The 288358-nt window shown below is 41.5% G+C and overlaps 1 protein-coding gene, 1 non-coding gene and 1 pseudogene across 7 annotated transcripts; 2 read left to right on the top strand and 1 right to left on the bottom strand.

Moving 5' to 3' along the window:
- Positions 1-62910: 62910 nt before the first annotated feature.
- Positions 62911-285049, top strand: REPS2 (RALBP1 associated Eps domain containing 2). Of its 6 annotated transcripts, none has more exons than XM_047714687.1 (18): positions 62911-63293; positions 124376-124499; positions 134870-135018; positions 137828-137951; positions 143397-143494; positions 165184-165322; positions 171931-171994; positions 174888-175030; positions 181419-181513; positions 188107-188176; positions 190043-190117; positions 194982-195027; positions 198458-198594; positions 222164-222225; positions 249835-249918; positions 251037-251182; positions 261544-261649; positions 279582-285049. In XM_047714687.1, the coding sequence occupies exons 1-18, from the start codon at positions 63060-63062 to the stop codon at positions 279648-279650; spliced, it is 1965 nt and encodes a 654-aa protein (XP_047570643.1). In that variant the 5' UTR covers positions 62911-63059; the 3' UTR covers positions 279651-285049. The 6 variants fall into 6 exon arrangements, with proteins under 6 accessions (XP_047570643.1, XP_047570644.1, XP_047570642.1 ...); XM_047714688.1 differs by having other exon boundaries at positions 137825-137951; positions 188110-188176; XM_047714686.1 differs by having other exon boundaries at positions 137825-137951.
- Positions 180434-180536, top strand: LOC125092494 (U6 spliceosomal RNA). The gene has a single exon (XR_007124956.1). It is a non-coding gene; the product is annotated as a U6 spliceosomal RNA (small nuclear RNA).
- LOC125092467 (uncharacterized) lies at positions 251483-251611 on the bottom strand (annotated as a pseudogene).
- Positions 285050-288358: the final 3309 nt, after the last annotated feature.

Here is a 288358-nt window from a genome sequence, read left to right as displayed (position 1 = left end):
TTGCTGGTGGGAATGTAAAATGGTGCAGCTGCTTTGGAAAGACAGTTTGGAAGGTGTGGCACCTGGGTGGCTCAGTGGGTTAAGCCTCTGCCTTCGGCTCAGGTCATGGTCCCAGGGTCCTGGGATTGAGCCCCACATTGGGCTCTCTGTTCGTGGGGCTCTCTGCTAGGTGGGGAGCCTGCTTCCCCCCTCTGCCTGCTTTTCTGCCTACTTGTGACCTCTGTCAAATACATAAATAAAATCTTAAAAAAAAACAGTTTGGCAAAATTAAACACAGAGTTACTATAGGACCCAGCAATTCCACTCCTCGATATGTCCCCGAGAGAAGTGAAAACATAGTCACACAAAAAGTTGTACACAAATATTCATAGCAGCCTTGTTCATACTAACGAAAAAGTGAAAAACAACCCAAATGTCCATCAACCGATGAATGGATATATAAAATATGGTATATCCATGCAGTAGAATCTTATTTGTTTTATATATATATATACATACAGATATATCTGACACCGACACCATGGGTGAACCCCAAAAATATACGCTAAGTGAGAGAAACCAAGCATAAAATCCACATATTATATGATTCTGTTTATATGAAATGTCTAGAGTAGGCAAATCCATTAGACGCACAAAGTAGGTTATTGACTGCCTAAATCCGGAAGGTTTGGGCAGAAATGGGGAAGATTTTATGAAGTATAAAAATGTTGTAAAATTAGATTGAAGGGGACCTCGCTGGCTGAGTCGGGGGAGCATGAGACGCTTGATCTCGGGGTTGTAAGTCCAAGTCCCATGTCGGGTGTGGACGTTACTTAAAAAAATAGTCTTTAAAAAGAAATAAGTAAGTAAATACTAGATTGTGGCGATAATTACATAAACCTGTAGATATATTAAAAGCCAGTCAATTGTACATTTTAAATGAATCCTACAGTATGTTAATTATATCTCAATAAAGCTATTTTAGAAAAAGAAAAGCAAAAGCAACACAACGTGTATTTGCTCCCGAGAATGTCGTGAGCTTAAGATAAACGTGGAAAGTTAGCGGGTCAGCCTGTACCTGGTTTTCAAAAACATTGTTTGTGAAAACCCTGATTGATGAGTTGCAGCTGCACTGGGAGGGATGTGACTTGGCACTTAGTCTCAGAGACAATGCACCGACCACAGTGCACACGTAGCTGCTGAAGCGCAGGGCTGCCTGCCCTGCTTGGAAGTCTCTGCGCCCGTTCAACTTAACGCTCTCTGCCGAGCATGCTCAGTGTGGTGGAGCGACCCGGAAGCTGCGCCTAACTGCGCGCCCCACCCCGGGAGGCCACAGCTCTTTGGCACGTGCGCTGCTTGCTGGGTGCCTGTTAAAGCTACGTAAACTAGTGTGCGGGGAGAAATACCACGATGTGTAGTGCAATCTTATATCTAGCTGTGTTAGTAGGTGATTTCCCCTTGAGTGTCGGAATTCCAGATATCTTTGGTTTCTTTATACCTCTCTGTTTTTTTTTTCTTGGAATCCGTAACATTTTACTTATTTTTTAATAAAATGATTTGAAAAACAAGTTTTTGCATTCCTTGGCAAAATCCTACGTGGTCATGAGAATCATTCTATTAATGTATTTTTTTCAAGCTTTTATTTATCCATTCGGTAGAGAGCACAAGCAGGCAGAGAGGCAGGCAGTGGGAGAGGGAGAAGCAGGCTTCCCTCCGAGCAGGGAGCACCATGGGGGACTTGATCCCAGGACCCCAGGATCACGATCGGAAAGTAGAGGCTCAGCTGAGCGGCCCAGGTGCCTGGATTCTATTAATGTCTTACTGAATTTTATTTGCTATTGTTTTATTTATAGTTTTTCATCTAGCGCCTTCGGTTTTCTTTTTTGCCACTGTATTCTTCAAGATTGGATTTCAGGGTTGTAGTGTTCTCATACAATCAATTAGAGAGTTTTCCATGCTTGTCTCTAACCTGGAACTGTAGGTTGAGTATAGAAAGAATCTGTTTTAGGTTGCTAACTTATTATAAAAGGATATAACGCAGGGGCGCCTGGGTGGCTCAGTGGGTTAAAGCCTCTGCCTTTGGCTCGGGTCATGATCTCAGGATCCTGGGATGGAGCCCTGCATTGGGCTCTCTGCTCAGTGGGGAGCCTGCTTCCCCTCTCTGTCTGCCTCTCTGCCTACTTGCGATCTCTGTCTGTCAAATAAATAAATAAAATCTTTTTTAAAAAAAAGGATATAGGGGCACCTGGGTGGCTCAGTGGGTTAAGCCGCTGCCTTCGGCTCAGGTCATGATCCCAGGTCCTGGGTTCAAGCCCCACATCGGGCTTTCTGCTCAGCGGGGAGCCTGCTTCCTCCTCTCTCTCTGCCTGCCTCTCTGCCTACTTGTGATTTCTCTCTGTCAAATAAATAAATAAAATCTTTAAAAAAAAAAAAAGGATATAACACAGGAGCAGCCAGATGGAAAGGGACATGGGGTTTCCTTCACACCTTCACACCACTTCCTCCTGCTACCAACTCAGAAGCTCTCTGATTTTTTGGGAGAGGGGAAATTACATATTAATATTGTCTTTGAAAAAACAAACCTTGGGGTGCCTGGCTGGCTCAGTCAGTAGAGCAGCATGGGACTCTTAATCTTGGGGTTATGAGTTGGATCCCCACATTGGGCGTAGAGATTCACTTAAAGAAAATCCTAATTTTTTTGTTTTTTCTTTTTTTAAGATTTTATTTATTTATTTAACAGAGACACAGCGGAAGAGGGAACACAGCAGGGGGCGGTGGGAAAGGGAGCAGCAGATTCCCTGCAGAGCAGGGAGCCCCACATGGGGTTCGATCCCAGGATCCTGGTATCATGACCTGAGCCGAAGGCAGCCGCTTAACGGCTGAGCCACCCAGGTGCCCCAAAAAATGATCTTTTTTTTTTTTTCAAGGATTTTTATTTATTTGACAGACAGAAATCGCAAGTAGGCAGAGAGGCAAGCAGAGAGAAAGAGGGGGAAGCAAACACCCTTCCGAGCAGAGAGCCCGATGTGGGGCTCGATCCCAAGACCCTGGGATCATGACCTGAGCCGAAGGCAGAGGCTTTAACCCACTGAGCCACCCAGGCGCCCCCCAAAAAATGATCTTTAAAAAAAGAAAAAAATAAACCTTTACAAAGAGTTTAGCTTTTTTGTCCCCATCAGAAGACTCACTAATGAGACTGGAAACCCTGGGCAGAAGGGTCAGTGGCTGCTCAGGCCCTGCACATTCCCGCACATTCTGTGCATCCTGTGGACTAGGTGCTTGTGTGGGGCTGCTGAACTTTGGTCCCCAGCACTCCAAGGGAGGGCTCACCCCGCTTCCACAGCTCTCCCTTTCTATCGTGCAAGCGTGAGGACAGTCTGGCATGGCAAATGTGGAGGTAGGGGAAAAACTTTTGGGATCAGACACGAAGCAGGCTGAGCCTAGGTACTAGCTGTGTAAGGAGGTGCGGGGAAGGACCCCCTGCCCCGCTCCCAGAAACAGGAGTCCCCTTCGATCCAGCGGGAAGAGAGTCAGTTTAGCACCCGCAGCCCTCCACTCACACAGGAGGACCCTTAGGTTCCAGTCTGTTGCCGGCTGCCCCATAGAGAATTCTTGGGAATCATTCATCGAATAATCCTGCTTATATCTCCTCACTTTTGAACAGTTATATATATAGTACTGTCCTTTAAACGGGGAGCGTTTAAATAAATATCCTATGATATTTAGGAATAATATCATTAGGCGATCAGACCTCCTCAAACAGATTTTCTTTGGTAGTCTCTAGAGTTTTCAAAATCCATGAAGCTGTTCTATGTTACCTTTCTTTCTAGTGGTCAGATTACTAAAGCTTTCGAAACTAACCCTTTTGCAAATAATCCACCTCAAACACAGACTAGTTTTCATCTCTAGCCACAGGAGGGCGCGCAAATACATTCATCAAGTGAAGTTAGGTGTAAAATAGTTGGGACGGTCCTGACTCGGGTTGAGAAAAGAGCCATGGGTAGCATTGTACGGTTGTTAGCATAGAGCAGGGCACTTCACCAGAACTTTCGGCGGTGATGGAAATGTTCTGCATCTGTGCTTCCAGTCCATCAGCCACTAGCCACATGTAGATACTGAACCCTTGAAATCTGGCTGATGTGACTTAGGACATGAATTTTTAATTTTCATTATAAGTTTAAATAGCCACATGTTGCTAGTGGCTACCATATTTGACCATGCAAGTCTAGAGCACTAGACTCCATAGGAATATTGGTTTTTCTGAATGACTTCATGTACTGACATTTACATAATTTTGGATCTAACAACAGTAACTTAAGACCTAGAGGAAACTAACATTGATGTTCTCACCCTTGGCCAGCTACTGTGCCAGGCACACTTACACACCCACCTGACTTGACTTACTACGCACCTAAGAGATGGATATTACTATGTCCATTTAATGAACGAAGAAACAGACTCCGGAGAGTTGAAGCAAATGGTCCAAAATCAGAGATAGTCATCGAGCCAGATATACCCATCTAGTATTTTTCGAGAGCCTACAATGTGTCAATAAATAGATCAGCTAGACACTATTATAGACAGTAGACATCTGTAATGGGAACCAATGCTTAATACGGGGCCTCTTTAGTAAATGTTATCATTCTGTTCCATATAATATTTTCTGATTTATCTGAGGATGACATATATTTTTGCATATCATTTTCTTAGAGTTGGAAGAAACCTCCAGACTAACCACTAGCACTACCTCTGGCGAATGAAACTCTCGCTGTGAGCTCTGACCTAGGCAGAGGGATAACTGGGTTTTCCATGTTCAGCTCTGTCTACTAACTAGGCCTACGACCTTAAGTAGATAGTATGCCTTTCCCGGGCTAGAATTTCCTCATTTCTTGAACACCACTTTTAGCCCAGGAGATCTCCAAGGGCTATTTCATTTTTTCCTGATTTTGAGACACATTTTTTTCAGCAGATTTTGTCTAATGGGCAGTCGGCAGCAACTCTTCTTAATTAGACCTAAAACAGTGGTGTAGCTTATAATCATGACATGTTAGACTAGAGGAAATACGGTCTGTGATTTCAGAATATCAGTAAAAATATTTGTTTAAATTTATTTTAATATACATTTTGAAATCCCCCAGAGGCAAAGACAATGACATTCTATACTGACTCTAAGTACAGTTGAAAATATTCAGTTGCATATGTCCTAACCAGTGCTTCCCCGAGTGACTAAGACAGGACATGCAACACACACACTCAAAGGCCTCCATTGCAGTGATGACGCGCGCCCCATAGAATCGAAGATCAGCAAGATTGATCTCAGGCAAAGTTGGGAGTGGGTGCCCTTTTGTTTGTCTTGAGGGTTTCTCATCCTTCTCCTTTCTTTATCTTCAGGTACTCAAAGCTCTTAAGTACTTCTGCTTTGTGACACCTTCATTCCTTTCTTCTGCCGCAACCCCCATCTTGATCAATTACACTTGAGAGTAAATTAATTATACGCGTATTTTCTCATAAAGCCATATGACCAAGAAAATCACTTGGTATCAGTGGTGTATTGGTATGGTTAATAACAAGCTCTCCAGGGGTAGGGCTGGAGGAGGGCCTGATTTGTAGCCTTTGCCAATTTCTGTGGATAAATGCCCCCACGGTGGCTGCTGCTGATTTTAAGCTACTGATATGACGCCAACCACTTCGTAAAAATTCTGAAAATTTAAGTTAACCTCTCACGAGCCAATACGACCCTGCTTCAGCATACCACAGCTTTTGGTACAGATCTGATTATTCCATTCTTCAGCCACAATCCTGTGATGGTTCCCGATTGCCTCCAGGATAAAAGCTAACTACTCCAACTTGATGGTTAAGAGCAGGAGATGCTCCAGGTCTCATGGGTCCTGAAGATGATGCAGTTTGGGGGCCCTCTTAAAGAACAATAATACAAACTTAATAGTATAATATTAGCTACAAAAGTGAATAATTATTTGGAATGAGAAAAGAAATCACAGCAAATTACAAAGGTTAAAAAGCTGACAAACACCAGAAGCACCACAAAATCTGAAAAAAAGAATCACATGGTATGATTGGAAGAACTTTCCAGAGACATGCTTCTGACTGTGGACATTTTATCTTTTTTTTTTTTTTAAAGTAGGCTCCACTCCCAGTGTGGGGCTTGAACTCACAACCCTGAATCAAGAGTCACGTGCTCTACTGACCTAGCTGGAGGTCCCCCAGGCTCTGGACATTTTAAATCTTGTTTCTTATCCAGCCCCCCCTCGCCACGTACTTCTGGTGCCAGGTGCTGTAAGACACAATCATATTGCCATGTGCCCTCTGGGCCCTCCGCAGTAGGCCAGGGGAATATTCCTGGGAACCATTCCCATGTGAGTGGCTCTCAGTGCCTAACCCCTCATGGAAGCAATTGTAAACCGTGTAAGCTCGGGTCTCCGAATCCTAGCAAAATGATTCTCCAACTCAACTTCCCCTTAGCTGGGCGGGCCCCCAAATGCCTGTGGCCACGCCAGTGCCCCTGAGCATGATGGGAAATGTATGGGTCAGGGTTCACGGAGGAAGCCGACCTGTCACGGGTGATATATAGTAAGAGACTCATTATGGGGTCAGATCTTTGGCAGCTGTGGGAGCCGGTGGGCAAGGCTGCGTGGGCTGCTGCCGCTGTGTCTGTGGTCCATCCCGAAATCGCTGTAGGTCGTCGGGAGAGCATTTGGGAAGGAGGAGGACATCTGGGAGACGCTGAGGGAGCTGTGGGCTTGAGTGCTGCCCAGTCCCATCTAAGTGTGGGGGCGTCAGATCAGCCACACTGCGGGCAAGCTGCCACAGAGCCTGGCACCCTGGGCTAACCTTCAGAGCTGCAAATTCACACCTGCCTTCCACGAAAACGTGTCTAGTGGCCGGTGCTAACTTGGAACCACAGAGGGGAGAGAACATGGTGCCAGCTTAGCTAAACTGATGCAGGACAAACCCCCGCAGGAAGTGTGAGAGAGGGGACACTGGAATGCAAGGAGACAACGTTTTAAATTGATTTCAGCTTATACATCTTGGTTTTGCAAATTTAAGCGTATGGACACGTAGACAGGTTCCTAGGACCTTAAGCCTCATGAGCTTCTTGAGAGATCCACCCTGTTAAGGAGCTGCACAGAGTTGCAACCTACCTGCCAGCCTTACTAGATCTCCTTTCCCTTTCTCTCTCTGTCTCTCCCTCTCTCTGGCACTCTCGCATGCACACACGCACGTACTCACACATGGTCACTGAGCTCTTATGTACCAGGCATGTTCTAGGCACTGGGGATCCAGAAGTGAGCATAGCTGACAAAGATGTGCACCCGGGGGGGGGGGGGTTCACATGCTAATGGGCTGAACGAGCTAAAACAAAGAAATGCACAGAAATGCACGTTTGCACATCAGACGGTTGGAAGTGCTTTGGAGAAAAGTAAAGCAGACAAGGGAGATAGGGAGCAGGAGTGAGCAGGGAGGAACTCTGGGGGTGGTCAGAGAAGGCCTCACTGAAGAGGTTAAGCAGGCCTCTGAATGAGGGGACAGCAGAGCCGGAGCTGCGTAGCTATCTGGGACACAGTGTCCCTGGCCAGGAAACTATTGCAAAGTCCCTGAGGCCAAATAGAGTGAGCTTGCTTTGTTCTAGCAGAGCAGCTCCAGTGAGCTCTGGCAAAGGTGGGAGAAGAGATCAGAAAGGTGGATGAGGCGTGGATGGAACTAGAGGGTGACATTATGCTAAGTGAAATCAGTCAGTCAGAGAAAAGATAAATACCATATGATCTCACTCCTGTGTGGAATTTAAGAAACAAAACAGATGAACAGAGGGGAAGGAAAGGAAAAAGAAAATAAGATAAAACCAGAGAGAGAGGCAAACCATGAGAGGCTCTGAACCCCAGGAAACACAGAGGGCTGCTGGAGCGGGCGTGGGTGGGGGGAGGGAGTAACTGGGGGATGGGCATGAAGGAGGGCATGTGATGTGATGAGCCCTGGGTGTGATACGCAACTGACGAAACACTAGATTCTACCCCTGAAACTAATAAGACGCTGTATGTCACCTACATTGAATTTAAATAAAAATTTTAAGAAAAAAGAAAGGTGGATGGGGGCTGCCTGGTGAGCCACTAGCCTTTGAGTCTGGGAGCGGGGACGACTGACACGATGACACTGAAAGGTTCTGCGTTGAGAGGGATTGAAGGGGGACAGAGATGGACTCAGGGGTCCAGTTAAGAGGCCTGCACAGTAATCCTGAGCCATGCTCACCGCCCCGAGCTCCCCTGACCTTTTGCCCAGCATCGCCTTTCCCAGCTGCTTTACTTTTGCTGTCCCCCCCCCTCGCCCACCTGGATGGCGCTTCCTGCTTCCTCTTCTCAGGTGGACTAAATCTGTTGGCAGAATTTGATCTCAATTTTATTTTTCAAAGCTGATAACACATTAAGTTTGCGAGATTTCCTCCTGAACCCGATAAGAAACAGCAGGTGAATTGCTAAAGCAAAAAGATGTTTTCAAAATGGGAAAATACTATTTCTTTATGAGGCGCTGGGCTAAAGCTCGCGAGTCCCTGAGAGTGGGTGTCCCCTTGCATTTTGTGCTTCAAATGCCTCACTCATGTCATCCTAGTCCTGGTCCGGCGAGTCCCCCAAAATGACATTAGAAAGGCCAAATTAGTAACTTGATGGTAGAGAAAGCTGGCATATACCTCACCACCAATGGGACAAGGCGACCTCGTGTGATACCTCAAGAAAGACACAAGATCTTTTATGTGGTGTCCCCATCCAAAAATGCATAACTCCATGTAATCGTGAGAAAACATCAGACAAACCTAGACTGAGGAAACTTCCATGACGTGACTGGCCTATATCCTCTTCACAACCATTAGTGTCAAGAAAGGCAAAGAAGGGGCGCCTGGGTGGCTCAGTGGGTTAAAGCCTCTGCCTTCGGCTCAGGTCATGATCTCAGGGTCCTGGAATCGAGCCCCACATCGGGCTCTCTGCTCAGCGGGGAGCCTGCTTCCTCCTCTCTCTCTGCCTGCTTCTGCCTACTTGTGATCTCTGTCAAATAAGTAAATAAAATCTTAAAAAAAAAAAGAAAGGCAAAAAAGGCTGAGGAGCTGACAAGAACTGTGTGGAGAGATATGCATAGTACTACGGATTGGGTCCTGGACAGGAAAAGAGTGCTTTGAAGGATATTCTTGGGACAGTGGGGAAAATGTGACTATGAACTGTAGATTGGATAATAGCATGTCAATATTAAAGTTCCTGATTCTTGTGATTGAACTGTGGTTATATGAGAAAATGTTTTTTATTATTGAGAAATACGCTATGAAGCATTTAGGGGGTAAAAGAGCAATAAACTTATTCTATTAAGGATTAAAATGATCTATCTGTGTCTATCTACCTCAGCCTACCGTCTATCTACTACCATCTATCTCATCTGTCTGTCTATCTATCTAGAGAATGATAAAGGAAATATGGCCAAATATGAATATGGGATTTGTTTGTACTATTTTTGTAACTTTTCTGTAAATTTGAAATTACTTCACAATAAAACAATTTTTAAAAAGATTTTATTTATTTGACAGAGAGAGAGAGAATGCAAGCAGAGGGAGCAGCAGGGGGAGAGAGAGAAGCAGATTCTCTGAACGGGGAGCCCGATGTGGGGCTTGATCCCAGGATCTGGGATCTGGGATCATGACCTGAGCCAAAGGCGGATGCCCAACCGACTGAGCCACCCAGGCGCCCCACAGTAAAACAATTTTTAAAAGTCTCCAATTTTACGGGCGCCTGGTTGGCTCAGTCAGTTAAGTGTCTGCCTTTGGCTCAGGTCATGACCTCAGGGTCCTGGGAGAGAGTCCCACACTGGGCTTCTTGTTCAGCAAGGAGCCTGCTTCTTCTGCTTCCTCTGCCCTCTGCGCACGTGCGCACGTGCTCTCTTTCTTTCTCTCTCAAATAAATAAATAAAAATCTTTAAAAAAGTAAGTAAAAGGTGGGGGTACCTGGGTGAATTAGTTGGTTAAGTGTCTGCCTTCAGCTCAAGTCATGATCTCAGGATCCTGGGATACAGTCCTGAGTCAGGCTCCCTGCTCAGAGGGGAGCCTGCTTCTCCCTCTCCCTCTGCTGCTCCCCCTGCTTGTGCTCTCTCTCTCTCTGTCAAATAAATAAATGAGTAAAATCTTTTAAATAAATAAATAAATAAATAAATAAATAAATAAATAAATAAAAGGTGGCTCCAATTTAAACATCTAGATGAAGGGAATGGAGATGGGAATCATTCTTTACAGCAGGTATCAATCCTTAGCTTTCAAAATAAACACAAATGCTATCAAAGTCATCTTTCTGCAACAACATGGGGGAGGATAAATCATTAACTTTTTGATAGCTTTGAACTTGCAGTTCCCATTTACATCTTAGGTCCACTAGTTCTGTCAGAGTGGGCAATTGATAAGGTACAAGTAGTTATGAGTCCAAATAACTGAAGTGTTTCTCTTTAATTGCTTGAATGGACAGAAATGCACAAGGAAAATTTCTGTAACAACAGCCTGTTATTAAAATGTGAAGTGCCTTCATATGCAGGTACGTATTTTATATTTTTCTATAGCACTGTCCAGAATTTGGCAGAGGGCTTTGGATACAATAATAGCTTGTCAGTTCTCAACCTTGGCTGCACATACCATCTGGGGAGTTTTTTAAAAATGTATCGATGCTTAGGTCTCTCCTCCCAGAATTTGACACAATTGGTTCTGTGGTGCAGCCCTAAGAGCTTTAAAAGTACCCATGTGATTTTAACGTATAGTTATGGGGAAGAACTGATCTAAAGTCCTTCATTTCTCTTTTGGATAATTGTAGTAACATGGTAAGAGATGCCGGCCACAGAACAGAGGTGACTTCACTTGGGAAGGCAGTATCATGGGAAGGATACTTTATCAGCAGAAGGTATCTCTCCTTCCTCTCAACTCCCATATAATTTTTGTTCCATGCCACTTAATAGTTTTTACCTTGAATTATAGTTATTTGTATTTATATTGTATCCCTTGCTACACTGCAGACTCCCGGATCACAGGATTCATAGAGAAATGACTGTGTACTATTGTTAAGACAACAGGACCATTGGGGCACTCGGGTGGCTCTGCCGGTTAAGCGTTCCACTCTTGATTTAGGCTCAGGTCATGATCTCAGTGTCCTGCGATCAAGCCCCTTGTGGGGCTCTGCGCTCAGTGGGGAGTCTGCTTAAGACTCTCTCTCTCCCTCCCCCTGCCCACATGCTCTCTCTCTTTCCCAAATAAATAAATTAATTAATTTAAAAAGACAGCAGGACTGCTGTGCTGAGCTCTTAGAGCACCAGAAACAGGGCTTTACCCTGTCTTTAGAGCTATGACATGTGGCAGTGTTCATCTTTGTGTTGGAGAAATGCCAAAATATTTGGAATCTAGTATGTTCACACCCAGTAAAATTGTATGGATAGAAAAAGGACTGAAAAGAAACACATCAGAATGTTCACAGAGGTTGCTTCTGGTGCATATGATTACGGATGCCTTTCTTTTCTTTTCTGTATTTTACTTGAGTATGTATCAACTTGAAAGCTATCAGTAGAAACAAGACACATCAAGTACTCATCAATCAATAAATTCATCATGATTACTTGAAAAAATATGATGCTGAGAAGTTCCTTGGTCATCTTTGGTGCATGTTAGAAAATCAAATGATTATTTTTAAAATAGTAAATAGGGACGCCTGGCTGGCTCAGAGGATGGAGAGTGTGACTCTTGGTCTTGGGATTGTGAATTTAAGACCCCTTGGATGTAGAAATTACTTAAAAATAAATTCTTAAATAAAAAAAAATAAATAAAGCTGGTAAATAAAGGGAAAGAACCAGTCATTCATCCAGCTTTCCTCAATGAACTCTACATCAGAATGAACCGTACTGCATTTTTTTCTATTTATTCACTGGTTGGTGGACATTGGGTTTTTTTCCAAATAGGGGACTATTATTATAAAGCCACTATGTGGGTGCCTGGCTGACTTAGTCAGTGAAACATGCGACTCGTGATCTTGGGGTTGGGTCTAGGGATTACTTAAAAATAAAATCTTTAAAAAATGCTCCTATGAGCAGTTGAATACAAGTCTTGGTGTAGACATATTTTAATTTCTCTTGGGTACACAGCTAGGGATGGAATTGCTGGGTCATATGGTAAATTTATGTTTAACTTTTTAATAAACTGCCAAATTGTTTTCAGAGAGCTGCACCATTTTACATTCCCACGAGGATTCTATGGGAGTTCCAGTTTCTCAACAATCTCACCAACACTTGTTATTGTCTTTTTTTTTTTTTGTAACTTTTAATAGTCATTTTTTAAAAATTTATTTTCAGCGTAACAGAATTCATTGTTTATGCACCACACCCAGTGCTCCATGCAATACGTGCCCTCCATAATACCCATCACCAGGCTTCCCCAACCTCCCACCCCCCGCCCCTTCAAGACCCTCGGGGTGTTTTTCAGAGTCCATAGTCTCTCATGGTTCACCTCCCCTTCCAATTTCCCTCAACTTCCTTCTCCTCTCTAACTCCCCATGTCCTCCATGCTATTTGTTATGCTCCACAAATAAGTGAAACCATATGATAATTGACTTTCTCTGTTGACTTATTTCACTCAGCATAATCTCTTCCAGTCCCGTCCATGTTGCTACAAAAGTTGGGTATTCATCCTTTCTGACGGAGGCATCATACTCCATAGTGTATATGGACCACATCTTCCTTATCCATTCATCCGTTGAAGGGCATCTTGGTTCTTTCCACAGTTTGGCGACCGTGGCCATTGCTGCTATAAATTGTCTGTCTTTTTGATTATAGCCATTCTTAGGTGTGTGAAGTGGTATATCCTTGTAGTTTTAATTTTGTTTTCCCTAACAATTTTAAGTATCTTTTCACGTGCTTATTGGTTATTCATTTATCTTTTTCTTTTTCTTTTTTTACATTGAATAGCCTATCTTTATTATATTTATATTTGTTATAAATATAATACATTTTTAAAAAGATTTTATTTATTTGACAGATCACAAGTAGGCATAGAGGCAGGCAGAGAGAGAGGAGGAAGCAGGCTCCCCGCTGAGCAGAAAGCCCGATGTGGGGCTCGATCCCAGGACCCTGAGATCATGACCTGAGCCGAAGGCAGAGGCTTTAACCTACTGAGCCACCCAGGTGCCCCATAAATATAATACATTTTTGAAAACTTGTTTATAATTAACTTGAGTAGATTTATATTTTAAACAGACCAACTCAATTGTTTAAGTTACATAATAAAGAATACGATAATTTAAATGACAAAAAAATTTCATATTGTGAAATAGTACACTGTATGCTAAGATGGATGAGGAAAAAAGGCCATTTATCTTCTTTGGTGAAATGTCTATTCAAACCCTCTGTCCATTTTTGATTATTTTTTAAAAGATTTATTTTTTAGAGAGAGAGAGCCCGAGTGGGAGGGGCAAAGGGAGGGGGAGAATCTCAAGCAGACTCCATGCTGATTGTGGAGCCCATCGTGGGACTCAACCCCGTGACCCTGAGATCATGACCCAGAAAGAAACTAAGTCAGATGCTTAACCCACTGTGCCACCCAGGTGCCCCACTCAATTTAAAAATTGGGTTATTAGACTTATTACTGGGTTACAAGAGTTATTTATATGTCCTAGATACAAATTCTTCATCTGATATATGATTTACAAGTATTTTCTCCCAGACTCGTAGCCTGTTCCTGACTGCATCTTGCCTATGGGTTGTATTCCATAAGAGAATATCAAATGAATGGTTTAGCTAATTAGGCCTGCTCCACCAGAATGATATATTTCATACCCGCAGGCTGGTCCTCTAACTGTTTTGCTTCTGAGTTTACTAAAATTTTATTTAGGATTTAACATCGTGTTCAAAAAGGACATTGGCTGGTAATTTTCCTTTTTCAAACCTGTATCAACCAGGGTCAGTTAAGAGACAGAAACCACACCATTTGTTTAAACAAAAGATGGCATGATCTCACTTAATATACGCAGTCTAAAAGAGTCAGACATGTAGAAGCAGAGAGCAAAAGGGTGGTTGCCAGGGGCTAGGAGGAGGGGGACATTGAGGGTGGTGTTGGTCAAAGGATACAGGGTAGTCATGCAAAATAAATAAGTTCTGGAGGCAAAAAAAAAAAACCAGTCTCCTGGAAGAAAGCTCTCCTTATGCACAGAATCCAATTGAGTTGTATTCTATCCACTGGGCAAAAAAGCGCTTTTATTCAATACATTTTCTTGAAAACTTGTAATTATCTCTTTAGCTTTAAGGAGGGCATGGGATGTGATGAGCCCTGGGTGTTGCACACAGCTGATGAATCATTGAACACTACATCAAAAAATGGGAGATGGACTCTATGTTGGCTAATTGAATTTAAATTAAAAAAGAGAATCTAGGAAAATCACTGTTAAAGGGACATCCTCTAATTCTGTGTTCCATTCTAAAATAAATAATAGGTAATAATTTGAAAAGAGAATTTAACATAAACAAATGTTAACTGTGAAAGATAAAGAGAGGACTCTAAAGCATCATGGATGAGTGAACAAAAGGAAGAAGCTGGCATTATTAAAACTCTGAGGGGCTCCTGGCTGGCTCAGTCTGTGGAGCATGTGACTTTTGATCTCGGGGTCACGTTCTGGCCCCACGTTAGGTTCAGAGTTTGCTTAAAATAAATAAGTAGGGGCACCTGGGTGGTTCAGTGGGTTAAAGCCTCTGCCTTCAGCTCAGGTCATGGCCTCAGGGTCCTGGGATCGAGCAGGGGCATCGGTCTCTCTGCTCAGCAGGAAGCCTGCTTCCCCCTCCCTCTCTGCCTACTTGGGATCTTTGTCTGTCAAATAAGTAAATAAAATCTTAAAAAAAAACAGTAAAAAATAAAAAAAAAATAAGTAAATAAAATCTTAAAAAAAACCCTTAGAAAATTGGAGGAAGGGACTGAGACCCAGAGTTCGGGGGAGGGGTGCGGCTAACTGGGGCTGCTATCTTTGCAGCTGAGCTATAGCAACAATGACGCCAGCTCTCCAAATGTTGGAAGAGCTGCCAGTGGGATTCGGGTGCTTCTGTGGGAAGAACTGTGGCTGCCAGTGGGTAGGGAGCTTTCGGGAGGAGCAAGTCTCCTCCTTTTCCAACCTTACAGTCTCTCTGTCTCTCTCACTCCCCCTGCTGGCAGACATGTGGTTTACCGAGTCCCAAGCCCCGGCATCATCAGCCTGAATGTAGAAGGACTGGTTTGGACCTGGGTCCAATAACGTACTGTTTGATACAAGGTCATAGAAAAATAAGGTAATATTTTCCTACATTTACCATAAATTATTACAATTTACATAATCCTAGCCCCTCCCCTTAGCTGTGTAGTTTGGATGAGTTTTCTTAAGCTTCCTTTCCTTTTGTTTACTCATCTGTAAGAGAGCAATAATTCTGTACCTGCCTCATAGGGTTATTATTTGAAAGTTTCAGATACATTCTCTAAGAAGCACAACAGTTCTGCGTGGTTTTGTTTTCTGAACGTCTTTTACAGATATCCCTCTTTTTTTCCCCCTCTGTTAGTTCCCAATTTGTTGTTGTGCCAATTTAGGTCACATATATTTTCACCAAGGACCATTTTGTGTTTACCTTGTCCAGAGTCAAGAAGACTAAGCCGATCTGAAACTTAATGTGTCCAGAACTTTTAATCCCTGTGTATAGCCTTTACCTCGTGTCCTGTTCGGTTGTCTTGATTTCATTAAAAGTCAACACCAACCAGTTGATTGTCCAACCAGAAAGCTTAAAGTCTTTCGGTATTGTACTTTCTACAAGCATCAGCAGTTGGGGCACCTGGGTGCTCAGTGGGTTAAAGCCTCTGCCTTCAGCTCAGCTCATGATCTCAGGGTCCTGGAATGGAGTCCCGAATCAGGCTCTCTGCTCAGCGGGGAGCCCGCTTCCTCCTCTTTCTCTCTGCCTACTTGAGATCTCTCTGTGTCAAATAAATAAATAAAATATTTTTTTAAAAAGTGGATTTTAAAAAATAATTTTCATTTGACTTGGTTCTACCTCCAAAATATATCTTCAGATCCATCCAGTCCTTTCCATCTTTATGGCTAGCAGTCTAGTCCCAACCACCATTATCACTCACCTGACTAGAGCTCCTACCTCGTCTTCCCACTGTCATCCTTAACCATTCTAATCCACTTCCCACAAACTATCAAGGGATATTTAATTATTTCTCTTTCCTGCTTAACTCTTCAATACTTTCCCATCATACCTTGAATAAAATACAAACTTCTTACCATAGTCACCAAGGCCTTACATAATTGGATTCCTGTCTACCTTTCAGGCACATTTCATGCTCAGTGTGTACCAAGAACATTCTGCTCTTCTTTCAGTTTACTGAACTTGCCAATTTTGGTTCCACCTCAGGGCCTTTGAACTTACTGTTCTCTTTCTGACTTCCCACACACCAACCCCACCCCTCCTTCTCTTCCTTTGAGTTTCAGACTTTATGTCATTTGCCCAGGGAGACCTTTGCCAACCACTCAGTCTAAGCTGGCCCCCACCCTATTATTTTCTAATCCAATGGAACACTCTGCTTTCTTCCTAGTGCTTATTGCACTGTATGAACTTTCTCTTTTCTTGTTTACTTGTTTTTTCAGTATCCCTCATTAGAATGTAAGCACCAGAATATGAGCTTACAAGATGGTCTCTTGTTCACCATCCTGTTCTCTAGTAAGTAGGACAGCACCTGTTTCAAAAAAGATACTCGAGATTTATGAAATAAAAAACAAAATGAAGCATTTTTTTCCCCATCTGGCAGGCTGGGAATTGAGCAGAGAAAGTGGGTGAGATGCTTTGAGGTGGCTAAAACAATGGTCAGGCTGACTTTCCCATGAACTGGTGGGGAATGGGTCAACTTGGGCTTATATACTTTTAGGTTATTTTTTCCTCTTGTTTAGGGGCTGGGAGGACTGAAGAGTTGTGAGATGAGGTCAACTAGAATTATCTACGCAAGTTTCCTTGTCTACCAAATGAATAAAAGGACCATGAAGATCGCTGAAATATGTAGAGGACAAGTGGAACATAGCCTGTAGAGGAGCGTGGGCGGGATCAGGGGAACTAGTCAGCAGAATACTGTGGCAGCCCAGGTGAGTGTGACTGTGGTTTGGACTCGGGTGGCAGCAGTAGACATGTGAGAAGTGGTCGTACCTGAAATATACAAGAAAGATTTTGTGATGATGTATTACTAGACTTCTCATTGTTTCATTTGACTTTTGCTCTACGAACTGCTCTATGAACCCAGTTCATCCTGCCCTGATGTTCTATTTACATTCTCTGGTATTTGTATAGCCATACAACTTTTTTTTTGAAGTTTATATATTTATTTATTTATTTAAGTAATCTCTACACCTTATGTGGGGCTTAACTCACTACCCTGAGATCAAGAGTCACATGTTGTTCCAACTGAGCTGGCCAAGGGCCACCCAATATCCATGAAACTCTTGAGCAGGTTTCCTAAAATCTCCAAGATTTTGGGTACTCATCTGTGTATTGGAACAATATTGTGGCCTAAATTCCCTGGTGATGCTGACAACAATTTTTTGTTAGACCAAACTTTGGTCAGGCTGCTGAAACTTCTCCTAGCCCCATCTGGGCACTTCCTTATAAAACCCAGTTTTAGCAAAAACCCTAAGTCAGTTTAGCCAGACACCCCATCATCCCTATCTGAACCCCCCAATATCTTTTTTCTTTTTTAAATTTATTTAAATTCAATTAGCCAACATATAGTACATCATTATTTCTGATGTAGTGTTCCATGATTCATTAGTTGCACGTAACACCCAGTGCTCATCACAACACGGGCCCTCCTTAATACCCATCACCCAGTTACCTCATCCTACCACTCACCTCCCCTTCCACAACCCTTAGTTTGTTTCCTAGAGTCAAGAGTCTCTCATGGTTTGTCTCTCCGATTTCTTCCCATTCAGTTTTCCCTCCCTTCCCCTATGATCCTCTGTGCTATTCTTTATGTTCCACATATGAGTGAAACCATATGATAATTGTCTTTCTTCAATTGACTTTGTTCACTTAGCATAATCCCCTTCAGTTCCATCCATGTTTTGACCCATCACGACCCTACATCATTGCTCTTGCTGCTTCAACGGGAATACAGGCACCCACTCTGTGTCACAGACACTAGTCTGCCACTGATTTTTGATCATCTGTCAAGACAGAACAAGGTGTACCACCTTAACTAAGCCCTTCTTTGGAACCCTTAGAGCCACATGAAGATTTCTAATTCTGTACCTAGGTCACTTTAGTGTTCATTTGTTAACATGCTTGTCTCCCTTTTGTAGACTCTAAGAGCCTCAAAGGTAGAGATCATATCTTTTTCATATTTCTCTGGCAATTATTGGATAATAAATGTGTGAAAGCAGATTCAAAATGAAGTAAGCATTTCGAAAAGAGTCATGCAAAAAAGAGTCAAAAGGACATTGAGCAAGCAGAGCCTGTGCTACTTGTTTCTTTTCAATTCTCCTGTTTCAATTCTCAGAACACTATAAACTCTCCTGTTTCAATTCTCAGAACACTATAAACTTCTGACTTTTATCAGTTGCAAGTGTACCATCTCCTGGAACACATCCTCCTACCTTGTACTGAAATAGAGATAATGTAACACCTGTTAGCTAAATAGCCAGTCATCTATTAGATAGTCAGCTTAAACTCAGCCAGCACAGGTCATAATTCTTTCAAAACATGTTATGTAACTTTGTGAATTTTGCTTTGTACACCTGCACTCTCTGCTCACAATTCAGAGCACACTTTCAATGATTTGGGGCCACTCTGTGTCTTCTGGATTACAATCCCTAAAACCTCGAATTAATGCTTTGGTTGCTTTATAGACTCTTCTTGACTGACAAATGTTTAGATAAATTGGGTTTGTTTTGTTTTTAAATTATTTATTTATTTGAGAGAGAGTGTGTGAGCAAGAGTGAGTGAGAGAGAGAATGAGCAGGGGGAGGGGCAGAGGGAAAGGGACAGGCAGACTCCCCGCTGATCAAAGAGCTCAACATGGGGCTCCATCCAGGTCCCCGAGATCATGACCTGAGCCGAAGGCAGATGCTTAACCATCTGAGCCACCCAAGTGTCCCGGATAAATTTTTTTTTTTTAAAGATTTTATTTATTTATTTGACAGAGAGAGATCACAAGCAGATGGAGAGGCAGGCAGAGAAAGAGAGAGAGGGAAGCAGGCTCCCTGCTGAGCAGAGAGCCCGATGCGGGCCTCGATCCCAGGACCCTGAGATCATGACCTGAGCCGAAGGCAGCGGCTTAACCCACTGAGCCACCCAGGCGCCCCGGATAAATTGTTTTAATGTACATTTTTAGGACACATACAAATGGCCAGCAGATACACAAAAAGGTACTCAGCATCTCTAATCCTCAGGGAAATGCAAATTAAAACCACAATGAGATATCGCTTTTCACCTGTTAGAATGGCTATCACCAAAAAGACAAGAGATTATTTATTTAAAAATATTTATTGAAAAGTGTTTATTTTGGGGGGCGCCTGGGTGGCTCAGTCGTTAAAGCGACAGACTCTTAATTTCAGCTCAGGTCATGATCTCAGGGTTGTGAGACTGAGCCTACACAACACCGGCCTGCATCGGGCTCCGTGCTGGGTGTGGAGCCTACTTAAGATTCTCCTTCTCTGGAGACAAACCGTAAGAGACTCTTAATCTCAGGAAACAAACTGAGGGTTGCTGGGGGGGGGTAGGGATGGGGTGGCTGGGTGATGGACATTGGGGAAGGTTATGTGCTATGGTGAGTGCTGTGAAATGTGTAAGCCTGATGATTCACAGACCTGTACCCCTGGGGCAAATAATTACACTATATGTTAATTAAAAAAAGATTCTCTCTCTCTCTCTGCCCCTCCTCCCCCCACTCTCTAATTAAAAAAAATATGTATTTATTTTGGGGCACGTAAATGGCTCAGTCAGTGGAGAATGTGACTCTTCATCTCCGGGTCAAGAGTTCAGGCCCACATTGGGCATGGAGGTTACTTAAAAACAAGAAAAGAAAAGGGGCACCTGGGTGGCTCAGTTGTTAAGCACCTGCCTTCGGCTCAGGTCATGATCCCAGGGTCCTGGGATCCAGCCCCACATTGGGCTCCCTGCTCAGCAGGAAGCCGGCTTCTCCCTCTCCCATTCCCACTGCTGTGTTCCCTCTCTCGCTGTGTCTCTCTTTCTCTGTCAAATGAATAAATAAAATCTTAGAAAAAAGAAAAAATAAAAGTATTTATTGAATATTTATTTTATTTTATTTTTTTAAAAGATTTTATTTATTTATTTGACAGAGATCACAGGTAGGCAGAGAGGCAGGCAGAGAGAGAGGGGGAGAAGCAGGCTCCCTGCGGAGCAGAGAGCCCGATGCGGGGCTCGATCCCAGGACCCTGGGATCATGACTTGAGCCGAAGGCAGAGGCTTTAACCCACTGAGCCACCCAGGCGCCCCTTTATTGAATATTTAAATGTTTAAAATATTTATATCTTATATATAATTTTTAAATATTATATAAAGGAGCACCCGGCTGACTCAGTTGGTACAGCATGTGCCTCTTGATCTCGGGGTCATGAGTTTAAGCCCCAAGTTGGGCATAGAGGTTACTAAAAAAATGAAAAAGTATAGATATAACACTTGAATTTATAAATATAATATTTAAATATAGAATATATAAATGCTTCAAAGTATTTATTTAAAAATAAAATATAAGTGTTGGGTAGGGTGTGGAGAAAAAGGAATCTTTATGCACTGTTAGGGATGTAAATTGGTGCAGCCACAATGAAAAACAGAATGAAGTTTCCTCCTAAAATTATAAATAGAACTACCATATGATCCAGCAATCCCACTTCTGGGTACATATCCAAAGGAAGTGAAAACAAGATATTGACAAGATATCTGTGCTCCCCTGTTCATTGCGGCATTATTTGCAATAGCCAAGATAAGGAAACAACCTAAGTGTCCATTAGCAGATGAATGGATAAAGAAGATGTGGTGTATATACACACAACGGAGTATTATTCAGCCACTTCTGACAACATGATGCCCCTTGAGGACATTATGCTGAGTGATACAAGCCAGAGGAAGTGATTCTACATGGTCTCAATCTTAAGTGGAATCTTAAAAGAAAATTCATACAAATAGACTATAGAAAAGTGGTTGCCAGGGTATAGAGGGTGGAGGAAATAAGGAGAGGTTAGTAAAGTGTACAAAAAGGAAAGAAAATGTACATGTTAAAATCACGAGTAAAACCCGGCATTTTTCATATGTATATATGTATATATTTACTATAGGTATATGGTTACATATGTATATATTTGATCCCTACACATAATATACAACATAACAATAGTAATAATAAATAATAACATAATCACAAATGGAATTAATTATTTTTCATATAAATATTTATATTTGCATTTTAGATTGGACAAAATTTACTTTTATTTCATTGTATTTATATACAATTGCAGGATTGTACATATTAAGAGACTAATTCAAACGTGTTTTCAAATTATATATGTTTTGTTTTGTTTACTTTGTAAAACAGCAAACTTGAAATTCTGAAAACTTCATAGCAACTATGTGGGGAAAATCTGCTATTACTTATTCTGAAACCAGAAATTATAGCTTGGCGGCCCTCACAGAAACAAAAAGTGGCTTGACATGACATATTAGATGTAGAAATAATTACTTAGGTGGAAAAAAGAGACAATCTTGTCAATTTCCTTTGGAGTGAATACCCATTAAAAGTTATAACAACACTTGAATCCAGAAAATCAATCATCTCAAAAAATTTTTAACAGACTCAGTATTTTTCATACTTGTGTTTCTGAAAGAAATGAAAATGGAGAACCCAGGAAACAGGGTGATGCTATTATACTCGTTAAAATTTCTATTTTTAATACCCTAAATTGCTTAGCTGTCATTTCATTTTGCATTTCAGCTGTGGTTGGCTTTGCAAGGCTAACATTTTCTTTGGTGACAGTTCTTAAACCAGAAGAATTTAGCCAGTAACTTCCCTATTTCATAGAACGTTTAAGAACTTTTTAAAAAAAGTCATGTAGTTGGTCTAAGAAGGTAAAGGAATGTGATATTTTGGTAGGTGGTTACTTTTTATTTTTATTTTGTTATGTTCTTTGTTTTTCACTTCTAGACCCACGCTGATGTTTTCCAGGATCCTCAGAACATGTAAAGGTAGCTATATTTAACCATTCTTTTGTAACAGAGTGAGTTACTGACATAGAAATTTGTGTACTGATTTGTATCTTATTGCATTATTATGCTGTGGGCCTGTCAGAAAGATGACCACTAAGAAACCTTCTCATATCTATTATATCCAGTCAGGACTTGCATCGTGAGCTCCAGTCTCTAGGCCTCATAAAGGAGATGAGAGTTTCTATGTTTCATAGAAGGGAGAATTTTGATGGATTCGACCAAACTCAACAGTATGGTTGGCTTCTTGGAGACTGGGGAACAGGGTTGGCTTCGTGTGTGAGTGACCCATGTAGTCACACAGGGCTCTGTACTGTTATTCTTTTGAAATTCTTCATACTTTTTGAACAGGGGACCCTGTATTTTCATTTTGCATTGAGTTCCACAAATTACATGGCCAGAACTACTGTGAGGACATCTGAGTGAGTGTGGCGGTGGAGCGAGGTTGTTTTCTTCCTCTGACAGGGAGGCCACAGGGATATTTGAGGACAGGCCATGGTGTGCCTTAGGAATCACTGTGAAGATCCCCAGAGTTGAGCTTGGCAAGGAGTAAATGGATCTGCCAGAGGAACCGCCTGCTTTGGTAGGGACATAAAAACTTGGACAATGACTCTGGATTTCCCAAGCCCCAGGGTTCACGTCTACGTTAAATGAGGGTCTCCCTCCGAAAGACAGATTAGGCATGTGTAATGGGTTGAATGAGGTCCCTCCAAAAGATATGTCTGCTTGAAGCTTCAGAATGTGACATTATTTGTAATAAGGGCCTTTGCAGATGTCACGAAGGTATGCATCTCAAGAGGATCGTGGATTAGTGTGGGGTCAAGATCTGACGACAGGTACCCCTAGAGAGACACGTAGAGCAGAGAGCCACATGAGGTTGGAGGCAGAAATTGGAGAAATGCATCTTTAAGCCAAGAAATGCCAAGGATTGCCCGCAGCCTCCAGAAGCTAGGAGAGAGAAATCAACCCCGGCAACACATTGATTTTGGACTTCCGGCCTCCAGGCTGTGAGGAAATAAATTCTGTTGTTCGAAGCTACCAAGTTTGTGATAATTCGTTATCTGCAGCCCTAGGAAACCAATACAGCCCGTGTCAGCAAAATGCTTGGCTGTTGAGATTTAATTTGGTTTAGAGGGGGAAAACAGGTTTCACTCCTTTCAAGGTCAGGAGTTGTAGTGGACGTTCCTCGTGTCATGGTCTTCTTCTGCAGGAAAATACAGTCTTTCCCAGAAGCCTCCTAGAACACTTTTCCTTTCCATCCCAGTGGCCAGTGTTGGGTCACATGGCCATCTTCAGATGCAAGGGATCCTGGGAAAGTGGATATTTAGCAAAGGGAGTAGAACAACCAAGGTTGAATTACAGCCCCAAAGAAAACGGGAGTTTATTCACAAACAGAATGTGCATGGGTCTGGGGGACAAGAGATAATAGCCAAAGTACATCATCTGACGTAATATTTACCTGACACAATACCAATATCTGTATTGGTATAGCTAAAAATTTGTAATGCTAAACCACATTTGAATGTGAGTCAGAACACTGACAAGGTGATGATTATTCTGTGGCCTCTTGCTCCTAAAGGGGGATCACTGGGCGAGTCCAAAGGGCATCCTCTGCAAGATCATTAGAAATGCAGAATCTTGGCCCCAGCCCAGACCTACTGACTCAGAATCTGCACTTTAACAAGATCACTGGGTTTGAAAGGCATTGGTCTAGATGACTCACTATCAAGTGACTAAAGGACTCAAGATAAAGCAAGCCAGAAACAAACTGGCATCACTACTCATGAACACAGCAAAAGACAAGTCCAATAATAAGACTAGTAGAACCAAAAAAAACTTTGAAATGTTGTCATGTAAGCATAATGCATTAGGTACACGGGAAAAAAAAAAAAGATTTGCAGGGACTCAACTTTAAGTGGAATGAGATATAATTGATTCCTACACCACCATCGCATTTATGGTCATACTCAGTAAAATTAAGTTCCTTAATTTTAAGGCACATAAAATGCCAAATGAGAAGTCTTCACCCCACAAAGATGGGCTAATCAAGCATTCAAACTGATTAATCCTTAAGCAGAAAGATCTGCTGTCACTGGCGAGAGCCAACATAAAGTTTAAATGAGTGGGGGTAAACCTACCTCAGAAAACCAAGGCTTCCTTTCTGTAAGATTTTGATTCTTTATCGAAACACTTTGTTGTGCGTGAAAATGAAGTTTTCCTCTTCGTCCTTTAATGAGACCCTGCGGTTGATTTCATGCCAATCGTTCTCAAGCCTTTTTTTTTTTTTTTTAAAGATTTTATTTATTTATTTGACTGAGACAGAGAGATCACAAGTAGGCAGAGAGGCAGGCAGAGAGAGAGAGGAGGAAGCAGGCTCCTCGCTGAGCAGAGAGCCCAATGAGGGGCTCGATCCCAGGACCCTGATCATGACCCGAGCTGAAAGCAGAGGCTTTAACCCACTGAGCCACCCAGGTGCCCCCGTTCTCAAGCCTTTTAAAGAGCCATTGATTGGATATATATGTGTGTGTGTTTGTTGTCTCAGCCTCATTTCATGGGACTAGAAATACTCAAGATTTGCAATGTCTCCCAAGGCCAGAGTTCACTTAGACCATCGCCTCCAGTTCTGCTTGTGGTGAGGCTGTTTATTTAGAACACACACACATAAGCCCCAGAGTTGGCAATGAAACACTCGAGTCAGCATTTTGCTTTGGAGAGGTCACACCTATTTATTTGAGCAAGGGTATTTGCTTTTTAACAGCGAAACTGGATCAGTATAAAAAGCTATAGTGGTGGGGCGCCTGGGTGGCTCAGTGGGTTGAGACGCTGCCTTCGGCTCGGGTCATGATCTCAGGGTCCTGGGATCGAGTCCCGCATCGGGCTCTCTGCTCAGCAGGGAGCCAGCTTCCCTCTCTCTCTCTCTCTGCCTGCCTCTCTATTTGTGATCTCTGTCAAATAAATAAAATCTTTAAAAAAAAAAAAGCTATAGTGGCTAAATGTTCTGCTTGAATTCATCTGTTTCATCACAGAGCTCTCTCAGACTGCAAACTTGATAACTGCTTCTTAAAAGGGGATAAAGCAGGCAGTGAAAAAAAGGCAGATTGAGGACATTAAATAATTTTTTTCCTTAAAGATTTTTTTTTATTTATTTGACAGACAGATCATGAGTAGGCAGAGAGGCAGGCAGAGAGAGAGAGGAGGAGGAGGCAGGCTCCCTGGTGAGCAGAGAGCTCGATGTGGGACTCGATCCCTGGACCCTGAGATCATGACCTGAGCTGAAGGCAGAGACTTTAACCACTGAGCCACCCAGGTGCCCCAGATGAGGGCATTAAAAACAGACACTTCACCAAAGAAGATAGAAGAATGTTCAAAAAGCACACAAATGGTGCTTAAAATCAGTAGTCATTACAGAAACGGAATTAAAACCTCAGTGAGGTATCACTACACTGCCTAAAATAAAAAAGACCGATAACACCAGCTGTTGGCAAGACTGTGGACTGAAATCTTCTCGAACTGCTGGTAGGAGCAAAAAATGGTACAACTTTGGAGAACTTTTTGTTAGTTTCTTATAAAGTTAAACATGGATCGACTCTAGGATCAAAGAATCCAACTCTTAGGTATTTTCTTGTGAGTCACAAAAACATTTGTCCACAAACCCCCCCCCCAAACCAAAAAACTGAACAAAAACTTGTTTGTAGCGACTTTATACATAGGAGCTCCAGACTGGAAATCACTCAGATATCCAGCAGCAGGAGAGCGTTATCACATAATGGTGTCCTTGTATAATGGAATACTACTGAGTAACGAAAAGGAAATAAACAGGGCAACAGCAACATAGATGACTGTCAAAAACATTGTGTTGAACGAAAGAAGTCATTCCGTCGGATTCCATGTAAACAAATTCTAGAACCAGTGAAACTGATAGTGATTAGAATCAGAAAGTGATTGCAGGGGATTGGGGACTGGATGGGGAAAGAGACACAAGAAAACATTCCAGATGAGAGATATATTAGGATGGTGGTTACACGGGCATGTAATTGTGAGAAGCCACTGACCTGTATACTGAAGATCTATGCATTTTTTGTGTCAATTGTATGTGCTTCAATTTAAAAAATAAGAGCTGGGTCACCTGACTGGCTCCGTCAGAGGAGCGTGTGACTCTTGATTTCGGGGTTGTGAGTTCAAGCCCCACTTTGGGTGTAGAGATTAGTTAAAAATAAAATCTTGGGGCACCTGCGTGGCTCAGTCAGTTAAGTGTCTGCCTTCGGCTCAGGTCATGATCCCAGGGTCATGGGATTGAGTCCTGCATTGGGCTCCCTGCTCAGTGGAAAGCCTGCTCTGCCTGCTGTTCCCCCTGCTGTGCTCTCTCTATCTCTCTCTGTGTGTCAAGTAAATAAATAAAATCCTAAAAAAAAAATCTTTAAGGGGTGCCTGGGTGGCTCAGTTGGTTAGGCATCTGCCTTTGGCTCTGCTGGAGTTGTGGTCCTGGGGTCCTGGGAATCGAGCCCCAAGGGGGTCTCCTTTCTCAGCAGGGAATCTCCTTCTCTCTCTCCCTGAAGCTCCCCCTGCTTGTGCTCTCTTGCTCATTCTCTCCTTCTCTCTCTCAAGTAAATATGTCTTTCAAAATAAAATCTTTAAAACAAACAAAATAAGAAATAAAATAAAATAAAAAGTAAAAGCCCATCCCACTTCCACACCATCCAAGAGAAACATCTGTCCAGACAACCCACAGTACAGAACTTTCTCTTTCAGGCTGGAATTCTCCAGATAGTGCTTTACCAGCCCACCTTGGAGCTCTACACTGGATCTTCTAAATGGGTTACTTATCCGAACCTGATGATTCTGGAGTTTCAATCTCACTTTGGTATTTCAGTAAAAGCTGCCTTTCTTGCCTCAACTTTAATTTTGTTTCCTAGCTTTTCCTTGGTCCTTTGACTACAAGCATTTGTTGGTGAGGCACAATATATATGAATAAAAGAAAAAAATGTCATCTCTTTTGGGACTTACTCTTCTCCCCCCCCCCCTCTCTGTTTTTACAGGAAGCACAATAGTGTGTTTTGCTTTTCTAACTGCCAGATCTGATGCAATGCAATTACTTAATTAGATCAGATTACTGTTTATATTAAACTCGAATAATGATTAAACTGGAAAATTTCATGACAAGAACTCGTAGGTGAAGTCAGCCAAAATCAGCTACTGCTTGTCTTAACCTATCCTTTGTATATCCTGCCTCAGTCACCGGGAGGTACTCGGGCAGAGCTGACAGATGAATGGCCCCTGTTAATGGAATACATCTAGGTCACGGGTAAGCCAACATCTGAAGCAAAACATGGGCAGCAGCACTTCCAAATCTCTCTTTCAACACTGCCATATGGCAGGAACACGGTGGTGTTCTGGAGAGGTCTTTCTCCCTGATGCTCTGTCTCCCTGGTGTACAATCTATCTCCAGGTCCAGAGTTCAAAGCCTCTCCAAATGATAAGATTTTTTTTTTAAACCTTGTTAAAGTGAGGGAGAACATAGATACAGTTGTGGTAGCCAGTCCTCATAAATGGACCCAATATTCAAGCCCTGGCTGGTCTTCCCAATGAATCTGGCTGGTCTGTGACCTGAGCTGAACAGACTGTAGCAGAAGTGGGTGGCCCTGGGCCATCTCTAGGCCGGGCTTTAGGAACACTGGTATGTTCTGCTTCCTTCCTCTTGGAATATTTGTTTTGGGGAGCCCTCTCGTTTCAGATCCTTTGAGAAGAAAACACTAAAACCAAATTAGAGATGCAAGGAACTGATTTGGGGGAAATGCTAGCGAAGGAGAAAAGGGAGAGAGAGAGAGAGTGCATGGGAGTTGGCTGAGAAAGCTTTCAGATTGTGCTGTGGATCTGACACTTGTGGAACAAGGCATGCAAACAGGAAGATTGGTTGGGGAACAGGGCAGCTCTGAGAAATTCTTGCCCAACCTGATGCAGAGCCCCAGAGAAAAGATCGCCCATAAGAGACATTCTGTGATGGGCAGGAAAAGCCCAGCTCCAGTACCCTCACTGTACCCAGTCGTTAGCTAGGAAAGGCCCAGGGAACACAGGGCCTCCATGTGAAGGTTGTTGTAGATATCGAAGGTATAACCCCTAGAGGCTGTTAGCTAACTCTACTACTCCTCACAGCAGGTTCTCTCTTGAAGGGAGGTCTGAGTGGCATACTCCCATGGCTGCTGTATGTAGCTACCCTACTGGAGAGACCCTGTGGAGAGGCCACGTGAAGAGGAGAGAGCCTGAAACTACATGGAGAAGGAGCAAGGTCCAGTCACCTCAGTATCCCGGATCCCAGGTGAGCCTCCACATGACTCCAGCCTCCGCCACCATCTGACTGAAACTCCCATAGAAGAAGCCTTCCAATCAACCCACAACATTGTGAGTGATAAAAAAAAAAATTTGTCATTGTTTTAAGCCACTAAGGGTTGGGCTGGTTTGTTATGTAGCAAGAGCTAACTGAAACAACAGTGAAGTTCATAAAATGCACTAATCTTATGTATAGAGATCTATGAATTTTGACATATGCCAACTCATATGGAGAGATCACTCAGATCAATATATAGAATGTTTACAGCAATCCAGAAGGTTCCTTCATGCCCTCCTCATACCCCTCCCCAAACCAGAGATGCCACTCTATCAAGTTCTATCACCACCACCAATTAGTTTTGTATGTTCTTGACTTTCATTTAAATGGAATTATACAGCATACACTTTTTAGTGCCTGGCTTCTTTCACTCATGATTATGTTGGCAAGAGTCATCCATGTAGTTGGGTGTAAGAGGAATCTGCCCCTTTTTTATTGCTGTATGAACATACTATACTCTGTTTACCCACTGTCCTGTTGCTGGACATTTGGGCTGTTTCTAGTTTTGGGCTAGTCTGAATAAAGCTGCTTTAAACATTCTCGTAGAAGTCTTTTGGTAGACCTATGCACCATTTTTTTGGGTTCTATCCAGCAGTGGGATTTTTGGGTCACAGGATGGTATCTGCTTAGCTTTAGAGAACGATACCAAACTGATTGAACATTTTGTAAATAAATTTCTTATTTAGTTTAATAAATAACAAATGGTACATCCAAGACATTTAAGTAGGAGACCCTCCTACTTGCTTGTCTTTCTCCCCTGTTTGACTTATGGCTCCATGTGGGCCCGAATCATTTCTATCTTCTTCATACAGTGCAGTGCACAGTACAGAAGGGATGCAGGACCTATTTGTTGAAAAAAAAAAACAATAAATAAGTTGTATTAGTTTAACACTGAGAAATACATTTTTAAGAGTGGATTTTAGGGGGTGCCTGGGTGGCTCAGTGGGTTGAAGCCTCTGCCTTCGGCTCGGGTCGTGATCTCAGGGTCCTGGGATAGAGCCCCGAATTGGACTCTGCTCTGCAGGGAGCCTGCTCCCCCCCCTCCCGCCTGCCTGCCTCTCTACCTACTTGTGATCTCTGTCTGTCAAATAAATAAATAAAATCTTAAAAAAAGAGTGGATTTTAGGTACTATGGTCAATCAAGGGAAGAGAAAGAGACAATATTTTTCTGAAACTTCCAAAGATTCATAATTTGTAATCACTTGACCACAGGTATATGGATAGGGATTTCATATGCTTTCTACTATTTTCAGTTTTGTGTAGACACACTTAGAATAAAATGTTAAATTATGAAGTCTTTACAGTAGCACTTTTTCATCTGGGATTTGTGGATAGATTTGTGGGGGCCTGAAATTGAATACAAAATTTTGTGTGCAAATAAGTATCTCATTGAGGACTCATGGTTCCAAGCGACAGAAGCTCAACGAAGATTCACTTAATGTAACAAAGGGAATTTGATGTCAGGGTCTTGTTTGGCTCATGGAGTCCAAGGAAGACAAGCTCAACCATGATCCAGAAGGGCACAACCTGGGCAGCTCAGGGTCTGGGGCCATGATCCATGTCTGCATAGGGATGCCTCCTGCTCCACTGGTCTAAGGACATCTGATTGGCAGAACCCAAAGCACATCTGAAACTCTAATTTCAGGAGGATCTAGAAAATGTAGAGTTTTTTTATTTGTTTGTTTTGTTTTGTTCTCTGTTTTTGAAAATGTAGTTGTTTTTTTTTTTTAAGATTTTTATTTATTTATTTATTGGGCAGAGAGAGAGAGAGAGATCACGAGTAGGCAGAGAGGCAGGCAGAGAGAGAGGAGGAAGCAGGCTCCCTGCTGAGCAGAGAGCCCGATGTGGGGCTCGATCCCAGGACCCTGAGAGCATGACCTGAGCCAAAGGCAGAGGCTTAAGCCACTGAGCCACCCAGGTGCCCCAAAATGTAGTTTTTAACTTTCCAATTTCTACAGAACAGGAAGCTCCCTAAAATAACGTTGTAATAGATCACAGGATTCTATCTTTAAGACCCCAGACTCAGTTTGAAAATCCTTTTCCACTGAGCACTGGGCCACCAAGGGCATGGAGTTGGATCTATAGGTTGTCATCCCTGCACCTTATCGCATTGCTCCCAGACTGATGATGCATAACTCTTACTTTTGTTAAGAAAAACAATATACAGAACTTAGAAATAGACAAAATGATGGCTGCACATCCTTTCAAAGTCATAATGGAGCACTGGTTACAGCATCATGTCCTATAATGGATAACATAACTGTCTATCCCAGAAAGGCAAACCACAAACTTGCAGCAAAAACTGCTTAAGCTCCGGGCTCCTGGGTGGCTCCTTCGGTTAACCATCTGCCTTCTCAGTTCAGGTCATGATCCTGGGGTCCTGGGATCGAGTACCACATTGGGCTCCCTGCTCAGCAGAGAGTCTGCTTTTCCCTCTCTCTCTGACTCTCCTCCCTGCTTTTTTTCACTCTCTTTGTCTCAAATAAATAATACAATACTCTTAAAATACTTAAATACTCTTAAAATACTCTTAAAAAAGAGATTTTATTTATTTATTTGACAGAGAGATAGAGTAGTAGGCAAGTAGGCAGAGAGGCAGGCAGAAAAAGAGGGGGAAGTAGGCTCCCTGCTGAGCTGGGAACCCTACGTGGGGCTCCCAGCTCAGGACCCTGGGATCATGACCTGAGCCAAAGGCAGAGACCCAACCAACTGAGCCACTGAGGCGCCCCAATAAAAATTTTTTTAATTAAAAAAAAAAACTGCTTCCGTTCAAACTGTTTTAACATCAGCCCATTCAAACCCATATGTTGCAAGCCTCCAAAACTTATGTAGTTTACAAATCTTGACACATGCACAGCTCATTCCTTGCCCAGACCAGCCTTAGAAGATCTGAGCCCAGCCCCCAAAGTCCTATATGTGTGTAGCTTCTCTAACTTCCTTCTTTCAAGTCACTCCTGAAACTTTGTGAACCTGGGGCTCTCCCTCAGTCAACAAGTTTAATAAACCTATTTTATGTGACCAAGGGGTGGCTCTGGCAGTCTTTGTGGGAGCTTTGACAAAGTCCATGCCCTTCATATTGCTGTACAAAAAATACAGAGTGGGAGAAAAAGACAAAACAAGAACATCTCCAAATACAATTCGAAACAAGGTTCTATTAGTACAGACTTCAAGAATTGGGAATGAATTAACAGGAGTATCCTTCATCCTTGATTTGAGGATAATAGGTCCCTGCTCACCTTTGCAGTCAAACCACAGTGGACCCCTGGAAACTGCTGGAGAAGGAGAACACTGAGGAAGTGTTAAATCCCAAGTGGCCACAGTCTCTCTCCCAACAAATCACCACTTACCAGCCAAAAAGCACAGGATGACTTTTTGGTCCCATCTCTCTGCAGTATTTGACAATGTTGATCACTTCTTCCTTAAAATTCTTCCATAGACGTCCAGGATACCATGCTTTCTGGGTCATCTTTCATCCTCTCCGATGACTTCTTCTCAACTCTAGATGGACAGGGAGATCAAGCAAACAACATAAGGAATAAGAAATGACCGTTGAGTTAGTGGTTATGATGTCCTCCATCGTCTTAGCAGAAACAGTGCATGCACGGGAGGAGGCAGAAGACAGATGGAAGGGACAGAGGAAGGCGGGGAGAAACGATGATCATGGATCTCTATTTCAAACTTGGAGATTGTTACTGCTTTTATTTATTTGGGAGTTGGGTTTTTTTTTTTTTAAAGATTTTATGTATTTCTTTGAGAGAGAGAGAGTAAACAGAGAGAGCACAAGCTGGGGGGAGTGGAGAGGGAGAAGCAGACTCCTCGCTGAGCAGGGGGCCCTACGCAGGACTCTATCTGGATCCTGGGACCCTGGGATCATGACGTGAGCTGAAGGCAGGCACTTAACCAACCGAGCCACTCAGGCACCCTGGGGTTTTCATGTTTGCTTGCTTTTTGCTCTCTCTTACCTAGTTTATTCATGCAGTTCTCTAAGCAGTCAGTGTCCATCTGCCATGCACAGGAGCTACTGCCAGAGCTGCGGGGCTGCAGAGGTGGCCGAGACCCTCCCTGTCCTCTAGAAGCTGGTATCCGAGTATGACACCAAGCCAAACACAGTGGGAGTCACAGAAGATGATGAATGTCCCAGGAGCCTCCATGTTATCTGGAGAGATTTGTTTTTAAAAAAATTCAAGAGGCTTAGGGCGCCCGGGTGACTCAGTTGGTTGAGTGCCCAGCTGTTTGATTTCAGTTCAGGTCATGATCTCGGGGTTATGAGATTGAGCCCTGTGTTGGGCCCCACACTCAGTGCAGATTCTGTTTGAGATTTTCTCTCTCCCTCTCTCTCTTACCATCTGACCTTCCCCCTGCTTGCGTGAGCTCGCTCTCTCTCTCTCAATAAAAATCTTTATTTTATTTATTTATTTATTTTTTTAAAAGATTTTTATTTATTTATTTGACAGACAGATCATAAGCAGGCAGAGAGGCAGGCAGAGAGAGGAGGAAGCAGGCTCCCCACTGAGCAGAGAGCCCGATGCGGGGCTCGATCCCAGGACCCTGGGATCGTGACCTGAGCCGAAGGCAGCGGCTTAACCCACTGAGCCACCCAGGCGCCCCTCAATAAAAATCTTTAAAAAAAAATTCAAGAGGTGGGGCGCCTGGGTGGCTCAGTGGGTTAAGCCGCTGCCTTCGGCTCAGGTCACGATCTCAGGATCCTGGGATCGAGCCCCGCATCGGGCTCTCTGCTCGGCGGGGAGCCTGCTTCCTCCTCTCTCTCTGCCTGCCTCTCTGCCTGCTTGTGATCTCTCTCTGTCAGATAAATAAATAAAATCTTTAAAAAAAAAATTCAAGAGGCTTGAACATATTTACGTAGGAAGATAAAAGTTACAGGTGTGTTAATGTGCTTTCAGGTTACTTTCTAAAACTGAATCTTAACCATATTAACCCAGAGGCGTCCATTGTCTTGAATATTTTAAAGATTTTTACAGCTGGAGGGGCGCCTGGGTGGCTCAGTGGGTTAAAGCCTCTGCCTTCGACTCAGGTCATGATCCCAGGGTCCTGGGATGGAGCCCCGAGTTGGGCTCTCTGCTTATCGGGGAGCCTGCTTCCCCCTCTCTCTGTGCCTGCCTCTCTGCCTACTTGTGATCTCTGTCTATCAAATAAATAAATAAAATCTTAAAAAAAAAAGATTTTTTACAGCTGGAAAGACACAGTCAATGTCTAGCTTTTAATCACCAAAATAGTCTCAGAAACCCATTTCAGAGGTTGTGAAAACAATCTATTCCCACACAGTTTACCACCCATATTAATACACCTTAACTGTTCCAATGTTTTCAGCAACATGGCTTACCTACCCCAGGAAACTTTACCTTAGGAAAATAAAAGTGTTAAATAAGTTTATTGTTTAGTTCAGAAATGATTTTTTAAAAATATTCTTTATAAAAAATTTAAATTAAAATTTAAATGAAAAGTTTTAAATAAAAGGATTTTATGTATTTATTTGAGAGAGAGAGTATGAGAGAGAGAGAGCACAAGCAGGGGGAGCAGCAGGCAGAATGACCCTGACTGAGGATGGGATTAGGATTGCCCTGGTTCGGGAGATGGGCAGGCTGAGCAATTTGTGGGAGGAGAAAAAGAGCAAGAGAGAGGCATTGGGACTTTGAGGATTAAGGATATGCCTGGGAGAAGAGGTCCGGAGTGTCATTGTAGGTAGAGCTAGGGAGGCCCATGGGCATGGTGCTTGTTTTGAGTTCCTTGACCCTGCCCAGTGGCAAAACCCATTCCTCCTTGTAACCATCCACTGATTACATTTATGTAGTAAGGCATGTTTTCTTAAAATATGGTCAGAATTTCTGGTGGGCCTGAATCTAGCCTTTTTAAAAAAAATCATTTATTTATTTGTCAGTGAGAGAGATCACAAGTAGGCAGAGAGGCAGGCAGAGAGCGGGGGGGAAGCAGGCTCCCCGCTGAGCAGGGAGCCTGATGCGGGGCTCGATCCCAGGACCCTGAGATCATGACCTGAGCTGAGGGCAGAGGCTTAACCCATTGAGCCACCCAGGTGCCAGGCTTTTTTTTTTTTTTTTTTTTTTTTTTTTAAGATTTATTTGTTTATTTGAGAGTGGGAGAGAGGGAGAGAGGGCACCTATGACTGGAGGAAGGGACAGAGGGAGAGACTATCCAAGCAGTTTGCCTCTGAGTGTGGAGCCTGACTAGAGGCTCTACTTCCAGAGCCAAGCGATCAAGACCTTGAGCCGAACCCAAGAGTCAGATGCTTAACAGACTGAGCTGCCCTGGAGCCCTTCAGGTTTTTTTTTTTTTTTTCTTTTTTTTGAAATAAACACCCCAGGTTATGATTTACACATTTGCGCTTTTTTTTTTTTTTACACACATTTGTTTTGTTTTAAGATTTTTTATTTATTTGACAGACAGAGATCACAAGTTGGTAGAGAGGCAGGCAGAGAGAGAGGAGGAAGCAGGCTCCCTGCTGAGCAGAGAGCCGGGTGCAGGTCTCGATCCCAGAACCCTGGGATCATGACCTGAACCGAAGGCAGAGGCTTTAACCCACTGAGCCATCCAGGCGCCCCCACACATTTGGTTTTAAGAACCAATGTTCTAAGGGGAAGGAGCTAGTACAGTGGAAAAGGTTAAAATTACTGGTGAGAATGATCTTACTATTATTCTTACTGTTGTAATATGGAGAATGCTTGTAAATTATTCAAATTCCGGCTTTTCAAAGAGATGTTTATTTCTCTTATGAAGAAAAATTATCCAAGGGACACTTGGGTGGCTTAGTTAAGCGTCTGCCTTCGGCTCAGGTCATGATCCCAGGGTCCTGGGATGAGTCCAGCATCGGGCTCCTTGCTCAGCAGGGAGCCTGCTTCTCCTTCTGCTTCCTGCTCCCCCTGCTTGTGCTCTCTCTGGCTCTCTCAAATAAATAAATAGAATCTTTTTAAAAAATGATGTTTAAGTGGGGCTCCTGGGTGGTTCTGTTGGCTAAGCTTCTGTGTTCGGCTCAGGTCATGATCCCAAGGTCCTGGGATCGAGCCCCACATCGGGTTCCCTGCTCAGCAGCATCCTGCTTCTCTCTTTCCCTCTGCCTGTGGCTCTGCTTTACCTGTGCTCTCTATCTCTCTGTGAAATAAATAAGTAAAATCTTTAAAAAAAATGATGTTTGAGAAAAATTATCCAAAACATATAAACAAGGTAAAAGAATGACCGAATGTATTTTCTTCTTTCCTTCTCTCTCTCTCTCTTTCTTTCTTTGTTTCTCTCTCTCTCTCTTTCTTTCAAAATTCCATTTATTTATTTGAGAGAGAGAGAAAGAGTGAGAGCACTGGAGCGGGGGGAAGAGCAGAGGGATAGGAAGAGGGAAAAGCAGACTCCTTGCTGAGCTCGGAGCCCAACCAGGGGCCATCCCAGGACCCTGAGATCATGACCTGAGCCGTTCTGAGCCGAAATCAGATGCTTAACCCGCTGAGCAACCCAGGTGCCCTAAATGTATTTTCAGTGTGAAATGGCAGCACTGTCCAGCCGATCTGCCCAAGGAGAATTGTATTCTCCGGGAGTATGTACCTTTGTTTGCCATACTGATTTCTATTAATTAGGCTTCATGCTCTGTAAACTTCCATATAAGCTTGTAGATTTTTGTTCAATAGAGATGCCTAGCAGAAGGTTATGATTTTAATGTCTTATAGGAAATAAACAGTTTCATTGCCAAGTAAACTTATTTCAGCATGCTGTTCCTGCTTGAGTATGTATATTCTATTTCTCAAATGACCTTTGAACCAACTTTGCTATGCCACGGGTTTCTTTGTTTCTTTCTTTTTTATAAACATTGTGTTTTTGTTTTTGTTTTTTTAAGATTTTTATTTATTTATTTGACAGATAGGGATCACAAGTAGGCAGAGAGGCAGGCAGAGAGAGAGGAAGGGAAGCAGGCTCCCCGCTGAGCAGAGAGCCCGATGTGCGGCTCGATCCCAAGACCCTGGGATCATGACCTGAGCCGAAGGCAGAGGCTTCAACCCACTGAGCCACCCAGGCGCCGCATGCCACGGGTTTCTTAATTATAAATTAAGTAAATTTTTTAGACACATTCATTCTTTCTTTTTCTAAGTTATTATTTTTTTTAATTCCAGCTCGTTAACAGACTATGTAATATTAGTTTCAGGTGTTCTATACAGTAATTCCATACTTCCACACATCACCCAGTTCTCATCCCAAGTGCCCTCCTTCCTCCCCATCACCTGTTTTACCCATCCCCCACCCACCTTCCCTCTGGTGACCATCCCTGTGCTCTCTATAGTTAAGAGTCTGTTTCTTGGTTTGTCCCCCTTTACTCATTTGTTTTGTTTCTTAAATTGCACATACACACACATTTATTCTATATTTGGGAATATGCAGGGGTTGGATGAAGATCTGGGATCTAGCTGTTCCTTTAAAAGAATTTTCGCCCACTGTTTTTGGCTTTACCCTACATCTCACCCTCAGGGGGCCTTCTTCTTCTGGTTCCTAAGCTTTTCTGCAGGTTCTGTGACATACGGCCGCTGACTTATTACTGGTTTCCCACTCTGCAGGCCCTTAGCTTTTTCTTCTTTGTATCATGTGCTGTGTGGCCAACGACTTTACAGCTTTCCAAATTTTGCTGTCATGTCAATTATACTTCAATAATAAAAACATTTTAAAAATCAGCTATACTTTAACAATAATTTTTTCTTACAATTTTTGTTGTCATATCTTTTCTGTTGTCATCTTCTCTAGGGCTTTCTGTTTCCTGGTGAGTTTGTGTCTTAAAAAATTTCCTTTCCGGGCACAGGGGTGAGATCATTTCTATTAATTAGGCTTCATGCTCTGTAAACTTGAAGGTCAGGCGGTTAAACATCAAACTCTTGATCTCAGCTCAGGTCTTGATCTCAGGGTCAAGAGTTTAAGCCCTGCATTGGGCTCCACGCTGGGCATGGAGCCTACTTAAAAAAAATTCCTTTCAGTCTTTCTAGTGGGGTTTCAAGAGGGACCCAAGGTATATGTATTTGCCTTATTCAACTAGAAATGCATGTGATTCTAAAATACACTCCCCAAATACAGCAGTGGTTTCTTTTTCCATCAAATGAAGAAACTTATGAAAGGTTGAGAGAAAGTGAAAGTCTTGGTGATTGAGGCTGATTTTTTAAACATTTTTTTTTAAGATTTTATTTACTTATTTGACAGAGAGAAATCACAAGTAGGCAGAGAGGCAGGCAGAGAGAGAGGAGGAAGCAGGCTCCCCGAGAGTGCAGAGAGCCCGATGCGGGGCTCGAACCCAGGACCTGGGATCATGACCCGAGCCGAAGGCAGCGGCTTAACCCACTGAGCCACCCAGGCGCCCCTGAGGCTGATTTTTTAAAGTCCAATATTTTAGGGACTCCTGGGTGGCTCAGTTGGTTGAGTCTCTGACTCTCGGTTGTGGTTCAGGTCGTGATCTTGGGGTCGTGGAATCAGGCCCCATGTTGGGCTTCTTGCTTGGCGTGGAATTTGCTTGGCATTCTCTCTCTCTCTGTCTCTCCCTCTCCTTCCCCATCTGTTTCTCCCATGGCTCGTGCTCGTGCTTTCTCTCAAATAAATAAATAAATAATAAAAAACCGTTAAAAAGTCCAATATTTTATGCTAAACCTTAGAAATCACAGTGTTTTGGATCTTGAGTGTGAACTCCAGACTAAGTGTACAAAATGCACCACTGAATCACATCTTGGAGAGCAGCAAGCGCTGAATATGCAGACATGGTCTTTAGTGTCATGTTTATATGGGAATCTTTTTCTTGAAATTTAATGCACTCTCATATGGAAGAGCCATCTTATACATACTGTCTATTACATTTCCCAGCGTAGTGAAAACACATGTACTGGGGGGTGGCAGTGTAGTCAGATTACTTCCATACCGAATTAAGAAGCATATTGCTGACATCCGGCTGTCCGGAATGAATAAGGAGCATGAAGAAATTGTCCTGTTATTCGCACACTATAGTTAGCATCACCCCCTCCCCCATATAACTCCCTGATTTTCTTCTGAAAGCCCAGCCTTTCTTGCATCTCAGGCTCTGTGCTTTGGTGACAGGAGGAGGAGGAGTTGTTGTTTATCCCCAGTTCCAGGAATGGATGGTAACTCAAGTGTGGCCGAAGCATTTCACTCCCTTGGCCAAAGACACCGATTCATTAATGGGTGTGTGAACTGGTTAGACTTAGCCGATGAGATTCAAGCAGATGTTCACTGGGGCTCTTGGAAGAGTGTCCCGCTGAACTTCAAGTTGAGATCACTGCAGGGGAAGCAGCTGGGAGACACTGTGGACCCTGAAAATGAAGCTAACAGAGCAGAAGGCAGAGAGGACTGATGGAGGCAAAACTACTTGTGATGAATGGTGTTGCCTGACTGAAGTCGTGTGAGCCAAATAAATGCTCTATGTCTTGAGGCAGTTTCAACTATTTTTCTGTTACTTGCCCCCAGTATGACCCCCCTAGCAAAGTCCTCATCGCTGCTTGCTTCCACAGTGATTTTTACCTCAATGAAAAATCGCTTTTGTAACGTGAGTATGCTGAGAAAAACAACAACGAAACACCGAGCCCTTCGGGCTTGTATCCACTCATTACGTACGCCAAGAGCAAATTTACCAGAGCTGTAACGTGAAATGTCTGCTCTCATAAACACCATAATAAGTGCTTGTTCATACAGAAAGCCATTGATATTAGGACCTGTACAACAGCATCATTTGATCAGAGAATTTTGCCAACAGGCCATTCCATTTTCCTTTCCAGCATAACATTTCCATTAACTTTGTGAGTGGTTTTACAAACTTCTTGGCAGTCATACAGCTTGAACCTTTAGCGTCCTGGAAAGCACAGTTTTTAACTTATTCTGGAAAATCTCAGCTGGTTTACCAGAGAGGTCATTGTGCTTTGTTTATGAAAAGTATTCAAGGCTTTGGTGGCTTTCTGCCACTATTTGACAGTTTCATAACAGGCAAAAGCGCAGGGATCTAAACACAAAATCTAATTTTCACTTAACGATTGCATTTCTTTTTTTTTTTAAGATTTTTTTTTTATTTATTTGACAGAGAGAGAGAGATCACAAGTAGGCAGAGAGGCAGGCAGAGAGAGAGAGAGGGAAGCAGGCTCCCCGCTGAGCAGAGAGCCTGATGTGGGGCTCCATCCCAGGACCCTGAGATCATGACCTGAGCTGAAGGCAGAGGCCTTAACCCATTGAACCACACAGGCGCCCCGTAACGATTGCATTTCTTATTCCTATTCTTTTTTTGTCTGCCCGTCACACTTACAAATTCTCTTGCCCAGCAACGGAGAGTCAGCTCAGTATTCATACTGACTTTCTAGGCACTGTTTGCATTGATGAAGTTATTTTGCACTGTGGTGTTTAGATAACTTTTTCTTAACTGCTTTCATGCTTCAACGGACCGCTGATTCGTTTTTACAAATTGGGAATATGATGAAGCACTGTGGTTACAGCAAAAAATGCAAATTGGACAAATGTAAGTAATGGTATGCAAATGACATAAAAATACATTAGCTGAGATCAAAGGCAGCCTGGCAAATGAATGTTAGCTGGTCGATTTAGTGTTTATGGCGAATGCCCGAACTTGAAGATGGGAATGATAATGGAAGTTTCTGCGAAAACCGTAATTTATCTTAAATTCAAATTTATTAAATGTTTGTGGACACAATTGTTTTATTTTTTTCCCGAGATTCCTGAACTGTGTGTGAACCCCTTTTATGGATTCCACGTATCACCAATGATCTGAGCACCACACTCAGCCAGTACTTCCCAGGGAATACTTGGGGGGTGGCCAAGGAGGTGGTTGGAACAGGAAAGCCTCGACAGTAGGAGGGAGAACCATTGGCATCAACAGGACCATTTACCAGAATATCAGCCGTGCATAGGTTGGAACTTGCAAGATCTACTCTCTTGGCCATTTTCGAGCATAGAATACAGTATTGTTAACTATAGTCACCGTACTGTACATTAGATCTCTAGAACTTATTCACCTTATAACTGAAACTTTGTTCCTTTGGACCAACATCTCCCCACATCTCCCTCTCTTCAGTACCTGGCAATCACCATTCTAGTCTGTTTCTATGACTTTTTTTTTAAGATTTTATTTATTTATTTGACAGAGATCACAAGGAGGCAGAGAGGCAGGCAGAGAGGGAGGAAGGGAAGCAGGCTCCCCGCTGAGCAGGGAACCCGATGTGGGGCTCGATCCTAGGACCCTGGAACCATGACCTGAGCCAAAGGCAGAGGCCCTAACCCACTGAGCCACCCAGGTGCCCCTGTTTCTATGACTTTTAATGTATCTAGATCCCACATACAAGTAAGATCACACAGTATTTGTCTTTCTCTGTCTGATTTATTTGATGGGTGACCTACCTATACTGTAGCATATGTCAGGATTTCTTTTCTTTTAATAGATGAATAATATTCTATTATATGTATGTATTACATTTTGCTCACCCATTCTTCTGTTGATGGAAATTTGGGCAAGATTTTATTTTTAAAATTGTAATTATCATTTTATATATTTATACTCAGTCTCATTCTTATATAAATTAATTTGAGACAGACTTTTTATCTAGTAAAAAAAAAAGAGAGGGGCACCTGGGTGGCTCAGTGGGTTAAGGCCTCTGCCTTCGGCTCAGGTTATGGTCTCAGGGTCCTGGGATCGAGCACCGCATCGGGCTCTCTGCTCGGCGGGGAGCCTGCTTCCCTTCCTCCTTCTCCACCTGCCTCTCCGCCTACTTGTGATCTCTCTCTCTCTCTGTCAAATAAATAAATAGATGTGTTTTTAAAAAAAAAGAAAAAGAGAAATACTGTATGATCTCACTTAAATGTGGATAACTTAAAAAAGCGGGGAGTGCCTGGGTGACTCAGTCAGTTAAGTGGCCAACTCTTGATTTGGGCTCAGGTCATGATCTCAGGGTCCTGGGATCAAGCCCCACACCAGGCTTTGCACTCACTGGGGAGTCTGCTTGAGGATTCTTTCTCTCCCTCTCCCTCTGCCCTTCCCATTGCTTGTGCTGTGACTATAGTTAATAATACCATACTGCAGGGGCGCCTGGGTGGCTCAGTGGGTTAAAGCCTCTGCCTTTGGCTTGGGTCATGGTCCCAGGGTCCTGGGATCAAGCCCCGCATCAGGCTCTCTGCTCCTCAGGGAGCCTGCTTCCTCCTTTCTCTCTCTGCCTACTTGTGATCTCTGTCTGTCAAATAAATAAATAAAATCTTAAAAAAAAATACCGTATTGCGTATTTGGAAGTTGCTAAGAGAATAGATGTTAGAAGTTCTTGTCACAAGAAAAAAAAATTTTTGTAATTATATGGTGAAGGACGTTAACTAGACTTATTGTGCTGATCATTTTGGCGTATATACAAATATTGAAATATTATGTTGTATACCTGAAATGAATATGTTATATGTCAATTTAAAAAAAGAAATTGGAAAACAGGAAGAAAAAAATGAAACAACAAAACCCGCTTAGAGTTAGCCTAGCTTACTGCATATATTTTGGATGTGTAGTTTCAAAAATTAAAAAAAAAAGTTTTAAATTAACTTCACTACCTAAGAGCTGAACCTAACCATTTTCTGGGTTCAGGAAGCTCTTCTCTGATGAATTATAGGTAAAAATAAATATTCAGATATGTACAAGTACGTCTATAATACAGAATCTTTGTATTATATGTCTCCTGTGCTTTAACTAAACTAGTTATGAAATTCAGGGATGACCCAACAAAGAAATGGAGATAGTCATTTAATAAGATGATAAATTTTATTTATAAATTTTTAAATATTTTAAAATATTATTTATTTATTTAATTATTTAATAATATTTAAATATTATTATATTATAAAATATTTAATTTTATATTATTATATTATATTATATATAATATATATTATATATTATAAAATAATTAAAATTTTTAATTATTTAATAATATTTAAATATTATTTAAATATTAAAAAAATTTTTAAAATTAATTAATTAATTAATTATAGTCATCTCTACACCCAAGGTGGGGATTGAACCCACGATCCTGAGTTCAAGAGTTGCATGCTCCCCCTATGGAGCCAGCCAGGCTCCTCGCATAGATTTATTTTTTAAGCCTGTCCTGACTTTGTTTAAGTTTCATTGGTCCTTATGAAAATCTAGTTTATACAGTTTCAGATACTCTGAAAACATAGCCACTGTGTCATGTGGGACATGCCTGGGCTATTAAACTATTGCCCCCTCCACCCCCCGGGGTGGGAAAGAGAAACTCCAGAAGCTTGGGAAAAGGCTAGAGACCCAGATGGAGCCGCCTCGTGTGGTCTTACCCTCCAGAGCTGCAGATTTCTGTTGGGGACTCTGGCAGGGAGAGGCAAGATTTAGAAAGGGCACCATTTGAGAAGGCTCAGCTCCACCACTCTCTCTGCCAAGTCTTTCCGCTTGCTTTGAACTGACATAGTCCAAGGTGTTCCTGGAATTTGCATGACGTAATGAAGTGCAAAAGAGCAGTAGCTCCCAGTGCAAGTGTTGCCTGTTTGAGTCAGTGTGGGTTGGTAGGGGTGGGGGTTAAATTCCAAGCATGATTTCCACAAAGGAGAGGAACGAGATTGTTATCTTACCCACTACACATTATTCTTCATTTGCTCCTAACATACAAGTACAGGAAATAATGGGAAGGTGGTAGTGCCATGCTATTATTTCTAAACGTTTTTTTATTGAGCCATATTTCACATACCATAACATTCACCCCTTTAAAGTGTAAAATTCAGCAGATTTTAGCATATCATGAGGTAGTGCAGACATCACTACTAATTCCAGAACATTTTCATCACTCCAAAAAGAAACTCGTACCCACTCACAGTCACTCCCTATTGCCCCGCAACTTCCCCCAATCCAGCCCTAGGCAACCAGTCTGTCTCTCTCTATTTGCCCATTCTAGACATTTCATATAAATAGAATCATATAATACGTGGCCTTTGTGTCTGGCTTCTTTCACTTAGCATAATGTTTTCCAGTTTCGCCCACGTTGTAGCATGTGTCACGGCTTAATTCTTTTTTATTATCAAAGAATATTTCATTATGTGCCTCTACCGAATTTCATTCACCCATGCATCATGGGTTGTTTCCACTTTATGGATATTATGAATCATGCGGCTATAAACGTTCATGTACAAGTTTTACGGGATCATATGTTTTCATTTCTCTTGGGTATATACCTAGGAGTGACATTGCTAGGTCCTATGATAATTCTTTTTTTTTTAAAGAATTTTTTATTTATTAGAGAAAGAGACAGAGTACGCATGCGCATGAGTGGGGAAGGGGGCAGAGGGAGAAGAAGACGACTCCCCGATGAGCAGGGAGCCCAGTGACACAGGGTTCCATTTCCATCCTAGGACCCTGAGATCATGACCAGAGTCAAAGGCTGTCACGTAATGGACTGAGCCAGCTAGGCCTCCCCAAATACCACCAATCTTAGAGCAGGAGAGCAAACATGAGGCCTCAGGCCAGGAGAAAAAAGCCCTTTGTGCAGTTTGGGAACTTCTGAAAGGATTTAAATACAATGTTAACCCCATGGGCTAGGACACTGAGAAGGCGGTGAAGTCTGAGCTCTTCAAAAAATTAACTGCAGAATTGGGGCGCCTGGGTGGCTCAGTGGGTTGGGCTGCTGCCTTCGGCTCGGGTCATGATCTCAGGGTCCTGGGATCGAGTCCCACGTCGGGCTCTCTGCTCAACGGGAAGCCTGCTTCCCTCTCTCTCTCTCTCTGCCTGCCTCTCCGTCTACTTGTGATCTCTCTCTGTCAAATAAATAAATAAATCTTTAAAAAAAATTAACTGCAGAATTAACCTAATTAACCTGGGTGGCTCAGTTGGTTAAGTGACAGCCCTTGGCTCTGGTCATGAGCAGTGTCTGAGGGTTCTGGTTTCTGCATTCTCTCCAACACCTGTTACTGTCTGTCTTTTTGATGATAATAGCCATCCTAGTGGGTCATGCTATGTATTAGATACACTCTCATACTCTTGGCTCAATACATATTTTAAGCCAGTTGTTACGAACCGTCCCTGAGGATGTAACAGGGTTGTGAAATTCTCTAATAGTGCTTTCCTAGAGGATCCAAAGTCTGCTGAGGCTTTACTAGGTGGGAATCCAGCTCCTGAAAGAATATTTCTCTCTCTCTCTCTCTCTCTGTGTTTTAATAGCCATTGGATTAAATGAAACAGCTGGCTTAGGTCAAAATTGAGGATGACTTTTCATGAACTCAAAAGTGTTTCCAATTTTTCTGTTGCACAAGGCCATGGATTAAAGCCTCGTTGTGCATTAAGGCCCTTTTTCTATCAATCCAAGGACTGCCCTCTGGTTCCAACGTGGAAATAATTACAGAGGTGATAAGCTCTTTTTTAAAATCCACTGTTGTTGTTTTCATAGTTACTGAGTTGGCCTGTGTAGTAATATGGAAACCCGTTGCAAGTACGTATTGCCCCAAGAGGTTCTGAAGCTTAAAAAAAAAAAAAAATCCAGGGGCGCCTGGGTGGCTCAGTGGGTTAAAGCCTCTGCCTTCGGCTCAGGTCAGGATCCCGGGGTCCTGGGATCGAGCCCCACATCGGGCTCTTTGCTCGGCAGGGAGCCTGCTTCCTCCTCTCTCTCTGCCTGCCTCTCTGCCTACTTGTGATCTTTGTCTGTCAAATAAATAAATAAAAATCTTTAAAAAAAATCCAGCTTATTAGTGGGTGCTCCTGCTCCTGGTTCCCATTTGAGTTAAGGGTAGAGTCTTGTGAAGATAATACACCACACGTGAAATAAACATCCTCTTCAAAATGAACATTTCCTTCTATGTTCCAGTGCAGAAGGAAGGCAGACATTACAGGCTTGACTTGTATGTGACTTCATGCAGTCACATTCTAAAACAACAAGAAACTCTAAGGAGCTGCCTGATATTTCACTATTTTCAAAGAGAAAACCACAATCTAATATTGTTATTTTGTTTAACATCTCTGTTTAATGTTGAGGTTCAAAACCACTTAGATACAGGAGTCCAGGTGAGAGCTAACCTATTGGGATGGAAGATAGGAAGGTTAAACGGTGCTAAAAGGGTTGACATACTTACATTTCATTTTATTTTATTTATTTATTTATTTATTTATTTAGATTTTATTTATTTATTTGACAGAGAGAAATCACAAGTAGGCAGAGAGGCAGGCAGAGAGGAGGAAGCAGGCTCCCCGCTGAGCAGAAAGCCCGATGCGGGGCTTGAACCCAGGACCTGGGATCATGACCTGAGCCGAAGGCAGCGGCCCAACCCACTGAGCCACCCAGGCGCCCCCTATTTATTTTATTTTTTAAAGGTTTTATTTTTATAGCTTCATTTTTTTTCATTTAAGTTTTTTCTTTTCTTTCTTTTTTTTTTTTTTTTTTTTAGTATTCTCTACACCCAACATGGTGCTTGAACCTATGACCCTAAGACCAACAGTCACATGCTCTACGGACAGAACCAGCTGGGTGCCCAGGTTGACATACTTTTAAAATATTGTATTTTGGAAAATTTCAAACATAAAATATTAGAGAAATTGATATCATCCAGACTCCACTATACCCACTGCTCAGCTTAAACACCTGTCAACATTTTCCAACCCCTCCTGGGGCACCTGGGTGGCTCAGTGGGTTAAGCCTCTGCCTTCGGCTCAGGTCATGATCTCAGGGTCCTGGGATTGAGCCTCACATCGGGCTATCTGCTTAGTGGGGAGCCTGCTTCCCCCCTCACTCTCTGCCTGCCTCTCTGCCTACTTGTGATCTCTGTCTGTCAAATAAATAAATAAAATCTTTTAAAAAAATAAACTAACTCCTCCCTACTTTTTTCTTTTGTGCCTGAGGATTTTAGTTTAAATTCAACATTTCACCTGTAGATAATACAGAATGCATCCATAAATGATGAGGGTTTTTATGCCATTACCCTATTATCACACTTAAAAAATAAATAATATCTTTCAACATCATCAAATACTCCGTTGATATTCAAATTTCCTTTATGGCTGAAAAGCTTTGTTTTTAAATTTTTTTTATTATGGGAAATTTTAGACATAAGCAAGCATAAAGAGAATAATAAAATGTCCCTCATGTACCTATCACCCACTTTCAACAATTATCGACTTTAACTCATTGTTTCATCTATGATGCCACATACTTCCCTCCCCATAGTTTTATTTTTCTTTCCAATATTTTCTTTCTTTTACGTGGTAACATTCATCTCACATAAAATTGATCATTTCCACCATTTTATTTTTATTTTATCTTTTTTTTTTAAAGATTTTATTTATTTATTTGACAGATCACAAGTAGGCAGAGAGGCAGGCGTCGGTGGCGGGGGGAAGCAGGCTCCCTACTGAGCAGAGAGCCCGATGCGGGGCTCGATCCAAGAACCCTGGGATCATGAGCTGAGCCAAAGGCAGAGGCTTTAACCCACTGAGCCACCCAGGCGCCCCCATTTCCACCATCTTAAACTGTATAGTTAAGTGATGTATAGTAATTCATAATTTTGTGTGACCGTCACCACTACCTTATTCCCCCCCAAAAGGAAACCCCATACCCATTAAGCATTCACTCCTCATTCCCCTATCTTCCCAGTCCTGGGAAACACTAATCTGCTTTCAGTCTCTAAAGATATGCCTAATATGCCTATTTTGGATATTTCATATTAAATGGATGCCCCTAATAACTTTGAAGTGAATCTGAAACCCCACATAATTTCATCCATAAAGAGTTCAGTGTGTGGACACCTGGGTGGCTCAGTGGGTTAAAGCCTTTGCCTTCAGCTCAGGTCATGATCCCAGGGTCCTGGGATTGAACCCCGCATCGGGCTCTCTGGTCAGCGGGGAGCCTGCTTCCTCCTCTCTCTCTGCCTGCCTCTCTGCCTACTTGTGATCTCTGTCAAATAAATACATAAAATCTTTTAAAAAAAGAGTTCAGTGTGTATCTTTCAAAGGTAAGGACTCTTTCTTTAAGCATAACCACAAAACTATTACCACATCTGGAAAAAATTAAACAGTAATTACTATCACAAAATATCCAGTCTGTGGTCAAATTTCCATTTGCGTCGTAAGTGCTATACGTTTGTTTTAGTTTGTTTGAATCAGGATCTACACATGTATCTTAAATCTTTTTTCAGGTAGAGATTCCTTCTCCATCTTCTCCCCACCCTTGCAACTTGTTTGCTGAAGATCTTGAACTGCCTTGTAGAGAATCCCACTGTCTTGCATTGGCTGCTTGCTTCTCAGCGGTGGTGTCTAATGTGCTCCTCTGCCCTCGGAGTTTCCTCCACACTGGTAGCTCTGTCTAGGGCGGCACTGTCCAATATGGCAGCTACTGGCCATGTGCAGTTATGGAGCGCTTAAGCTGTGACTAGTGAAAAGGAGTCTTTGCTTGAGCAAACTTGAGTCCGACTCTTCTGAATCCTCTTTCTGACTGGGTTCCAGCTTTGGGTTTTGTCCGAGGCCTGCTTACTCCTGTTTTTTAGCAAGAATCTAGCTGGGTGAGTCTCATGAATATCTCCCACTCTTTTTTTTTTTTTTTAATTTTTTGAAGGTTAAATGTATTTATTTGAGAGAGACAGCAAGAGAGAACAAGGGCAGGGGGAGGGGTGGAGGGAGGGATAGAGCGAGAGGGAGGAGACTCTCCGCTGAGCAAGGACCCTGACGTGGGGCTTGATCCCAGGACCCTAGGGTCATGACCTGAGGCGAAGGGAGATAGTTAATCGACTGAGCCACCCAGGTGTCCCCACCACCTTTTTACATTTTATTATTTATTTATTTATTAAATTTTTATTTATTTATTTGACAGACAGAGATCACAAGTAGGCAGAGAGGCAGGCAGAGAGAGAGAGAGATGGAGAAGCAGGCTCCCTGCCGAGCAGAGAGCCCAATGCGGGACTCGATCCCAGGACCCTGGGATCACGACCTGAGCCGAAGGCAGAGGCTTTAACCCGCTGAGCCACCCAGGCGCCCTATTTATTTATTTAAAAAGATCTCCCACTCTTGATATATGATCAAATTCCTCATCCCCTACCCTCAAAATCTTATCATCCTGGCCCACCTTCAGCAAGAAACTTGTTGAATTCGTCCACCTTGGAAGACTCCCCCTAGCCTTGATATTTCCTCTTTGTAATTTTTCATCCACTGACCTCTACTCTGCTTCTTGGCTATAAATCTCTTTGCCTTTCTTGGATTTGGACTTGAGCCCAATCTCTCTCCCCTACTGCAAAACCCTGTCGTAGTAGCCCCTTTTAAGGAAGATTTGCCTTAATATCTTTAACAAGTGTCTGAGTAATTATTTTCTTTAACACTAGCCCAAACTGGGATGTGTGGTAAGTGTAAATTACATACCAGATTTCAAAGATTTAATGTAAAAAATAAATGTAAACTATCTCTTTAATAATTTTTATATTGATTTCATGTTGACATGTTTTGACTACATTGGGTTAAATATGTTAGTAAACTTAATTTCACTTATTTCTTTCTAGTTGCTTTTATTATTATTATTTATTATTTTTTAATATGGAAAAATATGTTTAATGCAGCATTATTTAAATCATAAACAATTTGAAGAAAAAACTTTAAATTGAGTAATAATAGAAAATAATCAAATTTAGTGATATGTCTACATAACGGTTTTTTAAAATTTTAAGACATTTTAAAATTATTTTTTATTAACATAAAATCTATTATTTGTTTCAGGGGTACAGGTTTGTGATTCAACATTCTTACACAATTCACAGCACTCACCATAGCATATACCCTCCCCAATGTCCATCACCCAGTCACCTCTCCCTCCCACCTCCTTCCATAACAGCAACCCTCAGTTTGTTTCTTGAGTCTCGTATGGTTTGTCTCCCTCTCTGGTTTAATCCAGTTTCATTTTTTCCTCTCTTCCCCCATGATCCTCTGCCTTGTTTCTCAAATTCCATATATCAGTGAGATCATATAATAATTGTCTTTCTCTGATTGACTTATTTCACTTAGCATAATACTCTCCAGTTCCATTCACACTGTTGCAAAAAGGGCAAGATTTCATTTTTTGATGGCTGTATAATATTCCATTGTGTGTGTGTGTGTGTGTGTGTGTGTGTGTGTGTGTGTGTACCCATCTTCTTTATCCATTCATCTATTGATGGACATCTAGGCTTTTTCCATAGTTTGGCTATTGTGGACATTGCTGGTATAAACATTTGGGTGCATGTGCCCCTTCGGATCTCTACATTTTTATATCCTTGGGGTAAAAACCCAGTAGTGCGATTGCTGGGTCATAGGGTAGCTCTATTTTCAACTTTTTGAGGAACCTCCATGCTGTTTTCCAAAGTGGCTGTACCAGCTTGCATTCCCACCAACAGTGTAGGATGGTTCCCCTTTCTCTGTATCCTCGCCAACGTCTGTTACCTGACTCGTTAATTTTAGCCATTCTGACTGGTGTGAGGTGGTATCTCATAGTGGTTTTGATTTGTATTTCCCTGATGCCAAGAGATGTTAGGCATTTTTTCATGTGTCTGTTGGCCATCTGGATGTCTTCTTTGCAGAAATGTCTGTTTATATCTTCTGCCCATTTCCTGATCGGATTATTTGTTCTTTGGGTGTTGAGTTTGATAAGTTCTTTACAGATTTTGGATACTAGCCGCTTATCTGATATGTCATTTGCAAATATCTTCTCCCATTCTGTCAGTTGTCTTTTGGTTTTGTTGGCTGTTTCATTTGTTGTGCAAAAGCTTTTGATCTTGATGAAGTCCCAGTAGTTCATTTTTGCCCTTGCTTCTCTTGCCTTTCGCGATGTTTCTAGGAAGAAGTTGCTGCGGGTGAGGTCGAAGAGGTTGTTGCCTGTGTTCTCCTCAAGGATTTGGATGGATTCCTGTCTCACATTTAGGTCTTTCATCCATTTTGAGTGTATATTTGAGTGTGGTGTAAGGAAATGGTCCAGTTTCATTCTTCTGCATGTGGCTGTCCAATTTTCCCAACACCATTTGTTGAAGAGACTTTCTTTTTTTCCATTGGACATTCTTTCCTTCTTTGTCAAAGATTAGTGGACCATAGAGATGAAGGTCCGTTTCTGGGCTCTCTATTCGGTTCCATTGATCTACGTGTCTGTTTTTGTTCCAGTACCATACTGTCTTGATGATTACAGCTTTGTAATAGAGCTTGAAGTCTGGAATTGTGATGCGCCCAGCTTTGCTTTTTCTTTTTCAACATTCCTCTGACTATTCAGGGTCTTTTCTGGTTCCATACAAATTTTAGGATTATTTGTTCCATTTCTGTGAAAAAAGTTGATGGCATAGACATTTTTACAATATTTGTTCTTCCAATCCATGAGCATGGAACGTTTTTCCATTTCTTTGTGTCTTCCTCAATTTCTTTCATGAGTATTCTATAGTTTTATGAGTACAGATTCTTTGCCTCCCTGGTTAGATTTATTTTTACTAATCTTATTAATAAAAATAAAAATCTTATTAAAATAAAATCTTATTAATCTTGGGTGCAATTGTAAATGGGATCGACTCCTTAATTTCTCTTTTTTCTGTCTTGTTGTTGGTGTATAGGAATGCAACTGATTTCTGTGCTGTGATTTTATATCCTGACACTTTACTGAATTCCTGTATGAGTTCTAGCAGTTTTCGGGTGGAGACTTTTGGGTTTTCTACATAAAGAATCCTATCATCTGCAAAGAGTGAGAGTTTGACTTCTTTGCTGATTCGGATGCCTTTTCTTTCTTTTTGTTTTCTTTAGGGCTTCTAGTACTATGTTGAATAGCAGTGGTGATAGTGGACACCCCTGCCGTGTTCCTGATATGTTCCTGATATGTCTACATAAGGTTTTTTTTTTTAAGTTCTTCATTTCTTTTACTCCTCAGGATTAATTGCTCGCCAGAATTACTATTGAAATACACAGAGTTTTCTTCTTTCAGAAATGGGAATCAAGTAATAAATACTGTTTTGCCGTCTGCCTCATTCACAGGACGTATCATGGATACATCAATATTTCCATTGAATGACTTATTTTGAATGTCAATGTTTACATTAAGCTGTATTTTCCTTTAGCTATGTAATTTTTTAAAAACTTAAATTCAGTTAGCCACTTTTTGGTTGCTTTTTATGTGGCAACTGGAAGATTTTAAATACATAGTGGCTTGAATTATTATTTCTATTGGACGGTGTTTCATTAGACTTGATGAAATTCAGTTTTGCTTTTTTGGCAAGTTGTATGTCATAGGTTATGTTGCATATGTCTAGCTAGAAGCACATAATGTCACACTTTTCTTGTGATGTTACAAGTTGTTGATCGGTTTTTGAAATTTATTTATTAATTAGGGGTTGTAAAATACTGATATTTTAATTTTGTCATTTCTTCTGTAATTCTACCTCATCCACTGTTTGGTTCCTTAGTAGTACAGCTCGGTAGGGAAGGTGAGATCAATATTTGATTCTCTCCCTTTATTTATTAATTCTCAAAATTATCAGTTGGTTCAGAAGCCATTGATAGATTAAAAATATTTAGGGGTGCTTATTTTTCTGTGCTTCTTAGAGTGATTTACGGAGCTTACATAGGAATGAAGATGCAGGTATGTAAGGAAATTGAATACTATCTGATCCCAAACTGGGATAGTAAGAGGAAGTCTTCTAAAATGTCAAGGTCATGAAAGACAAAGACTGAGGAATTGCTCCAGAAGAAAGGAGACCAAGGAGACATGACAGTTAAATGCAACTTGTGATCCTGGACTGGATCCTGGATGAGAAAAAAAAATTTCTTCCCCTTTTACTGTAATGGTCATTAGTGAGACAATTGGTGATAATTGAGTAAAGTTTGTAGATTAGCTGATAGCTACTTTTCTGATTTTGATAATTGTACAGTGGTTATAAAGAGAATATCCTTATTTTTATGAAATGTACACTAAATTATTCAAGGGTAAAGGGAAATTATATCTGCAAAGAACTCTCAAATTATTAAGAAAATATACATATGGAAAAAGAAATGATAAACCAAATGTGGAAACATTTGGGGGATTTGAGTGAGATATATATAGAAATACTTTGTTCCATTTTTGCAATTTTCTATGAAATTGCTGCAAAAAAGTTAATAAACTAAAATAATGCATATGAATTTAAAAATCCTGCCTGTTCTCATTGCAAGATTATAAATAGGTTGATTTCAATTTGAACTCAAAACCATATTAAAATGTACTTTGCAAATTTGAGAGGGACTGTGTAAAGAACAAGAGAGTAGTTTAAAACCAGTTCTGAGAAGAGTTGTGTAGTGGTTTAAAATGTGTCCATAAGTTCTTTGACAATCTTTCAAAAGCTGGAGGTCAAGTCCCCTCTCTTGAGTGTGAGTTGGACTTAGTGACTTGCTTCTAATAAGTAGAACGGTAGAAGTGGTACATCACTTTCTAAGACCAGGTCATAAAAAACACTGTGCTCGCATAAGTAGTCTGTCTTAGATCCCTAGCTCTGGAAGAAGCCACTCAGGCAGCCTTGTGGAGACACCCACATAGGTGCAACTGAGGCCTCCTGTCAACAAACATGTGAATGTGCCATCTTGGAAGTGAATTCTCCAGCTCCAGTCCAGCCTTCGGATAATGGCAGCCCTGGCCAACAGCTTGGTGAGAGACTGTGAGCCAGAATCACTCAGCTAAGTCACTCCTGCATTCCTGGTTCACAGAAACGGTGAGGTAATAAATGTCTGTTGGTCAGGCTACTGTTACGCAGCGATAGGTGGCTGATACAATTCCGTACCTTTTTAAAAGAGATTTATTCATTTATTTGACAGAGAGAGGGCAGGGGAGGGGCAGAGGGAGAGGGAGAGAGAGAACCCCAAACAGAGTCACCGCTGAGCATGGAGCTGGATGCAGGGCTCGATCTCACAGTCCTGAGATCATTACCTGAGCTAAAATAGAGAGTCAGATGCTCAACCGACTGAACCACCCAGGCGCCCCTACAATCCCATATCTTAAGCACCTTGAAATCATGCTGCCTGGACAGCGGCTTACATATAAAACTGATCTTTTCCACCAGAGTCTGATATAATCTGTAAATGAGAGTAGATGTAGAAAGGAACATTTCCAAGTCATAACCAAATGTACATTATTATTTTGAAAACTATTATTGAGATTATGGTACTTACTCAGAAGTCATGAGGAAATAGCTAAACTTAAATGTAAGCTTTTACTGACTGACTGGAACTCCTAGGAAGAGAATTTAAGACATGAGTTAGAATGTAAATAAGACATGAAGTTGAGAATAAAATCACGTTATGAAAGTAGGTTTTAAACTAGGAGGAGATTTGCCACTAGAAGAGGCAAAGGAAACATAAACCTCTCATGAGAGGAAATCTTAGAAGGATATTTTTCCATTGTATTTCTAGTACTTTCCAGGTGGTTCTGATTTCTCCCTTGATTTAAATCAGTTATTGGGAGCCTGGATGGTTCAGTCGGTCAAGTACCCGACTCTGTTTTGGCTCAGGTCATCATCTCAGGGTCATGGAATGGAGCCCCGAGTCAGGCTCTGAGCCCAGGTCGAGGGGTGTGGAAGGCTCCTCCTCTCTCTGCCCCTCCCCCAGCTCATGCGCTCTCTCTCAAATAAATACAATCTTAAAAAATATAAATCAAGGGGCACCTGGGTGGGACAGTCTGTTAAGTGTCTGACTCTTGGTTTTGACTCAGGTCATGATCTCAGGGTCCTCGTATGAAGCTCCATGTTGGGCTCAGTACTGAGCATGGAGTCTACTTGAGAGTTTCTCTCTCTCTCTCTCCCTCTTCCTTTGCCTCTCCCACTCATGCTGTTTCTCTCTCTAAAATAAAGAAAAAAAAATAAATCAATTACTTACTGAGCACCAGATGACTCAGATGTGCTCTTTGTCCTTGAAATGCTACTTGGAAACAATTTTGGCTGTGAACCATGTTGTTTTAGGCTCATTGTCTTTCTTTAGTTCCTTTGCTTCTGTGGTTCTGTATTTGAGAAAGAGTTTTCTTATTTAAAATTTATCTCCAGAGAGGAGGGGAGTTATGTTTCACAGAACAGATATCGCTGTGGATGTAAATTGGTTAATAGGAATTGTGATTTGTGTACCTGCTGTCTCCTATGTGTTGCCATACCTCCAACAAAGCAATAAACACATTTCTGGCCTTGCAAGGCTGAGACTCAGGTCTGAGATGATCCAGTAGTCACATCAACTTAGTTAAAGTAGAAAGGACAGGATAGAAAAATGAAGAGTGAGGCCATAATCCATATTCACCATAAAAGGATTCCATTTGCAGTGCAGGAAAAGTGGTCTTTGTTTATGGAGAATAAGACTATACATACTCTACTGAGAGCACTTAAATATTTACAGATTGACTTGTGCTGTGCATGCTTTTTCCATGAGACATGGATCGTATTACTCTCTGATGTAAAATCCTGGCTCAGGTTGGAATCTCTGGGTGCAGAAACTGAGTTGGGGATTCTTACGGAAGTGCCTCATTGAGGGAATGCTCTCAGGAGAAGGGAAGTGAAGGAAGCAGGGGGGGACTGGAGAAGGAGGTAAGTAAGGAGGCCGTCTCAGCTGAGGACTTGTTTCAGTCTGATCCCACAGGCACTACAGAGCACAATTTGTACCACAGAGGTAGTCTCACCTTCAGGCAAAGGGCTGGCCTTTTATACCTTATTTCAGTCAGCCGTTGGCTCTGGGCCCGTCTGTGGGGGGGTGGGGTATAGAGGTATAACCTCCTTGAGGTGGCTTCAGCTTGACTGAGGGGAAATCTCCAAAGAAGGGAACAGCTATGAGCCATTAACTGACAACATTCCCTGATGGGTGCATTGCTCCCACGTGACAGGAATCTTGGCAATGAACCAACAGTGTCTACAACAGGTTTGAAATTTTTCTATGGTCATTATGTCAGAATCTAGGTAGATGTTCCCCAACCCGTTTCTTCTTCCTGGCTATATACGTCGACTATATTTCCCAGACTCCCTTGCAGTTTGCTGCAGCCCCATGACTCAGTTATAACCAATGGAAAGCAGGGAGAAGTGATATGGGCCACCTCTGGTCCTGGCCCATAAAACCCCATGTGTAAGCCATCTTCCATGGTCTCTCTCTCTCTTTCTGGCTCTGTTGAGCCCTCTCTTTCTTTTTATAACTGCCAGATGTAGACCATCTAGTGGAAGACTGTGGAAGACTGTGAGGTCCCATGGGATGAAGGACCTACTAGCTACTTCCTTGAATGAACACAAAGAGAACCACCCTTCACAGAGACCCTTGTTGGACGGTGACCGGAGCAAGAAATAAATCATTATTATGTTAACCCGCTGAGATTTTTCAAGTTGTTTGTTTTAGTAGTTAGCCTACCATGACTCATTTAGTGAACGCTCTATTTTTCAGAAACCTGAATAGCTTCTGAAAACTTTATTTTCCAAATTCTATCCATTTCATTGATAATAATCCTTGCTCAAATCTGTGGTGACCAAAGGGCTGAAGACCTAAAATTAGATTTTTTTTTCTTATTCCTTCAGACCTGGAAGAAAGCTCTGACAGTATGCTCCAGTATTATGGGTGAATTTTAAATGGGCCATGAAAATATATGGTTAGGATCATTCTTATCCAAAATCCTGTTCAGAGAAACCAAGCAGGAAGCTGCTTTCTCAAGGTTAGACAGCTTGCTATTGTTAACAAGTGGTGACAACTGTTGGCTAAGGTCTAAGACAGACTAAGGTCTGTCCGACATAACTATTGGAGTTGCCTAGTGCATAGAAAGCTCTTTAATGTTTCTGTTCAGCTGTTCCCAAGGCTACCATGGAGAGAGGTGAGCTACCTGATTACCTGAGAGGCCAGAACTGAGAACAAACTATTTGTTGTTTGGAAACAAGCACCTTCTCAATTTGTCAAGCTTTTGCTTCAGAAGATGGAGTTGCTACAGGAAGGAAGAGGGCACATTCTCTGTCTGTCTGTCTGTCTCTGTCTCGGGCACACACACACGCACACACACATACACATACACTAGGGTGGACGTAGTATATAAATTCATCAATGTTTGAAACTGGTTTATGGGGGGGTGCCTGGGTGGCTCAGTCGGTTAAGCATCTGCCTTAGGCTCAGGTCATGGTCTCAGGGTCCTGGGATCGAGCCTCGCATCTGACTCTTTGCTCATCAGGGAACCTGCTTCTCCCTCTCCCACTCCCCCTGTGTTCTCTCTTGTGCTGTCTCTGTCAAATAAATAAATAAAAATCTTTTTTTTTAATTTTTTTATTTATTTGACAGAGAGAGATCACAAGCAGACAGAGAGGCAGGCAGAGAGAGAGAGGGAAGCAGGCTCCCTGCCGAGCAGAGAGCCCGACGTGGGACTCGATCCCAGGACCCTGAGATCATGACCTGAGCCGAAGGCAGCGGCTCAACCCACTGAGCCACCCAGGCGCCCAATAAAAATCTTTTTTAAAAAACCTGGCTTATGGGACACAATAACTTGTAGGATTTCATTGTCATTAGTGGTTTACAGAGCATGCAGGGGGCCAAGTACTCCAGTGAATTGGGTGGGTCCATGTGGCCCACATCAGCTTTCCTTTTCCTGGAGTTGAATTGGGAATTCAGATTGGTTTGGGGCCACAAGCAGTCTTCTTACTTTCCATACCCACTTCCTTCTCCAGCTCAGAGAGAGTCTAGAAAGCAGACCTTTACCTGGCAAGCTCCAAGGACACTGCTGTCTTACACCCATCAAATCCCACAAGTGGAAATGGAGAGTGGCCCCAAACTTGGCATGCTTTCTATGTGAAATCGGGTACAGTAGAGTCCTCCCTGAAGGCAACAGAATTCAAGGGTGTTGGTGGTGGGGAGAGAGGTTGAAAGAGAGAGCGAGGCATGGGGTCAGGAAATACAGAAGAAAACAGAGATAAAGAGAGACAGAAAGAGACAGAGAGGGATAGAAACAGACATTGTTAAAAATCAGGAATGATCAGTTTCTTCTCCCTTCCATCACTTCTTCCGTAGAGAAGAGAAAATGAGAGGAGCTGGGAGAAGCGCCAATGTTACTTCATCATACTCCCTCCTGGGGAGTGGAGAGGAAATTTCTCAAGAAAAAATGTGGCCAAGGGAATAGGATTCCCTCTCACACTGTCAAAGATCTTTCTTCACTTCCAGAAAAAAAAAAAATCAGTCAAACAGGTGATTATTTAGTGTTTACATTGGTTAGTTCCTCACCAAGTAATTTTTAAAGTTCACAATCTTTGAAATATGATCTCAAGAATCTCAATGAAAATTCTGAAGCTCAGAGAAGTTGGATAGAATTCTGTGTATATCCCCTGCCTAGGTAACCTATGAATTGGCTGTAGGTATAAGAAAATATTAGGTCTCAAAAAAGAAAAGAAAAGAAAAGATTAGGTTTCCATACTATAAAACAGGGATGAGTAAATTTTTCCTGTAAATGTCCAGAGACCTTTAGCAATGACTCAACTCTGCCTTTCTAGTTCAAAAACAGCCATAGGCAACGCATAAGTGAAGGGGCCTGGATGTGTTCCAGTAAAACTCGTCTTATGAATACTGAGATGTGAATTTCATATAATTTTCACATGTCCTGAAATATTATTCAGTCTATAGAAAGCCATATTTTTCAACCATTAAAAAATGTACAACCCAGGGGTTGCCTGAGTGGCTCAGGCAGTTAAGCCTCTTTTTTTTTTTTTTTTTAAAGGTTTATTTATTTATTTTGGGGAGGGGTAGAGAAAATCTCAAGTAGACTCCCTGCTAAGTGCAGAGCCTGAGCTGGGGCGTGATCCCAGGACCCTGAGATCATGACCTGAGCTGAAATCAAGAGTGAGTTGGTGAACCTACTGAGCCACCCAGGAACCCAAGTGTCTGACTCTTGATTTCAGGTCAGGCTTTGATCTCAGATCAGTGAGTTCAAGTCCTGAGCTAGGCTCCATTCTGAGCAAGGAGCCTACTTAAAAAAAAAAAAAGTACAACCTGGGCACCTGGCTGTCTCTGTCAGTAGAACACATGACTCTTGATCACACGGTCGTGAGTTCAAACCCCATGTGTGGTGTGGAGTCTGCTAAAAAAAAAAAAAAAGTACAACCTATTCTTAGCTCTTGAGCCATACAAAACCAGATAACTGAGGCACCTGCGTAGCTCAGTTGGTTAAATTTCTGACTCTTGATTTCAGCTCAGGTCATGATCTCAGGGCTATGGGATCAAGGCCCGCATTGGACTCCGTACTGAGCGTGGACCCTGTTTGGGATTCTCTCTCTCTCTCTCCGTCGCTTTCCACACTCTCTTTCTCTCCAAAAATAAAACCAGACAACTGGTGCTAGTTTTCCAACCCCTGCTTTAGGAAAGAAACTCTTCCCCTCAGGTAACTAGCACCTTGTTCTGAGTTTGTTCAGTTGTCTTTATGCAGGGCGCTGAGGCTGGATTTAAAAGTAAAAAGCAAAACTTAAAGACTATGTCTTGGCTGGGGCACCTGGGTGGCTCAGTGGGTTAAGCATCTGCCTTCGGCTGGGGTCATGATCTCAGGGTCCTGGAATCAATCCCCTCATCAGTCTCTCTGCTCAGCGGGGAGCCTGCTTCCCTCTCTCTCTGCCTGCCTCTCTGCCTATTTGTGCTCTCTCTCTGTCAAATAAATAATTTTTAAAACAAAAAAACAAAACAAAACATATTCTTGGTTTAAAAAAAGAAAAAGACTCTGTCTTGGCTGTTCCTGAATATACAGTTGACTCTTAAACAACACAGGTTTGAACTGTGCTGGTCCACTTATAGGTGGATTTTTCCCCCCATAAATACAGTGTAGTACTTAAATCGTATTTTCTCTTACGATTTTCTTTTTTTAAAAAAGGTTTTATTTGACAGAGAGAGACACAGCCAGAGAGGGAACACAAGCAGAGGGAGTGAGAGAGGGAGAAGCAGCCCCCCACCCACCCCCGCCGCTGGAGCCTGATTGGGGCTTGATCCCAGGGTTCTGGGATCATGACCTGAGACAAAGGCAGATGCTTAAGGACTGAGCCACCCAGGTGCTCCCTCTTATGATTTTCTTAATAGCACTTTTTTCTAGATTAGTTTATTGTAAGAATATAGTATATAATTCATGTACAAAATGTATGTTAATCAACCAGGTTTGCTCTCTATAAGACTTCTAGTTATGTTGCTGAAGACTCAAAAGTTAGACAGACATGTATTTTCTAGTGCATGGGGGTTGGTGCCCCTACCCCCTGCCTTGTTTAAAGGCCAACTCTATTATCATTCTGGCCTCTCTAGCCATGATGGAGCCCAAACAAATGTGGAAGTTTAGAAATGTAAAAGGTAAAAAGAAATTCTCTTCTAAAACACTCTTGTTTACTGTCATCCTTAAGGGATATGAGTGTTTCTAGTTATTACATTCTTACCTGTGTTTATTCTGAAGTTTGATAACCATTTCTTTTATTCAAAAAACTGTTCTAGAAGTAAAGAACAGTACTTGGCATTCCTTAGATATTAAAACATTTTAAAAATGCCTTTTTCCTCCTGCATCCCGGGTTTAATTGTTACTGTTGGTGGGTCACTTCTGCCTCTTGTCCCCCATTGAACAGCTTCCCTCTGGCATCCCAGAGCTCCAGAGAGGCTGCCCCTCCCCGCCCCCGTGCCAGCCCACTGTCCCACACTTAACCCTTCCTTGGTACCAAGTGTCTGGGGCTCCTCCCTCTCCTGTGAGCCGCCCCGCCCCCCCTCTGTCCTTTCCTTTTGCCTCCCCCAGTCCCACGGATTTGTAACATCTATCTGGGTGCCTTCTTGATTAAACCTTCCCGGCTGAGCTCTGGTTCATGGATTTTCTCTCTTCTCTAAACTCCCACGACACTTAGCCCGGGGTACACGATTTAGCACTTAATTATATATTGTCTTTTATTGTTTGTTTCTATTTGTTGTGTTAGTTTTGTCTTTTCCAGTGAAGCTGCAGAGTTCTTGAAAGGAACACATCTTGTATTTTTTTTAAAACCTCTCACAGTACTCCGGTAGGGACACAGTTAATACTTCCTGTTCTACCAATCAGTGTGACATGATGGATAGGCACAGATGTAAGGCTTTGTACGCATTTCTGCAGTATCCGTGGTGCTGATGAATATCTGTCAAATCTATTAAACTGATCTGAGTAATGAAGAACAGCTCAGAATCTAGTATTCAGTTGGGTAAATCACACCATCTCTGTATCCATTTTCTCATCTGCAAAATGAAGATGAAAATATTTTCCCAGCCTACCTCAGAGAGTTACTGGGAAACTTAAATGAGATAATGTAGCTTTGAACTGTATGAATGTCAAGGATTAGTATACCTCACATTTCTTTCCCTAAGTGTTACAGGGAAAAGTAGAGTTTGGCTTTTATCACGAAGAGCGGGTCCCTTTCTAACCTCTGTTAGAATGGTGGGTCATTCTCAGGGAATCCTGAGTATGAGTAAAAAGGTAGGAACAGAGTAAACATGATCTCTTGGCTTTCAGTTTTCCTGAGAAATTTTTATGGTTGTGGCAAATACAGTAGGTGGTTGGATTTTGAAATGGAAATTCCCCAGCTAAGATAGTCTTTGCTGTCCCTTACTTAACTATCCTTTCTGTACTCTTGTCTGCAAGCTTATTTATGACTGTCTTCATTCTCTCCTGGTCAGGTCTAAAGCAAAATGTGGTAAAAGGAAATCTTAGCGAAGAGTTGAGAACTTCCTGCTTTTGGAGTGGATCCTCTTCTCTATTTCATGTCTTTAGATTCCAAAAGGAAAATCTTACTCTGGCCGTGAATTGATATAAATTTTCTTCTTCTCCTTCTCCTCCTCCTCCACCTTCTCCTTCTTCTTCAGCCTTTTATTTATTTTAAATAAACTCTATGCCCAATGTGGGGCTTGAACTCAGGACCTCAAAATCAAGAGTCATATATGCTCTACCTATTCAACTAGCCAGGTGCCCTCATAATTTTTATTCTTATGTATTCCCTCCCTCCTTTACTACTTGTTGATTTTTTTCCCCCGGGTCTTCCTATCCTTCCTCCTTATTTTAGTTGCCCCAAATACCAAAGTATTTTGTTACCATCGGTGCTATTTCTTGAGATAGTTTTTTTTTTTAAAGATTTTATTTATTTATTTGACAGACAGAGATCACAAGTAGGCAGAGAGACAGGCAGAGAGAGAGGTGGAGGCAGGCTCCCTGCGGAGCAGAGAGCCTGATGCGGGGCTCCATCCCAGGACTCTGGGATCATGACCTGAGCTGAAGGCAGAGGCTTAACCCGCTGAGCCACCCAGGCGCCCCGAGATAGTTTTTGTTTTTAATTAAAATAAAATTATTTGAGGTTAAAGATTTATATATCTCTTTATTAAATTCTAAAATGTGTTTTTTATTAGTGCTTAATCCTGGACTTACTTTTTCTTTGTGTTGGTGATATATATATATATGCAATTCTTCTTTCCAGGACCCCTTTTACTGTTATTAATCTAGTATTAAACACTAACTGACGCTATTCCTTTTTTTTTTTAAGATTTTATTTATTTATTTGTCATAGAGAGAGAAGCGAGAGTGAGCACAGGCAGACAGAGTGGCAGGCAGAGGCAGAGGGAGAAGCAGGCTCGCTGCCAAGCAAGGAGCCCGATGTGGGACTCGATCCCAAGACGCTGGGATCATGACCTGAGCCGAAGGCAGCTGCTTAACCAACTGAGCCACCCAGGCGTCCCTGACGCTATTCCTTTTTAAGGTTCAACTCCAGGTTTGAGCTAGACCTGAGAAACCGGCCTAAATCGCTCCAGTAAACGCTATGGGCAGTTCGTATGGAGATCTCTGTCCTCCAGCTGTTCAGGACAGAAGCGCTACTGGTATGAAAAAAAGGAAGCTTAATTCCTCATGCCTCCTCCCTCTTCTGCTAAGAGCACCGCACCTGCTTCAGTGTTCTAGGGAGAAATCAGCACAGCTTTCTCCGCCCCCTGAAAAGCGCCATACTCCAGGTGGGTCTAGTTGCCTCCCTTCCCAACCAGGCCGGAGAGCCAAAGGCACCCCTCCCGGGCTGGATGGGTGCACCAAGCGCTGGCCCCCGCCCTCCGGGTCTCGGGAGTGAAGGCGGGGCAGGTGACCCGCCGCGGGGTGGGCGGCCCGCGGAGTTTAGTTACCTGGCGCGGTCAGGGGCGGGGCGAGGCGGGGCGAGGTGGGACGAGGTGGGACGGCGGGGGCGGGGCCGGGGTGCGATCCCAGGCTGCGATTGGTTCTCCCCGCGCCTGTCTCCATGTGCCGCGCGGCGGAGGCACAACATTCAAGTCCGGGGGCGGGGCCGGCGCGCGCCGGGAGGAAGCGGCAGCGCGGCAGCTGCGGGGCGTGGGGGCGGTGGCGGCGACGGCCGAGGCCGAGACCGAGGCGGCGGAGGCTGAGGCGAAGGCGGCGGCTCCCTACCCCGTGACGGTGCTCCGTCGGACCCCGTTCCGGGCCCCATGGAGGCGGCGGCGGGCGGGGGCTGCGGCTCCGGGCCGCCGCTGCTGATGAGCGAGGGTGAGCAGCAGTGTTACTCCGAGCTCTTCGCGCGTTGCGCCGGCTCCGCAGGCGGGGGCCCCGTGTCCGGGCCCCCTGAGGCCGGCAGGGCCGTCCCTGGCGCGGTCACCGCAGCCGCGGGCACCGTGGCCGACCTCTTCCGGGCGTCGCAGCTGCCCGCCGAGACGTTGCACCAGGTAGGTCCCCGCGCCCCTATGCCACAGCAGGTCTGTGGGGACCATTTCTGTGGGGATAAGGGGGCGGGGTGGGGCGATAGGGCTGCCCAAGGACCTGGAGGCCTCGGCCAGGTCGAAGTCGGGGATGGCGGCGACGCCCTTGTCCCCCGGGGAACACCAGCCTCCTCTGCAGCTCAGGAGTGCTGGGTGCGCTACCCGTCTTCCTCCCCTGAGACAGACTGACACTCCTTCCCCTCCCCCGGACATTGCTGGGGCTCTGCAGCCGCCCAGACCCAAAGTTTGCCTTGTTTTGGAAGTGGTGTTTGTTTTGGCTGGTGTCTGGTTTAACCTCTGCTCGCTGCTCCTGCCTTTACCTCTCCTGGGTGGGTGGAAAGGTGTAGGCGCTCAGGGTGCCTTGCTGGATTTGAACTTGAATGTGTGTGTGTGTGTGTGTGTGTGTGTGTGTGTGTGTGTTTGTGGTGTATAGAAAGAGAGAGAGAGAGCGAGCAAGCCAGGGGCCCAAAATTGAATGTTGTCCGCCATATATACATGTAATATATTTATGTATCAATATAGATATATGTATCTACTATATGTGTTTGCTCACTAACATATTTCTGAATATTGGTATTAAATTGGAAACCTTATTAAGTTGCAGAGCAGGGACAAAGGGCTGCAAGAGGATGTCTGTCAAAGCAAAGTCAAGCTTCCTGTTTCGGGTTAGAGATAGACCCCAGACATCCACCATAGGAGACACCTTGTAGTTTCCCATCTTATTACGTGGACTTGAAATAGAACTGGAAAGTAGTGTATGTCATAGCTACCTCCTTTTAGCTGCTCCATACCTGGAAAAGGAGGAGGGAGTGATCCACAGCACACGCTGTTTTTGTTTTTTGCTTTCCCTGGAGCTTGGAGAAAGACTACTTGATAAGCATCATCTTTTGATGTCACCAGACTTTCATGTTGATAAGATTCTCAGTATCAGGCCCAAAACATGGAATGAAGCTTTTTAAAATTGTTTTTTTTTTTTAAGTTTTAATTTTAATTCCAGTTAACATACAGTGTTACATTAGTTTCGGGTGTACAATATAGTAATTCAGTACTGCCATACATCATTCTGTGCTCCTCAGGACAAGTGCACTCTTTAATCCCTATCACCTGTTTCACCCTTCCCCCCCACCTCCTCCCTTCTGGTAACCATCAGTTTGTTCTCAGTAATTAAGAGTCTGTTTCTTGATTTGTCTCTTTCTTTTCCCTTTGCTTGTTTCGTTTCTTAAATTCCACATATGCGTGAAATCATATGATATTTGTCTTTCTCTTACTGACTTATTTTGCTAAGCATTATACTCTAGCTCCATCCATATCATTGTAAATGGGAAGATTTCATTCTTTTTGATGGTTGAATAATATTTCTTTAAATATATAATATATAACAAATATATAAAACACTTGGTCTTCTTCTGTATCTTGGCTGTTGTAAAGAATGCTGCTATAAACTATAAACATGGGGTGAATGGAAATGAAGCTTTTAAAAAAAGATTTTATTTATCCATTTGAGAGAGAGAGAGAGAGAGAGAAAGAGCGAGAGAGAGCATGAGATGGGAGAAGGTCAGAGGGAGAAGCAGACTCCCCATGGAGCTGGGAGCCTGATGGGAGACTTGATCCCAGGACTCCAGGATCATGACCCGAGCTGAAGGCAGTCGCCCAACCAACTGAGCCACCCAGGCACCCAGAAAGCTTTTCTTAAAAGCAATAGTTAATATGAAAGTTAACGTCAGTTGGATATTTAGAGTGGGGAGTGGTAGGTTAAAATCTAGTTCTAGAGGATTAGTGAGGGCTTTATGGCTCATTCGCAATATCACTGGGTTTGTAGGTTCTTTTTTTTTTTTTTTTCCTCTTACCACATAAGACTAGGCTTTATACTGCTGGGGTATGCATATGCCTATATGTTTGTGGGCATAACTTTAGCCACTCTGTAGTCTTTCACCTTTTAAAAAGGATTTCTGAAAATGTAATTAGTATTCATGGAACTTAGCATGACTGTTTAGCCCTTAAGTCCTTTGTATGTAGAAAGTTCTGCAGTTGCTGTTCTCTGGTTGAGCTGAACTAGGTAGACAAAATGTCAGTGTCTTAAAACACAAACCATGGCCATTACTTGAAGCCCTCAGAATATTCCCAAGTATATAAATTTATTAAATGCTGTTACAACTTCTCAGCTGAAAAAGAAATAAGTGACTGAGGCCGCACAGCAAGTAAGTGACAGCTGGGCACCTGCTAAGGCTTATTTTGTAGTCAATAATACATGGTATGTGATAAGAGAAAGTGGGCATATTAAATGTGAATATGTTGGTTCACCATTCCTAAGGAATTGGGGAGGGGACGGTCCTGGTGTTAGAATCATGCTCTCTTGAAGTATATATGATTTAGAAAGAACCCAAGGCACAGTGTATTTGCATGAATGAGTTTATATTCTTTTTTTTTTTTAAAGATTTTTTATTTATCTGACAGAGATCACAAGTAGGCAGAGAGGCAGGCGGGGCGGGGTGGGGGGGAGGCAGGCTCCCTGCCGAGCAGAGAGCCCGACGTGGGGCTCCATCCTAGGACCCTGGGATCATGACCTGAGTCAAAGGCAACGGCTTTAACCCACTGAGCAACCCAGGTGCCCTGAGTTTATATTCTTGATGTCCAGTTGAAACCTGCTTGTAGAAGACTGCTTCAGATGTTGGCAAAGGGAGACATGCCTAGAAGATTGCTTGTAGTAAATCTCAGCTGTAAGCTTTCTTACTCAGCCCAGCAAAATAAAATACATACTTCCCCATTAACCCAATATAATTGCAATAATCCAGTATTCTTCATACAGGTAAAAGTGAACATCAGAGGATTCTGGACAGGGAAATGTAATCAGAAGAGAGTGAAACAAAGCTAGCAGTCAGCAGCCACCTAATTTTTACCAGCCATTTTAGTGGTGTGTGCTGTTGTGTGATACGGTATGGTGTGGTGTGGCATATCTCGATGTGTGTGTGCGTGCTCCATTTACCTCAATTTGCATTTCCCCAGGAGTGTATTAGCCATTCTTTAAAACAAATGGAGACATTTTTAGCCTTTCCTTGTTAAACAGGAACCTGTAAGTTCAGAATTAAGTGGCCTAACAGGTATAACTGCCCAAATCATGGAGGCACTAACTATCCCTGGTAATTTCTATGGTAACAGCCAGATTTTTTTTTCTTAATAAGCATGTAATTAAGATTACCATAACATTTCAGGCAGGGTGAAAATCTTACCTGGAATAAATGTTTTACAAAAATACTTAATTTTGTCTCCTCCTTGCAGTAAAAAATAAACTACTATACCTATTACTTTGTTATGAAAGTGAGTTATGTTAAGGATTTTTTTGTGTTAAAAAAATATATGTATATTTTTAAATAGATTTAATTTTTTTCAGAGCAGTTTTATGTTCACAGAAAAATTATGGGGAAGGTACAGAAAAATCCCATACATCCCCTACCAACGCACATGCCAGCCTCCCCCACGATCAACATCCCCCACCAGACTGATTGATTTGTTGTAGTTGACATTGACATATCATTATTTCCCAAAGTCCATAGTTTGCATTAGGGTTCACTCTTGGTATTGTACATTCTATGTTTTTAATATTTATTTATTTAATATCTTTATTTCATTTGAGAAAGAGACATAGCAAGGGAGGGAACACAAGCAGAAGTGGAAGAGGGAGAAGCAGGCTTTCTGCTGAGCAGGGACCCCGATGCAGAGCTCAATCCCAGGACCCTGGGATCATGACCTGAACCCAAAGACAGATGCTTAATGACTGAGCCACCTAGGTGTCCCCATTATATGTTTTTTAAAAAAATATATTTTTTAAAACAATATTTATTTGAGAGAGAGAGAGAGAAAGAGAGAGCATGAGAGGGGGTAGGGTCAGAGGGAGAATTGGGACTCCATCCTGGGACTCCAGAATCAAGACCTGAGCTGAAGGCAGTCACTTAACCAACTGAACAACCCAGGTGCCCAAGACTTAATTTTTTTTAAAAGATTTTATTTATTTATTTGACAGAGATCACAAGTAGGCAGAGAGGCAGGCAGAGAGAGAGGAGGGGAAGCAGGCTCCCTGCTGAGCAGAGAGCCCGATGCGGGGCTTGAACCCAGGACCCTGGGATCATGACCTGAGCCGAAAGCAGAGGCTTTAACCCACTGAGCCATCCAGGCGCCCCCAAGACTTAATTTTTTTTATTGCGCTTTTAGGTTAATAGCAAAATTGAGAGAGAGAGGTGGATAGTGTTACCAAAAACCCCCTTGCCACACACATACAAAGCCTTCCCCATTAGGAATACTCCCTTCCAGAGTGGTACATTTTTTACAATTGGTGAACTTATATTGGCAAATCATAATTACCCCAAGTCCATAGTTTACATTATGGTTCACTCTTGGTGTTGAACATTGTATGGATTTGGACAAATGTATAGTGGCATGTATTTACCATTAAAATACCATACAGAATAGTTTCACTGACCTAAAAATCCTCTGTGAACTGTATAGTCATCCCTTCCACTTACTCCCAACCCCAGGAAACCACTGATCTTTTTACTGTCTCCATAGTTTTGCCTTTTTTAGAATGTCATATAGTTAGAAAAATACAGTATGTAATCTTTTCAGATTGGCCTCTTTCACTAGTAATACACATTTAAGATTTCTCCATGTCTTTTTTTTTTTTTTTTAAGATTATTTATTTATTTATTTGACAGAGAGAGATCACAAGCAGGCAGAGAGGCAGGCAGAGAGAGAGGAGGAAGCAGGCTCTCCGCCGAGCAGAGAGCCCGATGCGGGGCTCGATCCCAGGACCCTGAGATCATGACCTGAGCCGAAGGCAGCGGCCCAACCCGCTGAGCCACCCAGGCGCCCCCCTCCATGTCTTTTGATAGGTTGATGACTCATTTCTTTTTAGTGCTGAATAATACTCCATTGTCTGGTGGTACCACAGTTTATTTATCCATTCAGGAACTGGAGGACATCTTGGTTTCTTTCAGGTTTTGGCCGTTAGAGATCAAGTTGCTATAAACATCTGTGTGCAGGTTTTTGTGTGGACTTAAGTTTTCATTTCCTTTGTGTAAATACCAAGGAGTGTGATTGCTAGATCATATTGTAAGACTATCTTTAGTTTTGTAGGAAACTGCCAAATTGCCTTCCAAAGTGGTTGTACCATTTTATAGTCCCCTCAGCAATGCATGAGAGTTCATGTTGCTCCATATTCTCACCAGCATTTGATGATATCAGTATTTTTTATTTTGACCATGGGAACATAGTGATATCTTGTTTTAATTTGTAATTCCCTAATGACATGATGTTGGACATCATGTCATATGTTTATTTGCCATCTTGCATTATATTTTAAGGCATCATAATAGCCTATTTGAAAAAGGTCTTTTGGTCCTATTTTTAGAGTATTTATCTTCATTTGCTGATTTATTTTAAAAGCTGGATTCCATGGGACGCCTGGGTGGCTCAGTTGGTTAAGCGGCTGCCTTCGGCTCAGGTCATGATCCCAGTGTCCTGGGATCGAGTCCCAGATCGGGCTCCTTGCTCATCAGGGAGCCTGCTTCTCCCTCTGCCTCTGCCTTCCATTCTGTCTGCCTGTGCTTGCTCTCTCTCCCTCTCTCTCTCTGACAAATAAATAAATAAAATCTTTAAAAAAAAAAGCTGGATTCCAGGACTAGGTGAAAAATGGTAGAACAAAACCCTTTATTTTTTATTTTATATTTTTATTTTTATTTTTTTTAAAGATTTTTATTTATTTATTTGACAGACAGAGATCACAAGTAGGCAGAGAGGCAGGCAGAGAGAGGAGGAAGAAGGCTCCCTGCCGAGCAGAGAGCCTGATGCGGGGCTCGATCCCAGGACTCTGAGATCATGACCTGAGCCGAAGGCAGAGGCTTTAACCCACTGAGCCACCCAGGCGCCCCTATTTTTTATTTTTTAAAGTTTTTATTTATTTGACAGAGAGAGAGATCACAAGTAGGCAGAGAGGCAGGCAGAGAGGGAGGGGGAAGGAGACTCCCTGCTGAGCAGAGAGACTGATGCGGGGATGCAGGGCTTGATTTCAGGACCCTGAGACCATGACCCGAGCTGAAGGCAGAGGCTTAACCCACTGAGCCACCCAGGCACCCCATATTTCTTATTTTTTTTAAAAGGATTTTATTTATTTATTTGAGAGAGAAACAGATAGAGAGAGCCCCAGCAGGGAGGAGAGGAAGAAGTAGGCTCCCTGCTGGGCAGGAGCTGGACATGCTCCCGAGGACTCTGGGAGCATGATCTAAGCTGAAGGCAGACCCTTAACCGGCTGAGCCACCCAGGTGCCCTAGAACAAAGCCCTTTAAATTAGAAAAAGAAAACATAAATGTCTGAGGAACATAGTTTTTGTTTTAAGACAAAGAACCTCAAATGTTAGAGTGATTGGTTTCTCAGGTTGTGAAGTATTTCATTAGTGTTCAAAGACCAGCATTTTACTAGAAGCCATAGGATGGTGTGGTAGGATTCAGGTTTGGGTTTGACCTGTATTTGAGTTTCTGTTGCTCATCACGGACAGTTCTAGGTGCTGAGCTTACAACAATGAACCAGACACAAATCCCTGTCTTCATGGAGTTGACATTCCAATGCAAATTTTTTTTAATTCTTCAGTTTATTTGAGTAAGAAACGATTTGAAGTATGACCCCCAGAGGGGCACCTGGCTGGCTCAGTTAGTAGAGCACGTGACTCTTGATAAACCGGTTTTGAGTTTAAGCCCCATGATGGGTGTAGAGCTTGCTTTAAAAAAAAAAAGGGGAATATAGCCTCTAGAAATAAAATATCTACCTTAAACTAGCAAGTTTTATATTTGGTGTAATGAATTAAACTATATAGATTTATTTATAATATTTATCTTTTAGGATGGTGTGTTAGTCCCTGGGAATGCTGTGCATATTTGAAGTAGTCATAATTTTATTTTTTATGATAGTCAACTCTTTTTATTTTGAAATAGTCTGTTTTTAAATTGAGATACAATTAACATAACGTTATATTAGTTTCAGGTATACAACATAATGATTTGGAATTTGCAAATTTTGTGAAATGATCACCACACTAAGTCTACATCTGTCACTATACATTTTTTTGTATGTTCAGAACTTTTATGATAGACTCTCTTAGCAAGTTTCAAATGTATAGTATGATATTAACTATAGTCACCATGCTATTAAATCCCCATGACTAATTTATTTTATAACTGGAAGTTTGTAACTTTTGATCACTTTCACCCCTCACTCCCCCACCTATCTGTCCTCTATATTGATGAGTTCGAGTTTTTTGTTTGTTTGTTTTAAGGTTTTTTATTTATTTGACAGACAGCACTAGTAGGCAGAGAGAAAGGCAGAGAGAGAGAGGGGGAAGCAGGCTTCCTGCCGAAGCAGAGAGCCTGATGTGGGACTCGATCCTAGGACCCCGGGATCACGACCTGAGCCGAAGGCAGCAGCTCAACCCACTGAGCTACCCAGGCGCCCCAAGTTTTTGTTTTTAGATTCCACATGTAAATGAGATCATATGGTGTTTGTCTTTCTTTTTCATGATGGTTAACTCTTAGACATTAAGGGGAGTAGCTGTAAGACACTGCTGATTCTGTAATATCAGGGGATATCACTGAATTGGAAAAAAGCTAATAAATGTCTGATTATTTAAGCAGCTTTGATTGAGTTAAAGAAGTAAAACATGGCTGCTAGAAGCAGGGGATATTTTAAAAATTCCTGTGCATGGAATCACGTTTTTGTTTTTTTAAAGATGTATTTATTTTAGAGAGAGCTTGAGGGGTGGGGGGAAGGCAGAGAGAATCTCAAGTGGTCTCTCCGCTGAGTGCCGAGAATGTGGGGACTCGATCCTGTGACCCTGAGATCACCGCTGTAGCATAAGTCAGGAGTCGTAAGCGAGGGGGTGGGGGTGGGAGGGTTGGGGGCTGGGTGGTGCAGTTGGCTGGGTGTTCAACTCTTGGTTTTGGCACAAGTCATGATCTCAGGGGTCCTGAGATTGGCCCCAAGTGGTTGCTCTGAATTCAGTGAGGAGTCCGCTGAAGTTTATCCCTCCCTCACCCTCCACCCCTCCCCGTGCTTGTGCTGTCTCTCTAAAATAAATAAGTAAATCTTAAAAAATATAAAAGGAGTTGGTTGCTCAGGGCATCTGGGTGGTGCAGTCAGTTAAGTGTCTGGCTCTTGGTTTTTGGCTCAGGTCCTGATTTCTCTGTTGTGACTGAGCCCTGTGTTGGGCTCCCCACTCAGCGTGGAGTCTGACTGAGAGTCTCTCTCCCTCTCCTTCTGCCCCTTCTGCTTGTGTGGGCTCTCTCTTTCTCACATAAATAAAATCTTCACTTTAAAAAAAAAGATTTTATTTATTTCTTTGAGAGAAAGCGAGAGAGATCACAGAGGGAGAGGGAAAAGCAGACTCACTGCTGACTGAGAGGAGAGGGGCCGGATGCCAGGACCCTGAGATCATGACTTGAGCTGAAGGCAGCCACTCAACTGACTAAGCTACCCAGGTGCCCCAATAAATAAATCTTAAAAAAAAGGGGGGTCCATGGCTCAACTGATTGAGCCTCCCGGGTGCCCCATGCATGGACTCACCTTTGGGAAGAAGTCCTATTTAAAGGTTTTCTTTAATTCATTGAAGCAGCTGATTAATCATTAAAGAAAACTATAGGTAAAAGTCAAAATTCTTGTGAACTTTCCATTGTTAGATTATTTTAGACTATTAGTCTAAAATAAAAGTAAAAAGTCAAAATTCTTGTGACCTTTCCATTGTTAGATTATTTTAGACTATTTTTTAAAAATGCAAATAAGACAGTTCTCTATTTTTGCGTCTTTTTATCATGTCCCTCTGAACATAGACTTTAAGGAGATAGAGGCCAGAACACTAAAACAGTAATTAAGAATGCATGCTGTTTGAGATAGTGTTCTTTTATCGTTAAAAAAAACCAATAATGCCAGCAGATCTAGGAAGTCCCAGAGCCAAACCATTGTGTGGTTAAAGGAGGGACATTTGCATAATAGTTGCTTGTTTCCACTTTTATAACAAAAATACTTCAGGTGTGTAAAACTTAGAGGATTACCCAACAAATACTTAAAACAGTTCACATTCAGTATGAAGGTTTCCTGTAACCTCCTTCTCTGGTCCCATTCTCTTCCCTGCAACCTCAGAGGTTCCTGCTGTCCTGAATTTGGTGTGCATGAACTGAAAAAAATGGGACACCTGGGTGGCTCAGCCGGTTAAGCGGCTGCCTTTGGGATCCCAGGATCCCAAGGTCCTGGGATTAAGTCCCAACATCCAGCTTCTTGTTCAGCGGGGAGCCTGCTTCTCCCTCTGCCTGCTGGTTCCCCTGCTTGTGAGCGCTCTCTTTCTCTGACAGATAAAAAAAAATCTTTAAAAAACAAAACAAAAAAAAATGTTAGTACTTTTATTATATGTGTAGATAACGTGTATCTGTATAGCGTGTGTGTATATATGTTACTAAAACAATACATTGTTTTGTATGGCTTTTCAGCTTTTTAAAAAAAAAGATTTTATTGGGGGCGCCTGGGTGGCTTAGTGGGTTAAAGCCTCTGCCTTTGGCTCAGGTCATGATCCCAGAGTCCTGGGATAGAGCCCCGGATCATTGGGCTGTCTGCTCAGCAGGGAGCCTGCTTCCTTCCCTCTCTGCCTGCCTCTCTGCCTACTTGTGATCTCTGTCCAATAAATAAATAAAATCTTTTTTTAAGATTTTATTTATTTATTGGACAGAGAGAGAGAGAGAGAGTGAGAGTGAGGGAGCACAAGTAGGCGGAGCAGCAGAAGGAGAAACGGGCTCTCCGCTGAGCAGAGAGCCCAACACCGGGCTCCATCCCAGGACCCCGGGATTATGACCTGAACTGAAGGCAGGTGCTTAATGACTGAGCCACCCAGGTGTCCCTGTATGACTTTTCAACTTAAAATTAGAAGTATTGTACTCTGTAACCTGCAGCTTGCTCTTCCTCTCATTATGTTTTTGAGATTCATCTTTGTTGACACATGTAGCTCTAGTTCATTCATGTTTCCTTTTTAAGAATCTTCATTACTTAGTCTTACAGTGACTCATCATTATGGTGTTGTAGAGGCCTTTATGCCTGAGGGAAGTGGCATTTTTATTTGTATAGAAGGTCACATGACTGGGGGACTGTGCTAAACATGTACAAATATTAAAAACTCCATTATAGTTAGTAAAACGCACACTGATATGATATTCTTGAGGTGTTAGAGGACCTTAGAGTTAATTGATTGGGCTTTCATAGGCTTGCTTTTTTCTCATCTTTTTTTTTTTTAAATTTCTGGTGCAGCCTGTGAATGAATGTCACCATCTTGATATTTATTTTGTTACATTTTTAAAATTTAAATTCAATTAGCCATCACATAGTACATCATTAGTTTCAGATGTAGTGTTCAACAGTTCATCAGTTGTGTATAACACCCAGTGCTCATCACATCGTGTGCCCTCCTTAATGCCTATCACCCACCCTCTCATCTTTTTTTAAATGGAAAATCTCAAACAAGTGGATAGAATAATATATTAAACTCCTCTGTCCTTACCATCCATGGTCAACAACCAAGAGTGCACACGTGATCAGTTCTGTTCCATCTGTGTTCTTAGTTTTGTACCCTACCTGCTCTGTTATCCTAAAGCAAATCTCATACATCACAAGATTCATAGGGTTTATCTTTAAAGAAGGAACCTGGGCGTGGTCAGAGGAGCTGGAAACATGGAGGGGTTTAATATAGGCAGAAAAGGTATCTGTGGCCTTTGGTCAAATGGCAAGACTGAAGGATGGTTGCATGTGATTGAGCTATTTGCAGTCTTTAAGATAAGGATATTTGAGACTGATTTAGAAAGATTAGGTAAACCAATAGGGAGACTGAAAAGGTAACAAAAGTGAAGACTAGAAATACAAGATGGGGGCACCTGGCTGGTTCAGTTGGTGGACATGTGACTCTAGATCTTGAGGTCTGAGTTCAAGCCCTGAGTTGGGTTAGAGATTACTTTATTTTATTTTATTTTTTTTAAAGATTTTTATTTATTTGACAGAGATCAGAAGCAGGCAGAGAGGCAGGCAGAGAGAGAGGAGGAAGCAGGCTCCTTGCTGAGCAGAGAGCCCGATGCAGGGCTCGATCCCAGGACCCTGAGATCATGACCTGAGCCGAAGGCAGCGGCTTAACCCGCTGAGCCACCCAGGCGCCCCTAGAGATTACTTTTAAAACAATGCAAGGTGGTTTTGAATATTGGCCTAGTTTCACATACATAACTGGGGACTGTTCTACTTTAAGGGTATGGAAAATTGGTTGTGAGGAAATCTTGAATTGTTTCAGTAATTATCAGTAAGTTTTTAAAGAGGGTTTGGTTCCTTTCCAGGTTTTTTTTTTTTCAGATTTTATCTTTGTTTTGTAAAGGTAAGTATCTAGGATTTTGTATTTATATCATTCTCTACTTTAGTACATGTCTTCTGATGGGCAACTGAGTCTGTTTGGGCCGCTAGAACAAAATACCACAGTCTGGGTTGCTTATAAACCATGGAAATTTACTGCCCACAGTTCTAGAGGCTGGTAGCCCAAGATCATGGTGCCAGCATGTTTGCCTTCTGGTGAGGAGCCCCTTTCCTGGTTTATAGCTGGCCCCTTCTTGCTGTGTCCTTAAATAGTGGAAAGGGCTAGGGATCTCTCTGTAGCCTCTTGTTAAGGCATTAAATCCCATTCATGAGGGCTCTATCCTCATGACCTAAGGACCTTCCAAAGGCCCTGCCTCCTAATACCTTCACATTGGGCATTAGAATCTCAACATGTGTGTTTTGTGGGGGACACACTTGCAGAGCGTAGCAGAAACTAACTAGCCTGGGTTGCTCAGGCCAGTGGGGTTTCCTGGGGCAGGAGACTCAGTTTTCAAAGAAGGACAGTTGCAGGCAAATTGGGATGGTTGGTCACTCCCTCTAATGGTTACCACATTAATTATCTATTGCTCTGTAGTGACTTTGCATAAATTTAAATTGCAGCTTAAAACAACACATTTATTATCTTGTTCCTTTGGGTCAGGAATCCTGACATGGCTTACTTGGGTCCTCAGGTCAGGGTTTCACAAGGCTGAAATCAAGGCATTGGCTGGGTGGCATTCCTTTGTGGAGCTCGGGGACCTCTTCCAAGCTCATGTCATTGTTAGTAGAATTCAGTTCCTTGTGAGTTCAGGACTGAAACTCTCAGCTACTAGAGACTACCTGCAGTTCCGTGCCACATGGCTCTTTCCATAGGCAGTTCATAATATGGCTGCTGGCTTCTTTCAGGAGATTCTCTCTCTCCAGTTTGCTCAGAGGATAGACACCCCATTGCCTCTGCTGTATACAGCCATAGCCATAGAAGCAAGTCACAGGTTTGGTTTTGCACCGAAGAGGAGAGGATTATTCAAAAGCAAAGACCCCAGGAAGTGAGAATTATTGGTGGTATGTGTCACCTTAGGAACTTTGTACCACACTTGCCTTCCAGACTTTTCTGAAGCAGAAAATTACTGTTTAGCTTTTTGGGGCCAGATAGTATAGATGTTTTTGCTCAACCACTTATTTAAAATTTCTTTATCTTTTTAAAATATACCTTCATGCATAATTCATTTTCTTATGCCATGTAGAACTGGCAACTATGTTATCTTCTTATGTATTATTTTCAATTTTAGTCTTTAGGCCATTTGTTTTTCCTTTTAACTTGTAGGAGGCAGGAAAAGAAGTGGAAAAGCAGTCCACTCCTGCCTGGAACACTCTAAAGCAGGCCTGGGTCCATTTTGGGGGTCTGTGAATTTAGTTGTGGAAAAACATACATTTGTATTTATACCAATCTTTAACTGAAATCAAGCATTTCCTTCTATTGTGTATATAGGCAAACAAACCACAGTATTCGTAGTGGTACCTATGATTTTATCACTTGTAGAAATAGGATTTTTTAGAATCATAATCAAACACATGCGTTACTACCACAAACTTGCTTTTTAATATTTTGGTAGCTATATTTCAGTATGTTTCTTTTATAGTCCTATTTTAAGTGTTTCATGTTATACATTTAAAAACAGTATTCTGAAAAGAGGTCCATGCTCTCTACCAAAGGGCAGGGGGCATGGCACAAAAACAATGAATAAGCCTTGTTCTGAAGAGTTGTGAGGTGTCTGGACTAGGAATTTCAGTTCTTCATGGTTGATTGTTTCCAAAGTCAGAATGGCAGCAGCACTGCTGGCAAGTCTGGGTCAGGAACGAGATTCCATAAGGCTGCAGTGGTCCCAACCCCTCCAGTCAGCCCTTTGAGGGGGGAAAGGAAGGCGGGAGAGAATGAGTGTTCAGCTGCTTCCACCAGGACTTCACCCTGCAGTCCCTCCCGTCCCTGCTCAACTCTCCCTGCTCCTGACCTTTCTATCTGGCCCTCTCTACTCTGCTTCATTCCAGGGAACCCCTGTGGAGCACATGCCAGCTGGCTTTTGGGCCTGTTTTATTTACCACTATTCTCTGTACTTCAGAGACTGGCTAGAACATGAACCTGAAAGGAAAAGTGATTTTTAACAGACTGGAGAAACTCCACTCTCCTCATAATTTAATTCAGGACCAGGAGAGGCTATTTAATATTAGGTTAGTAGTAAACGTTTGCTTTGACTTAATTCATTTGTAACACTTTGCCATTGGTTTACAGAAAAATAGCTTTGTTCAGCCTCCTGGGGGTAATTAAATGTTTCACCTGTGTTAATTTCCTGACTAATTGAAGTGAATCCCATAAATGCCAGCAATTAAGAGTTGTTTTTGCTTTTTTTAAAAACAGGCTTTCTTAAATGTGTAATGTTTGTCCTATGCCTTCAAAAGAACATATTTAATGCAGTATTCTCTTTGTTGATCCCTTAGTTCAGGGTCGGTCTTGTGAAAAACAGATGATTTTACATGAACAGGTTTTTGGCCCTGGAGATGTTTGGTGTACTTGCTTTAGGAGTTTTTTTTTCCTCCTTTAGGATTTCTTTGAAATTGTTTTAAAATGTTTTAATTCCTCTCCTTTGCATACATTCTGGTAATTTTGAGTCCTATTACTGAGAGATGGCACTGGAAGCAAAATGTGTAAAATTTACCATGCGGATGTCTTTTTTTGTTTGTTTGTTTGACAGAGATCACAAGCAGGCAGAGAGGCAGGCGGGGGTGGGGGGGAGCAGGCTTCCCGCTGAGCAGAGAGCCTGATGTGGGGCTCAATCCCAGGACTCTGGGATCATGACCTAAGCCAAAGGCAGAGGCTTAAGCCACTGAGCCACCCAGGCTCCCCACCATGCGGATTTCTTAAAATTCTCTTTCTCTCTCTCTCTTTTTTTTAAAGATTTTATTTATTTATTTGACAGCGATCACAGGTAGGCAGAGAGGCAGGTAGAGAGAAAGAGGAGGAAGCAGGCTCCCTGCTGAGCAGAGAGCCCGATGCAGGGCTCGATCCCAGGACCCTGGGAACATGACCTGAGCCGAAGGCAGAGGCTTTAACCCACTGAGCCACCCAGGCGCCCCTCCTTTTTTTTTTTTAAGAGACAGAGAGAAGGAGAGTGCAAGCTGGGGAGAGAGGGGCAGAGGGGAGAGGATCTTTTTAAAAAAATACCTCCCCTTTTTAAAAAGATTTTATTTATTTGACAGAGAGAGTGGGTGCGAGAGATAGAGCACAAGCAGGGGAAGTAGGAGAGGTAGAGGGAGAAGCAGACTCCCCTGCTGAGCAGGGAGCCCTATGCGGGGTTCAGTCCCAGGACCCTGGGATCATGACTCCAGCAGAAGGCAGAGGGTTAATGACTGAGCCACTCAGGCACTGTTGGAGAGAATCATTTTTTTAAAAGATTTTATTTATTTATTTGACAGAGAGAGAGAGATCACAAGTAGGCAGAGAGGCAGGCAGAGAGATGGGGGGAAGCAGGCTCCCTGCCGAGCAGAGAGCCCAATGCAGGGCTGGATTCCAGGACCCTGGGATCATGACTTGAGCCGAAGGCAGAGGCTTTAACCCACTGAGCCACCCAGGTGCCCCTGGAGAGTGAGAATCTTAAGCAGGCTCCAGACCCAGCCTGGAGTTTCACTTGAGGCTGGATCTCTCAGCCCTGAGATCATACCCTGAACCAAGATCAAGAGTTAGACACCCAACCAACTGAGCCACCCGGGCACCCCTGGATTCTTTTAATTTATTCTTTGTTCTCTATCAGGTTTACTTTACCTTGGCACTATTGACACTTTGGGCCAGATCATTCTCTGCTGTGGGGGCTGTCCTATGTGTTATACAATGTCTAGCAGCACCCCTGGTCTCTATCCAGTAGATGCCAGTATCTGCCCTTCCCTGAGTTGTTACAACCAAAAATGTCTCTAGATAATTGTCTCTTGGGGCAAGATCTACCCTGGTTGTAGATATGTGATAACAATCATGGTAGGTACTACCACTTATTTACTGATTACAATATAATTGGCCTTGTCCTATAACTTGTAGACTGCTCATCTCATTTAATTTTCATAAGCAAACCACAAAGTAGGTATTATTGCCCCCACTTTGAAGAAGATAAAGTGGAGGTACAGAGATTCAGTAACTTGCCCATGGTCACATAGATAAGTGATTTCTGGTAATATTTTTCATAGTTATTTGGGTTAAAATTCAGTCTTTGTTGAAGAGACAAACTAAAAAAGGGTGGGTTTCCTGATGATGTCTCAGTGGAAAGGCTATGGCTTTCAGAGCAATTCTGTGTGAATGTTGGAATTCTTGCTTAAAGGAGTGAATCTGTCTATGGGTCTGTGTAGGGGATTTGGACCTACTTCTAAGGAGGTTCAGTATGGTAAAGAAGAATGTCAAACAGTCTACGGTCAAGGCTGATTAAATTTCAAAGCCAAGGAAGCCATCAGAAATTGGGATAAGGCTTCAGGTACCCCTTAATAATTTATTTTATTCTACCTAATATATCTAAAATACTATCATTTCAGGGCCGCCTGGTTGGCTTAGTTGGTGGAGTATGTGACTCTTGATCTAGGAGTTGTGAGTTTGAGCCCCATGTTCAGTGTAGTGATTACTTAAGAATAAAACGCTTAGAGATGCCCTTCAACAGAAGAATGGATAAAGATGTGGTCCATATATGCAATGGAATATTACTCAGCCGTCAAAAAGGATGAATACCCAACTTTTGCATCAACATGGATGGAACTGCAGGGGATTGTGCCGGGTGAAATAAGTCAAGCAGAGAGCGTCAGTTATCTTATAGTTTCACTTACATGTGGAACGTAAGGAATAGCATGGAGGACATTAGGAGTAGGAAGGGAAAAACAAAGGGGGGCGGAATCGGAGAGGGAGATGAACCATGAGAGACTATGGACTCCAAGAAACAAACTGAGGGTTTTAGAGGGAGGGGGTTGGGGGAGTGGGTTGGCCCAGTGATGGGTATTAAGGAGGACACTGTGTTATATATAAACAATGAATCTTGGAACACTGCATCAAAAACTAATGATGTACTGTATGGTGACATAACATAATAAAAAGTAAATAAAAATAAAATGCTTAAAAATTTTTTAAGCTGGGGATTTGGAAAATGTCAAGACAAGGTTTATATGACAAGAAGAAAAATTAATACATTGCTTGGTGGGGAAATCAAGGTTTAGTAGAATTTTTGCTTAGTTTGAATTTTAGAAAGCATTTTCAAGATTTTATTTTGATACTAAATATTTATGTTAATGTGGGCTCAGTGGTCTTGTTCTGGAAATAAACTTGTCTTTTTAAATATTTCTATGTCGGGGCGCCTGGGTGGCTCAGTGGGTTAAAGCCTCTGCCTTCGGCTCAGGTCATGATCCCAGGGTCCTGGGATCGAGCCCCGCATCGGGCTCTCTGCTCAGCAGAGAGTCTGCTTCCTCCTATCTCTCTCTGCCTGCTTCTCTGCCTACTTGTGATCTCTGTCAAATAAATAAATAAAATCTTAAAAAAAGTAAATATTTCTATGTCAATTCTCCCAAACATAATTTGATGATTCAAGTCGGAAAAAGGAAAGAAATGAGCGAAATCTTGCCATTTGCAACAACATGGGTGGATCTAAAGGGTATAATGCTAAGTGAAATAAGTCAGTCAGAGAAAGAAAAATATGATATGATTTCACTCATGTGGATTTTAAGAAACAAAACAAAGGAAAAAATAAACAAAAAAAACCAGACTCTTAACTCTAGAGAATAAACTGTTATCAGAGGGGACGTCGGTGGGGGGAGAATGGATGAACTAGGTGGAGGGGATTCAGAGTACATTTATCATGATGAACACTGACTAACATATAGCATTGCTGAATCACTGTATTGTACACCTGAGATTAATACAATACTCTAGGTTAACTGTACTGGAATATGAAGGCTGGTGCTTGTGTGGTGGTTTTGGAGGTAAAAGCTACATGTAGATCATGGCAGAACATCAGTATTTGTACATAGGGAGAGAGCCTGGGTCCCATATCCTTATAAAACTGCCTTATTAGTCCAAGACTGTCCAATTGTATACTAGTTTTACTAGTATAAAAGAGAAAGAGCAGGAGCAGGGGAGAGGGGCAGAAAGAGAAGCAGATTCCCCGCTGAGCAGGGAGACTGACATGGGGCTGGATCCTAGGACCCCAGGATCATGACCTGAGCTGAAGTCAGAGGCTTAAATGACTGAGCCACTCAGGTGCCCTTCCATCTTATTTTTTAAAAAATCTGTATATATCGAGTTTTTTCAATTATACAAAATTTACAAAGGTATTTACAACTTGTAAGCTAACTTTAAAATATTTACTAATCTGTCTTATCAGCTGATTTTAAATTCCACATTTTACATGTTCTCTTACTATTTGAAGTTTTAAGTATTTGTTTCATAGAATTTATTTTGGGGGCACCTGGGCGGCTTAGTGGATTAAGCCGATGCCTTTGGTTTAGGTCATGGTCTCAGGGTCCTGGGATCGAGCCCTGCATCAGGCTCTCTGCCCAGCAGGGAGCCTGCTTCCTCCTCTCTCTCTGCCTGACTCTCCGCCTGCTTGTGATCTCTCTCTCTTTCAAATAAATAAATAAAATCTTTAAAAAAAAGAATTTTATTTTTTATAAAGGGATAAGACTTAACTCACATGTGATTATTATTGTTTAAAAATAGATATTAAATTGAGTATAAACCAGTAAAAAAAAAAAATTGGGGTAAGGCTGTGTATTCAGGGCCCCGAAGCAAATGGCACACTCAGAGGGTATTACTGAAAACATTGTGGGGACACGGAGAGATTAGTAGCAGCACGAAGCCATTGCTGTCCCTAGATCTGGCCTAGGAAAGCAGTGCTGTTGCTGGAGGAACAGTGGTCTAGAGGAATGCAGTCATTGCCAGAACTGTGGCTGGGGAGGGGCTGTGGCTGGGGAGGGGCTGGTGAGCTGAGGGACAAATAACCAACTCTGTCTCCTGTTGTCTGATGTGCTCCAGTGCCCAGCTGGAAGCCAGAGGCTGGAAAGCCTGGGTGCTGGAGCTATAGAGACCAGTCTCCTGTGCAGAGTGGATGAAGAAGGGTTGTGGTTCTGGGGGACAAATGGAGGAAAAGCCAGCACGGGCTAAAGGTGAACTGGGAGCCACCACCCTGGATCCTAGGAGAATGGGGCATGGCGGGTGGAGGGGGCAAGGGAAGTCCATTTGTGCCAAGCCAGGCTTGGGTGTGCAGACTTCCATGAGGGAAAGAGAGGACTGGACAGGAGTGACTGGTCCATCTGAGCTGCTGCTTCCCACTTCCTCAGGGAAGTGTGGGGTTGGCTCTGCATTTGGATATGGGATGTGTGCACATGTGTGCTTTTTTGATCAGAGTGGGACATTTCCATGGGTTGCTGGGTTCTTGTTCAGGGCACTGGGAAAAATAACAGGAATAGAGTAGCCCTCTTGAGATTCTGCCAAGAGTAGTTGCACATGGTGGGAAAGGTTGCCCCGGGGACCAGAGATGAATTCAGCGGAGTAGAAAGTATATTAACAACATTTGGGGGTATGACCTAGCATTAGTTTGGCAATTTTTTTTCCTGAAGGATAAGAAGGATTTTTTTTTTCCCTGAAGGATACGAAGGATTTGTCCTCATCCCAAAATCACTGTATATGTATATGTGTCCACTAAGAATTTCTCTGTACCTTGCTCAAACTTACTAGGGCCCTATTGAGCAAACCGAGGACTTAAAAAAGAATCTTCCTCATATACTGCAAAGTAAAAGCAAGAAAGAGCTTTGTTCTCTTTTACATTCTTCATGGGCTAGCATATCTTCTGGAAAACTTGTTGCCATGGCAATGGGATATTATCTATCTCTGTAGTGTACTACATAAAAATAGGCCTTTGTGTTTGAGGGTGATGTCGGTGACAGGTGGTTGGGTGAATGTATAGCGGGGTGCCTTGTCAGCATTCCATTGTTTAAGGTTGTGAAATCAAAATGAGTATCGATTTGCTTTTTTCTCTCAAAACGGAGTTTTATCTGGAAAAGGCAGGTAGTGGTGCTCTGTTTAATTTTGAATTTTAAGCCTCCCTTTCCAGGTCAGGTGAATATGGTGGCTGAAAGCACCTCTCATGGTGATAAGTAAATGGCTTCTCTACTCTTTGCGTTGGTGCTACAGGGTGTGCAACACAACACTGGGCTGGGGCCAAGTATAATTCTTGTTCTTGAGCAAATGGTTCTGCTTAAGTGCCTTGTACTTATAAACTGAGAAGTAGCAGCAAGTGGTTGGGTGGAATAGCTGGGCTGTTGCTCAAATACTGACTTCTTGTTGGTTCTTTTTTTTTTTTTTTTTTAAAGATTTTATTTATTCATTTGACAGAGAGAGAGATCACAAGTAGGCAAAGAGGCAGGCAGAGAGAGGGGGGAAGCATGCTCCCTGCTGAGCACAGAGCCTGACATGAGGCTTGATGTCAGGACCCTGAGATCATGACCTGAGCCGAAGGCAGAGGCTTAACCCTCTGAGCTACCCAGGTGCCCCTTCTTGTGGGTTCTTAAATGGAACAGATCCTTGGTAAAAGTCAGTTCACGGTGCTAGTTTTAGCATTGGCCTCACATGTGTAGCCAAGGTTGGGATCTTGACCCTAATCTTAATTTTTCCTTTGAGAAACCCTTTGGGTAATTTTTTAGAACCTTAAGTCTCAAATATTTTGTTTTTCTTTCACCTTTCTTCTAGAAACTTGTCTTATATGTAAATAATAGCTTCCTGGTGCTGAAATAAAATTTGCTCTTGAGAATTTAGACTTTATTTTTAAGATTTTTTTTAAAAGATTTTATTTATTTATTTATTTGACAGACAGAGATCACAAGTAGGCAGAGAGGCAGGCAGAGAGAGAGAGGAGGAAGCAGGCTCCCTGCGGAGCAGAGAGCCCGATGCGGGGCTCGATCCCAGGACCCTGGGATCATGACCTGAGCTGAAGGCAGAGGCTTTAACCCACTGAGCCACCCAGGCGCCCCTTTTTAAAAGATTTTATTATTTATTTGATGGAGACAGAGATCACATGTAGGCAGAGAGAGAGGAGGAAGCAGGCTCCCTGCTGAACAGAGAGCCTGATGCGGAGCTCAATTCCAGGACCCTGAAATCGTGACCTGAGCCAAAGGCAGGGGCTTTAACCCACTGAGCCACCCAGGCGCCCCAATTTTAGACATTTTTAAGAAAATACCATGGCAGGGAATTTTAGACCTAAAAGTAATCACTCCTTTTTTTTTTTTTTTTTAAACAGAGAGTGTGTGTGAAAGCAGGGAGAGGGGCAGAGGGAAAGGGAGAGAGAAAATCTTAAGCAGGCTCACGCCCAGCTCATAGCCTGATGTGGGGCTTGATCCTAGAACCCTGAGATCATGACCTGAGCCAAAATCGAAAGTCAGATGTTTTACCAACTGAGCCACGCTGGTACCCTCAAAGTAATCACTCTTTTTTTTTTTAAAAGATTTTATTTATTGATTTGACAGAGAGAGATCACAAGCAGACAGAGAGGCAGGCAGAGAGAGAGAGAGGGAAGCAGGCTTCCTGCCGAGCAGAGAGCCCGATGCGGGACTCGATCCCAGGACCCTGAGATCATGACCTGAACCGAAGGCAGCGGCTTAACCCACTGAGCCACCCAGGCGCCCCCAAAGTAATCACTCTTAATTCTGATTTTTGTTGTACTACTGCGTCTCTTCTCTGTGAGGATAATATTGGAAATAGTTTTTGCATACTTGCTGGGCATCCATTACTGTCCTTAGAAATTTTTGTGTGTAATTAACTCACTTAATTCCCATAAATATTCTTTTTGTAAAAAAGGATTTTATTTATTTGAGAGAGAATGCAAACAGTGCACGCTCATGAGTCAGGAGAGGGGCAGAGGGAGAGGGACAAGCAGACTCCCTGCTGAACGTGGATTTCCCCATGTGGAGCTTCATCCCAAGACCCTGAGATCATGAGCTTGAGCTGAAGTCATATGTTTAACCAACTGAGCCACCCAGGCACCCCATAATTCTCATAAATATTCTTACTGGGTTTTGTCACTGTTTTTCAGATGAGGCATTGTAATTAGTATGCCTTTTCATTTCTGAGCCTGTGTAAGCTTCTGTGCAGTGTAAGACTTGGTTGTTGCTTTTGTTTATCAGGATGTTGTAGTGTTTCTAATACTGAAAAGCATTCTTCTATCAGGTGATGGCAAGATACAGTCTGTGGGCCAAATCCATCATGTCATCTATTTTTTTTGTTTGTTTGTTTGTTTTGGTATGGCCAATGAGCTAAGAATGGTTTTTACATTTTTTAAATGGTTGGGACAAAAATAAAAACATTTCATGATATATGAAAATTATATGAAATTCAGATTTCAGCTTTCATAAACTTTCATAAACAAAGTTTTTCTTGGCACGTAGACACACTTAAACGTTTCTGCAGAGTGGATGGCTGCTTGCGCACTAGAGTGGCTGAGGTGAAGAGCTGTTAACAGAGACTGTTTATAGCCCACGGACCCTCAGAACTTAAAATGTTTACAGAGTTTGCCAACCCCTATTCTATATTATTTTACATCTCAAATGGGAGATCATACTGAATAATAAAAGCAGGTTAGATTTGTGTACAGGTTCACATGTATTTGGATTCGCTTTGGGTATTATATTTTCCTCTCTTCCATTAAATGTTACTACTTTCACAAGCCTAGTGTCACATACTACGGCATATTTCAGATATATTTGATTTCAACTTTCTATATCCATATTTTTATTAACATATAATGTATTATTTGTTTCAGGGATACAGGTCTGTGATTCATCAGTCTTACACAAGTCACAGCACTCACCATAGCACATACCCTCTCCATCATCCATCCCTCCCATCCCTCCCACCCTCCTCCCCTCCAGCAACCCTCAGTTTGTTTCCTGAGTTCAAGAGTCTTCTATGGTTTATCTCCCTCTCTGGTTTCATCTTGTTTCATTTTTCCCTCCCTTTCCCTTTGATCCTTTGTCTTGTCTCTCAAATTCCTCATATCAGAGAGATCATATGATAATTGTTTTTCTCTGATTGACTTATTTCGCTTAGCATAATACCCTCTAGTTCCATTCATGTCATTGCTAATGGCATGATTTCATTTTTTGATGACTGCATAATATTCCATTATATATAAACCACATCTTTATCCATTCATCTGTTGATGGACATCTAGGCTCTTTTCATAGTTTGGCTATTGTGGACATTGCTGCTATAAACATTGGGGTGCACGTGTCCCTTTGGATCCGTACATTTGTATCTTTATGGTAAATACCCAGTAGTGCATTTACTGGGTTGTAGGGTAGCTCTATTTCAACTTTTTTTTTTAAAGATTTTTATTTATTTATTTGACAGAGAGAGAGATCATAAGCAGGCAGAGAAGCAGGCAGAGGGGGAGCGGGAAGCAGGCCCCCTCCTAAGCAGAGAGCCCGATGCGGGGCTCCATCCCAGGACCCTGAGATCATAACCTGAGCTGAAGGCAGAGGCTTAACCCACTGAGCCACCCACATGCCCCTTTTTTCAACTTTTTGAGGAACCTCCATACTTTTTTCCAAAGTGGCTGCACCAGCTTACATTCCCACCAACAGTGTAGGAAGGTTCCCTTTTCTTACATCCTTGCCAACACCTGTTGTTTCCTAGCTTGTTAATTTTAGCCTTTCTGACTGGTGTGAAGTTATATCTCATTGTGGTTTTGATTTGTATTTCCCTGATGCTAAGTGATGTTGAGCACTTTTTCATGTGTCTATTGGCCATCTGGATGTCTTCTTTGCAGAAATGTCTGTTCATGTCTTCTGCTCATTTCTTGATTGGATTATTTGTTCTTTGGGTGTTGAGTTTGATAAGTTCTTTATAGATTTTGGATACTAGCCCTTTATCTGATATGTCATTTGCAAATATCTTCTCCCATTCTGTCAGTTGTCTTTTGGTTTTGTTGATTGTTTCCTTTGCTGTGCAAAAGCTTTTGATCTTGATGAAGTCCCAATAGTTCATTTTGCCCTTGCTTCCTTGCCTTGGCAATGTTTCCATATTTTTAAAATCATAACAAATACTCCTAACCTTTCCTAAATGAGGGTAATGAATTTTATCACTTTATTAATGTTTTCTTTGCTAGATCAGTAATTATAATCCCCCCCAGTTCTATTTATTTTCAACTATATTGCTTTCTGCTTTTGGGCTTTTTAGTCACCATATAAACATTGATACTTTAATAATCCTAACTAAGCCACCTGAACTGACTGTGCTATTTTAATTTAATAAATCCTATATTAGATAAAGATTATATTTCTTACATTCATCCTATTGGGTTTAATATACTTAACATGATCAGCTTTGGAACATTCATGCAGTTATTTTTTTTAATTTGTTTTCTTTTTTGTCTAATTTCACTTTTTAAATTAATGGCTTTATTGAGATATATGTCATATACTGTACAACTTACTCATTTAAAACATACAATTCAGTTTTTTGTATATTCACTATATATTATTAGAATATTTTCATCACCACAAAAAAAGAAACCTAGGCAGGGTACCCAATAGTACCCAGTCCTACTGTCCCTAGGCAACCACAACTCTGCTTTCTATATTGATGAATTTGCCTATATTGAACATTTCTTATAAATGGAATTGTATGATATGTGGCCATTTGTGACTAGCTTTTTTTTTAGCATAATCTTTTCAGTGTTCATCCATGTTGTAGCATGTACCAGTACTTTTTATGGCCCAATAATATTTGATTATATGTATATACCATAATTTTATTTATCCATTCATCAGTTTATAGACATGGGTTGTTTCTATATTTTGGCTGTTATGAATAATGTTGTTATGAACATTTGTGTGTAAGGTTTTATGTGTATGGATGTTTTCATTTCTCTTGGGTAATAACCTAGGAGTGGAATTGCTAGGTTACATATGGTAACTGTGTTCAATTTTTTTAAAAGATTTATTTATTTTTGTTGAAGAGTGGGGGGCCCTATCCCAGGACCCCAGGATCATGCCCTGTGCTGAAATCAAGAGCTGGATGCTCCATCATCTCAGCCACTCAGGTGCCCCTCTATGTTCAGTTTTTTGAGGAACTGCCAGACTCTTTGAAAGCTGCTACATTATTTTACATTTCCCACCAGCAATATATGAGGATTCCAATTTCCCCTCATCCTCACCAACATTGGTTATTGTCTGTCATTTATAGCCATCCTAGTGGGTAAGAAATGGTATCTTATGGTGGTTTTAGTTTGTATTCTCCTAGTGACTAACGATGTTGATGTATTATGTGCTTACTTGCCATTTATATATCTTCTTAGGGAAATGTCTATTTAGATCCATTGCCCATTTTAAATTAGGTTGTCTTTATAAAATCTTGAGTTGTAGAAGTTCTTTCTGTGTTTTAAGTCCCCTATCAGGTAAATGACTTGCAGAAACTTTCTCATTCTGTGGGTTGTCTTTTCACTTCCTTGGTGGTGTCCTTTGAAGCACACAATATTTTTTAAAGACTTTATTTATTTACTTGAGAGAGATAGAGTGCATGGAGGGGAGGAAGCAGCAGGGAGAAGGGAGGCTACTCCCTGCTGAGCAGACAACCTGGGGCTTAATCCCAGGACTCTGGGATCATGACCTGAGCTGGAGGCAGATGCTTAACTGAGCCACGAAGGCACCCTGAAGCATACAGTTTTTTTTTTTATTTTGATGAGGTTAAACTATTTACTTTTTGCTTTCATCATTTGTGATTTTGGTGTCATGTTTACAGAACCATTGCCTAATCCAAGATCGTGAAGGTCTACACCTATATTTTCTTTTAAAAGGTGTATAGTTTTAGCTCTTACATTTAGGTCTTTGATCTGTTTTGAGTTAATGTTTGTATGTGGTGTGAGGTAGGGGTTCAGCTCCATTCTTGTGTATGTGGATATCCAGTTGTCTTCATACCATTTGTTGCAAAGTTGTCCTAGCATAATTTTTTCCCCCCAAATGGTTTTGGAAACCCTAGTCCAAAATCAATTGACCATAATATAAGGGTTTATATTTGGACTATTCATTCTATTCCATTGCTCTGTATTCCTATCATTATGCCAGTACAACATTTTCTTGATTTATTTATTTTTGAGGCACATATTTCCCCCTCCCTCACTTAAAATTAGGATGCCTCATAATTTTTTTCTTTTTTTATTTTTTTTATTAATTTCTTTTCCGCATAACAGAATTCATTGTTTATGCACCACACCCAGTGCTCCATGCCATATGTGCCCTCCATAATACCCACCACTTGGCTCCCCCAACCTCCCACCCCCCCGCCCCTTCAAAACCCTCAGATTGTTTTTCAGAGTCTATAGTCTCTCATGGTTCATCTCCCCTTCCAATTGCCCTCAACTCCCTTCTCCTCTCCATCTCCCTATGTCCTCCATGTTATTTGTTATGCTCCACAAATAAGTGAAACTATATGATAATTGACTCTCTCTGCTTGACTTATTTCACTCAGCATAATCTCTTCCAGTCCCGTCCATGTTGCTACAAAAGTGGGGTATTCATCCTTTCTGATGGAGGCATAATACTCCATAGTGTATATGGACCACATCTTCCTTATCCATTAGGATGCCTCATAATTAATGGTATCTTCTATTGCATCAAAACTGGCCTACTGGGTGTTAGTAGCTTGGAAAATGATACTAAAGTCTAGAGTGGAGCACTGTTGACTCTTGGGATCCAAATAGTTGGGAGACGGGGATAGTGAAGAGGTAGTAAATTGATTGCTCCCTCAGTGTTTAGCAGCAAGCTCAAAGCAGTAGTCAAAAGTAGCCTAGCTTTACAAAATTTCAAAGCTGAGTACTAATAGTTCTGGTTTCTTTTTATGGATTTTTCTTTTTAAAGAAATGCTGTATCACCGAGTGGTGTCGGTAGCACAGAAGACAACACTATGGAAAACGTGGACCTTGACCACTCTTAGTTAATAAGACTGACAAAAGTTCAATTTTGAATGTGAAGTTTTAGGAAAACCTTGAACAACTAAGTTTGCTTATTTTCCTTTCTATGTATATATGAGTGATAAAAGAAAGAAGTACAAAAAAGCTCCTTTAACAAGTCTAAGATAAACACTAAGTGGTAATACTATTGTGTCATATCTTATTTGGCATGTTTTCTTAGTGCTACCTAAATAATGGTGTCTTAGGTTTAAATGCTGTTATCTTCCTGCCTCTAGCTCTGTTAACGTTTCAGAGGGAGTTGGGTCCTTTCCTAGAGTCTGTTGTATGAATTGATGTCCTTGGTTTCCACTTCCTGCCCTTCACTGTAGTCCATTTGTTTTCTAGGCACCATAATTTGTTTTTTCCCCTTTCTCTTGTTCTTGTAGTTTTTTTTAAAGATTTTATTTATTGGGGCACCTGGGTGGCTCAGTGGGGTTAAGCCTCTGCCTTCGGCTCAGGTCGTGATCCCGGGGTCCTGGGATCGAGCCCCGCATCGGGGGTCTCTGCTCGGCCGGGAGCCTGCTTCCCTTCCTCTCTCTCCGCCTGTCTCGTGATCTCTCTCTGTCAGATAAATAAATAAAATCTTTTCTTAAAAGATTTTATTTATTTATCTGACAGAGAGAGATCACAAGCAGGCAGAGAGAGGAAGCAGGCTCCCGGCCGAGCAGAGACCCCGATGCGGGGCTCGATCCCAGGACCCCGGGACCATGAACCGAGCTGAAGGCAGAGGCCCAACCCACTGAGCCACCCGAGGTACCCCTTGTTCTTGTAGTTTTAAGACTTAAAACAAATAACAACCCTATATTACCATTCTAGTGGAGTTTTGAGTAGGAGTGGAGGTTAACATGTTTGTTCAATCCAGTAGGAATATTCAATCACTCAGGAGACTAGCTTACAAAAAATGACTTTTAGAAAAAGTTTGGGGTGCCTGGGTGGCTCAGTGGGTTAAGGCCGCTGCCTTCGGCTCAGGTCATGATCTCAGGGACCTGGGATCGAGCCCCACATCGGGCTCTCTGCTCAGCGGGAGCCTGCTTCCTCCTCTCTCTCTCTGCCTGCCTCTCTGCCTACTTGTGATCTCTGTCAAATAAAAAAAAAATCTTTAAAAAAAAAAAGAAAAGTTATATTCCTCACCTTGCTGCCTTAATGTTAGCATCTTACATAATTAGTACAGTCATCAAGAACAGGAAATTATCATCACTACAATATTATTAAGTACACTACAGACCTTATTCTCATTTCTTCACTTTTCCACTGGTGGTCTGTTTCTGTTCTAGGATACTATTCAGGATCCCATATTGCATTTAGTTATTCTCCTTAGTCCCGTCTAGTCTGTAACAGTTTTTTAATTTTTTCTTTCATGACACTTGGAAGAACACTCATCAGTTATTTTGTAGAAAGGGTCCTGAATTTGGGTTTGTTTCATGTTTTCTTATGATTTGAATAAAGTGCATTTTTTGGCAAGATTACTAGAGAAACAATGATGTATACTTTCTGTTGCGCTCTATCATGGAATTCATAATGTTGATAGTTGGTGTTATTTACCTTGATTCCTTAAGTTGGTGTCCTGCAGGGTTATCTCCCATAGTTAAAGTATCTTGGGGAGAGGTGCTTTGAGACTATATGACTATCCTATTTCGCCTGTTAATTTTTAGCATTCGTTGGTGGATCCATATCCATTTCATTTCATATATTCCTAGAGTATTTGTGAAAAATATTCGAGTGAGTAAAATAGAGCTTTGCCCTCTAAGAAGCCAAGGTCAATTACATTAAAGTCGTATCGTATTGGTTAGTGTAACACTAGCAACTATGTACCCCAACTTTCACAGGCTTAACAAAACAGAAGCTTCCTTCCCAATGTATTTTTGGTTTGTAGGTGGTTTCCTGCCATACAATATTTCAAGGACCCAGGTTTACTTTTTATTTTGAAGTAATTTCAAACTGACAGAAAGGTTGTGAGAATAGTACCAAGAAATCCTATGTACGCTTTACCTAGATTTACTTGACATTTGCCACGTTTTACCTTATTTTTCTCTCTCTCTCCATGTATGTGCATGTATTTGTATCTATCCATCCCTCATTTATTTATCATCTGCCTGTACTAACCCGTCTGAGATTAAGTTGCATACATCATGCTCTTATATGCCTTAATAGTTTAAACTTCAATATTTATTTGTTTAATTCTAGTATACAAGTAAAGTAGTTGCAGAATTGCTACCTCATACCAGTGTGAAACACACTTTCACTAACTAGATTACAGCACTTATCAACAGTTCTCTTTTCTTTAGATTTACGGTATCTGGTCATGATAACTGGTTTCAACAGTTTTCCACTGACGGTATTAAATTTTGAAAACTGTACACAGCAATAAAGTTATTCAAACTCAGGAAGATTTTTTTCAAGATTTTATTTATTCATTAGAGAGAGCCGCCCAATGAGGGGCTCGATCCCATGATCCTGAGATCATGACCTGAGCTGAAGGCAGACGCTTACTCTGGCACCCCTCAAATTCAGGAAGTTTAATATCAATATAGTACTTTGTCTGCAGTCACTATTCCAGTTCCCCCAGTCGTCCCCAAAATATTCTTCATGGGAGTCTTTCCTTTTGTCCTGATACCAGATCCCACTCAGGAACACATATTGAATTATTTGTCATGGCTTGTTAGTCCCCTTTGATCTGGGATTGTTCCTGCAACCTTTGTCTTTTGTGACATCGCCATTTTGAACAATGACATTTCATGACATGATTTTGTAGAATGTACCAAATTTGGGTTTGGTGGTAGCCACCAGCCAACTCATGTTTAGATTAAGATTATGCGTTTTTGTCTGGATACTGCATAAGCAATGTTGTCCTTCTCAGGTAATGAATGCATTAAGAGGCACATGATGTCTCCTTGTGTCTCATTGGTGATTTCACTTTTTATCATTTGGTTAAAGTATTGCCTATGTCTGTAGTGTTTTTAGATATGAAATATCGGAGTGATCAATACCAGGAATCCTCTTATAGCAGTGTTTAGATTGAGAAATTATGATTGAAAAGACTTTCAGAAGCATTTAGTTTGACATATATTTAACATGAAACCAAGTTTTAACTTTTTTTTCCCCTGAGTCATCTACCATTGAAATGTTAGTGCAGGATTTATCCATTCATGACTGTTATTTCTTCCTGCAGGCAATTTTTCCTTAAAAAAATTTTTTTTTGCTGTAGTAAAATAAATAAAATTATCATTGTAACCATTTTAAGTGTACAATTCCTTGGTATTAAGTACATTTGCAGTGTTGTACAACCATCATTACTATCCCTTTCCAGAACATTTCATCATCCCAAACAGAAACTCTGTACCTACTAAACAGTAATTATCCATTTCCCCTCTGCCCCAGCTCCTGGTAACCTTATTTTACATGTCATCACAATATTTTAGTATAAACAGCAGCTTTCTGTTATATCTGGGATAAGGTCACTCAACTTTTGCTCCCATATCATGACTATAATAAAAATGTTATCCAATTTCTGCATTTTGGCATGAATTAATGTATAGTAACTCCAAATCCTGGTACGGGGAGCAATTTTATTCTGAAAGTTGACAAATAATTATGGTTTGTAATTTTTACCTCCAGGGTTGGGGTATTTTGGGTGGATAAGGGCAAGGAGAGGCAAAATTATTCCTGTAGGGAAGAGGACCAGAGTTTAAATTGCCTGTTCTAAAAAAAAAATAAATTGCCTCTTATGCTTTCCATCTTGGCCACCTACCAGTTGGGTATAGGCATTCAGATCATCCATGCTTTTGTACATGGCTTGATAGGTATAATATATAGAAATTGGGATAAATTCTAGCAGTGTTAGAGGCTCAGGGTTCATAAAGGCACTTCTTCTCACTGCAGTCTTTGTGTGTCCCTATTCCCTGGTCTGCGAAGTGAACATAACAAAACCAAGTTCTCTGCAAAGGCTGCTTTGGGACAAAACCATAAAATACTTTGCAGAATAAACTGGGCTCCTTATTCTTAGTAACATTCTCAGTGTTCTCAGTAACATTCACTCACCATCAGTATTCTGTGTTGGGAATATTTATTAGAACTAATTTTAATAGCACTGTAGAATATAGATTGTGTGGCCACTTGTCCTAGTTTGCTAGAACTGCAGAAACAGCTATAGATTTAAAAATTCTCCATATAATATTGCTCAGATGACCATCTATTCCTTTACTCTATAGTGCTGGGTGTCTGTTTCATTTCCTCGACAAATTTAAGAAGGCCTTGAGACTGTGGACAGATTCCTTGGTTCATGTGAGCTGTAGATGTAGAGAGACCCCAGGACTAGCCTGTGTCTTGCTCTTGAGAGATTAGTGTATTATAGATGGCATAATGCATTATTAGTTAGGTACCTGCAAACAGTTTACAGGATTTCTCTGTGGTTCACACAGTTGGGGAGGATTCCTTGAGGCAAGAGGTCAATTTTTCTGAAGAGTCAGTAGTCTTTAGGGTCCTGCCTTAGCTTCCTACTTATGGGAGATCTTAAATTGAATGAGGTGGCCCCCTCGCCATTAGAGTTCCTATGACCTTAATGATTCCTAGGGGGATGAGTCAGGAAGAAGTCAGGCAGTCCCTTTTTTGCTGTACATACCTTCTGCTTGAGGATTAAGGATGAGTACCTTGAGGTCTGAGCCTGCTGGAAGGACCCTTGTTCATTTCCTCCTCCTGTCTGAAGAATGATCAGGTCACATCATTTTTACTTCTGTAGTGGTACCAAAGGTCTTCCAAGAGGCAATGACTGACTGTTTTGGTTCTATATGGCAGCCTGAAAACCCACTCCAGAACTTGGTGGCTTATAGTAACCATTCTCCAGTTTTGTTGGTCAGGGATTTCAGAAGGTCTGATCTGGGCTCTAGAATGGCATTGATTTGGGTGGCTGGTGCCTGCAGGTTCCGCTTCCAAGAATGTCTCTTCACTCTAGGAAAGTCTCCTCTGGCTGTGGCCTCTCTCCATGTGGTAGCTCAACTTCCAGGCCCTCCCCACATGGCTCAGCCTTCTCACATCATGGTGGTCCCTGGGGAGTTGCACTTCTCACAGGGTGGTGATGGAATGAAAGTTTCTCTTTTAAATTCAATTAAATATTGGCAGACATATTTGATATTGGGACTGTGATGTTATTTTATTTTGTCATATTTATGACCTAATCAAGGTAGAATCTTAAAGAAGGAGTGCTTTATTTCCTCTGCTTTTGTGTGGATGTTGGGTGTCCAAATAGCAGGAGGTTCAACTTTTGGCTTGTTTTGGAATTACTGAGCACATCCTTTAGAAATGATTCCTAATGCTCTCCTGGCCATCTGGAGTGAGCACAGAAGACCTTTTACTCCATAAAAATAAGCTGATAATATAACAAGTTGAAACATCTTGATAATAAATATATTTGTGCAGCTTTTCTAATCCCAGGTTATTGAAACTCTTGTCAGCCTTGGCTGGTATCCATGCCTTTCTCTGCCCTTGTGTTTTCTTTTTTTTTCTTGGGCCAGTCATGCTGAGTGAGCACTACAGCATTAGGAGGAGCAGTGGCACTGGGATGTGGAATTGGGGAAGGTAAAGCTGGGGTTCAATTGCAGTAATCCTAAGTTTTGGCCACAGGAGGGGCATGACAACCTCACCTCCCTTTATGCATAAGGAAGAAGAGGTATAAAAAGATAAAGTAGCTTTTCCTAATGGCAGCATCTGATTCTCTATCCTCTTCACCTAGTACTGATTGATAACACAAAACAGATGTGCTTTGGGCAGGGAGAATAGTAAAGCTGGATCTTTTTATGATCCTGTACTTATTTATTTGTAGCACTGGATCTGTTTTTTTTTTTTTTAAAGATTTTCTTTCTTTATTTGACAGAGTGAGAAAGAGAGACCACGCTTGTGCCTGTGCACAAGCAGGGGAGCGTCAGGCAGAGGGAGAGGCTGAAGGAGGCTCCCTATGTGGGACTCTGGGATCATGACCTGAACTGAAGGTAGCCGCTTAACTGACTGAGCCACCTGGGTGCCTCTGTAGCCCTGGATCCTTAACATAGGAAAAGCAGTGTTGATTCTAACTAGAAGTTGTGGGCCATTTAATAACATGTGAGGCAGAATTATGAGGAAAGGTGAGAAACCAAGTGGCTTCTAGCTTTCACCATCTTCTCTTCTATTGCCCAAGTTGATGCAACGTCAATTTTTAAATGTAATCTCTACAACCATGTGGGGGTTGAACTTACCACCCTGAGACCAAGAGTTGGGTGCTGTACTTACTGTGCCAGCCCGGCACCCCTAAATAGTCATTTTTAATGCAAAAAAAGAAGGAAATTTTATTCATTCATTTATTTATTGAGAGAGGGAGAGAGGGGGCAAGGGGCAAACAGGAGGGGAGAATCTAAAGCAGGCTCCATGCCTAGTGCAGAGCCCAGTGTGGGGCTCTGTCTCACAACCCTCAGATCATAACATGAGCTGAAATCAAGAGTTAATCCTTAACCAGCTGAGCCACACAGACACCCCTAAAAGGAAATTTCTGATACGTTTTGCCGAACTTAAGAATACTGTTTATAGGGCGCCTGGTGGCTCAGTGGGTTAAAGCCTCTGCCTTTGGCTCAGGTCATGATCCCAGGGTCCTGGGATAGAGCCCCGAGTCGTCGGGCTCTCTGCTGGGCCAGGGGCCTGCTTCCTCCTCTCTCTCTGCCTGCCTCTCTGATTACTTGTGATCTCTGTCTGTCAAATAAGTAAAAATCTTTTTTTTTTAAAAGAATACTGTTTATATTACAGACAAAACGTGGAAATTTGCTAATACAAACACATCCTAGTCAGAGCTTTGAGTGCCCATAAGCAAGTTCTTAGAATTATTTTGAGTGCCCACATTACAGGTCTCCCCCTCCATACGTGTATTACCTAGCACTGCAAGACTCTTACAGGGTGTCAAAATGTGGGAGGATTTAAACAAATTCTCTTAAATGCTTCATGGGATAAGATGATCCAATGGGAACTGAATGTTTTCAATTAGGATGTTTCCATGGATACCATTAAGAGTGCCAAAATTCATAGCCACAGGAGATTTTACTTGCTTCAATATGATTAAGAAATCTGAGAACAATCTCAAGAAGTGTAGGAGGTAGGCGGAGGATAAATTCTGAGGGTAGTATAAAATTTGCTTTTGTCCCATGGTGAAGGGCTAGTCCAATAAAATTCTAGGCCGTCAGCCAAGTCTAACAACAGGATTTCTGTCAAGAGAATGTCCAGAATAAAAGTGAACATGGGTTTACTTTTATTCCAGGTGTAGATGTTATTTATTCATTCACATTCGCTTTTTTCTGTGCTGGGTACAGGGCATTGGTAGTGTAAAACAATCACAAAAATCACAGCCCTTTGTATCTATGTTGTTTGTAAAGAAAACCTAAATGGTGTCGCGTAGATCTTAAAATTTGCATCCCTCTGGGAAAGACTCACATCTTAGGTTATTACTCATTTTTAAACACGGATTCTTTTCCTGGGCTTTTGGATCTTCAAGGATCTGTGGATAGAATTCAAGGGGACCTTGACCTTGAATGAAGAAAAAAAGTACATCTTTATTTTGACTAATAATGGATATTTAGCATTTTCATCAATCAGTAAATGCGGGCAACAAATCACAAAGCTATTAGCCCCACCTGTGACTATGTCATCAGTCACCTTCATAATGCATTACAGTTGTTGCAAATATCTTGCACTATCATTTATGCTAATGACTACTTCAAAATTTTGGCAGTTATTAGAGCTTCCACTTGTTTCTGATACTTAATGCCATAATAAAATAGCGTATTTATTGCTAAATCACAAATTAGTACAATATTTTAATAACCATTTCAATAACTGGCTTCCCTTGCAGTGCTATGCTTATTTTTTGCATTTAAAAATATCATTCCTAAAACGGATCCATAAGGCTTTACCAGACTGGCAGAGAGTCCATGGCATAAAAAATGAAGAACCTCTTTCCTAATAGAGTGCAGAGTATAAGAGTTATCATATCTTAATATTCTGACCACAGTTTAAGAAAGCAGTTTCCTAGTTAAGTGCCTTTCATCAAAAAAAATTTTTTTTTAAAAATTAAAGTTCAAAAGGGAATTATTTTCTGTTGGCTCTTGTGTGGGCCCTGGAAATACTTTGCAGGCAGCTTTGACTTTCATTTGAGAATTTGCCTTCAGAGGATAAGATACTACCATGACAAAAGTTTAAGAAGAAAAGGTTTTCCAGTCTATGATGGTGTTGCTGTTTAAATCCCTGGGATTTGACCCAGATACATTTGCCTGCTGACCCCTGTCCTTTTATACAGTTCTATACTATCTATTTAGTACTGGTTTCAACCTAAAGAAAGGCAGGCAATGCTTCAGTGGTAACAGTTTCTGTTGTATTAGCTTCTATTTACTGCATAGCAAATTTCTTCAAAATTTAGCACTTTAAAACAACAAACGTTTATTATGTCTATAGTTCCTGAGACTCGGGAATCCAGAAGATAAGCTGGTGGTTCTGGCTGGTGAGTTGTCATCCAGCCCTCAGCCATTGGAAGGCCCAATTGGAGATGGAGGATCTACTTTTGTGAAGGCTCACTCACATGGCTGTTGGCAGGAGGCCTCCTTTCACCACATGTGCCTCTCCTTAGGGCTGCTCAAATGTCTTCATGACATAACAGAAGGCCTCCCCCAGAGTGTGGATGTGGCATCTGAGAGAGACAGAAAGCTAGAAGTAACAGTGTGGTGTGTTGTATACTTTTTTTTTCTAAAGTAAGTTCTGTGACCAACCTGGGGCTTGAACACACAACCCTGAGATCAGGAGTCGCATGCTCTGCTGACTGAGCCAGCCAGGTGTCCCCGACCCTTTTTTTTTTTTTTTTTAAAGATTTTGTTTATTTACAGACAGAGGTCACAAGTAGGCAGAGAGGCAGGCAGAGAGGGGGGGGGGAAGCAGGCTCCCCGCTGAGCAGAGAGCCCGATATGGGGCTCGATCCCAGGACCCTGAGATCATGACCTGAGCCGAGGGCAGAGGCTTTAACTCACTGAGCCACCCAGGCGCCCCCCCTACCCTTTTTAAGAAGCCACAGTATTGGGGCGCCTGGGTGGCTCAGTGGGTTAAGCCACTGCCTTCGGCTCAGGCCATGATCTCAGGGTCCTGGTTCGAGCCCCGCATCGGGCTCTCTGCTTGGCAAGGGGCCTGCTTCCTCCTCTCTCTCTGCCTGCCTCTCTGCCTGCTTGTGATCTCTCTGTCAAATAAATAAATAGAGTCTTTAAAAAAAAAAAAAAGCCACAGTATTGGAGCGCCTGGCTGGCTTAGTCGGTTAAGTGTCTGCCTTTGGCTCAGGTCATGATCCCACATCTTGGATCAAGCCCCACATTGGCTCCCTGCTCAGCTGGGGAGTGGGTATCTTCTCCTTGCCCTTTGCCCCTCCTCCAGCTTGTGTTTCTCTCTCTCTCTCAAATAATAAAAACTTTAAAGAAAAAATCCATGGTATCGTTATGTCCTCACCTCATCACTTCCTGCCATATTCATTCAGTTGGTCACACAGAGAGCCCTGAAAACAATGTGGGAAAGGGCTACACAGGCATCATGAATACTAGGACGTGACATCACTGAGGGGCTATCTGGGACACCAGTTACGACATGTATAGGATCCTTATTTTCCATAGTTGCAAAATTGTAAGTGTATTTTCTTTTCATAGTTTTCAAAATTCCAAATCAGAATTTCTAACCTTAAAAATACCCAGACCATGCACAACATAAATGTATAATTAAATTTATTTTCATAAATATCTAACGAATGGGCAAAATCAAATGCATACTATAAAAGCTGTGTTGCAAACACTTCATTTGGGGAATTTTTTTTAAGGTTTTCACTTAAATTCCAGTTAATATACAGCATCATATTAGTTTCAGGTGTACAATATAGAGTGATTCAACAATTCCATAAATCACCTGGTGCTCATCATGACAAGCACACTCCTTGGGGGATTTGTTTTTTAATGGCTGAACTCTTGACTCCCGAGAAGTTCAGACTGCTGGTGCTTCCTTTTTTCCTGGAAAATCTCTATGTACCAAAAATGGATTCTTCATTCCAAAGACTTTCCAACTTCTTTATGTTTTTTTTAATTGCTGATTGGTGTGCTTGAATGACAGCCAAAATAGAAGATAAATGGTAGATGCAAGGCCTGGGTGGTTTCTGTGGAGACTTCTTGCAGGGAGCCTTTCTTTATTCATCGATTTCTGGGAAGCACCCCTTCCAGTTAATGTGTGTGCCCATCAATCTGGTGGCTGTTGGAAAGGGGATTTGTTGACACGAATTCAGAATTGAGTTTTTCCATGTATCTCTGAAGTTGAATTAGGTTTTCCTGAAACTTGAAGATGTTAATGGGGTCCTCTTTCTGAAGCAGTTTACTGTACTTTTGTTTATTTCAACTTGGTTTGAGCTTTGGGGAATAGAAGATAGGCCTTGACTGAAACAGAGGTATATGGATTTACTGTGTCTATCATGCAACCATGAAATCAAAAACGTTTCCACCTCGGGAATCAGCCCATCACTTTTAACCACTGTTGATTGCATTGGCTTAGAGCTTTTGGCTGCCTTAAGTATTTCCTTTTCCTTTCAAAATTGTGTTCAGTTGGATGTGACCAGTTCTACACGGAGGCTGGCTCACTCACTTTCCATCTTGACCTCCTCCTGTCCCAATGTCATGCTTCATTTACACAGTGATAGCTTTCCTTGACTTTATCTATTGACTTGACATCCTATGCATCATATTTTCTTTCTTAGACATAGGAAGATTGAAAAATAGTTAAGGCTTTGAGGAAAATTTGCAAAAAATGAAGAGCACTATGAAAGGCAGCTTTAATTTTAGTTTTCTCTGTAGCCAGAATAGGTGCCTCCTGATGGGCAGAACTGCCTTTTCATTGCACACTGCCCACTATAGGTGCTCAGGTCAGTCAAGATCAAGCTGGTTACCAGTACTACTTTTGGTTCTAAGTGTAGCTTTGTACAGAGGATTTTACCATTTTTAATAGAGGGTTATAATAAAAATGAAGTCTAGTGTCAAATTATCTGTATGTGTGTAGCATGTGGGTGCAGTAGTTGTCTAATATATTTTTTTAAAGATTATTTATTTGAGAGAGAGAGAGCGCATGCAATAGAGACAGCACAAGTGGGGTGGGAGGGGTAGAGGGAAAGGGAGAAGCAGACTCCCCCTGAGCAGAGAGCCTGCCACGGGGCTCAATCCCAGGACCTTGGGATCATGACCTGAGCTGAAGGCAGGTGCCCAACCAACTGAGCCACCCAAAACAGGCACTTCCAGTTCTCTAATATTTGAAAGGTAGGAGCCTGGAAGTTTTTTTTTTTTAAGATAGTTATTATCAATTTAAGATTTTTGATTATTATAAATGCATGACTGATGTTATTTTCCTGATCCTATAGTTTTGTGGGCAGTCATTTTGGAAAGGGACCAGATGAGAATAAAAAACTAATTATAAAAAATACAGTTGACCCACTTTGGAAAACAGTGTGGAGATTCCTCAAAAAGTTAAAATAGAGCTACCCTATGACGCAGCAATTGCACTACTGGGTATTTACCCCAAAGATACACATGTAGTGAAAAGAAACATATGTACCCCAAGGTTCATAGCAGCAATGTCCACAATAGACAAATTGGAAAGAGCCAAGATGCCCTTCAACAGACAAATGGATAAGAGGTGGTCCATATATACAATGGAATGTTACTCAGCCATCAGAAAGGATGAATACCCAACATTTGCATCAGCATGGATGGGACTGAGTGGATTATGCTGAAGGAAGTAAGTCCAAGCAGAGAAAGTCAATTGTCTATGTTTTACTTACTTAGGAAACATAAGGAATAACCATGGAGGACATTAAGAGAAGGAAAGGAAAGTGAATTGGGGGAAATCGAGGGGGAGATGAACCACGAGGAGACTGTGGACTCTGAGAAACAAACTGAGGGTTTTCCAGGGAAGGGGGTAGGGGGTCGGGTGAGCCTGGTGTGGGTATTAAGGAGGCCATGTATTGCCTGGAGCACTGGTGGTTGTACATAAACAATGACTCTTGGAACACTGCAATCAAAAACTAATGATGCATTTTATGGTGACTAAAATAACACAATAAAAAATACATTTGAAAGATTGATTATTTTATGATTCATCAGAAGATTTTGTACATTTACATATTGTGTGTTTTAATACCTTTGGGACATGCGTTCTTAAGAGCTGACTTCTTTGGACTGTTGTGATGTGTGTCAGCTATGTCATCTCCAAGCATGTTTCATCTGTGCATCATGTTATATTGGGACTTGGATGGAATTAAAATCTTTTATTGGCCTAAATCTGAGTCTAATCCTCTCCATGGCTTTGGTAGAAAATTGATTTCCTCTGCTGTGTCAAGATTTTTTAGGTCAGTGCTCTTTGGAAGTTCCCAATTCTCTTAGATTAAAAATAGGATTTTGTTTCTCCTGCTGCATACTGGTATTCTTTAGTAGGACAACTGGGATCTAGAAAGTGAGAAAACAGATCTTGATAAAATAGCTATGGTTCGGTGTCAGCTAACTTGTTGAAACACTATACCTTTGAGGAGCCAAGGAGTTCTGTGCTTTCAAAAACGTCATTTGGGAAGCATTTAAAAAGTGGCATTTGTAGGTGAGTCTGTGTGCTTTAATGAGTTCCACTTGGTGGCCTGCTCACTAGAAGTGAGTGGAAAAGAGAGGAGCTACTCATACCCCACCCAATCGATTTCATGAGTATGAGCTGTTGGAGCTGGAAGTAGGGTGACCAACTTGGACTTTCTCAGTTTTAGCACAGGAAGACCCACATCCTGGGACCCCCCTCAGAGCCTCGGTAACTGGGGTGGTTGGTCATCCTGGCATGAAAAGCATGGAGATGAATGGGTTTGGCTCTGGTGAGTACTCATAGATATTTTAACTTGGGATTTATTAGAGACATTGTAGCATCTGGCCCCACCCAGTGATGCTCATAGGGTGAATGATGGTTACTGTGGATTTCAACTGAAAAGCAATGAAAGGAGGGGAGATGGAGGTTTTTCCACTTTCTGAACCCAAGAGGAGGTGTTTAGGGGATGTTTTGGTAAAAAATTATTACCATTAAGTTTTATCTTTATTTTTCTCCTGGACAACAGAAGGACCTTTAACTAACTTATCCCTTCTCTCACGTAAATGTTATTTGTGTGTGTGTGTGTATGTAGGTGTGGTGTATATACATACATATGTGTAGTTTATACATATATGTATATATATTTATATACTAGAAACACAAAGTAAATCACAAACTTAAATATAAAACATAAAAACTGTAAATTAAAAAAATAGAAAGACTGTTAGGACCTAGGACTAGTCAAAGACTTTTTAGACTTGACAACCAAAGGTATGATAGATTAGATTTCCTTCAGAATTAACAATTTTTACTCTGAGAAAGACTTGAAGAGACAAGCTACAGAGTGGAGAAAATACTTGCACATCACATATCTGACAAAAGACCTATAATATAATAAAGAACTGTCCAGACTCAACAGTAAGGGAAACAGTTCAGTTAGAAAAAATGGGCAGGGGCGTCTGGGTGGCTCAGTGGGTTAAAGCCTCTGCCTCGGCTCAGGGTCATGATCCCAGGGTCCTGGGATCGAGCCCTGCTCAGGCTCTCTGCTCGGCAGGGAGCCTGCTTCCCCCTCCCTCTCTCTCTGCCTGCCTCTCTGCCTACTTGAGATCTCTGTCAATAAATAAATAGAAATCTTTAAAAAAATTTAAAAAAAAACTAAGAAAAAAGAAAATGGGCAAAAGACATGAAGAGATATTTCTGTGAAAAGGATATATAGATAGATGACAAATGAGCACATGAAAGATGGTCAACATCATTATCCATTAGGGAAATGCAAATTAAAGCCACAGTGAGAGATTGCTACATACCTAGCAGAACGGCTAAAATAAAAAATAGTGACGTCACCAAGTGCTGATGAGGCCGCTGAGAAATGAGATCATTCGTATCTTGCTGAGGAGAAGGTACAGTGATGTAGCCCCTCTGGAAAACAGTTGGCAGTTTTTTTTTTAAACACTAAATATACCATAAGACCCGGCATTTGCATTCCTGGGCATTTATCCCAGAGAAAAAGAGTTTATCTTTACCCAAAAACCTGTGCACAAATGTTTATAGCAGCTTGATTCTTAATAGCCCTTAACTGGAAATGACACAGATGTCCTTCAGTGGGGAAAATGTTTAAACATACTGGTACATCCATTTCCATGGAATAGTACTCAGCAGTAAAAGAGAATGAACTATGGATATAACAACCTGGATGGATCTCTAGAGAATTCTGGTGGGTGAAAAAAAGCCAATCCCAAATTGTCACATACCCATGTAGTTCTAATTTATATAAATTTTTTTAAAGGACAAAGTTATAGGAAATGAGAACAGATTAGTGGGTTCTCAGGGCTCAGGGTCACCGGCAGAGTAAAATGAATTGGCTATACAAGGACAGCATGAGACATTGTTGTGGTGAAGGAATTTTCTGTTCCTCTCTTGCCTGTATCAATGTCAACATGCTGGTTGTGTTCTTGTACTGTAGTTTTACAAGATATTATTCAGGGGAAATTGGGTAAAGGATTCACAGAATCCTTGCCCTGTCATTGCTTAGAACTGCATGTGAATCTACAATTATCTCAAAATAGTTTAATTTTTAAAAAAGCAATTCAGAAGGAAAAATACAGCAGAATCTACAAAGAGGCAACTCAGAAGAATCAGAATAATAAATAATGTAGCACTTTATATCTGGTGGTGTTCCAGGGTTCTGGCCCAGTTTTTGTTCTGAAATGGGTCATGTGAGTCCCTGTATGTAGGTGTATGATGGACTTTTTCCTCAAGTTGCTTCTAATTTAGGAAGCTATTTTCTGCATGCCCTTTGTGTGCCTTTTGTCTCTGGTTTTCTGCTAGACACATACTAGTTTCTTCATTCAGTTTCAAGGTCATTTCCAAGCACTGTTAACTTTTATGATCCTCATTTTTTGCAGTGTGTTCTTACCTAAGGGCCAGAGTATCTGGACCACTAGACTTGTTTTTTCCCGAATGATTTTTTTTTTGTCTATGTGATAGAATTTCTATTTGTTCGCTGATATTCATTCCCTTCTCTTTGTAGTAGAAACTCTAGTTTTGAGTTGGGCGCATGACCGTTCAGGTTAAGGTCTGCATTTTGCTCAGATTTCAGTACCTAGTGCAGCAGTGTGAACAAGTTGAACCTTCTATTTTGATTAAGCCATAAAATTAATGGAACTATCCATTTGCCTTAACAACACTTAGTGATTAGATAAAATCAAATACTTTATATAAAAGCTATATGTTATGGGTTAAACTGTGTCACCACAAAAAGATATGTTGAAATCCTAACCCCCAGTACCTTGAAATGTGGCCTTACTTGGAAGTAGGTCTTTGTAGATGTAAGCAAGTTAAGATGAGGTCATGCTGGAGTAGGGTAGGCTCCTAATCCGCATAACGAGAATGCCATGTGCAGATGAAGACTGAGGTGATGTATTTACAAGCCAAGAAACTCTTGGGGCTACCAGGTGTTCGGAGAGAGGTATGAAACAGAATTTCCCTTAGAGCTCTCAGAAGGCACCAACCCAGGGCGCCTGGGTGGCTCAGTCAGTTAAGCGGCTGCCTTCATGGTCCCAGGGTCCTGGGATCGAGCCCCATGTTGAGCTCCCTGCTCAGGCTGGAGCCTGCTTCTCTCTCTGTCCCTCAACCCCACCCCACCCCACTCATGCTCGCTTAAGAGCTCCCTATCTGAAACAAATACATTTTTTTTAAAAAAAGGTACCAACCCTGTTGATACCTTGATTTTGGACTTCCAGCCTCCCAAAATGTGAGATGATGAATTTCTGTTGTTTTAAGCTGTCCAGCTTGTGGTACTTGGTCACAGCAGCCCTAGGGAAATCAGTACACTGTGTTTCAGAACTTCCTAGAGTGTTTTTAAAAATGGGTTGGGCATGCAGAGGCTTCTTAATCTGAGTCCTGAGGCATTTGGACTGAGTATGCTTTCTTTTTCCTGGAAAATCTCACTGTACCAAACATAGACAATCTTCATTGCTCCAAAGCCCTTCCAACTTCCTTACGTTTTTATTGCTAATTTGATGTGCTTGAATGCCAGCCAAAGAATAAGGTAAATGGTAGATGCAAGAACTGGGTGGTTTCCATGGAGACTTCTCACAGGAGCCTTTCCTGTCTCAGTTCAACAGTTGTCAGGGAAACATCGAGTTTCAATTTGTGGGGTCTGCCAATTTAAGTGGCTCTTGCCAATTTAAGAGGACATGGTTAAACCTTTTCAAGATCCTAATAAATTTGGAGCAGAGCTCTTTTAGATTCTCTTGAAGTTGTAGTAAGTTTTTCTGTAATTGAGAGGTATTAACTAGTCTTCTGCTTGAAATGATTAAACTACCTATTTGTTCATATGCAGAAAATGCTGATTGTGAGCTGTGGGGGAGGAAAGCTGAGGTTTGTAGGAAGAAAGGCCCATAGGCAGAGAGCTGGGGTCCAATGCCGCATGACTTCCGTTCATGATCTTTAGCATGCCCTCCAGTATGAGAGATCCAAGAGGCCTGTCCTGTATGTAACTGTTACAGGCTGTGGAGTTGGCAGTCTCAGTACTGTATGTTTATTGCTTTTCGTTAGCTGTTGCGGGTTCAGTGGCTGATGGTGGTGGCAGTTTAATGGAAATGGTGGCGAGAGCACAGATTCTGGATATACACGGCTGTAATAAATGGGAATCCCTAGGGTTGTCGCTATTGTGACAGCTTCCTCATTGTGCTGTTTATCAAACAGTCAGCTATGGTAGATTGCAGAATTCCCCTGATACGGTGCATCTTTTTTTTTTTAAGATTTTATTTATTTTAGAGAGAGGGAGTGTGAGCTGGGGGAGGAACAGAAGGGGAGGGAAAAGAGGGGGAAAGAATCTCAAGCAGACTCCATGCTGAGTGTGGTGCCCAACGTGGGGCTCGATCTCACGACCCTGAGATCATGACTGAAGCCAAAATCAAGAGTCAGACACCTGACCGACTGAGCCACCCAGTCAGTCCTGCTTCTGTTTCTTCTTCTGCTGCTGCTTTTTTAAATTTTGAAATCAAGATGTGAAGTCTGTGTCTCCATCCTTAGAGTGTTGTCTCATCTCGTAACTTGCTTTAATCATAGACTATAGTAGAGGTGACCTTGTGCAAGTTTTGAGTCTTGGTCTGAAGAAACATTTCACCTTCAGCTCTTGCTGCTTTGGGAGCTCCGCCACCAAGTGAAAAAGCCGAGGCTCACCTGCTGGAGGATGAGAGGCTGTGTGGGGGGAAATGGGGGTCCCCAGTCACCCCGTAGCTGACTGTGGAAGCTTAAGTGAGCCCCACCTGACATCGGCAGAGTCTGGTCCACATCAGTAAAATTGCGTAGCTGAGCTTAGCCCAAATTGCTAACCCCCACATTATGCACTAAATACATGTTTTAATGACTAAAGTTTTGGGTGGTTGGTTATGCAGCAACAGATAATTGATAGAGCCGCGTTTGGATGCTCTGGGCCAATTAAGGCTACTTTTGACCTGTTCTTAATAACACCCAGGAGAGTAACACCATCATGTTACTAACAGGAATTACCTGTGGGTAATTTAAGCAGAAAAGGAGTTTATTGGGTAGCTCAGTCTTTTGCTAAGAAAACTGGGAAAAGGCTTGAGAAGTGCACAAGGGGCAGCACTGCTAGAACTGCAGCTGTATCACGCCACAGATTTGGTTTGGTGAAGATGCTAGTACTGTGGCTACTGAATACTGGACGCCTCTCGGTACACCTCTCTTCGCCTGCACCGGACCTCAGGTATGGGGCTCGGCACCTCCGTGGCCCTGGGTAACTGATGTCGCTGCTGTTTTCAGAAAACAGTGATCTACTGTTCTTGCTGCTTTGCCCAGTCGTTAGTGATTCAGGTGGCCTGTGGGGTGTCTGACCAAGCTGAGGGCCCGTGCCCATGCCCTGATTGAGCCAAAATTAGGAAACGGAGTATCTGACATTTTTAACTTACTTAGCTGAAGGCAGGTAGAAAATTTCATAAACATGGGCAAGGTGTTGTGATGCTGGGCAGCCAAAAGAAAAATCACAAAATGTTCATTAGTTTCTGTTTTGTACTGTGGTTAACTCAGTTTTAGCACACTTATGAAACCGGCTTTGAGGTTCATTCCTTAGTTCTATGGAGAGAAAGTAGTCTGAGCCTGTACCCTTTACACCTGCTCCCTTTCCCACAGATACGTGCCCATGGCCATTTGGAAGTCCAAAAAATAAGTGGGCCCTAATAAGCATGTATCTCTGGTTGCCAAGGTACAAACAGTATGTGTCTTTCAGTTGGTAGGCCCAAAGAGACTCCATTCACTGCCACAATGCCCCACCTAAGAGAGTGAATGAATGAATGGTGTCTTAGTGAACATAAGGGGTTGCCTATTTGTGCAGTGAATTTGGTTCATATGAATCGCTGGGTGGCAAGATCTTTAAATTCAGGTCATTTCTCATTTTCCAGAATTTCTGTGATAACCATTCTGAATCCTGAAGTGCCCATATGCAAAATCATTTATGTAGGATTAGTTTAAATATTAGAAATAATACATAGAAAAGCATAATGCTTGGAGAGTGTATAGTAGGTGCTTGAGAAATGTTGATCCTTTTTTCAAACTTGGATACACATACCCCAATCAGATCACATCTTATCTCAGGCTGCTATAACAAAATACCCTAAACTGAGTGGCTCATAAACAACAGAAATTTATTTTGGACATTTCTAAAGGCTGGAAGTCCAAGGTCAGGGTGACAGCATGGTCAGGGTCTGGCGAGGGCCCTCTTTTGGGTTGCAGACATCCGGGTTCTTGCTGTGTCTTGACATGGCAGAAAGAGGGAAGCTGACTGTCTTGTGACTTTATAAGAGTACATATTCCATTCATGGGGTCTCTACCTTCATGTTCTCATCTAATCCTAATCAACTCCCAAAGGCTCCATCTCTTAATACCATCACATTGAGGGGTAGGGTTTTCACATATGAATTGGGAGGGGGCACAAACATTGAGTCCATAACAGATTATAAACTCTTGGAGGGTAGGGACTATTCTTTCTCTGTCAAATATGTCTAAGTTGTCAAATCTCTAGGCATGGCTTGTGAGAATAGGTTGTTCTTGGGGTAGATTGTCTTGGGAGAGATCAGGACCTAGACCTCAGGTCGTCCACTATGTGTGTTGGGGGGAGTGCCAGTTTAGGGGGGATGGGTGAATTGTCTCAGATCAGACAATGCAAAGTCTATCTCGATGGAATAGTGTCTACAGGTGATTCAAGGTAGAACATAGGAGATCCACCTGGATCCTAGGGATGTCTCTCCTGGCAAGCGTAACTCAGTAACAGGAGACCTAAGAGCAGGGAAAGTTTGGGGATTTGGGTACCAGGGAAGTGTCAGTGTGTACCTGGGGGTGAGGTGCAGGACAGGGACAGACAGTTGAGAGCAGGGCCAGGCCTTAAATGGTGGGTGTCTGTTAAGCTAGAGTGGGGGAAAGGATGGATGTTTATTGATGGGGCAGAGAAAGGGGATTTGGTCCTGGAAAGAGGTTAGTCTCCTTAATATATAACATGGCCCATTAGGTCACAGTAGGACTAATAGCAGAGTGGACTTGGAGCTGGGTTCTGGCTAGTTGGGCTGAAGAATTCATTTGCATTTGCTGTGACGACGTTGGGGGACTTAATGTGCCGGGCCCTGATGTGGGGAGAACAGTCATGAACAGTTTCGGTGTCCTGTGGTATAGATAATCTGCTTTGAGGGGGCCAGCTTTCTTGCCAGGAGGCTGCCAGAACGACAGGGAGTGGGGAGGAGCATTTGTTATTTTAACAGTTGAAAGAGTCTTCACTAAGAATTCGACAAAGAAACCCAATTAATGAAGTCAGATTGCTTACCCCATCAAAAAGTGCTGGAGGGTTCTGATCTGTCTGGGTTAAGTTGGAGAGTGAGAACTCTAATGTGATCTGAGACCCAACTTCCATTCGTTTATCCCCTCCCAAAGCATTTCAAGGACTTGTATATGATGCATGGGAGCTCCACTGCGGTGAGGTGCCTTCTCATTCTCTGTTTCTCTCACTATAAGGCACTGGTTTGAAACGTGTGTATGTGTGTATGAGTGAGTGCATGTGGAATGTGTTTATGAGTGAGTGCATGTGTGTCTGTGCATGCACAACCGTGTATAACATAAAAGATACATAGAAGGGACTGAAATGAACAAACTTACAAAAATACCAAATAACCCCAACCTGTAATTTTATTTTTGAAAAGCACTAAAAACGTCAATAAACAAATTGCCTAAAAAGTGAGTCCTTTGTCATGTGTGGTCACCTGAGATTTTCCTGTCTCCAGCTGTACAAAATTCTGTGATGTGGCAGAGCCTGGAAACCAGGGCCAGCATCCTAAAATGAATGAGTCACCGTTGCCTTTTAATTCAGTTCTCGTGTCAAGACTGTGTGTGTGCATGTGTGTTCCTTCATCTCATTGATTCCTGGCATTTGAATCAGTATCTGGCACACGGTCAGCCCTCAGTAAATGTTCTTACTGTTGAGTCTGTTGTTCTTTTCCCCTATACTGTTCTACATCACATTGACGGTCTTCCTGGGATCGGCAGGATGCTTCCTTTGTTCCTGGGTGGTTCACTCTCATTGCATTCTTCCCCTCAGCTCACTTGGAAGTGTTAGATCCCAGGTTGTCCCCAGGCAGGCACGTGTGCAGCCATTTGGACAGGTTGAAAAGCTGTGGCGTTGGCTTTCCAAAGAAGACCTGGTTTATAAAAGTCATAATAAATCATTGTCATCAGGGGCGCCTGGGTGGCTCAGTGGGTTAAGCCGCTGCCTTCGGCTCAGGTCATGATCCCAGGTCCTGGGCTCGAGCCCCACATCGGGCTTTCTGCTCAGCAGGGAGCCTGCTTCCTCCTCTCTCTCTGCCTGCCTCTCTGCTTACTTGTGATTTCTCTCTGTCAAATAAATAAGTAAAATCTTTAAAAAAAAAATCATTGTCATCAAATGTCATCACTACCTGTAATCTTTTCTCATTCCAAGTGACAGTTTAGGTGTATGACAAAATCTGTAGAATCACTCTGTCCACCTGATAAATGCCAGTCCACTGTGCAAACACCAAAGCAGCTAACCTGAGTGTAGAATTTCTTTGAATTCTCGTCTTTGGGAACCGTATTAGTTTTACGTTCAACTCCTTAACATATTTCTTTGTCTCAATTCAAAAGTGATCTCCCTCCTGCAAAAACAAACACAAATAAAAACTGAGTAAATTCAAAGTTCTGGGGGGATATGTTGCACTTCTCTTGGACTTTGTTTGCTTGGAGTCAGATGATTACAAAAGGACTTAGCTGAACTCACCAGCTATCCTGGCTGGAATCAGGTGGTGTCTTTGATCCTTTAAATCTGAAAAAGTTGTTTTGAATACGTTGATGTAGTCACATAAAGCCCAATTCAATGGTGCAAAACAGCATTCATAGGGGTTCAGAGTTAAAACACAGTAGAGCATATTTAAGGTCGTCCATAAGCCTTCTTAGTGGGAAATCAATGGGATGGGTGCTGTGGAGAATGCAAGGATGATGTTAAAAAGTCTGGACTTGCCCTCAAGAGACTTGTGGCCTGGTAGGGGGATGTATCAGGTATCCTGAGAATCATAATACAAAGTAGAAGTGGTAAGTGGCAGAGGGAGAGGTTCAAACTATAGTTTAGAATTCATTTTTATAGAATTTATGGATCTAGAAAAAGCCTGCATCCAATGTAGTCAGAGTGCTTTGTTCCATTAGATGAGACTTGAGACCAAGGGAGGTCAGGTGCCTTCCCCTTGGTCACCCAGTCTGGCAGAGCTACCTTTGACAAAGATAACTCATTTTTATAAAGTGAGGTGCTGCCTTGATCTGTGTTGGCAACTTCGAGGAAAGAGCACTGTGTTTGCGTGTTAAGTCTGGGCTGGGTGAGTGAGGATCGTTGCAGCTTTGCACAGCTGGGCACTTTGTTTTGAAATTGCACCTAGAGCAAGTGGGAGGAGAATGGTTTTTGGGTATGTCTGTAATATTTTCTGCTGGCGTGGGGTTTGGCTTTGTCTCTTACAACTTTCTTGAATTCATTTTAATTAGATAATACATGTATAAGATTCAGAATTCAAAAGGTATAATATGAAATACAGCAAACTCTTCCCTAGCCCTGTGCCTTGGCCAACCTGTTCCCTTCCCTCCCTCCCTCCCCTTCCCTTCCCCGGAGGGCACCTTGGCAGCCAAGTTTGTTAGCTTCAACTTCCAGAGATAGCGTATGGATATATAAGTAAATGTGTCTACAGTCAACCCCCTTAAAAACATAACCTCCTCTCCCTATATTGTGCACCTTACTTTTTCTGTTTCAGCAGTTTAACCTGATGACCTTTCCGTGTCATTCATGATACCAGGAGCTTCCTCATTCTTGTGTAGGTGGTGGCTTTTGTTTCTTGTGGCAGACAGCTGAATCCACTCTAGATAAAGTCGAGCCAAAGAGGGATTAGGATTTTGGGTAACTGGTGGAATTGTTTGGAAGCTGGAGAAGAGGCCAGCATGTAATTTTCCGAACCCTGCATAGCCCTAGTGGTAAGTGGAAGCCACCTGTGCTCCTGCTCGCACTGCACAGCCTGCACAGCGGAGAGCAGGGCTTGCCTACACTGCAAGGGCTTCCATTGTCACCCTGAGCCAGGGAGGTGGCTACTGCAGCTTCCCGCCTGCAAAAGTAGATGCTCTGAGTAAGCTTCTCTTCCCTTATATTTCTCACTTTCAGAGTGAAGTCAGGTGTACATATGTTTGATCAGTGGAGCCGTGGTCACATGTTTGCAGTTTAGCTGCAAAGAAGCCTAGGAATTTGATTCTCAGCTTTCAAGTTGGGAGGCTAGACTTGTAATATGAGAAATTTCTCCAAATAGAGAAAAGCTTTCAAAAGACGATGGATAATCACAGATATGACACGTGTCTGCTAGAGCTGCCTAGAATTCTGTTGTGTGGATGAACCACAGTTGATTAAACTAATATTTTAGCTGAGGGACCTCTACGTGTTTTCCAATCTGTATCTTAGATAATATGTATTGAATGACCTTGTACCTATGTCATTTTACCTGTGTAAAATGGAATATAAATTCATAGAAGTAGAATTCCTAGATCAAAGAGTTGATTATAATTCTTAGGGATATTGCCAAATGGTCTCTGGATGTTATACCAATCTGTGTCTCCACTAGCTGTGTACAAGCTCCTGATTTTTTGCCGAGAGTCTTTTCCCTGTTCAGATTTTGTTGGAGCCAGAGTGGCAGGCTGGGTCTTCCCCACTAATGGGGTAAATTTTGGGCCTTAGGCCAAGAATCCTGGCACACCAGGTCTGGGTTGTAACCTCTGCCAGGACAGTCTGTTTTTAGCATCTGGGCTGGATTCAGCCTATAATTTTATTATAGATTCTCTAGCCTTAAATTAAATGGCACCTTGGGGCATCTGAAAGATAATGTAGCTTCCAAAATGGATTTGCAACTTGGGAGGAGCTTACATGTTGAGAGGACTTGGATCACTATGTTTTCGCAAATGCATAAGGACATTTTCAAAGAGTGGTTATGAAGATTTATAATACCCTTTCCCCTTTAAAAATAAAAAGCAAGTAAGTGAAATAAGCCAGACAGAGACAAATGCTACATGGCATCACTTCAGTGCGGAATCTTGGGAGGGGGGAAAAAAAAGTCAAATTCATGGAAACAGAATAGAATGGTGGTTGTCAGGGGCTGGGGTGGGTAAGAGGTGGAGGAAAGGGGAGAGGATGGTTAAAGGGTACAGATTTTCACTATAAGTTGTATAAGGTCTGAGGATCTAATGTGAAACATGGTGACTATAGTTTGTAACACTGTATGGTATAACTGAAATAAGCTAAGAGTTAAGTGTTCTAACACACACAAAATAGCTGAGGTGACGAATGTATTAATTAACTCTGGGGACAATCCTTTCATAATGTGTATGTATATAGAATAATCACAATATACACTTCATATGACAATTTTTCTTGTCAGTTACACCTTAAAGCTGGGAAAAAAGGGCAGAATCTTATTTTTAGGATGTTAGATTATTGCATAAATTTTACTTCTTACTGAAATCTGGCATCCAGTTGCCCCAGTTGAAAATATGCAGTAGTATAGGAAGCCCTTGTTCAGAAGCTTCTGAAAATTTTAGACAAATTTATATAAATGGGTAGAAAATGGGGAGTAAATACATGTGTGTGATTTTTTAAAAAGATTTTATTTTATTTGAGAGGGAGAGAGAGAGCTTGAGTGAGCACATGAGCAGGGGGAAGGTTAGAGGAGAGGAAGAAGCACGAGCAGGGAGCCCAACTATGTGGAGGCTCAGTCCCGGGGCCTGGAGATCGTGACTTGAGTCTCAGGCAGATGCTTAACTGACTGAGCCCTGTGTTCTCCCCTAATGGAAGTGTTCGCTCTTTAAGCTGGCATTTACTGAGTATAGCTGATTATTTCGAGAAAATACCCTTTCTGCGTGGCTATTGAGGTATCTTCAAGGATATAAAGTATAGCTCAGGGAGGCAGTGTGATGTTGTGCAGGGGTTGGTAACCCTTTGTGTAAAGGGCCTGGCAGTAAATATCTTAAAGCTTTGTAGGCCAAGAGGCAGAATTGAGGACATTATATAACAAGAGATGAAACAACTTTCCACAAGCTTTTTATTGACAAAATTCAAAATACAACAATCCAGTCCTTTTTTTTTTTTTTTTTTTTGTAATATAGGTCTGCTAGTAAGAAACATGGGATTCTTGTTTTTCGGGTAACTTTTTACCTAATGGGATTCAAAGCTAGCATTCCCCGATCATCAAATTGATTGCAAATGTTCATTTGTGAAAACCGTTCTCAGCTCACAGGCCGTACAAAACCAGGCAATGATCCAGATTTGGCCCATGAACATTATTAGTTTTCCAACCCCTGTTGTAATGGGAAGACCATGAGCTTTGGACGCATGATTGTGTAGGTTTGAGTACTGGCTCTGAACTTGCGACTTTGAACATCTCACTTAACTAAGTTGTGGTGTTTATTTGTGCATAAACTGGAGGTAATCACATACCACGTGGAATAAATATCTTCCCCATCTTTGTTGTGATTTTGAATTAGGATTCCAGTTCTACAGATGTTGATGTAATTTAGCTAGCCTTACTTGGAATTAGTATTTAACAGATTGAAGAGGCAGTTTGTCAGGGGATAGAATGGTCTCAAAGTACTATGTGAAAACATGTTTTTGCAGTGGAGAGATCTGGCTGTCACCACCTTTACCAAATGGCCAAGCTTAGCAACCAATGGTGAGGTGTTCTGACATAATGTGCCCCTCACTGATATGTACCTCTTACTATATCACAGGATCACCTGTGTGGTGTTGCTGCAAGAAATGTTTGACGTGAGTGTTACCATAAGGAAACAGACAAATCTAAAATATGGAACATTCTTCAGGACATTGTACATTCTTCCATCCAAGTACTAACCAGGCCCGACCCTGCTTAGCTTCCGAGATCAGACGAGATCGGGCGCGTTCAGGGTGGTATGGCCGTAGACTACATTGTACATTCTTGAAAGGATTCAGTGTCATGAATAACCAAGTGAGATGGTGCTAGATTAGGGGAAGATTAAGGGGAGGCAAGATACAAATGTAATGCATAAGCATTAATTAAATCTTGGATATGAAAGAGTTCTGTAGGCCATTTATAGGACAATTGAGGGAATGTGAGTAGGGACCATATGTTGTATGATGATATTAATGTTGATTTCCTGAGGTGTGACGATGGTGGGATGGTGGAGGAGGATATCTCTGTTTTGGTGAGATGAATAATAAAGTATTTAAGGGTGGGGGAGAGAGGGAGTGAGAGAGTGAGAGAATGAGAGAGAGAAAAGAGCAAGTTGTTTTGTTCAGTGCTGCTCACTTTGTAGCATGGCCTGAACACAATGCTTTTAATGGGGAGGTACCTAATACATTTTAAAGTGTTAAGTACGTCTAAGTATTAGTGGACTTTTCTGTCTGAAATTATGCCTAAGCACTGAATGTCTGTCTTCTCTTCAACAGTGTGCTGGTTTGGCTTAGGCATGTACTGTGGTACTTCATGTTGAGTATTTGGATATGGAGGTTCATATTTTCTTGGGCAGCTCACCCAGGTACCTCTGGGCTGAAAATCCCTCTGGATTTTTAGAATGTGTAAATGAATAGGAAAGGAAAACTCAGGTTGGTTGACCCAATGCTTCAGCTGGTACGACTTGGCAGCATGTTCTTCAAATATTCCTCTATATTTCTGTTGCTGAGGGCGCCTGCCTGGGGGCTGACATCCCCTGGGGGTATGCCAGGTAGAAGCAGGCTTGGAGGAAGATGCCTGCCATGTGTGTCTCCAGAGCACCAAGCTGCTGGAACATCACTGAGATCTTCTGGGCTCTGAGGCAGAGGGCAAAATAAAGCATGATGAGGCCTTTCCTTGTGCTTTGATCCTAAGCAGTCCTTCCCAGTTGAGCAGGCATGGAACAGACAAGTTAATAATCTCTTATATTCCTGCAGGAACTCTTATGGCTATATGGTGTGAGAGGACTAAAGCCAATTTAGCAGCCACTTGGAGAAGTAATTATAAGATGAGAGAAAGAAGAGCGATTCTGTTACTACAGGCTGTGAAAATGAATTAATTCAGCAAACATTAATTGAGCAACTGAAAAATAGCAAGCATTGTAAAATATGAGTCCTGGGGTACACATGATAAAGATATACTCTTGCCTTGGGCTGGGCACGTGGGGGGGTGGGTAGGGGAAGGAGTTGGGGTATAGTGGAGACAGTGACCAAAATACAGACTTGGCAATATTACAAGGCTAGTGATGTGACAGAAAGCTAGCGAGGAGGGTAATTGGAATGCAGAAAACATGCCATATGGAGTTAAGGTTGCAAACATAAGGTTGGTCTTGAGGTGATCTGGAGAATGAGTCTTGCGGGTAATGAAGTGGGGAGACCTCCAGCTTCCAGACAGGGGATATACCACGTGCCCATAGGCTTGAATGACTCTTACGTGTTGAGACTGGTTGGCATCTGGAGTGGCTGAAGCTTTAGATGCTTGGCGGAGAGGAGACAGACATGGGGTTGTTGGAAAGGTAGTTTAGGCCAGATGGGAGGGCCTCAAAAGCCATGCTCAGGAGTCTGGGTTTTACAGGAAGGGGAACGAGGAGCGCTGAAAGTCCATTTGAATTGGAGGTGATCTTGTTTCAGTAAGATCTCATGGAGGGAGTGTGGAGGATGGTGTGGTGAAAGTGCACGAGTCTAGGGGCAGGGCTTGAAGTAGTTGATGTGTGAGTTAGGAATAGGAACTTGGCAGCTGCAGCAGAGAAAGAATAGAAAATAAGGGTCTACTGGTGCTCTTGCAGAATTCTTTCAACCCCTCCTAACACAACTTTTTATGATTTTAAATCTTTCTAAGGAAGTCTTTAAAAAAATACTTGAAGAAGAGAAGCTTATTCCGACCTTTGAACGTTCTGAAAATTTATTACATTTTAGCTGGGAAAGAAAGTATTATTTCAGGCAAACTGGAACATATGTGGACTGATTACTCAGCACAGCCACTTAATCTTTCAGAATTAGGTAGGAGGGAAGCTATTTTAGTGGCCTTCAGTCTTCTTCCAGAACTTTGTCCAGGTTCCTCCCAAATGGTTGGTGAATTTTTCTGATTTGTATTCAGCACCCCCACAGTTCAGTGTACATCTGTAAGCTGTAAGGAAGTTGATTTCATCCATTCCTTTCTTTCCCCATCTCTGGCCTTCCACCTGAGAAAACAAATACGAGTCCATAGGTTCTTGTTCTGTGTCAGAATTTTGCACAATGTGTAATCTGAGATGGGTCCAGCTGAGAGTGTTATAGTTCTGGAGTTTAAAAAAGAGGAATGGAATCTTTGTAAATCTTTGTATTTTTTCTTTATTTTGAGCAATGCTTGGCAACTTGGACTGTTTGAAGGAGGAGTTACGTAAAATATCCCCTGCTAATTGAGTATTTGGGGAGAAAGCACTACCTTATTGTCTTCAATAAGTCTTCGTGTTAAAATATTTCTACCCACAATTTAGAGCTTTTCCATGGAGAATTTAATTTAGCCTTAGAACATCCTGAACCTTGAGAAACAAAACTTAGAAAATTAACCTCTTTTTTGAGTTGAGACATTTCGGTCTTACAAGGGTCCATACGTAAGTTCCAAAGGCTTATAATTACTTTGTCTTCCTTATGGCTTGAATATTTTGGAAAGTTCTTGGGATATTTCTTGGAGGGTTAGTGTACCAAAAAGCAAGAAAAGTGACCTATGGGCTTACCTTACCTATGTGTGTATGTTCCATGTTTGCTACAAAGCAGTGACCCTAGTGGTGTGTGGGACCGAGGGACACTTTCCAAGGTAAATGAAGCAGTTTACTAATGTCAGATTTGAGTGTTGGTCTCAAAGTACCATGTGGAAGTTTAATAGCAATTTCATTTACCTTTAGTTAAGAGCTTTTCAGTTCTGTGTATTACTTACAGCAGTGGAATAAATGAAGGTTAACTTGATACTGAATTAACACTGAAATAGTTAAATTATTTGCATGTCAAGTATTATAGTTTTTTAGGGATGATTTTGCAACACAACTATATTGATGCTGGAACCACATTGATGATGTTGGTGCTTTTTTCCCATGTGTGGGCAAGCCTGTACCTGAAGATGTATGACTTCTATATTCCCAGTAAGGGATGTATTATACAACTCAGTGACTTTTTGTTTGTGAGGGTGGGTTCATTGACTTGATTGAGAATTTTTTTCAATCCTGTGCATTACATCCTGGATGCCTATCCTTGTGCTGGGAGGTGAATGGAAGTTACCGCTTGCCCTTGGAGAGAAGACACCTTAATGGGAGGCAGAGAGAAACAGATCATTGTAATATGGGATAAGTGCTGAAATAGACATGAAAAAGCTTGAATGTGGAGAATGTCAAACATACACATACACATAAGTACAGACAGAGTAGGAGAATGAATGAACCCTCATGAACCCATCACTCAAACAGTTCTCATCTCAGGGGCATGCTTGTTGTAGCCGTACACTCTGCTCTACTTACTCCCCTCCACCCTTTTGTTTGGAAGCAAATCCAAGATAATATATCATAGGGTGGGCATTTATAGATATTTGAAGAGTCAGAGAGTACACAGGGAAAATAAACTATACCTGGGGAGTTGGGAAGGAAGGAGCTACGGAGAAGTAGCATTCAAGAAAGGAGGGAGTAAGTTCCAGTTTCAGGTGAAAGAGTTGGGACCCAACGATTACTGAATATCCCTTCGCATTGTATTAGGTTCATTTAGTACACTAGTTCATTTTTTTTCTTCACAATAGTCCTATGAGGGAGGCACTATCTCTGTTTTACAAATGAGGACATTAGGTTTCAGGCAGATTAAAATACATTTGCCTGAAGTTATAAAACTAATTAGTTTTCCGCATTGCAAACCAGCCTTGACTTAAAGGCTATTTAGTTTCCCATCTTCTGCACCATGTGCATAGATACAGAGAATTGAAAGTACAAGATGTGTCTGTGAAAGTGGGCGATGTGGAGTGCAGCTACAGGATGTGTGTGTGTGCGCACGCGCGCCTGTGTGTCGGCGCGTGCGTGTGTGTGTGTGTGTTCATGTGTCTGTGTGTTTGTCCGTGTTTGGGGATGAATAGAGAAGCTGCTCTGGGCCAGGTTGTGAAGGGAGTTTAATGCCATACTAAAGAGATAGAATATTGTCCTGAGGTTGGTGGAGTTCTAGGCTGAGAAGTCTTTTTTTTTTTAAGATTTTATTTATTTATTTGACAGAGATCACAAGTAGGCAGAGAGGCAGGCAGAGAGAGGAAGGGAAGCAGGCTCCCCGCTGAGCAGAGAGTCTGATGTGGGGCTTGATCCCAGGACCCCGGGATCATGACCTGAGCTGAAGGCAGAGGCTTTAACCCACTGAGCCGCCCAGGCGCCCCCAGGCTGAGAGTCTTAAAGCATGAGAGCAGTATTGTCAACTTCTCAAAAGGCAGAATATGCATGATATATGGAGACGGACTGGAACTGGAAGATGAGCTCAGGTGAGTACGGGTCAGAAAGATTATTTATTCAACCAGTATTTATGAAGTATAGACAATATGGCAGAGGACGATGAACAACGAGCACATCTCCCTATTTCATGGAGATTAATAGAGAATTAGTCACATGCAAATGGCCTGTTGTAATGTGATTTATAATAAGAAATACATATTTGGTCTTTAACCCAATTCCTAAAGCACAGAACCCCTAAAATCCTTGGAATTTCCTGTGATCAGAGCAGTAACTGTGTCTTTTGTTACGTTAATAAGGTGACTTGGGGTAAGCCCTCAGCTAACCTGAGATGCAGGCTGGTTGCCAAGGGAACCAACCTTGTGATTTGGAGATTTGGAACTTTGGATACCCTCCCTTCATAAACCTCCAGGCAGGGAGGGCGCTGGAGGTTGAACCAGTCACCAATAGTCAGTGATTTAATCAATCATGCTTATGTAATGATGCACCCATTAAAAACCCCAAAGGACAGCTTTCAGAAATCTTCTGGGTCAGTGAGCTCCAGGTATCTGGGGAGAGTGGAGTGGTGCTCCAAAAGGCTATAGAAACTCTGCACACTCCCCATACCTTGACCTATTAATTTCTTTCATTTGGCTGTGTCTGGGTTATATCCTTTTTATAATAAACTTAATCCACTGAGTAAAATGTTTCTTTGAGTTCTGTGAGCTGTTGTAGCAAATTAACCAAACCTGAGGAGGGGTCATGGGAACTTCTGATTTATAGCCAATTGGTAACAAGCTGGGGTTGTGACTGATGTCTGAAAGGGTGTGTGCGTGCGGGGGGCGGGGGACTCAGGGGGCAGAGGACCAAGCCCTTAATCATTCAAGAAAACCTCCTATATCTTGGGAAGAACAGTGAGTCTGCAGTGTTTGAACCACGACCTGCTCCCCACTTGCCCTCCACCAGTTCCATATGAGGAAAGCTCCGTTCCTGATGGACCCAGCCAAGAGTCTGATGCTGTCTCTACATAATCCTGTCAGAGCAGAGTTGAACGGCAGGCCACCCAGATGTTGTGTTGAACAACAGGACACCCAGATGTTGTCTGGAGAATTACTTGGTGCTGTGTGGGATACCTCCCCCTTCACATTCTGGGATTGGTTTCAGGACCATAATACCTAGGATCCTATGAAAAGGTGATAAACTTTCTAGTTCTCAGAAAAATGCAAAGTAAAACTGCAGTGAGATACTACCACTGTCCATTAGAACGGTGAAAACGAAAAAGCCCAAGAATACCAGTGTTGGCAAGGACGTAAAGTAAACTGAATTCCCAAACACCGTCGGTGGCAGCGTGGCCATATCTACTAACACTAAACATATACATATCTGGTTAGCCAGCAGTTGGCACTGTTAGATAAAAACCTAATGAGAAATGTATTTCAGGTCAATGTATTCTGCTCTGCATGTCTTGACAAGACATGAGCAAGAATATTATAGCTGCACGATTCAGAATAGACCCAAAGTGGAAACCATCCAAATGTCCAGTGGCAGAAGGATAGATAATTTGTGATATAGCCACACAAATATTTGAATAACAACTAAAATGACTGAACGTTACTTCACTCAACAACTTGAAAGAATGTCAGAAACAACATTGAACAAAGAAGCCAGACATGTGGGTATATAGTCTTTGACTATATAAAGTTCAGAAAAAGGCAAGACTAATCTATGATGTTAGAAGTTAGGAAAATGGCATATGGGTAGCGATTGAAAGGAGCTACACAGCGGGGGCTTCTAGAAGGCTTGTAATGTTTTATTTCTTGATCCTGGCCGCTTGTTACATAGTTGTGTTCCATTTGTGAAAACTTATGTCTCTATACGGCATACACTTGGGATTTGTATGCTTTTCTGTATCTATATTATGCTTTTCCATATGAATATTATATTTCTTCTAGAAACAAATTCTGATAATTAGTATTGATGTTTACTAGTTCACTTGAGGAAAACTCACTATTATCTGAAAGTCACAGTCGGGTTCTTCGTCTCTCTGTGTATTAGTGCCTGCTTGTTTTGTTGTGAGAACATCACCAACTAATGAAATAAAGTTAGAAAAAAGTTAAATCTGTTCCTGTATGGTTAAGCATGTGAATTCTATTTAGAAAATTTGTTAACGATAGCAAGGTGAGGTACTAGGAAGGGTTAAGGCCATGACAGAGGGGAAGATAGCCTTGGTTTGGGACATGGGTCAGTGGTTGACTGGGTACGGTTACCACTGACAATAAGTTTCTGATTTAGGATACAGAACATTTGACATCAGCAAGATCAATTAGCAGGTGCCAGGATACATGGGGAGGGGCTTAGTTATGTTATTTTCTAAGATGGGGCTGGGTATCTGCATTAGGGTTTTGGAAAAGCGCCTGAAGCTCTGAGAGGGATTTGGTGATCATTTGGATGGTAATTGAGGCACTGCATTTATTGAATAGATGCTATTGTCAACACTGCTAATTAGCTCTCATGAGGTAATTACCGTTATCTCTCCTTACACTTACGGGGAGACTGAGGCACAAGCGTTAAGTAGTGTGCCTTAGGTTATGCAAACAGTTAATTAGTGCCCAGGCCAGGATTCACAACCAAGTCTTTTACTCCGAGGGCTGTTCTCTTTGGTATAACATCGTACTGCTTCTCCAGTCAAGAATGAATCTGGGGGAGGATTGAGACTTTTGGAACAGCAGTCTGAGAAACTCAGCAGACCCTCTTCAATGAAACAACCCTTTAAGTGGTAATAACAAAATACGAAAAATAATTAAAGTCATTGGAAATTAACCTGAGGATGTAGAGCAGATGGAGAAGCATTCAAGAACACCTCCTAAATCTTAGTCTGCAGTATTTGAACCACGACCTGCTCCCCACTTGTCCTCCACCAGTTCCATATGAGGAAAGCTCCGTTCCTGATGGATGCAACCAAGAAGACAGGACTCGCTGTTCCCCAACCCCAGCTGTAGTTTAGGGCTAGGAGTTAGACCACCTGCTATGAGAAATACTGTAAGTATCAGAAGGAAAGGAGGGAGGGAAGGGGAGACAGAGAGAGGGAGAGAGGGAGAGGAGGGAGGGAGGGAGAGGGAAGGTGAGAGAGAGAGACACTAATCTATACATTCAAGAAGCCCAGCCTTGTCCTCCCCACTCCTGTGGCTGCCAGGCTATTTCTGTCTCTGTGAAGCAGGCTGGGGACGCCTGCAACCACAGTGAGGCCTGCAGTTGGGGTGGGGACTTGGGTGTACGGTCTGTTAAATAACACAAAACTCGGTGTTCTTCCTGAGATTCAGCAACTTTCCTTGAATATATGCTCCCTGGATTGCTACGAGCCTTTGGTTAATTTCCAGAGTTCTGTCCATTTGTGTAGTGGGTTTTCTCATTGCTTTGATGGAGGAGAGAATTTTTGGAGGCCTCTTTTTGCTGACATCCCAGTTGCATTTTTGTAGGATTTTTTCTTAAGATTAATTAGTGGCTCTTTATAGTTTGGAAATCTAAAAGCCCATCCATAAGGATCAACTAAAAAAAGAAACCACGGTATATCTTTATAGCAGAGTATTGTGTAGTTGTTAAAAGAAAGATGTAATTTTAACTGTGCTTATAGAGAAGATTTTTCTTCAAGGAATAATGCTAAATGAACACAAGTTGCAAAATAGTATGTGGTATTCTATTTGTGTAAAGTATTGAATAAACAAGAGGAAAAACACAGGTGTGTGCTGTATATATATGTGTGTGTAGAACATTTCTAAAGGAATACAAAAAAAGAATATAATGTTTTCCTCTGGGCCATAGGAAGTGGAGGCTGCTTTTTAGATCTTCACACCACTTACTATTATTTGAACTTATGAGTATTACTTTGAAATAACTTTAAAAAGTCATTGAATATTTGTTAGTTTTAAACTACCAATAGGATATGTGTTAGTTTAGGTCTGCAAATTAAAGATTGCAAGATCTTAAAGACATTTGTGTTCATGGTCTACCCCCCTCCCTTTTGCTTCTCTGAAGTGAGCACTTGTGATGTAGTTTCAATGCTTAGGAAATCCTGTTGCCTGAAAACTTTAAAAATAATTAATTCACTTTTAGTTTTGATCAGCTGGGGTAATCCACAAGTAGCAGTAATGACTAACCTGTTCCCTTTTCACTCCAGTGATCTTCTAGACTTTGTACATTAGTATCCACGCCCCCTGAACAAGTCACTGTCTTTTTGTAGGAACAGTAATAGCCATACTCTGTCACCTTTATTTTTATCTTTGAAAGAGGAGGAATAATCACTCAGTCCTGAAACATCATGAGTAGGTACTAATTTAATTATCTGAATTGAAAATCTTCCTGTCAACTGGAGGAAAAAAAACCCAACCAGTGTGTACACATAGGTTCTCCAGGGAGTTTTTGGTTAGCTACACTATGAAATCCTTCAGATTTCATAATATATCTTGTCTCATTTTCCTGTTATGAAATGAGGTTTACAGCCTGGCTTTTCTTGTCTCTTTTCAGATCACAGAACTGTGTGGTGCAAAGCGAGTTGGTTATTTTGGTCCAACACAGTTTTACATCGCCTTAAAACTGATTGCTGCGGCACAGTCTGGCCTCCCTGTACGGATAGAGAGTATTACATGTGGTAAGTGTCTCCCATTTATACATTTTATTGTCCATGACCAGTGTCTTTTTTATGAGAACCGTTTTTAGTGGGCTTAAGGCCTGTTCTGTAAGCATTTGTGGAATTTCTCCTTGCTTCTTCCCACTGTTGTAAAATAAAGAAAACTTAGCAGGTATCTTACTTTTTCTTTTTCTTTTTTTTCTTTCTGAAATGGGAAAAAAATTCAGAGAATGACCTGAGATTCATGCCTTTTTAAATTTTTTTTTTAATTTTAGATTTTTTTTAGTGTTTTGTTTGTTTGTTTTTTTAGATTCATGCCTTTTAATGGACTTGAAGTTAAAATAGATTTTATTCTTTAGCAGGAGATCAGGACAGGAATGCTAGAGCCTGTGGCAAAATAATAACATTTAGCTTTATTTTCCTCTTGAGGAATATATAATGCCATTTGGAGTTCTGTTAGGGACAAGGAGACAAATACATGGGAGAGTTTGAGTGGAACCTACTTCTACTTCCTCTCCTGTCCCTGCGAGTCATATCATACATGATCGTCCTTCAGTCCCCCCCAATACCTGAAGCACTTTTCTAATGATCAGTAAGTATTATGGAGCTACCAAAATTTTGGCATAATGAACTTCACTTCTCAAAGTTTTGATTTAATGTTTTCTTATCTTGCTATCCCTGGTCCCCAACCGGGTGACTGAACACTGTACAACTTAAACAAAAAGCAAAGCCCCAAACTTAGCATCATTTATACTGCCTCAATATTGGGCTTACAGTTCTTTATGAAGAAGGTAGATTATTCCTGGGCCATGCTGAGGTCCTCTGTCCATTTACTCTGATCTAAGTTACTCTCATAAATTCACACAGCCATGCAGGAGCTTCTTCCTTTTCCTCATTTTGAGATTAAAACCACGCAGCTGTCCATGCCTGTCCTGTAAAGTCCTTGGTAAACCTCAGAGTGGGTTCAGGAAACTTGTAGGACAACTCTTGAATAGCTGAGAAGAGTCTGATAGCTGGACTATGGGAAATAAAGTACTTTTGCGATAACCATCAGGAAGCCACAATCATCCTGCTAATCTTTATTAAAGGCTTAGTGTCTGCCAGAAACCATCTCATTTAGTCCTCCTGACAGCCTACTGCATTAGGTGTTTGTGTTCGCTTGCATTGCCTAGGATGAAGTGTGAAACATTCTACTGAAATCCCAGTGCCCTAACAAAATGCAGGTTCTCTTCCTGCTTTGCAGTGGGTCACAGTGACCCTCTAGGGCAGCTGCCCTCCATGTGGTGGCTTCATGATCCCAGCTACCTTCTCTTGTGGCACTCCCCCCTCCCCCGGCAAGCACCTGTTCCTATAATTGCTGCAACAGAGAAATTGTTTCTCACCCTAGCAGTTAAATACTTGGTCCTGGATATGACTCTCGTTACTCCTGCTCATGGGCCAGAACTTGTCACATGAATCCACTGAACTACACCACTCACTGGGGGTGGTGTAATTCTCTCTTGTGCCTGCAAGCAGAAAACTGGCTGTGGATAAACACTGGAAGTCTCTCCTGTGGTGCTGTTGTTATCCTTTTCTTACAGATGTGGAAATTGAAGTTTAGGGGGCGTTGAGTAATTTGCCTAAAGACATAATGTTAGTGGAGTTTGGAGCCAGAAGCTCAGCCTTCGCTTCCCTCCCTCTTCATGCATAGTAGCCTCTTCTTGATTATTCTGTTTAGTAAGGTGCTGATTATAATCTGGAATCAGGGAGTATTTTCTGAATGGAAAAAAAATCTGATCCAAAAGGCATGCCTTGGTATTACATAATTTGGTTCCTTAAAATAATTTTTAATGAAGCATTATTTCAGTGGCAAGTTTGGTATTTACCACTATAAGGCAGAGTGATCACTGCTATAAGTCACTTGCTGTGATTAGTTTAAAGTCACATCACATTGTACTTGGACTTGGGGTAGACAGAAAATTTCCAGTTTCCATTCCACTGTAAATGATCATTAAGCTTTATTGTCGTATCTTCCAGTTTTATCTTCTGGAAAAGTTAAAGCTGCTTTGTTGTATACAAGAATACATTTTTAAAACTTTTGTTGCTTGTTTTAAGTTAGAATGGTCTTTTACCCAATTTGTGCCCACATCTACAGCTTAATTTCCTGGATGTGGAGGAGGGATAAGGAGGGGTTGTCTAAATTATTACATGGGTAAAGGATTAACAGTTTTTCACAAGTATAAGGCTTTCTCAGTTGTATTTATAAATCCTGATGTTGCCTTTTATCTTTGACAGTTTAAGTATATCCACAGTTAATTTTGAATTTTCTTCCTTCATTTACAGATTTATTAAATAAAAATTATTTGCAGTCAGCACATGTTAAGTAAGAATGAGAGCAAGATTGGGCCACACTTTGAGCTGCCACTTAGAATTTTCCAATTTATTGCTTGAAATCCATTAGTTCAGTGTTTGATGACACAAACCTTGAAGGCCAAAGAGAATGCTCTGTGAGAACTTAATCTGAAAGGTTGTAGTAGCCTAATCATGCTCATGGAGTTGAGTCCATTCTTACTTCGAATTACCCACGTCTCTGTATATGTTTGCATTAACCTCTAACCCCTAGCCTTGCCCATTTTGGCCAACCACCACCATCTATAGTTGTTCAGTCCAAGAACCTAGAAGTCATCCTTGATTCCGCCTTCTCCCTCACTCCAAAGGGTAATCCATCAACAGTCCTGGCCCTGTGGCTCTAGTCTCATTGCCTGCTCCCTCCATCTGTCTGTACCCACTAGACCAGGCCACCTTCAGCCACTCACTCGGATATCACAGTGGTTTTGTCATCGATTTCCTGGCCTCCTCTCTTCTCTCTTCCAGTCTCTTTTCCCATGTGGCAGTAGGAATGACCTTTTCATCCGTCTCCTCGAAATCCTCCCCTGGTTGGCTCGTTGTACATCAGACTAGAATCAAAGTCATTACACTCATCTTTAAGGCCCTAAAGTAACCTCGTCTCTTCTTCTCCATCCTTATCTTAAACTTACCCCCTCCTCTTGTGTTCACAGTCTGTAGCCGGACCTCACTGGCCTAGCCATTTCTGGTGCAGGAAAGACCATGTCATCTCAAGGTCTTCGGTTCCCCGCAGTCTATTTCCCCCCATCTTTTTCCAGTGGCTGGCTCTTCCTGCTCATCCTTCAGGATTTGTGGACTGCCCCACCATTCTGTGTAAAGTAGGTTTTGTCAAATTAATTCATTAATGAAGGAACCAGCATAGAGTAAAGCTGGTTCAAGAAAGTGTAGGAGAGTCAGAAATATTTGTAGTCATGGAAGGAAAGAATGATGGAGTAAGATTGCTAAATTACATATAAAATTGGTGAATACCCTGTAGAGCAGTAAAACTATAACTTGGTTATTATACTCTTTTCTAAGATGAAATTCACTTGCATTGCTATTAGACAAGATTAGTTAGCTACCAGTTTTCTACCAGTGAAGTTGTAGAATGTGTAATGAAGAGTAAATAGTAAGTCTAAGCAAAAATTCAGATCCCTAGGGAGTTAGGTAATCCTTAGATGGGTTAATCCTGTTAAGATAATGCTTCTGGGTGGCAGTCCCCTCCCTACTTTACTCTCTGCCCCCATCTGCTCCTTTATAGCACTTTTATCAGTTTGTAAATACTCATTTACAAGTTTGACTAATTTCTGTCTTCCTCACTAGTCTGCAAGCTTACCTGAAGGGAGGGAGGAGATCTGTGCTATGGAGCACTGTGGACACTCGGGTGTGTTTGTTGAGTGAGTGACAAGATGAGTGCTTCTTCGTGGGGCCTGAGTCTTACTTATCTGTCACTTTTTAAGCTCAAACAGTTGGATTTCAGATTCATCCAGAACTCCTAAGGGGTTTCTAAAGAAGTCTTTCTAAGGCTGTGGTTCCCAGCCTTGTTTGCACTTGAGAATCTGCTGGAGAGCAGGTGCTAGGGGCCACCTCCAGAAATTTTCATTTAATTAGCCTGGGCTGCAGTCTGAACATAAGGATTTTTAAGAGCATCCCAGGTGATTCTTATTTGGAGCCAGGGTTGAGACCACGTTCTAATGAAAGCCGAGTGGAGCATTTTCAAGAGCTTTGCTTAAACTATGAGTATATATTCTGTGATAGCAGGGCGTAACTGGGGTGAGGCCAGAGGCACCTAGAGTACATAACTTTAAGGGGGAACTCATTCTTAGGACTGTACAAGTGCTGATTCTCCATTTACATAATCAGGTCCCTGAGAGTAACCATCTCTTTAAATGTTGGCACTAAGTCTCTCTCTAGCCTCACCCTATTTGGCTTGTTAAACGGATGGTGTAAACCTTACAATGATATAGGAGGACAGAAGGAAGGGGTGAAATTGAGGGCCAGTGGAGAATTCCTGATGAGGAAAGTACATGGTGGATATTTGCCTCGGGAGCTGTTGTCTCTTCCTTTGTGAAGACTGGTCCTAACAGGGTGTGAGGACTGAGGGAGATAGGTAGGGCTGAGGTGGGCTCCTTTGGCAGTCTGATACTTCTTGGAATAATGTTTTTTTTTTTAAGATTTTTTTAATTTATTTATTTGACAGAGAGAAATCACAAGTAAGCAGAGAGGCAGGCAGAGAGAGAGGAGGAAGCAGGCTCCCTGCTGAGCAGAAAGCCCGATGTGGGGCTCGAACCCAGGACCCGGGATCATGACCTGAGCCGAAGGCAGCGGCTTAACCCACTGAGCCACCCAGGTGCCCCTTGGAATAATGTTTTAAGTGTATACAAAGACATAGGAGTCGAAAGAAAACCAGTTTTTTTGAAATTAAAACTAAAGCTTTTTAAAAAGTGTTATATGGCAATATACATACTTCATTAATGCATGAAATAAGAGACTGAACAGTGACCTAAGTAACTAGCATACTTTCAGAGCAGTGAGGGGCATAAACAGTACTTCAAGATGTCTACGACAAGTGTAGTGTGATATATAAATAGCTGATCCCGCTGGGTGACAGAGTTACAGGTGCTGCTAATGATACTACAGCGTTTCGTGGCCTACGTTCATGATCGAAGGAAATGCTAACTTGCAGCTAGGCTAGGGAGAATAAAGACATAATGTTTTTTCTTCACTGAGATGACTGGCCCCATGATTTCTTTCCACAGTCCCTCTGGGAGTCTCTGAATCCTAATAATGCAGTAACGTGGTTCACATAGCCTCTGGGGCTGGGCTCACCAAACTGGTTATTGATCTAGCGGCAGGCTGGCACAGTCTGTAGTGAAAGGAGAAAGAATTAGGACAAAAGAGTAAGTTATTTACAAAATGAAATACATTCAATTCTAAGGTTTTTTTTTTTAATTAAATGCCCTTTTATGAAATTGATGATTAAATGTAATTTATTTGCCATTACCCCTCCAAAAAGTTACAAGAGGGAGCCCCCCCCCCCCACCGCAGGCAGGAGTGTTGTGGTCATGGTTCTGTCACCAAATTGCTGCATGACTAAGACAAGGCCCACCCTCCCCTTCCTGGGCTTAGTTCTTCACCTGTAAGATGCAGATATTCCAAGCAGGTTTTCTCTAGGCTGTTTTCTAGCTCTGGAATGCCACAGTTTCTTGCTGAGTGTTCAAACCTGCAATAGAAAGAATATTTTAATTTTCTGGATTACAGTATAGCCTTGTGGCTGAGTGTGGGCCCCAGTAATAGGTTGCCTGATTTTGAATTGTTTGCACCATCACTTTTTGTGTGCCCTCAGACAAGTTTCCTAACCTTTTTGAGCTTTAAATGGCTCACCTGGAGAAGGGATATACCAATAGTACCTGTCTTACAAGGTTGTTGTGAGTATAAAGTCAGGTAATGTCAAAAATCTGGAAAAGCGTCTAAACTGTGCCATCTAATGTGGTACTTACTAGCCACATATGGTTATTGTTGATTGAGGAATCGAATTTTTAATGTAAATTATTTAAAATTTGAATAAAAATACTCAAGCAGTGTAAAATATTTTTCCATTAAATGCACCTTTATTGTTTTAGTAAGACTATGTTTTACTTTAACCATTGCATTGTGTAAGACTGGAATCAGCAAACTTTTCCTGTAAGGGGCTAGGTGGTGGATATTTTAGGCTCTGTGAACCATATGGCCTTTGCTGCAACTACGTAACTCTGCCCTTGAACCATGAAAGCAGATATGGATGATATGTAAACAAAGGAGAGTGGCCATGTTCCAAAAAAGCTTTATTTATGGACACTGAAATTTGAATTTCATACAGTTTTCATATCACAACTATTTTTCTTTTGATGTTTTCCAGACATTGAAAAATGTAATACTCATTCTTAACTCACAGAGTATACAGAAATAGGCAGTGGGCTGGACTTCCTTCACAGGTTTATGCCCAAAATAAATTGATTCATGTCCATCAGAAACCACTTATAACAATGTTTGTAACAGCTATATTCATAATGGCCCCAAACTGGAAACAGCCCAGATGTTTCTCATAGGAGAATGGATTAAAAAAAAAATCTCAATATATTCATAAAAATGGATTATTCCATAGCAATGAAAAGGAATAAACTGTGTCTACATGCAGTACACTGGTTGATTCTCACAGACAAAATATTGTGAAGGAAGCTAGTTTCAAGGATAAATACCGAACAATTCCATCATGTGAAGTTCTATAATGGGAAAGGTAGTCTGGATTTAGAGATTAGAACGGGGCTTGCCGAGTGGGACAAGGATAGGGGATTGACTAGAAATGGATGTGAAGGAAAATTCTATAGGATGGAAATGTCATATCTTAATTTGGGTGTATGTGCTTATATGTACATTTGTCAAAATTCTTCAGATGGTACACTTAAGATTTATGTAAATTATCCCTCCATACAAAATACTTCTTATATAATTTAAAAAGAAATCATTTAGTTGTTAACATTTAATGTTATAATATCTCTTAGTAAAATCCAGATTTCTGGCCACAGTGGTCCACATTCCCTTGTGTCAACCAGCAACTGGAACTGTGCTGTGCTAGTAGGGTAGCCGGTAGCCATGCTAGTGTGGCTGCTGAGCACCGGCAATGTGGGATGTCTGAATCAAGGTGTGTAGTGCAGGTAAAATACACCTGGGAGTTGAAAAACAAGTCTGAAGAAAAGAATGTGAACTATTTCATTAATTTTTATCTCAATTGTATCTTATAATGGTAATATTGAGTTGAAATAATTAAAATTAATTTCACCTGTTTCCTTTTTTATTTGAAAGAGTTTTGAAAAATTGTGACAAAATGTACATAACATAAAATTGACCATAAAATTTATCTAAACTGTGTTTGTTTAATGTCATCTCCACACCAAATGTGTGGCTCGAACTCACGACCCTGAGATCAAGAGTTGCATGTTCTTCCCACGGAGCCAGCCAGGTGCCCCACCTTGACCATTTTTTAATTGTACCCTTTAGTACATTCATATTGTGCAACCATGTCCACCATCCATCTCCAGAACTCTTTTCATCTTAAATATGTGAAACTGTAAAGCCACTAAACAGCTCTGCATTTCCCCTTGCCCTAGTCACAGGCAACCACCATTCTACTTTCTGTCCCTATACATTTGACTATTGATCCTTTGTATAAGTGAAATCATACAGTATTTGTCCTTTTGTGACTCTCTTCTTCACTTAAAAAATTCTACTTTCAGTCTCTATACGTTTGACTATTGACCCTTCGTATAAGTGAAATCATAACAGGATGTGTCTTTGCGTGACTCTCTTCTTCACTTAAAAAATATTGTACTTACTATACAATTTACAATTATGTATGCGGCTCGCCTTCAATTTCTGGTGGACAGTATTGACAGTGACAGTGATAGTGAACAGCAGCTGCCATTTTAGATGGAATGTGGGCTCTCTCTGCTCAGCCCCACCTCTCCCCATTGTCTTTTATCATTTGTTATTCCATTTCTGTTTTATGTTTACATTTTTTCTAATTGAGGAAATGGAAGTATTTCTTATATTCATGTCACCATCAAACATGGAAAATGAAAGGATTTTTCCCTTACTTTTTAGAGGGTCAGTTGTTTAGAAGCATAGTTTTCTTTGAGGAAGGGAAAAATAGTCATTTATAATTTAATATACAAAGTGTTTCTATGTTCAAAGACTACAACCTAAGATAACATCACGAAACAAATTATCGCCTTGGATGGCTGTACTCATTGTCTCTGTGGCCCCCATAAACCTTCAGTTTGAACTCTTTATTTCCTTGTGCTAACTTAATTCAGTTTGGGAGAAAAGATTCTAACCAGCTAACAACTAACTAACAAACGGCTCTTCTCTTGTGATTACTTAAGGTACATCATTGGATAGCAGATACTTTATTGATTAAGTTTTTAATCAAGTTTCACTATTAAATATGGTGTCCATATGACTACAAAAAACCATTTAGACTGAGTATTTACAAATTAGAGTTTTACTTTCCACTTTTTGAAAGCTTGGAGCAGTTTAAGCTCCAAGGTAGATAGCCCCTTCATGAACATTTTCACTGATAGGATTATTATTATTTATGGTTACAATTCTGTTAAGTGGGAGTTGTTTAAGACCACATAAGCAGAGAAAGTACAAGAGAAATTCAGCTTATATTTGGTGTTTCGCTGTTTGGTGACCATCTGGAGGAGAGAGGTTTTTTGCCAGGTGACTAGTTCTGGAGAAATGCCATAGCCAGGGAAGGAAGAGACTGTGTGAAGCGACTGTGTCCTAACGGATATCTGGGAGTTCTAGTATATTAATAGTTGATATTCATCTTCTCGTGTTTGTATTCTGTTGTTCCCAAAATTACGTGTTGAACACCCAGTAAAACACTGATCAGGGAGTTTACAAATGTGAACATTTACTTCTCTTCTCCCTCAAGTAGTGTTTGGAAGTGGAGTCATCCTCTCGTGGACAGTTGGGGTACAGATTATTTTATGTGATCTCATTCCATCTTTTTAGATACCTTTTGCAGACTGAACCGAAACAAATACCTTTCTGAGAAAATAACCATAGGATGAGCTTATATTTGATTTACACAGTATCTGGGTTTTCTTTTCTTCTTCCCTCTTTCTTTTGAAGTCCATTCCCTCCTTGAGTAAGTGGAGAGCTGCCCAGGTTGGGGAACATTACAGTGTTCAAAATGGTGGCCATCTTCTCTTTAGAGGAGAGTCCTGGTTTAATTTTCCAGATTGCTTATTCTATTTATGTCTCTTGGGCCTTTGGCTGATTGATCATGCAGGGAATCATCATATTGCCTACTTCTTTGAATCAAATGTGAACATAGCAACTAAAAATAAACATGATGTGGATATCCGAGAACCAGGGGCCTTCTTTGCCTGGGAGCTGGGATACTTGGTTGTTGTTGCTAAGATGTTTTCTGGCTTTAGCACAGCATCAATCAGTGGAAGTGCAGCTGTGTTTGGAATAGAGCGCTGATGGAAGTGCAGAGGCTCGTGATGAGTATTCTCCTGAACAATGGATACAGATGCAAATCATTAACATAATCCATAATATTATCCCCATTTGGGGAGTTCTTTGTGTTGTGTGGTTGTGTGTGATTTGCGTGCCGAGAACTAGAAGTGTGCCAAAGCATCATTTCTGTTTGAGAATACTTTTTATCAGATATTTGAAAGATAAGTAAATATTCCAGACTGTTGCATTTCTGCTCTTTGTAGCCTTGTGAGTGTGGCTAATGGTTTTGACAGTAGAACCTGGCTGAATGTTGGATTGATTGCTCTAACTTGATACCATTTTCCTTATTCCATTCTGAAAAGACAATTGGAGATCAGGTGTGAAAATTCCTTAAAGAATGCTGTAGGCTGAAAAACTGTTTTACCCAGTAAGTTTGCCCTAGGAATGAGGGGCCTTTCTGTAGGGCAGCAGTTCTGGGGACTGACAGCTCTGCCATAGACGGCAAGCTGTGGGATCTTGGGGGTGTCACTTAGCTCCTTTGAGCCTGTTTCCACATCTGTAAAAGAAGGCTGATGGTAGTCTTACCTTACTGAGTTGTTGTGAGGGTTAAATGATGTAACATTTGCAGATCTCGATATCGTGTCTGGCATATAATATGTGTTGTATAGATTTTGTCTCCTTCATTTGCCACTTAACAGTGGCACATACAGTAGCACATCCTTCTTGCTGGTGCTGGACTAAAGGCTGAGGTGGGAGATCAGTCCAAAACCTGAATATCCTCTGCAGTGACTTGACAGCATTTAAAAATGTGAAGCCAGCATGCCGTGCTAGAACTGAAGCATTTTTCTCTCGTGACAGTATTATAGGAGTTTTCATTGTGTCCAAATAAAAATTGAATCTATACTTAGTGCTCTGGAATTTTTCCTCAAAAGTGATTCATCTTTTGGCCATTGCATCCTGCTTTTCACAATTTTAAAATAAAGTCTCACTTGAGCTTCTCTGTTCTGGTCCTAAAGAACTGCCACTGCCTCGCTTTATGATGTCGAAGACCGACGCTGAGATACGATTCGGGAACCCGGCTGAGCTTCATGGGCCCAAGGCGCAGATTCCGTATTCAGTCACAGAAAAAAACACCTTCAAGAGAATGGACGATGAGGATAAGCAGGTAAACAGCCTAATCGGGCGTGTCCATTTTACTCTGATCCTAAAACCTCACGTAGCAGTGCCTCATATCCGCTGTCAAGCTTCTAGCAAACCTCGCCATCTGGGATATAATTATAGACTTGGAAGTGAGCCAGTAAAGTTTCCTTGTAGCGAGAAAAAGCAGCTGACATATAGCTACCCCTGGGTCCTTAAGAGCCTACTTGAATGTGTCCAAAGTAGGCTACTGATTTAACACACTTACTTGATTTCTCTAATCAGCATTTCCAGATGGGTTCTTTGAAATGTAACTTACAGGATTTTTTTTTTTTTTATTTGACAGAGAGAGATCACAAGTAGACGGAGAGGCAGTCAGAGAGAGAGAGAGAGAGGGAAGCAGGCTTCTCGCCGAGCAGAGAGCCCGATGTGGGACTCGATCCCAGGACCCTGAGATCATGACCTGAGCCGAAGGCAGCGGCTTAACCCACTGAGCCACCCAGGCGCCCCACAGGATTTTTTTTTTAAGTAAATGCTACTACACCCAACGTGGGGCTTTAACTCAGGACTCCATGATCAAGAGTTGCAAGCTCAACTGATTGAGCCAGCCAGGAATCCCAGGTTTTTTTTTTTTTTTAATTTTTTAAAGCTTTTATTTATTTATTTGACAGAGAGAGATCACAAGCAGAGAGGCAGGCAGAGAGAGAGGGAGAAGCAGGCTCTCCGCCGAGCAGAGAGCCCTATGTGGGGCTCGATCCCAGGACCCCGAGTTGAAGGCAGAGGCTCAACCACTGAGCCACCCAGGCACCCACCTAGGAGTTTTTAATAGATTTTCTCCTTACACAAAGTTTGGAGAAAAGATTTCTGTGGTTAAATATGTTTGGAGAATGCTGCTTCATATTCTTTTCTTGGGGGAAAGACTATATCCTCAGTCTTGGGGAGTCATAGTGCACATTAGCACATTCAAGGCCCTGAGAAGTCCTGCTGTAAGGAAACCTAGAGATTTGTGTTTACTAGACTTCTCTCACCAGGAAATCTTTTCTTGCAGAGCATGTTTGGAATTCTATCTTGGGAAATGCTGCCGTTACACATTTAGCAGGTTAGGGACAAGGATAGGGAGGATGGGCTTTTAAAATTAGAGCACTAATTGCAACAGTCAGGTGGTGATTGATCGAGACAGAAGTATAAAATCTCAGAGGAATGAGCCTATCAAGAAAGAGTTAAATAGTCTTACGCATTAGTAAACCCTGATGGCATGAAGGTACAGCTCATACTTCTAATAAAGGTACTGAATCATGCAGAAAAGTCAAATTATATTTAATATAGTATCTTCTGTTAGACAAAGATATTCATATTTTAGGAGGACGAATCAAAATGTTTTTTAAATGCAATGAATATTAAAGGATTAAGTCAAAAAACTAATTTACATTGCTCACCATGATAATGCTGTATATATGAGGTTGCTACAGAATTTTTATATTTATAGTCAAGTGACGGGTATATATAGCATGTCCTGTTAAATAACTCCATGTGCTGTTGCTTTTGTAATTCTGATACATTTTAAACAGGTTCTTCAGGGATGGAGATAAATATATATATATATATACACATATATATGTATATATATATATCCCCATCTCTTCAGTCTGGCGCGTTTTCCTACTAGTGTTTGGAGAGGAATGAGGGTTCACTATCCTAGGATGGTTGATACCCCAGGGACTTTCTAGGCCCATCTCCTGGCTGCACGATTGAGGATACATCCTTTCACTTCAGGTTGGGTTTATGGTAGGCCCACCCAATCTGTTGATGTGAACTCACACTTTCTTTTTCTTGAAAAAGAGTGATCAGTATCTCAGATTGCATTTTTTTTTTTTTAGACTAAGAGCACCCATATGGTCTGCATGTTGATTGGAGGTACTGTTTCCTTGTTACTTGGGCGCTCAGAAGTTACCAGTTTATTGGTAGCGTTAAAAAAAGAGGCAGAGGGGTGCCTGGGTGGCTCAGTGGGTTAAGCCTCTGCTTTCGGCTCAGGTCATGGTCTCAGGGTCCTGGGATAGGGCCCAGGTAGGGCTCTCTGCTCAGCGGGGAGCCTGCCTCCCCCCTCTCTCTCTCTCTGCCTGCCTCTTTGCCTACATGTGTTCTTTCTCTCTGTGTCAAATAAATAAATACTTAAAAAAAAAAAAAGGCGGAAACCCAGTAGCAGAGTAACATGGTTTACCTTGCCAGAGCCCTACATAGAATTCACCTTTCAACTGAGGTTTGAACTGTAGCTTGTTAAACCTCCCTCTTAGAGTTTAGAAGTGGTTTACCCATAATGAACTGTGTAGTCATCCCCCAGTGTGAAAAAGCTGGCATTTTACTTTGGCATAGTAAGCTCCAGGAACATTTAGCATTAAGCATTTTAAATGTGTATTTTTAATATCCACATTTGCTGGAAAACTTGGTAAGTGTAAATCCAGGAAATAGGAGCCTTTATCAACGAATGAAAGTTGAATTTATCCACGAAGAGATCCGATCTGGGGAGTATGAATGCTCTTTCATGTGATCATTGTCTTCCATTTTCCAAAGGAAAATTTTAGCAGAATAACTAAAAGCATTTCAGGCTTGTTTTAGTAATTTAGACAACTAAGCGCTGGCAAGACTTTGTTCTCTGGGAGATGTGAATCCTCAGACACTGCATTTTAACCGAACTGTGTTTTTGAGAAAACATTCCCTCCATTTGTTAAATCAACCATCTCGCCAGCAATAGAGTTGCATTATACTTCATAACTGCAGCTCGGAGCGCCAGGCTTCTCGAGTGATTGCCCCTGAACTCTGCTCTGGTTCTTTTGAAGCAGGAAACACAGTCTCCCACGATGTCACCCCTCGCCTCCCCTCCTTCTTCCCCGCCTCATTACCAGAGGGTGCCCTTGAGCCATGGCTACAGCAAACTGCGGAGCAGCACGGAGCAGATGCATCCAGGTAAGAGGCGATCTTGTCCAGCTGTCCCAGGCAGTGTCTTAGAGACTCCTTAATCTATCAGCCGGCAACGCCGCCAGCTGCTGAATCTCCTGACTTAATTACCTCTGTCCTTGGAAACATGGCTCAATTTAATTTTATACTCTCAAGCAAGGTTTTTTTTTTTTTTAAATGAAATGAAATCTATCTTAGTAATAATACCTTGTCTCCTATCCTACAAACTAGTTTATCTTTAGACTTGTAAATGATTTAGATGATTTAATCCTTCACATACAGATTTCATTACACAGGAACATAGCATGTGAAAGATGGTATTGTCTTGGAATTGTTCCTTTCGGCAAACATTCCAAACATATTTGTATAACAACTGCTTTTATGAAACTACTTAAAAATATAACTCTGCAAAAGCAAAAGAGTTGATTCGACTTTTAAAGACCAATCACACAGAAATGAAACTATTTAGCTCCTGTGTTTGGGAATAAGAATAAGGGAAATAAATGGTAGGGGAAACGTTTTGCTGAGAAACTGTGTAAAATACCTAGTTGTGGGGTTGCCTGCTTTCTCACATTGGTGTTGTGCTGGTCACGTTTGTGGTAAAATACGTTAGTTGGTTCGGAGGATGACTTGCAGAGTTGGCCGCCTAGCCTGCAGTGCCTAAAGCTCCGTAAATTCACTGCAGCATCTTGTCCTCCTGGGGCTCAGGCTCATAGTTTATGATAGGACTAATTAAATGTATTCTAGAATTGGTTATCCATAACCCTCCTTTTGTATTTTGTGGGGTGTGTTTGAAAATGACCTAGTTTCTGCAGGTTTTTGCTGCGTTGAAAATAGTGGGGCGTTCTAGAGGGACGCAGATAAAAATGTGTGCTAGGCTAGAGGTTGGAATCTTGTAGAGAGGAGCAGGTGTGGCATAATGGAAAAATCTTTTGATTGGAATCAGAAGGTGTGTGTTTAACGTGACTAACACGACCTTGGGCAAGCCATTGAACTGCTCTGAACCACGATTTCCTTTCCTCTTTTAAAATGGAGTAACAGTATTCTATAGGGGTGTTGTGAGGATTAGTGAGAACACAAGTATAAAGTCTGATTGGAAATTCAGTCCTGTGCAAATGCAAGATGATGTTATTTAGGGTTAGTAACAAAAAAATGTCTCTCCTGAAACTTGGATGTCCCATTTAGGGTCTGAAATGAAATGAGAATTCTTCATTTTCCTCTTAGACTCTCTCTCTCCTGCCTGACTTCCCTAGTTTTAGAAAAGGAGTTCTTTTTGATTCCTAATGTTATTTGGGCTTGGACATTGGAGTTTTATCCCCAGCCCTGGTGCCTGTTTTTTGGTTTTTTATTCACAGGCAAGTCATTTTTTGTTCTGCCGACTCAGCCTGTTACTGAGTTCTACCTTACCTTTTTTTCCTTTAACAACTTGTCTGCAGAGGTGCCTGGGTGGCTCAGTGGGTTAGGCCTCTGCCTTCGGCTCAGGTCATGATCTAGGGTCCTGGGAGCGAGCCCCACATCGGGTTCTCTGCTCAGCGGGGAGCCTGCTTCCTCCTCCCTCCCTCCCTCCCCCTCTCTCTCTCTCTCTCTCTGCTTGCCTCTCTGCCTACTTGTGATCTCTCTCTGTCAAATAAATAAATAAAATCTTTAAAAAAAAAAAGAAAAAAAAAACTTGTCTGCATTCACCCTCTCTACTCCTTGCCCCATTCTTTCCTCATTCCATCCACGTTGGGCTTCCATTCTACCGTTGGCAGGGAGACAACCCATTTCTCTCCGTCTTTCTTGTCTTTTAGAGCACTGTAGAGTTATTCTTTTTCTTTTTAAATTAAATTTAATTTTTTAAATTTAATTTTTAAATTTGAGACAGAGAGAGAGAATGCACACAGGAGCAAGTGCATGAGCGTGTTGGAGGGGCGGACTCCCCTCTGAGCAGGGACCCTGAGTCTGGGCTCAATGCCTGGACCCTGGGATCATGACCTGAGCCAAAGGCAGTCGCTTAACCAACTGAGCCATCCAGGCGTCCCTAGAGTTTTTCTTAATTCATGCCTTTTCAGAGGGCAGGCTCACTGCTGGAATATTTTTCTAGGAATACATTTTTCTGGGGCCATTTCCCTGTCCAAGATTCTGCCATGATTCCTGGCTAGTGGGGAATATATGTGAGTATGTTTTAAATCAGACTGAGTGTCTCCAGACCAATCTGATTTAGAACCCCTTTTCAACTTCTCTCCTGGCTCCTGCTAGTCTAACCTGCTAGATGTAGCTGTAGCTAATGCTCAGTAGCTGAGACTTGTGTGCCAGGCATCGTGCATAGATCTTCATGTGCATTATTTGCTTCTTAGCACAACCCTCAGAGGCAGATACTGCTACCCATGTTTAAAAAATGTTAAATCACAGTAATACATCTATATAGTTAAGTAATACTTAAATACCTGTAGTGGAAACAACTGTTCTCCTTCCAGTTCAACCTATTTCTGATCTCCAGAGGCAACTACTTTCAAATCTTATCTGTTTCTTCTGGTATCTAAGGTCTTATCTCCATATCAAGATACCTGTTCTGTTTTTTCTTATGCATCTTATTCTGACGTATCAATTCTAGGAACGCACTCTCTTAAGAGCATGGGCTGTGATGTCAGTCTCCTGTGCCTAAAGGTAGACTTGATGAGCCTGCGTTTCTGGCCTGTGTGACTATGGGTATGGATGGCACTTTTCTGAGCTTCAGTTTCTCGTATCTGTAAAATGGAATAGTATCTGTTTCAGAGGTTTGCTCTGTGGATCAAAGAAGGAATGTTATATAAACCTCCGTTCCTAGCACAGTTCCTGGCATATTATAGGTGTTCTTGTGTTGGCCTAGTATTTTCTTTTGTGTTTTTAGAATCTGGTACCTCTTTTATTTATTTATTTATTTTTAAAAAGGTTTTATTTATTTATTTGACAGAGCGAGAGATCACAAGTAGGCAGAGAGGCAGGCAGAGAGAGAGAGGGAAGCAGGCTTCCTGTGAAGCAGAGAGCCTAATGTGAGGCTCGATCCCAGGACGCTGAGACCATGACCTGAGCCAAAGGCAGAGGCTTAACCCACTGAGCCACCCAGGTGTCCCTGGTACCTGTTTATTTTTGAAGCTCTTTAGTGTTCTTGAAAGTCACCTTCTGGGTATCATTCATTAGGTTGACTGCAGACGTAGAGTTTTTACTGTGCTGTTACTAGTGGTTCCTGTTCTAATTGGACACTGAATCTCAGAGTGATGACATCTTTATGCTTCATATTATACTCCTCCTTTTGGAGAAAGATGATACTTATAGTTCCTTATTAAATTCTCTCACAAAAGAATAAGAATTCTTTCCTTTGTGTTGAATTGAACGTTCCAGGTTTTATTTAGAGGAAGGAGAGTAGAGATAGTAAGTAGTGCCTTTTTGCTTTCTGAGTTGAGAACCAGCTGAGGAATGAGACAGGAGTCGGACTGATGATGGTCCGATTATGAGCACTGGTACTGACAGAGCTGATGGGAGTGCGCATGTTTTAGCTTTGTGACCAGATGGGCTTCATACACTCACCTTTCCAGTCGCAGGCTGATGTGGCCAACCCAGGCTTCCCATAGTAGTAGGAAGAGAAAACCTGCCATTGAGGCCAGGCCCTTCCAAAAATGATCCCTTATGCAGCTGAGTCTTTGTTCAAGCCTTACTGATGAGATAGGTCTATTTCTCCCAAGGGAAGACCCTTGTAGATAAGGGACTGGAGCCATGGGCCACATGGCTTCCTTGCATATGTGTCCTCCTTTGCAATAGAAGCTCCTTCCCTCTGAGGGGAACCCGAAGCACGGGGAATCAGCTCCCCAGGGAAAGCTTGTGACCACTAGTATCCCAATTGTGGTACAGTTTACTATGATTCAAAACTTCTGAGAGTTTAATTCTGGCATTGGGTATTCCATCAAAATGGAACGATCTTAATCCTTCTTCGACTGAACTCTACCTCTGAAGCTAATAATACACTATATGTTAACCAATTGCATTTAAATAAAAAATAAATAATAAATAAATTTAAAAAATCCTTCAGAGGACAATACCTGTCTACCAGCTGAGACTTATCTTCTAAGATTTGGATTACACGTTCTTGGTTTTGTGTCTTTTGCAGTTTATATATGTTTGTTTATTCTTAGCAGGGTCTGAAAATCTACTTAATGCTTTGCCAGGTAATGATTTTTGATGTTTTAATATATTTTAAAGGTGTTATAATGTTGTGTTCCAGTCCCTTGGAGGAAATACAAAAAGCAGATGTGAGTCCAAGAGTGGTTTGCTGTTTTTCATGTGCCGTTATTACACCTCCTTTATTTTCCAGGGGTCAAACTATACTTAAGGGCGATGCCGTAACAGGCTGCTCTGCTCTCTCTACCTAATTTTATTCATGAGGAAACTATAGGAAGAGAGCATTTTAGTTCTTTTTTAAAAAATATTTTACTAAATTATTAGAGAGAGAGCGCGAGAGCACAAGCCGGGGATAGGGAAGGGGGAGAGGGACAAGCAGACTCCTCACTGAGTGGGGAACCCGATGTGGGGCTCGATCCCAGGACCCTGAGGTCATGACCTGAGTCAAAGTCAGAGGCTTAACCGACTCAGCCACCCAGGTGCCCCAGCATTTTACTTCTTGATATATTTCCAAAAACTTGAATTTTTAACCAGAAATGTTAATCAAAAATGGTTTCATCATGGCTGATAATTTCTCCTTTCTGTTAGAGTTGAATACTACTTGGTTATATTTAACTGTTTTCCTGCCATATTGGCAAGATCATTATGAAGTGTTCTGGAAATAAAAGGAATAAAAAAATGCATTTGTTTTTGTGGCATAAGAGCTTTTCTCAAAGTCAGCAAAATTATTTTTCATTTGGTTACTGAAAGATAAAATAATAAATAAAAATGCATTTATTCCTTTTTGTACTTTATTCGGTTTTACATTCTGTCCAATAAGGAGAAGAAGACTGTGCCATTTATTTTTGAAAAATGAACGGTAATGTTGATTCTTAGTGTTCAAAATGCATATTTATTTTCTTGCTGCTTTGGAAGGTGGATGATGAATGCAAGACTTTTAAACCAGCGGGTATATATAGAATTTACCTCATACTTAGAATTTGAGTATTTATAGCATGGCACTTTCCTGACTATTGTTCCTGCTTCCTATTGAAATTTAGATTCTCAAACGTTCCACTCTTCTAATTTATTCCTAATCTCAACCTGATGTAGATATTTTCCTGTCTTTTCATGAATCAGTTGAATGTCTTTAGATTGCTTCCCTAAATTGTACCCAGGGGCACCAAGGTTGGTTTGTGCAAGGTGGCCTTATGTACATAAACTCTAATTCCTTTGCTGATTCTTCCCTGAAGAACAGACACTCTCAGTTTGAGTGTGAAGTCATAATTTTGGGGTGGAATCTTCTTGTACTGCACTGACTTTTCTTCCTGTTTTTTTCAGCTCCTTATGAAGCTAGACAGCCCCTTGTCCAGCCTGAAGGATCCTCGTCGGGGGCCCCTGGAGCCAAGCCCCCTCGGCATCAGGCTTCCCTTATTCGGGTAAGTGATGTTTTGGGGTTATGCTAGTGGGAGACTTGGGGGATGGGACACGACTTTCTGACGGGCCCTCTTTTTTTTAGAAGTTCTACCCCCAATATGGGGCTTAAACTCATGACCCCAAGATTAAGAGTCTCATGACCCTCTGACAGAGCCAGCCAGATGCCCCTGTTCTCCTACATCTTTTTGTAGATGTGTTTCTACCCTTTCTCAGTGTCTCTAGACTAATCCAAGCTGGTTTTTGGTCTTTAGTCTAAAACGCCTTTCCACCTACATCATTAGTCTCCTTTTTCAGGAGGAGTGCTTTATTTTTTCCCAAAACAGCCTATGTTATTTCTGTCTTACTCTTTATTATTATTCATTCCTTGGATACTTAACTGTTGCCCTTTGTTTGGTGCCTCCAGTTACATTGGAAGATTTTGGAAGGCAGCGGTAGTTCTTCCGCGTTCTGTTTCAGTGCCTAGGCCATGCTGTGTGGAGAATGATTATTTTACATGTGGCAGCAACTGCTGTTTCTTATATGGAATAGATAGAAAAGGAATATTATGACAGAAGAACACGAGATGTCTCCATTTCTCCTAGTTTATAAAATGTCAGCTCTCCTTTCTCCAGTGTTTTCTTTTGGATAAAGAACTCTTATTATTTTCATGTCTGCAACTGTTTTCTTGTGTAGTATCTCTTGCGTCCTGTGCTGGGGACGTCATATTCTCACAAAAGGGTGTGTGCTTGTTGGTGTGTATGTGTCCGCATGGGAGGAATTACGAAAAACTAGGTGTGCTGTTTGACCCTAAAGACAAGAGGAAGTTGGATAGTTTCTGTGACATTTCGGTTATTCAACTTGGGAAGAAGGATCACTTATGCACAGGCAGTTCTACTCAGAATAGAAGGGTAGTGTCAGATATTCCCATAAAGAATTGGTTTGCTAAACTGAGGGTTGCGAGGGGATGGCAGGGGTAGGCACAGGGTGGTCGGGTGATGGACATTGGGGAGGGTATGTGCTATGGTGAGTGCTGTGAAGTGTGTAAGCCTGATGACTCACAGACCTGTACCCCTGGGGCAAATAATACATTATATGTTAATAAAAATAATTAATTAAAAAAAGAATTGGCTTGCTAGTCTCAAACAGAATAGACAAAGGCTAAGGCTGATCATGTTCGCTGATACCCTCTGGGAATGGGGCAATCTGTTAGGCCCAGAACCGTGTTATGGAAAGAACTTTATCTTCTAAGGTGGTAGTCTGTGTACAAAGAACTTCCTTAAGGATAATAATGTAGCCATATGCTGTATATTTATATTCAATGCTTCTTACAACTGTAAGATCTAGGTCCTGTTTTATCTACTAGTGTATATGAGTTAACTGTAGCCAAGAGAGGTTAGGTAATAGGTCTAAAGTTTTACTCATAACTAATAAGTGGCAGAACCGGTCCTTGTAATAATGACAGTAGTTGAAATGCACATAAGCTGCCCGCACCATAGAAGTCCCAGCGATGCCCCCCTTTCTTCACACTGACATACTTGTTTATGATACTGGCTGGTAGTAACCCCTTTGAAATGCTCCAGCAGCACCTTTAGGGGTGAAATCCCACATCAGTTTCTGGCTCGGCCACTCTTCCAGTCTGCCATGAGCTGCTTCTGCTTCATTGGTATGGATGAAGCCATCTTGGAGTCCCGGGATTCGGCTCTGTTATCCCATTTATTAGATAACAAAACCTGAGGTTTAAAGACCTTATTTAATTTGCCCAGAGTCACAGCTAGGAGAGATAGGGCCGGAGTTCAAACACAGGACATGTTTTCTTAGTCTGGCTCAGGAACCATATAGATGCTGATATCATCTGGTAAGCTAAGAAGCCCTAGATGAAAAATTGGCATTGAGAGTATGAGGGAAAGATCATGAGTTCAGTGTTGGACTTTGGGATTTGAGCTTTTGGGATAGCCAAGAGGAAGTGTCAAAGAGATGGTGGGGAATATGACTCTGGAGCTTTGGGGGAGAGCCAGGGCTGGACATCGGTATTTGGCAGTTGGTGGCCATTAGAAGGACTTATGGTATAGTGCAGGAAAAAACAGATGGATTCTTGCCCACATCTGACCAGACTGTGTGACCTTTGCCAAGTTTCTTCTCTTTTCTGTAACGTGAATGACTTGGAATGGACTTAACAGTCCATTGGAATAATCTGTAGTAGTCTGACTCCCTTAATGTTTGCTTGGGGTCAGTGAAAGCCCTGCCCCTGCCCCCTTCTGATTGGAGAATTGCCTTCTGTTGAAGATGAGAACAAGGGGCCTTCTTTGGGACAGCAGTTTGTGGTTTTCATGGCTGATGAGTTTTTCTTGCTTTTGTTTCTAGGTTTCCTTCCTATGCCTATCGACTTGGTTTGCTTGAACTCCCATTTCCCAGAAAGGAAAATGCCAACCTGAATTAGTCATGTAGATCATGGGATCTAAAGAAAAGGTTTTTGGTGGTAGGGGATCAATATGGATTGGGCCTGGTGGTAAGCTAGGCTGGGGTAACTCATTCTCCTTGCATTGCCATGTTAATGTGCTGTTGGCAACCTTGCTCTCTTCTAGCATTCCTCTGTGGCCTTGTATTCAAGTTGCTCCTCATGATTAAAAGGGAGGTGGCCTCAGAATACTTGGGGAGGTTTTCCGGACACTGGGCCAGTGCTGTTGCAGCTCATCAACTTGACATTTTGGAGATGCTTATGCCAAATTCAGCACCCAGATATTGGCATGAATAATTTTTTTTGCCCAATATTTTAGGAATTTCAGGGTTTTTTGTTGTTGTTCAGGGTTGGAAGTTTTTTCCCTTAAAATTTCAGATGCCGAGCATATCTTATATCAGTGGATGGTTGACAGTGATTTGTAAAGAAATGCTAAGTCTTCAGGGCGCCTGGGTGGCTCAGTCAGTTAAGTGTCTGCCTTCACCTTGGGTCATGATCTCAGGGTCTTGGGATTAAACCCCAAATCCGGCTTCCTGTTTAGCCGGGTGCCTGCTTCTTCCTCTCCCTCTGCCCCTCCCTCTCCCTCTGCTCCTCCCCCCTGCTCATGCTCTCTCTCTCTCAAAATGTTCTAATAAGTGTGTGTGTATGTATATGTATATTAGAAATACTAAGTCTTCTTTCCTGATTCATCTGTTTATCACGTGTTTATAGGTCATTTTGTGGTTTACTTTTCACAAATTATCTTAACCATCGACATTTGTAATTTGCTGGTGTGGGATTTACAACTGTTCCCACTATACTTTTGTTCCCACTATACTCCACTGCCTCTGCTTTTGCTGTGGCTGCCAGAAACTGCCTTAAGTCCTTGTTTTATTGACCCCTTTTGCCACTGACCACCTTCTTGACATGCTCTCATTGTTTGGTGTCCATGATGCCATCCTCTACTGCTTTTCTTCCTGCTTCTGTGACTGCCTCTTCCTAATCTTCTTTTTCCATTCTCCTTCTTCGATCAGCACCTCACGTGTTGGTGATGCCTGGTCTGCTTCTTACTCTGTTCCTCTTTAGCTCTACCGAAGCTTATGACCACATATCTCCATCTGCCAGACATCCTCACTCAGATGTCCCACTGTGAGTTTAAACTGACGTGTCTTTCCCACAAAGCCAGCTTTTGCCCTTCCATTCCTGGCTCCATCCACCTATCAGCATGGGCCAGAATGCTGGTCTCTATATTTGGCTCATCTCTTGGCTCTTCTGCCCACTTAGTTGCCAGGCCCTTGCCATTTTACTTTCTAAATGCCTCCCTTACCTGTCCATTATTCTGCATTTCTTTGGTTCAGACCATGCTGTTCTGTGACTGAATCTCTTCTATTAGCCTCTAACTCTTTTTCCTTGCTTCCCCTCTTGCCCTCTTCAAATCTTAAAAGTACATGTCTAATCACACTACTCCCTTGACTGAGACCTGTCACTCCCTGCCTACTGCTACCTTTGTATCACATATGTTCCTGAACATGGCTCTCAGGGCCCTGGTGTTTGCCCCTGCTTAATGCCTTTTCAGCCACAGTAGCTCACTTCTCTCCCTCAGTACTCTTGGCCACACAGAGCTACTGTTGTTTCTCCAATGGTCGGTGTTCTCTGTGTGGGATCCTTATTCTCCATCCTGGATTTTGCCTTCCTTGTTTTCTCCTTTGTCTTAATTCATGTATGCTTTTGTTTTCCATTGATAACATGAAGTTTGAGAATTTTCTAGTACTTCTTGTATATGTGAAGTTTCCATTTTATCATTCTTTTTTAAAAAAAGATTTTATTTATTTATTTGACAGATGGAGATCACACGTAGGCAGAGAGTCAGGCAGAGAGAGAGGATGAAACAGGCTCCCTGCCGAGCAGAGAGCCCAATGTGGGACTTGATCTCAGGACCCTGAGATCATGACCTGAGCCGAAGGCAGAGGCTTTAACCCACTGAGCCACCCAGGCGCCCCCATTTTATCATTCTTTTTTTTTTTTTTTTTAATTTGACAGAGATTACAAGTAGGCAGAGAGGCAGGCAGAGAGAGAGGAGGAAACAGGCTGCCTGTGGAACAGAGAGCCCGATGCGGGGCTCAATCCCAGGACCCTGGGATCATGACCCGAGCCGAAGGCAGAGGCTTTAACCAACCGAGCCACCCAGGTGCCCCCCATTTTATCATTCTTAAAAAATGGTTCGTAACTTCTCTCATTTATCTGTAAGCTCAGCTAGAGGATGGGCATTCAGTCTTCATTAGTTTCACATTCCAGAGGCAACTGGTGTTGTCTGTTTCTTTTATACCATTCCAGGAGTATATTATGCACATATAAACAAATACAAGTATTCATATATATTTGTGTATACATATACGTATACACACACACATATAAATTGTATGCAATATATTTTTACATAACCTTAGGAAGACAAGCTTGGGCAAATGCAATATCCTTCCAGGCAGATCTCAGTAGAAAAAAAATTATCTTTTATTTGAAATCAAAACATACTCACTTTTTGCACTCTAAGTATACATGTTTTGATATTTTCTTCTCTTTCTGGAGGGGTGAACTTAACAGCCTTCTGGGGTACATTCTCAATACTCGCTTGTCTTTATTACTTCAAAGACAAAAAACTGATAAACAGAATTTAGAGAACTTCATCACTCTGCCATTTTTCTTGGGGGTTTTGCCTATATTTGTGGTGGCAGTTTTCTGCTGACTAGGCAGACATTGTTAGACATTGCTACCTAGTCACTATGTTTTTTTTTTTTAAAGATTTTATTTATTTATTTGACAGAGATCACAAGTAGGCAGAGAGGCAGGCAGAGAGAGAGGAAGGGAAGCAGGCTTCCTGCTGAGCAGAGAGCCCGACGCGGGACTCGATCCCAGGATCCTGGGATCATGACCTGAGCCGAAGGCAGCGGCTTAACCCACTGAGCCACCCAGGCGCCCCCCTAGTCACTATGTTAATAAAAAAGTCTGTGATTTGAAAAACATTTATTTAAATTAGTTGTCTCCTCTCCCCCCTCCATTCTTGCTCAAGTTCAATTTTTTACTGTGCCTCCCAATCCCACCCTGAACTTAATTGTAGGTACTCATGGCCAGAAACAGATTCTCTCTGCTCCTTGCCTCCCTTTGGAACTTTCTAAATAGGAAAGAAGTGTGTAAAGGTTGGTAAAAGACAAATACCCCAAGGTTCTGTCAGAGTGCTGTTGGCATAAGTCAGAAGGGAATGGATAGTCACTGTGAGTAAGTTCATTGTAGGCGTTTTGATGAGAACAGGAAGAACTAGACTTTCTGGGAGGCTGTCGCTGCGTTGGGAGGACTTTTAATGGCGTGAAAGGTATCTTATGAATGGATGGGACTATCATGTTGTGGGGTAAGGGCGGCAGAGAGTAGAGGCTGTGGCTGGAAGACTGGGATGGGATTGAATGAGGTGGCTTAGAGGTGAGTTGTGAGCAAATCGGTGCTGTGAGTGTGGAGAAGAAGGAAGCCGGTCACCCAGTGGGGCCCATCAGTACTGTCTAAGCCCCTCTGCTTCTCTTACCGGGTCCTCAGCCCCGAGGAATGCCCTGCTGGCAGGTCAGGCCCAAGGGGTCTCTTTCATGGTCATTTGGCCTGGGTAGGGGCTGTTTTTGTGGTTGTTTTGTTTTCTTTGAGTGGAACCTCAGGCATTTTTCTCTTTGATTATTTTGGTATCTTTCCTGCTCTCTCCTTATTTGAGAGCTGTGACCTTGCCCTCTGCGAAGTGCCCGAAGTGCCCGAAGTGCCCGGGCGCACCTCAGCATGACATCACGTTCAGTTCTGGCCCCACCCCGCTTTTTGTTTTTACGCCACATCTTGTAGTCAAACCAGTGGGCTAATGAGCCATTAATGAAACCCTCGGGGATGTTCTCCTGAGGGGCGGGATCTCGGCAGCCACCTAATCCATGCTCTCGCGTTCTCCTCGGTGGCGGTGAGAGTGCGTGGGCTGCTGCTGGCCTGTTGCAGATTATGTAGTAAATGCCACACGGCTGGTTTTTCGTTTTGGGGGTTTTTTTCTTTTGGATCATGGGTTGTGAACTTTGAAATACTCTTGTTCTTGAGAGCAATTAAAAATTTTAAAAATGTGTCAGAAATTAAAAAGATACAAAAGGATGCAGAATGAAAAGTGTCCCTCCTGTCCCCACCGCAGGCCATCCAGTTCCGCATCTTAGAGACAGCTAATAAGACATTTCTTTTGTATCATTCTAGGACTATTTTATGCATATACAAGTGAATATAGGTATTCTTATATGTAATTATATAGAATAGGTGCAAAACATAGACTATACCACATTTTTATACATATGGTAGCATACTATGTACATCTGTTATGCGCTTGCATATTTTAGGTAGCAATAAACTTTAACAGCATTCTAGAGCAGTCCTCATCTTTTGGCTTTTTTCAAATGCGTGGCATTTTGTTGTGTGCGTCTTGCGTAAATCCTTTATGGATCAGCTCCTTCTGATCAGCATCTGGAAACTTGCAATCAGAGCATTGCTTGCATATGCATATATATCTATATATCTATATATATGTGTGTGTGTGTGTGTGTGTGTGTGTATACAAACACACACAGAGAGAGCGCATGCACCAGTTCTTAGAAATGGAATAATTGGCTGAAGTGTCTACACATTTTTGTTTTATTTTATTTTTTTAAAGATTTTATTTACTTATTTGAGAGAGACAGAGATAGCGAGAGAGAGCATGAGCAGGGAGGAGAGGGAGAAGTAGGCTCCCCACTGAGAAGGGAGCCTTATGTGGGGCTTGATCCCAGGACCCTGGGATCATGATGTGAGCTGAAGGCAGACACTTAACCGACTGAGGCACCCAGGCGCCCCTACACATTTTTATTTTTGATATTTTCAAATTGGAGACTGTGCCAATTCACACATTCACCAACGATGTATGAAAGTGTTTATTTTCCCATACCTGTGCTAACACAATGTGCTAAAAAACTTGCACATCTTTGCCAATCTGATAGGTGAAAAATGGTATCTCAGTGTAGTTTTTTTTAAAAAAAGATTATTTATTTATTTATTTGACAGAGAGAGAGAGAGAGGGTACAAGCAGGGAGAGTGGCGGGCAGAGGGAGAAGGAGAAGCAGGCTCCCCGCTGAGCAACGAGCCCGATGTGGGGCTCCACCCCAGAACCCAGGGATCAGTACCTGAGCTGAAGGCAGACCTTTAACCAACTGAGCCATCCAGGTGCCCCTATCTAAGTGTAGTTTTACTTAACATTTCTCTTTATTTTTAATTTTTAAGTTTTTTAAAGATTTTATTTATTTATTTGAGAGAGACAGAGCAGGGGCAGAGGGAGAGGGAGAAGCAGGCTCCCCGCTGAGCAGGGAGCCTGACATGGGGCTCAGTCCCAGGACTCTGGGATCATGTCCTGAGCCCAACAGACTGAGCCACCCAGGTGCCCCAACATTTCTCTTTATCAGTGAAGTGGAGTATAGCCTATGCCCCTTTTAAGAGTTATCAGTGTTTTTTCTTTTGTTTGTTTTGTTTTTTTACTGGTTTGTCATTCCTGCCAGTGTGAAACCAGAAGCTGGTGTCTCTTTTTCCTTGGAGGAGTGAGAGGCTGTATATGGAAAATTGCTCCTTGTGTGCTTGAGAGGAGGTCCTGAGCATGCAGGGCCCTTGTAGGAGGTTAGGGACCCCAGCCTCTCTTGGTTCTGGAGCGCCCTAGACCCTCTGGCGACAGGAAATTCTTATTTATGCTTTTAGGGCAGAAAGTTGAATTACTTAGTTTATGGGTAGAGATTAGGGCTAGGAAAATCTTCTGTTGTTAGGGATAGTGAATGTTAATACATAGTGTGTGTGTGTTGACCTCTTGGCATTGCTAAATTCTCTTCCTCTGACTGAAATAGAAGGGGGTGAGGGAAGTAGGAGGAGGAGGAGGAGGAGAAGGAAGAGGGTGGGAAGGAGTATATGTGTGTTTGTGTGTAACAGGAAGAGCCGCTTTGATCAATTTGATAGGAGTGCATGTGCCTTGTTCTTGACATCTTGTTTTCCCAGATTGACTCCGCGTTTGATTTCGAACCTTAGCTGGACTTTTACCACCTCCTTAAGGAGTAAAAAAGGTTGATATGTTCTACTTCACTGAGTCTGCTACCTAGGACTCACAGATACCCGATTAGTCACTATTACCACAAAAGAGGTCCTGTTTTTCATCACATTAAGCCTCTTTCCTACTTACTTACTTCACCTACTTCTTTTCCCCTTATTTTTGAAACATTTTATTTTAATTGATACTGAAATTAACTTTTTTGTAGCCTAATTTTTTAAAGATCGGCCTCTTATTATCTTCTTCAGGTGCTTACCATGTACTTATGCTTCTTAACAATTAATGTGGTGGTAGTTGCTTGGTTTCTTTGTTGGGAGACATTTCTACATAAAAAATGTTTCGTGTTACAGGATGAGAATAGTAAAGAGATACTGGATCGTTGAGAGATGTGATTCCAGGATATAAGAACACGGCACCTGGCGTTGAAACTGAAGGATTTTTATGGGAAAAGGAAAATTCAGTAATATTAGGATTCATTGGGGTGCTGCCTTAAGGCCTTACCGAATCTGTGCTTGGAGACAGTAGGGTAGAGGTAGGGTAAAAATGGTGGATCTGGTACACATGAGAAGTCTAGCTTCCCTATAGTTCTTCATAGGTCATTAGATTACTGATGAAAGCAAATGAGCTTATTTTATTTGTGGGTTCAGCTCTGTTTTTCCCCACCATTGTGGGCACTATGGTGTCCAGAGCTTTTCTTGATAGTAGCTAGGGCCCACATTGATATGGTAGATAGGAGCCCCTCTGATTTATTCTCTCAAATGTAAATACCCAGTTGAACTCCTGGTCCCAAATAGTACTATTGAAAGCTGGAAAAAGAGAGTGTGTGTTTGTTTCTGGCATATTCTCCAGGACCCCTTGGTCTCAGTTCGTTGGTATAATTTGGGTGTAAATATGGAAGGTTCCTTTACAGCAGCACCATTTCAGCTCCTGGGCCCATTGGTGGTATGCCCCCGGTCTCAGGTGAACAGGTGTCATGCCCTTAGTTGCGTATCCCAGTGAGAGTCTCTACCAAGTGAGTGCTTATTTGATCCTGGTGCTGTGCTCATCCCTTAACTTGTAGGTGTCCTTTCAATTCTCTCAACAGTCTTGGAAGGTAGACTTCTTGCAAGATTATGTCCCGTACTCGTTCACTCTGGAGTTCTAAGGGGCTTCTGGGGGTCCAGCACCATGCCAGGAGTACCCTGAGGACTACAGACATGGTCCCCGTTCTCAGGGAACTTGCTGTCAAGTGGGCAGATGGATGTGATCAGAAGGTCCCACCTCTGCGTGTATAATGGAAAACTGACAGTTGCCCTAATGACAAGAGAGGATTTCCATGGCATGTGACAGAGAAATCCCACCTAGGGCTAGAAAGTGAGGGAAGGCTTCCCTGAAGAAGTGCTACTTGAGCTGAGCTGCACAGGATGAGTAGAAGGTAACCAGGCAAAGGGAGGATGGTGCTGGGAGGTGAGGAGAGGGGTGTCTGGCTGAGCAGGAAGAGTCTAGACTAAGGGTGTGCATTGGCCAGGGTTTCACTGTGGACGGCAGAATCTACTCCGGCTAGCTGCCCAAATAGGGATTTCTGATAAGGGGGTGGCAGGTCTACCAGGTCTTCGGAAGGGCTGAAGATTGTGACGGTCTTCTGGGCTTGCAGGAACAGTTCCCCAAACCACGCAGCAGGGATGGATGGCTGGAGGGCTGAGGGAGCTTTGCCTTTGTCACAGTCAGGTAGCTACAGAGCTGGGCAGCTGTCGCCATCGCTTTCAGCAGCCGCTCCACACTCTGTATGACCCAGGCCGCCAAGTGAATGTTTTGTTCCCTGCCTCTTTTACCACGTGACTTGTTTTGAACCAGCCTTTCGTGGGTGTGTTTAGGGGAACCTAAGTTCCATGTGGAATTCTAGCAGCAGAGGTATTTGGATAAGGTGCTTTTACTTAGCCAGCATCTGCAGTGCAGAGTGATGCTAGGAGGCACTGGCGTGGGTACTGGGTGAGCCAGTACACCATGTGTAGAGCACACAGAGGAGACACAGTCCAAGACCTGAAAGAAGGCCAGTGTGGCCAGAGTCCAGAGTGGGTGGGAGACGAAGCTGGAGAGGTAGACAGAGCCCTGTGGGCCATGGCACTGCCTTTAGGTGGGGAACTGATGGCTCAGAAGTTAGGTGGCCCAGGCAACCATCCCAGATCCGAGCCCAGATCTCTCTGCCTCCAGAATCTGCACTCTTTTTGTAGCCTCATTGTCTAAAGCATTCCTCGAATTCAGCCCCAGATCTCGGGTGTTAAGGGGAGGGCATAGTGAAGGAGGTTAAGGGCACCTTAACCTAACTGGCAAGGATTGGGGTGGGCATGTTAGTGCAGTGGTACTGGAAGTCCGCAGCCTCATCAAAATCTCTCCTACTGCTGATTTCTCACTTTCTCCTGGACTCCTCCAAGCAGATAGCAGAATCCCAAGGGAAAGTGCCCCATGGAGTAGCAGATCTTGGCTCCCGATGGAAGAGTTGGAGATAGTGATTTCTCATAGGCATTTCTTAGGTTAATCAAAATAGTGTTAGTGCCACATACTAAAATAGCAGTGAAATTATTGAATACCTGTATTGTATGGCTGTCTGTGGGATTCTTTCTGATGTGAGAACATGCCAGATGTTTATAGGTGTGTGAGAAATCAGATGGTGCTCTGTCTGTATAATTTAGTAGTTTACTGGCCAAAGTCTACAACTGAACTAGATAATGGGAGGGATGTATAAGTATAGGTTATTCATATCCTGTATGAATATCAGCAGTCTGCAAAATTGCTGCATTGATTTTGGCATTGGAGCGACGGTATTCCTATTTTCTTTTCTTTTCTTCATGGTGAGTTCACTCTTTAATCCCCATCACCTATTTCACACGCCCCCCCCACCCCCCGCCTGTAACCATCAGTTTGTTCTTTATAGTTAAGAATCTGTTTCTTGGTTTGTCTCTCTTTTTGTTTTCCTTTTCTCGTTTGTTTTGTTTCTTAAATTCCATGTATGAGTGAAATCCTATGGTATTTGTCTTTCTAGGACTGACTTATTTCCCTTAGTATTATACTCTCTGGCTCTATCCATGTTGTCGTACAAGGCAAGATTTCATTCCTTTTTGTGGTTGAGTAATAATTCTGTGGTGTGTGTGTGTGTGTGTGTACACATACTTGCTTGCACCCCACATTGCTACCCATTCATTTTTTCATGGACACTTGGGCTGCTTCCATAATGGCTATTGTAAATAATGGTGCAATAAACATAGGGATGTATGTATCTTACAGTGTTTTGGGTAAATACTCAGAGGTGTGATTACTGGATCCTAGGGTAGTTCTATTTCTAATATTTTGAGGAACCTCCATACTGTTTTCCACAATGACTCCACCAGTTTGCATCCCACCAACAGTGTAAGAGGGTTTCTTTTTCTCCTCATCCTCACCAACACTTGTTGTTTCTTGTCTTGATTTTAGACATTCGGAGAGGTGTGAGGTGTTATCTCATTGTGGTTTTGATTTGCATTTCCCTGCTGGTGAGTGATGTTGAGCATCTTTTCATGTGTCAGTTGGCCATCTGGATGTCTTCTTTGGAGAAATGTCTGTTCATGTCTTCTGCCCATTTTTTAATTGAGTTATTTATTTTTGGGGTGTTGAGTTGTAGTTTTTTAAAAAAATATATTTTGGATACTAACTCTTTCTTGGATATATCACTTGCAGATATCTTCTCTCATTCCATAGGTTGCCTTTTAGTTTTGTTGATTGTTTGCTTTGCTGTGAAGAAGTGGTTTTTTTTTTTTGGATGTGATCATCCCTATAGTTTATTTTTGCTTTTGTTTCCCCTTGCCTCAGGAGACATACCTAGAAAAATGTTGCTAGGGCCGATGTCAGAGAAATTACTGCCTGTGTTATCTTCTAGGATTTTTGTGGTTTTAGGTTTCATTTAGGTCTTTAATACATTCTGAGTCTATTTTTGTGTATGGTGAAAGAAAATGGTCAGTTTCATTCTTTTGCATGTAGCTGTCCAGTTTTCCTAGCACCATTTTTGAAGAGACTTTTTCCCATTCCATATTCATTCCTCCTTTTTCAAAGATTAATTGACCATCTAATTGTGGGTTTATTTCTGGATTTTCTGTTGTCTTCTGTTGTTCTATGAATGTTTTAATGCTAGTACCATACAGTTTTAATTACTGCTACTTTATAACATAATTTGAAGTCTGGAATTGTGATGCTTGCAGTTTTGTTTTTCTTTTTCAGGGTTGCTTTTGTGGTTCCATACAAATTTTAGGATCATTTGTTCTATCTCTGTGAAAAATGCTGTTGGTATTTTGATGAGGATTGCATTAAATGTGTAGATTGCTTTGGATAGTATAGACATTTTAACAATATTTGTTCTTCCAGTCCATGAGCATGGAATATTTTTCCATTTCTTAGTGTCATCTTGAATTTGTTTCATCAGTGTTTTATAGTTTTCAGAGTAGTGAGGGTGTTTCTTAAAAGGGAATGGTATATTATTACAGGATGGTTGGATCAGAAAGGGAGGGAGAGGCCTCGGGCTTGCCGATTAAAAAAGAATGTATACTCTGGACTCTGCTCATGTTCCGGCTCTACCATTTTAGTAGGCGTGTGATCTTGGTAAGTCACGTCCCTTCCTTAACGCTCAGTTTCTTGTTCTGCAAACTGGAAATAATGGGACCTACTTCTCAGGGTTCTTGTGAAGGTGAAAATAGGTCATGTGTATTGGGTGCTTGCAGTGCCTGGCACTGAGCAAAGTAATGAATATGTGTTCCCGCACATTCTCCTATGTCTGTGGTGATTGCTTTTAAAATTTAGTTTGTCTTGACAAGCAGCAACTCCATGTTACTCATTAGATTCAGATTCCTGCACTTTGCAATCAACCTCCTAAGCTGTTGAAATGAGATCCCTGAGCAAGTTTGGCATCTTTTTGGATGCATTTCCATGAAGAAACTGATAAGGTTAAATTGCTCTGTTAGGGTTTAATTTTAACTAACTTCTCTACAGGCAAAACCAGAAGTCATCTATTGCAACTTCCTGTGAATCTATAATTATTTCAAAATAAAAAGAAAAAACCGGAATTTTTTCTTTTAATTTCATTGGTAAAGGAAGGCACCCAGCCTTTACAGTTAGGTGACGTTGTTTGATAAATGCATATAAAGTTCAGCTCTAGTCATCATATGAGAGCTCAGGTTAACCTTTCTGTCTCTGGATTGGAATTGTCTATTTGTCCAATTATTCGTTCAGTCACTGAAAAAAACATGTATTGAGCATAGGCACTTGTCTGGGTGCTGGGGCTACAGCAATGATCAGACTGGACCAGTTTTGCTGCCCTCATGGACCTTTTATTATAGTGAGAGTGGGGTGTGAGACAGAGGATAAATACACAAGATTATAAAGTATTACACCGAATAACCAGTTGGAAGGTCAAAACTAAATTGTTGAGCTCCATCTTGTCTTCTTCATTCCTCATTTAATTGTTTTCCCAGTTTTACCCTGGCCCTCTCTTCTTTTTACTCAGTACATTTTCTCTTCAAGTTTCCTTCAAACCCATGAAAGATAAACTCCTATTAACCAGACATGGAAAGATGGCTGTAAAGATGTGTCCACACACCTGCTGTCCCTATAGATGGCCTGCGTGGACAAATTATAAAATGGAGTAGGCTCAGAGTTGTCTCATGTTATTAGGTGGTCAAATTACAAAACGAAGCCACGTGCTTCTGTGTTGAGTGCAGGAATGGCTATGCCGTCCTGGGCAGGCCTGCTTTTCCTTTGGGCCTTGCCTGAAGGATAGACTGATAGCTGCTATGACAGATATGCCTCATGTTTTTTTTCTTTTAAAGATTTCATTTGTTTATTAGAGAACAAGCATAAGCAAGGGGGGAGCGGCAGGCAGAAGGAGAGCGAGAAGCAGGCTCCCCACCAAGCAGGGAGCCCAATGTGGGACTTGATCCAAGGACCCTGGAATCATGACCTGAACTGAAGGCAGCCACTTAACCGACTGAGCCCCCCAGGCGCCCATGCCCCACGTTTTAATGACTTCATCGCATTGGTATATGTCACTCATCTAACAGGTTGGTAGGCAGCCGTCCTCCACATGGTGATTCAGGCACCAGTGGTCCTTCTGTCCTGTGGCTGTGCCATCCTCCATTCAGTGGCCCTCGGGGACGAGCATAGAGGACTGCAGGGTGCTAGCTCTACTACGTGGAAGTAGTGCCGGTCACTTGTGCTCACGTGGCATTGGCCAGAGCTCAGTCACATGGCTGCAGCCAATTGCAGGGAACATGTCAGTGTTGGGTGGGCGGCCACAGCCACGCAGTGATACTTCTGTACTAGGCCTCGTATGCTGTAAATGACCAGAGCACAGCTGCCATAATCCCACCGATCAGCACGGCTGTCATTTGCCCCTTTGACTCTTCTTTCTTCTCAGCCCCATGGCTGATGAGCGAGCATGATCGTTCCTGAGGCAGATTCATATTCCCTTGGGCTCTAGTCTGGTCTCACCAGCCTGTTAGTTCTTCTTTCCCAGTAGGGGAGATTGAGTCTTCTCACACCTTTGCTCATGAAATCATGTTGTGATCAGTGGTTGCACTGAGGCCGTCTTATTTCTTCCAAAATATTGTTGGCAGGTGAGGTGTTCTCACATACTCTCTGTGGGCTTTCCATCAGCTTTTGCTACTCCAGATGGTTTGTTTACTAAGGCACCAGGAAGGACACCCGTGTAAGATCACTGCATCCGCAGGTGAAATGGCTGCCTCCAGGGTGGGATTAGATTCTCAACAGAAACGTTCTGTGCTTGAAACAATAGACACACCCTTTGTAAATTTCTCCCTGACGATGCCTCCTTGCAATTCATATTCTTCATCTGTGCTTGATTTTTAAGATACTTCAGGGGTAAATGTCACCTTTTGGGATTTTATTAATAGTATTACTTTTTAATGAGTCTTTTGAAGTCGCTTTTATTACAAACAGCCAGTTTTCCCTTGAGATAATAACTTGTAGTGCCAAATATTTGCATTTCACTTGAAACGAAGGGTTTGAATGTTTGAAATATAAGCAAATCTAATTCTCCTGTGTCTAGAGAAACTGCATAATGAACCATATGTATGTGGCTTAAGCAGACAGATGTGGAAGGTTTCTCTCTCATTTTATTTTTTCTTAAAAACGCTGGCAGAACTTAAAATTGGCAGCAACTAGCAAATAGCTCTACCCAGCTGGCAAAACCACTGGAGCTAGAGTTGAAGGGGACGAGTCCTCTTAGGGTGCTGGCACATGTGGGGCTTTTCCTGGCTCTGGCTTCTCCTTGGAAGCCCGGGGCCCCATAGTTCATCGCCCCATATTTCTTAGTCTCTCTCTGGTGGCTGAATTTTCACATCTTTGTCTGTAAAGTGGAGCCAGTTGTTTCAATTGACTTTGGGGTTCATTTGGAGAAGATGTTCCATGCATCTGGGTCCTGCAGCAAGATGGCCCTCTAGCTGCTGACAGAGAGGTCCTTAGCTGCCATCCCACTGCTGGAATGGACCTTCCTCTGGTCCTGGCCATATGGCTTTTTTCTTTCTGTCACCTCTCATCCCTCCCTAACTCTGGGCCATCTTGACCTCTGGCCAGGGTTGCTCATGTGGTCTTAACTTGTCCTCCTACCTTTAGTCTTTCCTCTTCCATTCTCGTCACTGAAGTGATCTTTCTGTAACTGACATCTGATAATTTCATTGTTCTGTTTAATACTTACCTGTGGCTCCCTATTGTCTTCTAGATACAGTCTGTATCTCTTAACCTGGTCCACCTGGGCCTTCATGATCTGGGCCCTGCTTGCTGTCTGGACTATCTTCAGGCAGCTCCGCTAACATCCATGTCGTACTAGCAGCCTATTCTGTCTACATGTAGTCTTTCTGAAGATGACCATTTTCTGTCATTTTGGGGGGTTGTTATAAATTCTGTTCCTTTTGTTGGTGTTGCTCTACGTGTTTTGTGGCATTGCTGCTCGAACTTGGGTGTGCTTCAGGTAATCTAGAGGACTTGTTAAACCACAGATTCCTGGGTCCCACTTCCAGACTTTGATTCCCCAGATGTAGGGTGGAACCTGACGTTCCGTGTTTCTAGCGAGTCTCCAGGTGATGCTGATTCGGGTGGTCTGGGGACTGTACTTGGAGTAGCAAAGCTCTAGAGTAGCCTGTCTTGTTGTAGCACTTGCTTCATTATTTTGGGATTGCCCGTTTGTCTTTCTCTCTCATGAGACCCTAGGTTTCCTGGGAAAAAGAATCAGTTTACCTATCAGTATAGCTGAGTCACTGGTACCTGGGATATTCTTGGTGTTCAGTAAGTGTCTGTTGAATGAATGAATGAATGAGTGGGTCACTGTTTATGCAGCAAAGTTCAAATCATTTTGCTTCTTGTGATGAGCTTTCTTTTAGACTATTTCAGCCTAAGAATGTGTGGAATATGATCTACTCCTTCTGTATGCCCTCACCTGACACTGAAATACTCAATGAGTACTGAGTGAGAAAGTCCCCACAGAGATCAGAGGCCATGAATGAACTATAGGAAGATAGACATGGATTTCTTTTGATAGATCTGAAACTTTATATGAAATGGACTCACAGGTTTACTTTCATTTAGCACAATACGGAGTAGTGTTTCTGCACCTCTTTTATTTTTTATTTATTTTTTTAAAAAGATTTTTCTTTATTTATTCGACAGACAGAGATCATAAGTAGGCAGAGTCAGGCAGAGAGAGAGAGGGAAGCAGGCCCCCCACTGCGCAGAGAGCCCGATGCGGGACTCGATCCCAGGACCCCAAGATCATGACCTGAGCCGAAGGCAGAGGCCCAACCCACTGAGCCACCCAGGCGCTCTCTGCACCTCTTTTAATATAAGGCAAACATCTGAACTTACTAGAGCCTACCAATAAATGGATCTCACACTACTTTTTAGAATCTGTGATGTGCCTGCTAGGGACTATATGCAGAGTGAAGGGATACATGATATGGTTCTGGTTCCCCAGGTTGAAACCTGAGTGATGGTATTTCAAGAGCACTTGAAATGTTCAAGTATGTGTGATACTAATCATAAGAATTCATATTTTTTAAGATGCCTAATTACTTGTTTATTAAATCAGTTAAAAGCATGCTGTGAGAAGCAAGTTCTGGGAAGGAGAACGGGGGTAGGTTAACACATTTAGAGCAAGCCCGTAAAATGGCCATGCTGTGTTATTGTACAGGTTATACAGTGTTCTTATGCCTTCTCCCTCTTTGTTGCAAGGCCTTTTTGATTTAGGGAGCAGGAATTCTCCTTGCCAGCTTAAGTCTTCTTGGAAAGGAGGTGGGGTTGGAGTTTTCTTGGGAATCCAAGAAATGAGAGAAAAGAAGTGGCCCATTGGTCCTGAGGAGTGGGAGTTCTTAGTTATTCGTGCTTGCCCTAGTTGCCTTGGGTTTGCTTCACTCTCTGGTTATCTGCTGGCTGCCAACAGACATCCTCACCCCCTATTCTTTTTTAGCATTTCTCTGCCTCACAGGTTCTGCTTAGGCTGGCTCTGGCTTCTTCATGGCTTCAAGCCCCACTAGGCCCTCACTCTGTATCGTGGCCTCATTGCATCTGTTCAGGGTCTGTTTTCTGTGCTTTTGATCTTCATGTTTCTTACCCACAGCCCCAGTAATGAGCATCTGGCTGAAGTTTTTCTTGCTAGGGTAGAGTTTTCTCTGCAAGAGGGTCCCAGAGGCCAGAAACTGTGTGCCCTCTCTTCCTTACTTGGACTCAACTGGGTGAGAGACCAGGTGTGAGGTGGGTCTTGTGGTGCACATGTGGCTGCCAAGCCCACCTTTGTATCAGAGCTGGGGGATGGGAATTGCCTTCTCCAGTGGCTGTGGTCCTGGCAGGTACACTGGAGAGCCCTATGGGGCAGTGGGACTCAAGTAACAGGATTTGAGCAGGCTGGGATCAGAGGAGGGATGGTCTGGGAAGAAGACAGAGATCTGACCCATGAAGAGCCAGTAAGTGGGTGATCAGCCTGCTAAGAGTGAGCAGGGGGGGAGGTTGGATTATAAGGTCCCTAAAGGCCACATGGGGGAGGTGGATGTTTTTTATTAGGTGATAGGTCATCTCTGTAGGCTTTTAAGCCATACTGTCAGAATAGCCTTGAGACCTGCCAAGAGACCACTGACGCGCGTCGTGAGATAATGTGGGAGGGGAAATAGAGTGAGCAGGTGGTCATGGGATTGGAGAAAGAACAAACATGGGCTGTCATAACAACAGCAGCCAGATATGGCAGCTCCAATTCCAGGCGGAAAGTAGTGTATTCTAGGGGAACGGTAGCTTCTGTATCAGACCCAGGAATGTAGCAGCCAACACCCAGCACAGAGATTTTCATGCCTTCATTTGCAGGGTGGCTGTGGGACAGGGCTTTTCACCAGTGTCCTGCTGGGTTTGTGAGCCATCTGCTTGATTGTTCCGTTGTAAACGTCCATTCTTGTGTCCAGCCCATACCCAGCTTTTTAGATACGTTTACTCCAGCTGTTTCCTTCAGTGCCAACCAGAAGGACAGTGTTCCTGGGAGTCCTACACATTATAATTTGGCCAGGAACCCAATCCATTGCATACTGATTCCCTCTACCCTGGGTTTTGCCCCTGCAACCTGGTCAGACATCTGGCCTTGTTTGGAAAGTGCTAGTGTGGAACATTTGAATTTGGCTCTGGGATTTGGTGGGAGTGTTTCAGAAAGTTGTGTGGTCCATTGGGTGCTTAGACTGAATTGTGACCTTTCTTGCTTTATTGATATTGTTTATTATCAGAACCATAGGAGTTTCTGAAAACAACTTGGATGCAACTCAATTTTTAAAAATTAATTTATTTTTAAAAATTGAGATAAAATGGTATATAACATTGTATTAGTTTTAGGTGTGCAATGTAATTATTTGATATATGTATACAATGCAAAATGATTACTACACTAGTTAACATCCATCATCATACATAGTTACAGATTTTTTTCTTGTGATGACAACTTAAAAGGTTTACTCTCTTAGCAACTTTTAAAAACATAAAGTACAGTATCGTTAACTATAGTCACCATGCTTTGCATTACATCTCTAGGACTTACTGATAACCAAAAATTTGTACTTTTTTACCACTTTTACCCATTTGCCCCCCCCCATGCCTGACAGCCACCAATCTGTTCTCTGTATCTATGAGTTTGATTTTTTTCTTGGTTCCACATATAAATGATATCATACAGTATTTGTTTTTCTGTGTTGGACTTATTTCACTTAGCATTATGTTCTCAATATCCCTGATGCAACTCAGTTTAAAAAAAGGCCTTCTAAAGAGTAGGTTGACTTTTCTGAACAACAGATAAAACAGAGGGGGTAATTACTTGCTGACTGCAATAATGCAATCATGCTGATTGCAAATAATGAAGGATATGGACTCATCTCTTAAGTTGTATGGGCCTTCATTTCTTCATCTGAGAACAGGATAATAATACCTGCTATGTCTACCTTTCAAAGGTTTTGAGATGCTCAGGTGAGATAGGTATTTGTAGCACTTTGTAAATTTGAAAGCATTCTATGAATTTAAGATAATAACTAATGATTAGTGGCTTCTGGGGCATTTAAAAATGTCTGATATACATTTAGTGGAAACTCACCTGGTATGGAAACTTTAAAGATGACATCTCAAAGTTGTATCACAGCTCAACATTTTATAGTCTTATTTCATCTCTGAAAGTCACAGAGGAGAGAGCTGGGTGTTCCTGAGAATTACTTGCTGGAATGGGGTGTGTGGGGGTGGGAAGAAGGGTGCAGAGATGGTCTTTTCTAGGGATAGTGAGTAGAATGCCCTCCTAATGATTAATTTCTTGATAGTGTGTGCAGAAGCAGGCAACTTGATGGGTTATTTAGCAGTGATATCTCTCCTTTTCTTTCCTAGTCTCCTTTTGTCCTAAAGGGTCACACTCCTTGTGTTCACCTTAGCCTTGGGGTAGATGGGAGGAATGGAACAAAGACCTAGGCTCCTTCTGCCAGAATCACCAGTTTTGCTTCTTTACTCATGGCCTAGTACAATCTTTTCTCCTGAAGTTCGTTTCTGGTTCTCCTTATCCTTAAATCCTCACATTTGCCTTGCATGCCCCCTAGTGGCAGGTCTGATGCACCCCATGTTATGTTGCCCGGTTTGCTGTGATCCCACGAGCAGTTCTCCAGACCCAGTTCTATTACCAAGTGTTACCCACAGTTCACAAATGCAGAACGACAGGTTCTGGGATCCTGACTTGCCACTCGAGTAGGACGTGGGGAGGTGGAATTGGAATCAGAACTTTTGATTCCCAGAATTATACAATGGAAATGCCTCAGAAAAAAGATGACATGGTTATAGCTTTTGTATATTTAAAAAAAATGTTTTAAAAAGAAAGCTAGGTTATTTTGCTGCCTACTCAGCTAACCTGAAAGGATAAAAATGTGGTCAGTATTTAAAGATAAGAATGATCGTCCTTTTCGGGCACCTGGGTAGTTCAGCCAGTTAAGCGTCTGACTCTTGTTTTCACTCAGGTCCTGATCTCAGGGTTGTGAGATTGAGCCCCGACTCCGGCTCCATGCTGGGTGTGGAGCCTGCTTAAGATTCTCTTGCTCCCTCTACCTCCATTACTCCCCACCCTGCACTCGCTCTTTCTCTAAATAAATAAATAAATAAAGTAAAAAGAATGATCATCCCCTTTTTTTTTTTTTAAAGATTTTATTTATTCGACAGAGAGAGAGATCATAAGTAGGCAGAGAGGCAGGCAGAGAGAGAGAGGGGAGGAAGCAGGCTCCCTGCAGAGCAGAGAGCCCGATGCGGGGCTCGATCCCAGAACCCTGGGATCATGATCTGAGCCGAAGGCAGAGGCTTTAACCCACTGAGCCACCCAGGCGCCCCAATGATCATCCTTTTTACTCTTTCTTCAGCACATTGGAAAAACTTTCTTCACTCACCAAGTGTTCAGTATTTCATGCTCAGTCCTGTTAACAACTTTGAGGTATCCCAAAATTTACGAAGCATGATGTCTGCCCTGCAGAAGTTTATGTTCTAATTACGTCCTAGTTACAAGGTGTTTAAATGTATTCTCTTAAGGAAAAAAAATAAGTATAATGCATGATGACTTTTGCTGATGTTTTCTATTTTACCTCTGAGCATTTGCTTATTTATTTCTGAAGTCCTTTTCCGTGGAGAGAGAACCACATGATAACAGCAGCAATTACCCGGAGGAACCCTGGAGGATAACAGAAGAACAGCGCGAGTACTACATCAATCAGTTCCGATCCCTTCAGCCTGACCCGAGTTCCTTCATTTCAGGTAACTAAGCTGATGGGTGAAGACATGGGTCCCAGATCATTGTCTCACATCGATAACAGTACACATCTTGAGAAACAGTTCACACAAAATGAATGTCACATCCTTCTGTGATTTTGATTTGTTTTCCCTCTACGACTGAATTTCTTATCAACTGTAAACCATGCAGAAAAATACTTGGCAATGACATTTGGAGAATGATGTTTCAGTTTCAAAGGTTTAAGTGGGAATTTGGGGGAGCCTGGTCAAGACCTGTGCCATATTAGCGGAGCAGTTCTTGAGATGGTAGACTGTGGCACCAGGATGACCTCTTTAATTGCTTATTCATATTCGAGCGAAGATGTAGTGTAGCCTTCTAAAGATTTCGTGTCACAAGTCTCTTAATGTTATATATACTTTAGAAGTCCAAATTCGTGCTCGTTTTCTTTGGCTCAAGTCCTTCTGCTCTGGATTTTCTGAGAGAAATTAAAATATGGGAGGAAAATAGACCAGCAGTTTTATGTCCACATGTCTGTTCTTTTGGGTTGTATTCTAAATACGTATTCCTGTTGAGTTCTCATGCAAAATTCAAACTGAGACAAACTGATTTAATTCCTGTATGCCTACATTTTCCTGGGCTGAAGACTAAACAGTGAAATAGCAGAGTCTGGAAGAAAAATTCATAAAACTTTCTTTTTGTACTTCAATTTTGAAGAATAACAATATTTCCTCAATAATTGTAACCTGACATATTGAATATGGACTAATTTTCTCTTGAGAAATAAGGTGTATAATAGAAATATATTTGTATAAATTCAGACATCATTTTTCTGATTGGTGGTAGTAGTTTTATTGAAAGGCAAATATCGTAGAAACAACAAATTCAGTGTTGACAACAGGACTTAAGATAAGCAGAAACCCAGATTGACCATTTACTAACCTTACCCACTGCTTCAGTGACTTTTAAATTTTTTTAAAAGATTTTATTTATTTATTTGAGAGAGAGAGAGAGCGAGCACCAGCTGGGCGGGGGTAAGAGGGAGAGGGAGATATGGTTCTCCACATGGGACTCAATCCCAGGATCCTGGGATTATGACCTGAGTCGAAGGTAGAGGCTTAACCCACTGAGCCACCCAGGTGCCCCTTAAGTAAGTTTCTTCATAATGTATGTGTATAATTAAACAAATACAAATGGGTAGCTGTTAGGAGTGTTTTTATTTTAACTTCCTTATTTTGCAGAATTTCAAATGTGATATATCTAGAGTGACTAGTACAACAAACCCCTGTGTACCTATTACACAGCACAGTGATTTTGTTCAGCCTGTATCCTCTCTCAGCCCAGATGATTTTGAAGCAGTTATCAGATCATTTCACTTGAAAATATTTCAGTTCATATCTCAAATGATAAGAAAGACTTCTTTTAAAAACGTAACCGCAATTCACTGGCACATGTGAAAAAAAATACGAAACACATTTCCTTAATATCATCAAGTCTTTGTTCAGATTTCCCTGATTGTCTCACAAATGCCTTTTAAAAACAATTCAGTTTGTTGAAGGTCAAGAGGAGTTCATCTATTGCAATTAGGTGATGTCTCTTTTAAAAACAAAATCTTTTCTGAGATATTAACATACCATAAAATTCACCCCTGTAAAGTGTACAGTTCATTGGTTTTTGTGTATTTACAGAATGTATTCACAATCTGAATTTAGAACACTTTCATTACCCCGCAACAAACCACCCACTTATTAGCAATTATTCCCCATTCCTGCTCTCTCCACCTCCCAGCACCACATAATGACTAAACTACTTTTTCTCTCTAAAGATTTGCCTATTTTAGGCTTTTCCTATAAATGAAATCATATAATGTGTGGCCTTTTTTTGTGTCTGACTTCTTTGACTTAGCATAATATATTTAAGGTTTATCCAGGTTATACTATGTACTAGAGCTGGATTGCTTTTTTATGGCTGAATAATTTCCATTGTATAGATATATACTACGTTTTATTTATTGATCAGTTGATGGCACTTGATTTGCGTTGTTTCTACTTTTTGGCTATTAAGAATAATGCTGCTTGGGGGTGCCTGGGTGGCTCAGTCACTTGAGTGGCTGCCTTTGGCTCAGGTCATGATCCCAGGTCCTGGGATGGAGCCCCACATTGGGCTTCCTGCTCAGTGGGGTGTCTGGTTCTCCCTCTGTTCCTGGCCCCACTCTCATCCTCTCTCTCACTCTCTCTCAAATAAATACAAAATCTTAAAAAAAAAAGAATAATGCTGCTCTGAACATATGCATGCACATTTTTGTACAGACATATGTTTTAATTTCTCTTAAATATATACCTAGGAGGGGAATTGCTGGGTCACATGGTAACTCTGTGTTCAGTCATTTGAGGACCAGACTGTTCTGCACGGCGGCGGCATCGTTTTAACATTGCCACCAGCAGCATATGAAGGTTCCGGTTACTGCAAATCCTCACCAGCACCTACTGTCTTTTGCTTCTAGCCATGCTAGTGATGCCAGATGGGCTGTCCCAAGAGTGAGGGCCTCAGGCCCCTCGCCATGAGCGTTCTTGGCTTTGTGTGAGAAAGAATTCAAGAGCAAGCTGTTCAGAAAAAGAAACAAAACTTTATTGAGTATGGAAGTGAGAAGGGAGCTACTTCACAGATAAAATAGGGGTCTCTTCTCCCAGGTGAGGAAGAGGACCCTCCTTTGCCTCTAAGAAAGAGTTTTCTAAGTTTTAAAAATTAGCTAACTATATAGGGAGGGGCTTACTCCTTAACTTTGGGTTTATCATTTACATTGGGTGTGTAGTTTCTCCGTCGTCTTAGGGTTGTGAAATTACCTACAGGGAGCAATTTTAAGAATGTCTGGCCTTTGTGGCTTTTACTGCTGGAGGGAGTGGGGTCTTGTGGTCTTCCATGGTTGGCTCTTGTGACTCTGTTTGCTACCTGCTCACTTTTAGGTTAAGGGTCAGTCTCAAACCTGAAGGGCTTTACTTTGGTCAACTTGTCTCCTGAGTCTCCCTTCCCTCCTACCTCACTAGTGAGTGTGAAGTAGTATCATTTGTGGTTATGATTAGCTTTTCCAGGATGAAAAATGAAATTAAACATCCTTTCATGTTCTTGTTGTATATCTTCTTTGGAGAAATGTCTATTCAAATCCTTTGCCATTTTAAATAAATACTGAATGTAAGAGTTCCTTATGTACAGACATAACTTGGGGAGATTGAAGAATTGGTTCCAGATGACAGCAAATAAAGTAGATATTGCAATAAAGAATGTCAAATATTTTGATTTCCCAGTACATATAAAAATTATATTTACTCTATGTTTAATCTGTTAAGTGTGCAATTGTATTATATGTAAAACCACTGTGTGTGCATATATATATATATATATGTATTTTTTTTTAAAGATTTTATTTATTTATTTGACAGAGAGAGATCACAAGTAGATGGAGAGGAAGGCAGAGAGAGAGAGAGAGAGAGAGAGGGAGGGAAGCAGGCTTCTTGCTGAGCAGAGAGCCCGATGTGGGACTCGATCCCAGGACCCTGAGATCATGACCTGAGCCGAAGGCAGCGGCTTAACCCACTGAGCCACCCAGGCGCCCCCATATTTTTTTTAAGATTTATCTATTTACCTGTTCGACAGACAGAGATCACAAGCAGGCAGAGAGGCAGGCAGAGAGAGAGAGGGAAACAGGCTCCCTGCTGAGCAGAAGGCCCGATGCGGGGCTTGATCCCAGGACCCTGGAATCATGACCTGAGCTGAAGGCAGAGGCTTTAACCCACTGAGCCACCCAGGCGCCCCAGCACTGTATATATTTTAGTTAAAAAATAATTTATTGCTAAAATATGCTAACCATCATGTGAGCTTTCAGTGAGTTGTAATCCCTGATCACAGATCACTGTAATAAACATAATAATAATGAAAAAGTTTGAAATATTGCAGGAATGACCAAAATGTGTTACATGTGTGCCAATACCACACCGTCTTGGGTAATGTAGTGGGTTTTGAAGTTAGGAAGTGGGACTTCTCCAGCTTTGTTCTTGTCAGTGCTAATTGTTTTGATTTCAATTTTAGGGATTGTGGTTTTTGAAATTTAGTTTTATACATATATAAAATATTTTCACAATTCTGAATTTGAGTCTGTAAAACAATTTACTAAACAATTTACAAAGTCTAGCTTCTATTTCTATTTCTATCCCATCTACCCTTTTCTTCCTTGCCCCCTTTTTTATGGTTTATCTCTTTTTAAAAGTAAAAGCAAATTTTTCTGTGTGTGAATATGTTTATGTTTGGGTGTATATTCTTATCCCCCATCTTCCGTGAGATAAATGGTAGCATACTATTTCTACTTCTCTCCACTTGCTTGTTCTGATTAACATTATGTCCTGGTGATTACTCCATATTGCATGGAGAGGTGTTTCCCATTCGCTTTTATGGTTGTGTACACTACTAGATTGTGTGACATGCAGTCATTTATTTAGCTAGTCCGCTTTTGGGATTCTTTTTAGTCTTTTGTTCTTACACATATTTTTGTTGTGAATAGCTCTCTACCTGTCTTTTTATATTTTTGTCAGTGTATCTTTGGATAATATGATTTTGCTAGACACTGCAAGACACTCCTTCTGTGGGGTTTGTGCCGGGCTGTCATTTCAGCAGCATTGTAGAAGATGCCCATTTTCCCAAAGTCTTACTATCACTACATGTTCACTGACTTTTGTATTTTTCTCCCACTTGATAGGCAAGAAATCATGTCTTTGCATGGTTCTATTTTGTGGATCTTTTATGAAGAAGGTTGAGGTGGTTTTTTTTTTCAGTATGATTAAGAGTCAGTTGGGCATCTGGCTGGCTTAGGTGATAAGAGCATGTGACTCTTGATCTTGGGGTTGTGAGTTCGAGCCTCATGTTGGGGATAGATTACTTTAAAAAAAGGGGGTGTGTGTGGTTGCATCTATTTCTGTGAACTGTCATAGCTCTACCTGTTTTTGTATAGTGTTATTGGTCTTTATTTTTAAGATTTTATCTATTCATCATGTTAACATTTATCACTGATTTATCAATGCTATGTATAGCTGTTTTTTACTGGGCTAAGACATTCCTTGTAATAAAAAGTCTGAATCTACATTTTGATGTTTGATTGCTGACAACTTTTTAAAGCCTCATCTTTCCCTCTTTTGCCCCATATAAAGCTTCCCAGCAGGTCTGAAAACAGCTGGAGAGAACAAGGAAAGGAGGCTGGCTTGGGGTTTCTAGATTGTCTGGGATTAGGGCCGGCGGGGTGGGGGGGAGGATTCCAGCTCATTGATTCAACATCTGTCAGCACCAATGGAGGGAGCACTTGAGCTTTCTCATCAGCTTCCTTCTCTGGCAGGTGACAGCCAGGGCACAATTGAACTTGTTAGCTGTTGGCTTCCGGATGGGCCCTACCTAATCTCTTTTGGACACCATGGCAGAACAGTCCCTCTTTACTGTCTGAAGGCCAGGCTGGGTCTCTGGCTTGGGTTTAGGCCTAGTGTGATTTGAAGAAAGGATATCAAGGGGGAAAAAGAAGAATGAGTTAAGGGATGAATGTCTTTATATCTATAAAATAGCTGACAGATAGGCTCTTAAGACATTTCTGATAAATGTTTGACAAGGGGGCCGCACTGATGGCCAGTAGTCCTGTGACAGCATTATTTCTCAGGATGCTTTTCAGAGAAAGCTCATTGGTTAATAGGGCACTTTGCTTTTGATTCTTAAAAATCTATCAAAGGAAAATAGATCTACTTTAGGGTGCATTATAATACCTTGTTTTAAGGCCAGCTAGAAGACTTGTGATTGCCAGGGAAAGACTTTCGACTTAATTAGTTTAGAGCTTGAGGCTTTATTTGACTGTTCTTCATGTTAGAATCAAGGACTTTGAATTTTGAAATTGGTCTTAGAGCTGAAACCATAAAAATTTCAATCTCGTTAAGGATTGGTCTAACATTTTAAGTGCAGTTGGGACTTGGAGTTATATAACCTGTAAAATGGAATGATTACCTGATTTCAGTTGATACTGGTAAATTTGTGATGGAAAAAGAAAGTAGCAAGAGGTTCCTGGATAAGTGTCTCAAAGAGCCACCAAGGGATCTTATATTTCACCTGACTCTTTACCAAGATGTCTGTTTTGTCTTGTGTGATAAGATGAATGGTGTCAATTTTCTTTTTGCTCTGTTTTCTGCTGTGATCATATATTACTTTCTCACCCTTTCATTAAAAGTGCTTGACATATTTTTACTTTAATAATTTTGAAATTTGTCTTCTGAATTTTGAATAAACTTTTGTAGATCTTTGGAAAAATCGAGAAGGAATTTATATGTATAATAAGTATTATGATATTGTTTCTTTTGCCCAATTGTAGTTTATATATTCTTTTAAAAGCTGTTCATAACACTGAAAAAATAAAACAAAGTTTAAAAAAATAAAAGCTGTTCATATGTTGTTTTTAGCCATATGATTTATAGTTGCTTTGATGAATAAATATTACATTTATTGTTATATGGTAGGGATTCTGAATGAAAATATGACAATTCATTTACATATAAATTTAAAAAGCTGCTCTAGATAAGTAATTAATGATTTATTTAAACAGTGGCTCTCTTGGCAGGTTCTGTGGCCAAGAACTTCTTCACCAAATCAAAGCTTTCCATTCCAGAACTCTCCTACATATGGTAAGTATAATTAATGCCATATTAGTATCATAGTGTCGTTATATACCCATACCTTAGCTCCTACTTTTGCATTTTGAAAGTCTTATCCCTTGAATGTTTTTTTTTTTTAAAGATCTGTGTATTTATTTTAGAGAGCGCAAGCAAGGGGAAGGGCAGATGGAGAGGGAAAGCATCTCAAGCAGACTCCTTGCTGGGTGTAGAGCCCGACTTGGGGCTTGATCTCATGACTCTGAGATCATAATCTGGACTGAAATCAAGAGTCAGACACTTAACTGGCTGTGTCAGCCAGGGGCCCCTTGAATTTTTTTTTGACAGATAAAAGAGTGAATAGAACTTAAGATTTTTGTTGCTGTGAAGATTAAAGAAGTTATTATATGAAAAGCACAATGTTGGTGCACTGTAACTGTTAGCTGTTACTTAAAAATTAATTTCCCAATTATTATCCTCCTCTAGATCCCTTTCCTGTCTAAACAATTGTGTGGGCATATGAGCATTCCCATCTTGTGAATTTTATTTTCAGGTATTTCTACTTGATATGATGCAAGTTACCATAGGATCTTGAAAAGCTCTTCTTTAAAATATTTTATGAGGCCAGGTGAACAGAAGGTCCACAAATGTTTTGGAATTAAGTCAAATTTGACTATTCTAGCAGCCTCTGAGCTTCATAAATTTGGCTGGTGTTTATCAGCTGGGCCCTAGTTCCAACTTGCAGCTGTGGTGCGCACTGCACCTTGCCGCTGTGCTGGCTGCAGCCCGGGCTCCAGAAGGCCTGTCCCGAGCCGGTCCAGATGGCTGATTTGCGTTTATGAGAACGCTCGGTGCCTCTGTAAACTCCCGGCTGTGTGTGGGCCCTTCTTCCTCAAGCCTGGGTGGGAGATGATGCTGCTATAAATATATAATTAAAACACTGGAATATTTGTGTAAGACTTTTTTGCATGAGGATTTACAAAAATTGTGGTAGGATTTAAAATTGCTTGTCATGTTTTGTGCATTTTATTGGAAAACTATTCCAATAACACTTGCACATGCCAGTGTATCTGAGATTTCTGAGCTGGGTTTAGGTTCTTCAGCAATATAGTCTAGCATAATTCTTTTTTTTTTTTTTTTTTTTTTACAACAAGCCTTGTATTAGATTTTAAAGCTAGGGGGAAAAAATAGACTATTGTTTTGAAAAGAAGACAGTCTCTTTTGGCAGAATTCCCAGTCTTAATGTTATTGGCATGAGGCTTCCTATTTTTTTGTTGAGACATATCCATGAAAGGTGAATGGTATTCTCTCCAGTCAGTGTTTGAAACTGTTCCCTGACTCTTTACCCTGCGGACCTGCTCCTTCAGGGCTGGTGCGTTCTAAATATTGGTGGGAGAAGGATGTGAATGGTCCAGAGGAAAGTTAGGGAGCTTACCTTCTCTATTTCTTCTCTGATGTAGAGATACCTTTCCAGCACAGTTTTATGTCCCGTCTCTTTACTTGTCCCAGCACAAGTATATTGTCTCTGTACACCTAAGAGACTGGTTGCGCTTATGGTGTCTTACTTTGGCAAATAGGTTTCTTTTGTGCTGAGTAAATAGGTCTGTGCCTTTCAGTGGGAAACACTGACTGAAGCAAAGATAAGCCTTTTCAAGACTGTTTCTTCCTTTCTGTCTTACCTGGTTCCAGCCTTCCCAAGTTGCTGGTTTTACCTGAAAACATAATTCAACCAGTATTTATTGAACTCACTTGTATTTTCCCAGGAGGGAATTAATTCTCAGGCAAATTTTGTTTTGTTTTGCATTTTTAATAGGCTTTAATTTTTAGAGCAGTTTTAGGTTCACAACCAAACTGAGCAGAAGTTAGAGAGATTTCCCATATATCCTCATCCCCACACAGGTGATCATCCCACGATTAAATAGTAGATACAGGTTAAATATCAATATGGTATCATCAAGCAAATTTTTGATACAACATTTATGTGACTTGAAAGGTTCAAGGTTCTTCCTAAAAGCTGAAAAATGAAGTGCTCATTTCTGAGCTCAGTTTACGGTATAATGGCTGGGACAACTATGGAAAGGTTGAGGCCCGCCCTTCCTCTGACCATTGTGAGTGCCAGATTTGGAGCTCCTCACACTACCATGCATTTATTTATTTATTTATTTTTTTAAAGATTTTATTCATTTCATTTGACAGATAGAGATCACAAGTAGGCAGAGAGGCAGGCAGAGAGAGAGAGGAGGAAGCAGGCTCCCTGCTGAGCAGAGAGCCCAATGCGGGGCTCGATCCCAGGACCCTGGGATCATGACCTGAGCCGAAAGCAGAGACTTTAACCCACTGAGCCACCCAGGCGCCCCCTACCATGCATTTATTGAATGACTATCAGCTAACGAATTCTGAGCCTTATTTTCCTTTTTGTGCTGTAGTTTCTTGTCTTTTGTACTCAGTGTTGTAAAACAGACCTGCCAGCGAACCTGAAGTGTGTCAAGTTTTGTTTATAAAGTGCTGCTGGTACTGGTGCTGTTGATCAGCATTCGTCTTCCAGGTGCCCCCTGAGATTTCATAGAAGTGTGGAGACTTCGCAGGGCCACCACCAGAGAGCCTGGGAGTTGTGTTTGCATATTTAAAAAAAAGAGATTGATTGATTTCTGGTGGGGTAGGGGGTGGAGAGAGAGACGTGTGCACGCTCCGGTGCAAGTCGGGTGGGGGACGGCAGGCGGAGAGGGAGAGAGAGTCTTAAGCAGACTCCATGCTGAGTGCAGAGCCTGACAAGGCACTCGATCCTAGGACTCTGCGATTAGGACCGAAATTAAGAGTCAGATGCTTAATGGACTGCGCCACCCAGGTGCTCCATGTTTGCATATTTGAGGCTGAGTAACTTTTCCTCTAAGCCCTGTGTTATGTGCTTGTGACATGTTATAATTAGGGAACTTAGTGATGCTGACTGTGATGGAGCCCTGACCCTGCCTGAGTTCTGTGCCGCGTTTCATCTCATCGTGGCTCGGAAAAACGGCTACCCACTGCCCGAGGGCCTGCCTCCGACTCTGCAGCCAGAGTACCTGCAAGCAGGTAAGGTGTCCTCAAAGTCCTAAACCTTTGACATTTTCCATCCAGGCCTTATAAGAACTTTTTGTACCTTAAGGTGGTATCCGGGCACTTTGCGGAATCTTTTGCATCTAAAGTCCTTTAAGTGCTATTAGATTGTCACATCTTATGATCTAAGAATTCGGAATGGTGTGGTTAAGTGTGAGTCATTTGTTATTCCCATTCTATTATTCTCTGGATGAATTTGAGCCAGTCACTACCCTTTCATTAAAATTGTGCAGTAGGCAAGTTCCGAACCTCCCAGCTGATATAAAATGAAGAAGATCTTCCTGTAGAGTCAAGTGCTGACTTGGCATCTTTAGGTATGTCCTAATGTTCCCAAGTGGCCTGGGGCAACGGAATGGAAGAAGTTAAAAAACTACATGCCAGGAAATGTGCAAAGCACTGTGATCTTAATGTACTCTTGATAAATGTTTACATCTCTATACATCTATGTAACTGCAATCAGATAGAGATATGGAACATTCAGCACACCACAGGGTTGGACTGGAACTCTTTGTCTTTCTCCTTAATAGAGCTATTACCCCCAAACCCTTTCAGTAAGAAGAGTCATGGTGAGTCTAACATTTGTATCAGTTCTTTTGGAAGACTGGAAAACTAAATATCTCTTGCCCTTTTCAAAGGCAGTGGGCACTGATACGATTTCTGTTACTCAGGGAAGCATAGCTTCCATTGTGAAGGTTCCAGAAACAGCTGGTGCTGTCAGTAAGCTTTCTCACATATTAGGGAAGGCCTCTTAAAAACATGAGACGTCTAGCCATGGATGATTATTGGCAAGGAGAAGCAATGTCTAAAGAAATTGCGAATAGTCTTTACAGAGTACACATTTTGTGTTTAGATCTGAAAAAGGCCCAGTTTTTCATGTCTTGTTGCCTCATAACAACACGAGATTCAAAGTGGCCAGTGACTTATCTAAGTCAGTCTTGGGGTCTCTGACTCTTAAATACAAAGTCTTTCATTTTCTGTATTTGGTAGTGGAGGGGGCAAAGCTCAACCAAAGGGAGGAGACCAAGTGTGTGGCCTGTGCCACTGGCAGGTAAACATGTTGGGGAAGAGTGACCCATTTTGGGATCTTCCCCAAATGCCTCCATAAAATGTATGCAGGGGAAGGTTCAGGCAAGTAGAGTCTACTACTCATTTCAGAGCTTAGGCTTTGGTCATAGCAGCTGCTTTCTGACTATTCCAGCCTGCTACCCTTCCTTCCAGGCTGGGGGAGACCCTCAGGGGTCCCCAAGAACCAGTTTGCAGTGGGGCAGCATGACAGACAGCTCTATTTCCACTTTGGTGTCTATCTCACCATCTTTTTTTCTCATTTTCCCCCCTCTCTGTTCCTCCTGGATTGAGGCAAAGAAGAGCTAACATTCTTGGGGCTATCCTGGCAAGGGTGTAGCTTTCATAACCAAGTCAGTATCAGGTCATCCAGGAGCCCCTTTTCCTGGGAGCAAGGCCACATGAGGCTTTGTCTCTCTCTCTCTCATGAGGATAGACAACTGACCAGAGGGCCAAGGTCTGCTCCAGGGCTAGTTAGTTATATTTAATACTGTCACTGTTTCCTACTGTGAGCCCTGGGTTCATGGGTTGTTTCAAAAGCCACTGATAAAATTTTTTTAAAAAAGATTTTATTAAAAAAAAAAGATTTTATTTATTAATTTTGACAGAGAGAGATCACAAGTAGGCAGAGAGGCAGGCAGAGACTCGAGAGGAGGAAGCAGGCTCCCTGCTGAGCAGAGAGCCAGACGTGGGGCCTGATCCCAGGACCCTGAGACCATGACCCAAGCCGAAGGCAGAGGCTTTAACCCACTGAGCCACCCAGGTGCCCTAAAAGCCGCTGACAAAATTTTTAAAAAATCTGTAAGCCCTGTGCAAAAATTATGTTAATAGAAGACAAGTAACCTCTTTTGATTCCTTCACTGCTGCGAATGGCTGCTTTTGCCTTGGTTTTGCAGTTGCGGGTTGGGGGGTGGTCTGTGAAACAGAGTGCCAGTCAAGAGGCAGCTTCCTTTCAGTTGGAGTGAAGCCCCTTGTTTGTTCCTGATCATTTGTGGAGGCTGTCAGCATGCATTTATACAGAAACAACTGAAGAATCCATCGTGTACCCTTTAATTAAACAAAAACTGCACATCATTTCCAGAGCTTATGGGATTAATTTTAAATAATAATTATACAGTTCTAATAAAAACCATGAGAGACCTCATAAAACCCCATCAAACTCAGTGATGGTATATTTTAGGCAAACCCTAAGGGTTTAACAGTTAACTCTTTTTTAAAAAAGATTTTTATTTATTTATTTGACAGAGAGCTGTATAGAGAGAGAGCACAAGTAGGCAGAGAGGCAGGCAGAGGGAGAGGGAGAAGCAGGCTCTCTGTTGAGCAGGGAACCTGCTGCAGAATTGATCCCAGGACACTGGGATCATGACCTGAGCCGAAGGTAGCTGCTTAACCCACTGAGCCACCCAGGCGCCCCAACAGTTACCTTTTTAATGCTTTATCACTCATGTTTATTTTTGTATGTAGCTCAAGAAAATGGCCGGAACTATCTACGTTTTCTCTGTGCTTTTAGACTTTGCATATATGTGTGATTCTGTTCATTTTGGGGGTTCAGTGTTTTTTTTAAAGATTTTTAATTTATTTATTTGACAGAGATAACAAGTAGGCAGAGAGGCAGGCAGAGAGAGAGAGAGAGAGGGGAGGAGGAAGCAGGCTCCCCACTGAGCAGAGAGCCTGATGCGGGGCTTGATCCTAGGACCCTGGGATCACGACTGGAGCCGAAGGCAGAGGCTTTAACCCTCCGAGCCACCCAGGCGCCCCTTGGTTCATTTTTATGATATCCCACTTGGCTTTTTAAAAAATGTAACTTCCTTATAGCCACTTTGGAAAACAGTGTGGCCAAAAGTTAAAAATAGGGCTACCCTATGACCCAGCAATTGTACTACTGGGTATTTACCTCAAAGATGCAGATGTATAAGAAGGGGCACATGTACCCCAATGTTCATAGCTCAATGGCCACAATAGCCAAACGGTGGGAAGAGCTGAGATGCCCTTCAACAGACAAATGGATAAAAAAGATGTGGTTCATGTACAAAATGGAATATTACTCAGCCATCAGAAAGTATGAATACCCAACATTTGCATTGACATGGATAGAACTGGAGGGGATTATGCTCAGTGAAATAAGTCAAGCAGAGAACGTCAATTATATGTTTCACTTATATGTGGAACATGAGGAATAGCTTGGAGGACATTAAGAGAAGAAAGGGAAAAATGAAGGGGAGGCGGAATCAGAGGGGGAGACGAGCCATGAGAGACTATGGACTCCGGGAGACAAGCCAAAGGTTTCAGAGGGGAGGGGGTGGGAGACGGGTGAGGCCGGTGATGGGTATTAAGGAGGGCACGGACTGCATGGAGCACTGGGTGTTATATGCAAACAATGACTCATGGAACACTGCATCAGAAACTAATGATATACTGTATGGTGACTAACATAACATTAAAAAAAAAAAGCTTAGCTTCTTGTTGCACCTTTTTTTCTCATCTACGTTCAGTCTTAAAAATAAAAAATCTAACCTAGTTTTCAATAAGATTGGTGAAGGGTATAAATTCGGTTGATACCTTCATGCATTTATAATTATACAAGCTTGTTTTCAATAAAATAATGAAACAAATTGTTGTATCTGTTTTTTTTTCCCTAATAGTGGAAATTAAAGGACACAGTTGGAAGGAAAAGTTGGATTATTTGGTAGCTTACCCATGGTCCTTTGATATTTTCCTGTCTAGGTGACTGGGTAGATTATGGTATAGATTTTTACTGTCAAGTTTTTAAAAAAAAGTTGTGTGAGCACCGTGTTACTCTCACGGGTCAGAATGCTGTATAGAAGAGCATTCCTACTGTTATGGAACTTGCTGGCAGTTAGAGAATTGATGTTCAGTAAACTCGTGTACTCGTAATTGGAGGCAGTGATAGGTGCTGTGAAGGAAAAACACAGCTGCGAAAGGAGGGCGCATAACCTTGGGGAAGACGTCCTTAAATATTTGCGCTGAGATGTGAAGGATGAGCTAAGGGCTATGTAGGTGAAGAAGGGGGAAGGGTAGGCTCTGGGCAGAGGGGGCAGCAGGTATGCTGCGGAGGGCCCCAGAGGGGACTTGGAACACGGGAGGCATGGAAAGTGCAGGCCACAGTGGCTGGAGTGCTAGGAGCCAGAGCTGGAGGGGCTGGGGGTGAGGCTGAGGAGGAAGGTACGGAACAAGTCATGGGCAATGACGTTGATGGGTTTTAAGCAGGGAAGTGTCCCAGTCCGAATTGCTGTGGGCTGCTGATTGCTGAGGCTGGTGCTGATTGGAGAGCAGGTTTTGAGGAGCAAGGGTACACTCGAAGACCAGGTTATGGCAGCAGTCCAGTTAGATCCACAGGGGGCTGGCACTAGGGAGGTGACAGTGGAGTTCGAGACATGGGGACAGGCTAGAGAGAAATTTAGCCGTTAATGATGGCATTTGTAGGTTTGGAAAGTGTTAGCTTTGTCTGTAGCCAAGACCCTCTCGTGATAAAGCTTAAGTCATGCAATTCTAGTCGAATCACTGATTGGTAAACTAGAAGCAAAAACCTTATTTCGGTTAAATCTGCTGGTGTGGTCGGATTGTGGAATGGTACTTGGAAAGGTGTTTCACTGAGTTTTTACTAAGGAAATGAGACTGCATGGTATAGTCAGAAAAATCACCAGGGAGTGTGGTTTGCCCTACTCGATGTTGTTACAGGATCGCAGGGTTCTCGTCTCACAGAGTCAAACAATGACCCTCTCACACACAAAGGGGTGAAGTGAAGTGAAAGTTTCTGAAGTGAAGGTGAGAGCAGAAAGGAAAGAAAAAGCTCTCTGGGGGGAGAGGGGTCCCCAATGGGTTGCCACTGGGGGGGGGTTTAGGTTGGTCTTTTATTGACAACTTGACCAGGGAGCTTGTGGCCTTGAGACTCCTGGGACGTCTTGGTCTGAGCAGGGACAACAGGAAACACCCTTAATGACTGCCTTCTATGAGGTTTGATCCATTTCTGCAATCACACTGTAGCCGCCAGAGACAAATACTCCCTCACATCCGGGACCAGGTGGCCTGGTCTGCTCCCTCATCTCTTGTTCACTCTTTCAGAGACTAGTCATGGGCCCCCTGTCCCTCCCTGCCTGTACCTTAACCCTCTCCTTACTCAATATCAGTGAAGTTCAGACCAAAGTAAGCAAATTAACAGTTTAAGATGCTTGTACTCAACTGCCTGTTGTAGCTGTTAGTCAGGGGCTAGTACTTGACTGCAGAGGGAAGGTGGCATTTCAAACTCTGGTGGGGGTGGGAGGGTGAGAAAGGATTAAAAAATAATGCAATCCATACTTGCTTTGGCAGCACATATACAAAATTGGAATGACACAGAGAAGATGAGCATGGCCCCTGTGTAAGGATGACAATGCAAATTCATGAAGTGTTCCATATTTTTTAAAAAAATGCCAATCCATTTTTAACATTTGATTCAAAAAATTGTTTAAACATGGCATTAAAATTTTGATTTTGTAATAGTTGGTCTTGATAAATTTGTAGCTTCTGGTTATTGTCAACCTTGGGATATTGGCCAATTTCCTGGTTATTGAGACATTTCTTTCTTAATTACTTTGTGACAAAGAGGTGAAATAGAATCTGCTTCTCAGAAATGGTGTGGCGAGTATTAGTTTACCAAGTAGCATAATCCACTCAGCTACCCAGCTAACCGCAGCTTCTGTCACTGTTCTATGTTAGACGAAACCCAAAATGCGATTCTTCTTTCCTTGTAAATCAGCAAGAACTTGTACTCTTATTTTTGTTATTTCTGCTAACCAAAAGAATTTTATAAAGTTTTCTTGGTCACCTATCATTTAAGATCATGTCTATTTCTAATAGTAATAGCTAAAATGAAGTATTTCCTTAGTTAATGTTTGTAGCATTAAAACTATCACCAGTTACTGCCATTTAAGAATTATGCTAGTAGCATAGTTAAAATATAAAGTATTGTGATAGTGAAGGTTACTACTATGTTACAATGTAAATGCTGACAGTTCAAGTCCCTAGTCTTGCATTTACCATCTAAATGACCTTGAGTAGGTTGCTTAACTTCCCTGCTTCAAGGTTTCATCACATGTAAAATGAGGATGATGGAAATAATAGGTTGTATATGAGAAGAACTTAAAATACTACCTTGGCCTGATTACTGCCATAAGTAGTGTGTAGTGTATCGGTGCTAGCAGGTTTTGTTGTTATATTTCCTAAGCACAGAAGAGCTGATAGGAAACAATGCCTGCTGTGAATATAGTATATATTCTTATGTATTCTTCTTGTTTCTTCTTAGCCTTTCCTAAGCCCAAGCGGGAGTGCACACTATTTGATTCTTATTCTGAGTCAATGCCTGCAAACCAACAACCCCGTGACTTGAATCGGATGGAGGTAAAAGATCTTCATATGTTAATAAATAAGAATGTGTGTGGAATTAAAATCCATTAGCCTGTGTTCTTTACAAACTCTAGAAAATCCACTTTTATAGCATTTCTCTTCATGCTGAGTACTTAGGTTGAGGCTCAGCATTTCAAATCTAGACATCAGATATATCTATTACTCTTTTCCCTTTTCTTCCTAGAACTAGATTTAGTGAAATGAGCAAAGTAGTGTCTTGACCTTCTAGGGGTGAAAGGTAGGTGTAGACAAAGTAAGCCAGAAAAATGCTAGGCAAATTGTTTACTTTAACGAAGCTTTAATTTTGAAGTAAGTGTAGGAAAGTATTTTTAGTAGCTGAGTATGAGCTAGGTCTAATGGACCTGGAATAGTTTTAAGAGGAAGTTTGAGAACTATGTAAGAGAATCCCAGAATACAATCAAAGTTGCCTTCTTCCTTGGGGTTTTTAGTGTTGGGACCAAACAAAGACTGATTTGGATTATTCCCAAGAGAAATCTGTAGAATTCCTACAGTGTTGGGCCATTGATGTAAGGGTCTAGCCACATGCCTAGTGGTCATTAGGTGTGCACCAATGAATAGGAGTCATTATGGTTATTCTTAATATCAGCACGCTCTTCATCATCATCATCACTGTTATAGTTGCTATGATGACACCTTATGATATCTGCTGTTCCCATCCTAAAAAAAAAGTCTGGAAATGTGTAATAAATGGAGGATTGTTCATAGGTTGCTATTATAGTCCTCTGACCCCGGTTAAAACTGTTGCAAGATGATGGAAGTCAGACGCAGGATACAGGGTCATTTCTTTCACTTCCTGCAACTGGGTGTAATTATTTATTTATTTTTTCCATGGGGCTCTCATGCATATAGTCTGTGTGGCAGTGACATCCTCTGTGATGGAAACAGCCTGCTTCTGCAGTGTTCCCTCTGGTAACACCTCTCTTGGCCTCTCTCCTACTCTCTCTTTGAGTCAGAGCCTCTCTTTCTTTTCATGAGTAGCTTTCTACTGTCAGGAAGTAGGTATAAAGTGACATCAGGAAGAGTGATGGATGTGTATCTGAAGAGTTTAAGATTTTGAAATTAATTAATTAATTTCTTTCTTTCTTTCTTTCTTTCTTTTTTTTTGAAGAACGTGTGTGACAGAGAAGCAGATAACAATTAGCCACTTTTCCCAAACCTCTGTGTACTCTGGGGCTGCTGGCAGTGTCTGGAGATTTATGCAGTTGCCCTGTTTTTGTTTGTTTGCTTGCTTGCTAGGGGTCCCCTTGCTTATGTAAAATTATGAGGCTGTTAGGTGATTTATTTAAAAATGTCATAAATTCTTTTTTTTTTTTTAAAGATTTTATTTATTTATTTGACAGAGAGAGATCACAAGTAGATGGAGAGGCAGGCAGAGAGAGAGAGAGGGAAGCAGGATCTCTGCCGAGCAGAGAACCCGATGCGGGACTCGATCCCAGGACCCTGAGATCATGACCTGAGCCGAAGGCAGCGGCTTAACCCACTGAGCCACCCAGGTGCCCCAAAAAATGTCATAAATTCTTATTCTTTCTCGGCAAGTGTTAGGTTTCAACTTGCCACGGTATCAGGTGGTCTTTGCCCTTCCAACGGAAACAAATACTGGCTGCGTTTTAGAGAAATTAATTACTGGCTTCTGTTGCTTTCCCCCATGTAGTCATTTATCATCTGTCTAAAAGGAAAGGAGCAGATCTACAGTCAGTTGTGAAGTCTGTAAATGGTGATGCTTTAAAACACACACGCACGCTCTGATGTCCTTGATGACATTATAGATACTCACCTTTATGGATGTGATGTGCAGCCAGTTTTGTGTTAAATATGTTTGTATACTTTAAACTGGCTCTTTTGGTGGGGGTTGTTGGTGGTTAAAAGTCTTTGTTTTGCCCTGTCCAAACAAGACAGCAAAACAACAACAACAACTCTTTCTCCACAAAATTGTTGTATTCTAGGGTGGGGTGCTTTTAGATAATCATGTAATAATGTACAGAATTCAAGGACGAAGTATTGAGGTCAGTTGATGCTTTGGCCATTCAAGAAGTATAGGTCAAATTTTAGCAGCTAATGATTAAATATTTCATTTTCTTCTATTTTATTCATTGTTCTTTCTACCAATCTTTTAATCTCTCGTGAATGCATGCATGGGATTTAAATAGATCTTGATACTAGTCCTGTGAAGAATGACTCCATGAAAGTGTTTGTGCTGTGAATGAGGCTGTAGCCAATTCAGGTCATGAGAGCTTTGCTCAGCAGTACAGATCAGATCTCTAGACAGCAGGGCTATAACCATGTACTTGTTTCCTTCAAGAATTAAAGATTATGATTTCAGGTAAAGTCCTCTTTAGCAGTGCTTCTTACATTACTAGATTTCTTTCTTTTGGAAACAGCTTTACTAAAATATAATTCACATACTGTACTCATGTAATGTATATGATCCAGTGGTTTTTAGCATATTAACAGAATTGTGCAACCATCACTATAGTCTTGTTTTAGAACATTTTTCATCACTCCAGAAAAGAAAGCTTGTACTCATTAGCACTCATTGACCAGCCTCTGCTGATCAGTAATCTATTTTTTGTTTCCAAATTTGCCTATTGTGGGCATTTCATACAGAATCATACAATATATAGGTTTTTTTCTTTTTGGTGACTGCTTTCTTTCATTTAGTATGATGTTTCAGTTTTAAAAAAAATTTAGAGAGAGAGAGAGAGAGCGTGCACAAGCAGGGTGAAGGTTCCTATTCCCTGAATAGGGAACCTGATGTGGGGCTTGATCCAGATGAGCTGAGCTGAAGGCAGATGCTTAACTGACTGAGCCACTCACTCAGGTGCTCCTAGTATAATGTTTCAGAGTTTATTCATGTTCTAGCATGTTTCAGTGCTTCATTCCTTTTTATTGCTGAGTAGTATTCCATTTTGTGGGTCTGCCACTTTTGTTTGTCCGTTCTTCAGTTGATGGACATTTGACTTGTTCCACTTTGGGGTTGTGAGGGGAAAAAATGCTGCTATGAACAATAATGTAGCAGTTTTTGTGTGAAAACATAATATTTTCAATTCTCTTGAGTGTTTACCTAGGAGTGGAATTGTATGTCATATTGTAACTTGTGTTTAACTTTTAGAGGTACTACCAAACTGCTTTCCTAAGCACCTGCGGTATTTTACATTCCTCTGCCAGTAATGTATGAGGGGTCCAGTTGTTCCATATCCTTGTTAACACTTGTTATTGGGGCACCTGGGTGGCTCATTTGGTTAAGCAGCTGACTCTTGGTTTCAGCTCAGACCATGATCTCAGGTTCCTGGGATGGAGCCCTGCATGGGGCTCTCTGCTCAGTGCAAGTCTGCTTGTCCCTCTCCCCCCAACCCCCCGCTTTCTCTCTAAAATAAATAAAATCCTTTAAAAAACACTTGTTATTTTCTGTGTTTTTTATTTTAGCCATCCTAGTGAGAGTGAAGTGGTTGGTATCTCATTGTGGTTTTAATTTAAATTTCCTAATGACTACTGATGAGCATCTTTTCTTGTGCTTATTCACTATTTGTATATCTGCTTTGGTGAGATATCCAAATCCTTTGTCCTTTTATAAATTGAGTTATTACTGAGTTGTAAATGTTCTTTATATATTCTGAATATCAGTCCTTTATTCAATATATAATTTGCAAGTATTTTCTTTTTCCTTTAAAAAAATTTTTTTTTATTTATTTGATGGAGAGAGAGCGCACAAGCAGGGAAGCAACAGAAGAAGAGGGAGAAGCAGACTCCCTGCTGAGCAAGGACGACCCCCCCGCAAACCCCAGTTGTGGGGCTTGATCCCAGGAGTCTGGGATCATGATGTGAGCTAATGACAGGTGCCCAACCAACTGAGCCACTCAGGCACCCCCCTTTTGTCTTTCTTTCCTTTTTTTTTTTTTTAAAGATTTTATTTATTTATTTGACAGAGAGAGATCACAAGTAGACAGAGAGGCAGGCAGAGGGAGAGAGAGAGGGAAGCAGGCTCCCTGCTGAGCAGAGAGCCCGATGCGGGACTCGATCCCAGGACCCTGAGATCATGACCTGAGCTGAAGGCAGCGGCTTAACCCACTGAGCCACCCAGGCGCCCCCCCTTTTGTCTTTCTTGATAGTGGCCTCTGTAACACAAATATCTTTTATTTTAACGAGGTCCAGCTCATCTATTTTTTTCTTTTGTTGCTTGTGCGTTTGGTGTCATATCTAAGAAACCGTTGTCTAACAGAATATCATGAAGATTTACTCCTATGTGGTTTTCTAAGAGTTGTATAGTTTTAGATCACATTTAGGTCTGTGATCCAGTTTGAGTAAATTATTGGGTGTGTCATGAGGAAGAGGTCCACCTTCATTCTTTTCTTTATGTCAAAGATTTATTTATTTTAGAGAGAGAGAGAGAAAGAGAGTGGTGGGGAGGGGCAGAGGGAGAGAGAGAGAGAGTCTTAAGCAGACTCTGTGTTGAGTGTGGAGCCTAATGGAGGGTTTGATCTCATAAACCTAAGATCATGAAATGAACTGAAACCAAGAGTTGGATGCTTCAGATTGTGCCTCCCAGATGCCCCCACCTTCATCCTTTTGTATATGGATATCTAGTTATCTCAGAATCATTTATTGAAAAGACAGTTTTCCCCCATTGAATTGTCTTGCACCTTTTTTGAAAATCAGTTGACTGTAAATATAAGGGCCTATTTGTGGATTCTTAATTCTATTCCATTGATCTGTCATAATGCTAGTACCACTCTCTCTTGATGACAATAACTTTGTGGTGAGTTATGAAATTGGGAAGTCTGAGTCCTTCAACTTGGTTTTTTGTTGTTCTTTTTAAAGAATATTTTCACTATTCTGGGTCCCTTGCATTTCTTTATGAAATTTAGGACAAGCTGTTCAAATTCTGCAAAAATGTGAGGAAGGAGTGCACTGAATCTGTAGATGAATTTGGGGAGTATTGCCATCTTAACAATATTGAGTCTTCTGATCCATGAACATGGGATGCCTTTCCATTTATTTAGGTTTTAAAAAAAATTTCTTTCAAAGGTACTTTTTTGGGGATGACTTTTTATTTAATTTTCTACTTCTAAATCATTTTCTTTTACTAGGGTTCTAGTTTATAGTCCAGGTGGGAGAAACAAGTGAAAGAAAGGTGCTGTTAAGATACATTTTATTTTCTATTGGAGATAGTAGACTTTGAATAGGTAATTATATCTGAAGGCTTCATGGTAATCCCAAGAATCACCTGCCTGTGGACTGTTAAATCCTAGATCAGGTCACCACCAAGCAGTACTGAATTCCGTTCTTTGAAACAGTTGAAAAACAGAAGTATTGCTTATGTCCCTGGGGTTGTTCAGATTGAGAGGCAAACCAGTTAATCTTCTGGAGCACTAGATGGCTCCAGGATTCACCCTACTTCCTTTAAGGTTTATTTGATTTTCTAAGTATGTTTAAAATTAAAAGACTATCAGAAGGCATATAGTGACAAGTCCTCCTCCCATCCTTTCTACCATCTACCCAGTCCCCTTAAATTTTTATGTATCTTTCCAGAATTTGTTTATATATATAGATATAGATTTAGGTATAGATATAGTAAATATTAATATATGTTATTCTTTTATCAGAGATCTTAGAATGCATATTAGTTGAGATTTTTATAAGAAATACAAATTTATAGTAAGTAGGTTTTAAATAGAATTTTAAACCGATCAATATGTGATCATTTGAATATTCTTTCTTTTTAATATTAGTGAGGACTTCCCCTAATAGAGTTAGGAGAAAATTTTGTTCTGCTCATTTTTCTCATTCCTTGACAAGGAAGCTGTTTGAATCAGGGTTGAACACTCTCTGCGTAACAGTTCTTGGCAAATACCTACATTATGGGGCCACTTGTCAGAACCCCTCTCTGCTTGTGAAAAAGTATATAAAGTGCAGGTTTGTTTTTGGCAGAATGGGCAAATGTCACACAATTCTCTGGCTGAATCCCACACCAGGTTCAGATTTAATGTGCAGTCTTATACGTATGCCTAAATCTGAATCGTCATTTTTTTTCCTCTGCTCATGTAAATTTTATTTTTTTTTAAATTATAAAGTTTTTTTTTTTAAAGATTTTATTTATTTATTTGACAGATAGAGATCACAGGTAGGCAGAGAGGCAGGCAGAGAGAGAGAGAGGGGAGGAAGCAGGCTCCCTGCCGCGCAGAGAGCCCGATGCGGGGCTCGATCCCAGGACCCTGGGATCATGACCTGAGCCGAAGGCAGAGGGTTTAACCCACTGAGCCACCCAGGCGCCCAAATTATAAAGTTTTTAAAGTATTCTCTACACCCAATATGGGACTCAAACTCGGGACCCTGAGATCACGAGTCATGCACTCTACTGACTGAGCCAGCCAGGTGCCCCACATGTAAATTTTCAACACAAATTAACTTACACCTCACTAGGAATCTAAAAAAATAAAGTAGTATTGAATGTTAGAGTTTACTGGAGACAGAAATATTGGCAAGCTATGTAGTTTTGAAAGCATTTTCATCATACATATAACTTAATTTATACTTCAACCTGTATAATTTATTTACTTTTCTTTTCCAAGAAGCTATCTATTAAAGACATGGCTGACTTTCCTGTCCCAGCCCAAGATGTGACTAGTGATGACAAACAAGGTATGAAAAGAATGGGTGTTCTTCCTTAAGGGACATTCTACCTGTGTTTCTTCATCTACTTCTCTTGGAATGGCTTTCTTCTGGAGCATATAAGGGCAGTGCTCAGTATATGAACACATTTGGATGGATTAAGTAGTTCAAATTGTCAGAAAACTATAGTTTTTTAAAAAGATTTTATTTGTTTGACAGACAGAGATCACAAGTAGGCAGAGAGGCAGGCAGAGAGAGAGGAGGAAGCAGCCTCCCCGTAGAGTAGAGAGCCCGATATGGGGCTCGATGTGGGACTCAATCCCAGGACCCTGGGATCATGACCTGAGCCGAAGGCAGAGGCTTTAACCCACTGAGCCACCCAGGTGCAGAAAACTGTAGTTTCTAAAGTGGTAACAGGAGCTTCCACAGCCTGCTAACTCTTTGGTCCCTTACTCACTTCTGACCCTCAGACTACTCTGACCCTTTACATTGGGATTTGGTTGTGCTAATTAGGAAATGACTGGAAGCTGGAAGAATTGAGAGCTTAACATCTTGGGTTGACAGATGTGATCCAAGAACATCAGTATAAATGCATATTTGTGAATAGCTCTAATCCTTGAGGAAGTTATCTTCTAGAGAGAGTTCCTGTCCCTTGGATTTATCTTGTGACTTTATGGATGCAAGGCTATGTCGTGGAGCCAGCAACCCTTTGTCTGTCTTACTGGGCGACGGGCGAGTGAGAAGCCGTACAGCACAGTTTTCCATGTTAGAGCTACCATGAAGCACATAGATGAGTTGGCCTGGGAATGTTCAGAAGAACAGTTGGAGGTCAAACCCCCACCCCCCAGCTCGCAACACCACTCCATATAATTCTTTATAATCTACCAGATCCTTCTTTCATTGTCTTACGTCTCACAAAACTGGATGGAGGCTAATATGTTTTATCACCTAACACGCAGAGACGAGTAAACCGAAGTGCAGTCAGTATGTATCAATTGCTTAATAAAAAGAATGGAGATAAGAACAAAGATTTTCTAAGTCTCAAGCTGGTATTCTTCTTATTATTTAATACTGATTTACTACCCATGAATGAGAGGCTTATCTGAAGGGACTAAAAAGTCCTGAAGCTATTTCGGGCTTTATTGTTGAGACTTGCCATTGTTGCTGCTTTGTACGGGAGTTAAACATGAAAAATAAGTTTTCCATTAGGAAACAATAATTGCTTGCTCTCTATTTAAATATTTGTTCAGGAGAGGCAGGCAGAACTAGACATTTTTTGCAACAGTGTGTACTCTCATCACTGGCTTTACTAGTGGGTCTAAGCCTTGATTGCACTTTGGAATACCCTGGTGAGGTCTGAAAATACCGAGGTTGCATCTCACTCCCAGAGAGATTCTTTTTTTAAGGATTTTATTTATTTGAGAGATGGACAGTGAAAGAGAGAGTACAAGTAGGGAAGAGAGAGAGAAGCAGGTTTCCACTAAGAAGGGAGCCTGATGTGAGGCTCCATCCCAGGACTCCGTGATCATGACCCCAGCTGAAGGCAGATGCTTAACCACCTGAGCCCCCCCGGGCGCCCCTCCCAGAGAGATTCTGATGTCATTGGTCTGGGTGTCAGGAATGAAAGGGGGAAATTTCTCATATTTTCTGGTAATATTCCTTATAGCCACTAGAGGTGTTCTCTGTTGAAAGTTGGAAATACTGCTTTGTTCCTTGTGGGATGAGATCCTATTTCCATATGTTAGGGTGTTTTTATTGTTTTACTAAGTGCTATACCAACCTATAGAGCTTTAAAACACCATTTTCATAGGAATTCTTTGTTTTAATATAATGTGCCTCAGACATAAAATTTTACAGTTTTTTTCTTTTTCTCCTTTCTTTCTCTTGTTGTTTAAGAACAAAACAAAGCACGTCTAGCTTTGAAAAGCACTGTGGATGAAGCCTTGCCAAAGGATATGTCTGAGGATCCAGGTAGGAGAAAACCATTTTAATATGTTTTTATGTAATTATTTCTAATTTAAAAAACCCAGTAGTTTCAGTGAGTAGAAAATTGGTGGAAGTGTAGGTTTCTCTCTAAATATTTGCCTTCAGTTTTATTCTAAGGTAACCTTTTGGTTGCTTTTTACCACTTCCCTCTTTTCAGGCTTGAGAAGAGGGTAGGTTTTGTTTTTTTTTTTAAAGTTCTGAATTTAAATTTCACTGATAGGATCATGCCGTTTGAAGTTGGTCTCATTGTTACTTTTACTGTGAAATTGGGAAGGCTTGGAGTTGAGATTTCAGTAAGCCATTGTGGTTTGTGTGTAGAGTAGGGAGCTGGTGGGTAGATCAACTGGAGGCCTACAGCTGAACTTCTCCATTTCCAAAGCAAAAATCTCAAATATTTTCATTAAACTTCACCACCAGGAAGGCAAGTAAATGTGCTTATACTTGGAGTGGATTCCAAGGAAAAAAGAAAAGTTGTGTTTGTCCATGTTCTTAGGGACTTGAAACTGTGTCTGTGAACTGTGGAGATGGCCAGGCCTGTGTCCTCAGCTCTCTTGATGGGAACCATCACTGAACCAAGCTGAACCTAGTTAAAAACAAAGGCTAGGGAGGGCATTACTCTTTGGAGCTCCAGTTATGAGGATGTGAAAGAAGTTGCTGCATTCTCTCATTGTTGTCTTTCATAATATTTAGTAAGTAAATCTTGTTTGTTTTGGTTAGCTGGCTATCATCCCGGCCTTATTTGTTTAAAGTTGGAACAAAGGTATCAGTGTAACATTGAGTCTTATGCTATAGTACCGTATTTCCCAAACACTAAGTTCATTCAAGGTTTAAAAGAGAGAGAGGGGTGGGGGAAGATAAAAGGAGGAGGGGGGGGAAAGAGAGAGAGAGAGAACATGAATATGAATGAGACTATATGATTGATTTCAGTGATGAGGTTTAAGATTCTGTGTTTTTAGTCAGCCCCCCAGGCGATTCTGATGTGTAGCCTATTTTGGGAGCCTCTGCCTCTAGGAGTTGATGTTAAGAAATAGAAAATTGAGATTGTAGATCAATCATGACTCCAAAAGTGGTAGGAATTCTCAAGCTTCGTTTAGGTTTTTGAAACTGATTTGGGTTCCTTCATCATAGGGAGAAATGCTCAGTTTATGTGACGACAAATGGAATGCTGGCCTGTTAGAGAATTAAACTTCAGGCTTGCTCTCTTTTCCCATTTCAGGACAAATGCCTCAGGTGGGTTCTTTCCACCTGTAATTTCTGGAGCTAAACTGGATGCACCTCTGTTTTTGTAAACTTCATGTTAACTGTATAGTAAAAGCTAGTTGAACTTGGAGAGTTAAATTGGTGCTTTTCCAACAGCCTTTTAGGCTAATAACTTCCTATTTTTTTTCCCATGAGAATCATGTGTTCTCTGGAGCATGAGCGTCAGATGTCATTTTTAAGATTCCTTCATTGACTGGGGCATGGAGTTGCCCAACAAATGCTATCAGGGTGTGCCATGGTGCGTGAAGTACATTTGAATTTGTTTCACATTCTGCCTGGGAACATGCTATGTGGTTTCTGATTCATTTTTTCCACTGCTGCCCATTTCTGGAGTAGATACGAGGGAATCCCTCATCTGAAAACCCATTTAAAACCCCCTTTCCTGGGGCAGGTTTGGGTTTCTAGTACGAGACACTATAGAGTTTCAAGGTGGTGGTTTTTAACTCTGAATGTCTGTCCGTGCCACACAGATGTTTTGCCTCAGTTGAGTGCTGCCTTTTAGGGACTTAAACTTGAAGCTTGCCTTTTAATCTTTTTTCAGTTTGTTGCAAAGTTGACCTTCCCAGGGTGTTCTAGGAAGTTGTCATTCTTCTCCCCTCTTCCCAGTTAAATGAGAAGCTGTGATCTCCCCGCTGGCTTCTGCCTGGATCCCAACACAACGTGCCCTGGCCGTTTTTGCAGATATCCGCATGCCCCAAATGCCGAGTCTGACTTTCAGGGGCTTAGAGGCTGATGGGAGACTTAACTAAAAGAGTGTTCTCTAGCTTCTTGTCATCTGAACGAAACCTGTGGGAACTTACCAAGATCTGGCTGGAGTATATTTTTGCCGATGGCAGGAGAAGAGTCACCCTGCCCTGCTCTTCCACGGTGGCTGGTAATAATGATGATGATAATGATCATAGTAGTGGTGATGAGGATGATGTGGTGGTAGGACCGTTGTCAGGGAATGGGGGTAATTCCTCGTCACGTATTTTTAAATAGACCTTACCCTTGTAATTGCTGCAAGTGTATATATTAGTGGAGCCTAATAGATTCCTTAGCTAACATCGTATTCCAGCCTAATTTAACAGGGCACACTGTACAATGGTGATCTTTTTCTTGACGTCTCTAGGTCACGCCGAGGGGATTAGGCCTGTTGATCCTCACACCGTAGTCACCAGGCGCCACTGGTGATTCTGGCGGCTCCCTCAGCTGCTGCCCCACGGTCTTCCGGGGTAGAGCAGTTTTCTCCTTCCATCACCTGCTCCCACCTATGCCTCTTTTGCTGTCCTAATGGGAACTAAATTTAGAATCCAGGTTTCTCAAGACAGAGGATCCCAGGGGAAGGGAGTGAAAAATGAAGCAAGAGGAAACCGGAGAGGGAGACAAACCACAAGAGACCTTAATCTTTAAACTGAGGGTTGCCGAAGGGGAGGGCGGGTGGGAGGGATGGGGGTGCTGGGTGATGGACATTGAGGAGGGTGTGTGCTGTGATGAGTGCTCTGAGTTGTGTAAGCCGGATAATTCACAGACCTATACCCCGAAACAAGTAATACATTATATGTTAATAAAAAAAAACAATGATGTATTATATGTCAGCTAATTGAACATAATAAAAAAAAAGAACTATGAAAAATTTCCTAAAAAAAAAAAAAAAAGAATCCAGGTTTCTTAGCTCAAAAAATTAGGAGCACTCTCTAACAGTAATATTTTGCAATTCTAAAATACAGTTAGTTTTCAAAATACCTTCACCTTTTCTTCACCTTTTCTCTGTCCCCATGAGAAAGAGGCCACATTTTTATTATCTTCATTCTGTAGATGAGGAAACTGAGGCTCAGAAATATAATAGTTAAGGTTGTAGCCTAGAGGGATATGTAGGCCTCAGGACTCCTGTCTGGGTCTCCATTGCTTATCCATACCCCACACCCCATCTGTCTGTGTGTCTATCTCTCACCGGCAGGGTTTACCCCTCCTTCCACACCCATTCTTATCCCAGCAAAAAGAGATAATGGCAACTGACAAAGGACTTAATGGTCACCCCCCATGATCTGGTTTGGGGAACCAGACTTCTATTTGAACATGACTGAGACTCTCCCAACCCACATATTTCTGGAAAGCAGAGTGGCCTGAGGGAGAAGAGGGGTTCAGAGCCAGCTGTGGGGAGCCTGCCAAGAGGGTGGCCCCCAGCTTTGTGGTGAGTCTGTTTACACTGTTCAGTCAGCCCCACGGCAGCCTGCTTGACTGCAGGATGGGCTCCCCTTAGGCCCCCTTCCTTCGCTGCCTGGGGTTTGTGGGGTTAGGGGTGGCGGGGGGAGCTGCATGTACCTGCAGGTGTGGGTACATGCTAATGGGTAGGTCAGGGCTCAAACTTCTTAGGCCTTCCATGCTTTTCAGGGCTTTGGTAGCATTTTGAGGGATTGAAGTTAAAAGGTGCCTATATTCTCACTACACCAAGCCAAAATGTTTATTTTGGGGAGAAATGCATCTTTTCTGCAGCTGACCATATCTGAGGGAATATATATTGCTAGTTTGCCTTGTGCCTTGTTAGCATTTTTAGCTCCCCTTTCTCTGCTGCTTATCTAACCCATGGATTTTAATGACCATCATCAATCCAGGCTGCTTCTTCCCAAGGACGGTTGGTATCTTTAGAGCAATATAAAAAAGGGTGAGGTAATTCATTGAGACACAAGAAAATGTTTGGAAGAATTTGCACAAACAGTATACAAACTATATTCTTGTTTCTAGTTAGTAGCACTTTTTCTATGGATTTTTAATGAACATTTTATGATGAAAAATTTGTAGTGGTTGCAAAACCTTAACATAACTAATGGTTTCTGAAGTTGTCTTCCGTAGGTTATTGAAAACGTAAAAAAGAATTGATCTTTTTGTAAGTGTTTATAATTACCCCAGCAACTTGTGATGGGAAAGTAGGCTCCATGGGTGTTGATTCTGAGCAAGTTAGTTCATGATTTAAATTTGATAAGGAAAAGTCATATGGTTGATAAAATATTTTAATGGTTTCACTCTGTAATATCCCCTGTATGATTTGGTCACAGAGACATAGGACACAAGAATATTTTCTTACAGAAAAATCTGTGTAGCTCATTTCAACTTGTGGGAGCTGTGATTTCTTGTGGTCATGCTGCTCTGGTAGTATATTTTAAGAAAACCTTGAAATGTGTAACCTGATAGATTTCTTCCTAGCCTTCAGGGGAAGCTGGTTCAAAATCAATTACTAGGCTCTCATGATAGACCAAGAAAACCACAGGTCTGAACCCACTGTTATATAAGCAGATAACCTCTTGAGAGGGTTGTCTTTTTAGACTGGAATTTCTTTATTCGTCAACGTAGATTTGAAAGTAGCTCCTTAGTGCTCTAACAAAAGGAAAAAAAATGTTGGTCTCTCCCTCCTTTGAATTGTGCCTTTAGCTTAAGAAACAAAGTAAAAAAATAATGAAAATGTGGAGGCATTCGAGTTCTCCACAGGGACACCTGTACCTCACGTTTACCTGTTGATAATGTTTGTTCTGCACTAGCCCAGATATTGCTTTTAAACCTGTTCAACTGCAGAAATGAAAGCCAAGTAAACAACAACTAATCTTTGTTTCAGCCACTTCTAAGGATTCCAACAGTCTCAAAGCAAGACCAAGATCCAGGTAGTGTTTGTTTAATTTCTGCTTTAATGCCCTTTCTATCCTGTCCCCGACTAGAAATAAAATCCCAGAACCTGAAGCCCAGCCCATCAGAGTTGAAGCTTAGAATAGGGGTGAATTCACTTGTCATGAAGGGCTTGCTTGGAGCATGCGGTGCTGCTGGGAGACACTCAGTTTCTGTATTTATTAGTGCCAGAAGATGGTGGCTGCTGCTGGCTGGTCGCCTGACAAGAGGTGGTTTGTGTGCATGTGGCCCAGTTGTTGGAGCATGATAAGGAATAGAGGGCAGTAGCTTTGGAGAGAAGGAAATGTGGTTCAAAGGTAACACTGAAATTTACTGTCAGGACAAGGTGGACACCAGGAAGTGAGACGCCTGAGGGATGAAAACAGAGTAGGAAAAGAAAATGCTCACAGTGATTTTGATGAGGCTTGAGGCTTTAGGTAAGCAGTGCTCATGGTCTGTTTTATCCTGTCTTAGAGCAGCTTTTTGGCTTCACAGTTTTTAGATCCGTAGAAGCTAGTAGAAGAGGGAGAGCAAGTAAGGCAGAGCTGCGGTTGACATCAGACATCAGAGTGGAGGATGGAGGAGAAATACAGAAACATTAATAGAACATCAAAGAGGGGAAATGGTATTGGGACCACTCTTCAGTGCTGAAGTACATATGTGTACTGGACAGTACATATGTGTTTGCTTTGGCTCTTGGTGACTTTTTCTTCCTTTGGCTACGAGACACATTCCTGAAAAAGTGAATTTAAATCTGATCATATTTTATATGCTTGAAATAGTGATAATTAAGGAAACTTCATCTTTTTGTAAATCTGAGAGTTATCCCTTAGTTTATCTTTTATGTCTGGATTTTCTAAACTGGAATTCTTGTTTCCTTGTTTATAGAAGATACAGATATCTATATTCATAGTTTCTGAAATAATAGATTCAGTAATTTTATTGGCAGAAAAAAAGGTATAGTTCCTGTTTCTGTCTGTGGCTACCACATTTACTCTTTTTTTTTTTTTTTTTTTTTTAAAGGATGAATGGATCTTTTACTGTACTGGCTTAAAGTAGTGGCTTTAGGATATAAGAATAGTAACATTTGTCTGCCCTCATCATTTGAAAAACCTTTGAATTACAGAAATCTGTTTATGTGTGCTGTGTTAACTGTAAATTAAACCTCACAGTTTTCTTCTGTTGACTTCCTCTCTTTCTCAAAGTGAATGAAAGTATAAAGTTTCATAGTTACATGTTCTATTATTTTTTTTTTAATTTTTTTTAATGTTTTTTCTTTTATTTATTTGTCAGAGAGAGGAGAGCGAGCGAGCACAGGCAGACAGAATGGCAGGCAGAGGCAGAGGGAGAAGCAGGCTCCCCGCCAAGCAAGGAGCCCGATGTGGGATTCGATCCCAGGACGCTGGGATCATGACCTGAGTCGAAGGCAGCTGCTTAACCAACTGAGCCACCCAGGCGTCCCACATGTTCTATTATTAATAGAACTTTATATATTAAAGTTCTGGCCAACTTTTATATATTATTCTCTTAGGGATCGGTCTCCTGGTCTAATTTGGATGTTTTTATTTTCACTACTCCCCAACTGGGTCTTTGCTGAGACCGAGATACTCAAATTACTTTTATTTTCCTTTTTAGAATAGTAAAACTTTGTAGAAATATGAGGGAAAGAGGGAAAATCACTGTTTTAACACGACATATATTCATTATTTTGTTGATTCCCTGTACATTTGTATTTAAATTGGTTGTGTTCACAGTTTTACAGTATCACTTGTTTAATATTCAGTTAGCTTTCCATATGCAAATATGAGTATACAGGTTATATATGGAGATAGAATGGCATGAGCTATGTGTATGGGATAGTATGCCTAACTCTCTCTATATGTGTGTTGACATACACACGTGCGCACACACACACACACACACACACACACACCATATATTCTTTCTTGACTGAAGAATGTCACTAAAGCTCTTTCTGGCATAAAAGTTCTTTTAATTTCTAGCTAGAGTCTCTGATTTCCGTTTTAAATCAAGAGTTCCCAATTGAAAGCTTTGTTGTCCTTTTCTATCAATTTCCTTTCGCTCTAATTGAAAGTATGAGACCATTCTTGCTGCCAGTTCCTGCATGCCTTTGCCTTGCCTGTCTGGCCAGTTGTTTTACAGAGCCCACCCCAGAACACATTCTGTGCCATTATGGCAGCTTTATGAAAGATTGCAACCTTGCATGACAGACAAAACTCTTCAACTACCACAAAGAAACCTTGAGGGAATGATTCAGGAAAGTAAAAACTTGCTGTGTCAAAACCAGCTTTATCAAGAACTGAAGTTGCTTAATAGTGGTTGATAGGTTCTGATTTCATAAATGGCACTCTAATAGCTAAATACTAATAATAGTTTTCTGAGGTTAATTTGCCTCTAGAACACATCTCTGACTCAAAGGTCATTTATTCTTTGACATGAGCTTAGCTGAGAGGCTGAATAGAACGGATGTACACATCCACTTCTTAGAAAATCATATTGGAAACTCACCCACAAACCTGTTTCTAAGCAATAGACTAATGTACTGAGTTGAATTAATATAGAAAATAATTAAGTCTCTAACAAGTAGTTTAGCCACTGCTGCCAACAGATTTCTTTCCGGGCTCATAGGCAGTATCAGAATATTTTAAAAATGGAATTTAGAAACAGATTGGAGTTTGAATTGAACCAATATAACTTTCTAACTGTGTGACCTTTGGCAGGTTATTTATTTCTTGTTCCTTTGAATGTAATTATTGGAGTTACAATCTCAGAAGTTGTCTAGTTAGCTACTGCCTTGTTACAGAATGAAGGACAAAGTTTAGAGGAGGCTTTTGCTTGGAAAATTTCCCCAAACTGGTATTTCTCACGATAAGACAGCCTAGACCCCTCCATCTGATACATGTGTGTTTCCCTTTCCTGAAATGCGTTTGTGGCATAGTCCCTTGAGCTGCTGATTCTTCACTCTCAGCTTATCTGCCCCACTTCCATAGGTGCCTGTCATCGCATTTGCATGGGAATGGGAGAAAAGTGCTGCAGTCTGTTAAGACCCTGAAGCTCTTCTGTTCCAACACGGACGTGCCTAAGCAGAAGGCTTACGCGTTATTCTTATTAACAATACCCATAGAAACGGATCTGAATTTACAGGAAGCTTTTCCTTTGTGTAAATTTAGATCTAAGATATAATATGAACAAAGGGGTTAAAAAAGGTTCTGATTCATGGCTGGGTTTGGATAGTTATTGCCGGTAGTGGTACCCAAGGGACAGTTGAATTCGTGGTTGCTTTGAGATGGGCCTTGGTCAGTCTTTTGGAAAAGTGACTTTGACTTCTGTGGGTATTTCCATTTCAACCTTACTTCAGAGACTAAAGCTTTGCTGTCTACCTTCTGACCTTCCCTTATTTTGCTGCAGATCTTACTCTAGCACCTCCATAGAAGAGGCCATGAAAAGGGGTGAGGACCCTCCCACCCCACCACCGCGGCCACAGAAAACCCATTCCAGAGCTTCCTCCTTGGATCTGAATAAAGTCTTCCAGCCCAGTGTGCCAGGTGAAGTGCCCCTCTGCACCCCAGTCTTTCCCTTCCCTGTTGGAGTCACTGGATGTGTGTCCACCACAGAGGCCTTTGTGAGTCCACAGAATGAGCAGATCTGACCGTTTCCTGCCCCAGGAAGGTCTTCGAGTTGCTATGGTATTCTTGGGAGGGAAAGCAGTTCTAAGCAGATAGATATCCCTCGTGTCTGGAGCCTTGCCCACACTTGTATGGACCAAGAATTATGAAATTCTGTGCTAAGAGGATTAAAATACTTTAACCCCAGACAGCCCACTGAGTGCATGGCTGGGGTCTCGTTCTCTGTAATTTGTATATAAGATTGCTGTCTGTCGTTTCCTGAGATGCTTATGTAGTTCTTCTCTGAAAGAGCTTGGGGATTGACACCGGCCAGAAGCTTCCCCTGCGTCTTATCCTTGTGGTAAAGATCCTATGCCTTGGAGGATTTAATGCTAAGGGGGCTCTGCTTTCTAAATCTGACCAATGGTTCGGTGGTTGGTGGGGGGACCTGGGGCAAGAGCTCCTCCAGGTGGCTTGCTGAGGGGTTTCTGGGGGTGCCACTTCCTTGAGCCAGCTGTTATATAGCTGGGGTTGGAGGTGGGGGAGGTTGGAGGGCCCTGTCTGCGTCCCTGGCTCCCTGTGAAGTGGGAGATTTCCTCCTAGGGAACCTACAGAATAGCAGATGAGAACCATGCATGCCTTTGCTTAGCAAAGGTGCTAGGATGCAGTGCCTTCCCAAGTGTTATTTTGAGAGTAGCAAGGGCCTTTCCACTGACTAATGTAGGCAAGCTATAAATACAGTGATTTCCTGGAACTTTTTCTCTATCTGTGTGCATTTTAAATCAAGCCAGCCTCAGATGCTAGTGATTTGCAGATTATTATCTTTTCTACTAAAGCAAGAAAAGACTCTCCTTGGCTCACACATTAGCATGACCTCCGTGTCCCAACAGAGCTCAGCATGTTTTAGTTGTTCTAATAAAGTAGTCTCCTCACAGTAAAGTTACAGATTGTTTTTTAATATACTAGAGTCTGGAACTCTCTATGAAATTTGATTCTCTGCCATGAGTTCATCAGATAAAAATTTGCCTTGCATTTCCCCCCATACTTTGATCCAAATTCTGGCATAATTTCATAGTAACTGGTATTTGAGGTGGGAGTAGCCACAGATGATGATGCTATAAAAATTTCACATGGCTGGTGGATTATGACCCAGAAGATTTTTCTATACATGCAAGAAGATTAAAACAATCTGGGCAGCTATCTTAATACGTTTTCCTTACAAGGAGAAGCTGGAGACGTGCAAGCATGTCTCTGGCTGTGCAAGCCCGCGAAGAGTGCCAGCTGTGCGGGAATGGTTGTGCTGTGGCTTTTATGACATTGTGTCATATGGTGGAAGAGACAAGACTGGATTTGGAGTTCAGCTCTGCTGCTTATTAACTGTTTGATTTTCAGCAAGTGACTTAATCTTTCTGCATTTTGGATTTTTAATCTCTAAAAATAGGGCCAGCAGTCCATGGAGCTGTCGGGTTTTGGCGAGATAATAAACATAATCCTAATAGCAACATGTTTGACATCTAGGCACTCATTTGGCTAGAAATCATTGAGGAAAGGGAATCTGAGGTTAAAGTCCCTTGCCCCCCTTGATCACCAGTGGTTCAAGTCTGTGATCCACTCCCTGCAGTTCCTCAGTGGGCTCACAGAGGGACTGAGCCCCCCGGTTGCCTGCTGTATTATGAGCAAAGGACTGTGAAAAACAGAGTAAGTGAGGCCAGGTTGCTGAGTCAGAGTGGCCTATGGTGGACTGACAGTGTGGAAAAGAAATACAGTGGAGAGAAGATGCAAAGACGCAAGAATGAAAGAGGGAAGTAAAGAAAATATGAGATGGTTGTTACATAGGAGTGGTGATGTTTATATAAAGGGAAGAGAAGAAAGAATAGAAGACTGTAGTGACCAAGGGGAGGAGAGCCCATAGAGAACTCTTCCACAGACTCGGTGAAAGATTTGGATGGGATTTAAGGGAAGAACTTAGAAGAGGCTGGCATCAATGTCTTCCAATTTAGGAAGATCGGTAACATGATATGGGGAAGAATATCAAAGGGCTCATTTCAAATGTAAATCTATAAAAGTGAACAAGCCACTTTGGCAGTATGGGACAATTGGCTTTACCTTTGATATCTGTAAAAACAGTATGAATTTAAATTTATGGGAGTCTAGATTATCCCAGGGCTCTAGGTAGGTGGGTCCTGGTATTATGCCTAAAGTGTATGTTTTCATAGGGAGAAGTTGATATGACACAATTGCTGTGTGTAAAAGGGAGATCACCTTTGTTGTTGTTGTTTTCAAAAGATTTTATGTATTTATTTGAGAGAGAGCACAAGCAGGGGGAGCGGGAGAGGGGGAAGCAGAGAGCCCAATGGGGGCTCGCTCCCAGGACCCCAGGATCATAACCTGAGCTGCAGGCAGACGCTTAACCAACTGAGCCACCCAGGTACCCCATGGGAGATCACCTTGGTAATAGCTGGTGCATGTCAGGGGGCCGTCCTTTCAAGGCCCAAACAGCTGCTGCATTTGAGAGAAGATAAAAATGTGCAAGAAAGTCTCAGTGATGATGCAAGTATACAAAATCTAGATGCAATCAGACCTGGGATGTCTGGATTTTATTGCTCTATGCTTAGAGCCTCGAAACATATTTTATTTTATTAGTACTTTGTTTTAGAAAACATATTATATTACTAAAATTCCTGTAAGAAAAATCACACTGTGAAGGCAGTACTTTTTAGATCCTAACTTCCTTTTCCTCATTGAAGCAGTTGTTTTCATAAAGCAAATTTTTTCATAACGAATTTCGTTTGTTCCAGCCTGTGGGGTGGGAACTCCCCTCCTGCTCTCAACAGTGACCGCCCCTTCCAGAGCCATGCCTAAAGCTTGCAGCTGGTGGTTGCCACGGTGATGGTCAACCCCTTTAGTGCTGCCTCTGCCGCAGATAGCCCAGATAGCCCAGTCATTGAGCATCTACCTACAGATGGGGCAGAGGGGGCAGAAGTTGTGGGCAGAAGGGGCAGAGGTTGTGTGGAGGAAAAATAGCCATCCCTTTAAAGCTGCAGACCAGAAACCTTCATCACTTCCACTCAGCTCTAACTGGGGAAACCTAGTCCCTTGGATATAGCTAGCTGCTGGGCAGCTGGGAAAGGTAGTTCCTGGTGGGATAGTCATTTCCCATTGACACCCCTCTTACTGTGAAAGAGGAGAGTGGATGTTGGTGGGCAGCTCTTTCTCCCACATTGCATGTGGCCAGATATATTCAGATCCACATGTTAAAGCCATTGTGATGGCTGAACAAAACATCTATGGGTAGCATCTACCCATGGATCACTAATGTTTTATTTCTGCTTTAGACATTACTGATAATAATAGCTCATTCCAGGGTTAAGAAATTATGGTACATCCATATTATGAAAACTTAGGAAGCAGTTAAAAAGATTTAGGTATGTGTACTGTCTGACATAAATTAAGTGAAAGAGGCACGGTGCAGAATACGTATGTTCTTAAGTGTATAGGCAGTTTTTGGAAGGTTACTTAGGAAATTGGTAATAGAAGAAATGAGGATGACTGGGGACAGGAGTGAGAGAGAAACTTACTTCTCATTGAATACACACTTCTATCTTTTAAATTTTGCCTTAAGTACAGATAGTATAGAAATTTTGCTTTTCATTCAGTAGCCACAGTGACCAGATAGTACCTGAGAGTACCAGAAATGTCCTTCCTGGCTGAGTTTACCTGCCTCAAATTTACCATACTCTGTCCAGGGTATTTTTATGACCAGCCTCCTGCCACTTTGTAGAATGCAGCTAAAATGACAGAAGCATTCTAGAACATTCCTTAAGGCTCTGATACGTCCTTCACATTCCTCCTCAGTGCCCTTCCAATATTGAGAAATAGTTTTGGAGGACTCCCTATAGCCTCCATTGTGAGATGGACAGGTGGGCAAAGTGTGATAAGGGCTCTGTCTTAACTTGGAAGGGGGTTGTATTTTTTAGTTGGCCAGCTGAGACGAGTCCATCTAGGTTTCTCTAAAAATTGATATTTCTTTCTGCATCTTGAGAAATATGTAAACCCTTTGGGAATAGGAGATACAACATTTCTTACCTAATTTAACCTTTCAAGTTCTCTAAAGGATGAATTTGCTCACTCAAACAGCTTCAACCTTACGGATTTCCTTATTGTATCATTCTTGTGAGAGCTACTTGTTCCCTTTTAAAATCTAGTAGGATTATGGTATTCCTGCTCTACTCCCAAACTTTTGGGTCCACGTTACGCAGCTATCTAAGGGTTCAGTTTGGCAGTCTGGACAGGTTTTTTTAAAAAATGAAAACTTCATTGGGGTAAAATCCACACACTGTAAAATTCGCCCTTTTAAAGTATATAATTCAGTGGTTTGTAGCATATTTATACTGTTGGACAGCCACTAGCATTATCCAATTTTAGAACATTTTCCTCACCCCAAAAAGGAACCCCATACTCATTAGTAGTCCTTCTTCATTCCCCTATCCTCTCCCCACAGCTGTTGGCAACCTCTAATCTACTTTCTGTTTCCATGAATTTGCCTGTTCTGGACATTCTGTATTAGTGGCATCACACAACATATGGTGTTTTGTAACTGGCTTCTTTCACTTGGTATAATGTTTACAAGGTGTATCCATGTTGTAACATGTAGGAGTACTTCATTCCTTTTATGGATGAATAATATTACGTTGTAGGAATATGACACATTTTATTTATCCATTTATCAGTTCATGGATATGCATAGGAGTGGAATTTCTGGGTCATATGATAAGTCTAAGTTGGACATCTTGAGGAACTACTGAAGTGGCCGCACAGTTTACTATCTCACTAGCATTGTCTGAGGACTGCAGTTTTTCACTCTTGAAGTGCTTATTGTTGCCCATCCTTTTTATTTTAGTCAGCCTAGCTGGTATGAAATGGCATCTTATCATGGTTTTGATTTGCATTTTCTTTTTTCAAATTATTATTTTAAAATAATCTCTGTAGCCAGTGTGGGGCTCAAAGCCACTACCCTGAGATCGAGAGTTGGCTGCTGTGCCAGCTGAGCAGCCAGGTGCCCCTTGATTGGCATTTTCTAGTGACTAATGATGTTGAACACCTTTTTGTGTGCTTATTGGCCATATTTATGTCATTTTTGGAGAGCTGTTCAAAATCTTAGCCCATTTTTATTTTTTTATTTTTTTTTAAAGATTTTATTTATTTATTTGACAGAGAGAAATCACAAGTAGGCAGAGAGGCAGGCAGAGAGAGAGGGGGAAGCAGGCTCCTTGCTGAGCAGAAAGCCCGATGCGGGGCTCGAACCCAGGACCTGGGATCATGACCTGAGCCGAAGGCAGCGGCTTAACCCACTGAGCCACCCAGGCACCCCTCTTAGCCCATTTTTAAATTGGGCTATTTGTCTCTTATTCTTGAGTTGTAAGGTTTTTTTTGTGTATTCTGGATGCAAATCCCTTTTCACATACATAATTTAAAAATATTTCTCTCATTTTGTGGGTTGTCCTTTCAACATTTATTTTTCTTTTAAAGATTTTATTTATTTGACAGACAGAGATCACCAGTAGGCAGAGAGGCGGATAAGAGAGAGAGGGGGAAGCAGGCTCCCCGGCTCCCCGCGGAACAAAGAGCCCGATGTGGGGCTCGATCTCAGGACCCTGGGATCATGATCTGAACCGAAGGCAGAGGCTTTAACCCACTGAGCCACCCAGGCGCCCCATCCTTCCAACATTTTTTTTTTTAAAGATTTTATTTATTTATTTGTCAGAGAGAGCGAGAGAGCGCGCGCGCACAGGCAGACAGAGTGGCAGCAGAGGCAGAGGGAGAAGCAGGCTCCCCACAGAACAAGGAGCCTGATGTGGGACTCGATCCCAGGACGCTGGAATCATGACCTGAGCTGAAGGCAGCAGCTTAACCAACTGAGCCACCCAGGCATCCCGTCCTTCCAACATTTTTAATGGTATCCTTTGAAGTGCAGAAGCTTTTAATTTTGATGAAGTCCAGTTTATTTATTTTTCTTTTATCATTTGTGCTTTGGGTGTCATAGCTAAGAAATCATTGCCTAACTCAGGGCCACAAACACGTACTCCTCTTCTAAGATTTTTATATTTTTAGCTGTTACATTTAAGTCTGTGATCCACTTTGAGTTGCTATTTTTTGTATGTGGTGTGAGGTAAGGGTTCAAATTTTGGGTTTTTGTTGTTGTTTGTTTTTTCATGGGACTATCCAGTTCTCCCAGTACCATTTGTTGAAAAAACTATTATTCCCCGTTTAATTTTCCTGGCACCCTTGTTAAAAATCAACTGACCATTTAACATAAAGTCTTATTTCTGGATTATCAATTCTATTCCATTGATATTAATATATCTATCCTTGTGCTAGCACCATACTGTTGTGATTGTTGCAGAATTGTAATACATTTTGCAGTTGGGATATGTGTCTGTGCCCACTTTCTTCTTCCTCTTCTTCTTTTTCTTTTTCTTCTTCTTTTCTTTTTTTAAAAAAGATTTATTTATTTGAGAGAGAGAGAGCGCGAGCAAGTGCACAGAGTGGGGAGGGGTAGAGGGAGAGGGACAGAAGGAATCTCAGGCAGACTACCTGGTGAGCATGGAGCCCGATGTGTGGCTTGATCTCAAGACCCTGAGATCATGACCTGAGCCAACATCAAGGGTCAGACGCTTAACCAACTGAGCCACCCAGGTGCCTCTCTTCTTTTTCAAGATTGTTTTGCTTTTTCTGGGTCCTTTGCATTTCCATATGAAATTTAGGATTAGGTTGTCAATTTCTGTTTTTTGTTTCTTTTTAAAAGGCAACTGGGAGTTTGGTAGGGATTGCACTGACTCTTTAGATCAGTTTGGTTAGTACTGCTATCTCAACAGTATTTTGCCCCCAACTTTATAATGAGGCTAATGGACAAATAAAAATTGTACATATTTATGGCATACAAAGTTATGTTTTCCATCTTAACAATATTAAGTCTTCTTCTTTTTTTTTAGATTTTATTTATTTATTTGACAGAGATCACAAGTAGGCAGAGAGGCAGGCAGAGGGAGAGGGGGGGGGGAAGCAGGCTCGCTACCGAGCACAGAGCCCGATGTGGGGCTCGATCCCAGGACCCTGAGACCATGACCCGAGCCGAAGGCAGAGGCTTTAACCTACTGAGCCACCCAGGCACCCCAACAATATTAAGTCTTCTAATCCATGAACACAGGATATATTTTCATTATTTAAGTCTTTAATGTCTTTCAACAATATTTTGTAGTTTTCACAAATAAGTTTTGTACTTGTAAAAATTTATTCTTAAGTGTTTTGTTTGATGTTAGCCTAAAGGGAATTGTTTTCTTAATTTCATTTTTTGCAGTCTTCATTGCCAGTGTATAGAAATATAATTGGTTTTTATTTATTGATCTATCTTGTAACCTTGTTGAATTTGTGTGTTAGTTGTCTGGACACATCTTTATCCTTAACTTAGATAATGAGTTTGGCAGCATACTGTTGGACTTCTAACTGCTTAACTAATCATGCAGCTACTACAAATCATGGAGGGAATCCCTTTTAGTGTTTGGAAAGCATTTAAAGAATTATTACTGACTGCTTGCATTCAGCTGTACTTTTTCTCTCATATGTGAGACCAGTTGATCTAGTTACTTTATCAGTAGTATATTCTTTCTTTTTCCTAAAGATTTTATTTATTTGAGAGAAAGAGAGAGTGAGCGATGGGGAGGGGGAGAGAGAGGATGAGAAGCAAACTTCCTGCTGAGCAGGGAGTCCAATGCGGGCCTCAGTCCCAGGACCCAGAGATCATGACCTGAGCCTAAGACAGTTGCTTAACTGACTGAGCCACCCAGGTCTCCTGAGTAGTATATTCTTTACCTGTCAGTATAGTGTCCACTCTGTCCCAAGCCAAATTTCCCTATTTGTTAGAGTTGTTTTTAGGCTCTTTATTAACACCTAGCACTAGATACGTAGTGAATTTGAGGCTTACTTGGTACAGGGTACACATTTAAAGCATTCCATGCATTGTCTCTTATCCTTACAATAACCCTAATGAGGTAGGTGCTGTTGTATCCCCGCTTTAGAGAAACAGAAACTGAGGAACAAAAGTTAATTTGGCTAAGGTCATGGAGCTCGTAGATGGTGGTGCTGGGCTTTAAGCTCGAGTCGCCCAATGCTAGGGCCTACACTCCACTGCCTTAAGAAGGGGCAAGTATTTCTTTTCTCTCTACCCCACTTGCATCTCCCAACTTCTCCATTTGGCCAGATATTTGGTAGTCATGTCTCTATTCAGCTGCCTATGCTGGACATTGAATTCTTTTTTATCCCCTTAACTTAGAAGGCTCAACACTCAGCATGGAGCCCAACGTATGGCTTGAACTCACAACTTTGAGATCAAGACCTGAGTTTGAGATAAAGAGTCAGATGCTTAACTGACTGAGCCACCCAGGTGTCCCTGGATGTTGAATTCTTAAGAAGGGGCAGAAGGCCCAGTGCTATTACTCCTGTTGGTTGCAGCCCTCATCCTCCTTCACTAGCCAGCTGAGAACTGAGATTCAGCTCCACACCTGGGCAGTTGGCTTACAATTCTAATTTGAGTAGGGGCGCCTGGGTAGCACAGTTGGTTATGCGTCTGACTCTTGGTTTCAGTTTAGGTCATGATCTCAAGGTCATGAGACCAAGCTCTGTATTCGGCTCCATGCTAAGCATGGGGTCTGTTTGAGTTTCTCTCCCTTTCTTCCCCTCTCCCTGCCCCACACAAGTTCTCTCTCTCTCTTTGCTCTCTCTCTCTCAAATTAAAAAAAAAAAAACCTCATTTGAATTTGTATAAAATTCAGACATTACATATCTGACCCTTAAGTTCTTTTCCACCAAGCCTGGTATCCTCCCCAGGAAAGGTATCCTTCTGACATTTTCTAGTCCATTTATAACACCAATTTCATGGTTTTTGTCTTTAAAATAATTGACATCACATTGTACATGTTTCTCCTGTGCTTTTCCAGAATTTGTTATTTCTTGGAGATCTATCCATGTCAGTACTGATAATTTTGTCATCCTTTTATATACATTCTGTATACTGGCTACTTTGTTAAAAACTGTATTATGGAAAACTTCAGATTTATGTAAAAGTAGAAAATCTCCATCCCCAGATCAACTGCCAGATATTATATAATTTCATACATACTTTATATGTATCTCTAATTGGTAAGGTCTTTTACAAAAATTTAATTAGGGCTCCTGGGTGGTTCAGTGGGTTAAGCCTCTGCCTTTGGCTCAGGTCTTGATCCCAGGGTCCTGGGATTGAGCCCCACACTGGGCTCTCTGCTCAGCAGGGAGCCTGCTTCCCCCTCTCTCTCTGCCTGCCTCTTTGCCTACTTGTGATCTCTCTCTCTCTGTGTCAAATAAATAAATAAAATCTTTTAAAAAAATTGCTAAACCTTAATCATATCTGTTCTTCCCTCTTTTGTATTTCTTACAAACTGGCTGGTCAGATCTAGGCTTGCTTAGAATCACACTCTATTTTTAGCAAGAGTAGTTCCTAGTGATACTGTGTATTTTCTACTGTATCACATTAGGAGGTCTCTGATATCTAATGGCTCCATTTTTGTGATGTTCAATTTATCAGTGGGTTCATGAAATATTAGCCTGATTTATCCGTTATGACAGAGATCCCTAGCAGCTGCTCAGATAATCATTTTATCAGGTAATGATCCTCATTGCCCACATGCAGTGGTGTGTTGGTAAATGTTTAACTGGCTATTTACTGATTTTTATGGTATAAACATTCCTGCCACAGCCACTTTTATTCTTACTGATGTGTCACTAAATGAGGGGTTGGAACATATGTATACAGTTGGCTCTCATAAATTGGTATGAGCTGTTTTTAGCAAACTGCTGCTTAGGTCCATTATTTCATTGGTAGTTATAAAACAGTGATACTCCCATTTCTTATACCTTTATTAATTTGGGCCTTAGTTTATTTACCCATTTATCTATTATTAGACATTTTGCTTACAATTGTTACAAAACTTGTGAGCTGAAGAATACCATAAAATGACACAATTCTTGGGGTGCCTGGGTGGCTCAGTTGGTTAAGCATCTGACTCTTGATTTTGTGTCAGGTCATGATCTCAGGGTCATGAGGTCAAGCCTCGTGTTGGGCTCCACACCCAGCTTAAGATTCTGTCTCTCCTTCTCCCTCTGCCCTCACGCCACTCTCATGCATGCTCTCTCTCTCTCCCTCTCTGTAAAAAGAAAAACAACAAAAAAGCAATAGTGTTCTCAGTATATGCATTTGAGTTTAGAGAGTTTAATGAAAACTGAAATAGACTTCAGTAATGGTGACTGGCAAAAGTGTCCTTTCATTTAACCAATATTTATTTAACACTTATTGTGTACTAGGTACTGTGGAGAATTGTAAGAGGAATATGGATATGGCCTCACTTTCTGCTAATCAGTGTTACAGTTATATGTGAGAACGGTGCTGTGTCTGGGAGGTTCCTAACTAGGATGATCTGTAGATATGTTGGAGTGGTTGTACAGGCTGTTGAGCTAGCCTTTGAAGGATGGATATAATTTTTGGAGCCAAATTCTGTTGATTTTTCTTTGATATCTGCCTTGGTTCACTTCTTACTACCATTTGCCTTGAAGACTACTATAGTAATCTCCTGTCTGATTTGCTTGCTTTGTTCTTTCCTTCATAGAGCAGCAGGATTAATTTTCTTAAGCTCAGCTATGATGTCACTTCCCTATTTCAAACTTTTCAGGCCTTTCAATGTAAACACCAAATTCCGTTGTCTTAACAGCTAGACGTAAAACCACGAGAACACATGAATTCAGTAAGGGGCAAGCCCCAATGCCTGGAATGCTCAGGGAGGAGTGTATTTCAGGAATAAGTGGAGACCAGAAGTCTAAGTTTTGCCGACTGACCAAAAAGAATGGAGGCTAGGGGAGAAGGAGTTCGCAAACCATGTTCCTAGGAAGCGTTAGAACAGTTCATTGGAGTGGTAGGGTTAATTCAGATTGCAAAAGGTGGAGTGACTGAGACACTGGTTTGGTGTGGTTGTTCATCACAAACTCACTTTGAAGCGTTTCAGACTTAGATGTTGGTTTGACTATATGTCACATTTTTCAAATTCGTGGTAGAAAAGAGACCCTACCAAGAAAATAGAATCTTTTTCCAAGTTGCTTGCTTGCCTTCCATTGAAGACACACACACATAAACATTTTTAACCAACCTACAGAGTTTCATAGTAAAATGATTAGGAGTAACACATTCATGTAAAAGTAATAAGAGAAATGAAACTTGACCTTAACCAAAGTCAATTCGCATGCATTTTTATTGCTTAACTCTGCCTAGGTCTGTGTCTGGGACCTCGTTAACCTGTATCACATATCCTGTGGTGCAAGAAGAAGGAGTTACTAGAAAAAACTGGCAAATTCTAAAATCATAGAGTGTCAGTGCTAAAAGACAACATACATGACATCTTGGCCACCTCTCACATATTACAGGAGATGAGACTGAGATCCAGAAAATGCAATTGCTTTGTTCTCCATCGGAATCCTCTTTGTTCAAGTTTTTGTTACAACAGATTTGGTATCAGAGAAAGCAATCTATATTAATTTAACTTGGGCACACCTTACTATTTTTCTACAGGCGGTAATTAATCTGAAGTTAAAAGATATATCAAAGAATAGATATGGGGCCCAATATGCAAGAAACTAATATTGTTTTTCTGTGTTTTCTTTTATGTGATTTACAGTATTGGACCAATTTCCCTGAGGTTCTTTAGGGAGACATAAATACTTCATAAATACTGGAAGATCTTAGGAATTTATTTTTTTTGATGATCAAAAATTGTTATGAATATAAATTGTTATTCAAATTGTTGTGTTAAATATCTACAAAAAAGGAAAGGAATCGTATACTGAATCCCTGGCCTCAACAGTGATCAACTATGGCCCATTTTGTTTCATCTATGTTCCCTCTCCCATATGATTAATTATACTTTTTCCCCTACCCTTAGCTTGAAAAAAAAACTATTGAGGTATAATTTTCAGACCATAAAGTTCATCCATTTTAAGTGTACAACTCAGTGACTGACAGTAAATTTATCAAATTGTGCTGTCACCATAATCCAGTTTCAGAAATTTTCAGCACCCCAGGAGTACAGTCAGTCCCCATGCCCAGCTTCCGACAACCAGTCATCTACCTCCTGTTTTTATAGATTTGCGTTTCTGGAAATGTCGTATAAATGAAATCATAAATATGGGGTGTTTGTGTCTGGCTTGCTAAACTTTATGTGATGTTTTCGAGGTTCATCTAAGTTGTAGCATGTATCAGGATTTCATTTTTTAATTATGGAATAGTGTTCCATTGTATGTACGTACCACATGTTGTCTCTCCAGTCTTCAGTTTCATGGACACCTCAGTTGTTTATACTTTTTGCCTGTTAGGAATAATGCTACCATGAACACTTACATACAGGTCTTTGTGGGACATATGTTTTCATTTCTCTTGGCATAGGACCTAGGAGTGGAATTACTGGGTGTATGGTAACTTTAAGAAACTGCTGAACTGTTTTCTGAAGTATCCATACTCTTTTACATTTTCACCAGCAGTGTGCAAGGGTTACTGTTTCTTCCCATTTTTACCAATGCTTACTATTTTTTTTTTTAATTATAGCTGTCCTGCTGGGTGTGAAGTGGTTTTTTGTTGTGGTTTTGATTTGTTTCCCTGATGACTAATGATGTTGAGCATCTTTTCATGTGCTTATTAATGATTTCTATGTCTTCTTTGATGAAATGCCTACTGAAATCATTTGCCCACTTTTAAATTGGGTGTTTGTCTTCTTTTTTGGGGGGGGGATGGTGTTCCCCTTTTTATTGTTGAGTGTGTATTCGGGAGTTCTTAGTGTATTCTGGGTACAAGGTCTTTATCAGATGTGTAATTTGCAAATATTTTCTTCCCATTCTGTGTCTTGTCTTTCCATTTTCTTAGTGGTGTATTTTTTTTTTTAAAGATTTTATTTATTTATTTGACAGACAGAGATCACAAGTAGGCAGAGAGGCAGGCAGAGAGAGAGAGAGGGGGAAGCAGGCTCCCTGCTGAGCAGAGAGCCCGATGCGGGGCTCGATCCCAGGACCCTGAGATCATGACCTGAGCCGAAGGCAGCGGCTTAACCCACTGAGCCACCCAGGCGCCCGTTAGTGGTGTATTTTGAAGCAAAAAAGTTTTGCATTTCAATGAAGTACAGTTTATCAATTCTTTCCTGTTTAGAATGTTCTTTTGGTGTCACATCTAAGAAATCTTTGTCTAACCTAATGTCTTGAAGCTTTTCTGTTATTTATTTCTAAAAATACTACAATGCTAGCTCTTATATTCATGTCTCGAATCCATTTTTCTTTAAATTTTATTTGTAGTGTGAGCTGAGGGTCTAAGTTCATTTCTTTATATGCGGATATCCAGTTGTTTCAGCCCTGCATGTTGAAAAAAACTCCTATTGAGTTGCCGTGGCACCTTTGTTGAAAATCACTTGACTGTAAATTTAAGGGTTTCTTTCTGGACTCTCTGTTTCTGTTTGTTGATCTCTATGTCCTTATGGTAGTACTACACTGAATATTTTTTAAAGCAAGGCGGTCATATGTAGTCTTGTGAAGAGATAATCACGTGACTTAGAAGGCTAAATATTTGCTACAGTGGCATATTTTAAGGTAGTGTCTAGCATCTACTCATTTATTTGAGTATGTGGCATGTAACATATTCAGAAGCATCATTTTAGTTCCTTGAAGTTGCAATACTTTTCTTACTTTCAGCCTTCTGACATGCTTATTCCCTGGACATACAATAACACCTGTCCAGCCCTTTATCCCCTATCTCAGTGCCCTTTTTTGCTCTTTACCATTACCTGTCCTGTAGGTTCAAAATGTGATACTGATTGCTGCCTCATAATAGCTTGGGTGATGTCATTTTACTTCCCCAGGCCTTAATTTTCTCATCTGCGAAGTGGAAGAATTGAATTTGATCTCAGTACTTTTCTAAACTCAGTCATTAATATTTTCCCTGGTGAACAATTCCAAGTCGTGTGTAAATTCCTGTCTTTTAACTGGTAAAAAATAATTGTTGTGTTTAGCAGACAATTTAATGAGGTTGTGTGTTTGGCGGGGGGGGGAAGTGGGGCATTATCAGGGGATCGAAGCAGCTCTTTTTGGAAAACTACTCCTGGCAAACATTTTATCATATTTGTAGGTGTATATGACATATGAACCCATCACTGTGTGTAACTGGGTGATTAGGGGATAGGCATAGGCTCACACATGCTTTTGTGAGTAGTAAGGAAAGAAAGTACATTTTCTATTACAAAGAAATCACCATTTTAATGAACTTGCCAAGAAGAAGAATGGTCCTCACTGACGAAATCCTGGAAGCTTTGCATGTGGCTAACTCTCTACTTGATTGATACTTAAAAGTGCAGGTCCTACTGGCAGGCTCCCTTCAACATCTTCCATCCTTCAAGTGTTTTTTTTTTTCCTTTGGCATTTGAATGCTTTTATTTTCTTCATAAAATATTCATAGTTTGGGGGGATGGGAGGCCTTTTCACAGCTGAAGTTATTTCAAGGTTCTCTCCCCTAAAGAATTGGCTTTCTGTTCCTTGCAGCTTTCAGTTGCCACATTGGCTGTTTTATTTCTACTTAGTAATTTGGAACATATTTTCATTAAATCATTGATTTTGGGCTTTGTAAAGATCTGAGGGAAATTAGTATAGACAGTCACATATATGGATAATATTTTGTCTGGAAATTTCTAAGCATAATAAAATAAAAAGATAAAAAAATCTAAGAGGTTGAAGTTTTGGATGAAGATACCAGGAGCCTGAGAATCAGCAGATCGGTGCTAGAAAATGCACATCTTTCAATAAATTTAATAAACACCTGTTACTGTATTTTCTGTTACTGTTACTGTATTTTCTGAGTTTAGGATTAAATGGCAGTTTCTTTCATGAACTTTTACATCTGTTTTTCAGGATTTGGGTATCTATTATTTTTTTCCCTGATTACATTTACAAAATTTTCTGATTTTACAGAACTTTGCTGATATCTGGTATTCTACCTTATTAACGTGAGACTTAGGAATAAATCTGCGATTGCTTCACATGTATGGTAAAGCTTTCAATGTATGCATCAAAGGTGTTTTCCTCCCCTCTCCTTTCCTTCTCTTTCCTTCTAGGAAAGCAGGTGTTACTGTTGTAGGTATGTTTTCATCTTTTGCATGTGTACACTAGATTACTCAGCCAAAGTGGTTTTTCAGTTTCGCTTTGCATGAAGGTATACTTTTTCTCTTTTTAATTTTTATTTTTTAAAGATTTTATTTAATCCTTTGACAGAAAGTAAGTACAAGTAGGAGGAGCAGCAGGCAGAGGGAGAGGGAGAAGCAGACTCCCCACTGAGCAGGGAGCCTGATGTGGGCTGGATGCGGGCTCGATCCCAGGACCCTGGGATCATGACCTGAGCTGAAGACAGATGCTTAACTGACTGAGCCACTCAGCACCCCTTCCTCTTTTTTAAATTGATTAGAGCATGCTGGATAAAATATTTGAATCCACTTTAAAATCATGAATGGAAAAAAATAAAAATAAAATTATGAATGGACTGGAACTATTATAAGAGGAGATATTTTACTAAATTCACCATGTGAATACTTAATACATCCAAGGTAGTGTGTTTAGATGCTCCTGGAGGTAAAAATATGAATCAGACATAAACTTGGTAGAATGAAGCTAGATTAGTATCACCTACTGTTAAAGGAAGAGTCATGAACACATAGAAGAGATTTTTCAGCAGAAACCAAATAAGGAAAGATGCGTGAGCTAATGTCATTTTTTTTTCTCTTTTTTTGAGAGGGTAGCAGCTAAGGGAAAACCCGAGGCGTGACGCTGCCTGCCTCCTTCTAGAAGCCATGTGTGTGCATAGGCAAATATTGAGATTTCTTTCTGAAACTCCAAATCTCGAGTGAAGTGAAGTGGGTGGGTACTTTTAGTTTTGGCTTCTCTTGACTGAGGGTCAGTGGACGGAACTTCTGGAAAGAGAGGGGAAAGAACTGGAAAAGTGACTAATCACAGCCGATGGCCTGGTATGGTAGAGAGGAAAGGCCCAGGCCTCCATGCTGAACTGCTGGAACAAACTGGAGTTTGGGGAGTGCCTCCGAGACCACTGATACTGCTCAAGACTTGCGAGAATACTCTCTGCTACAGAATTGTTTAATCCTTTTGGTATCTCACATTTTAAAATAATCTATTTATATAACCTCTTGTTGACTTTTCAGTTTTAGTCATCATCTGCTGCCTTTCCCTTCTAGCACCTTTTCTCCTCCTTCACCCTCTCAGTACAGTTTGTAGAATTTGGGTTAGATCAGTATTTAGTGTTTATATTATTCTTATGGCTATGTAAGCCATATAGTAAATTATTTACTTTTCCTACTTGCACGGATTTTTGTTGGCCCCGGAGTGCATAATCAGCTTGTTTCTTTTCAATGTACTTGCCCCTGAAGCAACTGTAGACTGCCTCAATTTTCTAAAGTTCCTCTTGAAATTCTGACACAGGTATTGGTTTCATCTGTTTGAAGAAATGTAGAGTGATTGTCTTCCATGCTTGATACATGGTTCTCATCATGGCATTTCCCTTCTCTGTCATCCAACGATTCTTTTCTTCTTCCATGTTGGAACTCCTTTATCCTGTGCCTTGCTCTTTCTTGGTTTACTATCTTGCTTTGGTAGAACACATCCTTGAATGGCTTTTTTGGAGAAGGTACATAGAGCTCAATATAAACCCCTGAATGTCTAAGAATGCCTTCAATTGAAGCATGAGCTGGCTGCTCATTTGGGTATTAAACCATCGGTTGGAAATCAGTTTTCTTCAGAATTTTCATGACATTGCTCCAGTGAAATCTAGCTTTCAGTGGTATATTAAAAGTTTAAAACTATCTGGAGTCTTGATCCTTTGGATGTGGCCTGTCCTTCCTCTTCCATCCCCTGCTGGAAATTTGTAGAATCTTTTAACTCCTGTATTTTGAAATTTCATATGTGCTTTGCCATGGGTCTGTTTTCTTCCATTGTTCTGGGTACTCAGTGGGCTCTTCTAGTTTAGAAAGCCCTAGTCTTCATTTCTGGGTAGTTTTCTTAGACTATGTGATTTTTTTTCCTGCTATTTTCTCTCTTTTTTTTGGACTTTTATTTGAATATTATCCTCCTTTTTTAAAGATCTCCTTAGGTTGGGTGCCTGGGTGGCACACTCTTGGTTTGGCTCAGGTCATGATCTCAGGGTCATGGGATTGAGCCCCACATTGCGCTCTATGCTCAGTGTGGCATCTACTTGGGACTCACTCTCTTCTCCCTCTGCCTCTCCCCTCTGCATTCACATGTGCATGCCCTCTCTTTCTCTCTCTCTCTCTCCCCCCCTCCCTCCTAGATAAGTAGATAAATCCTTAAAAAAAGATCTCCTTAGATTATCTTTGAATCTTTCTATTAAGCTATCCCTTTCTACTATCATGTTTTTTTAAAAGATTCATTTATTTATTTATTTGACAGAGAGAGAGATCACAAGTAGGCAGAGAGGCAGGCAGAGAGAGGGGGAAGCGGGCTTCCCGCTGAGCAGAGAGCCCAATGTGTGGCAGGACTCGATCCTAGGACTCTGAAACCATGCCTTGAGCCAAAGACAGTGGCTTAACCCACTGAGCCACCCAGGTACCCCTCTGCTATCATGTTTTTAATTTTCAGGTTTTCTTTTTAATTATTTTACTATTCTTTTTTTTTTCAGCAACATCTTGAGTATTTCATCTTTGCAAATAACATCCCTTATCTCTTGCTGAGGATTGCCCTGATAACTTTGAGAAATTTCACTCCTTATTCCCATCCCATTAGCTATCTTCTTAGTAAATAAAATAAAGCTTCATGAGGGTAGAGCTTTTTTTCCTATTGTTTTTTTTTTCACTGATATTTTCACAGTACCTCAAACAATGCTTGATACATAGTAAATGTTTAAGTAGTTCTAGAATATAAACAGAATGATCATTATGATGATACTAATATACATTGAAGAATTTTCCCCTATTATGGATCTAATCTGTATCTTTGAGATTAACCTTTTTTTTCTATTGTACTATTTTAGAAATTTTTATGTAGATATCTGATGATACTTCATCATCTGTTTCTGTTTAAGAAAGGGCATAAAAAACTGATTGGAATATATGGATAAATGGATAGGACTTGCCATCTGTGGGTTTCGTAGTGGAATGATCTGATTTGGTCATCTTGTTGGAGATCTCTTGATGTTGGTATCTATATCTTCCTTCTTGGCTGGTCCATTTCCCTGGAGCACTTCTTTTAACCTCTGGATACAGAAGTCTGGGAGCAGAGAGGAAGAGGGATGGCAGTCTCACCATCCAGAATGTATACATATACTAGATCCCCCTGTTTTCAGTATGGCCCCCTGCCTTCATCTGGGCCTGGTGTCCTCCCTGGAGAAGAAGGATACTTCTAGCCTTTTGCTGGAGTGGAAAACATGATGAAAATGTGTAGAATGTGAGAGAAAAATCTTAGGATCTAACTGCTCCTAAAGGGCTTCAATTAATTTTTTTTTTCCAACATGGGGATGGATCATGGTCCTGTAGTTCTTATGTTAGTTCAAAGAGATATTTGTTGGACACTTACTATATTCTGAGTTATCCAGGTGGAGTAGGGTTAGGGCATGGACACTGCTGGCAGAGGGGACCGCAAGAGCAGGGATCCTGAAGCCCAAACCTGCATGAGGTGTAGCTGGAACCTGACCTTCAAGGGTATGGTCAAGGTATGCCCTTCTAAAGGGTAGGAAATAGGAGTCATGATTAGTTCATTTTCTTTACTTCTTATTGCTTTCCTCATTTTATTGCTTTCTTCATCCTTACTTCCAGAGGAGTTTGATGTCCTCAGTTCTTGAGAACTGGGGGGCTTCTTTGGTACACCTTGGTTATTGTCTGTTTTCTCTACTGGTCATTTGGCTATCAGCCACTCATCTATTTTCCCAGAGAAAATTTAAAAAGTTCTTTTCACTATTATGTTAATGAGGTAAGAGTGAGTTTAGGTGCAAATATTCAAACTGCTATCTAGACTCAAAAGTCTTGCTTAGGACATTTAATAAAATTCAGGACAGCAGAAACTGGGAATCCTTTACGTATCAAGCCAAGCTTTTAGTTTCAAGTGATCCCAGGTTGATAAGCACCTTTGGGTTTCTGGCGGACAGTAGAGAGGAACCCACTTTGCACACAGGGCCCAGTTCCTACAGGTGAAGTTCCAAGGGATGTGCATTTGGAGTCAGAGGCCACCAAGCACTCTAGGAAATGGAACACAAGGAGACAGAGCTAGCAGGAACATCAAAAGGGTAGTAAATATGAAGCCCTTAGATTGTAGGATTATCAGACACAGACAATTACATAAATATGTTTAATAAATTGAAAGAAAAGGAGACAGAAAAAATGAGAATGTAGCCAAGAAATTATAAAAATGAAAAAAAAATTTGAAAACAGATCAAATAGAACTAGAAAGGAAACGGTCATTAAAATAAACTTGAGGACTGGATTAACAGGACATTAAGCACAGTTGACGAGGGAATTGGTTCATGTAACAGTAGATCTTAGAAAATTATCCAGAACACAACATAGTTGAGACAACCCCAGAAGGAGAGGTAACAGAAAATGGCAATATTTGGAGAGACACTATTTGGAGAATCACTCAGAATTTCCCAGGGTGAACAGGATGCCACATGATTCAGAAACTCTAGTGAAGCTCAGTAGGTTATGAAAGAAAAAGAGGATGAAGAAATAGGCAGACTCAGTGTCAAGTTCGGTACTGCAGAACACTGCAAAGAGATTTCAAAAGCAACCAGAGAGAAGACAGACTACTTAATGAGAAAACAATGGTTCTATAGACACATGACTTCTCGCCAGCAATAATGGAAGCCAGAAGACAGCGAAATATTATTTTTAACATGCTGTGAGAAAATAGCTGTGCATCTAGAATCTATACCCAGTGAAATACTCTTTGAAGAATGAGGGTAAAATAAAGACTTTTCAGTCACACAAACTGACTAAGCTGGTCCTAACAGACTATCCATGAAGGAAGTTCTAAGGATGAACTTCAGACAAAAGGTAATATCGATAGTAAAAGAGGTTGTAATGGAAACTAGGAAGACTTTAAAACTGAATGAGGGGCGCCTGGGTGGCTCAGTGGGTTAAAGCCTCTGCCTTCAGCTCGGGTCATGATCCTAGGGTCCTGGGATCGAGCCCCACATCGGGCTCTCTGCTCGGCAGGGAGCCTGCTTCCTCCTCTCTCTGTCTTTCTGCCTGCTTGTAATCTCTCTCTGTCAAATAAATAAATAAAATCTAAAAAAAAAAAACTGAATGAGAACACATCAAAACCTGTGACACTTGGAAGACCATTTGTAACACTAAATGCTTACATTAGAAAAGAAGAAATGCAATCAGTTAAGCAAGTAATTTAAGCTACAAAAAGAATAGGATAAGCCCAAAGAGAGAAAATACAAGGAGATGAACAGACATTAATGAAACACAAAGCAAGCAGATAATACAGAGGCTCAGGAAAGCTGGCTTTTTGAAAAGAGTAATAAAATGGGAAAATGTCAGGTAAGCTCAATGAAGGGAAACTAGAGTGATGATACAAACAGCATTAGCAGTAGAAAACAAAAGTTATGTGCATGGAGATTAAGATGAGTAGAGGAGGGCATGGGAATGTCTTTTTGGCAATAAATATGAACATTTAGACAATAAATGTCTAGAAAAATATCATTTATCAAAACTGACCTAAGAATTAGAAAGTCTAAATAATCCTGTAATAGTTAAAGAAATGAAGTCATTAAAAATCTTGTTTCAAGCAAAACTCCAAGCCCAGATGCATCTGCTGTCAAGTTCTACCTGACATTCAACAGCAGCCACCTGTTCCAGAGTACAGATGGGGAACACTCTCCAGCCATATCAAACCTACCAGATAACCATATGTGGAAGGAAACCCACTTATCAGTCTCACTTCTGAATACAGTTGGCAAAAATCCTAAACAGGGTATTAGCCAACTAAATCTAGCGGGTATAAAAACCTGACCAGGTTGGAATTATCCTAGGTTAGCAAGGGTGTTTTAATACTTAAGAATTTATAATCTAACTTATCATTTTAACTAATTGTAAGGGGCAAATACTATCATCTCAGTGGGTGGACATGCAGTTTTGGTTAAAATGCCTCAACAGGTTATAAAAAAATATCTCAAAATAATAGTAGGTGGGAATTTTCATAATCCCTTAAAGGGTTTCTATACTAACCTATAGCAAATATCATAGTTAATGTTGAAATGAGGAGAGCCTTCCCTTTGAGATCAAGAGACAATAACAATGCCCATATGATTATTATAAGTCAACTTTACAGTAGATTTTCTAGCCAGGTAAGTAAGATAAAAAACAAAAATAGATAAAGGTACTGAAAAGAAGAAACAAAATTGCTGTGAATATTCATAGGTGATAGGATTTTATCCAAAAGTATATTCAGAAACACCCTCATATCATCTTTTACAAAAATAAGGCATTTTTTAAATTAAAAAAATAGAAAAATGAAATGAATCAGACATGCATCTGGAGGCAGATCCTCCATCTGAGCACACTAAGCAGGGAGAGAGAGACATATGACTCAACTGGTTGGTTTCCTCGCTCTCAGGGATCACTGTCTTTTGCTGCCAAATTTCCTCGTGTCTTGAAAACTGTTGCATTATACATTTTGGTCTCGTGTCTAAAAACTGTGATTTCATATAAAAACCGTGTTTGTTTTCGGCTGTTTCAAATAGGAGGGAAAATCTCATCTTTGTTATTCCCTCTTGCTAGAAGCAAAAGTTTGGTTAATTAAATGGCTTATCAATTATTAGTCCTCTTTTGTTAATAAGTCCTCTTTTGTTAAAAACACACTTTTTTCTGGTGCAAGGCCTTTGCTTTAAAAGCATGTGTAGTTTTAAAAAAAATTTTTGTTTTTAAAGAAACTGGTAATTTAAAGGCCCAATCCTGAGGACCTTTGGAGTACAGAATGGCCCCGAGATGGATAATTTCTGAGGCTTTTGTTTTTCTGCTGCTATATGCTTTGTTATTGAAGGCTGTTAAGGTCTCACCACCTCTGGAGTTTTGACCCACTGATGTGTTTCATGAATTTTAATGAAAGACAGATTGAGAGAAATCACTGATGGGCCCACATGGTTGTACCAGATCCGTGCACTGGCTCAGAATGCAAATCTCTATGAAATTACTCTTCAGTTACCTTTGTGGAAAGCCCCAGACTCCCATCTTCTGGCTCGTCTGATCTAGCTAGGTCAGATCAAAAGTGATTTACAAAAACTTTCATGTTCTTGGCACATTGCTATGACTTATTTTTAAGTCACAGAACATTGTCCAAATATTGGCACACATATTACAGAATCGCCAGTAAACTAGGTATGGTTAAATAGAGCATGGTGTGCTTTTTAAAGACTTTGTAAAGAATATGGTTTAACTTGCCAGTGTGTGATAATAAACTTATTTCTTGTGCGTGATCATGAGCTTTATTTATAATTCACTAGCAGATGTTTATTTTCATTTAGTTACAACTCAGACATTCTTGGCTTAATTCAAATGTTCTCTGTACCTCACAAAATTTAAAAAAAATTAGATGGAGACTTTTGTTCAAAACATCCTTTAAATGGGGCCAGATGATTATAGGAACAGATTTTATTTCTGCTAATAAGGATCAGGGAGAGAAAAGGAAATTGAGATCTTTGAAGTGTCCCTCAACATTGTTTAGTCCCATCTCTTTCAGCCTCCCCACTGTTGTCAGACCCAGTAGCTTACAGGGCAGCAGAGCTGACTGTGGGGACTCTGGCTCCCTTCGTTCTGTAGCCCACTTGCTGAACTAATGAGTAGTGTAATGGCCAAGAGAGAGGGAGACATATTAGAGAAACCAAAGGGCCTAGATTATTTGAAACTAAACAAGTAACATCAGAATAATGAGGGATTGACTGCCTTTCCCATGCTGGGTTCCAGTTCTTTGATCAGAGGGTGTCTTTTCCTTACTGTTTTATACTGTCTTAATCAAAATAGCCTATATAAATAATTGGATTTGAGGTAGGTAGGATGAAAATGAAAAAGTGATTAGAAATATCATGTACTCCTTTTTAAAAAAAAAAAAAGTGAAGCCTTCAGATGGATTTGAATAACCTAAACATGTTAACTGCAATTGGTATTCCTAGTTAAATGTTAAGGGCAATTGGTATTCCTAGTTAAAAAGTGGAAAGCATATTTTGTTTTGTTCTTGGTAACTCTCTTTTTAAAAAAAAAATATTTATTTATTTGAGAGGTGGGGAGGGGCAGAGGGAGAGGGGGAGAGACCATCTCAAGCAGACTCCACCCTGAGTGCAGCACCCGATGTGTTTTTGGTAATTCTTAACAGTATGTGTTTTTCTTTTCAGCTACTAAGTCAGGATTGTTACCTCCACCACCTGCGCTCCCTCCAAGACCTTGTCCATCACAGGTAGGAAACAGAAGTTGATTTCTGTGAACTGTTGGGTATAGCAAAGTTGTCCTACCACTGTGCTTTCTTTGCAAGGGTTGGTAGCCCCAGAACTGGCCGGTCACATTCCCAAGATGACGTCTGGACAGAGAGTATAGAGAGTAGCTGCATTTCTTCTTATCTGTCCAGTCCCCCAACCTCATGTGGAAAAGGGAAAGTTTCCTCAATAAACAACCAAACCAATGCATACTGGTTCTCCTTTGGCCATCAAGGGTTGCATGTTGTTTTCAGATAGAGAAAGAAGAAGAATGGGTGACTCTTCAGTTGGGGGGTGGGGGACATGGTTTTTCTATATAGTATGTACAGTTTGGGTGTGTATATTGTCATCAGTATTTTAGGAGCTGTGTTAATTCTTCATAATTAATGGTTGTCACCATGGTATTCGTGCTGTGGTTTGGGCCTGCAGTGCATTCTTTATCTTTAGGTTGGTATTTTCTTTGGAACAATAAGCTGAAACAGCAGGACTTGGGAGAATGTGTCACCAAAATCTGTTTCACTTGTGAATTAATTCTGCCTCATTTATATGTGCTACTATGGTCTTATTCATCAACACTCCTTGTAGAGCTGGAAATGAGAAGCAAGCTGCAAATCTGCGGAGTGTGGTAAAGGGCACTGCAGATCCTTCCTTTCATTAATTGCTGCTGAAGAGACTTTCTGTCTTTAAAGCCCCTCTAACTTGCAGCAGAAAATGTTGGGAAATTCTCTGTTAACAGTCCTAGTTTCTACCTTATTGGTCTAGATGCTTCAGAACATACTTTTCCAGATGGCACATCTTAGGACTTGCTAAGTCACTGAAACCATTTCGGGCATTTGCTTGTCCTTCTTTTAGAGAATTAGATCATCTTTAGCGTACTCAACCTTGAGGTCCAGATACAGTGAGTACTGCTTTCCTTCCTCTGTTTGAAGGGCAAGGAAAAGCCTCGTTCTTCCTGACTCACATATAAGCGAGTGAGAGCCCCTTTTCTAATACTCCAGGATTGGCTTTAAAAGTTGTGGATTAATCAGTCAACAAGTATTTATTGAGTCCCTGCTGTTTATCTAATGGCAAGCTCTAGTTCCATCCTAAGCGTTTCCCTGCTTATAATTTCTGCTCATTTACATTACTAGCTCTGTTTCTTGAGCATCTGCAGTAGACCAGGTGTTGTGCTAAGTGCTTTCAATGCATTATTTAATCTTCAAAAAATCCTATGAAGTAGGTGTTAATATCCTTTATTTTCTTACGGGTGAGGAAATTGAAGCATACAGGGGTTAAACAAGTCAGCCAAGGTGACATAGCTAGTAAATAGGTAGAGCCAGCTTCCCAGATGTGGTCCATCTCCTAAAGGTCGCTGCCCTCCCCATCCCCGGAGCTGAAGTGTCTGTGTATACAGTGAGACAGGGATCTGCTGCTCTGGCCAGTGAGGCTTTCACCACGTGCCGCCTGTGGAGGACCTAGATGAGACCAAGCTCCTGATTGGCACCAACAGCAGACCTGGGCTTTGTCACAACAAAATTGTGGGCATTCTGGAGGCAGTTACCTACTAGCTACTGGTTTTAAACTAGGGCTTGGGAGCCGCCTGGATGAATGCATGAAGACCCGTCTGAAAGGGCTTTTGTGATCAACCTCCTTATCTTCTCCTGTACAAGTAACAGGAGTGACTTCCTGCTTGTGAAATGCGTTGCTGCTCTCAGCAGTCCTCATCCGACCTGCTTGAGGTGGCCTTCCTGCCTGCTTGGGGTCTTAGTGACCAAGGATGTGATGGGGGGCTGGGAATTCTCAAGTCACTGTTAATGAATGAGGCTGCTTCTTCGTCTGCCAGATTTCCCATCACAATGTAACAGTGAGCGGAGTGCTCAGCCCAAGCCTCCACCTCAGCTGCCTAACTTTGGAGATTTCAGACTACAGAAACAGGTGTGTAACAAATGCAGGCAGAAAACCCCTTCGTCACTTCCCTTCCCTTACTCTCTTTTCCTCTACTGTAAGTGGGACACACACATTCAACAGAGGAAATCCTGGAGCTGAATAGGTGACTGTATTTAGTCGTTGTGCCATGCCCAATTCCTGATGGCCCTGGGAGAGGCTCACCTAACTATGTGGGCGGGGCATCTGTGTATTCTAGTCTTTCTCAAACCGCTTGTGATAAAGCGGTCTTCTGGGAGGGATGAACAGGGTTCTGTGATAAGACAAATTCGCAGGCTGCCACCTCAGCACTCGCTTGTGGAGAGTCACAGTGCATATGGACTCATTAAAGGATTTGAAGTCCTACAGTAAAGAAACCTGGTCAATTTTGGTAAAGCTTGCCATTTCTTTCTTTCTTTATACAAGACTTAACAATCCCCTGAGGGCTTGGTGGTTAGGGAACGTTATTCTCCACCAGCTTTAAAATACTGGTAAGGACATTTCCGAACTGCTTTCATCTGTTACCTCCTCTTTATTTATGTGATTAAAGTTAAATTCTTGTATCTGAGGCCAGTAGTTTTCCCTAAAAGAGTTGAAACTGAAAAAGGAAATTTACCACACGTTAGCTTCGGATTTCTAGTTGTCATGTTTTCTTTTTTTTTTTTTTTTAATTTGCTTTTCTTTTCCTTCTGGCTTACTCTCTCATGAGGTCATTTTTACCACTTCACACAGCAAGCTTTATTACGGCATACTTAAGCACTTTGAGTTCTTCTTTTGCTCTGTTAAACATTTTCTTGAGTGTTCCTTGTTATATATGGGCAATCCATCTGACTTTGGAAAAAAATATATACATCCAAATGAGGCTTAAACTATAGTACCTAGGGGAGAAACAAGGAAGGTTGGTATAATTTAAATCTTAAATTTGTCAGTAGCTGTGAGAAGAGATTAAGATAAAAAGGCTTTAATTTAAATTTTCCTTTTTAAAAAAAAATTTTATTTATGTATTTATTTGAGAGAGAGAGAGAGAGAGAGCTCAAGCATGGAGGGAAAGGCAAACTCCCCACTGAGCAGGGAGCCTGATGCGGGTCTCAGTCCCAGAATCCTGGGAATCAGGACCTGAGCCAAAGGCAGACACTTAACTGGCTGAGCCACCCAGGTACCCCTGGATTTAAAATTTTCATATTATTTAATTTGATAAATGGATAAATGTTTAAGACTAGATTATAATAAACAAGAAGACATTCTGTTCCCTAAAAAGGAACAACTATTTAAAAAACTATGTGGCTAGTCAGTGATGTCCTTCGAGGTTTTAAGTATGTAAGAGAAAAGCACTTGTACATTTGCAGATGTGTCCACAAAGGTATACAGAGCTCATTTCTACATATGCTAGAAGTATATCTCTACTTTTATCAAGTGAGAGAGATGAAGTATAGGTGTTCAGCATAAAACTCAGTTTAGCTGGCCCTTAATACTAAGCACTAGTATGATACGGACATCTGGAGTAAATTATACAAATGGGGCCCTGGAGTTAGGAAAAGGAATAAATTCAAAGAAGCAGATCTTTTTATTTTTCATACTATAGAGAAAATCAAGAGGGACCAAGTGAATATATAAAGAATCAAATGGTTTGAGTTCCATGTTTTCCTGGGACAGGCTAGGGACTAGGGCGTGGTATTTTGGCTCAGCTCTGAAGAAGTGACACATTTATTTATTAATTTTTAAAAAAAGACTGATTTATAACACAGATGGCTAACAAGCAGTTAGAGTTAACTGTTTTATATGGAGCCGTGTTAACATGAGAGTTAAACTAGTAACTCACTGTGGGTATGCGTATAAACTGAGGAAAATGCCATCTGCAGAGCTGGTGCTTGTCCTGTATGTCAGTTCTCTAAGGGCCTGTTTGGTTTTCCAATAATTAAATCTCTTTAATAGTATTGATCTCATGCCAAATTTCTTATGGCGATAATCTTTTTTTTTTAAATATTTTTTAAAAGATTTTATTTATTTCTTTGACACAGAGAGAGATCACAAGTAGGCAGAGAGAGAGGGAGAAGCAGGCTCCCCGCTGAGCAGAGAGCCTGATGTGGGGCTCGATCCCAGGACCCCGAGATCACAACCTGAGCTGAAGGCAGAGGCTTAAACCACTGAGCCACCCAGGCGCCCCGATCTTATGGCGATAATCTTTATTTAAAAAAGTTTTTTGGTACAAAGGATAATTTTTTCAGTTTTACATTAGCACCACATTCGATGATTGGGGCTCCCTGTAGACTAATGTGCTCAGGATTTTCCTATTTATTCCACTAATTGCTTACCTTGGAACAGCAAGTGCTTCTCACTGGCAGCGCAGTGTGTACTAAAACAGCACTGTAGGATGAAAGTGCTGTGGAAGAAGCATTTGATTAGTACTTTTAAGCTTAGACCAAGAGGGCTTCATGGAAGGGCTAAGGTGACCAGTGAAATGAGTTTTAAACAAGAGAATTTTTCTTTTCAGATGGCTGAGGGGTTCGGAGTATTACTGTAGAGAAAAAGCAAATGCAAGGAGCAGGCATGCAAGAGATCCCCATGTGTTCAAGGAACTGTCTGAAATTTAGAAAGATAGATTTTAGGGGAGAGAGATTTAGTGTTTGGATGTGGCAGTGAAGAGCCAGTGGCCTGCCCGCTTGAGGCCCATTGAGGCCCAGTGGTGCCAGAGCCTTGGGAGAGGAAGGACCCCTTGATAGGAGAGTTCTGTCCGGGGAGCAGCCACTGGCAGGAGAGCACAGAGCGTCAGTTAGCCCATTGGTACTCACGTTGTGCCCGCAGGAATCATCTGGGGGAGAGCTTTAAACCTACTGAGGTCTGGGTCCCACCCCCAGAGATTCTGGTGTGGTGGGAGGTCCAGACATTAGGAGTTTTAAGAAGCTCCCCACATGATTCTGAAGTGTATCTGGGATTGAGTAACACTGAATTAAGGCAAGAGAAGGAATGTTCAGAGATGAAGTTGAGAACCTATGGGATTTTCTGGCATTATGGGATTATGGGATTAATGGTATGCCCTGAGTTCTTTTTTTTTTTTTTTTTAAGATTTTATTTATCTGAGAGGGAGAGAGGAGAGACAGAACACAAGCAAGGGGAGGGGCAGAGGAAGAGAGAGAAGCAGGCTCCCCACTGAGCAGGGAACCCAATGCAGGGCTTGATCCCAGGACCCTGGGATCATGACCTCAGCCGAAGGCAGGCACTTAACGACTGAGCCACCCAGTTGCCCCATGCCCTGAGTTCTTTAAGTGCTCAGTAGAAGTCTTTGTTGAGTTGGTGAGGGTGGGAGGCATAAAGTCAGGGGAGGGGACGCACCCATATGCTGTGGGGACAAGAACCCTGATCCTGATGGATGGTCTTGGGAGTCTCTTGGGAGACTCTTGGGATGGCTGACTCCAGCAGGGTTAGAGGGCTTGATGGGATGGTCTTCCTGGAAGGACTAGCCACTGTGTACCTCAGGTCCTGTATGTACTATTTTGAAGGATGAGCCAGGAACCCAAGATGACCTTGAGAGGAAATCATAGTCCAGGCAGCAAGTGTTTCTTTCCTTTTTAAAAAAAAATTAATCCGGGGCACCTGGGTGGCTCAGTGGGTTAAAGCCTCTGCCTTCGGCTCAGGTCATGGTCCCAGTGTCCTGGGATCGAGCCCCACATCGGGCTCTGTGCTCTGCAGGGAGCCTGCTTCCCCCTCTCTCTCTATCTGTCTGCCTCTCTGCCTACTTGTGATCTCTGTCTGTCAAATAAAAAAAAAAAATCTTTAAAAAAAATAAATTTCCTTTTTTTAAAAAAATTAACATATAAAGTACTACTTGTTTCAGCAACACAGCGAGTCTTTCATCTAACTTTGTCATCTGGCTAGAATGAGGTTCCTCAGGCACTACTGAACCCAGTAGGAATATCCTGGGCTTGCTGTTCATTTCGAAGCCAAATTTCTTAGGCACAGCTTTTTAAATAAGATCCTACCCTCTTGTCATTTGGAAGGAATGACAGGCTCACTTCAACTCAAATGGCAGTTTGTAGGCCCTGAACTACTTATAAAATACTTGACACTATGCTTTCCTAGAAAATGTTCTTATAAATTAATATCCTGTCATTTCAGGTATTCTTTCTGTAAGTTAATGTATAGTTGGCGATACAAAATCATAAATTCTCCTGGAAGACATTAAGAGTTTTAGAGCTCATACGTACTTGTTCTTTTTCTGTTGGTCTTTGTGTGGGGGCATTACTGATGATTGTGTAAGTTTCTCACAGGGTTAGTAGATTTTTAAAATGTAAATTTGATTAAAGTTTAACATGCATAGCCAATCCATTTTAAACACATATTAAATCATTTTAATAGAGTAAAATGAACTATCTCACTGCAACTTTAAATATCTATAAGAAAACATTCTTTAAGTATAAACAATATGGAAATGTCACTGCTTTTTACATTTCATGGCTTTTATCTTGATCAAATTAAAACTCAGTGGGCATACACCAGATATCATGAGATCTTTTGCTATAATATATGCAAATGATCTCATGTACATTAGTCATCGAATCACCTTGATATATTGGCTGTGTAGATAAGGCATATTTTTGAACTTTCAAAGCTATGTACAATATCATAATTTTCATTTGTCAGTATGTAAGTTTAGTATATGTCAAAAGGTATTTTTCTATGTATTTGAAACTTTGTAATTATTCTGAAGAGAATTTACAAACCTATCTATCACGTAGGATGCCACCTTTGCTTTCTTCCAGAGTGTTACCCTGTTCTGTCTTACAGTGCACGCTGTAGGTTAACTGAAAATAACAGTATGTTAATGAGTATTTCTGTAATTAAGGAAAGAAGATCTAGGCCCAGGATCTGTCTTCAACAGTGATGATGAAAGAACATACTACTGAAAGCTGCAGAGCACGATATGAATGTGTCTGTGCTCTTGTTCTTAGCTCTACTACTCTGTAGCTTTGTGGGAAGTAAGGAGATTAGTCTCACAGACCTACTGCCTCTTCTATAAAATGTGAAGATTAGATAGATCCTCCTGCTACCCAAGGTCTCTGATTCTATGTTGTATTCCTCTGTCCAAGAAAAATTTTCTTGCAAATATAGTTGAAACATCATAAAACACAATTGAGGACAAGATGATTTAGACTAATTTCTCCCTGCTTCCCCCCACTGCTAAGTACAACCAAAAGCCCTGGATGTAATAAACAGAAAGAGGATTCTGAAAGATGTAAACAGGAAAGTGGACTGGCTGAGTCCTTAGGACTTGAGTAATGGCATGGCAGTGAATTCCCTGAATTGTTAAAAAAAAAAAAAAGTCTCCCATATATCCTGGACTGAGTGCTGGAGGAACCTGCAACCTGGAACTGCCAACAGATATAGGGAAAAAAAAGCCCTTTAGAAAAGTCTACTCTCTAGCCAGAGGACTGGGAAAAGGGTAGATAAGCTAGACAGAAACCTTTTTGACAATACCTGTCCTACCCCAGCCAAATACTACCGAAGTCTCTCCCTCTGGTGTCATCAGAGGGCAGTCTGGGAGTTGGTCTCTTGTCCCTCACCCGGTGGCAACAGACAGCCTGGGGTGGCACTTTCCTAGCTGGCAAACGTGGTTTTAGCAGAGACCAAAGTGATCTCCTAACCCTGGTCTGGTGGCAACAGGTGGCCTGGGGAGACACTTTATACCCCGACAGACAGTATCACTGGAGACAGACATTTCCCAATAAGCAAATACTCAAGGAGTTTGTCACTGGTAGACCTGCCCCATAACAAATACTAAAGGGAGTTGTCTAGACTGATATGAAGGGACACTAGGCAGTAGCTTGAAGCCATAACATGAAATGAAGAATGGTGAAGGTAGCCACGTTGGTCAATCTCAAATCCAGTAGTGTTGATTTGTGACGCTTCTCTTTTCTATATGACCTAAAAGGAAAATACTTATAATAATCACAAATCTATATTAATGATCACATATATGTGAGGATATAATTTGTGACAATAATAATATAATAATATAAAGGGGAGCAGGGCTATAAAGGGGTAGGGTTTTTGTATACTCTTGACACTAACTTGGTATTAATTCAAAATTGATTGTTATAAAGTTAAGATGTTAACCAATCCTTAGGGTAACTACTAAGAAAAAAAAAACTAAAAAATATAAAGAATATGAAAATGAGAAGGTAACAAAAATGGTATACTAGAAAAAAATCAGTTAATAAAAAAAAGAGAAGTGATGGGAGGACTGAGGAACTGACAAGTATAAGATATAGAAAACAAAGAGCAAATGGCAGAAGTAGATCTTTCCTTATATGTAATTACTTTAAATGGATAAATATCTTCAATTAATTGGCAGAAATAGATGGATTTAAAAAATAATCCAACTATATGCTTGTCTACAAGAGACTCACTTTTGATCCAATGTTAAAAATAGGTTGAAAATGGGGGGCGCCTGGGTGGCTCAGTGGGTTAAAGCCTCTGCTTTCGGCTCGGGTCAGGATCCCAGTGTCCTGGGATCAAGCCCCTCATCGGGCTCTCTACTCAGCGGGGAGCCTGCTTCCTCCTCCCTCTCTGCCTGCTTGTGATCTCTGTCTGTCAAATAAATAAAATCTTAAAAAAAAAATAGGTTGAAAATGGAAGCATGGGAAAAGATATTTTACACAAATAATAACCAAAAGAGAGCCTGGGTAGCTTTAGTCACATCAGACTAAATAGGCTTAAAGACAAAAGTTGTTACAAGACAAAGAAGGGCATTATATATTGATAAAAGGGTTATTCCATTAAGATGGTAAAAATTTATAAAAATATACACACCTATCAACAGAGCCCCATGATGTATGAAGTAAAAACCAATAGAATTGAAGTATCAGACAAATTCTACGATAACTCACTTTTAGTAATGGATCGAACAACCGGACAGGAGAGCAGTAAGGAAATAGAAGATGTGAATGAATAGAACACTCTAAATCCCCTAGACCTGAGCGACATCTGTAGAACACTCTAGTCTTCTCTTGTGCATATGGAACATTCCCCCAGGACAGACCACATGTTAGGCCACAAAACAGGTCTCAATAAATTTAAAAAGATTGAAATTCTACAAAGTGACCCACAGTGGAATGACACTACAAATCCATAATGGATGTAACGCGGGAAGATTCACTAACATGTGGAAATTAGGCAGCATACTCTTAAAAAACTAGTGGGTCAAAGAAGAAATTACAAATGAAATTAGAAAGTGCCTTGAGATGAATGAAAGGGAAAACATACTAAAACATTTGAGATACAGGGATAACAGTACTAACAGAACTCTGGGGAAATTTATACCTATAAGCACTTATATTAAAAAAAAAAGGATCCAAAATCAATAAGCAAACTTTATACCATGAGAAATTAGAAGAGCAAGCTAAATCCAAAGGTAGCAGAAGGAAGGTAATGATGTAGAGTTGAGATAAATGATACAGTGAGTAGGAAAACAATAGCAAAATCATTGAAACTAAAAATTGGTTTTTGTATCCTCTGATTAAAAATAAAGGCTTTATTTTAAACTAAAATCAGATTCTGATAAATTTCTCTCTCCCTGTAGATAATGTTGTTTTGCATTTATCAAGGTCAGATATTGCAGTAGAATAAGTCTATTTTGTACATGATTTTTCCCCCTGTGTTGGTTTTGGCAGTACTTTTTCCTGTGTGTTCCCTAGGTGTAGGATTGGCTCACAGATGACTCACGTTGCTCCTTCGAGCTCCAGGTTTGTGTAACATGAAGACAGGTGTGGTTTAGACCAGCCTCTGCTGATTGAATCTTGAGAGTTCTGAGTCCTCTCACATAAGGATTTATTAAACGAACTTGAAAGCTGTTCTCAAACAGTTGGCATTGAATGAGAAATTAAAAAGGCAGAGAAAAGTGCCATAGTGCTAAATTCAGGGAGAAGACAGAGATATAGTGAGGAAATACTGGCATTGTAATAGTGGAGGGAAGTTTAAGGATGAGTCCCTGCTGTTTCAAAGAGCATGCGTAGTTTGGCCAGCTATCAGCAAATGCTGTGGAATGTGTCCAAAGAACTGTTGAAAAGAAAGGAAAGTTTTATGATGACATATTATTTTAGTAATATTAATAAAAATAAAATCAATACAGACAGATGTCCAAGAAGGTACCCCTGATTAATGGTATTGTCTATCTGCCTAATAGGGTATCAGACATCTATTAAAATGGTGATATGGGGGACGCCTGGGTGGCTCAGTGGGTTGGGTTCAGGTCATGATCTCAGGGTCCTGGGATCGAGCCCCGCATCGGGCTCTCTACTCGGCAGGGAGCCTGCTTCCTCCTCTCTCTCTGCCTGCCTCTCTGCCTGCTTGTGATCTCTCTCTGTCAAATAAATAAATAAAATCTTTAAAAAAAAATGGTGATATGGAAGGTAGTGGAAAAGAAGGATAACAGCTGAATACAGAAATGTTTCCTGATTGTACCACATAAAAATATTTAGTAGACCTTTGACAGTAAGGTGTTCTGCCTTCTCAGGGTAATCTGGAACGTCTGTGGAACACAGTGATTGGCCCCTTTGCCGTGATCGGATTTTGAGTTCCTTTCTCAGTGTTACTGGCCTGTGTTCCCTTCCCAGTGGGCTTTTGAGGTTTTTAACTCCTCTGTGAATTTCCACTAACTCTTTTTAGGGGTCTCAAGGGGCCACTTAATTCATTTATAACTTACCTATGTTATCTTATAACTTGTTTGTTATAAGTACATTCTCCCTTTCGGGGAGATTATATGAATGGTATGTATGTGACTTGGGGTCTCCGCAAAGGTCTCCACAAATATTTCAGTCCAAAATGTCAAGTGTCTGCTGTCAGGCATTTGGAGGTAAACTGCTAAGTAATTGGTAGTAGTTTAGATAACTCTTTTTGGTGGAAAAATTATGTAGTTTTTCCTTTAAAAGAGTTCCTTTTCCAATGGACGTTTAGGAAAAAGGGGAAAAATGCTCTCTGATAGGACAGTTAGAATTTTAAAAAGTCACTCAAAGCTACATCAGAATAAATTGACTCTTAGGAAGCTACTTTTAGACCCCATGCTCTCAGAACTTATATGTCAGATTGCATAATCATATAGTTAGGATAACTACGGTAATTACAAGGTTCAAATATACTGTTTACTGAAATCTATCGTGTAGTGATTTTTTTTTTCTTTTTCTTTTTTTTCCATCTACTAGTTTTTTTTTTCATCCATGTTCTCTGGATAGTAAACTCTTACTGCCCTTTCTCCTAAATGGTAATTTTGCAGAATTCCAGATAGAAGGTTATTTCCCTTTGGTGTTGTGAATGTACTACCTCCTTGTCTTCTGGTGTTTGTTGTTATTGCTGAGAATTCTCTTTTTGGTTCCTTTGGATCGACTATTTTTTCTTTAGGGTAGCTTTTAAAACGTTATTTTTTTTTAAATTTTATTTTTTATAAACATATATTTTTATCCCCAGGGGTACAGGTCTGTGAATCACCAGGTTTACAGACTTCACAGCACTCACCATAGCACATACCCTCCCCAATGTCCATAATCCCACCCCCCCCTCCCAACCTCCCTCCCCCCATCAACCCTCAGTTTGTTTTGTGAGATTAAGAGTCACTTATGGTTTGTCTCCCTCCCAATCCCATCTTGTTTCATTTACTCTTCTCCTACCCCCTTAACCCCCCATGTTGCATCTCCTCTCCCTCATATCAGGGAGATCATATGATAGTTGTCTTTCTCCGATTGACTTATTTCGCTAAGCATGATACCCTCTAGTTCCATCCACGTCGTCGCAAATGGCAAGATTTCATTTCTTTTGATGGCTGCATAGTATTCCATTGTGTATATATACCACATCTTCTTTATCCATTCGTCTGTTGATGGACATCTAGGTTCTTTCCATAGTTTGGCTATTGTAGACATTGCTGCTATAAACATTCGGGTGCACGTGCCCCTTCGGATCACTACGTTTGTATCTTTAGGGTAAATACCCAGCAGTGCAATTGCTGGGTCATAGGGTAGTTCTATTTTCAACATTTTGAGGAACCACCATGCTGTTTTCCAGAGTGGTTGCACCAGCTTGCATTAAAATGTTATTTTTGATGTTCTATTTTAATTTCATTGCGATGTGTCTAAGCATAGATTTAAACTTATTTACTCCATATGATGCTTGGTGCGCGTTTTCCCTCTGGAAAACCATGTCTTCTAATTTGGAACATTCTTAGTCACATCTCTGCAGGTTCTGATACTCTACTTAGTCTGTTTTCTTTTCAGAGTCCAATTAGCTATGTTTCTGTGTCTGTCAATACACCTTTTATTTCTAGTGATGGCTCTTTCAATCTTTTTATGCTGTGATCTCTCCCAGCCCTGATGAAACCTTCGTCTTCCAAATTAATCATTCTTTTGCGTAGCTGTGTATGATTCCAGGTTTTATAGTCCATTCTTGTTTCTATCAATTTGTTCTTGTTTCACTTTTCCCAATTTCTGTTTCATACTTGTCTCTCTTTTTTAAAGGATACATTTTCTACTTTCAACTGGGAGAGGATTTAAACTTAATTATTTTGAAGTCAATTTCAATTTTCCTTTTTGTCAGAAGTAAATTCATCTTTCCTCCCTCTCTCTCTCTCTGGTGTTCTTTTTGTATTGAGTTTTTTCTTCATGCTTCTGGAAATTTGTTTAGCAGTCTTATTTTGAATTGGAGTTTAAATTTTATTCTCAGTTCTTTGGAGCTCCTCCCTGTCCTGTTCATGCTGTGTCTGCCAAGCACACCCTGTAGCCCTGCACCCATGGGCCGCCTGTGTAGGGCTAGTTCTTATACTTGACATTCAGCCCTTCTGTCTGGTGCACATGTCAGAGATGGTGCAGATGACACCAGATGGTGGCTTAACCCAAGACCTGGCTGCCGTGCTCTATCTGCTTTGGTTTCCTTCCCTAAGTGGCCAGTCCTGAGCACCTTCCCAGGCTTCCTCCTGGTTTTGCAGCTTTACAGGTAGTGAAGTACCACATTTAGCCTCTGGCTTCAGGTCCCCTGCCTCATCTGGGACATTTAAATACGTGTTACTCTACAGTGTATATGCCCTCAGCTGCCTCTCTGCCTGCTTTTGAACCCTCAGCCCGGCCAACCACTTTGTGATTTGGCCCTGCAGGGATGTTGAGCTTGCTTCTGAGTGTGTCTGAATCTTTTAAAATTTTAACACTTTTTATGCTCATGCTCTCACATCTGTCCTTGCATATTATTTTACAGCAGGTCAAGTTGAGGTTCGGAAAGTGAAAGTGAGTTCCTTGGAGCCTCTCAGCTAATGAGTGACAGAGCTAGCTAGCTCTTGTAAAGAGGAGAGCTGGGAAATGTTTCTGAGGAGGTGCTAGAAATTTAATGATAAACATTTAGAGAGAGGAATCACTCATTGCACAGCACAAAAATTAGCTATAGATTTCCTAAGCAAAAGTTAGCAAGAATTTCCCAGTCTTTGTGCCCACCAATAATTTTCTAAATATGAAGTATTTCCACACATTAAGTGAAAATGCTGAAGTGCTTTTCCTTTTTTTTAAGAATTTATTTATTTATTTGACAAAGAGAGAGAACGGCAGAGAGGCAGAGAGAGAGGGGGAAGCAGGCTCCCCACCGAGCAGAGAGCCCAATGTGGGGCTCGATCCCAGGACCCCAAGATCATGACCCAAGCCAAAGGCAGATGCTTAACCCACTGAACCACCCAGGCGCCCCCTGAAGTGCTTTTCTCAGTACAGACTTACATTTATCTTGGCTAAAAATAGCCTTCACACTTTGGTCAGTGGACCATATTTGGTGTAGCAAAAAGGAAACAAAAAGGCAGAAATTTTGCATAATAAATAGTTATATATAGTGCTTATATATCAGATGGTCTTTTAAGTGCTTAATGAATACCACTTTATCTTCATAACGACCATATGCGATAGGTTCTATTATCATTCTCATTTTGCAGATAAGTAAACCAAGGCACAGAAAACTTCAGGAATTTCCTCAAGGTCACCCACAGCAAGTAAGAATTAATGCCACGATTCTAATCCTGGCTATCTAGCCTCAGAGTGCCAATTCTTTCTATTATGCTATGCGATCCAACCATGTCGCAGAATTAGTTTCTGCACCCAGCATGAGCTTGAACTCAACAATCCTGAAATCGAGAGTTGCACGCTCTTCTGACTGGGCCAGCCAGGTGCCCCTTAACCTCTTTCTTCTTAACAATTGAGTTCACAGTTGACTTGTTACTCAGTTGTTGACAATGGTCTTTATCAGGGATACACTTTATGTTATGAAACCTCTTAATGAATTAGCTTTATTCCACTACTAGTAACTTGTGTCCTTTCCTAGTTTCCCCCTCTTACTGTACTATGTTCATGGTATTATTGTGTAAAGCTGACTTTGCTGGCATTATTCCTCTGGAAGTTGCCATAAGTTCATCCCGTTGATGGCGTATGCTTACAGATGGTTCATACTTTGCCAAGAACTGTGATGGCACAGAGGTTGTGGTATGCTCCTGCCTAACACCATGCATTTGATAGTGTCCCCTGGTGTGCATACGTATCTTACTTGAATCCATTTTCTCATGCTTTGTGGTCTAGGATGGTAAGCAGTATCTGGATGCCGTGTTTCTGATAACTGACCAGCTACCTCCGTCTTTGCCCTGGGGGTCAGTTATGGTTGATTTCTAGGTTCCTAAACAATGGAATCCTTATTCCTCTTCTCTGTCTCCCTCACCACACAGTGACAAAAACCAAGAAGTACTCCTGTGTGTCAGGGAAGGAGCAAGTATGGAAGTGGGGCAGGACGGGAAGGGCGGCCAAATGTGCTGTGGTGTTCATGCGAAAGGACAATGGAGGACAGCTAGGAGTCAGACCCAGGGAGGCACCTGGACAGAATAGTTAAGAACATGAGCTCGGGGTTCAAATTTTATCTCTTCCTCTTGCTGGCTGTGTGTATCTTTGGCCAAGTTATTTATTCCCTCTGTATCTCAGTTTCATCACGTATAAAGTGGGGTTAACGGTAGTGTCTACTTTCATAGGGTTGTTATAATGATTAAATGAGTTAGTACCCATAAAGCACTTAGAATGGTGCCTGGCACATGTCAGGCCTCAGTGCAAAGTAGCTGTTAGAATTATTATCACTCCAGACCCAGCAAAATGGAAACAGGTTCTAGCTGGCAAACATGGAGCAGCGGACTCAGGATAACCAGAAATTAGTGGCCGGTCCTAAGCCCAGAATGAGTGCTGGACTGACTTACTAAACCACTTGTAGTAGAATGGCATTCTTTCCCGACTTTGTGACCTTACATGGGCTAGGCCTCTGCCTATGTCAGAGGTCAGCAAACTACAGCCTGTAGCTCCAAATCCATTTCATCGCCTTTTCCTGTAAATAATGCAAACGTGAAGGAGGAGAATCCATGGAAAGATGGGTAGGCCTCCTCATCAGCCTTTTAACCCACCATCTCCTAACTCAAGGATCATAATACCTCTATTCATAGTTTGCAGCTTTGCATTGAGGACCTTTATCTGACCAAGATGCTCTGTGTTTCACAGTTCACTAGCAAAACCTTGAGCGTATATTCTTTATTCATTTGACAGCTTCAAAAGCTTGCTGTGGGCAGGCCTTCCTAGCTTTGTGTTTCTCAGGCAAAATCACAAGAAACCAGACTAAGGCCTTGCCTTTAAGGTGACAAAGAGGGAAAGAAACCCATCCAGGAGAAATAGGATGAAGCATTTCTTTCTTCCCAACTCCTTTTGAATGCCTTGTTCTGTTCAGCAAATTCCGTACGTATCACCTCCTGGTGTGTTGGTAAACATTCCCTCTGGAAAAAGAAAAAGGCTCACTCTGTAGCCTTCCCTGCTGTCTGTGTTGAACAGCCCCACGGTGGCTGATGGCAGGTGGGCTTGGGAGGGGATGGGTTTCATCAGCTTGTTGGTGCTGGCATGCTCTGTAGTAGACAGCTTCCCTTGCTGCGGAATCCTTCTATCAGGGCTTCTGTGTGGCACACGGGAACTTTTGATCTGTTTGTTTTCGGTCTAGGGCACTGTTGCAGCCCAGTCCCAGAATGTGCTCTTAGAAATGGGACCGTATTTTTATAAGTCGCTAGAGATGAAACTTCCCTCTTGTTTACATTTAACTTGTGCCACTAGGTGGCACTTTAAGGACATTACAGGAAATCGGCTCTACTGAATTTATTTAACTTCTTATCATAACATGCATATTGAAAAGTGCACATTGAGTGTGCAACTGAATGAATTTTCACAAGGTGAACACATGTGTATAATCAGCACTCAAAATGAGACAAAATAATACTAACACCCCCCAGAAAGTCCGCCTTATGCTGTTTTCCAGTTCCTATTCCTTCTTAGTGTTACCACTATTCTGACTTCTAACAGCGTAGATCAGTTTTACCTGTTTTCTACCTTATATTTAAGTGAAACCATGCAGTGTATCCTCTTGTGTCTGGCTTCTTTTGCTTACATGATATTGTGTGATTCATCCATGTTATTGTGTATAATTGTAGGTCATTGCTGTATAGTATTCCATTGTATGCGCAAAGATCACTGTGTTCCACTATTGGACATTTGGGTAGTTTTCGGAGTTTCGCAATTATGAATCCTGCTGCTCTGCATGCTCGTGTTCAAGTTGTTGAGTGGATGGATGTTTTCATTTCTCTTGGGTGTGTGCCTGCAGTAGGATTGTTGGGTCATAGGATAGGCATTGGTTCAGCCTCAGTAGGTATTGCCAAACAGTTTTATAAAGTGTATGTACTGATTTATAGTCCATCAACAGTGTTCCTGCTCCAGTTCTTAAATCCTCATCAGTACTGGATTTGTTTTGTGACTGGCTCCTAACTTAAGTAATTTTTGTAGTTCCCTCTCTAGCCACCTATTTCTAATTGAAATTTTTAGAAGCTACCTTCTTGTGATGGACATAGCTCAAGCAGGAAGGGCTGTGTCAACTCAAAAGCTGACATTAATCACTATCAGCTATCACTAGTTAGAAAACACATTATTCAAATATTTCCATCATTAATATAGAACACAGGACTGGGAATGGAACTGAAAATTGTAAGTGTAGTAAAATACCGAGTGAGGCTAGGGCTAGGACTTTGAGGCACCTTGAAATTTCTATATACTTTTGCTATTATTACCAGACCTATATATGTCAGGGTTGGGGGGACCAGCAAAGGGATTTCTAAAGGCCTCATATCCAGATGTCTTTGAATTATGATGGTGGTGGCTGCCTGTTTAGTAAGCGTCTGTTTGCTACAGCAAGAGGCATGCATATGGCATCTTTTTTCAGCCTTATTCAGTGGGAAACATGAATCTCAAGAGAATCCTGTTACAGATTCCTGTAGTTATGAAGTCTACTTTGTTGACTCTGCAGAGAGCATTATCATGTGGCTTTTAGGTGTGTGATGAATAGAGGGTGGGGCTCAGACTTGACTCAGATTGCTGTTCTATTAGTAGAAATTGGAAATAGAAGAACAAAACCCTAGTTATAGTCAAAATATTTATCTTTTAGACCAAAACAAAGCACCCATAGTCCTTAATTGTCACAGTAAGTCTGTTTCATGGATATTGTCCATAATCCAGTGGCTTCCAGAAATCCCCAAGAGATTATGCTGTGTGGCTTCTGTAACCAGGGACTAGTTGGCCCATTATGATTACTGATTATCTGCTTCTGTCACAGTTGTCGCTGAGCTCTTCTGTCAGCATTACCCTGGGTGTCACCGGAGTTGGACTGGCCAGCTCTAAGGGGCCACCAGAGATGTTTTGTGTAAGCTGCCTGAGATGTCTGTGCTGAGGCAGCCAGGAAATCTGAAAGGGCTTTTATTTTTAAAAGCTTCTTCCCTCCAATATTGATAGCAGCAATATCCAGTGGCGCAGGTTCAGTTTGTGGATAGCCTGCTTTCTGGGATCTGTGCGTACTCTAAACTGGAGTCAACACTTTCTCAGTCTCGGTTTTCATCTTTTGGCAAGAAAGAAAGAGTCCTTCATGTTGAACTGGCTGTTCTTTGCAGTTGCAGAATCTATGCCTGGGAAGCCAATTGAACATTTACTCTTTTTTCTTTAAAGATTTATTTATTTATTTTAGATACCGAGAGAGGGTGCGCAGGGGGAGTGGCAGAGGAAGAGGCAGAAAGAGAATTCTCAAGCAGACTCCCCATGAAACTTGGAGCCCGACGTGGGACCTGATCTGAGCACCCTGAGATCATGACCTGAGCCAAAACGAAGAGTTGGATGCTTACCTGACTGTCCCACCCAGGCGCCCCTGTATATTTACTCTTAATTATGACAGTAGCCGCCATTATTGAGTGGCTACTGTGTTACTGTGCTTAGCACTGTGGACAGCTGATTTGCTTTATCTTCACAAATGCTAGGATTTAGGTGAATTATCTCCTTGTGCAGATGAAGAAACTGTGTCCCAGAGAGGTTAGCACATGCCCTGCTTGTATACCAAACAAGTGCAAACCCTGGATAGATTCCAGAGCATCCGCCCTGTAACTGATGCGCCCTGCGGCTCCAGTTACAGTAGGATGAATTCCTGACTTGTCCAGTGGAACAAAACAGTGTTAAGTACATTACTAGCTCATTGCACACGCTGATTCCAGTACTCGCCGTGTGCCGCCGTTCAGCTTAGGCACCGGGGAAAGGACAGTGAAGCAAAACACAGATTGTGCCCTCCAAGTGCACATATCAGCTCCATTTCTGTCTCTCATAGGTGACTTGGGTCATGGATTTTGGCAATTGTTCTTGCAGAGAAATTCAGTGTTTTGGACCCTGTCTCTGAAACTGCTTGTGGCATGATGGCCTTTGCTGTGGCCATTGTGCTTCAGGGCATTGCTTCTGCATCTTCTGCGCCTCGATATGACCATGTGGCTTTTTCTCATGTGCCCTTACCTAGCAGAGCTGGAGGTCGGTGAAAGGAAGGTACTGAATGACATTTAGAATACCGGTGGGACGCTGCGGATTGCCTAGAGGCCATAGCACAATCTTCTGCTCATCTGCCTAGAATTTAACTGTTGCCTCTGTGATTCCCAGTCTTGGGATCTGCCTGAATTCTTGGGTGATAAAACTTGAGTTTCTTTTTCTAATCTGTCAGCATGAGTATTAAAAAGTTTATAAAATAAATTAACCAATTATCCACATCTTAGCAATTAGTTCTATAATTAGACTACTTACTTAAAAAAAGATTTATTTATATGGGGGGGGGATGTGCACGAGCGGGGTGAGGGGCAGAGGCAGACGGAGAAGAAGAGGGGGAGAGAGAATCTTAAGTAGGTTCCCTCCCGAGCGCAGAGCCTGACATGGGGCTCGAACCCATGACCCTGAGATCCTGACCTGAGCGGAAATCAAGAGTTGGATGCTTAACTGATTGAGCCACCCAGGCACCCCTAGACTGCCTTTAAAAAAGAGATTTGATCTTTTTTCCCCAGTTTTATTGAGAAATAATATACATCTCTTTGTAAGTTTAAGGTACAGAGCATGATGGTTTGATTTATGTATATTGTGAAAGATGACCACAATAGGTTCCGCTAACATCCATCTTCTCATATAGATAAAATAAAAAGAAAGCAGGGGCCCCTGGGTGGCTCTGTCGGTTGAGCATTTGACTCTTGATTTCGGCTCAGGTCATGACCTCAGGGTCATGAGATCAAACCCCATGTTGGGTTCTGGGCTGGATGTGGAGCCTGCTTGGGATTCTCTCTCTCCCTCTCCCTTTGCCCATCCCCTTCCCTCTCCAAAAAAAAAAAAAAAAGAGAGAGAGAAGAAAAAGTTTTCTTTTTGTCATGAGAACTCTTAGGGTTTACTCTCTTAGCAACTCCCCTCTATATTATGCCCCAGGGTTATCTATGGTTGCTATGCTGTGCGCTATGTCTCTACTACTTATTTATCTTATAAATGGAAGTTTGTATGTCTTGACCACCTTTCTCGATTTTCTTCTCCACACTGATTCTTTTTTTTGTTGCAAATTTGATGTTTATTTACTTATTTACTTTTAAGATTTTATTTTTAAAAATGATTTTATTTACTTATTTGACAGAGCAAGAGAGCACAAGCAGGGGGAGCAGTAGAGGGAGAGGGAGAAACAGGCTCCCCTCTGAGCAGGGAGCCTGATGTAGGGCTCAATTCCAGGACCCTGGGATCGTGAACTGAGCTGAAGGCAGATGCTTAGCCACCTGAGCCACCCATGTGCCCCAAGATTTTATTTTTTTTAAAGTAATCTCTACACCAAACATGGGACTTGAACTTACAACCCTGAAATCAAGAGTTGCATGCCCCACTCCTGTGCCAGCCAGGCACCCTGCAAATTTCTTTAAAAAAAAAATCTTACTGCTGAAGATTTTGCCCAGCTTCAAAAATTTTATAAAACCATATGGCAGACAACCCTATTCCCTCCATGGTAAATGGGCAAGAAAACAGTTAAGAAGCCTAGCTAGTTTTTGGTGTAGCACCTGTGGCCTTTTTCAGAGCAGGACCTTGGAGACTTGGTTTTCTCATCTCTTAAAGGAAGAGTCTGAGCCATCGATGGTCTCCAGTTGGTCTGGACTGGGTATGTAAAAATTACCCAGGGAGCTTGTTAAAATAGAAGTTTCTAATGCTCCACCCCTAGGAGATTCTAATTAGAGAAGTCTGGAGTAGTATCCACAAGTCTGTAATTTATAAAAATTCCCTGGATAATTCTCCTGTGCAGCTATATTTGGGAACCACTAGGCTTAGAAGGTCTAGAACAAACAGAATTAACTTGAGAAGGAATTTCTGGTCTGTTTGAAGATTCAGGTAATACTTATGTGCCTGGAGCGGGGTCCATATGGGCAAACTAATGTAGTTATGAAGCAGAGGCAAATTGGAGCCAGATGATAGAAGATCTTTAACTGGCTGAGTGTCCCTAAGGCCTGTGGTGCTAGGCCATAGGCCTTAGGGACCAATTGAAGGGATTTGAGGGAAAAGTGTTGTGATGAGAGAAGGTGCTTTACAAAATTATTTCCTCAATGTGTGCAGTGCAGGGTGGATTGGACTGGGGGAAAAACGGAAGGCTAGATAAAGACCCCCGGCAGCTTTTCCAGTAGCCCAGATAGGAGGTATAATGAGCACATGGACTTAGATGGGAGCTGTGGGACCTTTGCAAAGCTAGCCTGCCTGGGTGGGACTGAAATCTGGGACACGTTGTTTTACGCTGCTTTTAAAAATCCATAATTTGTCAGTGTTGAGTTCATTTGCCTTAAATATTTTAATGAATGATTTTATTGTGTTGGGGTCCAGGAGCTTTTAAAGGAAGCGCAGTAAATAAATTCATGCAGAGAAGTGTTGGCGGCAGCAGCCGCTGCTATTGCAAGGAAGGAGGGAGGAAGGGAGAAACGAAGGGAGGCCTTTCTGGCCAGGCAGTAACCCTATCCTTCCTTACCCTACCTCCGCACTCCTGGGGAAGGGGGTCTAGCAGAGGTTCCCCGGAGCCGGATCTGCCAACCGCTCTGCAGAATGCTCCTCTCCAAGGATTAGGTGTGGAATGTGGCATTTGGCATTCAAGCCGATGGAATATTTTTCCTTTGTTCCTCTAAGACCCAGTGTGTAGGTCAGTGTTCCCCAAAGTGTGTTCCCCAGAACATTAGTTCTGCTGGATGTCAATAGGAGTTACATGAGAATAAGAAGTCGAAGCCAAATCAGTTTGGGCACTGTTGGGTTAAACAAAGGCAGTGGCTTCCTTCACCTCACAGGGTTTCAGAGTGTGTGTGACATGCTATTACCCCGTGAATTTCTAGGAGGGAGATAGACTATGCTGTGTTCCCTAAGCCTATCTGGAGATTCTCTTCCTCTAGGTGAGGGGGGTGACAAACTATTGGCCACAGGCCAAATCTGTCCCACCATCGTGTTTTTGCAAATAAAGTTTATTGGAACACAGTCACACCCATTCATAGTGTTGTCTTCTTTGCCTGCTTTAACAGTCAGTAGCAGAGTTTCATGTTTGCATTGGAGACACAGAGTCCAAATGGCCTGTACACCTAAAAATATTTACTATCTGGCTCTTTACAGAAAAAGTTTTTCTATCCCTGTCAAGGCAATTCATAGAACTGGTGTTCCCTGGAACCCCTATTTGAGAGATACTGCTTTAGGAAGAGAGTTGTTGTTCTAGCACTGCTTGTGATGAATCTACTTAATTTTGTTCAGCTTTTATGCTGCCATATTTCTTTTCCTCTTGCTTTAAACTCTTTCCTCTCAGCCATTTATCCATTGTTGGAGGTAAAAATCTGGCTCCCATGTGTCGTTGTTCTTTCCTTTCATTTATCACATATCAGCAATCACGAGGATGTATCCAGTCTCAAGCCACGTAGCTCTCAATTCTGCCTATCCCCACTCCCACCAGACTGGTTCAAGTGACCATCAGCTCTTGTCTTCTTTTCATTTTCAGTCTCGTAAGTGAATTGCCTTCACCCACTGTGGGTTGCTTCTAGTACATTTTACTGATCGGGTTCACAGAATAGTCTTTCTAAAATGCAAATCTCGTCCTATCACTTCCCTACCTAAAATCTTGCAGTGCCCGTCACACCTCGGGGCTATCGGGATAAGCTCCAAATCCTCAACATGGACATATCAGCTGAGATCTGGTTGGGAAAACAGAAACCACTCTAGGTATTTCACACTGGAAGAGATTTCATTTAAGGGATTAGGTACTTAAAGAATTAGCTGTGCTAGGGGAGCAAAGACAAGGGAAGGCCACCAGTCAGGTTTGCCACAATTTTCTGAATGTTAGCACATTGCACGTACTAAAGGAAACAGCTAGAGGACCTCAGGCTGCCTGCGGCATCTGAGTAATGATTTGTGGGGAAATGCCTGAGGCCACTCGAAGATCTTCTGACTGCTGAATTCCATGCTTTTCTTCCCGTCACTGCCCGAGCAGCGGTAACACAGCTTGTTTCTCTCACCTTCTTGGTTTCATGTCAGTGACTCTCAGAGTCAACAAGGAACATGATTAAAAGGAGATTGTATGAATGTTCTTCCCAGGCTTTTACCCCCTGCAACATAGGGAAGAGCCTGGAAATGGGGAATGGTCCTGAGTGGCGAATAGAGCCTCTGGGACAGTGATCTCTAGGACCATGTGGGATCCACTCCACTGCCTTTCTCCAGCTTTGGCTGTCTTATTCTTCTCTACTGTTCACCCTGATTCCGCCCTACTAGACCCCAAATTTCAGACCTGATAGAGTGTGTGTTCTTAGAGGCCTCAAACAACTGACATTTCCTATCTCATAGTTTCTGTGGCTTAGCGATTTAGGAGAAACTAATCTGGTGGTTTCAGATCAGGGTCTCTAATTGGGCTTCAGTCATCTGAAGGCTTGACTGGAGCTGGAGGATCCCCCCTAAGATGGCTCTCCTACAAGCCTGGTTGGTGGGATGCCTTAATTCCTTGCTACATGGGCCGCTTGTTAGGACTGATTGAGTGTCCTCACAGGATGGCAGCTTTTTCCAGAGCAAGTAATCCTAGAGAGAGACCAAGGAGGTGACTACTAGAGTGCTTTAACTCCCTTGTTCTGGGAGCAATTTGCCTAGTGCCTCAGGTCTGGTACCCCAGAAGCAGAACATGAGATGAGGATTTTTGGAAAGTGATACATGAGATATGCGAAATAAATATCTGTATAATTGAATAACTGAACAAACCCTTCTTCTGGTGGAGAATCCAGATGCTTAGCCTTCCTGGGCCTGTGTCCATTTCTGGGGGAGCTAGCTGGGCAGGGAACCATATTGTCCCATCAGTCATGGGAATGGGTGAAATCCCAGAACAGATCTCTACATTTGGAGTGGCAATACCTTCTAAGTCCATGGAACTCATACAGGCTTTTTCCTTGCAAAATTAGGATGAAACTATATTTCTTATTTGTGGATAGGGAATTATTGATATTAAAATACGAGATATATATTTTTAAAAGGAACCTTATCTGGAGTTTCAGTGAGCTCTTGGCTAAAAGTACATTTTTCTTGCCTTGCCACATCCTGGTTGGGTACCTGTTACATGGTGAGCCATGATGGAAGGACTGCCATTTGTTCTAGTAATTGTAATCCCTGGGATTCAGGCATTGGATTTTAGTTCAGACGATCAGAACTTTCAGACAAGACTTGTCCATATTGATAGAGTTGTTCCCTACTTTAATATATGGAGGGAAAAGAGAGTTACTGAGGCTCTCCTGTTTCATGGGTTATCATTCTGTCCAAGTTGTTACCTTAGAAAAGTCTGAAGAAATAGCAAAGAAATCTCCCCAGTTTGTTCTGCTTTCTAGGTGCTAAACCTTACACTATTTTCCTGAGGGAAAGTGAAATAGTTTCTTGCAAAGAGGGGCTTTTGTAGCTCTAAATCTCATCTTTAGTTGTTGCTTTTTTTTTAAAACCACAAAGTTAGTTTTCTTTCCTCATCTCTTTTCCTGGGATAATGTCTGGCTCTGGTGAAGCTCTGCCTTTCTGGGATCTTCGAGACTCCTGTGCTCCAGGCCCCAGGAGATTGCACTCCTCTGAATGGTCAGTAGATGGACCCATTGAGAATCAGTCATGGAGTGGGGAGGGGAGGTCTTCATGTTCCTCCCTGTGCGGGTTGGTGGTTGGATTCTACCTTGCAGAACCAAGGAGCTCTTTGTTCTCGGTGGTAGAGCAAGATAACCTAGGCCTTTGGATGCGATTTCAGGAAGGTAGATCTATAAATGGAAAAAAATTATCAGACATTTTTCACAACTGCTTTTTCATCCTTCCCAACTCCCACTCTATTGTTCTTTGGGTTTTTAGAGCTGTGTCAGAGAAAGCAGAGACAATGACAGTGGCCACGTCCTACTTTTGCTGTGCTCAGAATCCTTATTTTTGTTGAAAAAAAGGATCTGATTTATTGTTTCCCTCAGTATTTCCACAAGAGGGAGACTGCTCGTCTCTTCAGGAAAGGGAACATGAGGGCAAACATTTCTCTGCCTGATGATGGAGGGGAGCTGAGCAGGTGAAAGCGGGGGAGACTGGTCCATCACTCCTTTTCTCTCTGGCTGGCTGGCAGGATGTGTCATTGCATACCTGTGGTCCTGCAGAGGCCTGCATGTATAGACTTGAGGCCAGAACACTGGTGTTCCAAGCAACAGATTTGCGGATGGAAGAGGCAAGAAGGGGCATCAGGTCCCGGTTGTGTTCTTCTGCAAGGTCAGGGGAATCCCTGCATTTGGGAGATTGTTAGCCATTAATAAAGCTGACATTGGGCCTGCGGATCGTTTTTTCTTTTCCTTCCTTCCTTCCTTCCTTCCTTCCTTCCTTCTTTCTTTCTTTCTTTCTTTCTTTCTTTCTTTCTTTCTTTCTTTCCTTCCTTCCTTCCTTCCTTCCTTCCTTCCTTCCTTCCTTCCTTCTTTCTTTCTTCCTTTCTTTCCTTCTTTTCTTTTCTTTTCTTTTCTTTTTTGAGGGGGGAGAGAGAGAGAATCCCAGGCAGGCCCCGTGCCCAGTGAGGAGCCGGTCACTGGGCTTGATCTCAGGACCCTAGGACTATGAGCTGAGCCAAAATCAAGAGTGGCGCACTTAACTGACGGTGCCCCTCAGGAGCGCCTGGGCCTGTGGTCTTGAAATATGACCCCATTTGTCAGAACCCCCAGGAGAGGTGCCTGAACTCTTATATTCTCCTTACTCTTGACCAGGAATGGCTCCCAGATAGCTTTGCACGGCTATTGCCTGGGTGGTTCAAAACTCAGTGTGCCTGAAAGTGAGTTCCCCTTACATCTGCTTCTCTCCTGGTTCCTCTCTTGGGCTAGGCTTCTGCATGGTGGTGGTGTCCTAACTGGAGCTTCCTTTCTCACCATCCGTATGCACTGCCCCTCTCGCTGGCTGCTCTCTGCTTATCACTCAGGTCTTAGCTGTGACATCACCTTCGCCCAAGTCTTTGCTGACCCACACGGCCTGGGTGTTCCTGGAGCCCCCATACTTCCTCACCAAAGTCTGAATTCTACCAAAGCATGTTTGCCCTGTCATTTCTTTGCTTTTTCCACTAGACTTCAAGCTTATTTAAGAAAGGTCTAAGTATTATTTATCTTGAATACCAGCTCTAGCACGGGGCCTGCCTGCTCTAGCTGGTCAGTTAATGTTTCTTGAACGAGTACCACTCGGGCCCAAGAAGAGTGCCTGAGGCTGTGAGCTTAGTGGTCACAAGCCCACGGTTGGAACTGGAGGCCTGGGTTTGGACCCTGCTGTTTGTGTGACCTTGGGGGAGTTCCTCAGCTTCTTGATCCTCAGCTTCTTCACCAATAAGATGGGGGTGATAACTGTTTCCTAGGGCTGTGATGATGAAATGCTTTCATTCATGCAGAACACCTGGAGAACTGTGGGACACAGTGTTTGTTTTTTCAGATAGCTGTTGACAACAGCAGCAATGCAGTGATCCTTAATGGAAAGGAGAAGGCCATAAGCAAAATTTTGAATGAGAAGTCAGGCATGTGGAGTGCCTGCATAATGGGTTTGGAGAGGTGGAGAGGTGGTTGGGAACCGAGGTTTCTAGCTAGGGCAATGCAGATGGAAGAGCAGATAGGATTACTCTGGGAAAGGATGAATGGCGGTAGGAGGAATAGGAGAACCAAAGACAGAACCTTGAGAAATCCTACCTCTCAGGGATAAGAGGAGTCAAAACAGGAAAGAGAGAGAATGATTACCGGTAGGAGACTGCAATGCATCAGATGCCAGGGACAGGAGTTTTAAAAAGATAGTCAGGGGTGCTGTGCTGGGCAGAAGTCTTGGGAGAAAACTAGAAGAGGCAGCAAGAATCCAGTAAATGGGGGAGCATTAGTGCCCTTGTGTGTTTCAGTAGAGGCAGAGGAAGGACGAAGCCAGGCTCTGCGAGGAGTTAGAGAAGGCCAGGTTGGGGACAGAATGGACACACCAAGGATGATTGTTGTGCTGCAGATGTGTAGGACTTTGTGGGTAGAGGTCTGATGTTACTATCATGAGGAAGTCACGTTAGTTCGTACGGAGGCTTTTTTCTTTGCATGTTAATACTTTGCATTGCTGGCTAATAGCAACTGAGTGTAGCCGGCCTCCTGGAGACGGGGAGCAGCCCATGGTGCCTGGTGTCCCGGTGCTCTCCTGCTTGGTTTTGTGGCACGTGCTACGTCTTGAAGGGCTTTGGGGGCAGTCCTCGCCAGTCTTCGTGCATTTGTTCACTGATTCCATGCCACTTGGTAGCCTCAGCCTTTCTGCTTACCCCTTCCATCATGCTCTCCCACCCCTACATTTTTAAGGTAAAGAGTCCTATCTCTTAGAGTGTTTTTCTTAGGTATTTAATATTTTTTCAAGTTTCAGTGTTGTGTTTTTGTTGTTGTTGTGGTTACTGTTTTTGTTAGTGCTTGGGTTAAAATTGTAATTCATTTCTTTCCCAGCCCCTTTTTTTTTTTCCTGATAAGCCTTATTTATTTGTTTATTTATTTTAGTTTGAGCTTGTAAAACATTCATTTTTAGCAATACCTATGTGTAGTTATGGACAACATTACCATGACCCCTTTTCCTAAGATTGAACATGATGGAAGGGGCATGAGAGGGAGTGGCAGGGTCTAGGGAAGGTTTTCTCAAGGATCCAAAGACTTGACCGTGCTTGGCAGCAAAGTGGTCTGAATCGGCTTCCACTGAGTGACATTTTCTAGGTGCTCTCCATTATATATTTAGGTGGTTATGTTTTTGCATTTTTATTTTCTGTATGATATTTTGCTACAGTCTGAACAAGCGTCTGAGGCCGAAATACAGCCCCAGCTGAACAAAGCCCCCTCTCAAGCTGCAGACAGTAGTCCGACCAAGAAGGTAAGGCCTATGGGAAGGTGCCTCTGTGATAGCATTGTAAGCGCCCCCCCGCCCCGGTGCCCCCACCCGGGCTTCTTGGCTCTCTTTTCAAATCTGTTTTACTTTGATTTCAGTGTCCTGACCTGAATGTTAATGATCCTGCTTTCCTAGAACTTGGGTTCTTTGTGAGGATTGGGGTGCTGATGGTTCTTGGGCCTGCCTTTGATGTCACTGACAGTTTGCACTTCCTCTTCAGCCTCCAGCTAAACATGGAGGCCTTGTTTTTAACAAGTTCAGGAGGTACGGTAGGGAGGGCCAAGTGCCTTTAGCAAAACTCTGTGCACTGCTGAGCCTCTAGGAGGGCCTGTGGTGGGGGGCGGGGTAGTCTGCCCTTCTTCCTCTGTGTGCCACAGTCCGTCCTTGCATCCCGGCGTCTTCACCTTAACCCCCCAGTGTCACTGAGTCCTAGGTCACTTACTCAGGAGGCGCTACTCAGTTGCCATGCTCTCTCTCCACCTTGTTACCCTCTCCTTGCTGCTCTCCATTTTTCTAAGGCCCTCCTCTGCTCAGAGCATGGGCCGTGGGCTGGGGAGCACAGGTGAGGAGGGGCCTCCCAGACAGCAGGCTGGCTGTCTCCTTCGAGAAGACACTATGGCCCTTGAGCTTGCCTTCATATATGAATTGGAATGGAGGAATGAGGAGACCTTCACAAACTTCAAAACTCACGGCATATTCCCACAAGCCCCAAAGTGAGATGAGTCAGCTCACAAAGTGAGCTTTGTCTGTAGTCAGAAGAGGCCTCATGCTGTGAGATGCACACAGCACTGAAAAAAGGGAGAGGGTGGACAGGTGGGCCACTGGAATCTCATTCCTGTGTCCTTTCAGGTGTGAAAAGTGGTAATAGACTGCAAGCATGGAAAGAAAAAAAAAAAAAAGAAAGGCCCCTAATATCTGATGTCTGTGTCCCCACCCCATTCTTGCGAAGCCTTGAATCCGCCTTCTGTCATCAGGTGTGGGGTTTGAACAGAGTGTGCGCCTGACCTGGGAATAGGCCTAGGAGGAACATGAGGATATTGGTGTGGTGGGGAACATTTCAGTTTTTAACTTTTGGGTTTTATTGTTATGTATTTAATCCTCAGGACATACCATATTCTCAGCCTCCATCAAAGCCCATCCGAAGGAAATTCCGACCTGAAAACTCAGCTACAGAAAACCAAGAGCCGTCTAGCACTGTTGGCGGGCCAGTGTCCGCAGCAACCGGGAAACCCCACACAGCAGTCCAAAAGTAAGTACAGCAGATCAGGGAGGTCAGCAACCACCTTTTCAATCTTTGTATGTGTGTACATGTAAATCTGTTTACATATATACTAGTGGCCATGGAAGGGTGTGATTTCGTGGCTGCAGTTTTGTCTTACTCCTCTCTCTGCTGGTACTACAGGCTCCCCGTCACCTAAAGAGACCTAAGCTACAGGACTTAACCTGAACCAAGGGGCAAGTGAGCACAAAGCTGCGGCATTTTAGTTTGGTTTGATTTCCTTCCCTTCCTTCCTCCTCTTCCTCTCCTTCCCACCCCTCTTCCTTGTGCTGGCCTACATTTTCCTAGGAAGAAGACAGTGACAAAAATGGTGGTTTCTCCTCTTTGCCAGTCTTCATTTAGCAGTAATCGCACCTCTGATAAACCTCATTGGCTACGATACTGCCAGTGCGGAAAGCTCCCTCTTTGCCTCTCTTATGCTCCCCCCCACCCACCAGGGCAAATGGCTAGCTTCCTGACCCTAAGCCCCAACTTTGAGTAGACTCTGGCTTGTGATTTCTTTTCATACCCCATGAAAATTTTCTGTTGTTGATCATGTCAGCACAGAATGGTCACATGTGGAGCTTCCAGAATCTCTGTCTGACTGGCTGTAACAGACATTGGAGGAGGTGGTACGGGTGGGGGCGGGGGTGGTACCTGTGGACAAGGCCAGGAACTGAGAGAACAATGCTCTGGACATACTGTTTTTCTCCAGAGGCTTTGGCTTTAAGAAAGGCTGTCACTTGCCTCAGTTTCCCTGTAGTGAAATTGAGCTAGGTGTTGAGGGCAGAAACCCGCTGCTGTGCGTGACTTCACAAGTGAACTAACATCACTTGTCACTAACATCCCTGCCCAAGATAAGCCCTGACACTGCTCTTGGGGCCTTGTCGATCCCAGAGCAAGATTCTGTGGGTGCAGCTTGCCTCGGAAGCCAAAACCCCATGGGGAATCTGTGCGGCACCTTCAGATGATGGTTTTTGTGTCTGTTTTTCCAAATAGACAGTTCCCTAGTGGTATCAGTGCATAAAGGAAATCTGTTTTGTCCTTAATGGCCCCTGAGAGCTTGGACCATCTTTCAGCCACTGTCAGGCCTGGGGGCTGGATCCCTGTCAGGGACAAAGATGGCTAAACTTGTTTCCATGAGCCACCCTGACTTTGCAGTGTAATCCCTGCTTCACATTACTGCTGGTCAGTCCGTGGCAGCTCCAGCAGCCCCCACACTGGATGGACGGCAGCTGGCGGAGCTCACCCTGAGGTCTTTTTCAGTTTCTTTCCTTTGTCTGTGGGGTTTTTAAAAACAGTTTTATTGAGATATAATTCACATAGCATACATTTCACCCTTTTACGTGTACAGTTCAGTGGTTTTTAGTGTATCTACAAAGTTGTAAAACTGTTGCCACAAACTAATTTTAGAATATTTTTATTGCCCACCAAAGAAATTCCATGCTGATCAGGAGTCACTTTCCATTTCCTGTCCCATGTCCCAGGCAACCACTAATCTACTTTCTGTCTTTATAGGTTTGCCTGTTCCGGCCATTTCATGTAGATGGAACCATGCAACATGTGGTCTTCTGTGGCTGACTTTTTTTCAGTTCACATAATGTGTTCAAGGTTTATCCATGTTTTTGCTAAAATCAGTACTTGGTTCTTTTTATTGCTAAATAATGTCCTATTGTATAGCTATACCACATTTTATTTACCCGCTCATCACTTGATGGACGTTTGGGTTGGTTCCACTTTGAAGCTGTAAAGAATAATGCTGATCTACTATGGGTGGACAAGTTTTAGTATGGACTTGTGATTTCATTTGTCTTGAGTATGTACCTAGGAGTGGAATTGGTAGGTCATATGGTCACTCTGTATTTAATATTTTGAGGACTTGCCAAACTCTTTTTCCACAGTGGCTGCAGCATTTTACTGTCTTATCAGTAACATACAAGAGTTCTAATTTCTCCTGTTGTTTTTTTTTTTCCAATACTTGTTATCTTTAAAAAAAAAAATGATTACAGCCATCCTAGTGGATGTGAAGGGGCATTTCACTGTGTTTTTGATTTGCATTTCCCTAATGGCTAATGATATTGAGTATCTTTTCATGTGCTTATTGGCCATTTGTCTTCTTTGGGGAAATGTCTGCTCAGATCCTTTGCCCTTTTCTGCTTGGATTATTTATCTTTTTATTTTGAGTTATGAGTTCTTGACCTATGCTGGATGCAAGTCCCTTCCCAGATGTATGATTTGCAAGTATTTTCTCCCATTCTATACGTTGTTGTTTCACTTTCTTGATGCTGTCATTCGCAGCATATTAAAGACTTTTTTCCTGCATTTGCTTCTATAGGTTTTTATAGTTTTAGCTCTTACATTGAAACCCATGGTTAATTTTGAGTTCATGTTTGTGTATAGTGTGAGGAAGGGTCCCAACTTCATTCTTTTGCATATAGATACACATTTGTCCCCGCATCATTTGTTGAAAGGAGATACTTTCTTTGATCAGCCTGGCTAGTGACAGTCCCTCATTGTGATGCTCTCTCACTGATTAGGTGAGCGCATGGTGTCCGACTGAGAGAGGCTAGCTACCACAGCAGCCCAAACAGTGCTGTAAATGTCAAGGATGTAAGCTTTGGGTCAGGGAATTCTGTACAGCTTATTTTGCTAGACTAGTTTATTTTGGGGTAGTAAGAAGCAGCTTAACATTCATCTTTTTTTAAGCCCTGGATAGAGAAACAGCTAGACCCATGATGGTTAGTCTATATAGTTCTTTCTCAACCAGGCTTCTGGGAAAGAATGAAACTCTGATGCCCTTAGACATCCATTGTCTGTAGGAACTTAACCTCTCTCCTATGCATGTAGAGTGGTCTTTACTGTGTATGGTTTTGGGGAAAATTGGGAAAAGAGTCATAAATCATTTTCTTAATTGTCTAATAGAACAGTGGTTAAAAAAGGCCAAAAAAATAAACTAGTTGTAAAATGGTCATCACCTCTTTGGGAAATGAATATCAGAATTGACCTGTTGTAAGAAGCAAATTCTCCTTCAGATATCATCATTGTCTATTTCATTTAGGGCAAAGGAAAAATGAAATAGTCTCTCCAAGTGAGCTGCTGAGTCCAGATATGACTAATAAACAACTCTTGGATTGTGACAAAATTACTGAGCTGCTTGTAAGGACAAAAGTGGTTTTTTTTTTAAAGAAATAATTTGGCTTACTTGATTTTCCCTCACATCTTGTGCATCTAGTAAAGATGGACTTTGGGAAAATAAAATGGTTTGAAGAGTGTGGAGAGAGAGGATATTGTATAACAGTACTGTGAAACTGTGCCTGCCTCTGTGGCTTTGCTCTTCTCTGTAACCTCCGGAAGTGTCCTGGACCACCCCAGGGCATGCCCAGCAGCTGGTGTGGCAGTGTCTGCTTGCCTGCATGACATTCTCAGTGTGGTTGGGATTCTGTTTTCCCTCCTGCTTCATGGTTGGCCGTCCTGGCATGTCCGTGGGGTCGATGAGTGGCATCCCTAATGAAAACCTGCCATTTCCAAGGAGACAAAAGGCAATACAAGTTCAGTTCTTAGAAGCTGTGCTCATAATTCCTTGGGATAAATCAGGGCTCAGTTGGAAGGCTAAGAAGATTTTTCTCATCTAGAGACCCCAGCTTATATTCTTTCAAATATTGGTTTAGCTGTTTGAATGAAACCCAGTTAACAGGCACTCAGATAACATAGAAATTGACTTCTTTCTTGTCTAAATGTCTGAGTTGGTGAGTGGTCCCGAAGCATAGAGTAGCTCTGTGCAGGAACCCAGCTGCCTTCCCATATTCTTATTCTATTTTTTTCAAGATTTTATTTATTTATTTGACAGAGGGATCATAAGTAGTCAGAGAATAGGGAGAGACAGAGGGGGAAGCAGGCTCCCCGCCAAGCAGAGAGCTCGATGTAGGGCTTGATCCCAGGACCCTAAGATCATGACCTGAGCCGAAGGCAGAGGCTTAACCCACTGAGCCACCCAGGTGCCCCCCATATTCTTATTCTAGATCCCCATGGGGGTTGTCTTTATCCCTATGGTTGAGGAGGAAGGCTGGTTTACCTTCCTCACTCCACTCACATTTCAGGCCCCAGAGAGGGGGAAGGAACAAATGGAGAGAAAACAGACTACTTTGAAGGGTATGACTCAGAAGTGGCATCTCTGATCCCATTGGCCCGAACGTAGTCATATGGCCTTACCTACCTACAAGAGAGACTGGGAAATGTAGCTTCTAGTTGGAGGGCCATGTGCCTCACTCAAACTGAGAATGATAGGCTATTGCAGATACGAAGGCACAGGAATAGGTTTTGGAGGATAATCTGCCACAAAACCTTGAGTGGACAGTGCCTCACGATGCTGCTGTTCTGGATTGATAAATAGCATGACACACAATAGAACCAGACAAAATAAATATCTGCTTAAGCATTACTCCTTCACTTTCCTCCCTGGAAACCAGAGTAGTTCCAGAGAAGCCTGGAAGAATGAGTAAAAATATTAAGAGAACCTGGAGAGACTGTGGAAGCAACTGTTAAGAGGGTGAGGAAGGTTAAATGCTCTGCTGACCCTTCAGAGGTATTCTGGGCTTGATCCTATCTTTGTGTTATTTAGGGCTCCTTTGGTAGCAAATAATAAAAGGCAACTCGAGGTAGCAAAAGATACTCTTTATTATAAGGGTATAGGTGTGACTCAGGGAAATCAGTGGCAGGAGTGGATCAGAAGAGAACATTGCAAACCTTCTGGGGCTCATTTTGATGCCTCTCAGTTTTCGTAAGGTGTTTTTGACATTTTTATCTGTAAAGACTCCTCACCTTCAGCTCCAGAGATCCCATTCTCACTGTGCGGGCCCAGGCTGAACTAAACTATTAGCCATAACTCAAGTCCTTTGGAGGGAGAGTCTGGTCAGCTCAGCATGGGCAGCATCCATTCAAGTGTCAAAATCGAGGGCAAGGTTTTCTCGAGACAAAAAGAGCTGCCTGCCAGGGGCTCATCCTTGTGGAGGAGGTGGAGGGAGATGGAGCCAGTTCCCAAAGGAGGGGGAAACCGTTAGGTGCTGGACACACATGGTGTGGTAGTAGCGTAAGGAGGGGCATCAAGTTCTGATCAACATCTTTTTAAAAACTTTTTATTTTGGTACAATTATAGTTTCACAGGAAATTACAAAAACAATACGGAGCAGTCTTGTGGCTCTTTTACCTAGTTTCTCCTAATGATTACATTTTACCTAACTCTCGAACAATATCAAAACAAGGAAACTGACATTGGGGCAGCGTATGCATAGTTCCATGCCATTTAATCACATGTGTAGAGTCTTGTAACTGCCACTGTAATCAAGGTACAGAAATCAGACCTACCCTCTCCTCATCACCATTCCTTACTCCTGGCCACCACTGGTCTGTTTCCCATCTCTAGAATTTTTTCATTTTGAGAATGTTATATAAATAAAATCACACAGCATGTGCCCTTCTGAGTTTAGCTTTTTTCACTTGGCACAGTCTCTTGACATCTAAGTTACGTATCTCAGTGAGCACTGCTAAGAGCTATTCTGTGGAATGGCTGTGCCGCAGTCTCTTGAGCCATTTGCTTGTTGAGAGACATTTTGGTTGTGCCTAGTTGCTAGAGATCATAAGCAAAGTTACTGTGAGCATCTTGTGTGTAGGTTCTTGTGTGTGCACAAATTTTCATTTCTCTGGTGTAAATGGCCAAGTTATAGAGATGTTGAATCACTATACTGTACACCTAAAACTAATGTAACATTGTGTGTTACTTATAATCAAGTTTTAGAAAATAAAAAGATACAGTACTAATTAAATTATCTTTTTCAGTTGATGTGATGTTAGTAAAAATGTAAAGTTTGCAAGGCATTCTAATAAAAGCCTTAGGAGTAAAAAAAAAAAAAATGGTCAAGGGTATGATTGCTGGGTTGTGTGCCGAGTGTATGTTTAGTTTTTGGTTTTGTTTTAAGATTTTTATTTAATTGAAAGTGAGAGAGAATGAGCAAGTACGTAAGTTGGGAGTAGGGGTAGTGGGAGAGGGAGAGGGAGAAGCAGACTCCCCGCTGAGTAGGGAGCCCATGTAGGGCTTGATCCCATGACCCTGGGATCATGACTCTAGCTGAAGGCAGACGCCCAATTGACCGAGCCACCTGGTGCCCCAAGTGTATGTTTAGTTTAAAAAAAAACTGCAAAAAAAAGAAAGTGCCAAGTTGTTTTCCAGAATGGCTGCACCATTTTACATTTCCACCAGCAATGTATGAGAGATGTAGTTTCTCCACATCCCCACCAGCATTTGGTATTGTCACTGGTTTTTTAATTTTAGCTATTCAAATAGGTGGGTAGTTCTATCCTTTTGTGGTCTTAATTTGCATTTCCCTAATGGCTAATGACGTTGAGTGTCCTTTCATGTGTGTATTTGCCATCATGTCTCCTCTTTGGTAACATGTCTCTTCATGTCCTTTGCCCGTTTTCTAATTGAATTGGTTTTTTGCTGTTGAGATTTGAGAGTTCTTTTTATATATTTTAAATGCCTATCAATTGTCAGGAATGTGGTTTGCAAATATTTTCTCTTAGTCTGGAGCCTGTCATTTCATCCTCTTAACACTCATTTGCAATACAAAAGTTTTTAAAATTTTGAAGAAGTCCAGCTTACTGATTTTTTTAATCTTTTATGGATTGTGCTTTTATTGTTACATCTAAAAACTCTTCATGAACAAGCCCTAGGTCTTGAAGATTTTCTCTTATGTTTTCTCCTAAAAGTTTTATAATTTTGCATTTTATATTCAAGTTGCTTGATTCATTTTGTATTGTTTTATGTAAGACAGGTTTGCATCAGTGTTCTTGGCCTATGTATATTGAATTGCTTCAGTGCTGTTGGTTGAAAAGGTTATTCTATTGGGTGGCTTGGTTGGATGTCCGACTCTTGGTTTTGGCTCTGGTCATGATCTCATGAGCTGTGGGATTGAGCCCTGCATCAGGCTCCCCACTCCGCGCTCAGCGGTGGGGTTAGGGCTGCTTGAAAGATTCTCTCCCTCTGCCCCTCCCCCAGTCAGGCATGCTGTCTCTCTAAAAATAAATAAATCTTAAAGACAAAGAAAAAGCTATTCTTCCTCCATTGACTTGCTTTTGCACCTCTGTCAAAAGTGAGTTGTCTGTACTAGTGTGAGTATGTTTCTGGGTTCTCTATTCTGTTCGACTGATTGATGTGTTTTTCCCTCTGCCAGTACCACCCGGTCTTGATTACTGCCTTCATTACTTAGTTACTTGATTACTATAACTATATAATAAAATATCTTCTATCTCTCCCACTTTTATTATGATTTTTCAGAATTGTTTTAGATATTCTAATTCCTCCGACTTTCCATACAAATTTTAGAACAGTTTTGTCTTGATCTACAAAAAAATCTTGCTGAGATATTGATACAAATTGTGCTAAACCTTTGGGGCATCTGGGTGGCTCAGTCAGTTAATTGTCTGCTTTCAGCTCAGGTCATGATCCCAGGGTCCTGGGAACGAGTCCCACGTCTGGCTCCCTGCTCCGTGGGGAGCCTGCTTCTCCCTCTCCCTCTGCACCCCACTCTGGCTTGTACTCTCTTGCATGTCTCTTTCTCTCTCAAATACATAAATAATCTTTAAAAATTAGAAAAAAAGAATTGTGTTAAACCTTTATGTCAGTCTGAGGAGAGTTGACATCTTTACTATGTTGAGTCATTCAATCCATGAACATGATATTTATTTTGACTCTTTTTCATTACTGTTGTATAGTTTTCAGCATGTAAATCTTGTGTATGTTTTGATATATCTAAGAACTTCAGTTTGAAGCTTTGTAAATGATACTGTATTTTTTATTTTTTTCCCCAAGTATTCAGTGTTAGTGTATCAAAATTCTATTGATTTTTTAAAAATACTTGTTTTTTTAAAAAAGATTTTATTTATTTATTTGACAGAGATCACAGGCAGAGAGGCAGGCAGAGAGAGAGAGGAGGAAGCAGGCTCCCTGCTGAGCAGGGAGTCTGATGGGGGGCTCTATCCCAGGACCCTGGGATCATGACCTGAGCTAAAGGCAGAGACTTTAACCCAGTGAGCCAGCCAGGTGCCCCTATTGATTAAAAAAAAAAATTATTTCTTTGAGAGGGAGGAGCAGAGGAAGAGGGACAAGCAGACTCTACGCTGAGTGCAGAGCCTGACACAGGGCTCGATCCCACAACGCAGAGATCATGACCTGAGCTGAAATCAAGAGTCGGATGCTTAACTGACTGAGTCACCTAGGCACCCCCATTCTTTTGATTTTTGTATATTAATCTTCTCTCCTCCAAACTCATTCCTATTCTTGCTGAAATCATTTATTAGTTCAGAGAAATTTTTTTTATAGATTCCTTGGAGTTTCCCTTGTAGGCCATCATGTCATCTGCAGATGGGGACAGTTTCGTTCTTTTCAATATGTGTGCCTTTTATTTCCTTTTCTTGCATTACTGTGTTGACTAGGACTTCTAGCACTGTGTTGAAAACAGTAATGAAAATAGAAATCCTTGCTTTGTTCCTCGTCTCAGAGGGAAATCATTCAGTTTTTCATTATGTATGATGTCAGCTGTAGTTTTTTTTTTTGTAGAAGTTCTTCATCAAGTTGAACAAGTGGGCCTCTATTCATAGTTTCCTGAGAATTTTTTTTTTAATCATGAATGGGTATTGAGTTTCATCAGGTGATTTTTCTATATCAGTTGATATAGTTATGTGATTTTTTAATTCTTTTACCTGTTAGGATGGTAGATTACACTGATTGACTTTTGATTATTGAATCAGCCTTGCATCTCAGGAATAAAGCTCTCTTGGTCATGGTGTATAAGTTTTTAATACATTGCTAAATTCTATTTGCTAATATTTTGTTAAAGATTTTGCCTCTGTGTCCTGGAGGGATATTGTGTCTAATTTATGTCTTTCTAGCCTGCCCTTTTCCAAGTAATTTGGCTAGAGAGAGCAGGATTTAGATGGGGGGAGACTTTTTATTGTCTGCCCTTATTGATGTTTATGGATTGCTGACTTTTCCACCGTCCAGTCTGGGATATATGAAGTAAAAAAGAAAACCCAGAGAATTCACTGCTATCTGTTTCTCTGGGTACTGAGTTCCCTGGCTGGTTTGCCTTCCTCACTCCACTTTTTGGAGTAATGTTATGTTTGTCTTATGTATTATGTCCAGGATTTTAACTTTACTTGGTGGGGTAGAGAGAAGTATGTCTACTTCACATTGTCCTGAGACTGGAAATCCAATCCTTATCTTTCTAAAAGTAGATTTTAAAGCCTATTCCCTGCCTCTTTATGGATGAAGAAATTAATCTTTCAACTTCTTGGGGAAGGGAGTATGCCTTCTGCGGATTAGCAGAGTGGGTAGCATAGTGTATGTGCTCAGTGAATATTAATCAGATCTCCGCAGTGGTCACTGGACATTCCGGTTAAGTTGCATGGCATAGAAGCTACCTCTCACTGACTGCACATATGTCTGTTTTCCTAGGGGAACTGAAATTGCCCTTTTGCTCTGAGAATTCGGTCTTTTTTGCTGTGGGATATGAGACTGTAGATTATACCGTCATGTTGATTTATCATCCCAACTGTAGACAGCTTTGGGGGAGAAAGAGGGTTCTAAGAATAATTCGGGCCAGTCATGCAGTGTAAGCAGAGATTGTAATGAGCAAAGTGGAGCAGACGGTCACCGTAGTTAGACGTGTTCTGTGAATTTACTTTTGACTTAATTTGGGAATAATGTTATTAAAACATTTTCTCAAGTGCCACAGATGTATGCTGGTGTATGCACATGCATGAGCGTGTACACACACACACACACACACACACACACACACACACACACTCTCAAGCAGTCATGCCTAATAATAAAGAAATGAAGGAGAGTTATATAGGACGGCCAAGTTTTGTAGGATTTTTCCTAACGAGAATGTTCTTCTATTCATTTCCTTCAGACTTGTCCACAGGGGCCACCTGCAGGTCTTTTAAATGCCATTAAGGCTTACACGAAAAGGGCATTCTAGTTAATGTGGTTTGTCAGGAAGAAATACTTATTAAAATGTCTTGGAATAAATAGAATGCGAAGTTTGAATAGGTCCAATTCACAGCTTTTCTTTCAAGTTATAAAATGGGAACTACTTCAGGTGTAAATAATTCATCCCGACAAATGTGTTTTGTTTGGTGTGTGCCTGCCTGCCTGTGGATATACGATTTTCTTTTTGGAGCCTGTGGCATTAGTCCCTCATTGAGCACTTCTCACGAGTCAGGGTGTTCTGACCCGCAAGGGTCCGGACCTCTGAGTTCTATTTCGGTGAACTGTTTGTACTTTTTTATAGACAGTCTTCCAAACAGAAGAAGGCAATTCAGACTGCTATCCGCAAAAATAAAGAGGCAAATGCAGTGCTGGCCCGGCTGAACAGTGAACTCCAGCAGCAGCTCAAGGTAAGGAGCGTCCCGAAATTGGATTACCAGGCTTTTCTTCTGGTGGTTTTGTTTGGACCATTGGCCGAGCACCTGGTTCCATTCCATATTGGTAAGACTGGCGTCTTTGTTGGCAAACCTCTTTTGGAAGGCAGAGAATTGCTGCACTTCAGTTTCATGGGTTGGTTCTTGTATGTTTAGGGGAAGACTAGTAACTTGAATGTGCGCCTGCATATTGTGTATTAGTGATTAGGACAGAGAGTCTGTCACAAAGGCTGTCTGAAGCATTCTTCATTGCTGAAAGCTTCTGGACAAGCCTTTGATTGTTTAGGTCCTCTCTGAATGATGGTCTACTTAGGTGGAAGAGAGTATAGCCCTGATACTGTCAAAGGCCCACCCCCTCCTGCAGGCAAATGGTTCCATGTCACCTTCGCAAGAACATCCCCCCTCTCCTTACCACCTCTTTGTCTTCCCCATTCCTCTCCCCTGTGTTAGTTTTCCAGGACTGCCATAACGAAGTACTACAACCTTGGTGGCTAAAAGTACCAGAAATCACTTCTCACAACTCTGGAGACTAGAAGTCCAAAATCAAGGTGTCAGTAGAGCCATGTGCTCTCTCTGAAGGCTCTAGGGGAGAATCCTTCTTTTTCTCTTCCCACCTTCTGGTTGTGGCTGGCAATCCCAGACGTTCCTCGGCTTCCAGATGTGTCATTCCAATATCTGTCTCCACTGTCACATGGTATTCTCTCTGGGTCTCTCTGTCTGTGTCCAAATTCCTTTTCTTATTGTGTCCTCTTCTTATAGGGACACCAGTCATTGAATCAAGGCCTCCCCAAATTTAGTGTAACCTCATTTTAATTACATCCGCAAAGGTCCTGTTTCTCTATGAGGTCATATTTACAGGTGCTGAGGGTTAGGACATAAGTGTATCATATTGGGGGACACAGTTCTACCTACTGCATCCACTGATTCTCTCCTGCATCATTCCCACCCACATAAACGTGCTCCAGTACTGTCCGTGATCTTGACCTCACATCCTTCTTCAACTGCAGCCCCCTCTCTCTTTTCTCTTTCATGGCTAGGTTGCTTAGGAGTTGTTTTCATTTACTCTCTTTCCTCACCAACAGCTTTTTCTCTCTCAACTTCAGTGTGGCTTCACTCTCCTCCATTCACACCCCTCCTGCAACCAAATCCAACAGGCCTATTTTGGTGTTACTTGACTTTTCAGGAGAATTCTACACAATTGGCCATTGCCTCCTCTGAAATGGCCTTTCTCACTGGATTTGGACTACTATATTTTTTTCGTATTCCTTTCACTACCTCCCTCTCTCCCTCCTTCCCTTCCTTCCTGGTGCCTCTCCCTTAGCATTCAGTGCTATTTCTTCCTTCTTTGATTTCTCTTTTTTTATTCCCCCGTTGCCATGATATTTTTTTAGGGACATTTTCAAGCATACAAGAAAGGCGAAAGAATCCTACGGTAAATACTTTTATAGCCACCTCTTTTAACATTTTACTATGCTTGTTTTATCACATATCTACCCCTCTGTTCATCAGTCTACCTTATTTTAAACATGTTTTTCAATAAATTGCAGACATCTGTATGCATCCCCTAAATGTTGCAACGTGTGGATCATTAACTAGTGTTCAGTATATTTACAGATTTCTCTGATGATGTTATGTTTTACATATAGTGAAGGCACAGATCTTAAGTGTGCCATTTGCTAAGTTTTTACAAATGCATGTACTTATGGGACCCAAACCCCTACTATTGAGATATAGAACACTAGCACTGCCCTCCGAGGCTGCCTCATGCTCCTTCCTTGTCAATTCCTGCCCCCACGTGCACGGAGGCAACCACTGTTCTTACTTTGTTATGCCATAGTTTTATTTATTCTGTAACTCTCCATAAATGGTGTTCTGTAACATAAACTTTTATGTAAAGCTTATTTCACTTAGTATTACATTTTTGAAATTCATTGATACAGCATGTGTCAGTAATCCATTTCTTTTTACTGCTGGATAGTATTCCATTGGGTGAGTATGTCGCAATTTCATTGTCAGTTCTTCTATTCATACACACTTCTATTAATACACATTAATACACACTGGAGCTGTTGCCAGTTTTTGTCTATTTTGAAGAAAACCACGTTTTTGAATAAGTCTTCATGTGGAAATATGTCCTCATTTCTCTTGGGAAGTACCCATGGTTCGATTAGTAGGTAATGTGGTGAACATATGTGATTAGTTTTGTTAGAAACCGCTAGAGCTTGGGGTGCCTGGGTGGCTCAGTTGATTAAGCGACTGCCTTTGGCTCAGGCCATGATCCCCAGGGTCCTGGGATCGAGCTCAGCGGAGAGCCTGCTTTTCCTTCTCCCTCTGCTGCGCCCCCGACTTGTGCATGTGCTTTCTCTTTCTCTCTCTCTCCCCCGTGCCCATCAAATAAATAAATAAAATCTTAAAAAAAAAAAAGAAAGGAAATTGCTAGAGCTTTTCCCAAAGTGGTTTTAGCATTTTGTACTCCTCCCACTAGACTGTGAGAGTTCCTGTAGTTCCACATCCTTGCCTCCATTTGGTGGTGGTCTTTTATAATTTTAGTTGATCCTGTGGCAATTTAGTTTTTATTTTGCATCTCCTTGATGCTTAATTTTGGTCAGCATTTCTTATTATAATTATTTTCCTTTCATATATTTTATGAAGTGTCTATTCAGAATATCTGGCCATTTAAATATTTTTTTTAGTCTTTTTTGGTGGCATTGTAAGTAGATGCTTTTTATATTATCTTGGTTACTAGTCCTTTGTCAGAGATCTGTTTTATAAATGTTTTCTTCCAGTCTTTCATTTTCATAACTGTATCTTTTCAAGAACAGACTTTTTAAAATTTTTGTAAAGTCTAATTTATCGGATTTTTTTCCTCTTATGGTTCCTATTTTCTTCTTGTATAAGGAAACTGCCTACATCTAAATTATGAAGATAGTCTCCTATGTTTTCTTTTAAAGGTGTTATTGTTTTAGCTTTTGAATTTAGGTCTTAAATTGCTTTTTTAAACCACTTCATTGAGGTATAACTGACACACAAAAGCCGATGCATATTTAATGTATGCATTGTGATACATACAGTTGGAAGATAATTATATATCCATGGACCCATCACCACAAGTTATGCCATAAAAGTATTCACATCTAAAAGTTTCCTTTCCTCTCTTTATTTATTCTTATTCTTTTTATTATTATTATCATTTCATTATTATTCTTTTGTGTATGTGACAAGAGCACTTAACATAAGATCTACCCTCTTGGCAACTTTCTAATTATACACTATAGTAAAATTAATTGGAACTATGAGATATAGTAGATCTCTAGGCCTTACTCATTTTGTATAACTGAAACTTTGTACCGTTTGAATAGTACTTCCGCATTTCCCCCAGCCCCTGACAATCACCATTCTAAACTCTCCTTCTATGAGTTTGACTGTTGTAGATTCCTCATATGAGTGGTGTCACTTAGCATTTGTCCTTCTGTGTCTGGCTTATTTATGTCCTCCAAGTTTTATCTATGTTGTTGCAAATGGCTGAATTTCTTTCTTTTTAAAGGCTGAATAATATTCCATTGTATATATATATATTTTCTTTATCAATTTGTCCATTGGTAGACATTTAGGTTCCTTCTGTATCTTGGCTATTGTGAATAATGCTACAGTGAACATGAGAGTACAGATACCTCTTCAACATACTGATCTTGATTCCGTTGGAGATATACCCAAAAGCTGGATCATATTTGGTAGTTGTATTTTTTTCAGTATTATTGAGATATAATTGACATATAACACTGTGTATAGTTATACAACATATTAATTTGATACATTTACATATTGCAATATGACTGTCAAAGTATTGTTAATACCTTTGTCACCTCACATAATTACCAATTCTTTTATGTAGTGAGAACATTTAAGATTTACTCTCCTGGCAACTTTCAAGTATGTCATACAGTATTGCCAACTATAGTCACCATGTGGTACATTAGAGCCCTAGAAGTTAATCATCTTATAACTGGAACTTTGCACCCTTGGTTAATATCTCTCCATTTCCCCTCCAGCCCCTGGCAACTTCCATTCTACTTTCTGTTTCTGTGAATTTGGCTTTTTTACTTCCACACACAGGTGATATCACGCAGTATTTGCCTTTCTTTGTCTGACTTGTTTCCCTTGGCATAGTTCCCACAAGGTCTATCCATGTCACAAATGACAGGATTTCTGATTTCCTTCTTCCTTATGGCTGAATAGTACACCATTGTATGTATGTACTACATCTTTATTCATTCATCTGTAGACAGCGCAGAAGGATTCCCTTTTCTCCACATTTTTGGCAACACTTATCTCTTACCTTTTTGATAATAGCCAGGTGTGAAGTGATACCGCATTGTAGTTTTTGTTTTTTTTTTTTAAAGTAGGTGTCACACCCAACGTGGGGCTTAAACTCGCAGCCCTGAGATCAAGAGTTGCATGCTCTCCCGCTGAGCCAGCCAGGTGCCTCTCATTGTGGTTTTGATTTACATTTCCTTGGTGATTACATTTCCTTGGAGATTGGGCATCTTTTTACATACCTGTTGGTCATTTGTTTTGGTATGTTGTGTTTCCATTTTCGTTTGTTTCAAGATAGTTTTTAATTTCTTCTTTGACCTATTGGTTGTTCAGGAGTGTGTTAATTTCTACATATTTGTGAATTTTTCAGCTTTCTTCGTATTAGTTGATTTCTACTTTCATAACACTGTGTTTGGAAAAGATGATTTGGTATGATTTCAATCTTTTTAAGTTTTTTAGGGCTTGTTTTGTGACCTGTTGTGATATATCCTGGAGAGTGTTCCATGTGTATTCAAGAATATATATTCTGCTGCTGTTGGATGGAATGTTCTTTCTGTCTCTTAGGTCCATTTGGTCTAAAATATAGCGCAAGTTCAACATTTCCTTATTGATTTTCTGTCTGGATGATATATTCATTGATTTCTCCCTTCAGATCTGTTATTTGCTTAATGTATTTTGGTGCTCTGATGTTGGTTACATACATATTTACAGCTGTTATATTTTCTTGATGAATTAACTATTTTAACACTATATAATGACCTTCTTTGCCTCTTGTTACAGTTTCTGGCTGAATGTCTATTTTTTCTGAGTTAAATATAGCTACCCTGCTCTCTTGGTTTTCACTTGCATGAATTACCCTTTTTCATCCCTTCACTTTGAACCATGTGTGTGACCCTGAAGCTGAAGTGAGCCTCTTGTAGACAACATATAGTTGTGTCTTGTTTTTAGCCACTTTATGCCTTTTTGGTTGGAGAATATAATTCATTACATTTAAAGTAATTATTGACAGGTGAGGACTTACTAATGCCATCTTACTGTTTTCTGGCTGTTTTGTAGTTCCTTTGTTCCTCACTTACTGCCTTTTGTGAATCAGTTTTGTGTAGTGGTATGCTTTGATTGTCTTCTCTTTATCTTTTGTGAATTTACTGTAGGTTTTTGCTTTGTGGTTACTGTGAGGTTTATATAAAACATAGCTCTGTCTGTTTTATGCTGATAACTTTGATTGCATATAATAACCCTACACTTTTACTCCCCCCATTTTTGTTTTTGATGTCACATTTTACCTTTTTATATTGTGTATCCATTAGCAAATTATTGTAGCTGTAGCTGCTTTTGTAAAATAATTTTATTGCCTTAATTTTATTAATTCCTTTAATACAATTTAATAATCCTTTAAAAGTTACTATCTCACTTTTTTCCCTCAAGGTATTAACTGGATGCTAGTCGCTCCAGTGTTGTGCCTATTAATGTTTTATGTTCTTAGTTTTTAGGATTCTAAGTCATAAAATTTCAGAGCTTTAAGGGAACTTAGAAACCCTCCTTCAACAGACGGGCATAGCAAGGCCCTTGAAATCTGTGTGACTGGCCCATGGTCACTTAGCTACCATGTGACAGAGCAGAGGGGGAGTAATACCACGTCTCCAGCACCTTTGGCACTCTGCTTTCCCATCTGGTACTGATTTGCTTTTTATTTGTTTATTTTTTATTGAAGTATAGTTGACATACAATGTTATATTAGTTTCAGGTGTATAAAATAGTGATCCTTCGAGTCTATGGATTACTCAGTGCTCACTAACACAAGTGTAGTCACCATCTGTCACCATACGGTGTTATTATAATATTATCGACTATATTCCCTATGCTGTGCTTTTCATCTCCATGACTTATTTTATAACTGGAATTTTGTACCTCTTAATCCACTTCACCTATTTTGCCCATCCTTCCACTCAACTCCTCTCTGGCATCCACCAGTTTGTTCTTTGTATTTAAGAGTCTGGTTTTTTTGTTTGTTCATTTGTTTTATTTTTCAAATTCCACGTATAAGTGAAATCATATGGTATTTGTCATTCTCTATCAACATATTTCACTTAGCATTGTACCTTCTAGGTCTATCCATGTTGTTGCAAATGGTAGGATTTCATTCTTTTTTCTGGCTGAGTAATATTCCTATTTGTGTGGGTGTGCGTGTGTGTATCACATTTTTTTACCCATTCATCTATTGATAGAAACTTGGGTTGCTTCTCTATCTTGGCTGTTTTAAATAATGCTGCAGTAAGCATAGGGGTGCCTAAATGTTTTCAAATTAGTGTTTTTTATTTTCTTTGGATAAACACTGAGTATTAAAATTACTGGATCATATGGTGGTTCTATTTTTTCCTTTTTTTGAGGAACCTTTATACTGTTTTCTATAGTGGCTGCACCAGTTTACATTCCCACTAACAGTGCGTGAGGGTTCCTTTTCTTCATATCCTCACCAGCACTTGTTATTTCTTATCTTTTTGATAATAGCTGTTTTGACAGGTGTAAGGTGATATCTCATTGTGGTTTTGACTTCAATAACTAGTGATGTTGAACATCTTTTCATGTGTCTGGTGATCATTTGTATGTCTTCTTTGTATGTCTTCATTATTATAATGAATCTTGAAATGCCTATTTAGGTTCTCTGCCCATTTTTTAATTGATTGGGTTTTGTTTTGTTTTGGTGTTGAGTTGTATAAGTTCTTTATATATTTTGAATATTAATCCCTCATCAGATAAATCATTTGTGAATATCTTCCCTTATTGAGTAGGTTGCCTTTTTGTTGATGGTTTTCTTTGCTGTGCAAAAGCTTTTTATTTTGGTATAGTCCTATTAGTTTATTTTTATATTTTTTCTCTTTCCTGAGGAGACATATCCATAAATGTTGCTAAGGCTAGTATCTAAGAGATTACTGCCTATGTTTTCTTTTAGAAGTTTTATGGTTTCAGGTCTCACATTTAGTCTTAATCCACTTTGAATTTATTTTTGTGTATAGTGTAAGAAAGTAGTCCAATTTCATTCTTTGGCATGTAGCTGTCCAATTTTCCCAACACCATTTATTGAAGAGACTGTCTTTTTCCCATTGGATAGTCTTGCCTCCTTTGTCATAAATTAATTAACCTTATTTTTTTAAAAAAGATTTTATTTATTTATTTGAAAGAGATCCCAAGTAGGCAGAGAGGCAGGCAGAGAGAAAGAAGAGGAAGCAGGCTCCCTGATGAGCAGAGAGCCTGATGCAGGGCTCGATCCCAGAACCATGGGATCATGACCTGAGCTGAAGGCAGAGGCTTTAACCCACTGAGCCACCCAGGCACCCCATTAATTAACCTTATAACTGTGGGTTTATTTCTAGGCTCTCTTCTGTTCTGTTGATTTATGTGTCTCTTTTTGTGCCAGTACCATACTGTTTTGATTACTACAGTTTTGTAGTTTTGTAGTATATCTTGAAATTTGGGATTGTGATACCTCCAGCTTTGTTCTTCTTTTCCAAGTTTGCTTTGGCTATTTGAGGTCTTTTGTGGTTTCATGTGAAATTTAGGATTATTTGTTCTAGTTCTATGAAAAATCTTGTTGGTATTTTGATAGTGATTGAATCTGTAGATTGCTTTGGGTAGTATGGACATTTTAACAATGTTTGTTCTCCCAATCTATGAGCATGGAATATTTTTCCATTTGTTTTTGTCATCTTCAGTTTCTTTCATCAGTGTCTTATGGTGTTTAGCGTATAGGTCTTTCACCTCCTTGGTTAATTTTATTCTTACATATTCTTTCTGATGCAAATGTCAATGGGATTGTTTTCTTAATTCTTTCTGCTACTTCATTATTAGTATTTAGAAATGGAAGAGGTTTCTGTATATTAAGTTTGTATTCTGCAACTTCACTGAATTCACTTATTCTAATGTTTTGTTGGTGCTGTCTTTAGGGTCATCTGTGTCTAGTGCCCTCATCTGCAAATAGTGGTAGTTTTACTTTATTTTTACTGGTTTAGATGCCTTTTATTTCTTTTTCTTGTCTGATTGCTGCCACTAGGATTTCTAGTACTATGTTGAATAAAAGTAGTGAGAGAAGAGTAGACATCCTCATCTTATTTCTGATCTTAGACGTAATGTGCTTTTGGTTTTTCACCATTCGGTATGATGTCAGCTATGGGTTTTTCATTAGATGGCCTTCATTATGTTGAGGTATATTACCTCCAAACCCACTTTGTTGAGAGTCTTTATTATGAATAAATGTACTTTGTCAGATGTGGTTTTTGCATCTTTTGAGATAGTCATAGGGTTTTTATCCTCCTTCTTGATAATGTGTGATGTATCACATTGATTGATTTGCAGATAGCTATAGGTATTTTTAATTCTCTTGTCCTTTTACCTTGTAATAGAGTTAAGTGATTAACACCCCAACATATTACAGTATTAGAGTATTCTGAATCTTACTATATAATTATATTTACCAATATGTTGTATTTTTTATTTTTTCAAGTTGCTGATTAACATCCTTTCATTTCAACTTAAAGAACTCCTTTCCGCCTTTCTTGGCAAGGCTGGTCTAACGTTGATGAACCCACTCAGCTTGTGTTTTTCTGGGAAAGTGTTTAATCCTTCTTCATTTCTGAAGGACTACTTTGCCAAATAGAGTGTTCTTGGTTGGCACTTTTTTTTTCTTTTAGCACTTTGAATATATTATCCCACTCTATCCTGGCCTGTCTCTAAGGTGCTTGCTGAGAAATCTGCTGAGAGCCCTTTAGGGGTTCACTTGTAAGTTACAGACTTCTTTTCTCTTGATGATTTTAAGATGATCTGTCTTTGATTTTTGGCAGTTTTACTATAATGAATCTTGAAGAGGGTATCTGACTTTGGTGATCCTTATGAGCTTTATGAACTTGGATCTATATCTCTCCCCAGTTTTGAGAAGTTCTCAGCCAATATTTATTTAAATCAGTTTTCTGCCCCTGTCTCTTTTCAACTTCCGGAAGTCCAGCAAATCACACATTATTTCTTTGAATATTACACCATAGATAATGTAGCCTTCCTTCACTCTTTCTGGTTCTTTTTTGTTGTTGTTCTCTTCTGACTGTATAATTTTAAAGTTCTGTCTTCTGTCTCATAGATTCTTTCTTCTGTTTGAGCCATTTTGATGGTTTTGCTCTCTGCTGTAATTTTTTTCTTCATTCATTCTTCAGCTCCAGAATTTCTCTTTGATTCTTTCTTATGACTTCTGTCTCTTTGGTAGACTTCTCATTTTGTTTGTTAATGCGGTTTTCCTGATTTTGTCTTTTTGTGTTCTCTTGTAGCTCAGTGAGTTTTCTTAAAACAGCTATTTTAAATTCTTTAGCAGGTAAATCACAGATCGCCATGTCTTTGGGGTTGTTTACTGGACATTACTGCAGTATTTTGTTGGTGTCATGTTTCCTTAATTTTTCATGTTCCTTGAGATTTTGCATTGCTATCTTCATATTTGAAATAGCAGCCACTTTCTGCAGTCTTTATGAACTGCCTTCAGGAGACAAGTACGTTTCATCAGTCCTGCTAGGGATTCTGAGGCTTTCTCAGACCTTTTATGAATGTACCTGCTTGACATTTCTTGCTCCCTCTTGTGGAGGAATTATTACGCTTATACGCCTTCTCCTGATCCTGCAAAACACTGGGCTAAGTGCTAGCAGTCTCTCTATTGTTTTCACCAAGGTGGCACTAAAGCTCAGTTTTGTTGTCTCTTCGTGACCCACCAGTCTGAGCCGGCACAGCCTTTCTGCATGTCCTCACCAACCACCTGCCAAAGTTTGCTGCCTAGGGAGTGTGAACAGGTATGTGGTACAGGATCGGGGTGTGTGTGTGAGAGAGAGAGTGAGTAAGACTAGAGGTGTGCTGGGAAGTACCCTGTGGGCAGTGGGAAGATCCCCAGAAGCTCACGAGCAGGCTTCTTGATGAGTGCTGTTAACACATTTGGTAGGAGCCATGTTTCCTTTAATATCTTTTGAGGGTCCTATCTGCTGCTCTCCTAGCTGCTTTCTGTCTCTCAGTCATGCAGTTCATAATTCAGTACTCTGGATGGAGCAAGAGAGAATTGAGCCTCCTTGGCAGTGTCCCACACAGCTGGGAAAGCTGGGTGTGTACTCACACACTCTTGTTACCCCTGTGGGGGAAATCATGGGCTGAGAAGATCTCTCTTGGCCCTAAGCTGTGCTACCTTGTGATGTGAGTAGAATGTTACAGTTCCTCTTATCTCCTCCAGTAAATCCAGACTACTATTTTTTTTTCTCTAGCATTATGCTAGAACTTCCCTGTTGGAAATTTAGATTTCCACCAAGGCTCTGTCATTCATGGGTGATTGTCTTAAACAGTGTTTTCCATCGACTCCCAGATAGTGGCTTAGAGCTGGTTCAGAGGGCAGTGCAGGGTCCAGAGTTGGGACTGAGGTCTGTGTGCCTATTACCCAGTACATGGCTGGGTGAGACTCCTCCTGGATCTCTTGATGTATGTATGGTACTGTATCCCACAGTTCCCACAAAGGCATTTTGCCCATGAATGAAAGCCAGATTTTTTTTTTTTTTGACATTGTTGTTGTTGGCAGGGGGACATGGACAAGAGATGTCTTATACAGCCAAGATATTGATGTCACTCCTGGTAATTTTGTCATTTTTTGATGAACTTTTATAGTGTTTTCCATAATGGCTACACCAATGTCTATGATCCACCTCAAATTAAGTTTTATGTATGGTTTGAGATTAGGGTCAAGGCTTATTTTTTCCTTACATCAATACCTAATCTAGTACCATTTGTTGAAAAGAGTTTCTTTTCCTCCTTGGATTACTTTGGTCTCCTTGTCAAAAGTCTAATGACCTATAAGTGTAGATTTATTTCTGTTTTTGTTTTGTTTTGTTTTGTTTTTGAGAGAGAGCAAACATGCCAGTGGTGGGAGGGGCAGAGGAAGAGGAAGAGAGAGAATCTCAAGCAGACTCCACAATGAGCATGAAATTGGACATGGGGCTCAATCTCACAATCCTAAAATCATGACCTGAGCCGAAGACAAAGAGTCAGATGCTTAACTGACTGAGCCACCCAAGCACTCCTAGGTTCTTACTCTGTTCCATTAATCTATTTGCTGATTCTTTTTTTTTTTAATTTTTGTTTATTTATTTCACAGAGAGAGATCACAAGTAGGTAGAGAGGCAGGCAGAGAGAGAGATAGAGGAGGAAGCAGGCTCTCCGACGAGCAGAGAGCCTGATGCGGGACTTGATCCCAGGACCCTGAGATCATGACCTGAGCTAAAGGCAGAGGCTTAACCCACTGAGCCACCCAGGCGCCCCCTATTTGCTGATTCTTATACCAGTACCACACAATCTTGATTACTGTTACTTTATAATAAGTAAATCCGGTGGTATAAATTTTTCAACATGCTCTTTTTCAAGATTCCTTTGGATATTCTGGGCCCTTTGCTTCACATAAATTTTAGAATCAATGTGTCATTTGCTACAAAATAGCCTGCTAGGATTATGATTGGATTTGTTTGAATCTACAGATCATATTAAGGAGGATGAAAATCTCAACTCTGTTGTGTCTCCTAGTCTGCTAGTAGAGTACATCTTTCTAATTATTTATATCTTGTGAGATTTCTCTTACTAGTCCGAGTATACATGTATTACATGTGTCTTGCTAAATTTATTCCTAATTTTTCGTGACACTATTGCAAATTGAATTGGTTTTTAAATTTTCATTGTCTCATTGAGTTGGTGAAGGTTATAGAATATAAGGTCAACACATAAAAACCAATCATATTCTTTATGTAAGTAATGAACAACTGGTAACAAAAATATGAAAAACACTGCCATTACAGTATCTTGGCACCCTCTTCCTTCAGATGAAATACTTAAGTATAAATTCATCCAAACACATAGGTTGTGAATATTGAAAACAACTATAAAGTGCTGCTAAAAGAAATCCAAGACCTAAATAAATGGAGAGACACATTTCGCTTTTTGTGCATTGAAAGACTTAACATAGTAGTGATGTTCTTTTTCTCTAAAGTGATCTATAGATTCACTACAATGCCAATTTCACAGTGCCAGCAGGACTTGTAGGTATAGATCAGCTAATCTTACAATTTTTGTGTAAGGGCCAAGGAACTTGGATAGTTAAAACATTTGGAAAAGAGGAACCAAGTTGGAGGAATCACTTTAGTAATCAGGCTTCAGTAATCAAAACAGTATGGGCTTGGGGGGAGGGATTGATGTATAGATCAGTGGAGTAGGATAGAGGGTTGTGAAGGAGAGTGCATGAATATAGCCAATCCCGTCTTTGACAAAGGTGCAGCATCAACTCATTCAACCATTGTTTTTTAAGAATGGGTCCTCCATATGTGAAAAAAAATGAACCTTGATCAAGACCTCAGTCTTATACAAAGATTAACTTGAAGTGGGTCATAGATGCAAACGTAAAACATAAAGGTATAAAACTTTTGGAAGAAAAGATTGGAAAAAATGTGCATGACCTGGTGTTAGAAATGATGCCAGAAGCATAACCCAGAACAGAAAAATTAAATTGTCCTTCATCAAAATTAAAAATTTTTGCTCTGCCTTAAATACTGTCAGGAGAATTAAGAGACAAGCTACAGAATGGGAAAAAATATTTGCAACTCACATATTTGACAAAGGACTTGTATCCAGATTATATAAAGAGCTCTCCAAACTTAAGAACTCTCAAAACTCCAAAAACTCAACTTAAAAATGGGCGAAGGACTTGAACAGACACTTCACCAAAGAGGATATAAGGATGGCAGATAAACATGTGAGAAGATACTCAGCATCATTAGCCATAGGGAAACGCAAATTCAAACTGTGATTGTGTACCACTCCACACGCACTAGAATTGCTAAGACAGAAAATAATGACAACACCAAGTGCTGGCAGCTAGGACGCTCATGCACTGATGGGACTGCAAAATGGTACCCCTCTCTGAAAAGTCATTTGACAGTTTCTTAGGAAGTTGTAAGTACACTGACTGTGTGATCCCAGTAGTCCTGCTCCTGGGTATCCATCAGTGAAATGAAACCTTGCGTTCAGTCAAAAATCTGTACACGAATGTTCGTAACAGTTTTATCTGATGACCAAAACCTGGAAACAGCCCAGATGTACTTCAAAGGATGAATAGGTTAAGTGTGGTACGTTCACACAATGAAATAGCACTCAGCAGTAAAAGCAGTGATACACATAACTTGGATGAAACTCAAAGACGTTACAGTGAGTGAGGCAAGCCAGGGTTGAAAGGTTTTATACTTTTTGATCCCTTTTTTTTGACATTCTTAAAAAGAGAAAACTATAGTCCTGGGATACAGACTGGTAGTTGCCAGAGGTTGTGCATGAAGGTGAAGGTTTGTAGATCAGTGAGTTGTACCAGGGAGCTTTTTGGTTGTAGGAACTGTAACGTCCCCTCTTTGTGGTGGCAGTTACACAAATGCATACATGTGTTGACATTTACAGAACTGTACACTAAAAAAGTCAGTCTTACCATATAATAAAAAGATGATTTTTTAAAATGTCAAACTTCATTCTGTTTTATGAATCTTTGTAGGTGAACTTGTTTTTGTTTTGTGTTTTATTGTTTTTCTCCCCTCTTACTTTGCCTTGGTATAGATAATTTTCATATACTGTTCTTTCTTCTTGGTAAGCCCTTTTAATTTGGAAACCCATATTCTTCAGTCCTGAGGGTCTTCTTGGTTTTTATTATTGTTGTATTTTCTCCATGTTTCTTCCTCACCCACCCACCCCAACTCCCCTGCCCATTTTCTCTGTTCTCACTTGCTGATATTTTTCAGACATTGAAACTCTTAGCTTGTTGGTTCTCTAATTTTTTCATATTTTCTCTCCCGTTTTCTGTCCTTCTTTATTTTTGTCTTTTTGTCCATTTCTGAAGACTTAGTTAATTTTAAGTTTTCAAACGGTTGTTTAATAACCAAGAGTTCATTTTTTGTTCTCTGATTGTTTCTTTTTCAAGGTATCCTATTCTCATTTCTTTGTTGTAATATCTTTTATTACTGGTAGTAATTTTCTTCTTCCTGAAAACTTGTCTATTTTCCTGTTATGTATTTCTTATTAGATGTTTTCCTTCACTATCTCATGGTCCTTTGCTTATGTTTAGGAGAAGGATGCAGGTGCTCACTGGGTGGGCGTGCATAGCGTGTTATAGGGCTTGTCAGCTTTGAGCTTCAGCCTCCAACAGTCTGGTTGGGTTGTATAGTTGGGGATCCTTCCAAGGCAGTATCATTGGTGCTTTCTTTTTAATCTGATAGAATTTCCAGAGAGATTTTTTTTTATCTCCTACATGGAGGGAAAGACCTGGTTCAGTGGAGAGAGAGGGCTGTGGGTCTCAGTATCTAGAATATTTATTTAATCTCCTTAGTTCCAGTCCAGTGTCTCGTCCTCAACTGTATCTCTGTACTGCTAATCAAGAGGCCCTGTGTTTTACGTTTTCAAGGAATAACTCTTCAGTATTCTGCCCTAGTAGCAGGAAGAAGCTGGGGAACTAATTGCTTCTGAAGCTAACTTTCAGCCAACACACTCTAGCCATCCTCCTCCCCTCTTCCACTTCCGCTTACGTAGGTATCTGGCGCTGCCAGCTTTACTCTTTCAGAGACTCTTCTCTGTAAAATCAGGTGGGTTCTTGTTTTGTCCCCAAGCTTAGCTTAGGTTTAGTTTTCTATACTTGAGCTGTATGAGGGAAAATGTTCTAGCTCGAGTGATGCAGGACCCTTGAACTAAGGAGTATTTGGGTCACTTTATGGACAGACCCCACCATGCAGCAGCGTAACAACTGGTAGAATGCCCACATTTATTTTGCTTGGATTTGCTGAGTCATTTACTTCAGTCATCAGTTTGCCTTCCTGCTTGCAAATTGTATTGGTATCACTCCTTCCCTTGTGTTTGTCTTGTTCTTGTGTATTTGTGACTTTAAAAAAAAAACAACAAACGGGTTTTTTTTGTTTTGTTTTGTTTTGTTTTTTCTGTTGTTTTAGTGGAGTTCTAGTAGGGACTGAGTATGCCATGTGTGTTCAGTTCTATCTTTCACCTACAACTTCTGTCTATATTCTTTTGCTGATGATACACATTCTCAGTGCTTTGAAGATCAGCCATAGCCTGGTGATCCTCAATTTCTGTCTCAAACTCTCCTTCTCTTACCTCTGGTCTTTGGACATACAATTATAACTGCTCACTCGCCATTTCCTCTTAATGTATCTAATACACACCTCAGACATTTCATTCCCAACCGTCTCTTTGAAATGCCTATTTCTCATCTATTCTTGCTCTCGGTACCACTTACTGACCACCCACTTGTGTAGATCCCAAATCTCCTTCTTTCTTTCCTACATCAACTTCATCAGCAGGTCCTGTCCGTTCTAAATTCAAAATATATCCAGAATTCATCCAGTTCTCTCCATCTTTGTGGCTGCTACCCTGATCAAAGTCATTTTCATTTCTCACCTGGGTCCATGCAGTAACCCTGCAACTCCTCCCTGCCTGCACTCTTGCCCTGCTCTACAATCCACTGTCTACACAGTAGCCAGAGTGAACATCTTTTTAAAGATTTTATTTATTTATTTGACAGAGAGAGATCACAAGCAGGCAGAGAGAGAGGAGGAAGCAGGCTCCCTGCTTAGCAGAGAGCCCGATGCGGGGCTCGATCTCAGGACTCTGAGATCATGACCTGAGCCGAAGGCAGCGGCTTAACCCACTGAGCCACCCAGGCGCCCCCAGAGTGAACATTTTTAATTAAAAAAATTTTTATTGTGTTAGTCACCATAAAATACATCATTAGGTTTTGATGCAGTGTTCCAAGATTCATTGTTTATGTATAACACCCAGTGCTCCATGCAATCCATGCCCTCCTTAATACCCATCACTGGGCTCACCCAACCCTCCACCTCCTCCCCTCTAAAACCCTCAGTCTGTTTCTCAGAGTCTGCAGTCTCTCATGGTTTGTCTCCCCCTCCGATTTGTCCCAATTCACTTTTCCTTTACCTCTCCTAATGTCCTCCATTTTATTCCTTATGTTCCACAAGTGAAACCATATGATAATTGAATAGCAGCAATGGCCACAGTTGCCAAACTGTGGAAAGAGCCAACATGTCCTTCAACAGACGAATGGATAAAGAAGATGTGGCCCATATATACAATGGAATATTATGCCTCCATCAGAAAGGATGAATACCCAACTTTTGCATCAGCATGGATGGGACTGGAGGAGATTATGCTGAGTGAAACATTTTGAATTCTAAATTAAGCCACATCCATTCCCTGATTCAAAACCCACAAAGCTATCCCCCTGTACTGTGAATGGTGTTCACATTCCTGACTGTTTCCATAAGGTCCTTGCCTAACTCTCAGACTTCAGCTCCTACCAGTGTCTTCCTGGCTCCTTCTCTGGTGACACAGGCCTTTCTGGTATCAAACACACCAAGCTTGTTCCCTCCCTTGGGGCTTTTGTAGTTGCCATTTTGTCTCCCTGAATATCCTTCCCCCATGTCTTCATATGGCTCACCCCTCCATTCATTCAAATCTCTGCTCAGATAGCATCACCTCTGAGAAGCCTTCCCTGACTAGCTGCTCCACCTGTCTTCCAGATTCCTCTGTTACCTCATCTTATTTATTTCCTTTTGAAAGTATCTTGTTCTTTATTGTCTTTCTCTAGCCATTTGAGTATAAAGCCTGTGAGGGCATTGGTCTGATCGATCTTGTTCTTTGCTGGTACCATCACACCTAGAGCAGAATCTGGCTCATAGCAGACAGTTAATCAAAGACTCTTGGACAGCTGGGTAGGAGGGGAGGGTGAATAAATGCCTTTTGAATTCTGTTTGGATGGTTAGCAGGCTGATTCTTCCTGGGCATCTCAGAATCGAGCCTTCCTAGAGTTCGTTCCCATCTTAACTGATTCTACTTCCGAATGTCTTTAACTGTCCCCCCGTCTTCCTGCCAATAAGTTTCTTTTAGGGCCGAAAGCTTGAATTCCCAAAGAGCAGATGGCTGATCCTGTTTTTCTTTCTCCCTGCCTTTAGCCATGCAGTCACATCTTCAGCTGTATTTTGTGCAGGAGCCAAGATGGTATTTTGGCGGAGGGATGGCCAGTGCATTTGCTCATCCCTCAGACCCACCGGGGTGTGGTACTGGACTAGAAATGAGAGATCACAGCTAGAAATTGAGCCCTGCTGGCTCACCTGTCACTATTAGCATTCTGCTTTTGCTTTTCTGCTCTCTCCCAGTGTCTGTCTTTTGATTTTTAACATCGACTTCTGCCAGCCAGTGATCCTGTTAAAACCGCCAGTGAGATTGAGGCCGGGGTGGTGTCAGTCAGTTTCATTTCCTCATCTTCAGAGAGGAGCTGCGAGATGACAAATTGTGAAGCCGCCTCTGTCTAGTCACCAGTTGTAAATATGATGCCTTCTAGTCGGCTTGTCCTAGAGTCATGTAGTACTTTAGTGTTTGTGGGTCCACCTACAAGTGTCTTTTTAATATCTGATGAATTAGGGATGAACCCAGGAAATGACCCCTTTGCTTTTTTGTTTTCTTCTCTTTGTTTTGTACAAATCAGGAGGTTCATCAAGAACGGATTGCATTGGAAAATCAGTTGGAACAACTTCGTCCAGTCACTGTGTTGTAATCCCCAAGATTCAAGTAACAGTGGGTGACTTTTTCTGCCAAGATATTTCCTTTGAATATTTCAACCCATCTAATTGTCATAGAGATGTCCAAGACTGTGTGAAAAACTGCAAGCCGCGGAATATAACCCATATTTCCTTTTCTCTTGTACTTCACTTACACATTTTACTCTGGTGGAAAAAATACAACTGATTATCACACTTGAAACTGTAATTTCAGTGGAATTTATCTTCCATTCTTAAGTACTTCCTCAAGTTGTTAGATGTTGCTCCTTACCAAAAACCAATCTTCTAGCAATTAAAAACAAGTAGAGCATTATTTATTTAAAGAATTTATGATTTGTATAAAATATCAATACCTAGTACCTTCAGGATGCTTGTTTTATTTTTGTATGTATAGCAAATACAGTAGGTTGGTTTCCTGAATAATTGGGATTCCAACTGGATAGTCTTTGGCATGATGATAATAAAAGTGAAAACTAAAACAAGAACATCAGATTTAGACAGGCACTGTGCCCTCTGCCACCATATGCCAAAAATTGCTTCTCTAGTGCCATTTTGACATTGTATCTAGCTATAAATAATACATAACTATTGTTTTCTGTTGAATGACAGAGATTTATTGGGTCTTTGCACCTCTGTAAAGTGGAAGTTTTGTCAAAGATCTATTTACCTTGGCCCAGCTAGGCCATCAACTCATAGAACTCAGTCCTTTCATGTCAATTTTTGGGCAAGAGCAGTCTGCTTTAACCGCCTCACCTGATCAAATTAAATAAATAGTTGTCAGATCTCTACTTTTATCCTGCATGGGATACCATGTCTGTGAATGCATGATTTTGGAGACCGCACATCAGATGTGAAAGGCTGAAGAGACTGTTTGGACTGATCAATATTTGTTGCTTGAACCCAGGTACCCACCCTGGAGAAGAAGGGGAAATGGTGGTTACCAGCGATCCAACAACTCTGGTAGTTATTTTTGTCTTTGTTATTTTAACGCGGATTGTGACTGTATTGAGTATGAAGGAATAATGAAAGAAAACTGATCTTCACTCTGGATATACAACTGTTTGTTCTCTGTGAAGTGTACCTTGGGAAGTGATTGGTTTATGCACCGACTAGCGTAGCCCAGCTGTCTCCAGTGTATGTGATGTAAGACCGTGAGCTCAAATCACACAAGCCAGTATGCTGTAGAAGTTTTGGTCACCCACTCCTCCTGAAAGCCCAAGGTGAAAGTGGGAAGTGAGTGACCCCACAGGGATCAGGGCACGCCCACTCTCACATCACTTTGAGAGACTGATTACAAGAAATGCTCTCTCTTGTGCATTTTGCTAATTTACCCATTCTTAGAGTGGAGGTGTGGGGTGTGCCTGGGGTCCTTTTTGAGGTGGTTTAGGATAAGGGATTAAGCCTTTGGTTGCCATAGAGTTGACAGCTTTTAGAATAAGGAGGTGTTTATTTAATGCTCCCTTATTTTATTTGCAAGCTTTATCAATGGCTTAATGGTAGAAGAGAAAGGCTCAAGCAGATGTTTTCCCAAAGAAAAACAAATTGTTGGTTCTCTTCTGTGCATATGAAAAGATTTTTGAATTGATTTGATTTTGAAAATCCCAGTTTGAACCATTTCTCTAGTCCCCCTTTCCTTCCCTTTTGGTTGTTTTTTCTATCCCTTGGGAGGGGTGTGGAGCCATTTTAAATGCTTCCTAAGATTATGAATGGGCGGTACAGAGTTTCGAGGTAACCTCTTTTCCCGTGTCCTGAGATCTAGGGGCTAAAGCTATTTTTATCAACAGTGTCCTTGCTGCAGACATTCCATAGCATGCTTAGCTTTTGTTACATTCTACTTGGGAAGGATCGTGTGCACTCTATCTCCTTGTCTTCCATACCTATGCGCTCCCTCGAGATAGCACTGTGTGTCCAGTAAGGAGGCATACGAACTCAGGATGTTAGTCTTTAGTATACATTTAAAAAATAGTGCTATGTTTTTCCCCCCATCAAATCAGTGCCAGAGTGAGAGAAATTAGGAGGTGGGGTTTTGTTTAGCTGGCTTGGTTTTTGCTAAAGGAACAAACTCATATTGGACAATTCAAGTCCCATGAGTTGCATAGTCTCACCAATATTTTAAAATGAGCATTGCATTAAAGCATACATCAATGTCTATACTCTCTGACTACACTTAGCGGTGACCACAGTGTACTAGTTGCTTAGAAGTGGATCAAAAACAAACAAAGGTATACTATTATTATTACCTGGCCAGTGCGCTTCTTCCATGTCTCTGTTTTCTCAGAATGTGCACTTCTAATTTAGGATTATAACTCCTGTTAATGTTTCTGTGAGCCTTCACTGTGGTGTATAGGAAGGCTGTGTTATTGAAATCACCATTATACCTCTTCTACAAAACTTCTCCAAAATTAGATCTGCCTGTTGGGCAGAATTCAATGGACACAATGCCGATGTTGCCCCCATCCGTGGGGGTTTAATAAGCTTGTTGTTCAGTGGTCTTCCTTCAGAGGGGTCCTGTTGTCCCAAGGATGAAAGCACAGTAGGAATTGATAGTGGTCTGATGGGGTGCCTCAGTGTCTCTTGTAAGTGGTGTGTTGCTTTTGCCCTCTCCTTGTCCAGCAGACATGAAGTAAAACCGAGAGGTAGATATTTGGAATGGAGGTGCGTGTTGTAATCAAGGCAGACACTTGAACTTGCTTTAGTTGGAAAGATCTAACCGCTTCATGAATGTTGGAGAAGTGCTTTGGGCCTGATTGGGAAGGGAGACATCTTAGCTGGAAGCTAGGCCCATTTTACTCTCCTTGGAGAATAGGATGTCAGAGCTGAGAGGACTTGTACCTGTCTTCTGCAGTTTGCTTGTGGGGAAACCAAGGCCATCAGACACTACATTTTCTAGCCCAAGAATCTGTAGAAAGATAACTAGTGGCAGAGTTGGAATGCCAGCTAATGCTACAGATTCTAAGTCCCATCCTCTAGCCTCTAGCAGTACTAAAAATAGGCAAGAAGGGTTCCTTCTATTTACCATGTTGAATTTTATTTACTTAGTAAGTTTTCAAGTATGAAAACATGTTTCAGTGAGTTTTAGATCTAGATATTTCTGTTGGATTGAAGCAAAAAATAAAATCTGAAGGGAAGAATATGGTTGAACTGTTTGATCTTCTGAACACCTCACCTTTCATGATACAATAAATTACTCCGAGTTTTTTGGCAGAACTTTTGACAGCTGTTGCTTTGAATGGATTCCATTCCTGTATTCCTTATGGGAGTTTGTTTTTAAAATAGACTACTGCGATGGGAATGAACTCAATATGTAGTAAGTTACAGTTTTCTTCGATATGTCTTTAGTTATGTGGGTTGCAAATGTTCGATTTCAGCATATTTTAGGTGGAGTAATCAAAAACACGCATTTTTCTTTGATTTCCTACCAGTGTCTGAACTGTCATAAAGCATTCTTCTCTTCCTATGTGACTTGATTCTATAGTCTCTTTATAAATGATAATTTGTCTATTTCTTAAATGATCTCTCAACCGTGGTAATAATAGAGGTGTACTTGAAAGATCAATAAGAAAATCATCTGGAATGGATGTTTTTCTTGCAATTAAGACAGGCATTTGCAAATATATTCTTCTAAGCAGTAGTTGGAAAGATCTCAGTTACAGTATAACACCTTACAGCTAAAAAAATTTGTTCAGCACAAACTACAATCACACCTCCTGACTAGACCTCACCAAAGGAATTTAATTTTGAAAGTATAAAAAAAGAATTCCAAACATCATAGCAACCAGATATTCCCGTATTATTGACTAAGACTTAGTAGTTCATGGTTTAAACATTTTGAACAAAATGTAATATCAGTTTGAAGAAGGAAGGTCTTTTTCTCCACTCGTTAAATAAATAGAACACCAGCGACTTCGGTTTCTCTTTCCAACTGGCTTATTCTGTTGCATTCTTTGAAAACTCTGATTTCGAAGGATCTCTTGAATTTACACTTTAGTGATGGGTGTTTTGTTATGTTCTTTTTTTGCATCCATGACTTAGTGTGGTTCAAATTACTAGAAGAAGTGGGGATTTGGGTTTCTGGAGTTCTGAGGTGGCACCTCCTCTTTCAGCACAGGCCGAAGGCTACTGCCCACCAATGCCAACAGCTCGGTGACTGATGGCAACTGGCATGTGAGTCTTAACTCTGCGAGCCACCCACTTTGCTTGTTTGCAATGAGAAGTGCATCTGATTTTGTGACCCTCCCAAGAGGAACTGTAAGACCAGGCATGGAGGACCAGACTTGAAAAGCAGCACAGAGCCTAAGAGCTGCTGTCTCCCTCAGCAGCAGGCATTCAGAGGTTGCCTTACAGGTGTTCCCTGAAACAGCCAGTCTGTTGATGTGAACGAGAGATGCCAAGTACACAATTGCTTTTAGGCTTAGATAGTTAATTGTCTACATTTGCTAACCTACATGATGATAAAGTCAGGGTTTCAACTGAGAGGATTCGTCCTAGTTACAGAAGCCTTGCTCCATTCTTAACAATGGGAAAACCTTTATTTTTTTGTGTGTTCGGTGAGTTCTCCTGTCTTGCTCTAAGCTAAGTTCATGGCTGTGGGAAGTTGGAGAAAATGGGTTTGAGACTCTGCAGACCAGAGGACAAGGGACTTTTAAGGGGGCTTGTATTGGAATTTGAGGGCTATACTAGGGAAAATCAGGGACCAGTTCCGTCCTACTTAAGTACTCTGTTGGACAACAGGACTGGGTCCTAAATGTCCTTCACAAAGCTCTGCCTCAGAACGGCGCAGTTGATGCAAGTACCCCATCATACGGCAGTGGAATCGGCTGGGATTCGTTGTTTTTGTTTCATCTTAAGGCAACTTGTATGAGGACTTCACCTGTACCTATCTTGGGAACCGGGTGTACCTTTTTCTTTAGGACTGCCATTGTTTTTGTCTTCAGCGCAAACACAATGTTCAAGAAAGCCAGAGGCAAGAAGGGCCATTATAGTCTTTATTGCAGTGGGCCAGGAGAGAGAATGAGCTGATGGCCTAGTTTAACCTTGAAATAAAAGTGTATATTTTTTCACTACAGGTACATTGAACAGTAAAATGAATAACAGCAAAGTATATATTTGATGCCTTCTGTCTTTTCATAATGTGCTGACAAGTTGTGTTAATAGTTTACTTAGCCAGAGTCTTACTCGTTTGCTAGGCCTTAGGAACATTATGTATATTGATCTTCAGCATAAATAAATATAGGGTAGCCTGTATTTGGATTGTAACTTGTAGACTCTAACCTTACTGCCTCTTTTTCACATTTGTTGGAAAGTCTGTGAAGAACATAGGTTAAAAGTCTCCTACTTTGGGAAACGTACATGATGTGAAACTGGGGTGCTATGTTAAAAATAAATGTATGATAATAAGTGTGGCTCGTCTGGAGTCTTGGTGTTGATATGCTGCGGCCTGCATTTGGTTTTGTGTATTTCGTGGAGGTGCCGTGGAAAAGAGTTGGAGGTCTTCCCAATTAAATCAAAGTCTGAGGTTTGATTATTTTTACCTCCTAGTGATCTGAGGTGGGCCTTTAAACATCTGTACATGGTAAACACTGGGCGATCATGGGAGATCATGCCTAACTCATAGTGCGTTTTAAAGATGCACTGAATTGAAAACTTGACTTAATGTGGGGTCCAGGTAATTTGCTTCATCTTGTCAGAATTCTTTTTGTTCAAAAATGTTCCCATCATCATATCCCTAGTTGGAGTATAGAGATGAAGGGGGAGGGATCAGGAAGAGTGGGCATGAGAGCCTAGCCAGGTAATCTGACCTGTCAGCTGGGGTTTCTTACTTTTAAAATTTGAATACTTTTAGGAGTCCACCAGTCTCCTATCATATGGGGGTTTTATTCTGTATGGTGAATGCATATGGTGGGCTACACATGGGATATTTCTAGTAACCTAGTAGTTCTGAATACCAAGTGAACTCTGGAAAAAATCGTCTACGATCTGGCTCATAAGCTTGGGCACTGGAGATCACCTGGCCCTGATCTTTCCCAAGCACTGGTGAGGATCACTGTGCCCCTCACTTTGGAGATACAAGAGACCTGAGATCCTCTAGGCCAGTGGTACCCAAAATGTGGTCCCTGGACCAGCAGTCATTGGGGAACTTATCACTGGAGAACAATGAATCCGGGACTCTGGGAGTGGCTGGCAGCGTTCGGGATGACAACCCCTCCACGGGATGCTGATGTCCACTAATACTGAACTACTGCTTTATCTAACTTCATTTTACAGCCAAAGAAGCCGTGGTGCAGAGAGGCAACATGGACTCACCTAGGTCGCGATCGGTTAACTGACAGCAAAGGATCAAAAGGTTCCCAAGGGCAGACATTGTCCAGTGGCCAGTCATGAGTTCATTCCCTCTCCTGATTCTCCCTCCACAGATACCTGCCGTGTTTCTGCTGTGTGTCAAGCACTGTGTCAGGAGCTTAAGGTGAGACCTACAATACAGGATCCCTGCCCTCGAGTTGCTCACAGACCCCTCCGCGGGAACTGCAGTGCAGTGTGGGACAGTGACTAAGATATATGAGGGTAGTCTGACTGCTGTGAGAAAGAACCCCAGGAGTAGAGTGGCTTGACCCAATGGACGTGTATTTCTCACTACAGTACAGAGTGGATGTTCTTAGTTGCGCTATTTTCTTTGTGGCTACGTGGGGATCCAGACTCCTTTCATGTGTGCTTTCATCTTCCTCTAGGGCTAGAGAGTTTTCTCTTTTTTAGCCCATGTGTGGGGAAAACAAAAAGATACTATGGGAAAGATACAATTTCTCTTCACAGAAATGCTGCACATCACTTCTTTGCATACTTACTTCATTCCCAGAGCTCAGGTGACAACACATGACTGCGACGGAGACTGGGAAATGTGGTCTAGCTGTCTGCTCAGGTGGGAAAAGCTGTAGTGAGCACATTGTCCACCGGGAGGCGCTGGGCCAGTGCGCTCCAAGAATGCAGGCTGTGCGGGTGGGGCATCTGATTGGGACTGTGGGGATCCAGGAGAGCTTCATGGAAGAGTCATAAAAAAGGGATAGGCATTAACTAAGAAAAAGAGAGTGTTCTGGGTAGAGGGAGCTGCGTACGTTAAGGCAAGGCAGTATAAGAACATGGAAAGCTTCTCTAGAAGGAGGAGCCAGTGGAGCGTGGAGGGGAGCAAGTGGCAAGAGTGGGTACGGAGGGCTGGATGGGAAGGCATGTCATGAGAAGACATAAAGCCTCCTGAAATTCTAGCCTCTTTCAAGATTTAAGCACAGATGCATGAAGTCACTTCACTAATACTCAAGGAGAGACTTGTGTTCTCTCGATTTTTATCTACCCCCTCGAAAGGAAATGCTTCACTGGAAGACTGTAAACCAGTGTTTGTGACGTGAACCAAATCTGTTAATTTGATTTGTTACCCATCTTCTGGCATGTGTTGGACAAAGGACCAAAGCCCAGAACACAAGGGACTAAACCCTGCTAGGCAGGAGCTCTGTTGGATGACGGGACCCATTTTCCATCCACACTTCTTTCTTTTTGGGGGAGATAATGGGCGCTCAGATGACCAAGAGGTGCAGGGATCTTCTGTTCCTTTTTTCTTCCTTTTCTTTTTTCTTCTTTTTTTTTTTTTTTTTTTTTTTGGCAAGAAGGCTTAACAAAGTGCAGAAATGAAGACTTTGGAGATGAAGCTGAAATACTGATTTGTTTGGAACATGAGTTCTCATTTGAATTTATTTAATAATTCTGAAAATCCCTGAGTCTGGGGGAGAAATGCTCCCAAGTATAGCATCTCTGTGGCATACTCCAACTTCAAAGAGTACTGCCATATTGTTTTTCAAATAGGTGTTTTGGAAATGCAGGCATTGGTGTTGGCAGGCCTAAGTGATTTTCTTACTGCATTTGTTTTTCAATCATAGAGTAAATATGTATATATAAATACATATATTTAATATTTATATAAGTAAATATATATATATTTAAAACAAAAGTAACCACAGTAATTGTTTTGAACATAGGCCAACAGAATATTTGGGGGGGTGCATTTTAGCATTGGCCAGTGTCTAAACAAGTTTAGAACCACTAGCACATGGTGAAAATAAAAGACTGACTTGTGGTCAGTTTTATTACTATTTTGGGGTTTTTTTTTTAACTTTTTACAGAGAATGCACCCCAGTTTCTTGGACTTGGGGTGGACCACTTGTGCCCTAGATATACCACTGTGGAACAGAGTGCATGCCTCCACCCCTGGATTAGACTTACTCAAAGCAACAAAGCTGAAGGAAAGCCAAGGGGAAGAATGATAATGCTTGGGGAATGAAATAAAGGAAAGCGAAGAAAATTACATACAGATACAGAGAATTGTGATGTAGGACCTTTGAAATGCAAATGAAATTGGCTTGAACCTCAACCCATGTGTGGTGAGAGCCTGCATCTCAGTCCTTCTGGAGGCTGTGAGCGGCAGAGGTAATGGTAGAGGAACTGATGTTTTTATCCTCGTCACCTCTGGCTCAGATATGTTTCCTAGGAATTAGTTTGATAGATGGACCATCTCTTTCCCTGCAGAATATCATTAACACCAGGGGTTTGTGTGTCTGTGTATGGAAGATGGGGTGGAGTGGGAAGGGGGCAGAATTTGTGGAATATCCAGGGGACGTTGTTCACATTGAGTTCTGTGTGAAAGGTGCCCCTTGCCGTTTGTGCT

Source organism: Lutra lutra, chromosome X, assembly GCF_902655055.1.
Source record: "Lutra lutra chromosome X, mLutLut1.2, whole genome shotgun sequence".
NCBI classification, from domain to species: Eukaryota; Metazoa; Chordata; class Mammalia; order Carnivora; family Mustelidae; genus Lutra; species Lutra lutra.
This window is presented reverse-complemented; position numbering and strand designations above follow the sequence as displayed.

Coding starts and splice junctions, on each gene's coding strand:
- REPS2 (XM_047714686.1), top strand. CDS start 63,060: ATGGAGGCGGCGGCGGGCGGGGGCTGCGGCTCCGGGCCGCCGCTGCTG. Junction 190,118..194,981: donor GGATATGTCTGAGGATCCAG/GTAGGAGAAAAC, acceptor TCTTTGTTTCAG/CCACTTCTAAGGATTCCAAC. Junction 195,028..198,457: donor AAAGCAAGACCAAGATCCAG/GTAGTGTTTGTT, acceptor ATTTTGCTGCAG/ATCTTACTCTAGCACCTCCA.